General features: G+C 42.3%; 5 protein-coding genes across 10 annotated transcripts; 3 read left to right on the forward strand and 2 right to left on the reverse strand.

The window, feature by feature from the left end:
• Nucleotides 1-16,735: 16,735 nt before the first annotated feature.
• Nucleotides 16,736-33,471, reverse strand: IL18 (interleukin 18). Its single transcript, XM_063095344.1, has 6 exons — nucleotides 33,304-33,471; nucleotides 25,703-25,789; nucleotides 24,902-24,913; nucleotides 21,409-21,543; nucleotides 20,466-20,599; nucleotides 16,736-16,957 (listed from the first exon to the last, which is right to left on the reverse strand). The coding sequence occupies exons 2-6, from the start codon at nucleotides 25,779-25,781 to the stop codon at nucleotides 16,736-16,738; spliced, it is 582 nt and encodes a 193-aa protein (XP_062951414.1). The 5' UTR covers nucleotides 25,782-25,789; nucleotides 33,304-33,471.
• A 5,705-nt stretch (nucleotides 33,472-39,176) lies between these two features.
• Nucleotides 39,177-43,396, forward strand: TEX12 (testis expressed 12). Its single transcript, XM_063095941.1, has 5 exons — nucleotides 39,177-39,230; nucleotides 41,104-41,182; nucleotides 41,920-42,031; nucleotides 42,126-42,177; nucleotides 42,943-43,396. Exons 2-5 carry the CDS (start codon nucleotides 41,120-41,122, stop codon nucleotides 43,085-43,087), a joined length of 372 nt encoding a protein of 123 aa, XP_062952011.1. The 5' UTR covers nucleotides 39,177-39,230; nucleotides 41,104-41,119; the 3' UTR covers nucleotides 43,088-43,396.
• Nucleotides 43,397-43,925: 529 nt separating this feature from the next.
• Nucleotides 43,926-88,345, forward strand: BCO2 (beta-carotene oxygenase 2). 5 transcript variants are annotated; one of them, XM_063093260.1, is made up of 13 exons: nucleotides 43,926-44,224; nucleotides 51,326-51,530; nucleotides 62,550-62,761; nucleotides 63,089-63,204; nucleotides 63,892-63,994; nucleotides 76,111-76,239; nucleotides 77,191-77,351; nucleotides 78,312-78,482; nucleotides 83,200-83,337; nucleotides 83,916-84,098; nucleotides 84,952-85,062; nucleotides 86,172-86,300; nucleotides 86,537-88,345. In XM_063093260.1, exons 1-12 carry the CDS (start codon nucleotides 43,984-43,986, stop codon nucleotides 86,283-86,285), a joined length of 1,884 nt encoding a protein of 627 aa, XP_062949330.1. In that variant the 5' UTR covers nucleotides 43,926-43,983; the 3' UTR covers nucleotides 86,286-86,300; nucleotides 86,537-88,345. The 5 variants fall into 5 exon arrangements, with proteins under 5 accessions (XP_062949330.1, XP_062949331.1, XP_062949334.1 ...); XM_063093261.1 differs by lacking the exon at nucleotides 86,537-88,345 and having other exon boundaries at nucleotides 78,315-78,482; nucleotides 86,172-86,505; XM_063093262.1 differs by lacking the exons at nucleotides 43,926-44,224; nucleotides 86,537-88,345 and adding an exon at nucleotides 45,122-45,289 and having other exon boundaries at nucleotides 86,172-86,503.
• A 5,500-nt stretch (nucleotides 88,346-93,845) lies between these two features.
• Nucleotides 93,846-100,311, forward strand: PTS (6-pyruvoyltetrahydropterin synthase). Of its 2 annotated transcripts, none has more exons than XM_063094361.1 (6): nucleotides 93,846-94,045; nucleotides 95,946-96,025; nucleotides 97,208-97,230; nucleotides 97,604-97,660; nucleotides 99,696-99,766; nucleotides 99,961-100,311. In XM_063094361.1, the coding sequence occupies exons 1-6, from the start codon at nucleotides 94,002-94,004 to the stop codon at nucleotides 100,082-100,084; spliced, it is 399 nt and encodes a 132-aa protein (XP_062950431.1). In that variant the 5' UTR covers nucleotides 93,846-94,001; the 3' UTR covers nucleotides 100,085-100,311. The 2 variants fall into 2 exon arrangements, with proteins under 2 accessions (XP_062950431.1, XP_062950430.1); XM_063094360.1 differs by lacking the exon at nucleotides 93,846-94,045 and adding an exon at nucleotides 94,060-94,385.
• Nucleotides 100,312-117,067: 16,756 nt separating this feature from the next.
• On the reverse strand, nucleotides 117,068-129,394 carry PLET1 (placenta expressed transcript 1). Its single transcript, XM_063095756.1, has 4 exons — nucleotides 129,203-129,394; nucleotides 124,624-124,825; nucleotides 120,143-120,204; nucleotides 117,068-118,001 (listed from the first exon to the last, which is right to left on the reverse strand). The coding sequence occupies exons 1-4, from the start codon at nucleotides 129,384-129,386 to the stop codon at nucleotides 117,745-117,747; spliced, it is 705 nt and encodes a 234-aa protein (XP_062951826.1). The 5' UTR covers nucleotides 129,387-129,394; the 3' UTR covers nucleotides 117,068-117,744.
• Nucleotides 129,395-288,358: the final 158,964 nt, after the last annotated feature.

The following is a 288,358-nucleotide window of genomic DNA, read 5'->3' on the forward strand; positions in this document are numbered from 1 at the left end:
ATAAGGGCTGGCTGATTAGCTTAGTTGGTTAGAGGATGGTGTTATAACACCAAAGTCAAGGATTTGGATACTCCTACAGCCAGTCACCAAAAACAAACAAACAAACAAACAAACAAACAAACAAAAACCCTCCAAAAAAACACCTAAAATAAGAGGCTTAATTCTTTCTGTTAAAATAAGGGAAATCGTGCCCTGAAACTTTTTCTTAGAGTATTTACTTTAGAAAACTTGTAATTTAAGTTCTTTCTAGACTCTTTGAAATATACAAAATTCTTTTAAAATGTATATAAATCTTTTGCCAGCTTTATAATGCAGGAATGTCTTTCTCAAGGAACTGGGAGGCATTCCCAGTTCCAAAGAGTTGGAATGTAAATATGCTCAGAAGATAGTGTGTCCCTCTATCCCAGTTTCAGCAGGTTCCTGGCTCCCAGTGGCAAAATTATGTCCCGTCAAAAAGAGAGGTTTATTTTTCCTTCATTTAAAACCAATTAACTAACACAGATGGTCACCCAGTTACCTGGTGAATTTAGGATGAACTGTGTGTAATAAATAGTGCTGTCAAGTCCTTTTACATAAGGGCTAATCGTGTACCTTGAGTACATGCATGTAATGGATTTTATCTGCTTGGCTATGTGAAAATGTGAGATTTCTCTCTGTCCTTGTGATCTCTTAGTGGATTGCTTGGGATGTGCTTTAACATCTGGTTTAATGCTTACTCAGTCATGAAAGTGTTTTCTTCCTCTTCTTTTGTTGAGAGGTTTTCTGGGTTGGGAGAAGATTTTGTTGTTATATTTCCCCAACACACACTAATGCCACACCCCAAAGAACAAGAGATGTAAAAAAAGAAAAATTTATATCTACTCGGCTCCCTCAGAAGACCTGACTTCTAACTAATTTATTCCCTCAGATTTTACCACAGAACTGCCTTGTCTTTTTCTCCTGTTGTCTCTTTCTCTTCCCCTCAGTTTCTCACACTTATATTGCCTGTCTCTCTTTTATCTTGTTAAAAGACAACTTCCAAAATAAGATAAAGCCGTGAAACTCATACGGGTCCTAGCCTATGACCTTGTGGCAAAAAAGTTCACTTTCCGAGCCTCTGTTTATTATGTCCTTTGCATCTCAGTTTACCCTTCTGTTTAATGGGGATAACAGCCTCTATCTTTTCTTCTTTTTAAATCAAGGCTTCATGATTATAAACAAGACCTATTCTGTATGATGAATTCTATGAAAGCAATAAAAGGACCTGGACAAATATGGACTACAATTTAATTTCTGGTTTAAAATAATTTTTTTAAAGTACTAAGCATGTACGCTTGTTGTGTATATTATTATGAATATGCATACCATAGGTTTATCTCTCAGTTGCTTTCAGGATTGAAGATATACTTCTTTGTAGTCGTTATTTTAAACACGTGACAATTCAACAATCAATATCAGGCCTGTTTGGAAGCCTTCTTAAAGATGTCTGTCCGTATGTGATTCTGCACATGGAAAACTGCAGATGTGGGTGATAGGTTCTGAACATAACTGGCGCCATTTTAGGAAAAGCCAAGCACAAAATGGTTGCCAACCCCTCTCCCCCTTTCCCTTTATGAGAAGCATCGTGACTTCTGTGAAATTGACACCCTTTTGCTTCCGCATGGGTGCAATTTTCCACCCTGGTTGTATCAGCCAGGTGGAGCTTCTGCATTAGCATAATGCCCCTCCTTGACTGCATCAGCCAGCCCTTGGTGCCCACAACCTATATAAGCTCTCGCACCCCATGCCTGGTGCTGCTCTCCATTTTGAGAGTAGTCCAGCAGATTCTTTTCCTTTAATAAAGCTTGATCAGGACCTGGCATTTCGGCTCACTTTCTTTCAGTGGGACATGTTTTTGTAGAGAAAACAGATGGTAAATGAACTATGTCCTCCAGCTATTCAGTTTGCTTGGGAGGTAAGGTTGGATAGGTCAGGTGTCTGTGAGCACAGTGAGGTCAGAACTAAAGCCGGGAGTCATCCTGGGTTCCTCTCTACTCCCATCCTCATGTCTGATCCATCAGAACCTGAGGGTTCTCTCCGTCCCCCACTACATCTTAGTCCATTATCATCGTCCCTCACGTGGGTTCACCTCCTAACTGGTCTCCCTGCTTCCACCTGTATCCAAATAAAACCCATTCTCCTCCCAGTGACCAGAAGATCTTTTAGAAACATAAATCACATTACGTCATCCCTCCTGCTTACTGCCTTCCATTAGCACTTAGATGAAATCCACACTCCATTCCTGCATCCACAAAGCCTTTGATGGAGCCCCGTCTGCTTCTCCCACCTCATTTGTGACCACTCTCCCTTCTGCTAACTCCTCTCTGGCCACAGTAGCCGCCTCCCTGCCTCTTCACTCCAAACACGTTCCAGCCTCAGGACCTTTGCATTAGCTATTCTCTTTGTCTAGAATCCTCTTCCTCATAATCTCAGCATGGGAATTTTTGTCTTGGCCTTCAGAACTCCATTTAACTATCACCTCTTCATAGAGGTTTTTAATTCTTCACATAGCATTTTTTACTCTCTGATATTTTGATCTTTAAAAACTATTTGTCTAGGTCTCATTTCTCTCGACTGGAATGTAAGCTCCTTGGGAACAGGGATCTGTCTCTCTTATTTGTTGAATCCTTACTGCTAATAGAAGAGACTGACTCACAGAACAAACTGTACCCCAGAAACATGTACAATGAAAAAAATAAATTAAAAAAGGATTGACTCATACTGGGAGCTTAATAGATATTTGTTGGATGCAGAAAAGGCACTCAAATAATTCTTAAGTTGGTTTGTCTTCCTTTACCTGTGATGGAAATAACATGTGAGCTTCAGGGTTGGAACACACGGCTTCCAGCCTTGGTGGACTCACAGGATAGTTGTGGGGTGAGGATGCAAGGTGGCAGATCAAAGATTGATTGGCACACTGCAAAGACGGGAAGGCGCCAGGAAGCCAGGCTCGTATCTTCATGGAACCACAGAAACTGATGAAATTTGTCAGTTTGGCAAGCAGCCCAGGCTTAATAAGTACTTAGAGCAGTGGGGAGCCTCTGCCATACCCCTAACTTCGGTTGTTATTGCTTCCTTAAGCAATTTGTGAACACCTACCATAACCTATCCTAGCCTTTGGACCCTCTGCATTGATAACTTGATTTATGGGTGTCTGTGTAATTAAATGAAATAAATGTCTGGCACATAATAGGCACTCAGTGAGAAGGCGTTTCATGAGCCCTTCCTTGCTGGGTGTAACCATCCCTTTCAGGGTGCCAGGAGGGAGGGGTGGAGCATTTCTGGATACCTGGAAGGTCAAGGGGTGAGGTGTTATCAAGGCGGGAAGGGAATGCCAAGCAGGTAGGGCCACTGTGTTGGTTCTGCACACTGAGCCTCTGCACAGCTCTCCTCAGTGGCCCCGGGGCCAGCAGGTGTTGGTGTTCTCTCTTGTATAGTAAATATTTAATAATGCAAGGTGCTGAGGCCAGCAGCCACTGCTAAGTGACAGGCAAAATTCAGGCCATGGATGTTGCTCTCTGCCCCTGGGCTTAGAAAGCTGAGGGAGGATACTGACTGGGGTCCTTAAAACTTCAGAGAACTTAGAAGTTTGTGCATTTTATCAACTGACTGGCCCTGGCTGTGAGAAAGTATGAAGTCCCAGAATTTATACTTTCCCTTCTTCATTCACTCATACATAGAGAGCACCTGCTATGTTCCAGGTTCTGCACTGGGTGCTTGGGATATAACAGTGAATAAAACAGACAAGGGTTCCTGACTCATGGAGCCAACATTCTACTGGGGATAGAGACAATAAACAATAAGCATAGTATGTAAGTTAATTTTACTAACATATGTATATGAGAAGGTGATGGGCCTATAGATGAAAAGTAATGCAGTGTGATTGGACAGGAGTGCCTGGAGGTGGGATGGAGCTGGTTACAGTATTAAGTACAGTAGTCAGGGGAAACCTCCTTGAAAAAGTGAGATTTCATCAAGGTCTTGAGGGAGGTGGGGAATTAGTCAAATGGACATCCAAGGGGAGAGAATTCCAAACAGAGAAAGTAAGTAGGCCCCAAGGTGGAGGTATGTTTGGGGTGTTGGAGGAACAGAAAGATCAGTGTGGCTGGAGCAGAGTAAGTGAGGAGGAGAGATGTAGGAGGCAAAAGTGGAGGTAACTGGGGACCAGGTGGTATAGGGACTTGTCGGTCATTCTGAGGACTTTGGCGTTTACTCTGGTGGAATGGGGAGCCTGTGCAGAATTTTTTTTTTGGCGCCTGACCAGCACAGGGAAACTGAACCCTTGACCTTGGTGTTACAAGGCGGTGTCCTAATCAGCTGAGCTAACCGGCCAACCTCTGTGCAGAATTCTGAGCAGAAACATCTCATGATTTGACGTTTTTTTTGCTGTTACTTTTACTATTTATTATTTTTAAAATTGACACATAGTTGATTATACATGTTTATGGGGTGCGGAGTTGAATATTTTATGTGTTTGCGGGATACAGAGTTGTTCAATATGTGATGATCAAGTCAGGATAATTAGCATATTCATCATCACAAAACGTAAGCATTCTTTGTGTGCATTAACTAATTTTTCACCAACTCCTCTCTCCCTTCCCCTTTCCTACCTCTAGTGACTTGTGTTTTTAGAAGGACCGCTGCAGCTGCTGTATAGATTATAAGGAGGCCGAGGGCAGAGAGCAGGTGGGCAGTTGTTCCAGTAATCCCAGGGGGAGGTAATGCGGCTCAGATCAGGGTGGCCGTCGTGGAGCTGCTGAGATTCCCCTGGATTCTTTGTACATTCTAAAGGTACAGCTAACCTGATTTCCTGATGGATTAGGTGTGCAGATGAGAAGAAAAGAGTGGTCAAGGGATTGAAAGAAAATCCCTCCAGGGTTAAGAGAAAAAAAAGAGTCAAGGGATATGTAAAGGTTTTTGGCTTGAACAACTAGAAGGATAGAGTTGCCATCAACTAAGATGGGTATAACTGTGAGCAGAGGTTTTTTGGGGGAACTCAACAATAAAAAGGACTGAGCTATGGAAACAAGCAACCACTTGGATGAATCACAAAGGCATTTTGTAGAAAGGAAAAAGTCAGTCCGAAAGTTTACATAGTATTTGACTTCTTTTGCATGACATTCTGGAAAAGGTACAACTATACGGAAGATGAACAGATCAGTGTTTGCCAGGGCTTGAGGTTGACAAGTGTGTTTGACTACAATAGGGAAGTATGAGGGAATTTGTGTGTGATTAAGTGTTCTGCATCTTGTTAGTAGTTACATGAACCTATATCTGTTAAAACTCATGAACTGTACACCAAAGCAAAGTTAATCTTATAGTATGTCAATTTAAAAATGAACAAATATTAAAATATCTTAAAATATTACATTAGTGTTCCAGGAAATTAATATGTTTATCTATGTATAGTAATATTTGTGGGATTTGTCAGCTTTTAAAAATTATGTTTTGATTTCTTTTCTTTTTTTTTTTTATTTTATTTTTTTAGATTAGTACCTAAGGTACAATGAAGGCTTTCTTTTAATAATATTTTTATTAACTATACAAATATTTAAAAATAAATCATAAGCATTGTAGTTAGTGACAGAGTTTGGATGTGTTGTCCCCACCAAAACTCATGTGAAAATTTGATCTCCAATGTGGCAGTGTTGGAAACTGATTGAGTCATGGGGGCGGATCCCTCATGAATGGATTAATGCTCTCCCTGGGGGAAGGGTGAGTGTTTGCTCTATTAGTTCCCCTGAGAGCTGGTTGTTTGGAGGACCCTGGCACCTCCCCTTTCTCTCTTTTGCTTCCTCTCACCATGTGATCTGCTTGTACCCACAAGGTGCCTGCTGCTTTCCGCCATGAGTTAGAAGCAGCCTGAGGCCCATGCCAGATGCAGCTGTCCTAGAATTGTAAGCCAAATAAACCTCTTTCCTTTATAAATTACCCAGTCTCAGGTAATTCTGTTATAGCAACACAAAACGGACTAATACAGAAAATTGGTACCGAGGTGTGGGGTTTTGCTATACAAATACCTGAAAATGTGGATGCAGCTTTGGAATTGGGTACTGGACAAAGCTTGGAGGAGTTTGGAAGACTTAGAAGAAGACAAAAAGACGAGAGAATGTTTGGAAGATTTTAGAGATTGGTTAAATGGTTGTGACCAGAATGCTGATAGAAATGTGGACAGTAAATACCTTGCAAATGATGAGGTCTCAGATAGAAATGAAGAACTTATTGGGAATTGGACAAAAGATCACCCTTGCTGCACCATAGCAAGGAATTTGGCTGCATCGTGTCCATGCCCTTGGACTTTGTGGAATGTGGGACTTAAGAACTGTGAACCAGAATTTTTGGCAGAAGAAATTTCCAAGCAGCAGAGCATTAAGGAAGCTGCATGGTTATTTCTAACAGCCTACTCTGAGTTATGGCAGCAAAGGCATGATGTAAAGCCGGAATTTAAAAAGGAAGCAGAGTGTAAAGATTTGGAAAATTTGCAGCCTGGCCATGCCATACAGAAGCAGAGAGCAGGAAAAAAATGCAAGGGTGAAGCAGATAAACTGTTTGCTAAAGACATTATCTTGGCAATGAGGCAGCCAGATGCTAATTACCAGGGGAAAATGCCCCAAAGGCATTTCAGAAGTCTGAAAGGGTGCCCTTCCTATCAGAGGCCCTGAGGCCTAAAGGACTGAGTTTTCCTAGAGGAGAGACCTGGGGTGCAGCTGCCCCTGGGAACCTGCTCCCTGCATCCCAGCTGCTCTGGCTGGAGCAGCCCCAAGTGTGGTTTGTGCAGCAGCTCCAGAGAGTAGAGGCCTTAAACCTCAGTGGCATCCATGTCATGTTAAGTCTGCAGGCCAGCAGGACATGAGAGCAGTGGAGACGTGGCAGCCTCCACCCAGATTCCAGAGAATGTATGGAAAAGCCTGGGGACCCAAGCAGAGACCTGCTGCTGGGGCGGAGCCACTGCAGAGGTCATCTACTAGAGCAATGCTGAGCAAGAAAGTGGGGGAGTCCCCACCACAGAAATGTCTAGTACAGCCAAGGTGGCAGGGCTGCCACCAGGACCCCAGAACTGCAGGGCCACTGGTAATGTGCAATACAGACCTGGAAAAGCCTGCAGGCAAGGCTACACCTGGCAGAGCTGTGGGAATGAGGCTACTTGAGGCTTTGGGGGCCCAGATGCTCCATTGTTCCCAGGATACAGGACTTGGAATCCAAGATGATTATTTTGGAGTTTTAAGACATAATATGCTGGGTTTCGGACTTGTTTGGGGCCTCTTTCTCCTTTCTTCTGGCCTATTCCTCTCTTTTGGAAAGGGAATGTGTACCCAATGTCTGTTCCACCATTCTATCGTGGAAGTAGATAAATTTGGTTTTGTTTTCATGTTCACAGCTGGAAGGACTTTTGCTTTTGGTCTCAAATGAGACTTTGGACTTTGGACTTTTAAGTTGGTGCTGGAACAAGCTAAAACTTTTGGGACTGTTGGGATGGAATGATTGTGTTTTGTATGTGAGAGGGACATGAGTTTTGGGGGGCCAGGGGCAAAATGATGGAGTTTGGATGTGTTGTCCCCTCCAAAACTCATGTGGAAATTTGATTCCCAATGTGGCAGTGTTGGAAACTGATTGAGCCATGGGGGGTGGGGGGTGGGGTGGATCCCTTATGAATTGATTAATGCTTTCCCTGGGGAGTGGGGATACTGAGTGAGTTCTTGCTCTATTAGTTCCCGTGAGAGCTGGTTGTTTAAAAAGACCCTGGCACCTCTTCTTCCTCTCTTGCTTCCTCTCACCATGTGATCTGCTTGTATCTGCCGGCTGCCTGCCGCTTTCCACCATGAGTAGAAGCAGCCTGAAGCCCATGCCAGATGCAGCTGTCCCAGAATCGTAAGCCAGATAAACCTCTGTTCTTTGTAAATTACCCAGTCTCAGGTATTTCTGTTATAGCAACACAAAACGGACTAAAACAGTTAGAAACTAAGGAATGCTTGGAAATAGCTTAGATCATTTAATAGTTCACTTTTGTGAGCATCTCATCTTTCCAGAAACTTAAAACAAAGACTCTTTGGCAGAATACCTTTATGTTTAATTTTAGAAAACACTGACATTATCTTATAGATCTCAAGCAATGTATTAACTATGTGAACACTTGTAAAGTGTTTCCATAAGGTAAAATAAAAACATAATTTTAAAATTGAAAAATGAGAAAGATCCACAGACCTAACAACAGTGAGGACAGGCAAGTGTTAGAATAAGGAAGTGATCTTCTGAAAGTGAAGGTTAATTTAAAATAAACCGGCAAACAAACAAAATGCTAACTCTAAGGATTTGCAAAAATCTTGATTGTGCCAAAGGCTTAGATTCAAAATGTTTAGAAAAATACTTTGTGCTAACAAGCAAAGCAACATAGTGTAGTTATGCATATTTCAAAATATTCATATTAAATAGTCAGCTTGATCAATAAAACAGTCTTAAAGCTGATGATATTGATTTGTTTTCCCAATCAAATTTATTTAGAATAGTCACATTTCCTCAGATCCATGACAAGATTCTCTCTGAGTAAAGAGTTTGGGTTTTTAGAGTTTTTATCACTCAAAAGACCTCTTTAAGGAATGAGAAAAGGAAAAGGAAGAGGTGTGAATAAATATTATTTCTAATTTAAGTGCTGGAAGGGCTTCCTGTGCTCAATGAATTACAACAAAATTCTCAGAGCTCTTCAGATATGGTTGTTACACCCATATAGGGTTACGTATTAGCAACATTATTAAAGGAGAATCAAGGGTGGAAGAAGAGGAGGGACAGCAATTAAAAAATAGAATTGTTACCAGAATCCCCAGACATGGCTCGTTCAAGTTTCTTTAGTTTGTTTTTATTTTATTTTATTTATTTATTTTAAAAAGTTTTATTGAATCATAATTGATAATACATATTTTGGGGATTCAGTGTTGACATATGTTCATCAAATCAATATTACTAGTATATGTATTGTTACAAATTGTACTTATGCTTTATGTCCCTTGTTCAATCTTTCCCCATCCCCCTTCTTCCTTCCCCCTTCCCCCTCTAATTACCCTAGATTTCTTCTCTCCTTCTGAAATAACAGTGGTTACTCTGCTGATTTGTTGCCTGGATGATCTGTCCAATGCTGAGAGGTGTGTTTAGGTCCCCCAATATTATCATAGAGCAGATGCTTCTTCTGTCACTCTGGAATGGGCTTTGTGGAGAGAGACAGCCTCTTCTTTGGTCTCTGTTGGTGACTCTCCTTGTGTCAATGCACTCCAGTGGCTGGTGGGCCATCTGCATGGTGGTTGTGGCATCTAGCCACTTTTGTGGCAGCCATGGTTACTGTGGTGGCTGTGGTGGGCCACCCACGTGGAGGTGATGCTTTTGGCATGCTCTTTGGTGCTGGCAGTGTGTCTGGTTGTTGGGGGGGGTGCAGTCCCTGGCTCCATACCTCAGGCCCTCTGGCAGGCCCTGAGGCACTGGTGGTGTGTCTGGGCTGGAACTAATTTTTTGTCCTTTGCTTGCTTCAAAAATGGGGGAACTTCCTGTGGGAATCAGTACTTGAGCTGTGTGGTTGAGCTAAGTTGCTGCTTTGCTGCTGTTTCCCTAGGGAAGGCTTTTTTGGTGCAGCTCAGGGTTTAATGGTTGACCTTATATGTACTTCTGCCTCTCCAGAGACCTGGTGCACCTGGGTTGTGTAGAAATTCCAATGTGGGCTTGAGTCTTTTCATCAAACTGCACCCCATGCAATTCTATATTCCTGACCAGTCTCCTCTGAGTGGTCCTGCGCTGACTGGGGTATGGATCAGCTGTCCTTGCTGTGTCCCAGTGTTCTCCTGGTGGGCCTGTCTCCCCCACTGCCTGTGCTCCAAACACTTCCCATGGGACAGGCTGTGTGCTGGTCCCTTGCGATGACTCACTCACTGGCCTCTGAATAGCTCCTTTTTTTTCAGTTGTTGTGTCTCCTTGCTCCTGTGTGGGTCCATGGGAACCCTATTAGTGGTCCTGCTGTCCTGGGGGCACCAAGGCCCCCTTCTTCCCTGACACCTCCAAGCAACTCCATCCGAAGGGCACAGCTGCAGCTTCTGCTGGCTCCTGCTCCGTGCGCTCAGCAGCACCAGCCTTAAAGTAGCCGTGGCCCAAAATGCTGCCAGCAGTTTTTTCTTTCACTCATCGTGACTTCTTCTGCCTTCATGAGCTCTGTAGGTCTCTCTTCCTCTTCCCCTGACCTCTAGTTGCCCCGACTTGACTGTTGCTGCTTTTTTATGGTTGCAAATTGGTTGATTTGTCAGAGAGAGTGACTCTGGGGACTGTCTAATCTGCCACCTTGACCAGAAGTCCCTCTTTTCTTATTTTAAATAAATGTTCATTTCTGTACCCAATTTTTTGTTTGTAATCTTTTTTAAAATTTTTATTTTTAAATGTTCTGTTTTTATTGGTTATGAATATTCATGAGGTACAAAGCAAATTGTCACCACTTGTGCCTAAGATGTGATGGCCAGATCCATACTGGCAGCATGTCCATTACCACAAATTGTGATTATACCCTGTATCCCCCACCCGATTATCAATTATCCCCAACCTCCCTTCCCATCCCCCTTTCCCCACTCCACTTTTTATCCCTATGTATGTTCTCTCCCTCTGCTTGAATTGTTTTTCTTAAAATGTAACAGCTTATAGTGGCTGTTCCATTGAATAGGCCTCAGGGCCCCCACAGAATCCAGATCTGCCCCTGTAGTGCTGGGACTAACATCAGACTGGAGACCCTGTGCATTAAGAGATTCATTACTGGCCCATATTTCTGTTTGCTGGGGCTACACCCAAATCAGTCAATGGTTATACACAAGTTCACTGTTCACTACTGTGGGTGCAGGAGGTGGAGTTAGGGGATACTCTTAGACACTGGGGCCTGATGGGCAGAGCACTACAGGGACAAGTGTAGTGAGAGGTTAGGCAGGAGGGGGGATGCAGTGGTGACAGAACAGCAGAGAAGCCTTAAGGGCACCCACAGAATCTGTTTCTAGGGGGTGCCTTCCCTGGCCGTGCCTTAGAAGGTGCCTCGGAAAGGCTTTAACCACAAAGTGTTTCGGGGCTATGGTGGCAAATATGAGTGGAAGAAACTGTTAGCACGAGTTCCATTTTAGACAAGTTAAGTGTGAGAGTAATGTTAGGCATCTGAGTGAAAATGTTGGGTGGGGAGTTGAATATATGAGTGTGTATTCAGGACCGAGGTCTGGACTACTGGTATCAATGTGGGAGTTAACATTGACATAATATTTATTTCTGGTGCCGACCTTGCACTGACCAGGCAGCACTTCCCTAGGGCGATTCTCCCTTTCCTTCCTGGTCTTTCCTGTCATCCTTTGGCCTTCACTCCCCAACCTACTAAGGAAAGGAAAAGGACCCAGAGCAGAGACAATTGGTATGGAGGTACAGGATGAGCAGGTTGCCCTCCTGCAACTAGTTCTGACTCTCCTTCCCAGCTAGAAAAAGAAGCGTCAGGGCAGAGGAGGAGAAAGACATGGAGGGGGATGGCTGAGACCTTTCCTGCTGACTGGGTCACGGAGAACTGGCTTTTCCCAAGGCTGAGTGTTAGGGGTGGGGTGTAGGTTGACAACCTCCCTCTACACGAGATGGGTTTCTGAGATATAAAAGTAGAGGGTTATCCATGCCCTCTCTTCTGGGTAGAGCCTCGGGTGGCAGAAAGACAGTGAAAAAGAAGCGGTGTGTGGTATGCTTAGTCAATATGACCTGAACAACCTCCCAGTGCCCTGAGCCCCACTGGAGTCCAGAAAAACCAGAATGTTTTCAGTGCACCAAGAGTGTCTGGAAGTAGAGTGGATTAGTTAGAATGCTCTTGAATGGAAGTAATAGAAAATCCAATTCAAACTGATTTAAAGCACTAAATGGATTTTATTGGCTCAGTCACAAAAGCTCAGAGGTAGGAGTGGTTTGATCAGGCACCGGCTCCCCTGCTGTCCTCTTCTAAGTGCTGGCTCCCCTCCTAGTAGCAAAATGGTTCTGTTGGTTCCAGGCCTCACATCTGCCTGTTCAGAAAGAGAATTTCTCTTTTTCTCAACCATGGAAAAATACTCCTGGGCTTCAGTTTGACCTAACCTCAGTCACATGCTCACCCCCTGAAAGAACCTCTGTGGCTAAGGAATGACGTAGAGGCTAGAATGACAGGATTATGCCTGAGCCAGTCAGGATCTACCAGTGGAACTGGGAGGGCCAGGTGGTGGTTTGTGTGGATCTCACCCCAGTCGCCTGTGTGCTACATAATGGAGAGGGCTGAAATGAATCCTGGAGCAGCAACCAATAATGTCAAGCACGGGTTTTGTGGGCAGGAGTGAGGGTCTGCTCAGTAGCAACTTTGTGAACAGGCGGTCAGACACCAGAGTGGGTGATGGGCATCTCATCTCAGATGTCAGTCTGTCCATCATGACCAAGGACTAGATTCCCTACTCATCCCATCCCTGACATCTTGGTATTATTTACCCTATGGAACACAGGTACAACTCTGGAGAAAGAGGGGCAACCAGCAATTACTAAAATTAAGTTTCCACTACCCTCAGCATCGTGAGAACTTGAAGAAGAAATTAAAACAGAAAATAAAGTTGCATTTCTTTTCCATTGGAGCTTGGGGAAAGATTCACACCTGCTACTTCAATTGGCACCCTGACCTACAAAGATAACTTCCAACAAATCCATGTTCACGTGCTAGGAGAAGAGTCCTTCCTCACATTTCTCTCTTGATCTTGTTCTTCAAGGCTTAGCTTAAATGACAATTTTTCTGTGAAGACTTCCCCAGCCAGCCAACCAACCAGGCGTCCTCCTCTCCCTCTGTGTTTGTGTTTATCCCTCTTGTTACAGGGTATCTTTGGAAAGCCCAAGGCTCTGCCCTGATGTGTGCCTCTGGTCTTAAAAGGCATTTTGTTCAGAATATGGTATCTGAGAGCATTCTGGAAAGATGTCTCTCTCTCTCTCTTTTTTTTAACAAAAAGGCTTCAAAAAAGCGAGTTAATGATCCCAAAAATGTCTTGTAGACCATCTTGCAGTCTAAGAGCCAGAAAGAGAAACTGCTTCCTTTGTAGGTCAGTTAAGGAACTCTTTGGGGGCAGGTGGAGTTTCACAGCATCTTGCCCCAAATTCTATGATTTCCAATGCCTATACCTTTGACTGTTTTTACTTTCTTGTTTCCTGAACTGAGCTTTGTGAGATACACCAAATTTAGGTCCTAGACAAAAGCCAGCATCCACCCATGGGGATGAGGGCCCCTACAGGAGCCCATCATCACTGGAGTAAAAAATCAAAGACCAGATTTTGAGCATGACTGCAGATGTGAGTAAAAAATTTTACTTGGCAGTGTGGGTTTTTTGAGTCCAGAGACAATCATATGTAGATTCAGCAAAATTCAAAACTGTGAATTGCTACTTTCTGCAGACTAGTTTCTATGGGATTTCTTTTGTGCAACAAAACCAAGGGTGTAAAATTTGGAAAACCAACAAGCAAAACAACGCAGGCTTTTATGTCCTGATGTTTTCTCTTTCAATTATGTGCCATGTGCCCATGTGTTGAGTGAAGATAGGGAAAAAGCAATTCATGTCTAAGAGCCAGAAAGAACGGTAGAAAAGTGGTGTTTTTATCCCTTCAGAGTGAGAAATGAGTTTACAGATTTCCAGAAAAGAAACTACATAAAGCGGGGGTGGGTTAGTTCTTATGAGAAGGAAAGGCTGCTTGTATCTGATAGGCAATGTGTGTGTGTGAGCTCAGGTGAAAGTGGATGGTGGGTGTGTGGAGAAGTGTGAGAGGGGAAATAATACATCTTAGCTACTGTGTTCTGATGCCTGACACTACTGAGAGCCTTATATCATTTAATCTGTACAACTATCCTATGAGGTACGTATTTCCTTTCATTTCCATTTTACACATGAGGAAATTGAACCTCAGGGAGATTGTGTCCAAAGCACACATCTGTTGTGATTTTGGTTCTGGGACAAGTCTTAGGTTATAGGACAAGATCAAAATAAGGTTGTATAATTCCCAAACCCATTCTCTTCTTCCTTCACTTCACACTGCATCTTCAAATAGCCACTCTATGTTATCAGAAGTCAAAATGTAAGGAAGCAAAACCAAAGGAACTTACAAACCAAAGGAACTTACGAAACAAAGGGAATAACTCAGTCCTTCAGTTTCTTAAAACTGACAAGGCCAGAGATGATTAAAACAATGTACTGTCTAAATCATTTTTATTTTATTAAAAATAAAGTTAAAGTTTAAGAATGTCAACTTTATTGAAACAAACTTACAGTTAAGACAGCAGTACATTATCAGATTTAATTTTCTAAGACCCAGGCCTGTGGCAAAGACTGATTTCAGATTCCAGCCAATTATAAAAGTGATCAAATTATGTAATTAAGTGAAAAAGGACATAGTCTGCTTAATATAATCCTAGTTTTGTATTTTTTAAAAAAGTACTCTTCCTGCTTATCTAGATCTTGATAAGATTGGCTTGAACTCCCATCAGAGGAAAGTCCACTGTTGTTCTCAAAGTTTCTTCAGATTCCTGAGACTCAGGGGTCACCTTTGGTTCTAAGCACTTGCTACCTCCAGCAGTGACTGTCTTGACATGGGAAGTAAGACATTCTTCTGTTCACACCGATTCAGATGTGAAATTTGGCCATTCCCCCTAATTTCCATAAAAAATGTGTTGCACAAAGTGTTATGTATTTAGCAGACTTATTAAATGTTTATGGAGATAGAAGCATTCACATTAGAGTAATGCAAATAGTTTTAAACTGTATAGTGTATTTCATCAATTCTAAGACACTGCACCTTTTTACATGTTAACATCTCTGAAACATGAATGCAACTTACAATTGAGAGAGCATGCCACAGTTTAGTCGGCAGTGTCTTTTCTTTGTTAGTGGTACACAAAATAATGGTGCATTTTACAATCAATGACATCTTAGATTTAATGAACTAGGACACTCAGTAGTAACCACAGTGGACAGTTCCATGCCAGCTCATACCAACAATATTGCCTTGAGTGTACTGTGAGTCTTTTCACTTTAAGATAAAGTGAAAGATAAAATAAAGGTAAATCTGGCTGGCCAAGCGTAGCTCGGAAATGTGGGGTTAACACCCCCAGGGATAACCTTCAACTCATGGGTGTCAGGAGCTGGTGGGTAAATATCCCTGCCTCCCTTGCTTCAGGTAGATCATTTTGGAAGGCATTCTGCATGCTTCTTAGGTGGACCTGGACAAATCAGACCCACAGTGACAACCTTGACAACACACCTTCTACTGGCATTGACACCTTCCCTCTCTTACTCTCCCAGCTTCTTCACTCCTTCTCCCTGGGATCATCCCTTGAATAAATTACCTCTGCACAAGTCCTTGTTTCAGGCTCTACTTTGTTTTGTTTTGAAAAGTCAAGTGAAGACTTGAATTCAAGTCCCCCTTTTTCCTATGCAGAGCCATTCAGCTCTTTCTGTCCTTTATACCCAATCTTAATTCAGCTCTCTCTTTCCCTGTCCTAAATTTCAACTGAAACTTTGAAAAGATTGCTGTACAGGCATACCAGATTTTGTCTAGGGGAAGGGGTAGGGAGTGTTTTTTCAGCCTACATTCCTACAGAAAGAAAAACTGTAAGGACCTATACCAAAATGTCAAAAAATGGTTATCTGAAGATAGAAGGATGGGTGATTTAAATTTTCTTCTCTTTGCTTCTTTGTATTTTCTTAATTTCCATGACAAATATCTTATTTTTATAGGAAAGAAAAAGCAATAAAAGCTAACATGAAAATTTGATTAAACTGACTTTTTAATAAACAACCTTATTGAGGTATAATTTATATACCATAAACTCACCCATTTTAAGTAGTCAATTCAATGATTTTCAGGAAATTTACCAAGTTGTGCAACCATCACGTATCTAGTTTTAGAACATTTTCCTCACTCCAATAAGATCCTTCATATCTGTTTACAGTTATTCACTTGGATAAGGTGTGGAGTATACTATAAAACAAATGTACTTCACAGGGCCTGGTTTTCCAAAGCCTTGCAGTTTCAAATATTGACCTTACAAAAAACAGGAATTTTTCCCCAGGCTATTGAGTCTCTGTTGTAAGATAAAGAGTTGTAGCACAGCAAGGCTGCTGGTTCAAAGACAGACAAGTTACTGACTGATATGTAAAGATACTGGGAAATTGCTGTAAAAAGAGAATGTTTGCTAAGATCAAGCTTTTGTTGGTGGGCCACTTAATTGCCTTAATGGAATGTCATCTGACTTGTTTTTATTGAAAGTTACCAGCCTATATTCTTAAACTATAACCCCACCTATGTCTCTTGCTGGAACTTCCTGGGCTGGAGAATAAATACAAGAAGGGAACCCAAATTCGTGGTTAATTTCCCAAATTGAAGGAATGCCTCTCGCTTGAGGGTTCTGGGAGATTAACCACTTCGGGGCTTCTCACTGCTCAGAAGACATGGGCTTTGAGTAATCCTTTGTGGCTCTGTCACCCAGGGGAAAAGGGGTGACAAATCTGTGGGGGACAAAGCAACAATAAGGGACAGTCAATTCAATTTTGTGAAAGCTTATTCACTTCTTAATGGTATCTTTTGAGACCATTATTCATTTTTATTTCACCACTATAATTTGGCTCATAAACTCTCATAACCATTCTGAAACACAAAAACTCAGAAAGTTCCAGTTATGGAATTTTAATATCTAGCTTTTGTTTTGAACAGTGAACATTAAAGATTTATCCCCACATTCATCCTTTTTTTTCAAAATGAGTTTGAAAAGGTCATTCTCTTTTTCACAAGCTAGAAAGTACCCTTCATATGATGAAGACTCAAATTGTATCTTATCATCATGTCCTGGAACACTTCTCAGAAAGAATATGATGTCACTTTTGGTGTCATTGATATTATCAGGAGGACTGATTTCCTACAGAGAAAAAAAACAGTATTACCTAATATTTTTAGGTCAGAAAAATTTGAATATATGCAGCTTATTTTGAAATATATTATGAAACAGAACTATAGTCATTTTTCTTCTCAAAAGTTAAGAAAAACAATCTCTGAATATAGGAACACTGATCTCCTCTCCTTAATACCTAATCTTCTATTCTCCCTATCCACTCTGACACTTCCCATCATGGAATGCAGGTCCAAGCCTCTAGTTTTCCCTTATCTATCAGATAGCTTCCTTCTCTCCTCTCCTTTCTCTTCAAGTGGAGTCCACATCTGCTCAAGATGAAGTAGAGTTCTAGCAAAGACCACAACCTTTTTGGGCTAATGTAGCATTCCAGCAAACACCACAATCTCTTTGGGCTAAGGTTGGAGAATGGTTCCTGTCCTCTCCAACCATTCACAGCTAAAGACATTGATGACCTCCTCCCATAAACCTAGGCTAGCTCTAGTTTCTGAGACAACTGTAAGAGAGGCAGGAAGTGCAAGGAGCTGAGCTTCCTGCTTTCAGTGGAGCCTAGAACTGAAACTTCTTGTAAATAGACCCAGTACTTGTTCTAGGGCTCAGTCCTGGGTTCCTGCATAGCCCTGCTGTACTAGCTCTGTCAGCAGCCCTTGACTCTATCTCCCTGCCAAGTGCTCTAGTTCCATAGTAGCCTTGAATTTCTGTCCCGAATATAGTCTATTTGGCTGAGCCCTTCCCTGAAAGGCCAAATGCTGATTCTTGTGTCTTTCAGTCACAAAATAGGTCCTGTGAGGAATGGCTAGATTACTTGAAACTATAAACCTGCTGCCCATCCAACTGCTAATACTGTTTGCACTTTTCCTATTATTGTAACATGCCTATTTTTTCAGGAAGAAATAGAAAATATGGAGACCACCCAACATTCTTTCATGTTAATCCTGGAACCAGTGGAGACATTTCAGACTTAATTTTGAACCCATGGTAGCAAAGTGATTCTCAGGACTGATGGAAAAACCTCCAGAATTAAAATAGCACTTCATCATCCTCCTAAGACTCCTGAAAGAGTCTGAGGGGTACTTCCAACTTCTCACTCAGTTATGGAATTGACAGTCATAACTCTTGACCTTTGTCCTTTACCAGTGTGGATCCTGAGCTGATGACAATATAAACTAGTTCCCCCCACTGGTGTCTAATTCTGCAGTTGTCTACAGTGTACCATAATTTAGGCAGAGACTCCAAACTGCAGGAGTCAACTTCCCAGTGAAGTCTAACGTGTAAGTGAGAAATAATCCTTACCCAAAATTTCAAAAGCTCTGTTAATATTACAGAGGAAGATGAGCCTGTTCAAACCTATCACGGAAAGTTATAGTTGAAGGTGGGAGTGTGGATAAGTAGAACAGGCTATCACTTTAATCACAGTCCAGTGTCACATTTCAGAATAGAAGCAAGGAAATGCTGGGGCAGTCACTTTCCTTGGTTTTGGTGTTGACCACTTACAGCCATCATGGGCAAGGTACACAGCAAACGGGTGTGGAAACAATCTCAGTGACCATGGAGAACCCCCAACTTGGAAAGCCCTACCTGGTGACACTTGAGTGCTCCAAGGGCCAAGGAATTCTTTACATCAGGAGGGGATGAATGTGAACCCCCGAAAGTTAAGCTCGACCTAATGTTTGTTCTTTTGGTCCTCTCCCAAGTGCACTAAAAAGTCTCAGAGAACCCTGGTCAAGCCTGGATGTATAGTATATGTAAGAAACAGACACTGACAGTGAATACCTCTTGAAGCGAATACCTCTTGACCTTGTAAAGGTTCTTGCCCAAAGAACTTTAAAGGAATTATAGCTAGTAATCAACACAGAAAAATGAGGACATAATGGCAGCCAGCTGTATCTCATTATCTAGAACCCAGTCTACATTTATAACCACTGATAGGATCCTCGTTAGTGGAGGGGGGGATTAAAGAGCAAGAGCTGAAACTAGACCTAGCCTACCCCTCCCTCCCATACTCCCTCACTCCCTCCCCTCCTTTCCTCCTTCTCTCTCTGTATCCCTCCAACTAATATTTACTGAGTTCCTTCCAGAAGCGGATTTGCTATGAAGCTAATGAAGCTTAAGTGTCAGAGCCCCTCACTTGCACAGGTCTCTTCTAAGGCCCCCCTTCTTTCTTATTCTAAACAAATTGTCAAGTTTAAGCCTTTGGTAATTTTATATTCTTTCTTTAAAAGGGCCACCAAATTGTATAAGCTTCAGGCTCCCTCCGACCTGGATTTTCCCCAGTTCTTACTATGTTACAAGCATTATTTTCATCTTCTTAACACTCTTACCAGTCTCTCCCAACAAGAATACACTGGTAGGTCAAGCTTATCCCAGTTTCTGAATCTGCCTCTGCACTGATTTTCCTCTACCCCACATAGCATGAGTTTGGCTATCTCCTTTCCTTCTGATTCTGTTGCTCAGTAACAACATGTTTAACCCTTTCTACCCTGCTCTTCCATCCCAGCCCTTTAATGCCATGATGATAACTAAGCTTCCTGCCTATCAGGTCTAGAATGGGGACTTCAAATTGCCACCTGAAGGGGTGGCATTCTAGTTGGAAGGAGATGGTTTAGGGACTTATTTGGATGTTGTATCTGTTGCATACAGATTGTTCTTACTTGGATTACATTTTAGAGTGGCTTTTTTCTCCCTCCCATGTTGCCCCTTAGCACTTCCACTAAGGTCATACCCTAACTTTCTTTTAGTGGAGACTTGGTGATCCTAGCAGTTCTTTGTTGGCAAATCCCCACTCAGAGAGTCTTCATGACATGTGATTCTCCTTTGAAGCACTGTCAGTTTGGGAGCATTGCCTGGCTGCTCTCAAGGGAGAAAAGTTTTCTGGGTCAGTCTGTAGCTATAGTTAATGGTTGTTTATCTAATAATAATGGTGAAAATAGAGAAAAATGATAGAGAATAACAATGGAGAATAATAGAGAAAAAAAGTAGTGGTCAGAAATAATTTATATCTAGCTTTGAGATAATTATGGCATTATTTTACAGTTAATCTTGTTAATTTTATTCAATAAGATTAACATTAAAAGTAACATAACATCAATTGAAAGCTGAAGGATGTGGCCAAGGCTCAAGCTAAGAAGCAGTGACAAAATAATTAGGGATTAAAATATTATCATTGTAATTTATAAAGTAGTGAATTTACAGAAGAACAATTAGCTTTATTCTATGTAGCAGGGCTTATTCTGGAAAATCACATGCTATTCTTAAATAAATATATAATTCACATATGTATTTCATATTATTATTTACATATAAATTGATTATTCAGAAGACCCAGGTTATGACAGGCTCAGGAAAACCATCACGTTATCACAAGAGGTTAAAGAGTTTGACAATTTTTAGTAATTAACCATTTTAGTGGTTCTCTCTTCTCCTTGCAATTCCTAGACAAAAGGTTGGACCGAAGATATTTGGGTTTTCTAATTTTGTCCACTAATATAAGTAAAAAGAAAGTAAGGGTCAGTCTTACCTTAAAGGAAATAATTTTGTTCTCACAGGAAAGAGTACACATTTTCTTACACTTCACAGAGATGGTTACAGCCATACCTCTGGCATGGCAATCTTTATACATGTACATTATAAATACTGTCTGGGATGCATTATCTGAAATAAACATCAAGTGAGAACACTAGTTAAAAATCATTTTGCAAATCAGTATTTGTGAAAATTTAACCGAAGGACAGTTCTTAATAGACGCTTTACCATTCCAGCACTCTGAGATTTGGCCAGTCAGCAGGAGACTATCCTGGTCAAACATTCCTTAAAATACATTTAATTGTGTGTTACAACACACATGTAGCAACTTTTTGAGTATATTAAAGATACTCAGAATTCTAAAAGACTGTCTTTCACTTTTAAATGCTAAATAGAATATTAAAGATAAGTTTCTTAAGGTAGAAATTCTGTATTTTTCAAGAATGTACATTCATTGCTTCAGCTGAGTCTAAAACTCTGACATTTGGAATTCATACCTTGGGAGGCACAGTAAACTTACTCATTTTCTAAGGCACTCTAAGTTTCTGGCAGAAGATGAACTCATTTGAAATGCCTGTGTATTTATTGTTAATTTTGAGTTTTTAAATGCTATTAACATTTTCAGCTATAACTAGCAGGGATTAAGGATCCAATGTTATAGAGATCTTACATGGATAATGCAATTATATTGAAGGGTGTGGTGATCCAAGTGTAGGTATATCCAGAGTGGTATGACCCCTACCAATGTCTTTACTGTATCCAATTTTTCACCCCAACTAAAAAATATGGATGCCCTAGAAAGTTTACATAAGTAAAATTATTATTACCCCTGTGATTTTTCATCTAAGGATTGGGTCTAGTGTAGAAAAATGTAGGTAGCAAAATGGAATAAGTAGCAGCTAGTCATTTCTATGTTTGGAAGTATTAAAAAAAAATACCTGTACAGTCAGAATCGGACATATCTTCAAACACAGGTTGCTTTCTCTGGTCAATGAAGAGAACTTGGTCATTCAAATTTCGTATGATTGACAGTCGAGGTTCAAGCTTGCCAAAGTAATCTGACTCCAGGCCTTCTACAATATACATTAAATCTTTAAAAATTAAGTTTTTTTCCTAAATCTACCAATAGACATACTATATATTTGAGTTTTCAGTAACTATTAATTATAATTGCCTGTTCCAGAAGCAGCTATGATAAAGTTGCCTATTTTTTTTTAAACTTACTTGTACAGGCATACTGTTTCTTTTCACCACTCAGAACCATGATACCTCTGAAATGTTAACTTCAAATACCCTACTTTCTGACCATTCTTCTATCCTTTTAGTTTTCTTACGCTTTTACTCTACGTGTTCTTAAACATCACTAAATCAGTCTTCCAGTCTCCTGACTCTTTTATTTCCTATCTAACCTCTTCCTGTCTTCTCTTGCTTCCCTGTGCAGCTGGGCCTCATGGTTCACCATTTTATCTATCCCTTTGCCAGTGCCTTAAATCTCTCACTCATTTGTCTTTCAGCTATAAAACTCCAAACCTGGCTGCCAAGAGCTGCTGATGAACAATTATACAAATGTTCCAATTGGTGCCATTACAAGCACATCAACTGTCAATATTTTTTATTTTCCAGTTCGGTAATCTCTTCCATAGCCCACAGCTGCAATTTCAGATCTTTTCACTCTTTTCAGGACCCCTGTGCCGTCACCTCTGTTCTCACTATCAGTAAATGATTTCTTGCTATTCCACTTACAAACTTAACTGTGGCACCACTAGTAATGTCCTCTGCTCCTCTTGTCCCAAGGGAAAATGTGGAAAAACTGTCCCTTCTGGTATCTAAAACTGATCCCATTTGTGTTCTGCGTGTACCCTCTACTGAGACCTTGATTTACCAATCATCCCCTCTCTTCTATCAACTCTGCAATTCTACTTCCTGGATTTTTTCCTAAACAAACAATCAGACAAATGTGTAAGTATTTTTGTACAAGAATGCTTATGGGAGCACTGTTAATAACAAAATGGAAAAAACTTATATGCCATCAACTGGGGATTGATTCAATGAATTTTGATATGTACTTACTATAGAATATTATGAATTTAACATAACTGAAATTATTCATTGTCATGGAAAGACATCCATATATACTGCTAACTAGAAAAAGAAGTTTGGGTATATAGTACAATTCCTTTTAATAAAAAATATAAGCATTTGTGTATAAATACGTATATACTGAAAGAAGTATAGAAAGTTTACATCAAAATGATAGCTATTATTTCTGGATGACTTTCATGTTTCCATTTATCTTCATTTTATTATCTTTCTTCACTGCCTGAATTAGTTACAATAAACACATTATTTTTATAATCAGAAAAGCATAAAGCTTTTCATTCTGAGATTTAAAATCCCTCCATCAACCCTATCCCACTCTGCACCTTGTTTCTCTCCTTTTAATAACCAAGCTTCTGGCAAGAACTGTCTGCATCATTTTCTTACTTTTCATTCACTCTTCTACATGTTGTAATCTGTCTCTGCTCCATTTCTCCATCAAACTGCTTTCACTGAGATCATCAAACTCCCTGTTGCTAAATCTAATAGATGCTTTCTGGCCCTTGATTTTCAAGGCTGCAAAATTCAATACAGTGCCTATTACTTCCATCCTGAAATGCTCTCCTGGAAGTCTGTGGCATTCTCTTGGTTGTTATTCTTCCTTTTTGGTTAGTCTGCTCTATGTTCTTTATTAGCTTCTTTTCTACTGCATCCTTTAAATGTGGGTATTCCTGAGTTTACTCCTTGGCTTTCACTCTCTCATTTACACATTTCTTCTGATTTCTTTTTACTCCTATAGCTTCAGATGCCATTTCTACACCTAGCCCAAATCTTTGTCCTGAGCTCTGAACCAATGTCCAGGAGTTTACTGGGTATCTCCACTAGAATGTCTCACAGATACCTCAAGATCCAAAACTAAATTCATCATCTGTCTTCCTCTTTGCCTTACACACCAAAACCTGCTCTTCCTCCCATGTTTATTTCATTGAATGGTACAAATTGCCTAAGAAAAAACTTAGGCATCATCTTCTCTGCCTTCCTCTCCATCCTCTTGCAAATCTAACCCCAAATCTTATCCTATTGATTCTTTTAAGTATCTCTAAACTCCATTCACAGCTCCTCACTGGCACCCCACTTTGCCTACCTTAATTCATGTCACCATCATTTCTTATAGTAACTAAAATAATAGCTTCTTAACTAGCATCCTCTTTTTTCGGTCTCCCATATTCTGTCCTATCAAGTCTTTAGACTGAAGCCAGAAGGATATTTTAAACATATGATCATGTTACCTATGAATTTTAATGAGGCACATTACAAAGATTATATTTTCCAAATTTCCTTGCAGTTGGTGTGGCCACGTGACTAAACTCTAGTCAATGGAATATGAATGGAATTGATGTGTACGACTTCCAAGTACAGCCTTTAAAAGGAATGGGTCTTTCTCTTATCTTGACTGTCTCTTGGTAACTCAGATATGGACCCAGGTAGTATGATGATTTTCAATGTGAATGAGTTCAACAACTAGAGGATGATGGAATAACAAGACAGAAGAAACTTGAGATCCCAACATCATCAGGCTGCCTTCAGCTGTGTCAACACCGAACTGTCTATTGGACTTTATTTGAGAGAAAAATTTTCTGTCTTTTTCAATTACTATATTTTTGATCTCTTTGTTACAGCAAACTAATCGGTATCTTATCTAATACATATTCTATTTAATGAATCCCTACTACCCCCAAGATAAGGTCCAAATTTCATATCTGGGAATAAGAGAACTTGATCTACATCCTATTTATCACTCTAGCTTCTCTCATCATTTCTGCTACTCCCACTCTATATACATTCCGAATTACTTTTAATTCCTCATACGTGCCACGCTTGCTTTTATATCTTGGCTTTTGTATGTGGTTGGCTTGTGCGTCCCCCACCGCCCCTCTGCCCCATCTCCTCTACTTCCAAAGTTTTCTGACCCCTGGGAACCTCTCAGGTTTCTTCCCAAAGCATTTCTGAGACAGGAGATTGAAGAAGAAAGATGTTACTGATTTTGGACAATTGTCTTGTTTCAGTCCCCCTTTCCTATGACTTCCAGAGAATCAATGACTCCCTGATAATCTTAGGACCTATGTAACAGGCAAGGTCTATTTTGCAGGTTCTAAGAGCTGGAGAATTTCCTCAGGTGTAGGAATTTTGGTAGAAGGTTCTTCTTTGTCTCCCTTACAGTCTTCTTCATTCCAAGGCTGTCCTATTGAGTCTCCATTCCTTTGACAGAGAAGACTGGCTTCCCAAATAAACTGGTACCACGTGGACAGTTTCTTCCAGCTGATAATGGTGATATGAATATGTCTCAAGCAGCTACTTACTTTATAAAGAAAAATAAATACATTTATACTTTACCATCGCTTTCAGCTAAGGGAGAAAAAAGGAGAAACAAAATAGGTTAAATTCTATATTCCAACTCAGAATTTCCTCTTACCCTATCCTTTCACTACTCTTTTCTGCCGCTCCTCATTCTTTAACCCCTATTTTACTGAGGATGACCTTCATTGGCCTTCATGAGAAATATTATATAATTGGCCCATAAAATGAAGCTCATTAGATTGTATTCTCAAGTATGTTAGATATAAAACTTAAACTTAGGATCTATAACTTTTAATATGTAGCTGAAAAAAAATTTTATAAAGTGATAGATTTTACCTTTAAATTTATTGCTTAAATGGAAAGTCACTTAAGGTCTTTTTCATGAAGTTTTCAAATGAAGCCAAATTGCTCACAGAAGATTAAACATAAGAATCAATTTTTATTTGTCAAATACATTTACATAAAATGGTATTAACTCACTCACAGAACTTTAGATATAGGGTATCTCTTATACCACTTGCCAGTTTGCTTTGGGAAATCCTATTTCCCAAATGTACTCAGTTTGTTGGTATTTTCATGATATGCACCTGCTGCCACCTTGAGTGGGCTACTGCTAATTAAAGTGCCAGGACATGTGGTGGGACAAAGTGCTGAGGCCTTGGGCATGTTGTGGTTAATTTCTAGATGTCCAATTTTTTTTTTCAGAAAAAAGAGTCATTAATATTACAATGGAATTTGGTGACAAAAAGTAATCACCTCATAGTTCACCTCACAACATCTTTTCTGGTTGAATGCATTTATCTGAACCATGTTTTTGTCCTATTGCTTTAGACTTACCTATAAAGTAAAGTGTATTGTCAATAAATTTCATTGCCACAAAGCTGATGCAATTGTCTTCTACCAGTTCAGCAGCCATCTTTATTCCTAATGAATGCAAAGAGCCTCTGTTAAAAGGAAATGACCGTTCTTTTTATGTAAAAGAAACCTTTTCCTATTACCTTGTACTACCTCCAAATTCAGAAGTCAGTTTATCACCTAGTATGCTGATGAACGCTCTGGACATTTAACAAATGCCAGGAGTTTCAGCTTATGAATACCTATGTTTAAGTGTTCTCCTACAAACCATCAGATATTTGGAATTTAGAAAGTATTTTTTTCATTTTTAAACAATATTATAAAGGGTAGATAAATGGCCTACTATTTAACTGAATTATTGTTCTAGTATTCCTTGGGGAAATATAAATACATTAACAATATAAATATAGCTGCATCTGAGGATGCCCGAAACACACCTAATCCTGTCCTTTAACTAGGGACTGGTTCCATCCTTGTATCACAACCAATGGGTTCCCATAGGTGAAAGGCTGAAGGTTTATGTCTTCAGTCAAAGTGCAAAGGTGACGCAATGATAAAAACACTTTTTCCCCTTGGGGGTAGGGATATGGTAGGAGAGGGCTGAAGGGCACTGGTATTTGATGGCCCTTTTTCTCCCTAAGCAGCAGCCGCTTTTGATCTGGAGTCTGGCTTATACTATGTTTTTTTATACAAGCAGTAAATAAATACAACCTTGCTGTATAAAAATCAAATAATACAGGATATAAACAATTTAAAATTCTTCTCTTTGCTCTTCCCCTCTGGCCCACCTCACCTCACTCCAATAAGGTATGTATCCTTTCAGGATTCTGTCATGGAGCAGGGATTCTAAATGCGGGAAATCTTTGAAATTGGATGGAAAAAAATACATATTTATTTTCACCAACTTCTAATTAAAATTTAGCATTCCTACCATTAGTACTGTAGGAAACAAACCACAGTATTCTTAGCAGTATCTGTGATTCTGTCACTAACAGAAGTATATATTTACTATTACGTTACAATTGTTGCAGAGATCTTGAAATATGGCTTAACTTCATTACTACTTTGAAATTACAGTTATTAATCACACCAGTAGATCTTGTTATTTAATATGTTAGTAGAAGCACATATATACTATCTCAAAATTTGTTTAGAAATTTTTTGATAACTCTATTTTAGTGTAACGGGTTTCCTCTATAAGGCTAAGTATTTAATTTTATGCATGTAAAAATATTATTCTGGGAAGGGGTCCATAGGCTTCACCAGATTGCCAGTGGAGGTCCATGCCACAAAAATATTAGGAAGCCCAACTCTAGAGTTCAGCAGTGCCTTAGGTACCTACGGGCAATTATATTTGGGACTCCAAAGAATGTGCTTAGGTCACAGTTGTCAATGGTATTTTGGGGAATATTTATAAATCTATGCTCATAGGTAGAGCATAATCTAAGTCCAAGCATATATGGTAGAGGAAGGAGAAAATTAAAACTCAGTTGTGGGCTGGCCAGATAGCTCAGTTGGTTAGAGCACGATTCTGATAACACCAAGGTCCAGGGTTCAATCTCTGTACTGGCCAGCTGCCAAAAAAAACCAAACAAACAAAAAACAAAAACAGGGAGACTCGGTTGATAAAAACTTAATCTAAATTAAGATAACCCCAAATACTGGTTAGTTGGTGGCTATTTAACAGTTTTCTCTAGATTCAGTTCCTTACACACATCCAAATGTGGGTAATTATTAAATTTATTTTATTTAAGCAAAATAAATTTAAATTTAAATAAATATTTAAATTTAAAATAAATATTTATATTTAAAATTTAGAATTGTCACCTAATTTTTTAAAAGACGGCATAAGGGAGACTCTGATGGGAAAATAATAGAGGTATAGCAAAGGGTGAGAAGGTTGTTAAATCTAAAAATTTTTTTTTACTAAAAACAAAAAACTTTAAGATTAAAAACCAGAATCATAAAAACTAGATTGTGAGTCCTATGAGGGCATTTTCTTTACTCACCTTTATGGCTTCACTGTTCAACATAGTGCCTGCTATTAGTGTCAGAATGAATTTTTAACGATTGCATTAACTGAGAAGGCAGACATTTGTTAACCTGAGAGGCGGTCTGTGTTGGTTAGTTATCAACTGGTGAAATAATGGCTAGGGTGGTCTTCTCTACAAAGTTTAATATTATATAATGCACACATATGTATATTTTTCTTTTCCTGTTTTTTTTTTTTTTTTTGGTAGCTGGCCAGTATGGGGGATCCAAACCCTTGACATTTGGTGTTATAACACCGGTTCTAACCAACTGAGCTAATGCCCATACACACATATTGATTAAAGTTATTCACCTGAACTGTACCAAACAGTATAGACAGGAATTGAATTAAATTACTAGTGTTTACTACAGTATTTAGTCAATGAGTAAATGGATTTAGAGAAGGATACATAACCTTAAAAACTAATAGTACTACACTGTGTTTGAATTCATTCATTGATTAATTATTGAGCATCCACTATGCATGAGGAATGGGGCTAGAAGCTGATGAAACACGTGTAAACGAGACTTAGTTCCTACCCTCCAGTGACTCAGAGTCTAGTGGTAGACACGAACATACAAATAGTTATAAAATAGTGTAATGAATGCTGTAAGAGCTGGATTTACAAGAGGTCCTCTCTTTCTGTTTGGTGGTGTTAGAGAAAGTTTCTCAGACGAAGTGATGACTGCGCTGCCTTGAAAGAGAAGGCAGGCATTTTCAAGGCCAGCAGAAGAGCTTCCACAAAGAGGGAACACGGTGAACAAAAGCCAGGAAGCAGAGAGGCTGAGAGAACATGAGTTGTTCGAGGTCTTATCATTTTTACATTTGCCATAAAGAATGCAAATGTAGTCACATTTTATGGGAAGAATGCATTTCTGAAGATCTCATATAGTTCAAGATTAAGTTTTCTTTGGGAATAAATGTAGAAGTATGGGAGGAGATATTCTTAAGAGTGCATAAATCTACAACAACCAAAATGTATTCTTGCTTTTTTTTTTCAATGTTCCCAGCATTATTTACTCATGTTTTGTAGAGTGCTCTCTCCACACAGCCTATCACGGTAGTACTTTGGTCTTTTTAACATTGTTTTCTTGCATCTAAATTTTGTTCCAACTTATTTATTTGGAGTTTATTTTTTTTAGCACAAGCAGTAGCAATACCCCTTAGCACTATGAAAACATTGTTTTCAGGCATAAAAATATTTCAAATTATTATATTGAAAAAATAGGACAATAATAACCTGTGCGTTTCAAGAACTTCTGAGATATTTAAAGAATAGCTTCATTTACATAATACTAACATTGAAGTAGATAATTCTACCAGGTATAACAGACACTTCCATGTGGCAATAGTGTTAACAGTTTACACCTTATTTGGCCTATCAGCTTTGAAATTATGGCATTCTAGATAAACAATTTAACTTGGAGGAATTCACATTATTTCCATTTGGCTATTATTTTTATATTGCATTAGCTTGATTTTGCCTAGTTGAATTCACATAAAATGCAACTTGCAATTTAGTTCTTTCGACAAAAGCTTAGAAAGATGGGTCAGATTATAAAGGCCTTGTTTAAATAGGCTAAAATATTAGAGCTTTTATTTTTACCTGAAAAAATAGTGACTTAAGTAGGAGAAAGACATGGTCAAACATATATTTTAAAAAGCTCACTCTTGCAGCAGAATAGAGAATAGATTCTATTGGGCAAGATGGAAAAGAGGCCAGAAAACAACCTCAGAAGAAATTTTAACAGTTAAGAATTGATGAGGCTACAAACTAAGGTAGTGGATTCAAGAAATGTAAAACAGCAGTATTTTTCAGCTGATTGGTTGTGGGTCAAATGGAAAAAGGAGGAACTGTGGATGACTTTAAAATTTCTGGCTTGGGCAATTTGTTGAGTGGTTATCTCATGAACTAAGAAAAAAAGAGAATGAAAAAACAGCTTGAGTGGAAAATAATTGGTTCAGTTTTGCAAATCTAAGAGAGATGTGTTACAGAAGCCAAGGGAGAAAGGAGTTTCAAGGACAGGCTGCTTGAAATGAGATGCTGTAGACCCCATAATTTAGATGCAAGCTTAAATTTGTTCATTGAATTTGGCAATTAGGAAGTTTTGCTACCTGTAGAATAGTTTGGGTAAAGTGGAGGTAGCAAAAGGCAGGTTGACAAGGATCTATGACACAATGGGAGGGGAAAAAAGTAAGGACATTGATTACAAACTATTCGTTTACAAAGTCTGGCTATAAAGGAGAATGATGGTGGTAGTTATTGGGGGATAGGTAACTTGAAAATATGAATTTTTGGCTCCAAATCCATAGTTCCAACTGTAAGATATCTAATTAATTCCTTTCCAAATATGCCTAAGTAACCTGCCCCAAACCGGAACCTGGGAGTCATCCTTGACTCCTTTGTTTAACCTTTCCCCTATCTGATAAATTGTCCATTCTAACTCAAAAAGTCTCTAGAATTTGGTCTCTCCTCTCCATCTCTACCAGCACTGTTTTAAATCAAGCCCTCGTCACTTCTGGCATCTTCTATTTTAATACTCCTCTACTTGGTTTTCTTACTTCCACACTCTTCTCCACTCCATATCATTGCCAGTTATTCCCTGTGCCAGGCTAGCACTTCCCCGGCTTTTTCTTGCCTGCCAAACCCTTCTTCACCCTTCATCCTTTCAGTCCTATCTTCAATATCTCCTCTAGGAAAACTTCCCTGACTTCTCCATTCCTAGCTAATCACTCTCTCCTCCAAGTCCCCCTTCCTCTCACTCACTGTTTATGCTTTTGAAATAGCCCTTACTAGATTGAAGTAAGATTACTCTGCTTACAAGTAGGGCTCCCCAGCTTCAATCTTGAGTTTCTTTAAGATGAGTTATCCTTCCCCACCCCGCAGTCTTTGACATCTGGAAAGACCTTACTACATAGTAGGAGCTCAATAAATGTTAAATGAATAAATGTCTGCTATAATTAGCCTTGTTGCCATAAAAACAGTGTGGAAAGAAAGTAGTGGAATTTCTTTTCTGTCTTAAAACTTTCACTTCATCTGAAAGCCAACGAGAAAGAGAAAGAAAATGAGGGAAGCCTGAAAACAGTTTTTTAAAAATAGAATAATTTCTCTAATATTCTTCCCCTTCTTTTTTTTCCCCAGTAGTTTCTTATTTCATGTGAATTCTTCATTTGTTTGTTTATTTATTTTTTTTACTACTCTTTTCGTTAGGTCTCCATACATCTATGATTGCAAGTATTGTGTTCTCTTTCCCTTCCATCCTCTCTCCAATTTTCCTCTTTTTCTTTCTCATCCATGTTCCTTTTCCTTCTTAACTCTAATCTGTGAAAATTATAGTTCCATAGATTGGATTAAAATGCTTTGAATACTTCATCTAAGATTCTAAGACTACTGAACTTTTTTTTAAAGTTATAAACCACCTCAGAAAGACTGTTCCAGCAGCATGCAGCAACAATTGGTTCTTTGAAACAAAAAAAGTTTTAGTTATACAAGCCTTTGAAAACTAGCCAGAGGCTAATGATTGTTAGAATATCAAGATGCAATTAGGCCACAGGAGTTCCAATTTTGTCTGGGGCAAGGCACTTAATTCTGAGGGTCTCAGGTTCCTCATGTGGACAACAAGGAAGTTGGATGGTCAGTCTTTAAGGTCTTTTCCCAAGCTTCAGCATTCTGCAACTCTAGATTCTAGCTAAGGCTGCAAGGAGAGAACAATTTATATGTGGCAAATGCCCTAGTAACCACTTCCTCATAATTCTAAGACAGCATATATTTATTGCATATTTATTATATAACCAGCATCATTAAGCCACCAGGAGTTTAAAAACATGCTATTAGATTAAAAGTAAAAAAGCCTTGAACTTGAAAAGCATCTATTATTATGTTTATCCTTACTGTGGAATTCCAATTCTGTGGAATGGTATAGGATGAAATGAGGAAACATGCTACATAACTAATTCCCTAAAATCAGGTAGGTAATCATCTTGACAGCAACAAGATCAAAACATAACTTTTCAGTTCTGTAAAACATTTTGTCCTTGAAAATTCTGCAATCTTATGAATGTATGTATGTCGGCAAAGAAGAGGTGGGAGTAGAAGACTTCAAAAATTAGACAATTAATTATAAAAGGTATATTTAATCAACAGCTAAATACAGACTTGAAGCAAAAAGCCAAAATGGAACTAATGTAGTTGGAATGATCTTTTGCAAAAAGGAGAATTGAATTTATATGGAAAGAATGCTTTAATATTTGAATAGAAGGAGAAAGGCATGGTTAAGAATTGGTAGATGGGTGGGCTGGCTGGTTAGCTAAGTTGGTTAGAGCACAGCCTTATACCACCAAGGGCACCAGTTTGGATCACTGTACCAGCAGCCACCAAAAAAAAAAAAAAGAAAGAAAGAAAGAAAGAAAAAGAATTGGTTGATGGAGAAAGACATGGAAGAGCATTTATGTGATAATCAAAACCATGTTGTGGTGGGGGGTAGACTGAATGGAGCCATTTTTGACTGTAGTGGAACAGTCCTGCTGTCCTTCAGTGAGGTAAGGTAAGATTAGATTATGGAGGGCTTTGGAAGACATGTAGCAGAGTGTGAATTTAATCTCATAGGCAATGGGAAAACACTGCAGATAAAAAAGATATATATTTTTTATCTTTGTAAAAATATAACTTGAAGGAAGATTTAACAGCACTTAAAATAGTTGAATATAGGCAAAACTAAAGGGGAATTTAAGGGCATCCTAATTTTTGTTATTCAACTTCAAAATAAAGATATTTATTCAGCCTCTTCCTTATTGTGAAATAAAATTCTCCTGGGGAATGCTATAATATCCAACTGCAGCCCAAACCAAGGGTTCTATTGCAGATTCCACAAGATTATCAACTGTGGGCAAATTTTTTGTTTTTTGTAATATCATCAATTCAGAGTTGAGACTCCCTTTAAAAACAAGCTTGCTTATTTTATGATTTACTTAATTATTTATACCAGAGGCTACATTCTGTGTGATACTGCAATAGACTGAATGGAAAATGAGAATCCAGCTGTCTTCTATTAAGCCAGTCATTAAAGAGATTTGTAAAAATGAGAAACAATGTCACTTTTCACAGTAGATATTTTCAGAATACATACTTATCTCTAATTTAAAATGCTATTTATGCTAACATGTAATGTGCTTTTTGTTATTTTAAAATATATTACTAGATACATATTTTTAAAATTTGTTTTAATTTCTAATACAGTAAGTTACAGTAACACAGTAAATAACTTCGAGGAATAATAACTCTCTGGGGTCCTCAATAATTTTTAAAGAGTATAAAGGGGTATGAGACCAAAATGTTTGAGAACCGTTGCTCTAAAGTGATACTCTCTCATAGTTGATAAAAGAGAGAAAAATATCTTCTCTGATTTTGCTTATGTTCCTTATGTTGTTGCTGACTGCCCATCATAGTAGTGTCATAGTCATGACTTAAATTCTTCTTAATTGCTTTTCTAGCTTATTTAATCTCCAATTGCCATGCCTGCGTTTCCAAACAAAGGGGAATGATATTTCTTACCGTGCCAAGTAGTTGCCCGTGAGAGGAAGCGATCTGGAAGGTTTGAAGTCCCTTTCTATTTCCTGAGGCTTAGATGTAGATCTTAGCAAGTGGTTGCCCCTTCAACAGCCAGAGTAGGCAGCCAGGAATGCAGAAAGCATCCGAAGACAGAACTCCTTGCTGCTTGTTGGATCCAGCAGTCTGGGGAGAAAGGGCCAAGTGCTCCGGAGGGAACGAGGAAGAAGATAGAGGGGAGGAGACTGCCACTGGCACGCCTTGGACCCGCCTTCAAACCCGGTCTCTTTCCTAGGGCAATAGAACTTGAAATGGTATTTCTTTTTATGTAAAATCACTATTTAAATGAGATAATTTCTTCTGTAAAAGCTGGGGTTCTGGCCTTTCCAAAACCTGTACCTCTTTCAGAAGTACATCAAGCACTTCAAGGAAAGCACCTGGTTAGTCCATTAGAAGCATCTTCTTTTCAAGCATCAGTCTCTCGGTTTTGAAACTTTCTGGTCACATTTCAGCACAAAACTTTTTTCTTATCTAACAGTGCTAAATAATCAGCCCTACTGGAGCAATTCCTACAATACTGTCATAACACTTAAAATGTTTAATATAACTTTTTTTTTAAAAGAAAGAACATTTTGCAAAATATTTTATTTCGTTCACTTTATGACCACATTCAGGATTTCCCCTTTCCCCCAAGCCAGACATGGGGTCAAAGGATAGTTGATAAAGTCCATTAAGATTTCCTTTTCAGTGGAATAGAAGGAGTCCATTTTCATAAAACGCCTTTATCTGCTATATCAGATGCAAGCCAAAATGCATCCCATCATTAGAATTTTATTCAATAATTTTCTTATTTTCAGCAACAGAAAGTAAACTTGGGGGCGGGGATGCTAAAATTCAGATACCAGAACAAATATTTACTTGCAGTTTCCAGTGCTAAAACTTTCTATTCCTGGAATGGTGGCAAAGTTCTGACTTAAAATATTTAAAATATGATTTAAGGAGATGTATGTTTTAGGGCTTATATGTAATCTGTTAGAAATAGTTTTCTCCTGGGCTGGCCAGTTAGCTCAGTTGCTTAGAGTATGGTGCTGATAACACCAAGGTCCAGAGTTTGTTCCCTGTACCAGCCAGCTGTGGAGAAAAGAAAAAGTCTTCTCTAAAATTAAAAAAAAAAAGAAGAAAACTATAGTCTTCTAAAATGTAATTCTTAAAGAGCAGGGTGCAAAAATCACGGCCTTGAAAATAACAAACAAAATTTCTTAGGCAATTTTTTCATGAACATGTACTGAATTATATTACTTTGCTAGCAAGGTAATTATACAAGGTGGCATTGTTTTTGTTTTTTGCCAGTACTATATATGGTATGAAAACGCAGGGGTTCTAGAATTTGGAAACGAAATGTTTACAAAAGCAGCTAGTTGTTTTTTTTTTTTAAACAAGATAGGGTTTTCATTTTATAAAGTCATAAAAACATGTCCATAGCAGTGATAACAAAGGAAGTCTGTGGCAGGCTGGTTGGAGGTGTTTGGTGTGGTGACTATCAAAAGAAAAAAAATTTTCACATGTTAAGACGTGTGTGATAAGAATACACATGTGATTAAATTTGAAACACAAGTTTTTATCTTCCAACTGTATTGTCCAATTAACATAAAAGCATGAAATGGGGCCAAACAGGAATCAGAGGCAGAGCCTCAAACAAGTTCTAATTTAAATGGCCCATTGCCAGTGAGTTTTCTCCTGCTGAAAATATATACAATGTAAAATTTACACAGTTCTAAGTTTTCAGATGAATATTTTTTTGTTTGATATAGAGCAACCTGAATGTCTGTGTCCGGTGTACTTCATAGAGTTGTTTTTGAAGATTAAATGAGATCATGATGACAGCCCTTCGAAGATTTTAAAGCACTAGATAATTATAACCCTCTACAACTTCTCACTTAGTCTTACCCATTTTGCTTATACAATGGATAAGATTTAAAAAACGAAATAAGAGACTGGCCTGTTAGCTCAGTGGTTTAGAGTGCAGCCTTGCAAAACCAAGGTCAAGGGTTTGGATCCCTTTGCCAGCCAGCTGCCAAAAAGAAAAAAAAGTCCATGGTGTTCTCTTAGTCTGATGAAAGCATTTATGCATTAGGTGAAATAATTTTACTTGGAAATATTTTAAGAACCAGATGGATACCCACCTGTTTAGATATCATACAATGTGAAGGCTGGGAGAGGAATTAGATCAAGTATTTCTCAGACTTTTGGATTTAACATACCATTAAGAATAATAACAGCAATAATGATAATGAAGAAAAGATAAACACTAAGTGGACAACTTTATATTTTACTAAGTAAAGACATTAAAAAACTTAAAAATCTTTATACTTTTCTTTCATGAAAGGAAACTTTTTAAAAATTAAAAGTAAAATTAAAATTTATTTATTTTTTAAAATTTATTTTATTTATTGAATCAAAATCGATTATACATATTTTTGGGGTTGAACACTGAGATATGTTGCTTAAATCAATATTACTAGCATATATATTGTTACAAATCATAATTATTCTTTATGCCCCTTGTCCAATCTCTCCCCTTTCCCCCATTATCTCCCCCTCCCCCCTCTAATTGCCCTAGATTTCTTCTCTCCTTCTGAAAGAATAATGGTTACTCTTAATTTGTTGCCTAGATGATCTGTCCAATGCTGAGAGATGTGATCAGGTCCCCCAACATTATCATAGAGCAGATGCTTCTTCTGTCACTCTGAAATGGGTTTTGTGGAAAGAGACATCCTCTTCTTTTCTTTGTCTCTGCTGGTGACTCTTGTGTGAATGCACTCCAGTGGTTGGCAGACCATCTGCATGGTGGTTGTGGTGTCTAGCCGCTTTTGCGGCAGCCATTGTTATTGTGGTGGCTGTGGTGGGCCACCCATGTGGAGGTGCTGTTTTTGGTATGCTCCTTGGCACTGGCAGTATGCCTGGTTGTGGGGTGTGTTTGGTCCCCTTCTCCACGCCTCTGGTCCCTGGGCAGGCCCCAAGGCGCTGGTACCATGTGCCTGCTTGTGGGAGGGGTGGCCAGTCCCCGTCTCCATGCCTTGGGTCACTGGGTGAGACCCAAGGAGCTCGCCTGATGTGCCTGGTTGTGGGAGAGGGGTTTCGTCTCCTTCTCCATGCCCTGGGTCCCTGGGCGGGTGCTGAGGTGCTGGCACGGTGTGCCTAGTTGAGGGAGGGTAGTCTGGTCCCCTTCTCCATACCTCGGGTCCCCAGGTGGGCCCCGAGGCACTGGCGCAGTATGCCTGGTTGTGGGAGAGAGGTCCGGTCCCCTTCTTGCCTCGGATCCCCAGGTGGGCCCCGAGGTGCTGGAGTGGTGTGCCTTGTTGTGGGAGAGAGGTCTGGTCCCCTTCTCCATGCCTTGGGTCACTGGGAGGGACCCAACGTGCTGGCTTGGTGTGCTTGGTTGTGGGAGAGAGGTCCGGTCCCTTTCTCCATGCCCTGGTCCCTGGGTGGGCTCTGAGGTGCTGACATGTTGTGCCTGGTTGTGGGAGGGTGGTCCAGTCCCCTTCTCCATACCCTGGGTCCCTGGGCAGGCCCCGAGGTGCTGGCATGGTGTCCCTGGTTGTGGGAGAGAGGTCTGTTCCCCTTCTCCTTGCCTCAGGTCCCCAGGCAGTCCCCAAGGTGCTGGCATGGTGTGCCTGGTTGTGGGAGGTGGTCCAGTCCCCTTCTCCGTGCCTCGGGTCTCCGGGCTGGCCCCAGGCACTGGCGCAGTTTGCCTGGAAGTGGGTGTGGGGTCCAGTCCCCGGATCCAAGCCTCCAGTTCCCAGGCACACCTGGCCAGAACTAATTTTTTGCCCTTTGCTTCTAACACAGGGGAACTTCCTGTGGGAACCAGTACTTGAGCTGTGTGGTTGTTTAAATTGCCACTTTGTTGCTGTTTCCTTAGGGAAGGCTTTTTGTGCAGCTCAGAGTTTAGTGGTTGATCTTATAGGTACTTCTGGCTCTCCAGAGACCCAGTGGATCTGTGTTCTGTAGCATCTTTGATCTGGGCCTGAGTTTTTTCATCAAACTGCACCCCAGGCAATTCTGCATTCCTGACCATTCTCCTCTGAGTAGTCCTGTGCTGACTGGGGGGAGGGTGTCTGTCCTTGCTGTGTCCCAGTGTTCTCCCAGTGTTTCCATCTCACCCACCACCCACACTCCAAACACTTCCCATGGGATGGGCCCTGCACTGGTCCCTTGCGATGACTCACCAGCCTCTGAATGGCTCCCTTTTTTCAATTGTTCTGGCTCCTCGCTCCTGTGTGGGTCCATGGGAACCCTAATAGTGGTCTTGCTGTCCTGGGGGCCGCCAAGGCCCTCTTCTGCCCTGCTGCCTCCAAGTAATTCCATCTGAAGGGCACAGCTGCAGCTTCTGCCGGCTTCTGCTCCATGCACTCATCAGCTCGAGCCTTAAAGCAGCCGTGGCCCGAAATGCTCAGAGGAGCTCTTTCTTTCTCTCATCATAGTTTCTCCTGCCTTCATGAACTCCATAGGTGTCTCCTCTTCTTCCCCTCAACTCCAGTGGCCCCAGCTTGGCTGATGTTACATTTTTATAGTTGTAAATTTGGTTGATTTGTGGGAGAGAATGATGCTGGGAATCGTCTATTCCACCATCTTGACTGGAACTCTGAAAGGACACTTTTAGTACCAAAAAAAAAAAAAAAAAAATAGGAAGTACATGGTATCAAAATAAAGATCAGTCCTTTAAAGTGAATACATTTCTTTATGAAAATTTATTGCTTTTTCCTTCATTCTACCACAGATGGAAAAAATTCAACACAGACTGCTATCAGTTCTCAGACAGTGAGTGATTGGGACCCATTAAAGACTGTCAATAACTTCACCATAATCATCTAGTCTAGTATTTAGTAAGTGGTCTATATTTCACAATGTTAGCAAATCAAATTAAACAAGCTAAATGCCTATTTTCTAGTAACTTATTTAAAACAACTGGCTTTCTCACAAACAGAAAATAAATATATACACACAATGCTACCAATTCTTGATGACAACTAACACAAATTAGCAAAAGGGAAAAAACATTATTAATATATTTAAGTGTTAAATAGTTCGTTAAGGTGTACAATTATGTACCTAGAGTTGATGGAGAGGTGTTACTGACCTTTGCTTTATGAAGTGATGTACTTGTTTGTTTTTTTCTTCAACACCCACTAACTGGGCATCAGTTTAGGATGTCTACCTCTAAAATAACAGTCAAAGTCTCCACATGCATGTGAACCATATGGTTACAAAATAGTTTTGAAAGCTGCTGTCAATCAGGTCGACCAAACTGACTGACACACCCAGAAAGGAATTTTCTAAAGGGTGTAATTCTATTCAGTCTCTAGCTCTCGATAAAAAGAAAAAAAAACCGAAAAAAAAAAAAAAAGTATGATTCTGAAAGTTTGGCTGCATCAAACAGAGAGGGGCAGGAACTGTGATTCAGGATCTAGAAGCTTCGCTTGTAGGCCAGGGGATCCCTGGTTTAAACCCTTCCTGCAAAAAGGTTATCTGGAATGGGACGTGACTTTTATTTGAAAAGAGGAGGCAGTGTACTACGAATATCTTTGTGTTTCTTTGCTGAGATTCCAAGCTGCGGGGACACACACCGGTCTTGCCTCGGCAACTGCTCCTTTCCTGAGAGACCGGTTTCAGATCTTTCTCTTCCAAACACACACCGGGAAGGCAGGAAGTGACTTTTCATTTGACGAAGATTTCAAGCCAACGGGGAAAGAGCGGGAGGTACGTGGAAGCCCGCCTTCCCTTAGGCCAGGCCCGGGCGGCCGTCCTGCCCCCGTCACGTGACTCGCGCGCTGACTGTCGGGAGGGCCAGGCGCTTCCTGCCTCTGCCCGCGGAGTCTGCGCACTGGCAGGCGCTCGCTCACCTCAGTGTCGCGCTTTCGCCGACGAGAAAGGTTCTGATGCTGAGTTTTAGATTGATTTTGGGGTGGGGCTGGAGGGATGAACTCCTGTGCGAGTCTGATTGAGCGAGAAGCAAGGCAGTGAGAGGATGGAAGGTTCCTTTCAGGGTCTTTTAGTGGGGCCGAAGCACAAGTAGGAAAGAGAGGGGAGGGGAGGTCGGGAAGAGAGAGAAAAGTAGGTGAAATGGCCTGAGGGGCCAGCATGGCGTTGAGAAGGAAGAGGAGACTAGAAGAAAGCGGATGAATAAGGCAGGGCAGGTAGTGCTTGGAAATGACCAAGTCACCAGCGCCTCAGTTTGCATAGCTGGAGTCAGTGGCTTTGAATGGTAGTTGTTACAGGAGGAGGACCAGCCTCTCGACAAGGCCTGGATTCGGCTGAGGTCTTCAATTATGACGGAAAACTAGTTTTCACAGAAACAGAACTACTTAATTATAAAAGGTTTTATTTGACGTGCACATTCTGTTACTTTGAGAGAGGGTAGAAGAGGTATGAAAGAAAAGGGAAGAATAAAAGAGGAAGAGGGAAGAGAGAAAAACCACATGTTGGCTTCTCTGAAACATTTTTCAACTCCCAAGGCAAAGTTAGGACGCTGTGCATGCGTAATATTTTCTACATTATTACTCTTATAGCACTTAAACTTATATACTGTCAAGGTACTGGCAGGACTGTGTAAGTACTATACAGAACTGACGAAACAAACATCTTTATAATTTGTTGTTGCTCTGTCTTTTAAATATGCATATTATATACAACTAATCAAACATTCATCACAGTTACCCAGGTCAGCATAGTTTCTCAAAAAAAAAAAAAAACAAAACAAACATTAAATCGATAACTTGAAAGTAGACAGGGCTCCTCATCTTTAAGACGAAGAGACTATACCCTTCTAAGTTTCTACAAGTTTTATTTAAGTTTAAAACTTTGTCTTTCAGACTCCTAGGGAAAATACCTCCAGAATTTATGGGAAAGTAATTTAAAAGTGAACTTTGACGGTACAGTAAGATAAAGTAGGGTCAATGGAAACAATCTCAGATTAGAAAAGTGAGGAGATCCTGTCTCTGACCCAGCCCAGTCTTACTGGTTTGAACTTGATCAGCCATCTCTGTCTCTGTTTTCTCATTTGTAAAAAGTAAGATTGAATTAGATAAACTATAAGATCTATTTCAACATTAAGACTTTGTGAAGGGCCGAGCCCGTGGCGCACTCGGGAGAGTGCGGCGCTGGGAGCGCGGCAACGCTCCCGCCGCGGGTTCGGATCCTATATAGGAATGGCCGGTGCGCTCACTGGCTGAGTGCCGGTCACGAAATAGACAAAAAAAAAAAAAAAAAAAAAAAGACTTTGTGAAGATAGGGCTGGCCAGTTAGCTCAGGTGGTTAGAGTGCAGTCTTACAACACCAACGTCAAGAGTTCAGTTTCCCATACTGGCCTGACAAAAAAAAAAAAAAAAAAAAAAGATTTTTGTGAAGAAAGAATCTTAACTGAGCCAGTCCTGAAATATGGCAGAAGTGCCAAAGAGACTAATTTGGCTGAGTGTATATAGAGGAGTAGTTGAAAATGATGGGAATGGTAGATTGCCCAGGTGATTGTGACCCTGGATGCTGTATTATGGAATTTGAACTTATTTTGGAACAAGGAATACTCAACGGAAGGTTTTTGAGTTAAGGGAATGCAGTAATCAAAGTTTTGAAAATTACCCAAACAGTTGGTAGGATGAATTAGAGAAGGGAGAAATTAAGTTTAGGTAAGTGACAGATAATGAGAGCCTAAATTAGCAGCAGCAGTGGGAGTGGAAAAAAGGGAAGGATTCAAGAGAGCTGTAGCATGGAGTTTGTACTTAAATTTGGCATTGCTTTACACTTTTGCAGCTTGTGCCCCCAGAATATGATGGCAAGTCACCTTGTAAAACCTGATACTAGAAATTGCAAGAGGCCGAGAGAATTAGAGGTAAGCTGTGTGCTCCCGAAACCTTAATCTTTTATTCTATTTTACATTTCAAATTTCTTCCATTTAAGAAAGCTCTATTGACAGATGGAGTTTAGTGTTTTCATATTCCCAGAGCTAGCATTGTGCCAACAGAAGCTATGTTGACTCCAGCTGCTTTTTCACTAAATAGAGGTGTCCAAGAAACTACTGGGAAATTTCATTTTGGTAGCTTGTGCTCTAGAGACAGAAATGAGTGCGTACCTTTATGATACCTAGGACTTTAATACATAATTATTTTGATATGATAAATAAAATACCTAGGTACTGTAGTAACTGACCTTTTTAAAGAAGAGCACTATATCCTGTCCATCACTGCTGTCCTCACCAGTTGATCTGTTGCGTTTGGGACATTATTTGTTCCCTTGATGATTATATTATCTTGCAGAATTTTGCAAGCATTTGGCTATTGTCAAAATTATGGTTTTACTATATTGCAGTGAAAACATCTAGTGATTCCACATACAGGACACTTTTTCACCAGGGGATTTAAAACCAAAATAAAATTTAATATGTTGAGCATGGTGCTTCTTGGGCCTAAAAGTTTCCTTGGTAATAAAATTTCAAATGCCTATAATTTCTAGCATGTTTGCTTTTTTCTGAAAAATATTTTATATGCTTTTAAAAAAATAAACAGAATGTGTATGTCCTAAGGAGCTCTTATTGACCATTTACCTATTTCCTTTATTTTGTGCTATTAGCCTCAAATGCCAGATAGTCCACAGCTGTCCTCTCTTGGAAAATCAGATTCATCTTTCTCAGAAAGTTCTGGACTGTTTTATAAAGATGAAACCCTGGAGAAAGGTTTGAATGGTGATGTATAAAATACTTATATTTCTATGCATCAATTTTATAATGCAGAATGTTTGTTATATTTCATAACTTACTTGGTGATTTTTTTGAACAGATATGAGCAAGGAAATTAATCTAATGTTGTCTACATATGCAAAGATCTTAAGGCAAGTACTTCTAGTATATTCTCTAGGGGTTTTATGTTAGAAATAGAAGTTTCCTTCTGGAAACTCTGTAATGGGAAGTTTAATTCTGCGGCTGCAAAACCTATCCACTAATTAAAATTTTGGAACTTTTTATTCCACCTCAGTTCTTTATAATAGATTAGCTAGTTATTTTCAGGGAATAACCTCAACTTTTCCAATAAACATCCTTTGTTTTGCTATTGCCAAAGCTAATGCTAGACTGGATATATCTTGGTCTCTAATTAGATAACATTACATTTTAAATTTTATGTAAAACCTCTTTGAGAAAAATATCATTTGGTTAAATTGTTGATAATAACAGTGACATTAAGATAAATATTTCATATATTTCTATTTTATCTATGTATATTTGAAGGCTGAATTTAAAATATTTTATTGGCTGGACATCATGTTTTATAAGGTGCTTTTTTAAACTACTGGATAGTCATTATACTTTATGAATAATGGTTTGTGTGGCTGTAAAAATAATGTATATATTTTAATATTAGAGTTATAACATATAAGATACACTTTCTGCTCTATCAGGAGATATTTGAGTGGTAAAACATATTTGTGAGAATAATTAACTTTTTCCTGAAGAGTACTAGTAAATTAATGAAGCTCTCTGGTGCACAAAGCCATTTAAATGAAATAGCTAACAAATGTATAATAAAGAACATCACTGTGATGGTGTGTTTAGATTTTATGAATATTTAGGTTAACGTAAAGCTTTTTTTTCCCCATTAGTGAGAGAGCAGCAGTAGATGCATCTTACATTGACGAGATAGATGGACTCTTCAAAGAAGCCAATACTATTGAAAACTTTTTAATACAAAAACGAGAGTTCCTGAGACAGAGGTTTACAGTGATTGCAAACACACTGCACAGATAAAATGTAACTTAAAATAAGATGAAAATTTAAACCCATTATTGTTGTAATGAAAAAAAAATGATATTTATGCTCTGAAAGCTCTCTAATTGTTAAAGGAAATGTGTATCTTAAACAGAGAAGGGGAAACTCTTTGACTTTCTTTTCTAGACTTAAAAGGGGCTTCAAGCTGGAAATTAATTTGAAATAATACAGTTTCTCTTTTAAGTGTCAAATATTTGGCATATTTTATAAAAATGTAAGTTATTTAAATTTATGTGGATTCTTCTCTTTCCTTAAACTTCCTAGCCTTTCTTAAACTTCTAAAAGAGGACCCAGTTAATTTGATAATGTTTACAATATTGTTCTTTTTTCTTTAGAATATTTTCTTTAAATAACAGCTTTGGTGATAGTTTTAAAATGTTTTTCATGGTCAGTATTATAAAAGAACATTAAAACCTTAAAGGTAATTTGTCCAGTTTCTCAATATGTAATAAAATATAACTGTGTGCTATTGCTATTTAATTTTACTATTTGATTATTTTCACTATTAGTTATTATATATGGCTAATCAAAACTCTTGGTTTAAAATGATTTTCTTGTGGTAAAAGTAGTAAAATAAAAACCAGAAATTACTAACCATAACCTTGTCTGAATTGGCTTTTTACACATCGAGCGCATCAATGCGTGCTGTTAATGAATTATGTTTAGAAACCTTAGCAACAGTGTGGTGTGGGATAAAGGTTAGTCATCCAGAAGTAAAGAGAACAGCTTAAGTAATAAGATGACTTTGGCAGCTCACTTCAATCCTATTATAGTTTAAAAAGTTGAGGCGTACCACGTGCACAGTTGTGCTGGGAGAGTTCGTGTTCCTGCAGTCTTCATTCTTTCTCAGCGACTGAGAACCTGCTGTGTGAAATATGAGTGGAAGTGGAAGATCGTTCAGAGCTAGGGGACGAAGAGGCGATCAAGGGTCTCCTCAGCTGGTTGGGCCTGTGGTTGCCCAGCAGCCTAGTAATGAACAATCTCAACAAGAGGAGCCATCAGGTGAAAGTTGGAATATTACTGCTGGTCAGGAGAGAGAAGATGAGGGAGCACCTGAGATTCAAGAGACTGAACTGAAAGCTGATCTCCAGGAACTGTCTCAGCCAAAGAGTGGAGGTAAATGTGGAGATTTTTTTGATGTTTTACCCAGTCTAGAGCCTGTTAAAATCCCAGAAGCAGGCAAAAGGGAACCACAGGTTTAAAAGAAGACAAGCTGAAACAGTACACACTGTTCTCATGTTGGATATCTGACTTAATAAAGTTTTACAGTTTTCTCAAAAAAAAAAAAAAATTCACAGAGTGGAATAGTGTATTACCTAAATTGCTAAAGAGGCAGGGACTGAATCTTTTTCTTGGTATTCTCACTTTATTTTTTTATTTTTTATTTTTTTCTAGGATCCGAACCCGTGGCCTTGGTGTTATCAGCACCGCACTCTACCGAGTGAGCCACGGGCCGGCCCGGTATTCTCACTTTATAGCACAGTATTTGATATATTAGTGCTCAAAAATATTTGTTAAATTCATAAGATCGTACGTATATGTTTATATGTTTTTTAAGGGCATAACTTCATTGGATCCTATTCATACTAGATTGTCAGAAAATGTTTTGTAAAATTATTGAAAAGAAAAGAAAGGATGAAATGACGGAAGGAGAAACAAAGGATGAAAGATAAATTGTTGCCAGATGGTAGAGTCTTTTATTGACAATCTAAATTTGGACTTTATTCTGTATCTGAATCTTTCAGAGAGGAATGGCATAATGAAATTGAATCCTTGGATCAAGATCAACTAACTGACAACAGTAATGTGGGGACAGATTCGAAAAAGGAAACTTTAGGGAGGGAGACCACCACTGGTGGTCCAATTTTAATATTTCAAACAGCTTTTTATTATGTGTAGATTGTTGATGAACTTGTCATGGAAATGAGATTAAGAGAGATTACTGGTGTTTTGAAGGCCCGCCCCTTCCCTCCCACTTTCCACCCCGTTCTGTCAGTGAGCCCGGAACAGCCCAGAAAGCTCTGTGAGTGTTCTTTGTTTAGTGTTACTTACAACTGCCAGTGAGCTTCTCACTGAAATCTACTCAATACAAAATGCTTTTTCAAATCCTTCACCGTTTTGTCAGCAATCTTTCTACCAGCAATATGGGTTTCCTTTCTCTGATAGTGCACCGGCTCCCAGGTAGGGTGTATACCTCTTCCTCTTCTTCCTACCAGCTTGCACGTAGAATTCTGTGCTTCTTTCCTGAAGATTACTGGGGGCTTTTGAAGCTTTCCATTCTGTGTGGAGCAGATAGAGGCAGCTACTCCGCAGAGCCGGAAGTTAATGGAGTCAGGATTATTTCCTTGTCGTCATGGAAACAGCCTTCATGTTTGTGTATTTTATACAACATGTAGGGGCAGAATTCAGGGTTTAGGGATTCTCTTGGATCTGCAATAAGAAGAATATTCACTCTTCAGACTTTTCTAAATTGAAAATCACTGGCTTGCTTTCTAATGTAAATATTTGGTGGTTCTATTTGCATTCAGGGGGACTGCCTTAAAACTGGTTATTGTAGCTTTCTATTATAGCTATTACTACTACGTGATTGTATTTCTTGAAATTGGCTGATATACAGCTATCAGAAATCATATCGGTATGCACTGTAAGTTTTATTTTAATTATTTTAGATTTAATTGAGGCTTTTTTTTTTTTTTTTTTTTTTGTCTTTTTCGTGACCAGCACTCAGCCAGTGAGTGCACGGGCCACTCCTATATAGGATCCGAACCCGCGGCGGGAGCGTCGCTGCGCTCCCAGTGCAGCACTCTCCCGAGTGTGCCACGGGCTCGGCCCTAATTGAGGCTTTTAATCACAAAATAAATGCAGCCTATAAAGCATAAGTAACATCATCAGGTGATTATTTATTTATTTATTTATATTTACATATGCATTGTTACAAATGATACTTATTCTTTATGCCCCTTGTCCAATCTATCCCCTTCCCCCTCCCCCTTTCCCTCTCTCCAATTCCCTATACAGGCCAGCTGCCAAAAAAATTTTTTATTTAATTCAGTAATTTAGTGCTTGCAGTATGCAAGGCAATGTGTTAGGTACTAGAGGGAGAGGGGAAACAAAAACTCAAGGAGTACTGGTAGTAGAAGTTTAGAAGTTATAAAGTATATTCACCTTTATCACACGAGACAATAAGGTAAGGGCCATAAGAGAGCTATAAACAGATGCTGTGTGAGTTCAGACTAAAGGAAATCAGTTCTTTTTTTTTTTTTTAAAGATGACTGGTAAGGGGATCTTAACCCCTGACTTGGTGTTAGCACCACACTCTCCAAGTGAGTTAACTGGCCATTCTTATATAGGGATCTGAACCCGTGGCCTTGGTGTTATCAGCACCACATTCTCCCAAGTGAGCCATGGGCTGGCCCCAGAAAATCAGTTCTTGCTGTAGGAAATGGGAATGCTGTGATTGTGAAGCAGGTGACATGTAAACTGGATCTTGAAGGATTAGTTGAGTAAGTGAATTTCATTTGAAGGAGATGAGAAATCTAGGTGAAAAGAATGGTATGATTTTGATGAGAAGAGGATAGGTAGTGGTCTAGTTAGGCTGGAGTAGAAGGCATTAATGAGAGACAGAACTGCACAGGTAGGTTGGGGTGAGACTGTACAGGGCCTTCATCAGTGCCTGGCCAAGGAGTTTAGACTTTACCTGGTAGACAGTGAGGAGCCGTTTGTGAAGGTATTATGAAAGAACATATGATGAAATCAGATCTATACTTAGAAAATTAGTAGCAGTTCTTTCCAGCCTTTTTCACATCACAGCACATGTAGAAAATGTTAATATTTTACCTTACATTGGGGTAAATTGGATGGGATCTGGAGCCCTGATGAGCTACTTAGAGCTGGAGGCAATTGGCCTGGGGCCTCTGGCCATCTCAAGGGCTAAGGGGATCAAGAGGCCCACTAATTAGGGAGCTCTGGTGTAGAAGATAGCTCGATTTCTATCTAGTTTCTCCTTCCAATTAGGAGGCTGTTATAATTTCCAGTTAAGAGGTTGGGAGGGCCTAAATTAGGACAGTAGGAAGGAAGTGACTGATAGGCAAGAGAATCTGAGGCATCAATGCTGATGAGTACAGGTTTAGGCCAGGAAAAAAATGGGGGGGGGGGGCACCTACCCTGGAGGGAGGACAAATCTTTGCAAGGGACTTCCTCCAGTCATCCTTGCAGATTTTTGAGCCCTAGTACTTTATACTGGCCACCCTATATCATCCCCTTAGCATCTCCTTACTGGTGCTATGTGGGTATAGTCAGCAGAACTTAACTACTTAGTAAATATGAGGGACAGTGGAGAAAATAAGTTCAAGGCCAACAGATCTTAAAACTAGGTGATTTAACAGGAGGGAAAATTGGAAAGGGGAATATGAAGAATTCTGTTTTGACGTGTTGGAAGTCAGCTTCAAAAAGTAATTGGTGAAATTAGGAGACTAGATAAGATGATCAAGGGAGTGATGAAATTAAAGAGTAAAGGTCAAAGGTCACACTTTAGGACTACATTCATGAGATGATAAGGGGAAAAGGAATCCATAAAGGGAGTTAACATTTGGAAAGTATCTGCTATCATATTTAACTATGATGATAAACATGAACAGGAATATTAACCTCCCTTTATCCCCATTTTATCACTGAGGTTCAGAGAGACTAAGTAATTTGCCCAAGGTTGTTAGCTAATAAGTAATGAAGTTGGCATAAAGCAGAGAGCAGTCAGAGAGGGAGTTGGAAAGTTAGAATAGTACAATGTCTCAGAAGCCAAGATTAGAAAGGGGTTTAATGAGCTGTTGACAACAATGTCTAGTACTATGCAAAGTTTGAAGAGCATATACTATACTGCTAACAGCATGCTATGAAGTATTAGAACATATAGACATGTAAATATTTTTTAAAATGTAAAATACTTTAAATTCATGTACTATCTCTACTCAGATAAATGCCCAATCAAGGTACTTGATTTAATTCTACTTAAATAAGATGAGTAAAATCCCACCTGATCTCAGGGAATTTATCTTAATCTAAGAGGAGGATAAGATAAATATGCATAATGTTAACAAAAGTAGAGTAAAGTAAATACCTGAAGGTTTCCTTTTCTATCTTTCAAAGCATCTTCTTTATACTTCTAATACTGTAGTTCCCAAATTTTAGTATGCCTAAGAATACCTGCTTGTCCCTCCCCAGAGATTCTGATTTATGAGGTCCAGAGTGGAGTCCAGGAATCTGCATTTTAGCAATAATATGGTATTTCTGTTCCAAGTAGTCCTCAGATCAGACATTGAGAAACAATGCTGAAATAAAACATTCATTACAGTATCAATGATCTGTTTGTATGTCTGTACTAGGCAGTGAGTTCCTTTATGTCAGAGTTCTAATACTTTTTATTCCTCAGCAGTGCCTAACACTTTATGAATAAAATAATTCAAAGAAAGAAGATATTACATTGTGTTAGATTGATCATTAAAAGCTGTGTAAATAATAGCTAGCATATTTTGAGTATTTACTCTGTTCAAAAGCTTTACATAAACAAGCTATTTATTACTTATAGTCTTAGGAGTGTTACTGAACCCAAGTCTTGCTGCCTGCTGCCAAACAGAAACGAATGACTCAAAAGTCAAACGTGTGAAAAGGGAAGGCAATTTTATTCAGGACTGGTAAACTTGAAGAAGATGGTAGGCTAACTCATCTCATATTCTCAAACTAACCAAGGGTTTTTATGGGGTAAGAAGCGGGAAGCGAAAAGCAGGAGGGAGCGGACCTGTAAGGGGCCAGGTGCAAATTCTCGCCAAGGCTCCATCTAGTTTCTGTTCTGATCCTTGATGTTATCTAAGAGTCCTGAAGGATTTTGATTTGCTTTGGGGTGGAATTAGCACAGCTTTATTGATGTCTTCCTTGGTTTCTCAGGGTCTGGACAGTAAGTGCCTCATAGCAAGTTTGAAGCTCCAAGCTATCTGGAAGACCTTTTTACATTTATGTAAATAATGTCATCCCATCCCAAAACCAAGGTTCAAAATATAAAGTAACCATGGGAAAAGATGGAACTCAGACAGATGCATGCTAGCCTTTATGCTTATCTTATATTCTGCCAGACAAGCATACTCCTATTTCCGGGGACTTGGCCAGCAAGTTTGCCTTGTTAACTTCCTCCAATGCTGAGGACTGCTTCAGCCCTAGGGGAAAAGGATCAAATTTGATCAAATATGAGGGGTCCTGCTGGTATAATTCCTCCCTTCTTCTTCCTCCATCTTGAGGGGGTACTTTAGTCTTGTTCACTCTAACAGGAATGATAAGAATTATTATTATGCCCACCTTAGAAAGGAGGAAACACTATACTGGCAAGCTGCCAAAAAAGAAAAAAAAAAGGAGGAAACAGCACGAAGAGGTTAAAGTGTCTTGGTCAAGGCTGCTCATTTGGGGATTCAGACAGTGAGAAAAAGATGTGATGAGGGTGGAAGCAGGGTCAGAGAGATGCTGTGCTGCTAGCTGTGGAGAGGAAGGGGCCACGAGCCAAGGAATTCAGGCAGTCTCCAGAAGTTGGAAAAGATAAGGAAATGGAGAAGATTGTAGCACAGTAACAATTACTTCGAATTTATGAACTACAAAAAAAAAAAAAAAAAAAAAGGAATTTATGAGCTACAGAACTGTCAGATAACAGAAAAAAGAAAAAAAAAACAAAACCTGTCAGATAATCATTTGTGGTGTTTTAAGCTACTAAGTTTGTGGTAATAACAGCCATAATAGGAAGCTAACCAGAGCCCTAACTGAGAAGACGAGGAATAAGCCTAAGTCCCCTTCCAACATGCCCAGCATGAAGCAAGCACTGGACTAGGCACTAGGGGCATTACAAAGGCCAGCTCTAGACAGCTAAGTTTCATGAGGGCAGCTCCCAGCACAGGCACACAGGGGACATTAAATAAAAATCTGGGCAATGAATGCAATGAAGGAAAAAAAAAGGCTGCTTATTTGGGAAGTGTTTCTGCCAAGATTTGAACCCAAGCAGTCTGGAACCAAGCAGAGCCCCAACTCACATTCTTAAATATTATACTATGCTGACTCTTAAAGAAAGTAATGTTTGAGATTGCCCTTAAACAATATCTTAGGAATAGGTATTGAGAAGGACATTCAGGGTGAAAGTGAATTTTATTTGAGAAATCAGGAAATAGTTTAGTTGGGTTTGACTGAATTGTTACATGTCATACAGGAAAAATAGAAGGTCTCATGTGCTACACACTGAATTTTTGAAAGATTTAAAAGAAATGGGATAATAGATATAATACTATAACTTGCTTAAAAAATGCAAATCTTATGTCTTTAGAGGAATAGTGTCCATATGTCTTAGTTCATTTTTCTAGTCTATACATCTATATCACTGTTAAACTTTTACGAAAGAAAATAAAGGACTGTATTTTATGACACCTAATTAATTATATATTTGACCATACCTCTGCATTAAGGCAATACTGCCTTGTGAACACTCAGTAAGTATGAAACAATTTTCAGTTCCTAATTATACAGTAATGATTTTTACTTCTTGCGGCTTTTCTTGTTTTGTTTTTTTCTTTTTAAAATTATTTTTATTTATTTATTTTTTACTTATGGCTTTTGGACTTCAGGTAATTTCAGACTTGGTATCACTGCAAAATGTAATTTATAACACCCTTCTAGAAAATGCCATGTTCATTCATGTATATGCTATTAAAATAGAATAAATTACATTTAAGATCCTATTAAAGTCACAGAAATCACTATGAAATCTTTGGGATCACATTCTGGTGTATCTAAAGTACTAGGGTCAATGTAATTATGATAATGAATGGTGGTCATTTTTTATCATAACAATGAGGTTGCTGTTAGCAATCTGGGGTTAGCATGTAGATTTATTCTTATAAAAAGACAAGCATTGTTTCACTATGAGAAATGATAAAAATAGTAATTAAAGTCCTGAGTTAATTCTTAGGCAGATTAATACTGCAAGACATACAAGAAGGATTGCTGTGGTTCGGAAATGGAGAACCAGTGTTGATAGCCTGAGAATGAGGAAAGAGAGAGGAATTTGGAGACTATATTTGGTGTTAGGTTCACATTTCTCTCAAGCTGGCAATAAGATTATTGTCTGTGAGAATCAGGCATGTTTATATAAGACCTGGTAAAAAAAAATTTATGCTTTTGGTTTCCTCTTCACAGTTTTAAAGAAGTACGTGAGAAATATTCATCAGAAAAAAGCCATCTCGGGGCAGCGGCAGGGCCTGCCTTGTATTGCACCACTCCTGACCACAGTGGAGGAGACACCACAGATCATCTCTGCCCGAGTCCGAGGACATTTTCCAAAGTGGCTCAATGGCTACCTGCTTCGAATTGGACCTGGAAAATTTGAGTTTGGGAAAGATAAGTAAGCCTCGATTTTGGAGAACAATTTGGATTTCTTGGCCTGGGCCGGTTCTGTGGAATATGCATTCATATCTGCCTCTTCTCTCTGAAGCTAACGTTGCCATTCAATCTTTTTGATTACAGATAAGGAAATTGTAGCTTAGAGGAGAAAAAAGGAAACTTAATTCTTTTTTTTTTTTTTTTTTTTTAAAAAAGATGACCGGTAAGAGGATCTTAACCCTTGACTTGGTGTTGTCAGCACCACGCTCACCCAGTGAGCAAACCGGCCATCCCTATATGGGATCCGAACCCGCGGCCTCGGCGCTCCCAGCGCCACACTCTCCCGAGTGAGCCACGGGCTCAGCCCAAATTCTTTTTTGAAAGTCCTGCTTTTTCTGCATTGCAGAATATTGTTAGTTTGAAGCCCTCTGTAGGTTTATGCCAAAAGAGGAGAGGTGTCAGAAGCTATCTTTGTGACTCCCGAGCTGTTTCACCACGAATTCCTGAAGGAAGGGCAATGTCTTATACCACTCTCTTCCTCACCCAGTACTCACCAGACACAATGGCCTGTTTCAGTTCCTCAAACTAGCCACATTATTTTTGCTCAGCATCTTGGCATTAGCTCTCTCACCTACATTGCCTAATCTTCCCAAGTCTGATTCTTGTCATTCAGATACCAACTCAAAAAACAAAACAGAACAAAGCAAGATATGAACTCAGATCTCACATCCTTTGAGCCTTCCCTGATCTCCCAATCTAAAACACAAGTATTTATTATATTACCTATTTTAATTCTCTACAGAGCAATATCAATGTCTAGTATTTTTTTGTTTGTTTATTTTTGTGTTAGCTGCGTTCCCCCCCTGGAATGTAAGTTCCATGAGGGCAAGGAGTTTCTCTAGTTTACCCTGTATCCCCACTATATAGAACAGTGACCTGCACCTAGATAACACTCAATAAATAGATGTGAATAAATGAAAAAATCAATAACTCTTTAGTATTTCATTTCTCTGTGTGTCTACTAGGGACATGAAGTGATGTGAAGAAATCCTTATGGCCAGGAAGGACTCTGTTTTGTTTTAAACATTTCTAAATATTAGAAAACTTTTGCCTTGCTTTAAAAAAACTTCACACTATCATAAGCCTTTTTATCTGTGTTACTAAAAAGTCTGAATGACCATTATCTTTAACGGCAGAATGACATTCCAGGAATCATTGCCTTTAAAAAAAAATTACAGTAAAATATATGCAACATAGAATTTACTATCTTAACCATTTTTTTGTTGTTGTTTTTGTTTTTTTGGGGGGGCAGATGGCAGTGACCTTGGTATTAATCAGCACTATGCTCTAACCAAGCCAGCACTTAACCATTTTTAAGTGTAGAATTCAATGGCATTAAGTACATTCACATTGCTACCACCCATCCACAGAACTCATTTCATCTTGCAAAACTGAAATTCTGCGCCCATTAAACAGTAATTCCCCATTCTTCCTTTCCCTCAGCCCCTGGAAACCACCATTCTATTTTGTTAGCTATATCATCCCCGTGGGCTTGGTTGAAATCTGATCATGGTCCCACCTTGCCTCTGCAGAAGTTGTTGGACACAGAACATGAACTAGGGGCATTTCAAGATATCTTCAATTAAGATATGTATTTCTTAATATTCCAGATATTTTAACTTGCAGAAGTTGTTGCATCTTGTCTTCACCGAGCAATAGATTTACAAAATGATCGTGCTGGAAGGAAATAAAATGCAGTGTTTTTTTTTTTTTTTTTTTCTTTAATTTTGTTTTTCCCAGCTGATGCGAGAAGCCCTTAAGAAATTACTTTAGAAGCTACAATGGGAGTGGGGTAGGGAGGAGGTTAGGGGGTTGTGTGGTAGGTGTTGTGGGGGAGGCTTGGAGGTGAAGAAAAAGAGGGAGAGTGAACTACTAGAGTAGTTGTGCTTTTCCTCATTGAACGTATCTGTTTTTTACACAAGTTTAATTCTGAAGAGTATGAGGCAAGGAGAAGGAGAAGGAGAGAAAGGGGAGGGAAAGAAGGGAAAACTACTAGTCCAACCCTCAGAGTTAACAGCCTTTTGCAAAATGCATATGGGATTTTATCTGCTGCAGAAGTAGAAGCTCTAGTACATTGTTAAAACCAAGCAGCAGAGCCACTCAGGGACTGGGCTTTCACCACAGGCCTCTATTAAGATAAACATCTTTGTGGGAGAAGTGGGTGTTGTCCTTCAAGTGTCTATTTTGTCCTTCAAGTCAGTTTTTGCAGAGCTGGCAGTAAACATTTGTAGCAAAAGCAGGGTCTTGCCTCTGTTGGGTGAAAAGTACAGATATCTTCAGGTCAAAGGGAGACTCAATTTACTGGTTGGATCCCCAGATTAGACTTAAAAGGAAGGGCAGAAACCCTAAGAAGGGCAGTGTAACCCTTCACCTGTGTGTAAGAATAGCCTCCACTCATTTGTGAAGCTCTGATAACTCTGTTAGATGCTATTAATAGATCTACTCAACATGCATCCTAGTAGTGACATGCCAAAGTCCTTTCTTCAATTAAAGTTTTTTAAATCAGTGATTTAATTGAAGCATTCTTATCAGTTTTTTAAGTTATATGAATCTGGGCAGAATAGTAAATAGCCTCTGCACTTTAATATCTACTTGCGTCTTGGGAGGACTTCAGGATCCACTATCATGATAGTCTAACCTTCCAGTTCCTGGGCCATCCCCACTTCAATGATTGTCCCCCCCCCTCCCCCCGTGCCACTTCAACGAGACCACATACTGAGGCCACACCTGGAACTTGCTCCTCAGAATTTCCGTACCCCTGAAATCTTAAACTCTGAAACTTACTCTGTGCTCAAAACCCCAATTTTCACACTCTTTCATTCCCATTACACCTATTTTTCATTCCCTCAGGTTCTCCTCTCCTTACTAGTTGCTACTGTCTCAGCGTATCAGCTGTCTTTGGATTTCCTCTCCCTGGCCCAGACTCCATTCTCAGTCACTCACAGACACTTTCACCACCACCCTCACTTCCTTTGCCCTGGGGATCGCTGCCTCTCCTCTGACCATTTCCAGTCCTAGATGACCCCGTTCTTGCTTTCCTCCGCTCATGGCCCAGGCCTGCTGAGCACTTCTGGCACAAATCACATAACCTTGCTGACTGACTCAGTCACAAAGTGCTGATTTCCTGCCCTGGCTGAGTACTTGGCTCCGACAGCACATCTCTAGCAGTCACTGGTCTTCCCAGCTTCCCACAGGGTCTGCTCCCAACCTGTGCCTTTCACTGTCAACAGATAGACTGGCCCACCTCATCATAGCTAGAGGGGCTATTGGATTGAACTCCTTCAGCTTCCTTCTCCCCCCTCACCACATTCCTCCACATAGGGTCACACTCCTGATCAGAGGAAGTGGCCCTCTTCCTCTCCTCTGACACCTCGCTGCGTCATCATCTCTCCCCATTCCCTTTCCTGCCTTATAACTTCTGATAGTTCGCCTTACTTTGTGGGTGAAAGACTCCCGCAGTGGGTAGTCAGTCAGTTCAGGGAGACCCTCCCAAGGAACAGCGAGACCACGGCTTCGGATGCAAAAACAAGAGGTTTATTGAACACACAGGTACCCGGGCGACTCAGTCTTTCGAAAGACTGGCGCGCCGAGTAGAGCTCCTGGGTCCTTTTTATAGCAAAAAGCGCGGGTACAGAAGCGAGAAGCAAGTTTAATTGGTCAGTTCAAATAAGCGCGGGTACAGAAGCGAGAAGCAAGTTTAATTGGTTAGTTTAAATCAAGCCAGGGGTGAACTTCGGTCAAGTGGGAGTCCTTGAAACAGCTGAGGGGCACTCTTGAAACTTTAACTGACTTGTCTATTTCTGGGAACTATCCGCCCTTGGCTCCGGGCTGGGGCCCAGGTGCATAACTGCAGATATCTCAGACCTGCCCTCTTGGCTGTACTTTCCCTATACCCTTGTAAAAAGCACTTCCTTCATTCCCCCATTTCTCTTGTGGATCGCTCTAATCTTAGAGCGGAGTTAAAAGTTATTTTCATTATCTATAGTCTGATATTTTTGTCTAAGAACCAGGACTTTAATTGTACTTATTCTATCATTGATGAATTGGACTAACCTGTTGATGACACAGGGCCCCAGAATGAGCAACAGAAGAAGGAGTACTAGGGGCCCGGCGATGGTTGATAGTAGGGTAGTGAACCAAGGGGAGCTATTGAACCAACCTTCAAACCAGTTTTGATCTTTTTGGCGCTCTAACTGTCTTTTATCTAGTCTTTGTTTGAGTTTGGCCATGGTGTCTCGTATCACACCTGAATGGTCTACATAAAAACAGCACTCCTCTCTGAGGGCCGCGCAGAGGCCTCCCTCTCTTAAAAACAGTAAGTCAAGGCCTCGCCTATTTTGGAGTACTACCTCAGATAGAGAAGTCAATGAGTCCTCTAACTTGCTGACTGAATCCTGGAGGGCCCGGAGGTCAGTGTCCATGGCAGTCTGGAGCTCGGTTAGGCCCCGCTGGAGGTCTATAGGTCCTTTAATCAGAGCAGCCGAGCCGGTACCTATACCTGCCACAATTCCCAGTAGGACAGCTAGGGTAAGTGTGAGAGGTTCTCTCTTAAACCTGGGATGAGGGTTGTCATAGGCCTGCAACAAAGTTTCTTCAGGATGGTAATAGATGCGAGGAATCAGCTGAACCTGGACACAGAAATCCTTAGACTGATTAAAAACTGAGAGGGAAACGCAAGGGGTGAGACCGGTGCTGCAAGCCCACCAGCTATGGTTGGAGGGGAGAAGGTACTGATGGTCCCCGGAGGAATTGATGGATAGGGTCTGGTTGCAAAGATGTTGATGGGTAGAAGGTATTGTTCCTATACATAACCCTTGTCCTGTGACCTCTGTGAGAGTAAGCTTTCCCTGGGTCCCCCAACGGCAACTCTCGGCGCTGGTATAATTGGCCTCTCCCAAAAAGGCTATTCCTTCATAGTAGGGGGGGCTTATGGCCAGACAGAGCCAGCAATGCTCTGTGGCGTTCGGGTTGGTGGCATTTAGAGCTAGGAAGGCCCCCTGTACAAGACCAAAGAGCCTGTCACCCGTGGTGGGGGGTAGAGTGCCTGGTGATAGGAGGCTCTGTGTAGCAGTGCTCCTTTGTGCCGCGGGGGGTTGCCTGCTAGTCATTGGGAACAGCTTGTTGCTAGGAGGTCCCTGTTCTGCAAGGACGGGGTCGGGGCCCACTGCCACAGTTGGCATATTGGTGATATCTAGGCGAATGGTGAACAGTACACCTGGATCGTTTCCCGTCAAATAGAACCTTAGTCCCCAGGTTCTTCCTTGTGCCCAATCTCTGGAATTTTTTCCTTTCTCTGTGAATTTTATTTTAAGGGGGTTACACCAGCCGGAGTTGTCACAGCTTTTACTGCTACCGTTACGTTCTACAGTTATGAGGTCCCATGAGGAACTAGGTCCCCAGTAGACTGTCCCCGTGGTTTCACAACCCCATTCTTTGCAATATAGGGATTCCAGCCCTCCGCACCTTCTAGCTTCTGAAAGGGTCCGGCCATCCCGGGGGCACACGTAGAAGGGGGAAGCGGCAAGCCTGTTTCTAGCTCGGGGATAGCTGCACCCTGGGACCCCCCAGGTGATCTGATTATAAGCTTTTGTATAGTCTGAGTCAGGGGGTCTGATCTGGGCCTTGGAGGCCGATACACTGGATCCCGGGATATCCCAGGTTTCAATACCCGCCGCCAGGGCACATACATCAGGTTTAAGATCGGGCCACCAAGTCCAAGGAGGCTGGGCAGCCTGTTTGACCCAGACAACGTCTCCAGTTTGGGACAGTACCTTCCAGGTGAGGGTCACAGGCCGGTGAGGGTTCTTACCCGGTGGACTCATTTTTCCGCCGCCGAATACGCAGCTTAAGAGGATGATCAGTCCTTTCCAGCTCCCAGGTCTCGTTTGGTGCCGGGGGTGGTGCAGGCTTGAGATGGGAAGCATGGACCCAGGCAGCGATGCCATCAACTTTTACTGCGGTCGGGGTGGTCAGCAATACCAGATACGGGCCTTTCCACCGAGGCTCAAGGTTGCTGGGTCGATGGCGTCTGACCAGCACTCGGTCTCCGACCTGGAACGGGTGGGGGACAGCTATGGTACCGGGCTGATATGCCTCTTTGATCTGGTCCCAAATCTGGGTCTTCACAACTTCTAGAGCCTTTAAATGGGTAAATAAGACAGGGAGAAAATTATCATCGGGACCCAGTGTTTCTCCCATCTCAAGTATGGGGGGGGTCCCCCGTAGAGGATTTCATAGGGAGTTAGACCGTACTGGCCAGGGGTATTCCTGGCTCTGAACAGCGCTAAGGGAAGGAGGGCCACCCAGTCTTTTCCACCGGTCTCTAAGGCCAATTTAGTTAAGGTCTCTTTGATGGTTCTATTCATTCTCTCTACTTGACCTGAGCTCTGGGGCCTATACGCACAATGTAACTTCCAATTTATCCCCAGTTGTGTGGCCAGTCCCTGGCTTTTTTACTGGTAGCAGAGGGGTGTTCCAGGGCGACTGGCAGGGCACTAAGACCCCTAGGTCTAAGAACCTTTGGATGTGGGGTCTGATGCCTTCCCGGGCTTCTTTAGTCATTGGATACTGTCGGACGGCCACCGGTGAGGCACCCGATTTCAGCTCTACTACCACTGGTGGGACTTGATTGGCTAGCCCCATGCCTGCCCTTTCTGCCCATACAGTGGGAAAAAGCTGGAGCCAGGACGGGTCGATAGAGGAGGGAACTGGCTTTTCATGTAGCCGGTATTCTTCTTCTAGGTTTAGGACCAGGCACATGGTAGAGTGATCTCCCCATGTTACTTGTGGGCCCTCTGTAGAAAACTGGATTTGAGCTTTTAGTTTGGTCAGGATGTCCCGGCCCAACAGAGGAGTAGGGCACTCAGGTATGACCAAAAAGGAATGGGTCACTTGCTTATGTCCGACCCTTAAAAGTCTCTGTGTGGTCCAGGGGTAGACTTTGCTGCCGGTCGCTCCTACTACGACTGTCCGCCTGGACCCTACCTTCCCCATGGGTTGGGTCAGTACCGAATGTTCAGCCCCGGTATCGACCAGAAACTCGATGGGGGTCCCCTCCACAGTCAGTGTTACCCTAGGTTCGGGGAGGGGGTCCGAACCCCGACTCCCCTAGTCATCTAGGGATAGAACCTTGGCTTCTCTGATATTCTTTTTCCGGGGACATTCTCTTGCCCAGTGACCCTTCTCTTTACAGTACGCGCATTGGTCTTTGTCTAGAGGGGGTCTTCCATCCCTAGGTGTTTTCTTTGCCCGGTTGCTCAGGTTCCCTGTCTGCCTATCTCTAGACCCTCTTTCACCTACCACTGCGGCCAAAATCCTAGTCAAGTTTTTTTTTTTTTTTTTTTTTTTTTTTTTTTTTCTTTTTTTCTTGGCGCCTATCGCGCCGTCTCTCTCTCTCTTCTGTCTCTCTTTTTTCTCTTTCTTGTTTTTCCTCTTCTGTCTCTCTCTTGTGGTACACCTTTTCTGCCTCTCTCACTAAATCTTGTAAGGAAAAGTCTTGGAGCCCCTCTAGTCTTTGTAACTTTTTCTTGATATCTGGGGCTGACTGGCCGATAAAAGCCATGGCAACTGCCGCCTGCTGTCCCTCAGAAGAGGGGTCAAACGGAGTGTATCTCCTATATGCCTCCATCAGGCGTTCCAAGAAAACCGAGGGGGGTTCTACCGGTCCCTGCAAGACCTCTCTTACCTTAGCCAAATTGGTGGGGCGCCGGGCTGCCCCTTTGAGACCTGCCACTAGAGTCCGGCGGTAGACCAGGAGACGCTCCCTACCTGCAGCTGTGTTGTAATCCCACTGAGGTCGGTTGAGGGGAAAGGCGTCATTAATGAGGTTCTCGAGTTGAGTGGGGGCCCCGTTGTCCCCAAGGACATTTTTGCGGGCCTCTAGGAGAATCCTTTCTCGCTCCTCAGTGGTGAAAAGAATCTGTAGGAGCTGTTGGCAATCGTCCCAAGTGGGCTGATGAGAAAACATAAGAGACTCAAGGAGTCCCGTGAGTCCTGCTGGATTTTCAGAAAAAGAAGGATGGTTAGATTTCCAATTATAAAGATCTGCTGAGGAAAAAGGCCAATACTGCAAAGGGACCAAGCCACTTGGCTCGGCTGGGGGCCCTATGGCTCGGAGGGGCAAAGCTACGGTGGAGTCAGGACCCGAGTCGCCTTTCGGACTGCGAGGTTGGCGGCTCCTAGTCCCTGCAGCCGGTCCTTCAGGGTTGGGGTCACTGGGTGCTCGTCCTGGTGCCGATCTGTTTGGTTGAGGGGCCAGAGGGGGCAGCGGAGCCGCCGGGTAAGGTGGGGTTTCAGAGAGAGAAAATAGGTCATCTGGTGTCGGGAGGACGGGGGGTTGGGGAGGGGCGGAAGGCTTCCTTGTAGGTGGCCTTTGAGTATTTTCTGATCCCGAAACAACAGCGACTTTGCTGGAGGGTGGCACCCAGGGAGGGGGATTCTGGGCGAGGTCTTGCCATACCACGACATAGGCAACCTGGTCCGGGTGTCCTCCGGTCTCCTGAAAAACAATCTTTTTAACTGCAAAAATGACAGTAAGATCAAAGGTTCCCTCTGGCGGCCAACCTACGCCGAATGTGGGCCACTCAGACGAACAGAAAGTCCGCCATTTTCCTTTTTTGATCTCCACGGACAGATTGTGAGCCCTGGTTTTGACATCTTTCCAATGATCTAGAGTAAGGGAGAGAGGCGTAAGGGCACCTTGCCCCATCTCGAAAATTTCCAATAGGGGAACGACGACGCAAAGACCTATCACAACTAAGACAAAAAGAAACCAGAAACGGCGACGAGACCGAGTGCCGTAGAAATAGAAGAAAGAGTCCGATGGCAGAGCGCGCCTCCCGAGACGCGGTGAGACCAAAACACAATAATCCTCTGCCAAGGGGTCCACCAGGCGTCCCTGGTCCTCCCCTGATCCTGGGACGTCTCCCAGGATTGCCGGGTGGTGAGCCCCCGAACACGTCTGTTCGCTACTCACACATCAACCCGGAACAAACCCGAAACCAAAATGTGCGCACCCTGAGGGACAGTCGAAATCACTGAGTCAGACACAGAGACGAGACACAGAAACGAGACACAGAAACGAGACACAGAAACGAGACACAGAACGACTGCTGGCCAGCTTACCTCCCGTTGGTGGGTCGGTGGTCCCTGGGTGGGGGTCTCCGATCCCGGACGAGCCCCCAAATGAAAGACTCCCGCAGTGGGTAGTCAGTCAGTTCAGGGAGACCCTCCCAAGGAACAGCGAGACCACGGCTTCGGATGCAAAAACAAGAGGTTTATTGAACACACAGGTACCCGGGCGACTCAGTCTTTCGAAAGACTGGCGCGCCGAGTAGAGCTCCTGGGTCCTTTTTATAGCAAAAAGCGCGGGTACAGAAGCGAGAAGCAAGTTTAATTGGTCAGTTCAAATAAGCGCGGGTACAGAAGCGAGAAGCAAGTTTAATTGGTTAGTTTAAATCAAGCCAGGGGTGAACTTCGGTCAAGTGGGAGTCCTTGAAACAGCTGAGGGGCACTCTTGAAACTTTAACTGACTTGTCTATTTCTGGGAACTATCCGCCCTTGGCTCCGGGCTGGGGCCCAGGTGCATAACTGCAGATATCTCAGACCTGCCCTCTTGGCTGTACTTTCCCTATACCCTTGTAAAAAGCACTTCCTTCAGTGGGATGTCGTGGTGCCCAGGACCTGGAGTGAGAACTGAGTTCAATTCCTTGTTCTCTCCTTTACCAGCCCTGTGACTGTGGGCATGTTGTTGCTCTCAACCTTGGTTTCCACATCTGTAAAATGGGAATAATAGTTCCTCACAGGATCAATGTAAGGGAAAAACATCTATTCATATATATATATGAAAAGATCTGATATGTAGCACAGTATTTTTGAGCACCGTATCTGATATGTAGTAAGTTCTCAGTAGATGGTAGTATCTCATTTGCATAGTTATTACCTCATTTGCAAACTTGTATATATGTACTCTCAAACATGTTTCACCCATCCCACCCCCATCTCTTGATCTCTAGACCTGTATTTTGCCAACCCTGACTGTGGAACATTTCTACTCTGTTTTTCTACAAATAACTCAGACTCTTGTTCAAAACAACTGTTTGCTTTTCCCCAATACTTGCTCTTTATATAGTCTCAATCTTAGAGCATCAGCCAGCCAGTCATTAGGGCCTGACTCATGGACCCTCTCTTTTTGTCACTGCCACATCCTATCAGTCACCTATCACTTGTTTCTGGAATTTTTCCTTCTCTAACCACTGCTGCTTCAGTTTAGGTTCTTATCTTTCCTCACTTGAGTTATTACCTGGTCTCTTCGCTTATCCATACTGAAGTTATTAAACATTCCATCTGTCAAGCATATGAAAGAAAAGACCAAAAGATAAACCCTTTTAAAAGCAAAGCCACAGACTTTTCCTTACAATTATTCCATGTTCCATCACTTAAGTAGATTATTTCTAGTGTAATCATATGGACAAAAATGATTATCCAGGAAGGTTAGTCATCTTGTTTACTTTAGCATAATCTTGATAAATTTGAAAAATTTTAAAGTAAAAGTAAATTTAATACATTTAAGATATGAAGATAACTATTTCTAAAAGCTTAGGAATTCATTCAAATTTGGTAAATGTCAAGCATTCCATATCCTATCATGCTACTCTCTTAGCCATAGGGTAAAGATCAGAATTATCTTAGGATTCACCATTGTAGGGTTTCTCTTTAGCCCTCTAAAATGAGAACTTTTTGACAGGGAATGAGAATCATGGGGTGAGGGTCAGGAAAATGTAAGTTGCTCTTTCCTGTTGTATCCTAGGATGTACTCAAAATTCTATCCTCTCTTAATTTCAAGCTCTCTGACTAATCAGATTGCGCTGGGAACCCATCCCATTTCCTTACCTCTATATCGGAAATGAAGATATATCAATCACTCCATCTCTGATTTTGACCCTGTGCTTTTGTTTTTCTATTTTTTTCCTACTGTTTTCAGATACAATCATTGGTTTGATGGAATGGCTTTGCTTCACCAGTTCAAGATGGAGAAGGGCACAGTGACATACAGGAGCAAGTTTCTACAGAGTGATACGTATAAGGCCAACAGTGTTCGAGATCGAATTGTGATCTCAGAATTTGGCACACTGGCTTTCCCAGATCCATGCAAGAACGTTTTTGAACGTTTCATGTCAAAGTTTGAGCTGCCTGGTAAGCAGCCTTTAATATGCCCAGAATTTGTAGGTGATAGTGATTTTTCTTTTTTTTGTGTGTGGCAGCTGGCTGGTAGGGGGATCCAAACCCTGACCTTGGTGTTACAAGGCTGTGCTCTAACCAGCTGAGAAATTGGCCAGCTCTGATAGTGTTGATTATTTAAATAATTATGAAACATGACAATCTAAAAAAATACAATGCTTGAAAATAGAACTTTTTTTTTGGTGTGAGAGGATGTTGAAACTGCTTTCTCCTCCTGAGTGTGTGCTTGGGGTCTGCTAAAGTAAGCCATAGTGCTTAAATAACTCTAGGATTTCCTTTCAGCCATAACCGACAACACCAATGTCAACTATGTGCGGTACAAGGGTGATTACTATGTTAGTACTGAGACCAACTTTATGAATAAAGTGGACATTGAAACTCTGGAAAAAACAGAAAAGGTAATGTATAGGTTAAAAACAAAAGAACAAAGTAGATTCTAAAATTTCTTTTCATTCAAAATACTTTTTAGAGTAATAGGTATCTGAGGAAGAAATTGGAGTCTTAACCACACTAAACACAAAGTCATCCATTCATTCAGGTCACCTTCACCCTCTGTTCTATTAGAATGATTAGAATGGACTGTGGGGTTGGGTTTTTTTTAAAAGATAATCCTAAAATCCTTCCTTAGTCCTAATATCTGAAGGCTAGGGTAAAGGAGAAGTAGAACAGAACTGATCTACTTTGACAAGTTCATGTTCTTACTAGCTACAGTTAGTATTGGACTGGAGGCGGTCTAGACCCATATTGTCTTCACTTAACACATTAATTAGAAATAAAAATTCAGATCAGAATTTGAATTTGAATTCTTATGCTTATTTTTGAGCTTTCCTGTCATCTTGGGCAAATCTGTTCAGGTTTCTTTTTGTTGGTGGTGGCAGGTTTTTGCTTTTTGGTTTTTTTGGTCTGTTTCCTTTTCATTAGTGGGAAAAATGATTTTGATTTCTCAGAGGTAAAAAAATTAGGGCTTAGACTGTAGTTTTCATATCTAATTTTTAAAATATTTGACACATTCCTACTATTTATACACGTAAATAGAGATCTGCCCATGTAACATGTAAAAGTCTCAAGTGGTCTTACATTTGCAGGTAGATTGGAGCAAATTTATTGCTGTGAATGGAGCAACTGCACATCCTCATTATGACCCAGATGGAACAGCGTACAATATGGGGAACTCGTATGGCCCACATGGTAAAGTTGGGATGGATGTCTTTTTAGAAGTAATTGGGAATTAACTGTCTTCCCAGGGTAAACATACAAAACTACATTTGAAAGGTTTAGAAGGAAATCTTTAAAGGGGCATTACTGAATTTAAGAACTTAAAATATGTGATTTATGTATATGTACATATATGATTTATTATTAAGTATCTGTTCTCTTGTCCTTTTGCACCTGTGCTTAGCAGCTGCTTTTGTATTTGGCATAACTTTTCAGCATAACTCACATTTTTATGTTCCATAGTGTTTTTGGCTTATAAGCATTGTAGGGATCTTCAGTATGTATTTCTCAAACTTGAATTTTTATTTTTTATTTTAAAGATGACCGGTAAGGGGATCTTAACCCTTGGCTCGGTGTTGTTAGCACCACACTCAGCCAGTGAGTGAACCTGCCATCCCTATATAGGATCCAAACCCATGGCCTTGGTGTTATCAGTACGTCACTCTCCTGAGTGAGCCACGGGCCGGCCCTTCAAACTTGAATTTTTAAGTACCATATTGTAACTATAAGAAATTTAGAATGCTGCAGCAAAGAGATATAGAGAAGATCTATTGTCTATCATGTAGGAAGGAATTTATTTTTATCATGGGAGTAATACACTACAAAGTAAGTTAAGGTCATAGTGGGGTTGCATCACAATCGCTTACATCACATCTCTTTCCTGGTCATCCACATGCTTCCACAACTGCCTAAGTGCTAACATTTATTGAGTTGTGCTGATGTTAAGCATTTTTCCTTATATTTTCTCATTTATTCTGTATGCCAACTCTCTGAGAAAGGTGCTGTTATTACCTCCATTTTACAGACAAAGGCAGTGAATCTTGAGGAAGTTTAAATCACTTGCTCAGGGAAGCCTCCAAGTGACTGAGACCACACTTGACACCAAGCCAGACTTACACCCAGAGGCTTGCTATTAGTCACTCTGATAGACCATCTCATTAGTTATTCATCACTGAGTACAGAAGACTGTATGTAAATATGTAAGCATATATATATACTTTTTTTTTTTTTGGCAGCTGGCTGGTCTGGGGATCTGAACCCTTGACCTTGGTGTTAGAACACTGTGTTCTAACCAACCGAGCTAACTGGCCAGCCCCCTTGTATTGGTATTTTTTAATACCCAACCTCCTCCTATTCACCATTTCTTCCTCCACTTGATAAGGGCCTTTCTACCTGTCTACCACTTTCTCAGGGCATGCAAATTCATGTTCCTATACCTGAGTGCTCTTGTCTCTCTCTGTTTGAAAAGGAATATGTACGTATAAGTACAGTAGTCCCCCCTTATCCACAGCTTCACTTTCCATGATTTCAGTTACCCACAGTCTCTGAAAATATTACAGTATTTTGAGAGAAACCACACTCACATAACTTTGATTACAGTATATTGTTATAATTGTTCTGTTTTATTATTATTTATTGTTAATCTCATACTGTGCCTAATTTATAAATTAAAGTTTATCATAAGTACGTATATATAGGAAAAAATATAGTATATGTAAGGTTTGGAACTATTTGTGGTTTCGGGCATCCACTGGGGGTCTTGGAGTATATCTCCACAGATAAAGGAGGCATATTCTGTTAGATTTTCTGACTATCTTAGCTATCAACCAACCTACCATCTACAACCTGTGAAACCTTTGTATAGGTTAATGGTATACCTTTATACCATTTTGGTGAGTAATTGGCTTAATGGGTTGCTTCTTTGTACCTCTTCATATTTACACATGAGTGTATATGAAGATGAATACTATGGGTTTATTTTTTACTGGTTCAGATAAAAAGAGGATAACCTGGACACGCCATCACCCAGCTCTCTTCTTTATTAACTGATCTCAGGTAACAATGGATTCTTCAAAACTTACAGGAATTGGATAAGGGGCATAAAGAATAAGTATAATATGTAAAAATGAATATGCTAATAAAAAATTAAAAAAACTTATAGGAGACAGCAAACATCCTTCTAGGTAAAATGTTTCAGGAAATGGATACTCAGAAGTTTTTTGTCCATCCATCTTACGTGATCATTAAAAAATCCACTTCTTGATAAATTAACTTTATTAACCAAGTAAATCACTTTGTGACTCTTTCATAATATGAGAAATATGAGAATTTAACCATTCTGAATTATATATCATGGTCACTAGATCAGTGATTCTCAGCCTTTAGTGTGCCTAAGAATCATCTGGAATGCGTGCTAGTAATGTAGATTAGTGGGCTTTATTCATCTTCAGGGATTCTGGTTCAGTAGAAATGAAAAGGGGCCAAGAATATGCATTTTAACATGGTCCCAGATGATCTTGGTGAAAATTGCCCTTAGATCTCACTGAGAAACCCAACCAACAATCATGAAAATCTGTGCTTGTTTTTTTGCCTCAATTTGCTGTTTATTCGTACTCCTAGGGAATCTCTCAGACTCAGTATTGGGCGGGTCTGATCTCTCTTGAGCATTCCTCTGATGGGTGTTTCCTGGTGTCTGTTTGTCTTGCCAATGTCCTCAAGACTTGCAGTTAGAACAGTTCATGAACTAATTCATTTAAATTCAGTGAACTGAGTAATCGTCACTTAATCTAATTGCTGAGACAGGAAATTCTTCTCTTTATTTTCTCTTAATCCCAACTAACACTGAATCTTCTGTTTTTTCTCACTTGATTGTTTGGTTCAATGAGAATTTTTTGAACTGGAACTTAATATATGTGTAGCTGCAGGGAAATTAAGTGATTCTCATCATAATAAAATAAAATGCTTGCCAGTAATTCCTACCTTTAGAGAGTAAAAAGCTTTTAATTGTTTTAGCTTTTCCAAATATTTTTTAAAGGATTTATTTTTTATTTTTTGGCAGCAGGCTGGTATGGTCGTTAATAAAAAGACTTTTAAAGTTAACAAAACTCCTTTAAACATTAATCAATCCAACTAGCTTTTAATACTTATTTAAAGTATATTCTTCATACTAACCAGTTAGGGACAGTAATAGGGTAATCTTAGGACTAGAGAGTAGGTCCTTTATATTATTTATCACTGTACAAAACATGATGTATTTGAAAGAAAATGAGCCAAAACGCCAGGTACTGTTCAGGGTTAATTAAAGGAGGAAAACCTGCCGAGCTGCACTCAAAATGGTGGGGGCAGGCAGCTAGGAGGAGTATATAGGCTCATATGGGTTGGTGGGCGCAAAAAACAGGTGGGGAGGGGGAGGGAGTGCTGGTGTGTGGGATCAGGTTGACTCTTGGTGCAGGTGTGGTGGGTAGGGGTGATGTAGTCAAGATGGGAGGTACCTCTAGGTGGGAGGGGAAGGGTCTTTTGTCTGGGAAACCATGAGGTAGACATTTTTCCTTGTTTGAAGAAACCATGAGGTAGGGTAAAAGACTGGTGGCCATTTTTGTACTCAATATGGTGCCAGTTGTGTCCATGATGACGTCAGTCATATCCAAGGTGACGTGACGGTGTCCAAGGTGGTGCTGGCCATGTCCAAGATCTATCAGTATTACATATAATGGGTTCCCCAAACATATCTATATCACTAACTTAGACCTCCCCAGTATTTTATATCCAATTGCTCACTGTGTTTTTCTCAAGATGTCCAAGTTACCAAATGAACTTGTCCAAAACTGAACTCCTAATCCTTTCCCCTAAACTTTCTTTTCTTAAGAGAAAGTCTTACCATCTCAGTTGATGGTAATTCCATCCTTCCAGTTGCTCAGGACAATCATTTTGGAATCATACTATGCACCTCTCTCTCTCAACAACACCAAACTGATCAAAAAATAATTTCAGCAATGCCTTCAAAAGATATCCAAAATCCAACCACCTCATGCCACCTCCATGGCCACCACTCTAATTTGAGCTATCGTCCTCACATTTGAATGATTACAATAGCCTATTAGTTTCCCTGCTTCTGCCCTTGCCCCACTTCAGTTTATTCTCAGCACAGCAGCCAGAGTTATCCTTCCAACCCAAACCCACCACTCTGACCTCATCTCCTAGACTCTCCTCCTTGCTTGCTATGATAGGACCACACACTTGCTGTTACTTGAATACTCCAAACTTGCTCCTGGCTGGAAACCTTTGCATTTGCTCTTCCTTCTTCCTGGAATGCATTTCTCTCAGATATCCTAAAGGCTTTCTTCCTCACTTCCTTCAGGTCTTTACTCAAATGTCACCTGCTTGGTGAAGGCTTTCCCAACCACCATATTTAAAGTTGCAAACAGTAGCCCCACCCTCATACAATCCCTCCCAAACCCCACTCCTTGTTTTACCTTCTGTTATAGTTCTTATTTTCATCTGATGCATTGTATTTTTTACTTATTATATGATTTATTAGAATTTGAGCTTTATACAAGAAGGGACTTGTGTCTATTTTGTACACTCCTGTATACAAGTGCCTGTATATAGCACTTAGAATGGTGTTGTAAGATCTGTGCACCATGCACAAATCCCACACACACCAGGATGGCTCACCTCACAAAGACCACGAGACTGAGACCGCTGCAATCAAGCAAGAGGTTTTTATTCCAGCATGCTGGTGTTGCTCCGTTTTCAGGACAGAAGCGGCCTGAGCTCTTAACCCAAGCATTTTTTATACAGTTTGGTAGGCAGACTTTGGCAACAGGGTGAGTTGTACACAGCTTATTGGCCATCTGGGGTGACTTTTAATTTCATTGGTGGCCTTCAGTGGGGTGGTACACAGACGAGGAACTGGGGAATTGACTAATAGCCCACCCCTTTTGCGGTTAGGCCCCTCCTGGAACTGGGTGAACTTTGGGCTCTTTGGAAAGTCCCTTCCCCCTGGCAGTGGAAAGTCCTAATCTTCTGGCGATGGAAAGTCTCAAGTCCTAAGTATCTGGTATTGTTTACCAAAAAGGTTGGGGGTTATCTCTACCTCTACATTCCCCCCTTTTTTCTTGTGCGTATTTCAATCATGAAATACTGTTTCCTGTTGGTTTAATTCCTGATATTGTTGTCTTGACATCATAATTTGAACAGTACTAACACGTTCTCTAACAAAAGCTAGCAAGCGATTTAAAATGCAGGGACCGAAGGTCAGAAGCAATATTAAAATAATTAGTGGTCTTAACAGGGTCGACACGAGGGTCGTGAGCCAGGGGGAGGAGTTGAACCATGATTTAAACCAGCCCTGATTTTGTTCTCTTTCCTTTTTTTTTTTTTTTTTGGCTAGGCCTTCCCTGATTTCAGCCATGGAGTTTTTAATTACCCCTGAGTGATTGATGTAAAAACAACATTTATCTTTTAGTGCAGCGTAGAGCCCCCCTTGCTGAAGGAACAAGAGGTTTAGTCCTCTTCTATTTTGTAGGACCACCTCAGAAAGAGAGGTGAGGGACTCCTGTATTTTAGTAATTGAATTTTTTATTTCTTTAATATCAGCATCTATGGCTGCCTGCAAACTTTGGTAATTCTGATGTTGAATAGCAAGAGCTGAAGTTCCTGTAGCTGCCCCAGCCGCTCCTAATCCAAAGCCCAAAAGGATAGAGAGCGTGACAGTTATGGGTTCCCTTGCAGCAGGATTCCAGAGTCTGGGAGTGATGTCGTTTTACGTAGACTGTGTCCCTAACCTGGAACGGGTGAGAAACTTCGGGGATCCCAGGTTCATAGGTGGCTGCTAGCTGCGTCCAGACTTCCTTCTGCACCACTTGCAGTCCTTTTAACCTGGTATATAAGTCACTGTTACTGTGGCAAGTGGGTTCAAAGGTGTTCCCCAGTAAAGTCAAGGGGGCAGGGGCACCATAGAGAATTTCAAAGGGGGTCAGGTTGAACTGGGAGGGGGTGTTCCTAGCTCTAAACAGGGCCAAGGGAAGGAGCACCACCCAGTCCACGCCAGTCTCCGTGGTTAATTTAGTCAGGGTCTCTTTTAGAGTTCTGTTCTTCCTTTCTACCTGTCCTGAACTCTGGGGTCTGTAGATACAATGTAATCTCCAATTGACCCCTAGGTATCTGGCCACTCCCTGGCTTACCTTGGCAATGAAGGTGGGCCCATTGTTGGACCCAATTACCTTGGGTACCCCGAAGCGTGGGAAGATTTCTTCCAGGATTTTCTTGACCACGACAGTGGCTGTTTCCTGCTTTGTTGGGAATGCTTCTACCCATCTAGAGAGGGTGTCTACAAAAACTAGGAGATACTTGTAACCATATTTACTTGGCTTGATCTCTGTAAAGTTTACTTCCCAATATACTCCTGGTCTGTCACCCCTGAGTTTCTTGCCAAGTCCTACGGTATTTTTACAGACATTTACTTTTTGACACGGTACACAATTTTTAACTATTTGTTCTGCCAGTTGTTTTAGCCCTATGATGTGATTGAGATCCAGTACCGAATACCAGGTCCTGTCTGGGGGTAAAGAACTTAAAAGATTATAGAGGTTAGGAGCTGTGGAGTGGAGGTCGGTCACCTGCTTGTTTACCTCTCGGAAGTCTTGGACTGGTCGGTAGTCATTAGTCCCAGGTTTTCGGACCGGTAGCAAGGGCGTGTTCCAGGCTGATTGGCACTTTCGTAGGATCCCTAGCTGGAGCAAATGGGCAATGTGGGGTCGGATGCCTTCGTGTGCCTCTCAGGACATTGGGTATTGTCGGACAGCTATAGGACTGGCTTGAGCCTTCAGGTCTACTTGGACGGGGGGCCAGTTTTTAGCCTTCCTTATCCCTGCAGTTTTTGCCCACGCCTGGGGGTAGTTTTCTAACCACCAGTCCATCTGTCCGGTCTCCCGCCCTTGTCGATTTAAACAATTGGTATTCATCTTCCAACCTGAGAGTTAGTACCTGGAGAGGCTTTCCTTGTCGATTTAGCACCCGAGGTCCCTTGGGGTCAAAATGAATTTGAGCACCCATTTTGGTGAGGAGGTTTCTTCCCAGTAGTGGGTAGGGGCACTCAGGAATGACAATGAACGAGTGGGATACCCGGCCCACGCCTAGGTCCACCATTTTTCTGGTAGTCCATGAGTACTGTCTGTTCCCTGTAGCCCCTTGTACCCATGACTTCTTTTTATTTAAGAGGGGTCCATCTGCCTGTTGCAACACTGAATGTTCGGCTCCAGTATCTACCATGAGCTGAGTAGGCTTCCCCTCCACTTTTAGGGTTACCCTGGGTTCGGGGAGGGGGTCCAATCCCTGTCCCCTCTAATCACTGTCTTCCTGCAGGGCAAAGACTTTGGGGGCCTGAGGCGTTTTCTTTTTTTCTTGGGGCTTTCTCCTTGCAGTACGCACATTGATCCTTTGCCAGGGGTCCTTTCCTGTTGCCCGGCACTGTCTTACTAGATTCCCTGGTTTCCCTGACTACAGTGGCCAGAATTTTGTGAAAATATCTTTCTTGGCACTTTTTAAAAAATTTTTTCCTCTGACTCTCTATAATGATAAACCTTTTCAGCCACCTGCACTAATTCCCTCAATGACTTATCTTGTAACCCTTCAAGCTTCTGCAGTTTCTTCCTGATGTCTTTACTAGACTGGTTAATAAAAGCAACCGTCACTGTAGCCTTGTGCTCTTCACCACTAGGATCATACGGGGTAAACTGACGGAATGCCTCTATGAGTCTCTCCAAAAATGCTGATAGAGACTCACTGGGCCCCTGAATTACCTCTCTTACCTTAGTCAAATTGGTGGGGCATTTTGCTGCCCCTTGGAGACCTGCCATTAGAGCCTGGCGATAGACCTTCAGGTGCTCCCTACCTTCTGCCGAGTTGAAATCCCAATTTGGTCTGGTCTATGGGAATCCTGCATCTATGACATTGGGGAGGAGAGTAGGTCGTCCATCATCCCCTGGAACGTTCTTTTGAGCCTCCAGGAGGATTCGTTGTTTCTCCTCGGTGGTGAACAGGACCTGGAGGAGCTGCTGGCAGTCATCCCAGGCGGGCTGGTGGGTATAAAAGACAGACTCCAAAAGAGAAATTAGGCCTTGTGGCTCATTAGAGAAAGAGAGATTCTGGTTTTTCTAATTATATAAGTCACTCATGGTAAAGGGAATATAGACCACAAAGGGTTCTTGGGCACTGGGGCCTGGCGTAAGGGCAAAAAGCGGGGGTGGGCAGAAGACATGAGCTATGAGGGGTCCGTGTTTGTGAGTCAGGTACAAGGTCTAGCCAAGGCCTCATCTGGTTTCTGTTCTCATCTTCGCTGTTATCTCAGGACCCTGCAAGATTTTGATTTGTACCAGTGTACTTGGCTAGTGCCCAAGGTCAGCTTCCAGTCGTTTGGCCTTGATCATTTCTCAAAATTCTACAAGACTCAAAGAAAGAACTGTTAGCTCTGCAAAGTACCAACCAGCTTCTCAGCCTTGCCTTTCTACTTAGTAAGTGAGATAAGAAAGTCAGGGGATGGGAAGCAAGAGTAGAGAGAGAAAAAAAACCTGTCCTTTAAAAAAATCCTCCCCGTCCCCGTAGCCCAGGCTGCTTTAGGTCCCAAAATGGCTTCAGTCCTGCCCACTCAATAATTCCCCATTATCAATAGTTCTTTCCACTTTTATGGAATGGGCCACCGACTCATCTGACTGCTTCAAGCTGTTTTCAGGGCGCAGTAGGGGTTAATGTGGAATGGAACTATTTGACATGATGGAGGACATAGCTCTTGTTACCCAGCTGGAGTGGCAGCAGAGGATCAAGGGCATTTGTTTATCTATTGTCTTAACAGTTGATTCACAACAGGTGGCTTACTCAGAGTTAGCAAGCTATACATTAATTGGTACATCAAGAATTTTAAGAACTTACATGAATCCTTTGTTTAGGAACAGGATGTCTCATCCAAGTCATGAGTCTCTTCCTTCAAGTTTATGAAACTTTAGAGAACTGCTTGTGTAGACAAGATGTAATTTTTCCTTTTTCGATCAAAACATTCCTCATGGAAGCATTGAAGATCAATTTTCTGATTGAAAAGGTTTTACTTTTCTTTGTATCGATGCCTCAGTGCTGGGAAGACTTATTCCCAGGTAGACATGTTATTTTATAATTAACCTTTTTAATTGTATACTGTTATATAAAGAGAACAAATTTTTATTATATTTATTTAAATAACCATATTACCATAAAAATCAGAAGGATACTCACAAATAGTTTTCAAATTTTGGAGGAATCAAAGATGAAAAAGGCAAATATTTTCATCTTTGTTTATAAAGTACATTTTACCAAATTGCTATAAGTTATAGATAGCTTAGAGAAAAAGTTTCCATAAAACAAAACATTTAAGTAAAGAACAAACAATGTAAGTTACAAAACATTTTTATCAGTTACTTAACTTTGTATACTTAATTTTTGCTTTACTTGATCTTAATTAGTAATTCTATAAACTCATCAGATTTCTTACTAGAGTTTTGAAAACCTTTTATTTTGTCCATTGTTTTCAAAGTTATTTGACACTTGTGTTTAAGAGTACTTGTTAGAGTCTTTTGCAATTTTACTAAGCATCTGGTCAATATTTTAAGAAAATCTTGTTCTAACATAGGGGAAATTTAGTTCTATATCAGTGTTTTCTTAATATTAAGTTTAGTCTTTAGAAAAACTTAGCCTTTTAATTATAATCATACACAAAATTCTTTCATAAATTTGCTGTTCACAAACCATTATTACCACTTACTTGGACCTTTGATGACATGCTTTAGATTTTTCATTTGTCCTATACTTCCCACTTCCTAAATAACCAGTCATTTTGCTCTAGGACAAAAGTTCACTACACAAGATGCTTTTTCACAATGAAGTATCCTCTTTTCCTGCATACTGATTTCCTTTTTCACCAACAATACTAAATTAACCTCATTTATCTAAAAATCCCATGATCAAAGATCATTCTGTTTTAGGTTGGGCTTATAACTTTAACCTTAAAACCTCTACCAAAGACAAATGTAACCCTGTTTGACCAGTAAACCCAAGCAGATAATTTCAAAAACATTTCTCATAGCAGTGTGATTTTTAAAAAGCCTTTTTACCCTTTTTTTTTTCTTCAGTTTTAGTTTAATGTTACATTTAGCTAGAACTGGCTGAGTTGTATAAGAAAAACAGAATCTCCAAGTAGCTTTGATTCTTCTAACAGGTTTTTCTTTATCTTGGCTGAAATGCCATAGACAGTGAGTTTTTCTTATAACACTTGCAGAACTCTGTGCACAGATAGACAAATTATTAGCTCTGGCCTTCATGTCAGTCCAGTATTTCAGAGTCAGATTTAAAGGGGTGGAGACAGTCTGTCCCATGTCGCCCCAGAAAGTCGTCAGTCCCAACACACATGCAACCAAACAAAAACCAAAACACTGACACGCCCCTGCCACGGGCGCTACAACCTGATTATCAGAGGGGGAGGGGTCTCCTTCCTAGAGATCTCCCGTGGAGTCGAACCTGTTCGTCTCCCACAGAGGAATCTGGAGCGTCCTCCAGGATTCCTGTGGCCGCGATGTGTCGGTATGTTTACCTGCCACTATGACCACTACAGACCGATGGCTCCGCCTCGGAGCCTCAGAAAATTCGAGACCAGATTACAGTAAACAACAAAGAAGACTCTAAGACAGACACAGCAGACAGACAGAGTCAACCGCGGTACCTGCTGCTCGAGCAATCCTCTGTTCTCTAGTCTCTGGTCCCGGAGAGCGCGAGCTTGATCCCAGACGAGCCCCCAAAAATGTAAGACCCGTGCACCATGCACAAAACCCACACAGACCAGGATGGCTCACCTCACAAAGACCATGAGACTGAGACCGCTGCAATCAAGCAAGAGGTTTTTATTCCAGCATGCTGGGGTCGCTCCATTTTCAGGACCGAAGCGCCCCGAGCTCTTAACCCAAGCATTTTTTATACAGTTTGGTAGGCAGACTTTGGCAACAGGGTGAGTTGTACACAGCTTATTGGCCATCTGGGGTGACTTTTAATTTCATTGGTGGCCTTCAGTGGGGTGGTACACAGACAAGGAACTGGGGAATTGACTAATAGCCCACCCCTTTTGTGGTTAGGCCTCTCCTGGAACTGGGTGAACTTTGGGCTCTTTGGAAAGTCTCTTCCCCCTGGCAGCGGAAAGTCCTAATCTTCTGGCGATGGAAAGTCTCAAGCACCTGGTAACAGAAAGTCCTAAGTATCTGGTATTGTTTACCAAAAAGGTTGGGGATTATCTCTACCTCTACAGTGTCTGGAATATAGTATGTGCTCAATAAATAGTTGCAAGATAAATGAATAGAGAGCTGTATGGTTATCTTATTCCAAAAGAAGCTTGGAGTTTGCAAAATTCTGTAAGTTATCCAAGTTCTTTACAACCTACATTTGTGATTCTAATACCAGGAAGACAATTCAATATGACCTAAATGTTTATTCATCGAGTGATTTAACAAACATATGTTGTTAGTTAATCCATCAATAGTTATTTATATTGTGCCTACTAAGAGCCAAGTCCTTGTTTCGTGCTGAGGAAGCAAAGATAAAGTCCTGCCCTTGAAGAGCTTGATGGTCCACTGGGAAGCAGATAAATAGTAGAAAATTATAGTATAATGAGAAGTGCTATGATTGTGTAGGAAATAATGAGGGAATAGTGTAGGGCACAGAATGCCTTTGGGGTGGAGAAGAGTCAGGGATGGCTACTTGAAGTGTGGATACCCGAGTTGATTCTTGAAGAACTAGTAAAAAATGGCCAAATGAATGATTGTATGAATGAATGTTGGTGAGACAGGATGGGATGGGACCAGAATGACCCCAAGGATCGAGAGGACTGCAGGGAAGAAAGTAGACATGGGCGCAAACAGAGATTGTAGTTGTTGGAATAGAGGGAGGAAGGAGAGGGACAAACAGAATTTGAGGACATTCCTGGCTGCTACCTTATCTTTTTCTGTGAAGTAGGGATAGAGTTCATCTGCAGTGAGTGAGGGGGTAACCATTTGAGAGCATTAAAATACAGTGAACTCTTGGTTGATTATTTTGTGGGTATTGTTTCAAAACCATAGCTAATGACTTTCATAAAGTTAATGTGTTTTTATATCAAATTTTTATTTGAAATAACCTTTCATGAAAAATGAATATTGCATAAATCTCTTTAACTGCTTTTGTCTAGTCCACAGTGGAAGGGTTATCTTTTATTTTAGAATGCATGTAAAACAGTTAAGATGGGACTTTCTGTTTTCCAGGTTCCTGCTATAATGTTATCCGGGTTCCTCCAGAGAAGATGAATGTTGGGGAGACAATCAGTGGGGCCCAGGTGATATGTTCTATTGCTTCTTCAGAGAGGAGGAAGCCTTCTTACTATCATAGCTTTGGTAAGTCCACAGATAAGGCCCTGCCTTAATATTGTAGCAGAAGGAGTAGTTTTGGCAATTGCTATGTCAATAATTTGTCAGAGTATGGTGATAATGAGACCAAGGTTGCATTTTAATGCCAGTTAAGTTTATTCTGTTCAGTCATGTACTCCTTACCCTAACCAGCTAACCACTTGAAAAGATATAATTGCTTGGGCCGAGCCCGTGGCTCACTCGGGAGAGTGTGGCGCTGGGAGCGCCGAGGCTGCGGGTTCGGATCCCATATAGGGATGGCCGGTTTGCTCACTGGGTGAGCGTGGTGCTGACAACACCAAGTCAAGGGTTAAGATCCCCTTACCGGTCATCTTTTTAAAAAAAAAAAAAAAAAAAAAAAAAAGAAAAGATATAATTGCTTTAGGACAAGCAATTACTGAAAAATTAACTGGCAGAATTAAAAATTTTAGGTGACTTTAAAGCCCATAAATAATAATCACACATGAAGTGGTCTTGACTTTATCTTTTTGGGGAAATTCATATTCTATATATATATGGCATCGGCTTTTACTCAGAACATTTATTTTCTGTGTTCTAAGCCATTATAGCCAGACTGATCCTGGATCCTTACTCCTAGAAGAAATAGGAAAAGGATTAAGGAATAAATGTACAGATCAGAAGTGACACTTTAATAGTATGATTCTTTACTTTGTTCCTAAACCAAAACAATTTAAATGGCAAAGAAAAATTTAAAAAAAGCAAGCTCAGGACATTCAACCCAAGCTATTCTAAGTAGTTCCCCTTTTGATGTAGGAACAGGAAATATGTATAGCAAAGCTGGGAAACAGTAAAGAAATATGTCTGGCTGGCATTTGTTTAAGTCAGCATTAATATGTTCAAGTGTTCAGACAAGTCCTGTCACATTTCAGACACCTCTAGTTTGCCAAATAACGTTTAATGTTTGCTGGAACCTTTTAGGAATGACAAGGAACTACATAATCTTCATTGAACAACCTATAAAGATGAATCTGTGGAAAATTTTTACTTCTAAAATTCGGGGAAAGGCCTTTTCAGATGGAATAAGCTGGGAACCCCAGTGTAATACGCGGTTTCATGTGATGGATAAACACACTGGACAGGTGGAGTATTTTGAGAATATTTATCATGAAAATGGTTGGACACGAAGGCAAATCTCCATATGGCTGATTTTGACCTTCATTGGGCATTACTTGCATAAGACACTCTTTCTTTCTTTCTTTTTTTTTCCTTCTTCATAAGGCACTCTTAATCAAGGATATTACCTTCTTCCATAGGTTGGGCTAGCTATTTACTAATTTGCACAGTGGATTTTGCATATTAGAGAATTATAGGAAATGATTTTATCCTTTTAATTATCGGATTCAATTAAAATGGCATATGGGAAACTCTCTTAGCATGGGTTTTCCATATCATAATAGTTGCTAGAAAGGGTATTGTTCACACAGAGATCTTCTGTAACTTTTGCATTGATTCTTTATTTAGCTGCTTCTATGACTTCCTGATATGGGAATATGATAATCCTATCAGAGTCAAGCATGTTGGTTGAATATCTTTTTATACTCCCGATTAATAGCACTATTATGTCTACTTTTCACCTCTCTAAAGAGAGAGTATCCTAAATTTAACCTATCGGAATTCCACTACAAAAATAACATTTTAGTAATGAGTACACTTTTCAATGAGTTAGTCACTTAATTTATCATAAGCATATTAAGTAGCAGTATTTCCTATTTAACCATGCAGTTAAAATCCAGGATTTATTTATTCTTCAAAACTTTGGACCATATTTCATGAGAACTTTTAAGTTAGTTGTAATAGTTGATTGGTCTATATCAAATAGCCCTAGTTCATTGATTAATATGAGATGACTTAAGCAAGGATGCTTAAATCAAAGCATATTTGCTTCTACGATCTAGATTCTACTTCTTTTACACCTACTGGGCCAGCCACTTAAAGGGGGAGAATCTTCTTAATTTTCTTAATTTGAGCTTTGTGGATCTGTTTTCTAAAGGAAAAAATAAAGGAAAATGTCTCCTTTTCATTGTTTGTGTTTTGCCCAGCAGCTTCTTCCAGGGATGTATTACAGCAAACCTTTTGTTACTTTTCATCAAATCAATGCCTTTGAGGATCAGGGCAGCGTTGTAATTGATTTGTGCTGTCAAGATAATGGAAGAAGCCTGGACGTTTACCAACTACAGAATCTCAGGAAAGCCGGCAAAGGTCTTGATCAGGTAAACATTTTTGATTTGTCAGGAATTGTCAAAATCATTTGGAACTAGCCGGGATCTGGCTTTCGCTTTGAAATTACCTGTTTCTCTTGCCCTCTTGTGGCAAATATGGAGAGAGAGTAGTTTTAAAGTATTGAAGGCACAGCTTCATCATTTATTTATTTAATATTAAAAAATAATTTGAAGTGGCTTACCTAATACTTAATAAATAAAAAGCATGGCAAAGACAACCAAGGTAGGTGTTTTGAAGAATTGTAATTAGTTCCTTTTACATTTAAGTACATAATTTCCTTGAATTATGTAATGTAGATCATCTTCAGCTATAGTTTTATTTTTCAGCTGTAGTTTTATTTTTAAATATTTAAAAAACATTACTTATTACATTTACTTATACTTACTAAGATTACTTATTATATAATTTTATGGTAGGTCTTGATATCTGTAGTGTAAGTCTTTAGCTTTTTTTTTTTAAGATTGCCTGGGTTTTTCTAGGCTTTTTGCATTTCTACAAATTTTAGATTCAATTTGTCAGTTTTTACAAAGAAAAAAACCCTGATTGGGACCATATGGCAACTATGATCAATTTGGGGATAATTGACATCTTACAGTATTGAGTCTTTCAATCCATGAATATGGACTATTTTTCCATTTATTTGAGTCTTCTTTAATTTCTCTTAGTAATGTTAGAGTTTTCGGTGTAAGGATATTACATATGTTTTGCTAAATTCATTCCTAGGCATTTTGTGTGTTTTGAAATTACCGTAAATGGTATCTTTTTTTTCTTTTTTTTTTTTGCGGCTGGCCAGTACAGAAATTGAACCCTGGACCTTGTGGTATTATCAGCATTATGCTCTAACCAACTGAGCTAACCAGCCAGCCCTCCAGTTTTTTTTGTCATTGATTAGTAGCTTAATTTTACTGTATGATTTTAATCTTTTGAAATTTATTGAGATTTGCTCTGTAGCCTCTCATAAGGTCATTTTTTTAATGTTCCATGTGTATCTTAAAAGAATCATATTCTGCATTTTGGATGTAGTGTTTCATATATGTCAATCAGGTCATATTTGTTAATAATATTGTTCAAATATTCTCTGTCCTTATTGATCTCTGTGTGTTTGCTATATCAATTATTGAAAGCTATATTAAAGTACATTACTTAGAGTATGGACTCTTCTATTTCTCTATCCAGTTCTGCTAATTTTTGTTTTACCTGTTTGGTGCTCTGTTATTATGTGCATACAAATTTAGAATTGTTTTATATTTATTTTTTTGTTTATTTGTTTTACCTTTCTAGTTTTTTGAACATTCATCTCTGAGTAATGCTTTTGGCCTGAAAGTCTACTTTTTGCTTACTGTTTGCATGCTATAACTTTTCTATCCTTTTACTTTCAATCCTTCTGAATATGTATTTTGTAAGCAGCATATATTCCAAAAATGCATTGTGCTAATAATCCCTGACTTTTAATTGGGGGCATTTAGTTGAATCAGTCACTAATATATTGGGGTTTAAATATTCCATCTTATTTGCTTCCTATGTGTCACTAGTTCTTTTCCTCTCTCCTTTCTTACCTTCTCTGGATTGGCTGAGTATATTTTATTTCATTTCCACCTCCCTTTCCCCAAACCTCACCCTCTTCCCATTAGCTTGGTAGTTATACATTCTTTTATTACTCTTCTAGAAGTTATTTTAGAGATTTTAATATGCACTCTTGATTTATCAAAATATATTATAAATTGGTCCTTTTACTTCTTTCCAGACATGCAAGGACTCTGCAACACTAACTTCACTTATTTTACTCCTGATTTATATGCTACTCTTCTTGTATATATTAATTTTCTTTCTCTATTAGACTCTACAAGGCATTATTATTATTGTTGCTTTCCCCATATATATACTTTGTTTGTTGCTCTTAATTTCTTCCAGCATCTCTGAGCTTTCTGTCTGGAAGCATTTTCCTCTGACTGAAGAATATCCTTTAATATTTCCTTTAGTTCAGATATGCTGGTGATGAAATCTCTGTTTTTGTTTGTCAGAAAAATATTTTTATTTTACCTTACTTATTGGAAGGCTGTTTTTATTGGATAAAGAATTCTGTGTTTCTAATTATTTTAGTAAAAGGTGAAAGATTTATTTGATCTGAAGAGAAACCAGAGTATTAGTTTAATTATTTTCTTTTGATACTTTAAAAATATCATTTTATTGTTTTCTGGTTTCTGTTGAGAAATCAATTGTCCATCTAGTCTTTGCTCCTTTGAAGTTGATTATTTTCCCTCTCTGATTGTTTTTAAGATTTTCTCATTGGATTATGATATTTTAATATGCTTTTCTTTTAATTCATTTTACTTGGGGTTTTTAGGGATTCTGGAATCTATGGTTTGATGTCTTTCATTAGTTTTGAAAAATTTCACCCATTATTTCTTCAAATATTGCTTCTGGTAAATCCTTTCTCTCCTTTTTTTTCTGGAACTGCAGTACATGTTACCCCCTTTTCACTCTATCCCTTTGTTCTTTTTAGTATTTCCCATTCTTTTCTTTCTCTAAGCATGGTTTCCTTGGATATTTTTTTCTTATCTATCTTACTGTTCAAACAGTTTCTCTTCTGCTGTTAAACCTAATCAAATTAATTGCTACTTTCAGTTCTAGAATTTTGATTTGATTCTCTTTTACAATTTATAATTCTCTGCTACAATTCTCAATTTGAAGGAGTTTCCTCAAATGTATTCAGAATAGTTAAAGTCTGATAACTTGTCCTCTGTGGCTCTTTTTCTATCATCTGTTGTTTATCTTGGCTTTTAATCATGTTCTCTTTTTTATGTGCTGATTATTTTTCATATCCAGAATATTGTGTTTGAAAATCTATAGAAATATTTTGAGGCCCAGGATGATGTTATATTCTTCTAGAGAAGTTTTTCATTTGTTTATATAATTTGAAGTAGGATTCAGTCCCTGCAGGAGCTTGCCTATTTCTTGTTTACTTCAATTCTTAGGGTACAGACCTATGAGGTCTCAACCCAAAGGACTAGAGGTTTACTAGGCCTTCCTCTTTTTGGCAGAACCTGAAATCTAACTTTTGTCCCTCTAGTCCCTAAAAGCTATCAAAATCTCTTCTCATTAAGGTTGAGGGGTAGGGAAGTTGGTGTGGCTACAACTTTATAAAAGTGTACAAGAAGGATCTGTGTGGTGATGGAACTGTTCCATATCTTGAGTGTGGTGGTGGTCACATGAATTCACACATGATGAAATAGCATAGAACTAAAACACACACACACACACACACACACACACACACACAGCGAATGCATGTTTAACTGGCGAAACCCGAATTAGTTTGGTGAATTGTATCAATGTAAGTTGCCCAGTTGTGATATTGTATTATAGTTATGCAAGATGTTATTACTGGTGAAACTGGGTGGGATCTCTCCATATTCTTTCACTTTTTTTTCATGGTAAAATATATGTAACATGAAATTTATCATTTTAAATGTTTTTAGGTGTACAATTCAATGGCATTAAGTACATTTACCATGTTGTGCAACCATCACCACTATCCTTTTCCAGAACATTTTCATCATCTCAGAAATTTGTACCTATTAAATAATAGCTCCCTATTCTCCCCTCCCTCCAGTCCATGGTAACCTCTAATTTACTTTCTGTTTCTATGAATTTGCCTATTCTGGGTACTTCATATAATATTTGTTCTTTTGTGTCTAACTTATTTAACTTAGCATAATATTTTTAAGTTCCATCTATATTGTAGCATGTGTCAGAATTTCATTCCTTTTAAAGATCGAATAATATTCCATTTTAAGTGTGTAGTACATTTTATCTATCCACTTGTTGATAAATATTTGGGTTTTCCCTACCTTTTGGCTATTACAAGTAATGCTGCTATGAACATTGGCATACAAATGTCTGTTTGAGTTTCTCTTTTCAATTCTTTTTGGTATATACTGAGAAGTGGAGTTGCTGGATCATGTAATAATTCTTTGTCTGGCTTTTTAAGGAACTGCTGAACTGTTTTCCACAGTAGCCACACCGTTTTATTCCCACCAGGGATGCACAGAAATTTAATTTCTTCACATTATTACCAACATTTGTTATTTTCATTTTTTTCTTTAAAGTTTTTTTTTTTTTAAATATATGCTATCCTAGTGGGTATGAAGTGGTATCTCATTTGTGTGTTTTTGATTTGTATTTCTGTAATAACTAATGTTGTTGAGCATCTCTTTAGGGCCTTGGGAGAAAGTTGCCTCCAATATCTAGTTCATCTCTGTGGGTTTCCTTTTCCTCTCAAATCTTGTCCCCAGTATTCTTCACTGCCTTTTTAGCTCACTAATGCCTTCAAACAGATGTTTTAAACATTTTGTCCAGCTACTCTTGCTGTTCTCAATGGATAGTTGCTCCACATTACCTAATCCACCATTAGTGGAAGTCTGTTTTTGTTTCGCTACAATTTTGTGAAAGAAAAAAAAAGGTTTAAATATAATTAAAATTACTTTAAAAAAGCTCTTTATGGAACTTAAGCATAGCACTAAATCTTTACTGAGTAGAAACATTTTACTGGGTAAAAACATATTATCTCCATGAGATGAATGAATGGAAATGGTCATTTACATAAGTAGGAATGCCAATAATGTCAACTGGATATAAATTATTGGGACATGCTATTATCCCGTGAATGACAATTTTTTCATTTGTTTCTTTCTCTCTCCTGAACAGGTCTATAATTCATTAGCCAGATCTTTCCCTCGAAGATTTGTTTTGCCCTTAAATGTCAGCTTGAATGCCACTGAGGGAGAGAACCTCAGTCCATTGTCCTATTCTTCAGCCAGTGCTGTGAAACAGGCTGATGGGAAGGTATGTCATGAATGGACATTAGACTAAGACTTTAAACTTTAGTGGTGTTACTTGATTCGTGGGCTGTTCTCCAGAATGTCGGATGCCCCATAGGTTTGTAACATTCAGCTGAGCAGAGTAAGAGTAATGGAACATTGCTTGTGTAAGAATCGCAGAAAATGGGTGGAAATGACCACTGTGTTTACTATCCCTTTTGTGTTTTCAAACAGACATATGCAACTTTCTAATAGTCGTGGAATGTTCTAGGCATTTGAGATTGGCCTTGACTGTCTCACCTTTTAGATAATTTGTACTTACCACAGGCATATCATTGTGCAGCTAATCAACATCTTAGCTTTAGTAGAATTAAAAAGCCCACTTCCATCTCCTATGCCATTTGACAGCTTATTCACAATATCTGATAATCTTTATGCATTCATATACATGATGGAAAGAGAAACAACATAAAAAATATGTAACCTCAGTTTCTAAGTCTTGTCACAAGCTCTTATAGGGTATTAGCTCCCTCACTGACCTACACTGAAGAAAATAAATGAGAATTAAGCATCCATTACAAATTCTTTTGGGACCTCTTTTAGATCTGGTGCTCTCATGAAAATCTACATCACGAGGATCTAGAGGAGGAAGGAGGCATTGAATTTCCCCAAATCAACTATAGCCAATTCAGTGGCAAAAAGTATCATTTCTTCTATGGCTGTGGCTTTCGGCATTTGGTGGGAGATTCTCTGATCAAGGTTGATGTGGTGAACAAGACACTGAAGGTGACAAAAATCTCTTTTCTGAACTTTTCCAAGATCTATTTTGCCTTTTGAATTAGTTTCTTTAATATTTAAGTAGTTCAGTCAGTTTCTTTTATTAAGTTTGAGGTATCTTGCCTCTAAGGAATCTAAATGAACCCCAAGCCCAGAAAAATAATTCTGTGCTTGATTTTGATGTCATTTTGGGAGAAACCATGGAGTTAAGGTTGTTGGGACACCCATTGTTTTAGTCGGTTTCTGTTGCTTACAACAAAATACCTGGAACTGGGTATTTTTTAAAGAAAATGAAATTTATTGCTTACAGTTTCTGAGGCTGGGAAGTCCAAAGTCCATCTGGTGGTGGTGACAGTGACCCAGGGGTCTCACATTGCAAGATGGTGGGAGCAGAGAGAGGGAAAGACAGACTCTTCTCTTCTTTTAAAACCCTCAGAACCATGCCCCTGACCACCACTTTTAATCCATTCACTACTGCAGTGTCCTACAATCCAATCACCTCTTCAAGGCCCCACCTTTTAATTACCCTAACAGGATTTCTCACCCTCTTAACAGTCACAGTAGGGGCTAAGCTTCTAATACATAAAACTTGGAGAACACAATTCAAGCTTCAGTAAGTTTTGGGGGGATGTAATTAAATCCAGTATAGCCATATTTAACATAGATGGGAAATTCTAATCAATCAAATTGTTTTTGATGGTAATGGAATCTAGGACTGCAAAAGCTTCCTCTCTATATGTATTCAATGCAGTAAGCCTGATTCTTGCTGTTGCAATATTCACGCTGAGAGTAGCAAAAGCTATAGAAAGCTTCCCAATAACAACTGGCCTTTTACCAAATATTTTTTTTTTGGGACTTGCAGGTTTGGAGAGAAGATGGCTTTTATCCCTCAGAACCTATTTTTGTTTCAGTACCAGGAGTCAATGAAGAAGATGGTGGGGTTATTCTTTCTGTGGTGATCACCCCCAACCAGGTAAATATATATCCCTGTCATTAGAGAGAAAAGCAGCACTAAGCCATTTGAGGTTATATTTAGTGATGCTGTAGATAGTTTACTTTGATTCCAATATGGCACCTTTTCTCTTTTCTTCTTACTATCTACATACATTTTAATCACAATCCATATTTTATTATTGTTTTAAAGTTCTATTTGTAGGACCATAATAATAATTCACATATGCATTGAGATTTGTAATTTAGGGACTACTTTCATACATATTATCGTATTGAGTCATCAAAACAACTTTGTGGGACACAATTTTACACATGTGGAATTTGTAACTTGAAGAAGTTGAAAAAGACTTGCAACAGATATGATAGTGGCAAAGCCAGTATTTAAATCTAAGCCTTCTGACTTCTAGACTAGTGTTCATACTACTGCCTGTGCTTCCAGTTTCAGTGAACTGTCCTCAAAGTCCAATGTCATAGCTCTGGACTAGTGTCTTGATAATGTTGCTTACTATCTGACTTCTTGTCCAGGACAATCTTGTGGCAAATAGGTTCACTTTGAGTACCAGGTTTGATCAACTGTTAGTGGCTTCTTGGGGTGTAGGATTCTGAGGTCTTTTAAGGGTTTAGGGGGAAAAGTGCTGTGATTAATTAGTGATGTCTGCCATGGGCTTAAGAGGACTTAATCCTCATGCCATGCACTTGTTATTCCTGTAATTAGATCAGGGAAAATCTCAGTCTCCCTTTCAATGCTGCCCTTTGAATAGTTCCAACATAACACAAAATGGAGGTGTTTCTAATTTGGAAGAAAGAGATTCTATGTCTCTTAGGAGATCGGAAAGGGGCAAGTAAAAAGATCATTAAACTCAAAGAGATCCTTTGAAGGTGATAGATATAAACAACTTAATTTCTTTGCTCTAGGCATGAAATTCTTCGGCCATAATTTCCTTTTCAGTCCAGCTCAAGAATTCAGCAGTGAGTAGATAGGCGAGGCACTGTGCTAATGCTGGGGATAGACATGAAGATGAATAAGACATGGTCTCTCTGTTAGAAATTTTAAAGCCCAGTGGAGAAGACAGACAGATTTTTGATGAAAAAAAGAGGTAATTTTCAGTGTTGTCTTTCCTTTTCTAGAATGAAAACAATTTTCTCCTAGTCTTGGATGCCAAGAACTTTGAAGAACTGGGCCGAGCAGAAGTACCTGTGCAAATGCCTTATGGGTTCCATGGCACCTTTGTACCCATCTGATGGGACAACCACAAGGTCTGGGAACTAGGTTTAAAATGAGTGTGTTCTGTACAAAAGAGAGAGCAAAAAGGGCACCCCATCTCTCAAACCATAGACATTTGGTTTTTAAATTTCTATTAAAAACAGAATTCATGAGATAATTATGGTTTTATATTTTCTTAGCATTTTTCCTTGAAATCATTAAGCTAGTGTTAATACGATCTTTTGAAGAAAGTTTCAAATTTACATTAATTGCATATATCTTCCCCTAGGTAATGATAAGAATACGAAACTGAGTCATTACCACCATCAGATAGGTGGGTGACAGAGGTCCTGGGAGAAGAAATACAAATAATCATAGAAAATGGACTTTGAATATAGATCTGAAAAGCACCTTGTTCTTTCCATCACACTCTGCCTGTTACCATTGGTCCCATGGTACTCAGAAGACAGGAAGTCTGCTGTATCATGCTTGGAGGCTTCTTCTAAACTGGCTGTTTCTCTGACATCCACAGCAGATGCTGTTGCAGTTTTACAACCCTCCTGTGGACTATCTGCTACCACCCCCCATCCCACCCCCAGCTTAGCCTTGGGAGGTTGTTGTTTTGAAGGACATCACTAAAATAAGGCATTTTTCTAGTCTCCAAGTGTATTGATTGATGAAAAGTCAGTAGTTCTTCATTTTGTTGAGTAACAGGCGGCACTACAGACCATATAATCTTCACATTTCTAAACACCAGGTTTTACTAACAACCCTAAGCAGCCTAGATCTATCACTTAAACCATACTCTTGCCAACACCCTCAAAATTCCTTGTTCCCTTTTCCTTCAGTTACACTCCCTGCCCTTGGCTGAACTCTAACCCAGGACCAGTTAAACTGTCCATGCTACCTCTGCATGTTGAACGTTGGTGCAGAGGGCCCCCAAACGTGTAATTTGGGGCACCTGTGAACTCATGTTAGGCTCTTTGCACAGTCCTGGACCAACATAGTGAGTTCCTTCTCTAATTTTCCTTAAAAGTTATTTCAGACTTCACAAACCCTATCTCATTTAGTGAAGTGTTCTATACATACAAATGTCATGTGCAGGGGTTGCACTGTGGCAATAAAATAAAAGGCCTTAAGTTCCACGTCTGGGTTTATGAGACACAGAAGACAACAGCAAGTGTAGATTGGCAAGAAGATACCTAAACAGAACTAATATGAGGGGACTTCAAAAAATTGGTGGAAAAATGGAATTAAAAGATAAAAGTAAGAAATATAAACTTTAATTCTCAACATAAGTGCCATGAAGTTCATGGCGCTTTTGTAAGCAATTATAGCAGCCATATAGTCCATCACTAAAGAACCAAAGGTCTTGGGAATTTAACCATGTCAGTGCAGCCTTTTTTTTTTTTTAAACGTTATTAACGGAAGAAAAATGGGTATACTTTAAAGATTTTTGAGGAAACAAAAAGATGTCAATAGGAGCCAAATCAGGACTGTAAGGCGGATGCCTAATGATTTCCCATAGAAATTCTTGCAAAATTTCCCTTATTTGATGAGAGGAATGAACAGGAGCATTGTCACGGTGGAGAAGAACTCTCTGGGGAAGCTTTCCTGGTGTTTTTCTGCTAAAGCTTTGACTAACTTTCTCAAAGCACTCTCACAATAGGCAGCTGTTATTGCTGTTTGGTCCTCCAGAAAGTCAACAAGCAAAATGCCTTGAGCATCCTGAAACACTGTTGCCATGACCATTGCTCTTGGCTAGTTGGCTTTTACTTTGACTGGACCACTTCCTGCTTTGGGTACTTTGTCCTCAGGATCACACTGGTAAAGCCATGTTTCATCTCCTGTTACAATTCTTCAGGGAAATGCTTACATTTGTTTAGGATTTCCATAGAAAGCTCTGCTCTTGTCTGCAGCTGATCTGGACACAACAGTTTTGGTACCCACTGAGTGGAAAGTTTGCTTGACTTTAATTTTTCAGTCAGAATGGTATAAATGGAACCAATTGAGATGTCTGTGGTATTGGTTATTGTTTCTGTTAATCGTTGTTCCTCTTCAATTAGGACATGTATAAAATTAATTTTGTCCTCTCAAATTGATGTGGATGGTTTGCTGTTGTGGGCCTCATTTTCAACATTGTCTTGTCTCTTCTTAAAATGCGTTATCCATTTGTAAACTGATTTCTTTGGGGCATTGTCTCCGTAAACTTTTTGTAAAGCAACAGTGATTTCACCATTCTTCCACCCAAGCTTCACCATAAATTTGATGTTTGTTCTTGCTTCAATTTTAGCAGAATTCATATTGCTCTGATAGGGGCTCTTTTATTAGTGCCTCACACTAGATTATGTTCAGACATGTTATGAAAACTTAATAAGAGTTTATTTTGGTGCAAAAATTTTTTAAAATCCATCCATAGCTTTTTTATAATATGCATTTTCCACGAACCTTTGAAGACTCCTTGAAAGGCAGATGCAAGAGCATAAAGCCTAAGGTAATCACAGCAACATAACTCCTTTGATATTTCACAGAAGTCCCTGAAAAGGCATGCATTGTACTTTCTCAGAGGGTGAGGGAGACTCTGGTTGTCCTCTGGGAAGTACACAGATCTGATCATGTCTTTTTTCTGTTTGTAAACCTTTTCTCCATCGTAATATACAGGGAGTGAAGTTCAAACATATGAGGGTACTCCAAAAATTTTGTGGAAAAGTTGAATTAAAAGATAATGCAAATCTTTCCACGGACTTTTTGAAGTATCCTTGTATAAAGTTAGCAGCATGTGATGGTTAATTCTAGGTGTCAACTTGATTAGATTAAGAAATGCCAAGAAACCTGGTAAAGCTATCTTTTTAGGTGTGTCCATGAAGGTGTTTCCAGAAGAGATTAGCAGGAGAGTCTGAGTGGACTTGGTGGGGAAGATCCACCCCCAATATGGTTGGAAACCATTCAATCTGCTGGGGACCCAGAGAGAACAAAAAACGGAAAAAAGGAGAATCACTCTATCCCTATATGCTGGAGCTAGGATACACTCTTCTCCTGTCCGTGGACATCAGAGCATGAGACTCTTCAGCTTTTGGGTTCCAATATTTACATGAAGGACACCATTAGCTTCTCTGGTTCTGAGGCTTTGGACTTGGGCTTAGCCATGCTACCAATATCCAGTTTGCAGACAGCTTATCGAGGGACTTCTCTTCACAATCGCATGAGCTAATTCTCTTAATAAATCTCCTCTCATATTTATATTATATCCTATCGATTCTGTCTGTCTAGAGAGCCCTAACTAATACACAGTATAATCATAAAATTCTGACTTAGGATGCCAGAATTCTGCGCTGGGAGAGAACTCAGTTTCTTGAAGGAGAAGAAAAAAAGAATCAGTGACATTTTATAATCTAGGCACATAAGCCTGGTAATCCAATGCAGAAAGTTCTGGTAGAATTGAATAAGCATATGACCAAGGCTCAACGCATAGGCAGGGCCTCTTTCTCTCCCTAAGCCGAACTCTTATTACTAGCCAGTGTCCAGAGACTGAAGGAGAGGAAGTATGTGGCACATAACTGAGGTTAAAAGGGAGAGGAAGGCAGCCCATCCCTGTGGCAGCTTACTACAGGAGATGAGAAGCAGAATAGAATGTTGATAAGGTGGCCAGACCTACTTGGGCCCAGGAGCTTTGACCTAGTTTTTTTCTCTGAGTGTAGAACCAGAGAGTAAGCCACAGCCATATGTGGAACTTTTAATACATTGTGACCCTGCATGTGAGTAAACAAGGCTCATGGGTGCCTGGAAATGTGACTCAAGGATGAAAATTCTCTTCTCCTGGGGAGGAGCCTCCTTTCCTCTATACTTAAAATGACATTCCCACCCTTCAATAATTTGGTGCCCAGTCCATGTTTCCAGTCTTCTCTCTCACCTGTCTCCCCATTGTATCCAAGAACTTGTCAAAATGCACCAAAAAAGCTGGACTTATCTACATTTCTTTTGCTCACACTTTCTTCTCTTTCTGGAATTTCCCTCTCATTCATCTGGTGAACTTTGAAATCCAGCTCAAGAATTATTTTCTCTTCAAAGCCTTCTTTTATTTTCTGAGGCAGAATTAGTTTTTTCTTTGTCATGATATTATTTCTGTGTCTGGCTCCCCCACTAAACTGAACTTTATGAGGACAAGGACCATGTATTTTTTATCATCATTGTGCCTCTGGTACTTAGTGTGCCTGGCATTTAGTAGACATTAAAAGTAAACTTTTTGAAAAAAACTTAATGAGTGAATAAGTGCAGGAAGGGAATGGATATGGGGGCTACCTTGCCAATATGTGTCTATTTGAATACCTTATGAGATCTCTTTATAGAAGCAAGGCGTCTGAGACAAAGGAGCCAAGCACAAAGCCAGTAAATGTTGCGTGAGTGAAGTAGGGACTACACCTAAATGTCTGTTTATCTCAAAGCACTGAAAGCTAAGTTAAAGGGAATGCTGTGTGCTTGCTGGTTAATTAGTTGTATAGTCTGCTGGGTCTGCCATAAAAAAGTACCACATCTGGGTGCTTAAACAACAGAAATGTATTGTTTCACAATTCTGGAGACTAGATGTCTGAAATCAAGGTTGGTTTTTGTTATTTCTGTCAGAGCTGGTTATACGAATTGGGTCATTCTTGACATACCCAAATTAAATCAGAGTCAAGGGACTGGGGGAAAAAGCACACGGGGCACATGGCACCTGCTTCCAGAATTTTTGCAAGCCCAGCTGCTGAACAGCTTGCTCTTACTCTAAGGCCAGTTTTACCTTATGACTGCTGAAATGGCTGGCCATGACTCTTAAGACTATTTTTACCTACAGCTGTCCCTCACCAACAGACCTTGCCAACTCTGAAAAACTTCAATAGTGCCAATGAGTTTTCTTTCAAAACAATGTAGCATTTCTGTAATAAAACTCCCAACCCTTTCTTTGTTCTTTGAATTTGCTGGAGACCATCCCAGCCTGTGTGCATGCCCCAAATTGCAATTTTGTTTTTCCCAGATGTTTTCTTTAGAGATTGGTCTCTGTATATTTTGACTTTGACACTTCCAAGGGCTGTTAGTGAAGGATGTCCTAGGCCTCTCTCTTTGGCTTGTAGATGATGTTGTCTCTGGGTCTTCACATGGCATTCCCTCTGTATTTATCTGTTTATGTCCAAGATTTCCCTTTTTATAAGGATACCAGGCATGTTGGGTCAGGACCCACCCTAATCTCAACTAATTAAATCTGCAACAATGCTATTTCCAAATAAAGTTACATTCTGAGGTACTGAGAGTAAGTTAGGACTTCAACATATGAATTTTGGAGGGTGACAATTCAATCCCTAACAGGTTCACTGAGGGTGAATTTGGTGAGTACCCTTGTATAGAATTAGCTTTAATATTTTCTGCTAGTTTGTTACTGGAGTATTAAAATGGCACTGATTTTTGGGTGCTGATTTTGTGTCCTGCAACATTACTGAAATTGTTAATCAGCTGTAAGAATTTTTTGGTAGAGTCTATAGGTTTTTCTATATATAAGATCATTTCATCTGCAGACAAGGACAGTTTGACTTTGTCCTCTCTAATCTGGATTCCTTTTATTTCTTTCTCTTTACTGATTGCTCTGGCTAGTACCTCCAGTACTGTGTTAAATAGGAGTGGTGAGAGTGGGCATCCTTGTCTTCTTCCTGTTCTTATGGGAAAAGCTTTTAGCTTTTCCCCATTCAGGATGATATTGGTGATTGGTTTGTCATAAATGGCTTTTATTGTATTGAGATAATTTCCAGCTATACAGTCAAAAAACAAATAATCCAATTAAAAAATTGGCAAAGGAAATGAATAGACATTTTTCAAAGGAAGACATACAAACGGCCAACAAGTACATGAAAAAATGCTCAGCATCACTAGCCATCAGAGAAACACAAATCAAAACCACATTGAGACATCATCTCACCCCAGATAGACTGGCCATTATTAAAAAGACTGAGAATAACAAGTGTTGGAGAGGATGTGGAGAAAGGGGAACTCTTCTATACTCTTGGTGGGGCTGTAAATTAACACAGCCATTATGGAAAATAGTATGGAGTTTCCTCAAACAACTACAGATACAACTACCATATGATCCAGCAATCCCACTACTGGATATATATCCAAAGGAATGGAAATCATCATGTCAAGAGGATACTTGCACTCTGATGTTCATTGCAGCTCTTTGTGTTCATCAACAGACAACTGGATAAGGAAAATGTGGTATTTATACACAATGGAATACTAATCCATAAAAAAGAATGAAATTCTTCCATTTGCAGCAACATGATGAGTCTGGAGAAAATTATGTTAAGTGAAATAAGCCAGAAAAAGAAAGAGAAATTCTGCATGTTCTCACTTATAACTGGCTGCTGGGTAAGGAATGAAGGAAAGAAAGAAAGAAAAAAGACCACAACAATACGTTGAACTTTCAGAAGGAGAGAACAAACCTAAGGATACCAGAGATGAGGGGGAGGGAGGGAAAGGGTTTGGGAAGTGATAGGTCAGGTAAAGGGCATAAGGAAATACGATTTGTAAGAAAAATATGCTAATAATAAATAATAAAAATTAAATATTAAGCCAGTTAAAAAAAGAATTAGCTTTAATAATTTACCGTAAGAACTTTGCAAATGCCATGGAGTATTTTACTAAAGCAAACAAGTAATAAAGGCAATTTTTCAGAAATTCCTTCTACCTTTTACCTTTTATTTTATTTTGAATCTGTAAAATGTTTTCAGAATGAGTACGGTGTTTATGTAACCACTGACTGTGAGAGTATTTACGTACTGGATAATATTGGGAAATACACTTATCTGGGCTTGTATTTTCTTATCTGTAAAATGAGAGGATTAAACTCAATAGTCTCCATCTCAAAAATCTCTGAAAGCTTACAGTTCTTTGAAGTCCTTTCTTTACGGATCAATGAGGGAGCTGAGACAAACATTTTAAAATGTGTGAAGAATGTTTGCTACATAAGATGTTAATAATTTAATGCAGAACAAACAATATATGGCTGGAGACAAGGCATATGAGAGAAATCACCTTCAGGCTTCTATTTCTACTACCCCCATGATTCTATCTTCCTTTTCTAAGTGCGCAGGAAATTTTCCTAGTCTGTTATTAATCACTGACTTGTCCTTTTCATCGTTTGGTTTTTCTCATATACGTACAATGTAAGCTGTCCTCCTCAGTGCCTGGAAACAGTGCCAGCCCTATAGTAGATGTCCAATAAATATTTAATGAAAGAATGAATGGAGGCAAGAGGTGACATGGTGTTGCGAACTGTGTGTAGTTTGGGCACTCTTGTGAGTAGATGTGAGGAAACAAGATCCTTTCACTCTCATGGCATCTATATTGGCTAGGGAAGCATGTGTTCACGGGTGCATGTGTGCACACTATGCCAACCCAGAGTGATAAAAGGGTTTATGCACGCTTGTGGATAAGAGTGGCTTTAGAATTTCTCTTAGTAAGAATCATGACGCAACAGTCCGAAAGTAGCATCATATCTGAAAGCCACGTGGTCCCACAGTGCTCTCAAATTTCTGCTCTTTTTATGCTCTAAGTAGACTGTGGCCGTCTGATAGAATAACCAGCCACTGTAGCTTTCTGTAGTAACTAACCCAGGGCTTTCTAGAAGGGAGTGGGAGGGGAAGCTCGAAGAGGTCATTCGAGGACTCAAAGTGTGCCCAGACTGGTCCTAACTGCGTAGTGTGGCTTCAGGCTGAGCAGGCATAAAAATGAAGGACACCAACCCCCGCTCCCGCCATCCGACCGCTCCAAGGTATGCCTAGCTATTGGAACTCTAGGTATCCTAGGTAACCAAAAGATTCAGATGGTGAGAGACGCTTCCGACGGTGGGGAGAGCTCCCAACGGAGGGTGGAGCTCCTCAGGTCGGGATTGGCCAAAGCCTGAGCGCAGGAGCGCGGAGGAGGGCGCGCCAGCCCGCACTGCGCAGCCGCGGGGAGGCCCCGCCCACCCGGCTCCTCCCACCCCGGCCCCACAGCTGGCCGGAGTGCGCGGACGGTGGGTGGAAGAGGATGAGCGCCGCAGCGCGCAGCGGTCGCCGCCGGGCGCGAGTGTCCCGCCTAGTGTCCTTCAGCGCGAGCCACCGGCTGTACAGGTGGGTTGTGTCCAAGGGGGCCAATGGGGCGGGCCGGGGAACGTCACGGGGGGCGGGGCTGGGGCGTGCTTACGTGCGCGCGCTGGAGCCCTGCGACGGGGACGCGTGGTGGTTGAGCCAAGTTGCGGCCCCGGGCGGCCCGCAACAAGAACGGTAGTGACTGCCGGAAGTGACCGAGCTCGAGAGGAGGCGGTGGAGCGTGGTGGTTAACAGGCCGTCTGCGGAGGGAGACGGGCCCGGGTTGGGAACACAGATGCTGCAGTCCAGCTCTGTGTCCCGAAACAATGTCTTTGTCCCCCAAAGTCCCTTAGTATAGCTCACAAGGTTGCTGTGAAGTTCAACGAGTTGAACTCGCCCAGGTTACACAGTACCCGGCACGTCGTAAACACTCGATAAATGGTAGCTAATGTTACATGCCAGAAGCATTAGTGACCGTACCTCATATAATAAGGCAAATTTTGTACCCTTTTAACGAAGATAAAATGAGCCAGATGTTCAGTCTCCTAAGCAAGCAGCACGGTTGGAATTTGAACCCCAGCACTAAGACTGCTTCACTGTGCTTGAGTGGATTTTGTGAGTTTTACCACTCACCAGCAAGCTCCACTTTCAGAAACCCCGTTTCCTCATTAAAAAATAAGAATAGTCATTTCTCTCTGACAGCGTTCATCCTTTTATTCGTTGGACAAGAGTTTCTTTCTGGCTTAACTGATTTCGTGCTAGGCAACAGGGATCAGCACACCGTGGTCACTGCCTCTTGTCTGGAGTTTACAATCTGGCCAGTTATAGTGAGAGAGTTTTGCGCAAAAGCCTTGTGAACGTCAGTGCTCTAGAAGTGAGAAGTGGATGAGCAGGACCAAGCGGAGGGAATAATAAAGAAGACCTCAAAAAGAAAGAGGGGTGTAATAGGAATTTCAAACATATGAGGGTGGTAAGGCCCCATAGGAGATGCAAAGTTGATTGGGCAGGTAGAGGTATAAAAACTCATCAAATTGTTCTCTGGAACAACAGCTAAGTATTATAATTTTAAAATTACACTTAATTTGAATATCCCTAATTGGACTGGTACAGTTATCATCAGGCAATTGGTGAGGCATAGTAAAGCAAGGTTGTTGAAGAGGAGACTTACTAGGTCATTTCATGAGAAATGAGAATTTAAGCTGCTTGAAAACAAGCATCTTTTTGTGGTTTTCATTACATGCTCTTGCTTCATTCAGCACATGCCTAACACACAGTTGCTACTCAGTAAATGTTTGTGGAATTGAACAATAGAAGGACCATGAGCAAGTCAGTTGTTGAAATCTTGCTGTGGAACAAGGGGATTGGATTTAAGGTTTGTTTATGCTAATTTGTATGGTATAGTAGTCTAATTAGGAAGCATGTATACACTGGTTTCTGATGTATAGCTGAGTAATGAAATCAGAGCGATTTATGACTCTCCATTTGGTCAGCTAAAGTAATAAATTGGGAAACTTTTTAAAGACCAAAGCAAATAATATTATGTAGGGAAAAGAAGAGGTTTGAATGTGATATTTGTGTAATGTTGACTTTTTTTTTTGTCAGCAAATCTCTGAGTAATGAAGAAAACTTGAAACTGTTTGGGAAATGCAGCAATCCAAATGGCCATGGGCACAATTATAAAGGTAAGAGAAAAACTGGTGAAATTTTATCCCTTCAATAACGGTGTAAGGGTGTTCTGCAAATACAGGCATAAGAATGCTTTGAGCCTTGAATGAGAAGTTAAATGGAAGTTCAAAACAAAAATATCTGTTGTGTTGGTTGGATGTGTCTTAAGTGTTATGTCTTAATTGTCTGCTCTGTTATGGATAGCCCAAAATGATGAATGGTTTAAAGAATTTTTTTCCTTGGTCTTAGAGTGCATAGAGATTTTCTGGACAGCATGTTTCCTTCTGATTAGGTACAGCTGAGGCTAATGTTAAAATTAGATTGTATTCTTTGAGTAAATAATGAATGACAATAGGGGAATATTGCCTAGGAATGTACTGTAAGGCAGGAAAATAGGTTGGGTCTAAAACTTTGCCAACATTGTTCCAAGAAAGTAATATGTGCAAGGATAAGAGACTTGATTCTTTGAGATACAGCTGATGCCTCAAAAAACAGCTATGAAAGCCACAGTGTGGTGGCGTAAAAAAGGACAAGGTGTCAGACGATAGGATTTCTAGCTTAATTACTGCCTCGTATATGATCTGTGATCCCTCTCAATCTCAGTGTACTCACTTCTCATGTAATACCTAATGATGTTTGTATATAGCTGAAAAAATGTAAATTTATAAACGTTATCAATCTGTAAAGTACTGATCATTAGGATTTTTCGAATGCTTCCTACAAGCACTTGTTAATTTACAAAGCATTACTGTAAAACGTGTACATTTGTGTGAGTAAAAGGATAAGAGTTTAAAGCCTAGTAGTAGTTTTGCTTGTTCAGGAAGGCACTGCCCAGAATTGGACCAGTTCAGTGTATAGCTGGACATCTGAATGTACATTTTCCACTTTTACAGGCAGAGATTGAGCACCATTTCCATCCTTCCTAGTGCATCAACATTATAAGCTGATTTATACCTTTGTGGCCTTAACTAAGGACTTCTGCTTAGCAAAGCTCCTACTAAGATCGTCTGTCTTGGTTGAGTCTTGCTTGCTTGATAAAAAAAAAATCTTAACTAAAAGAACAAATGTTTTGAGGAAAATATAAGTATAGTTTTGGGGGACAGAGATCTAATATTTAATTTATGTTGCTAACTTGTGCTTGGATGTTAAACTATTGAAAGTCATGCTGTGTTTTTGGTATTTTGTTTTTTTCCCCATAGTTGTGGTGACACTATATGGAGAGGTACGTGCTAAAAAATATTTGTGGTTTGTGCAGATTGATGGGCCCTCTTTCAGCCATCGTGATGGATTTTGTGTTCAAAACTTCTGTTCCAATCAGTATTGCTTCATTGTTCGCCTATGTGTGTGGTGAGCAGCTGCCATTCCAGGCCTCTCTTCTCCCAAAGTGTTGTCTTTAATGTGCTGTGTGTAGACAGGTAGAAGAGCCATGCAATGAAAAGGATGCCTGAAGCACATGGTGCTTCCATGCTGAGATTAATGATTGTCTCTGCAAATGTGGGCACAATCTTTGCACATTGTATAGCCTTTAATAATTTGCCAATGGTTTAAACATGGAGAGCCTATTAGAGTAATACTTACTTTTATTTATTCTTTAGATTGATCCTGTTACAGGAATGGTTATGAATCTGACTGACCTCAAAAAACATTTGGAGGTAATGTCATGTTGGGTGCTTATTATGTGCTGTCCCCTAAGTATAAAATTTGGCAGCCCCTTTCTACTGCCCTAACAAGTTATCTCCTGTGGTTCCATGACTCTGTGAGTGGAATTGCGTGTGGGAGTGGCAGAGGAGTTGGAGAAACTATTTTCCCAGCCTTCTAAAGGTATTTGGATGACTTAATGGAAATTAGTCACAGTTGTGTTACAGTGATGGGAAGAAATGTAGCATGCTCACCTGTATTCCTTGCTGGAATATCCTGATTTCCTCCATTTAACAAATTCTGCCCTTTCAAGACGCAGCTTTCTCCTCTAAGCTTTCTGTTCCTCTTCTGAATATTCCTTGTACCTTTGATCACTCTGGCTCTATTTTAAACTCACTAGGGCAGTGCATCATAGAGAAAACTCACAAGAAGGTGCTCAGTAAAGAGCTTACTGATTATGTCATTCTAGAATTCTTGCATTGTAAGAGACCTTAGAGATTACCCAAACCAACTTCATCCCTAGGATTAAGATTGAGAAATGCTGAACAATTAACTGACTTGCCCCAGGTTATATGGTAAGTCATTTGCAAAGCTGGGAGTAGTTTTCCTTCCATCCAGCTGTTCTTATTATGCTGTCATTTCACTTGTTTATTTAGTTCATTTCAGCTCTGCAATTCACTTTGTTCTGAAATTTGACATTTGTTTCATAAAAATTATGTTAATAATCATTACTTCCTTCACATTTCTTCTTATCTATGTGTTCAACAAATTTGCCTACTTTGCCTCAGTTTTTGAGCTAAGTACTGGTAATACAAAGGGGAATGAGACATAGCTCACAGAGTATGTATGTTACTTTTTCTAGTTGCTTAAGAAATAGTTTAAGTGCTCAATAACTTGGCTGAATAAATAAGAGAACAAGTGAACAAACAGCACTGTGCTAAAAGTACTTCAGGAAAGTTGTAAAGACAGAGTTCCCACATTTACTGAGGACGTAAAATGTATACCCCAAAGTGTTGTACAAGACAAGACAGCAATATGAGAGGTCTCAAGCAAACATGATTAAATACTAGAGGAGGGGTTCTCTATGCTTTTTTCTACTTTTGTGTACCTGAAGAATACTACACGCTCCCATCAGTAAAAGTGGCTCATCATAGCATATGCAGTGAAGTTATAGCCCTGCAGAAAAGGCTTTAGTGTAGAAGTTGGGACTGAAACTGGGATTGAAGATAAAGATATTTATTTTCTTGATATACAGGTGGAACTTCCCTTCATTTGATTTACTTCAAAAGCTGTCTGATCTAGGAATTACTCTTTTTATGATTCTAGCTTTACTCAAGAAATGATCGCTATTATTGTTATTAATGTACCCTTTTTGAAACCATGCCATATGGAAAATTAGATTGTTTTATAAATGCTTAGACTTTGTATAATAGCTAAGAGTAAAAACCTCCAAAGAATAAGGCAATTACAATTTGCTAATGACAAGGGAAAACATTATGTTAATATATATAAGTATTGATGAGTAATAGTCTTTACATATTTGTCTTTTTTTCTTCTAAGAACCCAAGCCCATTCTTAAATTAGTCCTCATAGGAGACATTTAGAATTATTTACATAATTTCAGTCTAGGTCTGCTTTATAAAATGTAATACTCACTAGATCTTTGTCCTAATGATATTGTGGCATTGTTCCATAGGTGAGACTGTTATGGAAAGGTGTTCTGATAACTTTTTGGACAGAATTCAAGAAGTATTAAACTGAATTCTGAATCACAATGGCTTGTGTTACAAGAAAGCTCCAGGAATTCTTTACTTTTTGGTTTCTTTCCTCTTTGCATTCAGTAACAATGATAGTTAATCATTATGGAGAGCTGGGCCTGACTTTATTTTACAGCTTTAAACTTTGTAAGATTGCTTTGTAAGACACAGGTATAGAACTTACAAGTATTGAGTTAGTGGTTAAATGATAAAGTTTAGAGGCACAGGTGGAACACATTGGAATTTGAGTCAAAAATGGAGTCAATGATTTTTTCCTTTGTTTTGTCTCTAGGAGGCAATTATGAAGCCCTTGGATCATAAGAATCTGGATCTGGATGTGCCATACTTTGCAGATGTTGTAAGGTGGGTGTCACTATTTGCCTTAGACAGACGGTAAGAAAGAATTGATTTTAACATTTTATCTGATTGCTGTTGATTTCTAAAGTTTTAGTTTAATGATATCTTTCAAAACTAGAATTTCTGTTTTTGTCAATATTAAATGTGAAATTTTGTTTATTATTTGCATTTTGAACTTTTTTTTTTCTTTTTTTCTACAGCACAACAGAAAATGTAGCTGTATATATATGGGAAAACCTTCAGAAACTTCTTCCTATGGGAACTCTTTATAAAGTAAAAGTGTATGAAACTGACAATAATGTGGTAGTCTATAAAGGAGAATAGCTCTTAAAGATTAATGTTGTAGAAAGACTACTTTCTTTCTGTATTTGGAAAAGGTCTTTATCCCCTGGAATGTTAAGGAATCACCATGTAATTGTTGTACCTCCACATTGTGTTCTGGAATGCCTGATTTATTGAAATCATTGTAAGACCTGTTATACATTTAAATCTATTTTTATCATTTAGAGAGTCTTATTTATAGATTAAAAGTCACTTTATTTTCCGCAAAATGTTTTGGTGTGGAATTATTTGAAAGCAAAAGAAATCTACTTTTATTGTTTTCTCTGTTATCTCATTTTTACTATTCATTTTTTCTTGTTATAATATAAATGGTAAAAACATTTATATGACTTACAGTAGGCGAATCTTATAAAGAATGAAATGCAGGTGACCACAAAGTCTGAAGACAATGTATGTATTTTTTAATAGCTTGAAGTCCCTTGATTACTTCTTTTTGGGATCTAAAAGCACCAATTTTGGTCAGTAAAAAGCAGACACACAAATCATCTGAGGCAGTGCATTGCAGATGCATGTACAAGATTGATGGAAGTGCTGATTTTGTGCACATTGTTCATTGCAATTTTGCACAGCTTTTTGAACTATAAAGTGCTAGTAAGGAACAACACATTGAACATATCACAGAATATCAGTAAATTATTATGTGTATTTGTCTAGATTTCTATATCTTATAATTTTAACTCATAAGACTGAAGAATAATTACATATTTTAAACCCTGTTAAAATAGTCAACATAAAAAGGATCTACTACTCTGTAAAGCATTTCCTGTATACAGTTTTTCCTAATTGATCCTATTTTGATCTGATCAAAAACTTACCTGCATAAGTTGAAATATATTCTTGGCATTCATTGCTGGTATCTTTTCCTCATGTCTAAATCCACAAGAATGGATTTGCTTGCTTTGTACAAAGAACTGTTCTCTCTTGTGTTCTCATTTGTATTCTAAACTTCTTAAATACAGGATTTTCTTTTTCTTTCCATGTAGCATCTGGTATACAGTGGATTCTCAGAATGTTACTGCCTGAAAATAGCAAAGGGACTTATGCAGTGATTACTATTCTAGAAGAACTTGCAAAGGAGTTTTATTTTGGAGAGTTAGTAACTGCAGGAATTTTATTATACATTTTGATAGTAATGCAATGCTCTTAATTAAATTTGAATTGTGTTTTAGTTATTAAACAATTTTTATTTATAAAGCGTATTTTGTATTGATTACTCAAAAGGCAGGATAACTGTCATTTATTAAGGTACTTTATGTTTTAATTCTCAAAAATACCATGCAAGGCAGGTACTATTCCTATTTTACAGACGAGAAAATTAAAATTGAGAGAGTTTATGCTACTTACTTAAGATCACTGAACAAATAAATTGCAAACTGGGTGTTTGACATTCAGGGTCCTTCTGACTCCAAAATTGACCCTGAAAAAGGGACAATATATGTGTATTTCCAGATTTTTTTTAAAATGCCAAATTTGCACATCTGACGTATTAGAAAAACATTATTTTTTTTAGTAACATTGACAATCCATATTATTTATTGGTTGCTTCAAGAGAACATTTTTCTTCTACTTGATCTCCTTAGGAAAGTAAGAATTTTGTCTGTCCATCCGTCTGTCTTTGTATGTACATATGTATGTATCTATCTGTCCTGAGTGGATGAATGAATGATTGGAAAGACCAAAGATAGTATATAGTTGATTTTCTTCTAAGTCTCCCTGGATGCTGCTATTCCAGACCATATCAAGCTGTATTGTAATTATTGCTTTCCCTATTTATTTTTTTTCTGCTACTCTGAATTCCTGTGGGCAAAGTCTTCATTCCAAGCAGATTATCTGGTAAATACTACTCAGTAATTTTTTTGTTAATTAAATGAATGGCATATTGGTAGAAACTGTTGAAATTTTATAGTGCCTTAATATACATAATGGACACTCAGTATGTATTTTTGGAATTGAACCTGAATGTTTTGAGGCTTGAATTCTAGTCCCAGTGCTGTTAGAATTTAATTGAGTCATGTTCATCTCTAGGCTTTAGCTTCTTTATCTGTAAAATGAATCCTTAGACTAATGCTTTCTCAAATTGCTTCTACTTTTATATCTAGATGATTTTAAATATCAAATGAGTAAATATTATTAATTTAGAGATGGAAAAAAATCATTATGAGGTGGTGAGGTTTGAAAAAGCTTAGTGGAGGAGATAAATCCTGAATGGTACTTAAAATGATGGGATAGGGAGAGTGGTGGTTTTGGAATTCAAGAGAAAAGAGGGAATGAATAACAAAGGGTAAAATTTCATTAGCGAGGTTTCTAGAGTGGGAATATACAAAATGTATTTTGGATATAGTGACTAGATTAATCTTAGTAGAGTGACATGTGAGAGCTAAATGGAAAATAGACTTGGAAATATAGGATGGGGACAGCCTGGAGGGCCTTGAATGTGAACTTGGTCTTTATCCTTTAAAGAATAGGTAGCTGTTGAAGTGTTTTTTTTTTTTTTTTGTTTTAAAGAAGATGACCAGCTGGACAAAGGCAAGCAAGGAAAGCAGTTTCAAAGGTATTGCCAGAATCTAACCATGAGGTGATGGGTTCCTGGGCCATGGTGGGGCAGTGGAAATAGGGAAAGGGAATTGAGCTAACATTGTGCAATGCCTACTGTGGTGTCAGGCATTTAGCTAAATACTTTTCATATTACCTCATTTTATCCCCATTTTAACCATCCTCTGCCGAGTGTACTCATATCAGTTATCTACAATTGCATAACAAATTACCCCCAAACAGCACACATTTCTTATCTCAGTTTCCATGAGCCAGAAAGCCAGGTGGCTTAGCAGGGACCTCTGGCTCAGAGGCACTTACAAGACTGCAGTCATCTCAAGGCTTGACCAGGAAGGATCCAGCTCACTAACGTGGTTGTTGGCAGGATTCAGTTCCTTCCTCTGTTTCTTGCCATATGGGCTCCTTCACAGAGCGTCTCCCCACATGACAGCTTGCTGCATCAGAGCGAGCAAGTGAGCGAGCAGAAGGGAGTGCCAGCAAGATCCAAGCCACAGTTGTTTGTAACTTAATTACTTTCATCTTGCGGGAGTGAAGTGTCAGAGCAGCAGTGGTGGTTTACAATGGGAATTATGGGGTTTGTGGGTAGAGAAATACAAAAATCTTGGAAGCACGACTTGAAATTAAAACCAACTCTAATGTGAGAAGTTAGGAAAAAATATCTTAATATCACAGATATCTCTGTGAACATTATGACCAGAGCTCAGCTATCAATTTGTATTGCTTTACTTGATGTAATAAAGACCAATGGGTTATATAGATGGCCAGAATAGTACCATCAGTCATGTACATGTGGCCACTAATACACTAGACCGATGATAAGTGATCCATTTGGCTTTTTAAACACCAAACTTTTAAATTCCTCCTGGGATTGGAATTGTCTTAAAGATGAGAAACAGACTGCTCATTTTGTGCTATGTCTGGGATATTTCTAGTTTCCCTTGCACATAGAAAAATCATTGTTAGTTTCACACAATTTAACTTTATAGCAGGATCCTGTTGCAAGACACTTTTGGAAAATGTGCCGGATAAACACTGTTAAAGTCTCCCCATAGCTGCCGAGAGAATTGCTATTACCATAAAAGAAAAGTAGGGGAAGGTGGTTCTTGCACTGGAAGATTTTCAAAGCAGTAGTTCTGCTTTCAAGTAGCTCATCAGTTGGTTTGCTACCTTCAAAAACCCACCCACCCACTCCCACCAGTGTTCTTCAACCACTCAGACAGAATTTTTATTTTAAATTTTTTTTATTTTTTAGAACTCACACAATTGTTTCTGTACTTATAAGGTAAAGCCATATATTTTCTCTTTAGTTCAAATACTTAAAATGAAGAAATTTACATCATGGTACATATATTTGATTGATAAATACATTGGCTTAGGACACATTAGGTTGGAAGTAGTTATATATGTAAGAGAATACTTATCAGAAAATGAGCCAAAAAATGTTTGGCAGTAATACTGGTTAAACATTAAATTGATATTTCTTACTTTGCCAGTCTGTAAGTTAGTTCATGGACTGTTAGCACTTGGGATGATTTATTTATTTTATTTGTTATGAATATTCATGAGATACAAAGCTCAGACAGAAGAATTAATGATTAAAAAAAAGAGAGAAAGCTGTTCTCCCCGCTGCCCTTTTTTGGTAGTCGTTGGCTAAAGAAACAACATTCCAAGCTTGTATTCCTAAAGATGCCCAAGAAACAAGTCCTCAGTACTTAAGCCCAAGTTCATCCTCATCCTGCCTGTTTATTATTCAGTGAAAATTCTCAATTCAGTATGATAATAAGTCTGAACCAAGTTTTCAAACCCTTTTCACTTGTCACAAATATCTTAATAGATATAAGCACTGTGGCTGGGAACAACCCGAAGAAATAGAAAGTTTAGTATTGTCATTTACTTGCTAAAATTATTTGATCACAGATAGAACCACCAATAGGTGTCTTGTGGGCATCTCAAACTTAACATTTCCAAACATGTATTTCTATTTCTCCTTCAAAACCTGTTTCGCCACCAGTCTTCCATAAAAATGCCACCACCTTCCATTTTTTCAGACCAGAAATCTGGAAGTTGTCCTCGATCCCCCCACCTTGCCCCTTACATTTAAGCTATCAGAAAGTTCTATTGTTTCTACCTCCAAAATCTATAGTGACTTTTGTCTCTATTATCTCTCCATTTCTGATGCCACCACCCTAGTCCAAACTGTCACCCTTTCTTGCCTGGATTTCTGACATGGCCTCTTTAACTGGTCTCCAGCTTCCACTTTGGTTATCTTCCACACTACTGTGGATCTTTCTAAAAGAGTAAATCAGATCTTGTCACCCTCCTCCCCACCCTCCTGTGACCCCTTGAAAGCTTCCTCTTCCTTTTAGCATGTAATCCAAACCCCTCACTGTGGCCCACCAAGCTGCGTGTAACCCAGCCACTACCTGCTTTCCCAGCCGCAAGCTTTTCACTATGTTTTGGTCACACTGGCCTTTTCTCAAAGTCCTAAAGCATGCCAATTTCACTCCTGCCTCAAGATCTTTGCATTTACTGGCCTTCTGCCTGGAATGGTGCTCTCCAAAACCCCCTTCATAAAACCTAAGCATTCTTCAGATCTCAGCTTAAATGTCACCCTCTTGAAGAAGCCTTCCTGGATCACCCTGTGTAGGTAGAAATCCTTTCATTTTCTATTATAATACCATATACTGCCCTTGCAGTTTTAAAATTTTACATATTTGCTTCCTTTTGTCTTTGTTTACTGGTTTACTGTCTGTCCCAACCACAAGGGTGTCAATTTCACAAAGACCCTGTCGGTCTCATTCACTCTTGTTTTTCCCCAGGACTTAGCCCAATGCCTCCTACACAGCAGGTGCTAAATAATTATTTACTGTTGAATGAATGTGCCTGCCATCTCTAAGAGCTGGTTGAACCTGATTTCGTAAGTTTTTTGAGATTTAATACCAAGAAGTTGGCACATACTTCAGATAGGTGTTGTTCTTCATGCTCTTCAGCATAGAGAAAACCTCCGCAACGTAAAATAAAATCCCCACTATTCCTCCAAACCCGTTCATCTAGCTAACCTTATCTTCCTGGGAATTTTTCATTTCCATTCATGGGGAAGTTTGTTTTAGTCCTCAACTACTAATTTAGGTAAAACTAAGCTAGAATTCTGAATCAAAGCTCTTTTGGTAAAAGCTGTCCTCATGACAATACTATTATTAGTTAACAGCCCTGACCCAGGGGCTTGACTGACAAGAAGCTCCCTTTATGGTAGGATAAACAGCAAAGGTTGCAGGTAATTATTGTCTCTCTCCCAGCTCTTGGAGATTAAGTTTTCCGCAAGCAGAGAGAGCCTCAGCTGATATTGCAAAGAATGCTTTTATTGTTGCATCTGTTTGGCCTTGAAGGCAGGGTTCCTTGTGGAACTAGAACTAAACTCATCTGTGGTAACACTGAAGCAATATGTGTTTTCTAGCAAACAAGGGCCTGATTTGTTTTCATAATTGCCCTTAATTATTACTAGAGTACTAAGGGGAAAGTCAAAGCTCCATTCTTGAAGGAGAAGACAGTGTTCAGAAAAGAAAAATGCAACTTAACCAGACTGTGGGGTGTAAAATATCCCACCTTCATGTGAGATCATGTTGATGTCTGTGTAGTTAACTAAGTCCAAGATTTAACATTCATTGGTTCAGCCACTATGCATCTAGTGTCTCAATTAATCATCCTGACTCTTTAATGTAGGAATCATCTCCAGTTTACTGATGAAGAATTTGAGGTTTAAGAAGATTAAGAGTCTTGTTCCAAGTCATCCAGTAAATGGAAGCATTTGAATTTAGGTCTCTCTGGTTTAAAAACAACAACCCCTTACAGGCCAACCACCAAAAACCAAAACCAAAACCAAACAAACACAACAACAACAGAATAGCCTCAACAATTAAAATAACTATTAAAAATTTTGCCATAACTCTTTAAATGTGCTTTGTCTATGTATTATTTTAGCTAAAGACTTTTTGAGTTTGTTGGACTTAAACATCTGGGTCTAAAGTTATTTTTACATGAAGGTTATATATGTAATCATAGATGAATGAATGTGTAGATTCTTTTGCATATGTTAAATTATTTCCCGCCTATATCAGATATGTAAATATATATTTAACTTCATTACATTTATTTATATGGCTGTAACTTACATAAAATGGGTGGGGGGCAGGAGTTGTCTATATGTCCCTGTTTCACTGCTGAGCCACATTCAGAGAAATATAGTCAAGCACTCAGAAATAAAATAATTCTAATTTTCACTTGCATCTTTTGAATGACATTAGGGGAGAACCAGTTTGTAATCCAGAGCAGCTCTTGGGCAATCCTGTAGCCTCTGCTTTCAACCCACAGAGACTCTAAAGCTTCTTTCTATCTCAACCCCCACAATATTCAACCTGAACTTTGCTTTTGTTCTTTTTTCTCCCAACTCCCTCTCCCAATTCAGCTCTTTACTGTGTAGAATAATTTTACCCTTTTACCCGCTATTTAGATTCTCTGCAGAGGAGAGAGCCTGGGGGCTGACCCAGAAAGCTGGAAGACACTCTACTTAGAAGCTTGAAGTGTGGAGGTGAAGGCGGGGCTGGAGAAAGAAAGACTGTAAAAAAGTCATACACCTGCTATTTCTTCTAACAGTTGCAAGTTAGTAATTTTAGTCCTTGTTAAGTGTACCATTTTGTTTGCACATATTTATATTGTTATAATACTTGGTTTTCTTGTATCATTTGTGATGTCTTTTTTTGCATTAAATAATACCATTTAGAGAGTGCTTACTTATGCCAGGCATTCTTTCAGGTGCTTTATAAACATCAACTCGTCTACCTATGAGGTTGATGCTATTTTTCAGAAGTTAAATAGGTTGTGCAAGATCCCGCAGGTCATAAGGGACAAAATCAAATGACATTGAATCCAGGCAGTCTGACTTCACAGTTTAGGCTTTTAACTACTTGCCATACTACTGCTCTTATGAAATAATAAACTTTGACTTATTAATATTTTCAGCATTTACTTAAAAAAAGTAATATGGAGGTTGATAAACAGTAAGATACTGCCTAAATTTTCTGCCTTTTCTGAATTCTTTCCTGCTCTGAATGGTTGGTATAGTAGTTAGGCCATTGACCAGATTTGGGACTCTTTCTGGTATGTGAAGATCTTTGAGGAAATAGGATTTAGAACTCATCAATTTTCTTTCCTACTTTCTCAAAATGAATTATCACTTCCTTTAGATGGGTAGGCAATTACTGTTTCTTACAATAAGAATACACTGAATTTATAAAACTTAAAACTGCAAACAAGAGACCATGAAAGTGGAAGAACAAGGTTGGGCATGTGAGTGTGGGAGTGACAAACAATACATCTATTATTCATCTCTTTTTTCTATGCAGGAGGTGTAGCTGTGGGCTTCATTGCCATTGTGTATGTGCATTTTTATGAGGGGGTGTAGGGGGCATATCACTTTCTAATTAGTGAGAATCAGAACATTGATTGCAAATATGAGAACCAAGATGAACTATTCCTGAAACTGTGAATATGTATACTTCTTTAGCTCTTTACTCTTATTCTGCTACCTATTCTGCTTATTACTTACTGGACTCACTTATTGGCTGAACAAGGATGGCAAATACTTGGCAACTGTGCTGCTTCAATTCCTGCCTCCAGAGTGCAAGGAAGGTGTCAGTAGTTGAATATTTCTGAGCCTTGGTTTTGCTTCAGAATCCTTCTCAACAGCACTCCCAGCAGCCTCTGTTAATCAGTCAGATGAGTCATAAGGCAACACCTACTTCCCATCCCTGATTAGACCCTTAGAACTGGTCTGGGTACGACAGAGAAATAAAAATTGAGATGTGGAAGAGGGCTGAGACACCCAGGTCAACCCTTATCTAACAGATGAGAAAACTGAGGAGGATTTCTTTGAGTCTAAAATTTTTCCTTCTTCGGAGAATATCTTTGCTGTGGCTCCAGCTTGTGGCAAAGGCAGTATCTGTCATACCTTCCTCACTGAGCTTGAGATGAAGGCCAGGTTGGACCATGAAAGATAAACATGAAAATTGTTCCTAGCTTGTTGAGTCAAGACTCACTGCTGTTTATCCTGGAGATGGCAGCAGAGAAGTAGGGCATGGAGAAGCACTGCTGGAGCATGCAGCCTGCTGGTTGTGTCAGCATGTACCCTCTCCTTGTAATATGATCCAGGGGAACCAGTTGTTCCGGGGATCCCAGGTGATGCAGGAGCCACTCAGGAATCCCTAGGGCAGATTCTGAAGTGGTATAAACCAGTCTTCAAAACCCATCTTCACTACTTATTCACTGAGTGACTTTGGGAGAGAGAAAAAAGGGACCATTCTGACAGTTTTGAGCCCTGGACACTTCAGGGCCATCCTGGTGAGCACACAGAGCAGGACTTGGCAAAAGCTGCAGCCGGGGCCTTTGCGTGAAGTTGCTTGGAGTCTGCAGGGCAGAAGAGGGCCTTGCAGTGCACCATACCAGTCCACAGGTGAGTGAAATTACTGACAGGATCCCCATGGGCCCACATAGGAATGAGGGGCTGCAGTTGACAGAAAATAGGAGCCATCCAGAGGCAGGTGAGTAATCGTGAGGGACCAGTGCATGGTCCACCCCACAGGAAGTGTTTGGAATGGAGAGAGGCTGGCCCACTAGGGGAAAATTGGGACACAGCATGGGCCACTGATCTGCTTTCCAATTGGCACAGGCCCACTCGGTGGAGACTGGTCAGGCCAATATAACTTCAAGGGGCACAGATTGCTGGAAAGACTCAGTCCTGGGCCAGAATTTCCACACAGCCCAGGTGTATCTGACCTCACAAGATCCAGAAGTTATGAAAAGGTCAACAATAAAAACCTGAGCTGCACAAAAAGCCTTCCCCCAGAGAATCAGCAGCAAAGCAACAATTTATTACAACCACAGAGCTCAAGTACTGGTCCCCACAGGAAGTTCCCCCATTTTGGGATTAATCAAAGGACAGCAAATTAGTTCCAGTTCAGAGTTTAAGTGGTGGTGGTAGATAATAATCCAACACAGGGGGCCAGCCTGTGGCTCACTTGGGAGAGTGTGGTGCTGATAAAACCAAGGCCACAGGTTCAGATCCCTGTATAGGGATGGCTGGTTAGCTCCCTTGGGAGAGTGTGGTGCAGACAACACCAAGTCAAGGGTTACGACCCCCTTACTAGTCATCTTTAAAAAAGAAAAAAAGCATCAAAATAGAACTGAAAGACAAAACCAAAAACCAAAAACCACAGATCAGAGACAAAGCTCTGATATTAACCAGTAAAGGTCTAACACCACAAAAGAACACCTTTAAAATCTAGAAGAGGTAGCAGTCTCCTCAAATGCCCACACATCAACATAAGAACACGAAGATCAAGGAAGAACAGAGAAATATGACACCATCAAAGGAAATAACCAAGCACTAGCAATGGACCCAGAGGAACAGTAGATTTATGAAATGTCTGACAGAGAATTCAGAATAACACTCTTAAGAATGTTCAGGGAGTCACAAAAAAATACAGATAGAAAATTAAATGATATCTGGATAACAATCCAGGAGCAGAATGAAAAACTTGACAAAGGAATGAATCAATTAATAGAAAAACAAATAGAAATTCTATAAATAAAGCAAACATTATCTGAGCCAAAAAACTAGATAGAAAGCTTCAACAGTAGATTTAATCAAACTGAGGAAAGAATCAATGAGCTTGAAGATAAAACATGAAATTATCAAATCAGAGGAGCAAAAAGAAAAAAGAATAAGAAAATATCAAACAGAAATACATCAAATATGGGACTCCCTCAAACAAAATAACCTCTGCATAATTGGCATATCTGAAGAAGAAAAAGAAAGAGATATAGAAAACATATTCAAAGAAAAAGTGATTGAAAATTTCCCACATATGGAGAGAGATATCAGCACTCAGGTACAGGAAGTTCAGAGGTTGCCAATCAAATTCAACCCAAGCAGGAAAATCCAAGGCACATCATGATCAAATTATCAAAAACCAAAGACAAAGAAAGGATACTGAAAGCAGCAAGAGAAAAAAACACATGACATTCAATGAACCCCAATATGTCTCTCAGTGGATTTGTCAGTAGAAACCCTACAGGCCAGAAGAGAATGGGATGATATATTCAGAGTGCCACAGGAAAAAGACTGTCAGCCAAGAATTCTCTATCCAGCAAAACTAACCTCCAAATATGAAGGAGAAATAAAATCTTTCCCAGACAAATGAAAGCTAAGGAATTCACCAGCACCAGACTTCCCTTAAAGGAAATGCTAAACAGAGTTCCTCAATCTGAAAGAACATGATGCTAAGGAGCAGCAAGAAAACATTTGAAGGTGCATAACTCATCAGTACAGTAAGTTCACAGACAACCTCAGAATACTCCAATGTCATAAAGGGGGTGAATAAACCACTTACATCCTTAGTATGAAGACTAAAGGACAAACCTAACAAGACAACAATAAATACAACAACTGTGTAAGATATAGGCAATATGAAAAGAAGTAACTTGAAACAACAAAATGTCAAAAAGTGGGGAGGGGAATGATGCCAAAGCATAGAGTTGGCTTTGGTTGTTTCTTTTTTCTTATATATCAAAGTTAAGTTGTTATTAAACTAAAATAATCTGTTATAATTGTAATATGTTTTTTTTGTAAGCCTCATGGTAACCATACACAGAGACTTATGAGACATACTAAAAGGAAATAGCAAGAAATCAAAATACACTGCTAGAGAAAACCACACAATCACAAAGGAAGACAGTAAGATCAGAAAAAAGAAAAAAGGTACCAACAAAAGAACCTGGAACAGGTAACAAAATAGCAATAACAAGTCCCATATGCCAGGAATAACTCTCAATGTAAATGGATTAAATGCCCCAATTATAAAACAAGAACCAACAATACACTGCCTACCAGAAACTCACTTTGCTTATAAAGACACATAATGACTGAAAGTGAAGGGATGGAACAAAATATTTCATGCAAATGGAAAACAAAAAAGAGCAGGAGTAGGTATAATTATATCCAATAAAATAGACTTCAAGCCAAGGAAAGTTAAAGGAAAAAAAAAAAAAAGGAAAAGGGGGAAGGTCATTATATAATGATAAAGGGATCAGTTCAACAAGAGGATATAATGATTCTAAATATATGTGCACCCAACTCCAGAGCACCAAGTTACATAAAGCAATTACTATTAGACCTAATGGGAGAAGTGGACTCCAAAACAGTACTAGTTGGGGGCTTCAACACCCCATTTTCAGCAAAGGACAGACCATCCAAACAGAAAATTAACCATGAAATATCATAATTAATCTCTACTCTAGGCTGATTGGACCTAATAGACATATACAGAACATTTCATCCAACAGCTGCAGAATACATATTCTTCTCAGCAGCACATGGAAAATTCTCTGGAATAGACCATATGTTAGATCACAAAACAAGCCTCAACAAATTTTTAAAAATTGAAATCATATCAACTACCTCATCTGACTACAATGGAGTAAAACTAGAAATCAACAACAAAAGGGACATTAGAAACCACACAAGTACATGGAAATTAAACAATGCGCTCCTAAACAACAAATGGGTCAAAGAAGAAATCAACAAGAAAATTAGAACATGCCTGGAGACAAATGAAAAACAAAACACAACATACCTATGGGATACACAAAAGCAGTTCTAAGAGGAAATTTAATAGCAATAAATGCCTACATCCAAAAAAGGAGAAAGATTCCAAATAAACAACCTAACATTATACCTCAAGGAACTAGAATAACAAGAACAAACCAACCGAAATCAGTAGAAGGAGAGAAATAACAAAGATCAGAGCAGAAATAAATGAATTAGAGATTTAAAAAACAATACAAATGTCAATGAAACAAAGAGTTGGCTTTTTGAAAAGATAAACAAAATTGACAAACCCTTAGCTAGATTAACAAAGAAAAAAAGAGAGATGATTCAAATAAATAAAATCAGAAATGAAAAAAGGAGATGTTACAACTGATACCACAGAAATACAAAGAATCATAAGAGACTACTATATGTGAATAACTGGAAAACCTAGAAGAAATTCATAAGTTCTTAGACACATACAACTTCCCAAGGTTGAATCATGAAAAACCAGAAAACCTAAACAGACCAATAATAACTAATGAGATTGAAGCAGTAATAAAAGTCTCCCAACAAAGAAAACCTCAGGACCAGATGGCTTCACTGCTGAATTCCACCAAACATTTAAAGAAGAATTAATACCAATTCTTCTCAAATTCTTTCAAAAAATTGAGGAGGAGAGAATACTTCTAAACTCGTTCTATGAGACCAATATTAACCTTATTCCAAATCCAGAAAAAGATACAACAACCAAAAAGAAAACTACAGACCAACATCCTTAATGAACACAGATGCAAAGATCCTCAATAAAACACTAACAGGGGCTGGCCTGTGGCTCACTTGGGAGAGTGTGGTGCTGATAACACCAAGGCCACAGGTTCAGATCCCATATACGGATGGCCGGTTCGCTCACTGGCTGAGTGTGGTGCTGACAACACCAAGTCAAGGGTTAAGATCCCCTTACCAGTCATCTTTTAAAAAATAAAATAAAATAAAATAAAATAAAATAAAATAAAATAAAATAAAATAAAATAAAATAAAATAAAACACTAACAGACTCCAACAACACATTAAAAAGATTGTTCACTGTCATCAAATGGGATTCATCCCAGGGATGCAAGGATGGTTCAACCTATGCAAATCAATAAATGTGATACATCACATCAACAGAATGAAGGGGAAAAAAAAACATATGAATCATTTCAATAGATGTAGGAAAAACATTTGATAAAATTCAACACTCCTCTGTAATAAAAATACTCAAAAAACTAGGTATAGAAGGAATGTACATCAACACAATAAAGGCCATATATGGCAAACTCACAGCTAATATTGTATTGAATGGACAAAAATTGGGGGCTGGCCTGTGGCTCACTCTGGAGGGTGCGGTGCTGATAACACCAAGGCCATGGGTTCGGGTCCTATATAGGGATAGCCAGTTCGCTCACTGGCTGAGCGTGGTGCTGACAGCACCAAGTCAAGGGTTGAGATCCCCTTACTGGTCATCTTTAAAAAAAAAAAAAAAAAAAGAATGGACAAAAATTGGAGGCTTTTACTCTAAGATCTGGAACAAGACAAGGATGCCCACTTTTCACACTCTTATTCAACATAGTATTGGAAGTTCTAGACAGCACAACAGGGCAAGAGAAAGCAATAGAAGTCATCCAAATTGCAAAGCAGGAAGTCAAACTCTCCCTATTTTCAGATGACATGATCCTGTACATAGAAAACCCTGAAGATTCCACCAAAATATTATTAGAACTAATAAATGAGTTGAGTATAGTGGCAGGATACAAAATCAACACATGAAAATAGACAGTCTTCCCATATGCCAATAACAAAATAGCTGAAGAAGAAATCAAGAAAGTAATCCCATTCACAATAGCTACCATAATATTTAAATTCCTGGGAGTGAATTTAACATAGGAGGTGAAAGACCACTATGATGAGAACTATAAAACATTGGTGAAAAAAATTAACAGGACACAAATAAATAGAAAGATAACCCCTATTCATGGGTTGGAAGAATTAACATAATCAAAATGTCCATATTACTCAAAGCAATCTACACATTAAATACAACCTCTATCAAAATACCAACGACATTCTTCACAAAAATAGAAAAAATGAACTTAAAATTTGTATGGAACCACAAAGGACCACATATAACTAAAGCAATCTTGTATAAAAAGAACAGAGTTGGAGGCATCACACCTCCTGACTTCAAAATATACTATAAAGCTGTAGAAACCAAGTATATGATATACTAAAAGCTATAGAAAGCTACTGGCATAAAAATAAACAATGGAACAGAATAGAGAGCCCAGAAACAAACCCACGCATTTATAGCCAACTGATTTTCAACAAAGGTGCCAAGAGTACACAGGGGGGAAAGGACAACCTCTTCAATAAATGGTGCTAGGAAAACTGGATATGCACATGCAGAAGATTGAAACTAGGCCCCTGTCTCTTGCCATACACAAAAATCAACTCAAAATGTATTAAAGACCTAAATTTAAGACTGAAATTATAAAACTACTAGAAGAAAACAGGGGGAAATGCTACATGAAATGGGAATGGGCAGTACTTTTTTGAATAAGACCACAAAGGCACAGAAAACTAAAGCAAAAATACAAAAATGGGACTACATCAAACTAAAAAACTTCTGCATAGCAAAGGACTCTATCAACAAAGTGAAGAGACAGCCTATAGAATGGGAGAAGGTGTTTGCAAACTACACATCAGACAAGGGGCTAATATCCAGAATATATAAGGAACTCAACAGCAAAAAACCAAATAACCCAATTAAAAAATGGGCAGAGGACCTGAACAGACATTTCTCAAAGGAAGATATACAAATGGCCCACAAGCACATGAAAAAAATGCTCGAAATCACTAATCATCAGGGAAATACAAATTAAAACACAATGAGGTATCATCTCACCCCAGTTAGAATGGCTGTTATCAACAAGACAGAAAATAACAAATGCTGACAAGGATGTGGAGAAAAGGGAAACCTCCTACATTGTTGGTGGGAATGTAAATTGGTACAGCCATTGTGGAAAACAGTTTGGAATTTCTTCAGAGAACTAAAAATAGATCTACCTTATGATCCAGCTATCCCACTACTGGGTATATACCCAATGGAAATGAAATCAATGTATCAAAAAGACACCTGCGCTCCCATGTTCATTGCAGCACTATTCACAATAACCAAGAGATTGATTCAAGCTAAATGCCCATCAACAGATGGATGTATAAAAAAACTGTGATATGTATACACAATGGAATACTAATCAGCTATAAAAAGAAATGATATCCTAGCATTTGCAGAAACATGGATGGAACTGGAAACCATTATGTTAAGTGAAATCAGTTGGGCACAGAAAGACAAATACAGCATGGTTTCACTCTTATGTGGAATCTAAAGAAAGAAAGAGTGGTTCTCATGGAAATAGAGAGTAGAATAATTGTTATCAGAGGCTGTGGGGGGAGCATGGGGGAGAAGAAGTGGTGGACTAAGGGGTACAAAACTGTGCTATCTACCCTAAGTGATTTGTGCAGTATATGCATGTATTGAAACAACACACTGTACCCCCCCCAAATAAATATAAATAAAATTGAAAAAAATGTAGATAATAATCAGGCAACTTTCTGTGTAGTGCGTTTTTGTGAGGATTTCACACAAGGCACATGTGAACGCACCTAACCAGTCAGGACATAGAAGGTGCTTAAGAATTGACAACTTTGAAAAGAATTGTGAGATGGGGATCCACTGGGGCAGGGATCTTTGTCTTGCTCAAGTACACAGAACAATATCTGGCATGCAGTAAGTGCTCAATAAATATTTGTTGATTAATGAACCTGACACAGTAGGAGATAACCATTATCTAGATCAAAAAAGTGTTGTTTGCATGGATTCTATGTGGTAAAATTCCTTTTATACTTTTTCTAAGGAGAGAGGGTAGAAATGTTAACGAAAGCAAGAACTTAGATATTTCTTATGGTATTTCAGTATCAACAGTAATGAAGCATAAAGTAAATGCTGATTAAATGGGTGTTTGTGAGCATTTCCTCATCCCATATAATTGCTCAGCCATTTAGGGGGACTGCTTGTGGCTCTTCCCTCAGGGCTGGTGTGGAGTTGACCTAGGGGGAAGCATCTCTTTAGAGATTAGGAGCATGCTACTTTTCTGAGTCTCTAAATTAGTAGATGGGTAATCTTGGATGGGAAAATTGGTTGTTTAGCTCACTCTACTGTCTTTTTTGGATGCAGGAAAAGAATAACAGCCAACCTGTCTCTGTGGTAGTAATTCTTTAAAGCCAAGCATATACAAGTGAGCCGACTAAATATTTGCATAGGAAGCTTTCTTTGGTTACAAACAACAGGGATTGATGAAGAATATCATCAGGACATTCTAAGGAAGAGAAGGAAGAATAGTCAGAACTCATAAAAGGCACACAATTTGAGCAATTAGAAAAGAACGCATAGCAAAATTATTAAAAGAAAACTTTTTGCTTATTACAAGCTTATTACTGGAAATAACATGCTTTCTTTGGGTTTTACACTGTATTATAATGTTATAAATATTTTGACCATTTCTTGGTGGAAATTACTGTTGGGGGAAATGACCAATTTGCACTTGAAGAAAATGAAAATTGAAATAATTTCTCCCTTAGGTCTGGCCTTGAAAACATACACAGATTCGCCATTCCATTGATTTTTTAATGTTCATATAAACGAATAAAATTAGATAACATTCTCTGTTTTTAATTACTCATTAAAGACATATTTAAATTTAACACATTCATTATTCTTGTTTGAAGTATAATTCATTTGGTATGACATAGAAAAAATGGCCTTTATGGCATAATTTTTCCTATCATTGGCTGCTCAGACATGGTATATTCCTATTTTCTTGCCCTTCAAAACCTACTGGTGTAGATACAATGAGAAGCTGCCAGTAGCCTCAGGGCTATTTCTTTTCTCTCCTTTCCTCCTTGAGTCACAGGAGTCATAGAAGTTCTGTGTAACTTGGGTGGTTTTGGTCAGAAATGTGAGATAATCTTGAAAGCAAGGAAGGGTTCTTCCCACAGAAACTCAGGGGGTGCAGAGGAATCACTTGGCAATGGACAAAAGTTCAGATTGGCTGTGGAATTAGCTATCAACATGTTAAACTGATAGGCAGAACTCTAGGGTACACTGAGGCCAGGTCTAAGTATTGACAAAAAGCATAACTTGTGTCCTGAAAGATCCAGTTGAACATTTGTGTAGCCCAAGGCCACCAGTGAGTGCCCCCAGGTCTCCGTTTTAGTTAGCAGCAGTAGCAGTACATTGACATATTTGAGAATGTGAAGGCTTCCTTCACACACATGCCCACGCCCCAGCTTGGGTCTGAACACAGGAGGAAGCGATGGAGGTGGGAACCACTGTTTCCCTAGTTTCCTTTTAGAAGAGGAGTTTGCTGGTGAGAAAAGCGAGCAGGATGTGAATGGCATCTGTGGTGGAGCTGCCAAAGGCTGTGTTGGCTGAGCTTCTGGTTGTCAAGGTTGTGGGAATCTTGGAGGTCAAGGTCATGGCAATCTTGGAGGTCAAGGTCGTGGGAATCTTGGAGGTAAAGGTCATGGGAACCTTGGAGGTTGAGGTTGTGGGTATCTTGGAGGTCGAGGTTGTGGGAAACTCAGAGGCCAATCTTGTGGTTGTCACTGGGAAAAAACCAATGGCATCAGAACTTCTGTTGGGTGGTTGGTGAGCACTACAGAAAGGAGGCTATCTGATGGAATGCTGGAGCCAGAGTTCATAAGCAAAATTCTGTAAACACTTTTCCAGTGCTAAGTGTGTGCAGAGGAGGGGAAAGCTAGTAGATACAGAGTGTTAAGTAACAAAAGTAAGAAATACTCTCTACCCTTAAGTTCTACACAATCCTATGAGGTGAGGGGGAGACCTACTGAGTTTACAACTGCTGAACTTGAAGTTGGGGTGAGTAGTCTGCCTTCAAATGTCTTCATGTCCTTAATATTATATTAGATTAATCTGTGCAAATATGATTCAGAATGGCACAATCTTATTTTTTTCTTGTTAATTTCAAGGGCTTGAAAGAACTAGATATCACCCAGACCTGGACTGCCATCCCTGCTTTAAAGTTAGTGGAAAGATGTACTTTCCAAATCCTTTAATTCTCTTTCTGTGGTTCTTAAAAGCACTGGTCATTTTTACATGCAGGGATCTAATCAGACATTTGTTCTCTGAGGATATCTTGCAGCGAAGCAGAGAAAGCCAGGCCCATAGTCCTGGGGGCTTGTCTGATCCTGGAAAAACTGAAGCTTGTCCGTGATACTTTCAAGGGTCTAAGTGGACATACAGGGTCTAGCAAGTGAGAGGAAGAAGGGAAATACTTCGGGCCGGCCCGTGGCTCACTCGGGAGAGTGTGGTGCTGAGAACACCAAGGCCCCGGGTTCGGATCCCATATACGGATGGCCGGTTCGCTCACTGGCTGAGCGTGGTGCTCACAACACCAAGTCAAGGGTTAAGATCCCCTTACCGGTCATCTTTAAAAAAAAAAAAAAAAAAAAAAAGAAGGGAAATACTTCAGGCTCTGCCTGCCTGGAGGGTGCCTGGAGGGTGCTTTCTAGATTGGTGGCATTGTCTTATCTCATTTAGCATTTCCCTGGGACAAATGTTTCTCTGGCATCCCACTGAGCCAGAAAGTTGGGACACAAGCACTTTCTTTTTTAACTTAATTTTATTAGCCTGGAGCTAAGGGGTCCTGACTAGAAACAAACTTTTTTTCCCCTTAGCATTTATACAAGCACCATCTCAAAAATGTCCTTGAGGAAGAAAATAACATCCCAGTTTCCTCACCAAAGAAACAGTTTAGACTTTCATATAATAGTTTCACGAGGCATAGTCACTTTAAAATTTGTTGTTGAAAATAATTATCCCCTTCGATCACGTTTTGCAATGTGTGATTGGCAGGAAAGTGGGCAGCATACTGGATGTCTTTCAGTGTTCGGGAAGACCTGTTGTCTGGACACTGAGAAAGACTAATGTTTCTTGTTCTTGGTTGAATCTTGTATTTAAAAACTTTATTTAAAAAAGATTATCAGTACAGTTTTGATTTAAGTCTAAGAAAAGTGAAAAATAGTAAAAGATGTGAAATTGAAATCGTCAGTTTGCCATTTATTTTCTGTGTGGCCTAAGGCAAATTGCTCATCTTTTCTGAACCTCTTTCTTGAATTTGTTTTACCTCCCTAGAGGGAGTAAGAGGAAAGCAAGGGGACAGAGAAGAGAGAAAAGGGCAAGAAGCCACAGGAAGGAGTGAGGCTGGGGGCTACAGCCAGTAGAAATTCCTGGTGGTGGTGGGGTGGTGGTAGCCAAAGGCCACTTCAAGAACTAATGAATTATTGATATTTACCCTTCTTTGTGCATAAGCCCACCCACTACAACCATCCCCTTTAAAACCTTTTGGTTAAAGTCTATTTTACTCATGAAGGTTCTGTGTGAGTAGGAATACTTTGTGGAAATTGAGGAAGATGTTAATTTTCATATCAGTGTCTATATATATTAAATAGAAACAGCTCCTACAGAAAGAGGAGTTTGGATCTTCAGGTGACCATGAGAATTTAAGGCCCCTGGGAATTTGCAGAAATCTTGGGGAGGGCTTTTGCTTTCCAGGCATGGGGCTGGGGGTTGGGCAAATCTTACACAAGTTTCAAGGTGCCGGGAGACTCATCTGATATCTGGGTAACACATGATAAGACCCTTTTTTCTAGCACACCCACAAAGTAATTTTCTAGGCTGATTGAGTTCACTGCCAGATATGCAAATGGACTGCAAAGGAACCCACCTCTTTTCTTCAGTTTCAGAGAAGAAAATGTAGCCGTCTTGTGGGGACTGACAGCAAAGGCTCTGTGGAAGGCAAATTAAGGAGAGAGAATGGTGAGGATCTCATCTGTGGAATTCCCAATCCCATTTCAGATCCCATTTCTGCCTTCCCGGAGGATCACAACCTCTTCATTCCTTTTGTACCTATTTCCACTGTGGCACAATTAGCAGATCATTAAATATTGGTCTGCTGTGTATTGTCTTGACTAAAATCCTTCATGATCTTTGTTCCTCCAGACAATCTCTCCCATCCCTCACCCCAGCCAATCTGACCACCCTGAACTCCCCCCAGTCTGGTACCTACCTCTGGTCTTTGTTCAAACCAGTCCGTCTGCCTGTAATACATGTCCTGGTCTCATCTGCCTGTACACTCAGTAGTAACTTTCTCTATGATGTTGCTTCTTCCTGTTGCCATTAACCTAGACAGATGTCTGTCAGGGAACTGTGACTCTCTACTGCGTTGACTTGCTGTGGGCCTCTCTCCCACTGGAGGGCCAATTTCTTGAGGACAAGTTCTGTGGTCAACAATGCTAGACACATCATAGCACTTACAGTCTCTCCAGTGAGAAGGACTTTCAACAAACGATCAACTAACTAGTTAAGGAATTGATTAAAATTGTGATATGTGCTGTGGTGAAGTAGAGGAAGTTATAACACAGAGCCCTTACTTGGTCTGGGAGTCAGGGAATGCTGAAGAAGTGACGTTTAACCTCAGTAATTATTTCTGTATAGCCTTGCCTCCTGATGGAGTTTGGATGTGTTGTCCCCTCCAAAACGCATGTGGAAATTTGATCCCCAATATGGCAGTGTTGGAAACTGATTGAGTCAAGGGGGGGGATCCCTCATGAATGGATTAATGCTCTCCCTGGGGGTGGGAGGAGTAATGAGTGAGTTCTTGCTCTGTTAGTTCCTACGAGACCTGATTGTTTAAAGGACCTGGCACCTCCTCTCTCTCTCTCTCTCTTGCTTCCTCTCGCCATGTGATCTGCTTGTACCCACCAGCTGCTGCCACTTTCCGCCATGAGTAGAAGCAGTCTGAGGCCCATGCCAGATGCAGCTGTCCCAGAATCGTAAGCCAAATAAACCTCTCTTCTTTATGAAAATCCCAGTTTCAGGTAATTCTGTTACAGCAACACAAAATGGACTAAAACAGAAAATTGGTACCGAGGAATGGGGTGTTGCTGTACAGATACCTGAAAATGTGGATGCAGCTTTGGAACTGGGTAATGGGCAAAGGTTGGAGGAGTTTGGAGGACTTAGAAGAAGAGAAAAAGATGAGGGAAAGTTTGGAATGTCTTAGAGACTTATGTGGTGGTGAGCAGAATGCTGATAGCAATGTGGACAGTAAAGACCATGCGGATGATGAGGTCTCAGAGAGAAATGAGGGACTTGTTGGGAATTGGACAAAAGATAATCCTTGTTACACCATAGCAAGGAACCTGGCTGCATTGTGTCCATGCCCTTGGACTTTGTGGAAGTTGGAACTTAAGAGTTGTGAACCAGAGCATTTGGCCAAAGAAATTTCTAAGCAGCAAAGCATTAAGGATGCTGCATGGCTACTTCTAACAGCCTACTCTGAATTATGGCAGCAAAGGCATAACGTAAAGCCAGAATTTAAAAGGGAAGCAGAGTGTAAAGTTTTGGAAAATATGCAGCCTGGCCATGTGGTAGAGGAGTGGAAAGCAGGAGAAAAATGCAAGGGTGAAGCAGATAAACTGTTTGTTAAAGACATTATCTTGGTAGTGAGGCAGCCTGATGCTAAGAACCAGGACAATGGATAAAAATGCCCTAAAGGCATTTGTGAAGTCTGGAAGGGTGCCTCGCCCATCACAGGCCCTGAGGCCTAGAAGGACTGAGTTATCCTGGAGGACAGACCTGGGGCACAGCTGCCCTCAGAATCCTGCTCCCTGCATCCCAGCTGCTCTGGCTGGAGCAGCCCCAAGTGTGGTTCATGCAGCAGCCCTGGAGAGTAGAGGCCTGAAACCTCAGTGGCATCCACATTGCATTAAGTCTGCAGGCCAGCAGGACATGAGAGTAGTGGAGGAGTAGCAGCCTCCACCCAGATTTCAGAGGATGTAAGGAAAAGCCTGGGGACCTAAGCAGAGACCTGCCGCCAGGGTGGAGCCACTGCAGAGGCCATCTGCTAGAGCAATGCCAAGCAGGAAAGTGGGGTCAGAGCCCCCACAGAGACCCCCCACCAGGGAAATGTCTAGTAGAGCCAAGGAAGCAGGGCTGCCACCAGGACCCCAGAACTGCAGGGCCGCTGGTAATGTGCAATGCAGGCCTGGAAAAGCCACAGGCACTAGCACAGCCCACTGGGCAGTGCCTGGCAGAGCTGTGGGAACAAGGCTGCCTGATGCGTTGGGGGCCCAGATGCCCCAGTGTGCCCAAGATGCAGGAGTTGGAGTCAAAGAAGATTATTTTGGAGCTTTAAGATTTAATGTCTCTCCTGCTGGGTTTTGGACTTGTTTGGGGCCTGTTTTTCCTTTCTTTTGGCCTATTCCTCCCTTTTGGAATGGGAATGTTTACCCAATGTCTGTTCTGCCATTGTATTTTGGCAGTAGATAAATTTGGTTATGTTCTTCAGGTTCACAGCTGGAAGGACTTTTGCTTTTTGTCTAGGATGAGACTTTGGACTTTGGACTTTTAAGTTGGTGCTGGAGCAAGCTAAGACTTTTGAGACTGTTGGGATGGAATGACTGTATTTGTATGTGAGAGTGACATGAGTTTTGCGGGGTCAGGGGCGGAATGATGGAGTTTGGATGTGTTGTCCCCTCCAAAATGCATGTGGAATTTTGATCCCCAATATGGCAGTGTTGGAAACTGATTGAGTCATGGGGGCGGATCCCTCATGAATGGATTAATGCTCTCCTTGGGGGAGAGGGGGTAGTGAGTGAGTTCTTGCTCTATTAGTTCCCGCAAGATCTGATTGTTTAAAGAACCCTGGCACTTCCTTTCTCTCTCTCTCTCTTGCTCCGTCTCTCGCCATGTGATCTGCTTGTACCCGCCAGCTGCCTGCCACTTTTCTGCCATGAGTAGAAGCAGTCTGAGGCCCATGCCAGATACAGCTGTCCCAGAATCGTAAGTCAAATAAACCTCTCTTCTTTATAAATTACCCAGTCTCAGGTATTCTGTTATAGCAACACAAAATGGACTAATACACCTCCCCAACCTCAATGTAAAGCCCCATGGGCAGGGACCTCGTCACATACCTTTTGTGCCCTACCGACACAGGGCCCACCACAGTGGAGTTCCCTGCTTTTTGCATTCCCCATGACATGTGGGGCTCCCCTCCCTTGAGTCAGCCTTGCTGATCAAGGCCATGTGTACACACTGTAAACAGGCAGAGAGGTCAGCATGTCATAGTGGGTGTGTGAGTTAGGAGGGGTCTGGACTGACATTGCCAGTGGGACAGTTGTGTTTCTCTTGCAGATTGTCACCACTTAATCTTTTATGTGTTGTTGCATGGAGTGTGGAGGCTTTAATGAGGTGAGATGAAAGGAAAGCTCTTGCCCTAATTAGTCTTGGCTGGCTTCTAAGCAATGGCTGTCACTGTGAGGCTGGACTGTAGCAGCTCCCTTTGGATTCTACCCTTGCGCATCATTCTGTGGGCTTAGTAGTGCCTCCTCCAAAGACAATTATGTCTGACCAGGCACAGAGCATGACAGGAGAGGGTAGGATGGCTTGATAGCATCATTATCATCATGACCAGCTTCCAAAGAGACTTGGCTGTTCACAGTGGACACAGCCTAATGGTCAGACCTGCCCTTTCAGTATAAGATGGCAGTCTAAAAGTGTAAGTACCTCCCAATGTATGGCTGGTTCCTAAAGTAAACCTAATAACACTCTTCTAGCAGAGAGGAAAGTTTGTTTTTAAAGTATAATGCAAGCCCCGATGTGGTCTCAACTCAGAATCTGAGTGTGCCCATTTTGTGTGACACTAGGAAGCCAGTTTTATTACACAATCATCACACTTTCTGTTACCAAGCCATTTCCAAAATGAATCCATGTTTTAAAAAATGATTCTCCAGTTCAAATATAGAGAATTTGAAACAAAAAGTGTGCCCAGTTCTTTCTGTTTATGTTGAGCAGAAAGCTGGCTGGTTAGCTCAATTGGTTAGAATATGGTATTATAACACCAAGGTCAAGGGTTCAGATCCCTGCCCTGGCTAGCCACCAAAAAAAAGAAATAAAAAAAAAAAAAGAAATAAACTGTATGTTGAGCATAACTGGTGTGTGTACGTGTGTGTGTGTGTGCATGTGTGTGTGCAAGCTCCTATAGGTGAAGGTATCACAGAGAATGATGAGGCAGAAAAAGAGGGCAAGTGCTGAATTCTCCTCATCACCTTTGGATTGTATTTTTAGTCCTCCAAGTTCAGTGTAAATTGTGTAAACCCAATATAAAAATTTAAAATCCCAAAGCAAAGTAAGATAGGTTCTTACTGTAGCTCGACTTCCGTTATGTTCCCGGAATCTGGAGACATCCAATCTGCCTTGAAGAGCATGTTGATTGCGTGTGTCACGTGATACAGGGAGCTGCTGTAGCATTGCTCGTCTGCTTCTTGCCAGAAGCCCACGGAGTTGTTGTTGTTGTCCACTGCTCGCAGGACCACGGAGCTGATGCTGTCATCCACAGGAACCCACACTAGGAAGAAATGACAAGGACACAATAAGCCATCGTGCAGTGTGAGCCCAGGGATGAGGGACACAAAATCAAAATTAAGTGTGAAGAGAGAGAGTTACAAAGAGTATGTACATGTGGTAATGGTCCCATTTTTATAAAAGAAGTTGAAGAAAGTCTGGAAGGAAATACATCAAGATATTAACTGTGGTGTTTTCTTGGTAGTGGAATTACAGGTGATTTTTTTCTTCCTAGTGGTTTTTCATGTTTTCCAAATTTACTACTGTAAAAGGTAGACAAAAGAAAACCTATGCTCTGTGTCTGGCTTTGCTGCTTACCAGGGGTGAGATCCTGGGAGCTGAATCTCTTAAACTCTCTGAGTTGGGTCCCACCTGCCAGAGGAGGAGGATTACTTCCTCTGGCAGGGGGTGGGGATAAAGAGGTCAATGCACGTGAAAGAGTCATGTGGCCCCTGAGAAGTGCTGCATGAATATGAGGCAACATTATTGCCAAGTGAAAGCAAAGCCTGTTTTCTTGTCCAAGAAATGCTGATTCTCTTAGCCTCTGTGGGGAGGGGCATCTCTGAGCCACAGGGTCCCTAATCCAAGTACCTGTCAAATAACCCCTTAGAGTTATTCTCCACTCAGGTGTGTCTTCCCCTGTGACCCAGCCAGGCATGCACCCACAGGGGACCTCGCTGACATTTGTTAATTCCACTTGTTAATTTCTGATGTGTGATGAGGAGGGAATTTCACGAGTAAAGTCTCTTCATTTCTTTCCTTAGAAGATCCCTTCTGAAGGATTACTCAATGCTAGGGTGTTGTTCTCTCCAGGGCTCTGTCAGCCACCTGGAATTCTTCCAAAGACTTCTCCAGAAAGCAAAGAAGGTAGGGCCGGCCCGTGGCTCACTCGGGAGAGTGCGGTGCTGATAACACCAAGGCCCCGGGTTCGGATCCCGATGGCCGGTTCGCTCACTGGCTGAGCGTGGTGCTGACAACACCAAGTCAAGGGTTAAGATCCCCTTACTGGTCATCTTTAAAAAAAAAAAAAAAAAAAAAAAAAAGAAAGCAAAGAAGGTAGATCCTGTAGCACAATAGAATCAGACTATCCTGGATCTAAATTCTGGCTCTAACACTTAGGAGCAAGTCATTTTGCCTCCAAGTCATCATTCACTGCACAAATATCTCTTGAATGCCCACTTTGCACCTGGTCTCGTTCTAGGTCTGGGGGTAATAACATTATTCCCCATTATTTGAGTTCATGATACCTATCTTGAAAGGTTCCTGGGAGGATGAAAGAGAAGAGCGTAAAGATTGTAATACATGGTGGGTAGTGGATAAATCGCAATTGTTATTATATTATCTTTAGCACACTACAGTTCTCTGTTCTACTTATTTGTTTTGCCAATCAAGGTCTGCTGACTCAGTTCCCACAGGCCCCGACTTGCTCAGTGAGCACCTGACATCTGTCCTAGATCTGTGCATCATGGTGCGGTGGAAGATGACAAGTGACGGTGTCATCCAGATAGTCATCAAATCTCCTGGAAGTGCTCTCGCCTCTGTCCTCACCTCTGCTTTCCCCCTTTCGCTCTGGGTCAAGTCTTCCTTTTTTCTTTCCTAGGCACCTGCATTATCTGGATTTCTAGCCTTAGATTCTTTTCCCTTCAGGCTGCCTTGCTCCATGCTGCAGTCAGACCAGAATTTCTCACTCATGTCTATTAGGGCACACTCCTGTCCAAAACCTTCAAAGTGTCTTCCTTCTAAAGCGTCTAAACATTTCTGCTTTTATTGTTCTGCCTCTGTTCTATCAATTATGGTACCCAGTACATGGCTTTAGATCCCAAGAACCTAGCCTCACTCTGCTGTTTGCATTCCCACTCTAGGGGCAGCTGGTCTTCCGCTGTTCTGCAAATGCACCTGGCCCCACCTGCCCCTGGCCTCTGTTCATGCCTGGGTGCCTGTCTGGCATCTTTCCTTCTCATCACACATCCCACCCCACTTACACTCCAAGATCCTACTATGTCCCACCTCTGGACCAATGTAGGTCTCTTTTCCTCTTGCTCCTAAAACATTTACATTTTTTTTTACTGTAGAGTTGAATACTTAATTATATTCTGGCTTGTGCTATATATACTGTTGTTTCATCTGTGTCGGTATCTGGCCAGTGCTGGGCACCTGGAGGGCACTAAGTAACTACTTGTTGGTTGATTTAAAAAGTTGTGCATCTGATGTTGTATAGTGTCCTTAAAGCTGAAAGTTTAGGAAAAAAGGCAGGTAAATTACATCTTTCTTGCTCATAAAAGTGAAAAATGGAGACAGATTTTTATTCAGCACCGTCTCCCTCCCCCCAGCAGAGTCTTAATGTAAATGTCACTGTATTAAAGGTTTCTTTCACAGATATCAAAACAGACCCAGGGAACCTGTTCTAAGATATTGCCTGAGCTATGGTTGTCTCTTGGGATCTGCCAAGCCATTTACACATGGCTTACCAGTGTTGACATGACCCTGGAATTTAGCCTTAGTTTTTTTCCTCCTTCCTTTTTCTCTGGCTCCACCTAACACATCTTTAACTGCTATGATTGTCCTTTCATCCCTGTGGATTGTTTTTTTTTTTTTTTTTTTTTTTTAAAAGATGACTGGTAAGGGGATCTTAACCCTTGGCTTGGTGTTGTCAGCACCACGCTCAGCCAGTGAGCTAACCAGCCATCCCTATATAGGATCCGAACCCGTGGCCTTGGTGTTATCAGCACCACACTCACCCGAGTGAGCCACGGGCCAGCCCTCCTGTGGATTGTTTTGACTTCCTTCTCCTGTCTTCTTCCTTTCAGAAGGTTCTCTCATGTGTCCCTGTCCACAGCATCTTTCCATTATAAATTTTCCTTTCTTCCATTTCAATAGCAAAATCCTTTACCTCTGAAGTGTTGTTGTACATCAAAGGCCTGTAATCTCTTTTGCAGTAGTGCCTCTGACTCCCCAGGTCCTGCCCCAGGTCACACATATGTGTCCACCTGGTGCTCACCTTGAATTCCAAGATTATCCTCCCTGCCCTGGCAGGACAAGATCTACTGCCTGAAGGATTGGGACATAGTCAGCCTGTCACAACTGGAGCACTTAGTGGCAGTCCCCATGAAAAAGCAGAAAAAAAAGACAAGCCAGGAGGAGTGTGTGAAGGCACACCATAGTTACTCACCTGTTGAAGTCTGAAATCTATAGACTGTGAGTGTGGATATACCCTGGTGGTCTCAGAAAAATGTGGTTAGACTATTAAGAGGCAGAGGCAGGATGACGTAGTGGACAAGAAGACAGGCTCTGAAGCTGGACAGGCTGGCTGGACAGAGCTGGACAAATCGTGGCTGTGTAATTTGTGCTTATATATTAGCTAAATTACTTACTGGTAACCTTGGGTAAATTTTTAGGTTCTCTGTGCCTCAGTTCTCATTTGTAAAATAGGGAAGATAGCGTTTCCCCCTAAAACATTTCTGGCATGTAGTAAGAAGTGTCAGCTCTCATTACTATAATTGAGAGGTGTTTAGTGGTTAAGGCAGAGTCTCTGAATCTAGACTGCTGGTTCATATACCGGCTCCACCATTTAAGTAGCTCTGTGACTTGAGTAAGTCACTTAGCATTTCTGACTCTGTTTTCTCATCTACAAAAAAGGAATGATAATGGTGTCTACCCATAGGTTATTATGAGGGCCAAATGCATTGATACACGTAAGGCACCATATTAAATGTTGTTTTGATTATGAAACTAATCAGAAAGCATATTCCTTGACTTGTAAGTTTGGATGATCCCAAAAAAGAAAGTATTTATAAAATACTTACCAGATACCTCTAAGAAAAGTATTGGATTAAGAATGAAAACACCAAGATTCAAGAGCTAGTTCTGCCACTTATTAGCAGGGAGTCCCTGAGAGAGTCATTTTACTTTTCTGGGCTTCAGGCTCCTATATATCAGGTGGAATGGTAATGCTCTCCCTGTCCAGCTCACTAGATTTTTCACCATATACTAAATGCTAATAGTGCCTCCTGGAGTTGTACAGTATACTATCACGGATGTGAAAAGACTGCATGCTGTGATGCAATGATTATCCCTTAAAGTAATAAAAATTCTCATTTTATTTAAGTCATAGAGTTTGTTCCACGTGTGATCTTGATGGGGCTTAGTTAATTTAGGTGTCGGGACTTTATGATTCCTATGGCTCAGGTTCCACAGGAAACATACAGAAATGTTCCTGCCAATCTATGCTCTCACATCTTCTCATTCTTTCTCTCTCTCCCCCCACTTCCCATCTGGTTCAAAAACACATGTTTTGTGTAATTGAGAGCAAGGATATGTTCTGAAATCCTGGTTAACTCCCGTCAGAGAGCAAAGGACAGCAGAAAGAATGGCTTCTACTCACCTGTGTAGGCAGTGTTTCTTTCATAAATAACCGAATTGGCCATGATGCCTGGGCTTGTGGTAGTGAAGACCTTATCAAAGACCGTGCAGTTGTCACTGTAATTTGCAGGGCTGGCAGAAGAAAATTGCAGTCCAAGGTACAGAAACAGCCCCAGTGGCAGCAGCATGGAATGGAGGAAAGCCATGGTCTTGGTCTGGGCCTGCAACTGGATAAGACTGAAAACTCATCTCCTGTTTATATTATGCTCCCGGGCTAGAGCTTCTGGATGAGGTCATGCATACAAATCTTCTTCCCACCCCTCCTGAAACACACTGGCTTCTGGAATTTGGCCCAAGATATAACTAGGGATGACTCACCACTCACCAGTTACCTGTTACCAACGAACCTTTACCAACTCCAGTTTTGCTCAAGAAGGGAAATGTGCTGATTATGGTTTTATTTTGCATCTCACTAATTTCAGCATCTGCTATTTGCAGAATGCTGTTGAGAAGGGGTAAATACCAGCAGAGAAAAATTCAGAGTTGAGTAATAATCACATACCTGATCCATTTAGAAACTCTGCTCTACTCTGTGCAGGAGACCCAGGCACAAAAGCCCTCTTTTCTGGAATATTGCATATCCTCTTCCAAACCTTCTTAGTTGAATAAGTCTGTAATCTCCAGTTCATTTTGTGACTAGCATAGGATTAGAAAGATTGTACTTCTGGATTTATATTTATTTCTTTGGAAAGAGACAGTTTAGGTCTACCTTGCTCCTGACACTTCCTTCCATAGTGCCATAGCACAAGGAAATTACTAAAAAAAATCAGAAAATATGTTTTTTCATATCTCCCCTCTGAATTTTATGATTTACACACTGAAGGAGAAAAGAAGAAGTATGCTACTTTGTAAGTAGAAAAAAAAATGTAGAATGGATAAAGGTAATATTTATAAGTCTTTCTTCAAGAGCGGCACTTACAGAATGGTGCAGTACGGACCTCTGAAAAATATACTCCTCCATAAAAGCAATGAGAACACTAGCAAAAATGGCCAAAATTAACTTTTTCAGAATTCTGGAAATTAAACAAAGACTTGCAACACTCTGGGAGCATTTATTTAAGAAAAATGGCTGAATATTATTAAGAAGTGAGTGGTTTGGCATTTTAACTTGCCCTAGTCCCATCGCCTTGCCCCACCTCCATGGTAGCCTTGGAAATCGACAACCGTGGAAATATGGTAGCTGCGAACATCAGGAAACTAGAAGCCAATGGAAGGTGACAGAACAGGTTTGGAGCTTTCCAAAAAGCCTCATCCCCAGAGAATTGTCACTATTTACTTGTCTGGAAGTTGCCTATTAAGCTGCATTCTCAAGGCTTATCTTTATTTGATCTGACTCAGAATTTTCTCAGTGTGAGCAGACATTGCTAGGTTGTTTGTCAAAACAATCAGTGAGAATTTTTAAACATTCCAGCTTCCTGAGGCAGTGATTCCAGTTGGAACTAACAAGAGGCTAAGTAAAATACATAAAAGAAAAAACTGGGGAATGAGATGTCCATAGGCGGCTTTGAAAAGCTTGAACAAATTCCTGAGAATCTAGAAGACCATGTGCATGTGCAGGGCTATGCGTGTACCTAGGAAAGACCTGAGAAACCCCTAATCTCTCATCTCTGTCTGACCTAGAGGCTCGGCACAAGCAGGAGGTGAAGGCTAAGGCAGAGTTATAAACTGTCTATCTGATAAATGAGGGCATGCCTGAAAACACACATACAGAAGCACTTGGCAAAGATTGGGAGACTTATTGGTTCCAAGCATGTAAGGAAATCTCTATCTGTTCATTAGCTGACTGCTAAACAAACTGAGCAGAGACTTCAGTGGTCACACATGATAAAGAATACAGACATTACAGAATTAATTCAGGAAAGTCACAAAACAAACAAATAGCAGAAGCAGCATAACAAACCCAGGGAGGGGAGGGGAATCTGGTGTCCATAGTTACCAGATTATATTTTTTATTTGGTTTTTGGTGCCTGGTTGGTATGGAGACCCAAACCCTTGATCTTGATGTTACAAGGCAGTGCTCTAACCAACTAAGCTAATCAGCCATCCTGCCACAGTATATATACACACACACACACACACATATAAATGTGTATATATATATGTATATATATGTGTGTATATATATATATACACGTATTTTTTTGGCAGCTGGCCAGTACAGAGATCAAACCTTGGACTTTGGTGTTATCAGCACCATGCTCTATCCAACTGTGTTAACTGGCCAGCCCCATGCCACATTATATTTTTGAAACGTTCAGTTTCAACACAAAATTACAAGACATGCAAAGAAACGAGAAATTATGTCCATACAGAAAGAAAAAAAAAAATCCCAGTCAGCAGAAACTGTCCCTGAGGAGGCCTTGATGTTGAACTCACTAGAAGGAGTCTTAACTTTACAAATATGTTCAAAGAACAAGAAGAAACCATGTCTAAAGAATTAAAGTGTGAGAATGATGCCTCATCAATTAAAGAATAATAATAAAAATATAGAAATAATAAAAGAAGTAAATAGAAATCCTGCAGTTGAAAAGTCCAATAACTGAAATTAAAAAAAAAGAAATTACTAGAGAAACTTAACAGCAGATTTAAACTGGTGGAAGAAAGTATCAGCAAACTTGAAGATAGGTTAATTGAATAAATTTAACAAAAGAAGTGTAAGACTTGTATACTGAAAACTACAAGGGACCCAGAATAGCCAAAATGATATTGAAATAATATCAACAACAACAAAGTTTGAGGAGTCACATTTCTCAGTTTTAAAACTTACTACAAAGCTACAGTAATCAAAACAGTGTGGTATGGCATTAGGAGAGACACATAGATCAACGGAATAGAATTGAGAATTCAGAAATAAACCCATACACTTATGATCAACTGATTTTTTTTTTTTAAAGATGACCAGTAAGGGGATCTTTACCCTTGACTTGGTGTTGTCAGCACCACGCTCTCCCAAGTGAGCCACGGGCTGGCCCTGATCAACCGATTTTTGACAAAGTGCTGAGACAATTCAATGAGGACAAGTCTTTTCAACAAATGGTGCTAAGACGACTGGATATTCACATACAGAAGAATACAGTTGGACCCCTACCTCACACCATACACAGAATTTAACACAGGCTGGATCAATGTAAAACTAAATGTAAATATAAAACTATAAAACTCTTAGAAAAAACATAGATATAAATCTTACTAACCTTGGTTTAAGCAATGGTTTATTAGATATAATGCCTAAAGCAAAATTAAGCAAAGAAAAAAATAGATAAAATGGACTTCATCCGAACTGAAAGCTTTTGTTCTTCAAAGGACACTATCAAGCAAGTGAAAAGATAACCCACATAATGGGAGAAAATATCTGTAAATCATATATCTGATAATGGCCTACTGTTCAGAATATATAAAGAACACTTGTAACTCAACAATGAAAAGACAAATATTGCAGTTAAAAATGGGCAAGGTATTTGAATACTTTCTCCAAAGAGATATACAAATGACCAATAAGCATATCAAAAGATGTTTGACATAATTAGTCATTATGAGCATGCAAATCAAAACTACAAAGAGATTCTACTTTACAGCCACTACGGTGACTGTAATTAAAATAAGAGAATAACAAGTGTTGACAAAGATATGGATAAATTGGAACCCTCATGCATCGCTGATAGGAATATAAAATGATGCAGCCACATTGGACAACAGCTTGGCATTTCTTCAAAACATTAGATATAAAATTACTGCTATATAACCTAGGAACTCCCCTCCCACATATGCACCCAAGAGAATTAAAAATATATGTCCACACAAGAATTTGCCCATGAACATTTATAGGAACATCATTCATAATAGCCGAAAAGTGGAAACAACCCAAATGACCATCAACTCATGAATGAATAAATAAAATGTGTTATGTCCGTATAATGGACTATTATTCAGCCATAAAAAGGAATGAAGTACTGATGTATGCTATGACATGAATGAACCTTGAAAAGATTATGCTAAGTGAAAGAAGCCAGACACAAAAGACAGTACACTGTATGATTTCACTTATATAAAATATCCAGAATAGGCAAATCCACAGAGACAGAAAGTGGTGGCCAAGGACTGGGGGAAAAGGGGAATGGGAAGTGACTGCTGATGGATTTGGGATTTCTTTTTGAGGTGATGAAAATGTACTGAAAGTAGATAGTGGTGATGGTGTCACAGCCTTGTGAATATACTAAAAACCACTGAATTTAACTTTATGGAATGTGAATTATATCTCAATAAAAATTTTTATTTATATAATATGCTATGTAGGCAAATTGGGGTAGTAGAAAAGATGCGACAGGATCTTACTGTTTGATCCTGTTCAGAATCCTGGCTTTGGGAGAGTTTTTAACCTATCTGAGCTTTAGTCTCCACTTCTGAAAATTGGGGCAATAATACCAATCTTATATATTTTTACATATATTAATGAGACATAGATGCAAACAGTTTTGGGGATGGGGTGGGCCTGACATACAGTAATTTTGAAAAAAAATTATTTATTTTTTTGAGGTACGAATGTTGTTTTATTTCTTTTTCTAAACAATAGGCTATTCATGACATATAGTAGATTTTTAACATGTTAATTAGTTGCCTTCCTTTCTTCCTTCCTTCCTTCCTTCCTAAATTTGTACTAGATTAAGGCAGTGTGTCAGGAAAAAATAAAATATAGGAGTCCCGCTGTTGATATGGAGACAATAGTCTAAACCTTCCTATGAACTAGGGAACAGAGGGTTGGGGGGGGATGGGGAATAACTTGGAAGGGAAAACTGATTTAAGTAGAATTGCTTCATTCATTTACTGCGACGTGTTGCTCAGTGCAGGAGAGGGCCAGTGTGGAGCCGCTTGCATTGCCTCTAAGGAGAAGGGAGTTATCTGCATGCTACAGGGACAGCTGTTGACAAAACAAAGTTGTTCTTTGGTTCCAGCCAGAAAAAAACTTGATTTTTCTTGATGACAAGTGACCAAAAGAAAATTAGTTATTAAAAAAATACACATTTTTGGGCCTTGCTCTTTTGCTTCATCCCCTTTTCTGGAATTTTGGACTCTAGTTCCTAGAAATTCACACTTTTTTTTTTTTTTTTTTTTTTTTTTAAAGATGACCGGTAAGGGGATCTTAACCCTTGGCTTGGTGTTGTCAGCACCATGCTCACCCAGTGAGCGAACCGGCCATCCCTATATGGGATCCAAACCTGGGGCCTTGGCGTTATCAGCACCACACTCTCCTGAGTGAGCCACGGGTCGGCCCGAAATTCACACTTTTTAAAAGCCTCATAGGTGAGTCCAGGACAGTGCTTTTAAAACGTTAATGTGTTTTCAAGTCATCAGAAGCATTTCGCTCACGTGCAGTCTCCGCTTCATAGGTCTGCTGTGGGACCTGAAGCTCCCCATTTCTAACAGGCTCCCAGGTGATATCACGGTGCTGCTGATCCGTGGACCACATCCTGAATAGCAAGGGTGTCACAGCTGGTCTGAGTAAACCAGGTTGGGATTGAATGTCAGACTAATTGTTAAAGTTGGAAATGTTAGGTTCTGTGACCGTACTGTGCACCCCAAACTTGCCAGTCTGCCTAGAGTTTCTATGTGGATCTCTCCAGGCTGTAGAAAGTCTGGTGGGCACATCAATACTTCACTGGTCTCTCTGGGAAAGAGCTATCAGACAGTCGAGAGCAGATGATCAAAGTCTAACCATGGTCTTCCATGGTCAAAGTCTAATGGAGATTCCCTTAAATTCACCAGAAGTGACTGCTGGTGGATGCAGGGGTCATCAGTAATGAGGGGCCCTGGGGTTTTTGGTCCAGGCTCCTGCATGGTCAAAGACAGGATGGTAAATATGGGGAAAAGAACACAGGCTTTGGAGTCCAAGAGGCCTCAGTTTGAATCCTGCTCCTCACATTGTAACCTTGGACTGTACTTAACCTCAGTATTCTGATTCATATTATGGAGATGATAATACCAACATAGCAGGATTGTGTCAAGGTTTAAAACAGCTAATGCAGGTAACATGCCTGCCACAAAGTCTGTGCTCCGTAAGTGGTAGTTTCTACCACTGACAGCAGGTCACTGTGCTAACTCTAGAGAAAGGGCGATCAGGGAGAGAGAGGGGCCTCTCTCATTTGTTTGCTCGTAGTGGATGCTCAAGGTCACATGTGTTAATTTATGAACTAATTGGGTTGTGCCTTTGGCTCTTTGGTTCAGCATAGGGGGTCCTGTGCTTTAGGAGTAACTAGCTTTTCAGAAAATGTAGACCCTCCTTCTCATTCCCTGAGGTCTCACAAATGCTGAGAGAGAGAGAGAGAGAGAGAGAGAGAACATTATTATATACTACATTAAGAATTTTCAAGCTGAACTGGCCCAAAGAGATAATTTTTATCTAACACCTTCATTTATGTCTGAGAAAACTGAGCACAGAAAGATTAAACAGCTTCTCTAAGGCTATAGAACCACTCACTGGCTAGTTCCTGGCCTCCTTCCTGGTGTCCAGGTTTTTTCTCCACTGTACAACTCTACTTTCTAGTTAATATATGTTTCTTCTACTTAGCGTTTTAGACTCAGATGTATTCAAGATACAGCACATTTCAATTTTAATATACCATGTGTATACTTTGTCACACATTTGGGACTCTTGCCTAGTCTGCGTTTTATAGAACTTGGAGAGAAGTTTACTATTTCAGTAGTTGATTGGTAGGTATTTGCTCAAGACTTCTTGTTGATCACATCTGTGGCTCTGTTTCATCCTAAATTGTGTGTCAAGAGCACAGTCAGATCTGCACAGAGTTTTACTCGCATTGCCCTTTTTGCGGGAAGCGTCAGTAGACTAGTGTTGCGGGCTTGAGTGAGCTGCTCCAGGTCAGGAAAGCTTAGGGGAAAATAAGCCTGCTTTATAGTCAGTTGTTGCAAACTCCAGGTCTGCAACAGTCTTGATAAACTGTTCACTTGGCTTTGTGGAATGACAGAAATGAGGCCAAAATGGTGAGATTTTTAAAAAGAAAGCAAAATTTATTCAGTTTAAAGGCCTGCCTTTTATGCTGACCTTACAGCTTTTTGATGTTTTGTTGTTAGAATGTCCTTTCTTCTAAGAAATTATGGTCAGTGTAGATGGTAGAATCCCCCCCCCTTAACTGTTTACTTTATAATATCCTTATTTAGCAAAATAGAAAATTGACACCTTATCTAGTTCCCTGATATACAAAGTCTGGAAACCAGGGATCTAAAATATCTACTTTGCTTCATAACTTCCAGAAGTGCCTTGCATCTCTGTGGCAAAAAGCAGGGCTTGCCGGCATCAAAGTAGGAGCTGGAAAGTTGTGTCTAGGAAAGTTGGGTTCAAGGAACCCTTTCTCACTGAGTGGGAGGTTGGATCTTTTAACATCCTCTTCCCAGCATTAGAATCTGTAGTGCCCCCCAGATTGGAAATGGATTTAATTCATTTTTAGGCAGAAGTGAAAGTGTTGAGGGCACTTACTGGTCTGGTGAGACAGTGGGTTAATGAGTGAGGAACTGAAATCAGAGAGGAATAGAAGTCGGGGTTCAGTGTTTTCCAATCCCAAACAGAAGTGGAAGTAGAAATGGCATCTGCAGGAGAGGAGGAGGAAGGTTTGGACACTCCCTTTAGGTGGCCTGCGTGGCTTCCTCCCTTGAGAGGCAAGAGCTCTCTGCCTGAGAGGAAGCCCATTGCAGGACCCCTGAAGAGAGCTAAGCAAGCCCAGGTCAGGGACTGGAAGGGAGTGGCTCTTGTCAGTTCCTGTTGAGCTCCAAGTAGAAATTCCTTTTGAAGGATATGGCATTTTATCAAGAAATTCAACTGTACTGTCCCTATTGTTTAACCAGAGAGCTAGCTCAGCAGTGAGAAAATACAGAACAGTTTAATCCATGGGGCATGAATTGGAACACTGGCGATGAGTAGTGGGTCTATGTGGTGGTTGGACAAGGGTGTGACGGAGACCCTCTTGAGGGGTGAAGTCAAGGAAATGCACTACTCACGGGAGCTCCCTTATGTCCGGTTCCTGCAAGGTGTATTGATTTTCTACTACCCTGCCTTATTGTGGTAGGATTTAATGTACTTTACAGAAAGACAGGATTTAAAAAGTAACAAATTAAGAATATAGAGAAAAGAAGCGTAGAAAGAATATGATAATAAGAGAAAGGCGGGGTTCATTATCTCAGAAACATTTGCTGAGTGTCTCTATGTCTTAGGAACTGTTGTAGGCACTGGAAGGAGAAGACAAACCCGCTCCCGCGGGGTGTAGGAGGTGCTGATGCCGTGCGCACTGCCAAGGGGTGGCCTAGTTACTCACAGCAAGGCTACGGAAAACCAGCCCTGAATCCAGCCCTGTGCCTTCTCTTTTCAATATCATTTGATCAGCTGAATTACAGGAACATCTCGTAATTCATTTGATTGCCTTAAATGCTACTAACTTCTGCTATTAATAGTGAACTGTGATTTTTTTTCCTTTTATACAAATTTGATACTATGGAGTAGAAATGAAGTATCACTACCGTATAGTATGGCAGCCTCTCTTTCCTATAAACAAAAACAAATGATAGTATCTACTCTCCCAATAACAAATAGGTCCATTTCTAGCTTTGTCTAGAAATGCAATTTTGTCACTTACCTGATTTGTTATTGATACATTAATTGTAGAATTCTTTGTAGTACTGTTTCCTTGAATGTTGAGAAACACGGAATTAAGAAATGAAAATCTTATTCTACGAACATGGCCTTCCATTGAGGATTATTGCTTCAAAGACAAGTGTTTTTAAATAACATGTAAGAGATACCTTTAAATGATTACTGAAATTAAAACATAAGATTTAAAAATTTTAATGAAACATGTACATCGTAAGAATACAATAGATATTATTTGGAGATACACTGATTTATTTAAGTTATTTATACATTTATTGATTATTATAATAAATACATTTATTGATTATTGATGATTATCACCATATTTTTAGAATTAATATAAATGTTATTATTGTCATATTTTTGGTATCAATAATTTTTTTTTTTTTTGTGGCTGGCTAATATGGGGATTCAAACCCTTGACCTTGGCGTTATCAACACCATGCTCTAATCAACTGAGCTAACCAGCCAGCCCTGGTATTAATACATTTATGTGAAAGATAACATATTGTCTTTATTATTAATAAATAATTGAATACTTTCAATATATGGTCTCAAGCTGGAGATTCTGATTTTCTGATTTAGATGGTGTGCAGTGGGGTCTGAACATCAGCATTTTTGTAAGCTCCACAGGTATTCTCAGGTTTATAAACTGCTCTGCTGGATGGTGTAGAGAAAATAAAAATAAGTCAGGCATGTATGATACTCTCAAGGGCCTGGTGACAAGTGGGCGAAGGGAAAGAAGTGACTATTTTTGAGTCCTCTAGAGCAGAGCCTTGCTAGATAGTCACTTTCCAGCTGTTGTATTTAGTCCTTACAACAACCCTTCCTTTTTACAGGAAGTGAGACATGGTCATATTAAGTAAATTGACCAAAAGCTAGTATGTAAGGGAGCTAAGATTTAAACATTTATTTTTACTCCACCTAGTTATAAAAAATGATTTGGGGCTGTAAGCTGAAATGTGAACTCAGACCGTTTTGGTTATGAGTTTCCACTAGCTATCACATCCCACTACAAAAGATTCTATATGTGGAAAGTGATTTGGTTCAGTCATAACAGGAAGATTTATCTTCATCTTCTGAAATTGGTGCTCTAGGGGCTTTTATTTTATAAGTAATTCTCAGGAACTCTCCTATTTATTAACTATGTGGATTAAGAGTGCTGTGTTATTGTAGGCAGAAATAAGCTTTCTTGCTGTTTTACTCTGAGGGAATAAGTACTATCACTTTCTTTGCTTACTCTGGAACAATAGTGTTCAATTGGGGGAGATTTTGCCACCTAAGGGACATATAGTGATGTCTGGAGGAGATTTGGCTGTCACCAGTGGAGGTGGGAGGTGCTGTTGGCAGCTTGGGGGTAGAGGCTAGGGGCTCTGCAAAACATCCTATGATGCACAGGACAGTCCCCACAACAAAGAATTATATGGCCTAAAATGTCAGTAGTGCCGAGGTTGTGAAACCCTGCTCTAGAGGAAAGGAATTAGCTGGTATGTGAAATATTAATGATTTTAATAACAACTAATAATACCATTTATTAAATACCCAGGGAGCTTTGAACCCTCCAATTGGTCAGTCAGCATTTACATTCTTGATATCAACCCGAAAGCACCATTAGAAATGATTTCTAACCTCAGAAAGCTCACCCTCCAATGGGAAACCAAGAGAGCTGGGAAAATTTGAGCAGCCAGCAAAAGGGAAACACCATGGTGCCAACATTGAGAGGGGACATGTGCAGCAGCACGGACGATGGCTCTTCCACACGGGTGGGTGAGAGCAGGAGCTCTGAAGTCTGGAGGAAAGATCTGTGCTGGTGTCCCGGCTTCTCCACTTGCTTCCCATGTGACCTCAGCCGATTTATTGAACTGCTCTATTTCCTCCTCCGTACACCAGGGATAATGGTATTGCCCACCTCACAAGGTTGTTGGGAGTTTAACAACCTAATACACATAAAGCACAATGGCTGGCCTAGAGAAAGCACTCACTACCTGCTTGTTTTCCTTCTGGTTATTATTACTGGAGAGATTCCACCGAGGTGGTGCCTGGGAGCTGCCCACACCTCCTCCGGAGGGGAATTCCAAGTTTCTAAGATTCTCTCCCTCCTTGAGCAATGGGAGGTGAGTCAGGGCTACCTGTGAGCCGGGCTCCAGGACTCGGCCTGTCCAGCTGGTTACCGGCCCTATGTGGCAGCTGAGTTGGGGTGGAGCTGGCTGAGGCAAGGTGGAAAAAGAAGACAACAAATTCCATTTTCTTGTGAAACTTTGTAAACTGAAGGCCTTTATCTCAGTTTGCAGAGCAGAAACAGGGCGGGGAGCAGGTGTCTGAGTGTCTCCACTTGTGAATAAAAAATATAATTAGAGTTGAGCCTGCTGGAAGGCTCCAGAAGTCTGCTCCAGTCCCCTCCCCAGGCAGGAAATGAGTCTCATGATCCTAGAACCCTTAGGGGAGGTGATAGGTTGGCTTGGCCCCTAGAGATTCAGGTGAGGATGGAGGGTGGGGTGTTCTTGCCCTGGACACCTGCCAGATGCCCTGCTAATGAGCTCATTGAGGCTTGTCACCTTTGTGTGGCATGGAGTTTACCATGAGAAGGGCATCCTATCTTTATCCTTTGTTAACTGCACTCTTGCTGCCTTCTCCTGTGTTTTGCAAACACGGGATGGTATTTTTAGTATTCTTTCACTGGAATTATTCCAACCCTACATCCTCGTGTCTTCCTTGTTTAGAAGCAATCATCTTCCAGTCTAGGAGCTACAGAAAAAAGTGTGCAGGGGGGCGTGTTCTGATGCATGCAGCTGTACCTGATAGGCCCCCTCTTCTGCAACTGTCTCAGATTGTTTCCTTCATTCTGGTGGTTCCTTGGCTTGGGCTTTCCTTGGTTTATCTCATGCTTCTGCCTTTTGAGCCCTTTCACTGGCTGCCTTCTGTGTTTCACGATGTAGGAAAAGGTGGCTGGAAGGTGGGTGGAAGAAGAGGGACATCCCAGGAGAGGCTGAGGGACACCACAGCTGTCGTCCATGCAGGTCCATATTTATTTATTTTCTAATATCCTTTGGATATTCCATGGATATGGCCTGTGTTGACCTAACTAGAAACTTCTGAATTGGTAAAGGGACACGAAAATCAACTCTACTGTGTAGTGATAAACTTAAAAAAAAAAAAAAAAAAAAGAAACTTCCTGGAAACTTGCGACCCACAGAGGTCATGTCTGCTTGCTCAGCAAGCAGAGGCTGAATAAGTGCAAGACTCAGAAGATGGTTGTGGAGCAGAGTCATGGGTATTTGTGGGGACATTGGCTACCTCAGGCCCAGCATCCAGATAAAGCTAGTGGCAGGGCTGGCCTGGCACTGCCGGGCAGTTTAGCATATCAGGGCTCTGCTTAGAACCAACAGCGCTAGGGACTCAGGTCCCTACTCCTCCGCCCTCCAGAATCTTGCCCACCTTCATTTTCTCTAGATTCCTCACACACATCATCTCCCTGGGCGGGTGCTCATCCCCACCTCCACGCTCAGCAACCGTTTTCCACGTTGAACTTGATAGAGCCTCAGCCTTCAGGTTTGAGCTGGTTTCATGTCACTCTTCTCCCATCTACCAGCGTGTGCCCTGCTGTCTGAGCCTCATTCGGCTTTCTCATCTGATACCTGCCTCATAGCCCTGCTGTGAAAATTAATCAACTCAGTTTTTCTGAAGGCCTAATATGTGTCAGGTGCTGTGCTAAGCCTTGCGGGAGGGGAGGAGCAGAAAGACCAGTATCTTGAATAGCTTTTGGTTTAGTGGTGGGAGGCAGGCCCCTAAACAGATAATTTCAAAATAATGGGAAAATGCTAGGATAGAGGTAAGCAGAGGATGTCTGAGGGGTACAAAGGAAGGATGAGAGTGCTTTTTGGAGTAAACGGTGGGTGAGCTGTTTTGAAGGATGGGGGGAGGTTGGAGGTGAGTGTTACTGGAAGAGAGAAGTGTGAGGTATGAAACAGCGTGATGGAGCAGAAATGACTAGTGACAGAATGACAGGGCTGATGATGGCAAGAGAATAGCGACCAGCTCACGAGAGCCCTTGTAGGTTATGCCAAGCACTTTGAACTGTATGCGTAGGCAACAGGGTTTTAAAGCAGGAGAGGGACATGGCCAGATCTGGGTTTAGATAAATCACTTTAGTGACTACATGGGGGGATGAAGGTGAGAGTGAAAAATCTGGAATCAGGAGTCCAATTAAGAGACTGTTGCAATAAGCCGGGTGAGTGATGGTGAATTATCACAGAATAGTCAGCAGGTGTAGAGCTGGAGGGGAAGGAGACAGATTTTAAAAACTAAGGCAATAATAAAAGCAGATTGTAGAGGTAGATTGCTGAGGAGAGGGTGAAGATAAGGATGATTTCAGGTCTCTGGCTTGCCTGGGTGGGTGGGTGGTGGTGCCGTTGACTAAGACAAGGATCACAGGAGGAGCAGGACTGGGGCTGAGGTGGAGAGGATGAGCTCAGCTTTACACAGGTCTCGTTTGAGGTGCCCATGGGATGTCCCAAAGGCAATGTCTAGCATGCAGTTGCCCATGCAAATCTGATGTTCCGGAAGGAAGTCCAGGCTAGGGGTGAGATTTGGGAGTTATCAAAATATAGGTGACAATGAAACTTCAACAGTAGATGCTATTGTCCAAGAACATTGTGTGGATTGCAAAAAGCAGTAGTTGAAGGACTGATTGACAGGGAATGATTAAACGGTGGGTGAAAGAGGTGTCCAAGGTAGGGACTCACAATTACATATGGTAACATTACAGTCACTAGGGAGTAGACAGTTTCAAGACAGAGACAGTGAACAATAGGGCCAAATGCAACAGTAAGAAAAGTGTAGAAAATTATCCACTGGATCTGGCAATGGGAAGGCATTGATGATTTGTGACTAAGGTGCCACTCAGAGACTGCAGCAGATTAAACTGGGAAGGGAAGTGAGGCAGTGGGAAGAGAAAGCCTAGGTGTTAGTGAAGAAGGAAGGAGGCAGGTAAGGCAGGGCTGAGAGGCCCAGGTGAAGGGAGGTTCTTGTTTATTTCTTTTTAAATGTTGCAAAACTTGAGAATATTTATAGGCTAAGAGGTGGGAAACACTAGGGAAGGAGAGGTTGAGAGGTTAAGAGTGACAATGGACAGACAGGTTCCAAGAGTGGAGAATGCAGGTGGAGGGACTGGCCTGGAGCAAGAGGAAGGGCCCCGGAGAAAAGAAATAGAAACTGTGCAGAGATTGATAAGGGTGTTGGTGGGGGCTGGAAAGTTGAAAGAGCTCCCATCTTATGGCTTCAATTTGCTCATTAAAATAGGAAGAGATGTTGTCTGCTGAGATGGAGGGGTATGGGGATTGGCTGAGGGGCTTGAAAGGGCAGGGAGGTTGGAACAGCTGCTGAGGAGAATGGAGCGATGGCCTACAAAGCATCGATAAAAGCATCCTTGACTTGTGGCGCCGAGAACCCAGTTGAGTTTGAAGACCTTGGGAACTGTGGTGCCATGGTGGCTCCAAAGTCTGTAGTGTTGTGTGCTTTGCTTCAGCAGCACTCACAGCCTGAGCAAAGGAGGGTAGGAGATGGATTGTGGGATTCATTCAGGATTGGGATTTTCCCAGAAAAGTGAGGTAGCAGGTAGATGCTGTGAGAGAATGGTTCAGGTGGTCAACCGTGTGGTCGAGGCTGGGCAGGCAGAAAATGATGCTGAGGAGCAGATAGAGTAGTAGTGAGAGCAGGACAGAGCTGCACAGAAAGAAGGATTGCCATTTGGGGCTGGGCTGCTGGAGTTTGAGATTTCTGATGTGGGATAATGCTCACAAGATTCCAGAATGGGGGACGGGGGGTTGACAGGCGTAGGGGTGAAGTCCACTGGATTGAGGAGGTTTGTGAGGTGTGAGACTCCAGTGTTGGGTAATCCAAGTTATGCAGCAAGATGGCAGATGTGGAGGAGAGGGAAAGGCTGTCAGTGTTCAGTGACTGAGGTTGGAGGGTGACCATCATGAGGAGCACTAGGGGCCGGTATAACCACTTGGCTGAGTCTCAGACTGCCAGAGACTTGCACAGCAAGGGGCAGAGTAAAGGTTTGGAAAAGGCACTAAAGCCTAAACCCTCAGGGGTTGGGTTGCCCAAGGGACACCTCTAACTGATATGATCTCCCCACCCAGAGAGGCCACTTTTTTCTAATTTGCCCAAGGCATCATAGAGGCTAGTGGTGGCCCTGGGAAGTGGTGTCCTCAGCAGAAAGTTGGGTTTCATCTAATATCCCAGAGTACAGGAGAGGGTCCAAGGTGTAGGGAAGCTTACCTGGCATGGGGGTTTCAAGTGGCACAGAGAGAAGGTTTGTGAGAGAGGGAAATAGTGATAGTGAGAGGGGAGAAGGAGGATGGAACAGCGGGGAAGGAATGTTCTGTGGAGGAGAGGTGGCGGGAGAGGCTTTCGCTGTGGACCGTGACTGTGCATGGCCAGCTCTGAGGGGTGAATAGGCTGGCTGATCCCAAGGGCCCAAGGGAAGCTACTAGCCTCCTAGGGCCAGACTGGAGCACACAGAGGTTCCGGTTCTGTAGATCAGGGGTGGGGCCCAGGACCCACAGTAGTCTACCCCACTGGGGTTCTTTGGACATCTGCATCACTGTCATGGGATGTCTATTAAAAATGCATGTTCCTGGGCCCTATTCCAGATTTATGGGATCAGAACTTCTGTGTGCCATTTTGATAACTCCAAGGTGATTCTTATGTGCCCTCAAGTTTGAGATGCCCTGGCTGGGAGTCTTAGTGGTTTGGAGCACATAGTGCCAATGAACTTCAGCAAGGTGACATAGGTACCAGCACCTAGTACAGGGCCTGTTTGGTCAGCGATAGTTACGGTACACACTGCAACCCCTGAGTTACACTGGTGGCATGCCAGAGGGTGTGCAGGTACAGTCCATTGCTAGTAAGAGAGTTTTATTATCAGATGACACACATGGTATCCAGAGGGTGAAGTATTTCTTCACCTCTCTCTTCACACGATCTCTCAGTCACACCTCTGGGAACCCATTTCTCACTCTGGTCTCCCCTTTTCCTCTTCCACAGTCTTCTTAGTCTCTTCTACCAGTCAGCCTCTCTCCAAGGGGCAAAAGGTCGTTGTCCATGTGGTTTGTGTGTGCCTGGGGAAGCTCAGGGCCGTAAGTGTCTTCACAGTAGACCACGGTCAAGCCATGTTGTACTACACCTCTCCTCATGTCCTTCAATACATTACCTGGCTAACTATCTCTTTTCTTTGTCTTACTGAAGGCTCTTCAGGAGTGATTGAAGGAAAGAGGAAAGAAAGGCGTGAGGGGACAAAGCCCTTCCTGGGCAACATTATCATCTAATTCTTACTTATACCTCTGGCAGCCAGTCCTTCTCAGCCCCTCCAGCCCACACTAACCTGAAACTCCCTTGAAAGTCTAATCAGTGGTGCACTAAGAGTCTGAACTAAGCAAATGTTTATTTAGCTGTGCTGGTCCTAAGATGCTTTGGGCAATACAGATAAAATACGTCAGTGAATAGTAAATGGAAAACTCAGGGAGTGTCTATGGTGTTATGAGATATGCCTTAGAGAAGAGCTCGCAGGGGCTGGGTGTTAAACTGCTCTGAGCGGGGCAGGGGGGCTGGAGCCGGAGAGAGGGCTGGAGAAAGTACAGCAGGCAAGAGGGGAAAAACAAGATGGCAACTGCACATGAAATGACCTTGGCCAGCTGATGTGTGAGTGGCCAGTTTCCTAAGCCAGACATGCGGATGAGGTGGCGAGTGATGATCATGTAGTCTGTGGGTCCTCAAAGGGCAGAAGGAGATGTGAACATCAGTAAGTGATGAGAAAGGCTAAACAAACAAAAACAAAAGCCTCTGAATCCCTATACCATCAGCCATGTCAATGAACTGCCAGGTGAAAATCCTAGGACTCTAGCAGTTTAAGGGAGTGTGGCCAGTTATTTAAACAAACCAGTAAATTAATGCTGTCAATGCTAATTTAACGTAGATTCCTATAACCTTGTATTCTAGTACCTGCCGTGTGTTTCTGAAGACCTCAGGCAGGCAGTGGGCTAATGTGGGGGTGGGTGGAGGACACTGCAACCTGTCACTAATTTACGACACTGAATGATTAGGTAGGAATTATGAAATCACTCACTGACATGATGTGACGGGAAGATGAGTAAGACACCAGCCCTGCCCTCTGGAGCTCTCAGGTGATCAAGCAACAGGGGCGTTAAGGTTCGCCCAAACAAGCCATAAAGAACAGGTAATGGAAGAATTAAGTTTAAAATACCTTCCTGTGTTACTTGTTTCTTCCCTCCCCAAATGGATCATAAGTTCTTGGAGGATAAATATTGCACCTTCTTTTGTATCTCCTATGATGCTTAGCATGCCTGGTATCACAGAGCATAGAGTAGGTGTGTAAAGTTTGCTTGGTCTTATTCATTTTAATGCCTGCAGGGTCTATAACACGCCCTGCATATGTTAGGTACTAGGTTTTTGTTAAATGAATGAAGTTAATTTCCTCCCTCTTTGATTTTATTCCTTCATTTCTCTCTTGTCTTCCAAGGATTTGCATAAGTGCTTATTAAAAAAAAGTACAAAATGGTCAATAACTTAAAAAAAAAGTTCTTCATTAACAATCAAGAAATTTCATTTATAATATCAGCAAAGATTAATAAAAATAAGATCATTCCCAATATGAGTAAGGTTGCAGGCAAATAGTACTTTTATAAATTGTTAAAGGGAAAATAATTGTTTGATTTTTTTGGAGGGCAATTTGATATTACTTGTCAACAGACTGAAGAATGCACCTACCCTATGACGAAGAGGCTCAATCTCTACGAATTTACCCTATGGAAATAATTAATGCTGAGTGAAAAGAATTTTATGAATGGAAGATAATCACAACATTGTCTGTGATAGTGAAAACCAAAATTATATTAAATACTAACCAGTAAAGGGCCATGTGATTAATACCTTGAAGCTACTTATAATAATGTGATAGAAAAGTATTTGAAAAATAGGAACACGTTAAAGATAAATTAAGTTTAAAAGGTCACAAAACAGTGTAGATAGTTCAGAAAGCTGGTATGGTAGGAATTCTGGTCTGTTTCTTACTGATTATATGACTTGATCTTTTGTTTAGGTCGCTTGATCTTTTGCTGTGCTTCAATTTTCTTTTCTGTAAATTGGGGACATTGAAACCTCCCCTGCAGGAAACTATAAAGATTGGTGATAGGTCTAGGTAGCACTTGGTCCTGTGTCTGACAGGTTGCAGATGCCGAGTTAGTGGTGGATATTATTACCCAATTTCTGTCACAAAAAAAGAGACATATTTATATTTGCACAGTAAGAGATAGAGAGACCAGCAAAATGTTAGCAGTGTTGTCTCTAATTAGTGATATTGTAGTGATTTTTATTTCCTTCTTTGGGTTTTTCCCTTTTACCAAATTTTCTATGATGAACATATATTAATATTATAATTAGAAACAGTGTTTAGGAAAGAAATGGTTCTAGGCTTATATTAAAAATGATACCAGGGCCGAGCCCGTGGCGCACTCGGTAGCGTGCGGCACTGGGAGCGCGGCGACACTCCTGCCACGGGTTCGGATCCTATATAGGAATGACCAGTGCACTCACTGGCTGAGTGCCGGTCACGAAAAACGACACACACACACACACACAAAAAATGATACCAGCCAGCCACACACACACACACAAAAAAAGCCAGAAAGAAAGAAGGAATTAGAGAGATGAATCACTGATTATAAGAGACCTTACAGATCATATGTTTAACTTCATTTTACAGTTGAAACAGGCACGGCCGAGAAGGAAAGTGACTTGTCTAAGGTAATGAATAAAGTAAGAGCTGGTTTCACATTTCTTGAAGCCGTGCTTTTTCAACTACCCTAGTCTATCTTTGAGGACATGGGTTCAAGAGAGGTGCCGCATTAGGACAGGATAGTCCCCAAGCCACTGGAATCACCAGTAGAATACCCCTTCCCGACTTCCCCACGAGGTGACCTCTGCCTCCTTTCTCCTCCCAGGCAGTAATGTCAGGCAGAATCCACTGCTGGAACCACTACTTTCTACCATACAAGTTTCAACAAGTTACTTCTCCAAATTCTGTTTTTGTGTTCATTAATTGGAGACAGCGAGATTACTGGGGATTCTTTGTGCTGTTTCCAGCCCAGCCCTTTCTCCTGGTGCCAGACCCATCTATTCATCTGGTGTCCTGCAGTCACATCAACTCTACATGTCTAAAAGGCAACTATTATTCTCCCTCCCAGACCTGTTTCTTCTCCTGTATTCTGCTTGGAAAATGGCAGCACCAGAATCCAGAAGCTCACCTTCTACCCTACCTCCTTCTAACTCCTATCAATTAATTATGAAGTCTTGCAGGTGCAGCCTCCTCAAACCACTCTGGGGTTTCCTATCTCTCTGCTCTTTACCTGCTGTCTGGCTGCAGTATGTGGCTGTCTACAGTGGTTTTTTTTTTTTTTTTTAAATCTCTCTTTTTTATTTAAGCAGCTGGCCAGTACAGGGATCGAACCCTGGATCTTGGTGTTATCAGCACCATGCTCTAACCAACTGAGCTAACCTGCCAGCCTGGCTTAGTCTACAGTGAAAGTCTCTCTTTCTACCTCTCTCTCTCTTTTTGTCAGCTGGTCAGTATGAGGATCCGAATCCTTGGCTTTGGTGTTATAACACCGTGCTCTAACCAACTGAGCTAACCGGCCAGCCAAAAGTCTCTCTTAACTGGCCTCTCTGCCTCTAGTTTCTTTCCTGTCATATCCAGTCTCAGAGTGAGTGTTCTAAATGCATAGCTGATGCCACAGACCCAGACTTGGATACTTCTGTGGCTCCTCATTATCTACAGGATAAAATCCAGACTTGGGAATAAGGCATAGATTAATTAATTAGCCTTGCCAACCTCTCCCGTCTGCCAGAGATCTCCTCCCCATATCCATCCTTCAGGTCCCAGCTCAGACATCTCCTCCCCTTGCCTCTTACCAAATGGGACAGCTAAGTAACAACCCATGAAGTGTTTGACCAAACATCAGTAAGCAGGACACGCCTGCTTGTCTCAAACTTTACCCAGTCCAAGGACAACTGCCTTGGCTTCTTATCCTTGAGGGCTTCTCCAAAAAATAGAGAAAGCAGAGTCACATTCTGGAGCAAACATTAAGAAAGGAAAATGTTAGATTGATGTTTGAAAGTGTTTGATCAGTGAGCTGTATTTTTGGGGAAGAGAGCAGCTTCCTTGGTCTCATTCACAGAGTCAGACTCTGCCAGTATTGGTGATTGGCCCCAAGTGTGACATGATCCCCACGAGTCTATTTCTTTCATGTCCAATGTTTGCTTTAAGGTAAACACCTTACAAAACACAGTGTTCTGAATGGAGGATGTCTGTGGCCAAGTTTCCTGGTGTGTGTGTCAGGAGGTGAAGGAGAGAGGCTCTCCTGATGTTATCAAGCTTAAAAACTATAGTACAGTCTGTGCTGCCTACTCTCAGGAGATATTCTTAGAGGCTAATTCTGCCTTAGTGGTAACAAGAGTGGCAGCCAATGGTTTTGCAAAAATTAATGAGTTCTCTGATGGCTAGGGACTTTGATGAAGTGGTGGAAGCTTTGGTATCAATGGCCAAACCATAGACAACGTGGAATTCCTTATGGTTTGAAATGTACCTGGTTTGAACATCATGGGCTCTCATGTATCAGGATGCAGCAAAGGAAGCCAAAGAATAGATGGATAAAGCTACTGAGGCCTCAGTGAACACTATGGGGCTGGGTCAGGACTTATCACTGGTGATACTGATTAATGGGAAGGTAATGCACAGGGCCTTGGAATTCGGCAGAGAGCCTGTCCTGAGAGTCTGGGTTCCAGTTGTCTGGAGCCTTGGGGTAGTGGTGGGGTGTGTGGGTATGGGAGGTGAGGGGGCATTCGCTTCTGCTCACCTCTCCTCCAGCCTAGCTTGAGTTCCAAAGGGCTGGGATGCGTGCTCCTCAGGTTCTGCTGCCTGAGATGTCCCCAGCGTCACCTTGACCCCACCAACTCAGCTCAGTTTCATCCCAAGAGTACTCATTGAGCACCTAGTCTGTGATAAGCACCATGCTAACTGGTGAGCAAAACAGCCTCTGCCTCCATGGGCCATCTGATTTAGTGACACAGACAGGCACTTACCAAGGAAACAGATTTATTGCAAAATTGTGATATGTGTAGGCAGACACTGATTCACCACGGAGCTAATGGTGCTTAACCTTCAACATCCTTAACTTGCACAGGGTTTAGCTGTTTTGAACTTGTGGTTTTGGAATCTTTTTCTTAAAGAGGGTACTCCACATTGTATAAGCTTCAGATCCCATAAGAGCTGGATGTGCCTGGCTTTATGAGATTGAGAATCAGGAGGCAGGAAGGGATCCTGCAGCCATGTCACCAAGAATCTCACCCAGTCTCATGTCTTTCCCTGTCAAACTCTGACCTTGTCTTACTTTATCTTCAGCAGCATGTGACATGGTGATCCTACCTCCTCTTGGGGCAAATTTCAACCACACCACTCTCCTCTCGGTTTTGCCAAATTCTTTCCCAGCTCAAAGTCTCCTCACCCACTGTTTCCTGGGAGTTCTTCCCTCAGAGGGCAGGCTCCTCCTATTTCAGGTCTCCAGCTTAAGTGTCACTTCCTCTCATAGTGACCGGAATTGCGCCACAGACTTACTCATACTTGGAGTTGTCAGGCCGTAACTTTTGCAAATCTGGTGTGAATCACCATCTCATTGTTTAAAGGCGAATTTCCTTTATATTGGTGAATGTAATCTTTTAATAGTTTCTCTCGTTGTTATATGTGGCATTTTGGCTTCCTCTTCTAGGAAGAGCCCCTTTACAGCCTTTGCCCATCACTCTATTTAGCTGTCATTTTCTTATTGATGTGTAGGACTTCTTTCTAATACTGGATACTAAACTTGGTTGGATGCAAATTAAAGTTGGTTATGTCTCCTATCTTTCCTCAAAATGTGGCTTGTCTTTTTCTTTGTGCTGTCTTTTGTTGAACAAGCATGTTTAATTTCAATCTAGTTACATATATATTCTTTTAAAAAAATTTTTATAGTTAGTGGGTTTTTTTTTTCTTAGTTATGAAATCCTTTCCTTCCACGACATCTTAAAAATAATATTTTCCCATATTTTCTTTTAAAGTTTAGAAGTTCTGCATTTCACATTTGGGTCTTGAATTTATCAGGGATTAATTTTTGTAATTGTGAGAGATAAGATCCAATTTTTTTTCCATGTGGATAGCCAATTATATCAACACCATTTACTGAAGAGGGCATCTTCTCTCTCCGCTGATCTGTAATGCCAGTATTGGGGGCTGGGGTGGGGGAGGTGGTATTTAGAAGGGATAAGGAAACCCTCTCTGATGCAGGGACATTTGAGCAGAGAACTGCATGAAGTGAGGGAGTGAGTGACCATGCATTTATCTGAAGGATGTTTCCTCTGGGCAGAGCAAAAATCAAGTGCAAATACCCTGAGATGGGAGCATCGCTTAGTGTTGGAGAAACAGCAGGGAGGTCAGTGCAGGGGAGCTGAGCGGGCAGGAGGCTAGTGATGAGAGAGCACATTGGAGTGTTTGTCGTAGGCTGGACTGCAAAGGAACTATTAGAACATAGTAAGGGCTTTGGGCTTTGTTCTAAATGTGATTGGCAGCCATTGGAGGGCTTTGAGCAGGGAGTGACATGACCAGGTTATTAAAAGTGATCACATTGGCTCTTGTGTGAAGTCCTAACTGTCAAGGGGCTAGAGATCAGTTAGAAAGCAAGAGAGATGATGGCGGCTTGGATCATGGGGGTAGGGCCAGAGTGGGTAGAAGTTGTTGGATTCAGAATATATTTCGAAGGTTGAGTCAAGAGAATCTGCTGATGGATGAGATGTGGGGTGTGCGAGAAAGAGAGGACTAAAGACTAAAAAGACTTCCTCACTTCATTCCCTTCATTCTCTTCTTTAAAACTCCTATTGGATATTTGTTAGACCCTCTTAGTCCATCCACTATCTAATCTTTCATACCTTTTATCTCTTTGTGCCTCTGGCTGTGGTCTGGGTGAGTTCTACAGAGCCTTCCTTCAATTTACTAATTGCCTCTCTGACCGTGAGCAGTGTAGAGATTTTTGCAACTGTTGAGTTTTGAAATTTATTTACTATATTTTTCATTTCCAAGATTAAAAAAAAAACAAAACTTTTTTTTAATGTCTACCTGTTTTGGTTTCTTTCTACCTACCTTTTTTTCTTTTTATTTATTTTTTTATTCTTTTTGAAATGAATACTGAAAGGTAAGGGTTGACTTGTCTAGGACTGATCCCCTATCAATGGGCCTCCTAGAGAGGGAGTTGGCCTCCTGCAAGGATCCACAGGAACTGATCTCATGCTCATGACAGTCTATTCTGGTCAACAGCAAGGACTGGATACCAGCCTTGTGCCCTTATTCCCCCATCATGCCTGGAGGGGAGGTGGTGCTTCTAGAACTTCAGATCCTTGCCACTCGGTTGCTAAGTCATACAGCTGCAACCACAAGGCTTGGCCCTCAGTCTTTTTTTTTTTTATTTTTTTTTATTTTTATTTTATTTTATTTTATTTTTTTTAAATTTTATTTTGTCGATATACATTGTAGCTGATTAATGCTCCCCATCACCGAACCCTCCCTCCCTTCTCCCTCCCCCCTCCCCCCCAACCATGTCCTTTCTGTTTGTTTGTTGTATCAACTTCAAATAATTGTGGTTGTTATATCTTCTTCCCCCCCCCCCCCCCCCGGTTTGTGTGTGTATGTGTGTATGTGTGTGTGTGAATTTATATATTAATTTTTAGCTCCCACCAATAAGTGAGAACATGTGGTATTTCTCTTTCTGTGCCTGACTTGTTTCACTTAATATAATTCTCTCGAGGTCCATCCATGTTGTTGCAAATGGCAGTATTTCATTCGTTTTTATAGCTGAGTAGTATTCCATTGTGTAGATGTACCACATTTTCCGTATCCACTCATCTGATGATGGGCATTTGGGCTGGTTCCAACTCTTGGCTATTGTAAAGAGTGCTGCGATGAACATTGGGGAACAGGTATACCTTCGACTTGATGATTTCCATTCCTCTGGGTATATTCCCAACAGTGGGATGGCTGGGTCGTATGGTAGATCTATTTGCAATTGTTTAAGGAACCTCCATACCATTTTCCATAGAGGCTGCACCATTTTGCAGTCCCACCAACAATGTATGAGAGTTCCTTTTTCTCCGCAACCTCGCCAGCATTCATCGTTCATAGTCTTTTGGATTTTAGCCATCCTAACTGGGGTTAGATGGTATCTCAATGTGGTTTTGATTTGCATTTCCCGGATGCTGAGTGATGTTGAGCATTTTTTCATATGTCTGTTGGCCATTTGGATATCTTCCTTAGAGAAATGCCTACTTAGCTCTTTTGCCCATTTTTTAATTGGGTTGCTTGTTTTCTTCTTGTAAAGTTGTTTGAGTTCCTTATATATTCTGGATATTAATCCTTTGTCAGATGTATATTTTGCAAATATTTTCTCCCACTCTGTTGGTTGTCTTTTAACTCTTTTAATTGTTTCTTTTGCTGTGCAGAAGCTTTTTAGTTTGATATAATCCCATTTGTTTATTTTTCCTTTGGTTGCCCGTGCTTTTGGGGTCGTATTCATGAAGTCTGTGCCCAGTCCTATTTCCTGAAGTGTTTCCCCTATGTTTTCTTTAAGAAGTTTTATTGTCTCAGGGTGTATATTTAAATCCTTAATCCATTTTGAGTTGATTTTAGTATACGGTGAGAGGTATGGATCTAGTTTCATTCTCCTGCATATCGATATCCAGTTATCCCAGCACCATTTGCTGAAGAGGCAGTCCCTTCCCCAGTGAATAGGCTTGGTGCCTTTGTCAAAGATCAGATGGCAGTAAGTGTGAGGGTTGATTTCTGGATTCTCTATTCTATTCCATTGGTCAGTGTGTCTGTTTTTATGCCAGTACCATACTGTTTTGGTTATTATAGCTTTGTAGTATAGCTTAAAGTCAGGTAGTGTTATGCCTCCAGCTTTATTTTTTTTGCTGAGCATTGCTTTGGCTATTCGTGGTCTTTTATTGTTCCATATAAATGTCTGAATAGTTTTTTCCATTTCTGAGAAAAATGTCTTTGGAATTTTGATGGGGATTGCATTGAATTTGTATATCACTTTGGGTAGTATGGACATTTTCACTATGTTGATTCTTCCAATCCAAGAGCATGGAATATCTTTCCATCTTCTTGTATCCTCTCTAATTTCTCTCAGCAGTGGTTTGTAGTTCTCATTATAGAGATTTTTCACCTCCTTGGTTAACTCAATTCCTAAGTATTTTATTTTTTTGGTGGCTATTGTAAATGGGCAGGCTTTCTTGATTTCTCCTTCTGCATGTTCACTATTGGAGAAAAGAAATGCTACTGATTTTTGTGTGTTGATTTTGTATCCTGCTACTGTGCTGAAATCATTTATCAATTCCAACAGTTTTTTTGTAGAGGTTTTAGGCTGTTCGATATATAGGATCATGTCATCTGCAAACAGGGACAGTTTGACTTCATCTTTTCCAATCTGGATGCCCTTTATTTCCTTCTCTTCTCTGATTGCTCTGGCTAGTACTTCCAACACTATGTTGAATAGGAGTGGTGAGAGTGGGCATCCTTGTCTAGTGCCTGTTCTTAAAGGAAAAGCTTTCAGCTTTTCCCCATTCAGGATGATATTGGCAGTGGGTTTGGCATATATGGCTTTAATTATGTTGAGATACTTTCCCTCTATACCTAACTTATAGAGGGTCTTTGTCATGAATGAGTGCTGAACTTTATCAAATGCTTTTTCAGCATCTATAGAGATGATCATATGGTCCTTGTGTTTGAGTTTATTAATATGGTGTATCACATTTATTGATTTGCGTATGTTGAACCAACCTTGCATCCCTGGGATGAATCCCACTTGATCGTAATGAATAATTTTTCGTATGTGTTGCTGTATTCTGTTTGCTAGTATTTTAGTGAGGATTTTTGCATCTATATTCATCAAGGATATCGGCCTGTAGTTTTCTTTTTTGGTTATATCTTTACCTGGTTTTGGTATCAGGATGATGTTTGCTTCATAGAATGAGTTTGGGAGATTTGCGTCCGTTTCAATCTTTTGGAATAGTTTGTAAAGAATCGGTGTCAATTCCTCTTTGAATGTTTGGTAAAATTCTGCTGTGAATCCATCTGGTCCTGGGCTTTTCTTTGTTGGGAGCCTTCTGATAACAGCTTCAATCTCCTTTATTGTTATTGGTCTGTTCAAATTTTCTACGTCTTCACGGTTCAGTTTTGGGAGCTTGTGTGTGTCCAGAAATTTATCCATTTCCTCCAGATTTTCAAATTTGTTGGCGTATAGTTGTTTATAGTAGTCTCGAATGATTCCTTGTATTTCAGATGAATCAGTTGTAATATCGCCTTTTTCATTTCTAATTTTTGTTATTTGAGTCTTCTCTCTTCTTTTTTTTGTTAGCCATGCTAATGGTTTGTCAATTTTATTTATCTTTTCAAAAAACCAACTTTTTGATTCGTTGATCTTTTGAATTGTTTTTTGGTTTTCAATTTCATTCAGTTCTGCTCTGATCTTAATGATTTCTTTCCGTCTGCTAACTTTAGGATTGGATTGTTCTTGTTTTTCTAGTTCTTTAAGGTGAAGTGTTAGGTTGTTCACTTGCCATCTTTCCATTCTTCTGAAGTGAGCATTTAATGCAATAAATTTTCCCCTCAATACTGCTTTTGCAGTATCCCACAGGTTTTGGTATGATGTATCATTGTTTTCATTAGTTTCAATAAACTTTTTGATTTCCTGCTTGATTTCTTCTTGGACCCATATGTCATTAAGTAGAATGCTGTTTAATTTCCATGTGTTTGTATAGTTTCCAGAGTTTTGTTTGTTATTAATTTCTAGTTTTAATCCATTGTGGTCTGAGAAGATACATGGGATAATTCCAATTTTTTTGAATTTATTGAGACTTGATTTGTGACCTAATATGTGATCTATCCTGGAGAATGATCCATGTGCTGATGAGAAGAATGAATATTCTGAGGTTGTTGGGTGGAATGTTCTGTAGATATCTGCCAATTCCAATTGGTCTAGAGTCTTGTTTAGATCTTGTGTTTCTCTACTGATTCTTTGCCTAGATGATCTGTCTAATATTGACAGTGGAGTGTTCAGGTCCCCTGCTATTATGGTATTAGTGACTATTTCCTTCTTTAGGTCTAATAGAGTTTGTTTTATAAATCTGGCTGCTCCAACATTGGGTGCATACATATTTATGATTGTTATGTCTTCTTGATGGATCAGACCTTTTATCATTAAGTAGTGTCCCTCATTGTCTCTTTTTATGGTTTTTAGTTTAAAGTCTATTTTGTCAGATATAAGAATAGCCACTCCAGCTCGTTTTTCTTTTCTGTTTGCATGGTAAATCTTTTTCCATCCTTTCACTCTTAGTCTGTGTGAATCTTTATGGGTGAGGTGGGTCTCTTGTAGGCAGCATATAGTTGGGTCCTGCTTTTTGATCCAGTCAGCCAGTCTGTGTCTTTTAATTGGGGAATTTAAGCCTTTGACATTAAGAGTTGTTATTGAAAGGTGTTGATTTATTCTTAGCATTTTATTGGTTGTTTGGTTGTCTTAGGTGTCTTTTGTTCCTTGCTTTCTGATTTACTGTTTGGTTTCTTTGTTTGTTGGTTCCTTAGGTTGTAGATAGTGTTTTTGTTAGCTTGTTTTCTCTTCATGAATGCCATTTTTATTGTACTAGCAGGTTTAGATTTTTCTTAGGTTTTTATGGCAGTGGTAGTTATTTTTCAGGAACCAAACCCAGTACTCCCTTGAGGATTTCTTGTAAGGGTGGTCTTGTGGTAGTGAACTCCCGCAGTTTTTGTTTGTCTGAGAAATATACTATTTGCCCCTCATTTCGGAAGGATAGCCTTGCAGGGTAGAGTATTCTTGGCTGGCAATCTTTGTCTTTTAGTATTTTGAAAATATCATCCCATTCCTTTCTAGCTTTTAGGGTTTGTGATGAAAAGTCTGATGTTAACCTGATTGGGGCTCCCTTATAGGTGATTTGACGCTTCTCTCTTGCAGCTTTTAAGATTCTCTCTTTGTCTCTGAGTTTTGCCAATTTGACTATGACATGTCTTGGAGAAGGCCTTTTTGGGTTGAATACGTTTGGAGATCGTTGAGCTTCCTGGATCTGAAGATCTGTGATTTTTCCTATACCTGGGAAGTTTTCTGCCACTATTTTGTTGAATATGTTTTCAATGGAATCTCCATTTTCCTCCCCTTCTGGAATACCCATGACTCGGATATTTGAGCGCTTGAGGTTGTCTGATATCTCTCTCAGATTTTCTTCCATGTCCTTGATTCTTTTTTCTTTCTTTTTGTCTGCTTGTGTTATTTCAAACAGCCCATCTTCAAGTTCAGAGGTTCTCTCTTCAACTTCGACAAGCCTGCTGGTTAAACTCTCCGTTGTGTTTTTTATTTCGCTGAATAACTTCTTCAGTTCAGCAAGTTCTGCTACATTTTTTTTCAGGACATTGATTTCCTTGTATATTTCCTCTTTCAGATCCTGTATACTTTTCCTCATTTCATCATGATGTCTAGCTGAGTTTTCTTGTATCTCATTCAGTTTCCTTAGAATTATCACTCGAAATTCCTTGTCAGTTATTTCAAGGGCTTCTTGTTCTATAGGATCTAGAGTATGAGATTTATTAACTTTTGGTGGTGTACTTTCTTGATTTTTTGTATTTCTGGTGTCTTTTTTTTGGTGTTTATTCATTGTGGCAGGGGGTTTCACAGTCCACCGGTTTAAGACTAATGACTAACTAGGATGTTGCTGTGGTTGCCAATTTGGTATGGCTCCCGCCGTGACTGCTCAGTTGGCCTCTAGTGTCTTGTGTGTGTGGTTGCCTCGGGTCTTGGGCTTCTCCGGGGATCCACCTTTCTGGTCAGCTTGTACTCTGCTGGGCTGGTGGATCACGTACCACAGGGTGTGTGATCTCTGTTGAGCTTTCACTTTCTGTACAGGACTTCTCCCCGTTCCGTGTGCTCTGGCCCAGGCTGTTAGATCGTGCAGTGGCGACCCCACCGGGTGTGTGGTTTCTGTCGAGTCTCCGCCTCCCTGGCCGCACGTCTCCCCCCTCTGTGCACACTGTGCTGGGTTGGGGCGTGTCTTCTGCACCCCTCGTCTATCAGCTGGGCCTTCAAGACCCTGCTCAGCACCGCCTCGCCCAGGAAGTCTACCAGGTTTCTGCTAGGCACAGACGACCGGTCTGTCTGGGTGCCTTTGTAGCACTGTGTAGATCTTTCTCGGGTCTTGTTCACCTTTGTATCCCCCCGGTATAAACCGAGTCTAGTGCCCGCCTGCAGCCTGCTCTCTGGGAGGTTCAAGCGGACCTGGGAACTCTCCTACCACACTATTCCCAACCAGAAATTCGTTAGGCTTTTTTCCAAACTGGTGGTCGCAGAGATGGTATCTGCCTCCCAGTAACAGGAAGTTTACCGGGGCCGGAGTCCAGGGTGTGGTGGAGTGACAGTCGGCCCGCCCGTACTTCCTAGCCCTCCCAAAACTGGTTGGGACGCCCCACACCCCCAGCCCTGCCAGAGAACCGTGGAGGGAGTGGGAGAGGAGGTCGGCCCGCAGGGTCCGGAAAGCCCCGCGCCAGGCCAAGCAAATGGGCTCAGTGATGGCCGAGCAGGGCGGAGCTGCCCGCACCTGGGAAAATGGAGGCAGCACCGGGGCAGTGAGTGGCCTGGTGGTGCAGGCGGGGAGCCGCGTGGGCATCCATCCCCCGAACAGAGCTGTGCCAGGGATCACTCACAGTGCTGTGCCAGGTCGGGCGCTCGCTCTGTCTCTGGTTTGTTGCCTTCCGTGTTCTCGGCGCTGCCGCCTTGGGCTGTTCAGTCGCGGCGCCGCTCGGGCGCTCCCAGGAGTCTTCTTTAATGCCGGCCTGAAACCTCGAATCCTGGATAGGGCAGCTGGCCGCCTTCAGTGCGGCCCCAGCCTCCGGGATCCTGGCTGCATCCACAGCAGCCCTGGCGCCGTGTTCCCTGTTTCAAGACTCACTTTTGCAGCTAAGAATCAGTTCTTTTCCTGCTCCACACTTCAAAGCTGTTGCCTGTAAATGAGGCAGCCTCTCCTGCCGGGGGCAAAGTGGCGTTGAGCCCCCACGACCGGCCAGCAGCAGCAGTCCTCCCTTAAGAGATGGCCAGAGGAAGGTCCACAAGTTTCCCGGCTGCCTGAGGCCCAGTGGCCACCTTTTCCACCTCAGTTACTCCGCGCCAGCCGCCGCAGCCGCCGCCATCTTGAAAAACCGGCCCTCAGTCTTGATCACATAGGGGAGTGCTGTGCTACCTCCCATCAAGAATACTGAGCCCAGGTTCTGCCATATCATACTGCTATTGCATCCCAGCCTCTGATTACTCCAGCAAGAGGCTGATGTTTCCCTGGTTGACAGCATCAAATCCCCTCAGTCTGAGAGGGTCCTTCTCCTAGAGCCTGATGTCTGTCCGTGTTAGAACTCTATGTGCCATCCTAGGAGAAAAGGACCATGGGGACATGCATGCATATTCCTGGTCCCTGCAGTCTGTGAGTTTACCCCAGTGGCTGCTGCTTCAGCAGGCCAGCTGCACGTGCTACTTGGGCATCTGCTCTTGTTTGCATGAGAGACATTATACCTTCATTTATCTCTCAAACATCTTCAACATACTTATGTGAGTTTGTTATGCTGTTTCCTAAAACTAATTTCATCTGGATTGATTCATGTTCAGATTGTTGTTGTTGGCTGTTATGCCTAGGATTAGCTTTCTTCATGTGTTTTGTAATTTTGGATTTGTAGGCGCATTTGGAATGGGAGGCTTTTGGATTTTTTTTTCTTTCTCTTCCCATATGTTCCACTTCACCTGTTTAGAGGTTTTGTGGCTACCTCCTCTTGTCCCCTGAACCCCTGATCTGGAAACAGACCTTAAGATGGTGGCTGGTGATTGTAGATACTGGAGATAGCACGGTGAACGGCCTGGCTTGGTGCCTGGAAAAGAGGCTTTGCCCTCCACCTCCCCAGGCCCACAGCTTTCTAGGACTTTGTAACCCTGGATGGAATTTAGCAGCAATTTTTTCAGCCTCCTTTCTGCATTGGGGGTAACCCCATCCAAGGTCCACTTAAAGCACTGCAGCACTTTCAGTCCTTCCTTTTTGTTCCTGCTATTGTGAGCTCTCTGACACTAGTGCCAGCATCTGGACTTGGAACCCAGCAATCCTTTAGCTTCAGCCCTTCCCACTGCATTGGGTTTCACATCCATTTCTGATCCAAAGAGATGTTTATATATATATTTTCAGCCCAACTATATCTTTTGGTTTTCCCTTTTTATATTTTACTTACTTTTGCTGTGTGTTTGGAACAGTAGAAGTGCAACCAAGCCAGACTCATTGTGCTATCCTAACAGTTAGTCTTTTAGCTGAGGGTGAGCATTTAGCTCTCAGGCTGTGGTTCTGAAAACCTCTGTACTGTGGCTTCTTTCAGAGCAGCCACGCTCCCTGGTGGCATGTGGTAGTATGGCTGGCAAAGAACTACTCAGAGGGAAGGGAGCAGGAGGCCACTTCTCTCCTTCCTGTAGACTCTCAGAGGTCAAAGGAATCTTAGAAGTTGTGAGGCCAACTTCCCATATTGTGCAGGTGTCCCATCTATACCACACCCCAAAGATGGTCAAGGTCAGCTTGAGTAGCTCCCTGTCCAGCAACACACCCCACGACTGGTCAGCTCTGCTTTCAAGGAGCCCTTCTTGTATTGAGAGGCTAAGTTTCTCCCTGTAGGTCTCAGCCGTGGGCCCTAGTTCTGCCATTTGAAGCAGCACTGAGTAAATGTGGCCCTCCCATATCCCCTCAGCTGCATTAGGGCAGCAACTTGTCTTCTCCGGGATCCCTCTTTCACCTTTCCCCTCCAGATGATGTCCATTCCTGTTGCTTTGGTCTGCATGAACTCTGGGTCATCACATGAACTTTAAAACATAACCTCATGTTGACCAAGGCGGAGGAAGAGCCTGTTTGGTTTCAGAGAAGATGCTGCCTCATCTGAGCTCTAAAAGAAGAAGACGGGAGGCAGGTCCCTTCACATCCTCCCTGGGAAGCCCCCCTAGTAGTAACTGGCTGTGAAATGTTTCATGAGGAAGCATCTCCCTCCAGTGGCCGCCGGGGTATATTTCTGGATGCTTTCCTCCCTTTCCCTAGCTCTTCCATCCGCAAGGATTTTACAGCTTGAGAAGACCGCAATGTGGCAGGAAGAGCTGTGGATTGCAAAGCCTCGCATCTGGCCTTCTGGCTAAAATGAACCTATTCTGCAGTGGTGACTGGTGAGGCAGAGAGAGCTCAGCTTCAATTTCCATGTTTCTCTTAGTTTTCCTAAAGCCAAAAATTGCAGTTATACGTATGATAATTAGTACTATTCCAGAAACTCTAGAATAGTTGTTCTTTTTTCAGGTGGCTTCCTTATTGACTGGCTCCTTTCACGATTTTTCTTTCCTTCTCTACTTGCCAAGTGGTTGAGTGGAATTCTTGAAGTTGCGGTAAACAGTCTCCTTCACACCAGTACAAGGGAAGCCGGGAAAGCAGTCGAAAGGACAGTGGGGCAACAAGGAAAAGCAGCAATGTCACAGGGCCTGCATTTTGGACCTGAGATCACACTAGAGCAGAAGTCCTGGATTTTTGCTCTTGTTCCTCCGAGTAAGGTGACCTGGCTTCTCTCGCAGGTCTCCTCCATTGACTTGTACCTGCTCCCACCCTTTCTCTACGCCCCAGCTTCTGCTTATTTATATCTTTGACTTACCCTTAGCTCATGGTGGTCCCTCCAACCCCTCTGCACTGTCTCCACCTTATGACATTTCAGCTTTGGCTCTCGCCACCAACTGATTTATTTTTTTGGCATTTCCCAGTTCTGTTTCTTAAGACAGAAATTGAATTGACAGCCCTCTCCCCACCTTTTTTTTTTTTGGTGCTGAGTCACATGAGAAGTCTTTGGCCAGTCAGTGATTTGGTTGTTTGGGAGTCTGCTTCCTGCTGCAATCATCTGGGCAGGGGAGAGTACCACACCAAACAGAACGGCCTGGGGATGCCTCTGTAGCAGGGGCTGAGGGCAGGCAGTTTTCTTTAGAAGGGGATGTGGGTATGGCACACTAGAAGCCTAGCCCTCTCGGAAGCTCATGTGTTTCTGCTGTGAGTTGGAGCCCTTGTCTGGGAGCTGGGTGATTTGGTTTGCATGGAGGGGACTGGGAGCTCCCACAGAATGGAAGCATCAGGACATCTCTTGGTGGGATTCATTTTCTCTATTTGCACAAAGAATGGCTTGTGTGCCCCTGAGAGAGGCATCAGCAGGACTTACCTTGTGGGCAGGATTATTCGTTGGTTGGTGAGGGACAGTGTCACACTGGGGCAGAGGATATGGGGAGAGGCGATGGCAAAAGGAGACCTCAGGAGGTGTGCGGTGCAAAACTTGCATCGCTGTTAGTGGCTGCCTTGCTGGGGCCAAGCTCAGCACCACGGCCGTCTCAGGCTGCCTTGTATCTACAGGCATCCTGCAAGAATCCCACTGAATAGGGGACTCTCCCATTCAGGGGACACAAATGCCTGGAAAACTTTTGAAGGGGCCCACGCATAGCTCACTTGGGAGAGTGTGGTGCTGATAACACCAAGGCCACGGGTTCGGATCCCTATATAGAGATGGCAGATTAGCTCACTCGGGAAAGCCTGGTGCTGACAACCCCAAGTCAAGGGTTAAGATCCCCTTACTGGTAATCTTAAAAAAAAAAAAAAGAACTTTTGGGAGAGAAGTGGGAAAAAATTAACATTTATTGAGTGCTATGCTAACTGTTTTACATACACTGTTCATATTTTTGCATCAAATTGGTGTTGTCACAGTTATTACTCCCATTTTACAGCTTCAAGAAACTGGGCTCAGAGGTTCAGCCAGGACTGCTGTTTCTGGCTGCACAAGGTGTATATTTGCAATACTCCAGGGGATGTTATTCGCCTGTAAAGTGGCCATGTTGATTAGAGGGAGAGCCGATATATCACTTTGCCCAAGCCACACAGCGAAGGAAGGTCAGAGCTGGGATTCAAACCCAAGTCGGAATGAGTCCACGTTCTTTCTGCTACATGAATCTGTTGGAGACCCCATAGGAGTAAAAAGCAACTGAGCTTAGTTTTTCCTTTACTCCTTAGAGAAAGTTCCATTCATGTATTCCAAAATCAAGTGCAGAAAACATGGAATTTTGTCCACACTGACAGCAACCTCTCAGAAGGAAAAGCGAGCATCTACTGTGTATGAGACCTGCTACTGCCCTAGTGTTGGGCTATAAATAAGACATAAAGTACAGCCAAGGCTATGCTGGGCTGGATTATGACCAGAACAACATGGTTTGATGAAGTCAATCTGAGAACTAGATTTAATCACCAAGGTAGAGGTTCTCTACCCAAAGGAATTTGGTTTGAAATGGTCAGACATGAGACTCAGCATCTCAATTTTTCAAAGCTCCCTGGGCGATTCTACCGTGTAGCCAGGGTTGAGACCACTGATCTAATCCAGCCCTTGATTATGCTAAAGGAGGGAGAAAGTTCCCTGAGAAGGCTAGCGTCTTGCTCAAGATCACTGAGCTGGTTAGTGTTGATACTGAGCGTGGGTTAGTCCTTACTGGATCCTCTGCTGTGCCTTGAAGGGGCAGGGAGAGGGGGAGGCAAGAGGTGGCTGAGAAGTCGGAAAAAAGAAGCCACACTTGTCTGTTAGCACAGGTGGGGCCGGGGGAGGCCACTTTATTATTCCCCAAGAGCACCCAGTACTGCTTGGAACCACCACATTATATTAGGCTGATCTCTAGACAGTATTAACACTATTGTGAGCCCAAACCACACGTGACTCCTGCCAGGAAATTGCCTGCTCTTTTTATTTGTTAGGGTACAAGGCAAAGCCATTGTAAGAAAAACATTCAAGAACACAGTGGCTTAAAGAACCTCGAGGGTTATTTCTTTCATTGAACAGTTTCTGCTGAGAGGGTGAGCTTGTTGATTCCACAAGGTCACTCAGGAACCCACATCACCCTCTACTGTGTTAGTCAGAATTGCTGACTGAAGTGGGATGCAGACACTTCTGGGTTCCAGAAAGAGCATAGAGGAGCACATGGGGGAATTTATTTTAAGTGACACATGTCACTTTTGCCCATTTTTATGATGGTGAGAACTTAGTCCTATGGAAACAAGGGCACTGGAAAATGTAGTCTTTGCCCGGGGAAGCCAGTACCCAGCAACAATTCTATCATTATAAAAGAAGAAGAAAGATTTTGGTGACTAAGGAGTGTCTCCACTGTAGCCCTCAAGGGAATTTATTCCCATGTCCTCTATTAATCAGACTTCTAATCAAGAGGCACTTTGAGCATCTCCTATGTGTCAGGCAGGCATGGGAGTGGGAACACGGATGTTGTGGGGCAGGGTGCTTTCCTGGAGGCAGCCGTGCGGCACTCAGTGGGGATGGTGAGGAGGCCTTACAAAGGAGGATCCTCCAGACATTAGGAGCAGCTCATGCCGTGGCTCGGAGAGGGGTGGGACAAGGCAAGGGTTGACTGTAGCAGGGTAGCTAGAGATGAGCTAGAGAGAATGGGCAGAGCCAGAACACATGGTGTCATCTTATGAGTGAATCCACTGGCATCTACAGGTGAAAGGGAAACTCGGTGGTCCTGGGCCTCTAAATTTTAACCTTTATTCAAAAGAGAATGAAAAGAATCCTTTTAGCTCACCTGGGCTGAGCTTTGATGCCCCACACATGTGGTTATTTAAGAACAGAGTCATCCAGACTTTGGGAAATGTACCACTGTATGACATCGTGAGATGGTCTTGCTCGAGCCCACCTGGACTAGAGGGTGGGTGGGAGTGGTGTCCTCTGGAAGGGAAGGGGCCCAACCCAGGGCATGTAAGGTTTTGGAGAGATAGGCCTTAGCCTGCAGTGAGGCAGTGTCTCCTTCATGCTCTGCCTGCAGAGCGCGAAGGCCCTGCCTGTTTCTGTGGTGGGAGAGGAGGACACCTGGCCCTGTGAAGGTGGGCAGGTGTGAGGCAGAAGGCAGGTCCAGGTGGGTGGGGGGCCTTGGGCTGCACTGGGGCTTACACAGATCCCTTCTGTCCCCTCCAGTCCTCCAGGAAATTCATGGTAAAAGTGGCAGCCTGGTGTCAGGCATGCTGTGTGGAATTGGAGAAGGGTGGATCCCATGGTAAGGACTGAAAAGCAGGGATTGGAGTGGCAGTGGTGGTGGTGGCCCCGGTGGAGGGTGCTGTGCCCTGCAGAGCCGTGAGCTCACGAAGCCATGGTGGGTCCTGATGGGGAGGCTGGAGCAGAAGGACTCCTGCTCCAGCAGAGCATTCCTAAGTCCCTCTCAGGGACAGCTGCACAACATGTGGCAGTGGTTGGAGGGAACTTAGATGATCACACCTTGTGAGTTGAAAGTAAATGTGGTCTGACTTTGTAGTCACCAGTGATGGGGTCTAGAACATTCCAGTTTTGCTTTTATAGTCCTCTCCCTCTCTCAAGAGGCCCCTCATGCTCTCAGGACTCTCACTGATTGTGAAAACCGATACTTAAAAAAAGTTCTTTTTACATTCTCGACTTTGATTTCATCTTTTGTGTGTGTCTCTCCGCCTCTCGTCCCCCTGTTCTCTGTCTCTCATTTCTCCCCAGGACTTTTCAGTTGTCCTCTGCTCTTGCCTGTCAGCAGACACTCAGTCACCTTGTGTTTCTTAAATGTTTGTTCTCGCTCTCGCTTCTGCACATTCAGGGGCATAGAAGCCGCTGTTTCTCCACAGGCTGTAGGGAGACTCTGTCTTCCTTTCTCCTGAGCTGTGGCCTTTCTCTCTCATCACCAGCTTCAGGGGGTCCCTCGGGCTCCCACAGCAACCAAGCTTCCCGCTCATGATTAAAGGGGGTGCTCTTCTCTGAAACAAAGCACCAGGGGCAGAGGCTGGTGACTGAAGCTGGATCCCCACGTCTCCTGGGCCGGCTTCCTGGGGAGGCTATCACAAACTTTGCTGTTATGAGCCTCTCTTTTGTTCCTATGTGTTGCTTCTTTCTTGCTACCCAGTCTCATGTTAATTGCTTTTCTGACCATTTTTCTGGCAAGCTATTTTTGCTGGAAAGGAGGCTGGAGTTGCTGCTGCCTGTGGAGGTGACATCACAAGCCCCAGAGGAGCAATCACAGTGACCTGATGCAGAGCTGGGAGGCTGGGGCTCCGACCCAGGGTAGAAGATAATGAAGTTGAGTCATAGACAGTTTGTTCTAAACAGTCAGTGATGCAGGCTCAGAAGCTTCAGAAATGACAGTCGCCTGTGGCCGAGCCTTTCCTAGGATGTCGTTCTCTTGGCCTTTGTGGTTCTGGCAGGCCATGCTCCCCAGTGCAGGGACTACAGGATGCAGGCACCAGTGTACTGGGCTAGATGACCTCTAAGCTCCTTTCCAGATCTTATGAATGTCAGCAGCACAGGATCTGGAACTATGGTGATCATATTTTCCCAACCACCTGTCAGATCTTGTGGTCTGGTAATTCAGTAACTCATTCATCCCAAATATTTATTCACCTCCCACTAAATGCCAGGCATGGTACTAAAGGCTGAATATATGACAGAGAATGGGTCACAGCTCCCACCTCAAAACAACTCCCAGAGAGAGACCCCACACAGATAATTATAATGCAGTGTGGTGAATACCAGGATCCAGATACAGGTGAGGTATTCTGAGCCCAGAGCTGAGCTGCTGAGGCCAGGCAGAGACCAGGGCAGGATTCCCAGAAGAGGCATCGACACAACTGAGTCTTAAAGAAGAAGCAGGAGTTAGCTGGGCCAGGCCAAGGGGAGTGCAGAGGTGAGGAGGGGAAGGGTCAATTGTTTTACTGCCTGAACCACCCAGTTTAATAGTAACATGGCACAAGCAAGCCACAGTGAGAGGGGAGAATGAGAAAGCACAGGGCCCTTGACTTTACAGACCAAATTTTAATCCCCTCTCCTTATATGAGGGTCTCAAACTCAGTGTCCAACCACCCAAGCTCTGGCCTCTGTGTCCCCTTCACAGTTCCTGCCATGGGGTCACAGCAACCTAAACTTCCCTGGGGACTGCACTTGAGTTGATAGTCTTTGCTTCACCAGGGACTGTCTAACATGTGTGCTCCCTTAGCATCCAGGACAGTGCAAGTGCACGGTGCGTGCTCATCACCTCCTTGATTGCAGCTGTGAGTTAGGAGGTCAACAGGAGCTTGGCAGTTAGAGGCAGCCACGACAGTTACACGTGTCATTAAGTTTACTGGGGAACAAGGGCCAGGTTTGAAGATATGGCTGTGAGGGGCCTCCTGGCACCAGCCAAAGGCTTCCCAGGGTAGGGGGGAGGGGGAGCAAATCTGCTCTCTATTGGAGGTGGGGGTTGGAGGGACTGCGGCCTCTGGAGGATGAATGCCAACCTGGGCCAGTTTCTTAGAGTCTCTGGGGATTAGCCCCAGTCTTTGTTTCTGGACTTTGCCTTTGGCCTCAGCTTTTCTATGCAGAAAATGGGAAGTTCATGGAGGCAATGTGGTGTTTTTGTTTTTTTCTAAAATTTCTTGGCAATGTGGTTTTAAAAAAATTTTTTTAAAGATAAATTTTATTGTGTATGTTTAAAGCATACAACATAACCCTAATGTGGTTTTATGAAAAGCAGCCTTTGGAGTCAGGTAGACCTGGATTTGAATCTTAGTGCCGCTACTTCACTTGTACAGCCTTGAACACTTAATTTCTCTGAATCTTGATTCTCTCATCTATTAAATAGGGTTATTAATATCTTTTTATAAATTGAAACATAACTGATTATACATGTTTGTGGGGTACAGAGTTGCATATCAATACTTGTGTACAATACTGATGATCAAATCAGGATAGTTGGCATATTTGTCATTAAGAAATGTTCGTATGCTTTGTGTCCATTAACAAATTTCTCACAAACCCCCCTCCCCTCCCCTTCTCCTTTCCTACCTCTAGTAACCACAGATCTATTCTCTCCTTCTGAAAGTTCAACATATTATTGTGATTGTTGTTTGTTTCTTATTTATTTATTTATTTTTCAGCTCCCACTTGTGACTGAGGACATGTGGTACTGTGGTATTTCTCTTTCTGTGCCTGGCTTATTTCACTTAACTTAATTTTCTCCAAGCTCATCTAAGTTTTTGCAAATGGCAGAATTTCTTTCTTTTTTTTTTATGGCTGAGTAGTATTCCATCATGTATATATTACCACATTTTCCTTATCCAGTTGTCTGCTGATGGACTTTTAGGTTGGTCTCATATCTTGCCTACTGTAAATAGAGCTGTGATGAACATGGGAGTGCAGATATCCCTTCAACATGATGATTTCCATTCCTTTGGGTATATACCCAACCGTGGGATTGCTGGGTCGTATGGCAGTTCTATCTGTAGCTGTTTGAAGAAACTCCTGAATGGGATTAAGAATATCTATTTCTAAAAGGCTGTTGTGAAGATCAAAGAGGTTAACACATGTAAAGCCTTTTCTTCATAACTTTAATCTCTCTGAGCTGGGTGTAGTGGCTGCATTCATTCATTGAACATTCTTTATTGTGTACTTATTGCTAAGCATGGTTCTGCATTCTGGGGACATAGTAATGAACAAAAGTCTCTGCTCTCATAAACCTCACATTCTGGTGGGGAAGCTTGAAAACAAGTTAGTAAACCAATAAATAGAATAATTTCAGATGTTGATAAGAGCTACAATGAGAAGGAAACAGGCTGATACAGCAGAGAGTTATTTGGGAGGATTCCTGAGAAGGCTCCAGGTAGTGCAGTGGTATTTGAACTGAGACCTGAAGGCTGAAGAGTTAGTCTTGCCATGAACTGGGGAGGAGCACTCAGGCAGAGAAAACAGGAAGGTCAAAATATGCTGAGGTGGGAAAGCGCTTGGCATATTCAAGGGAAGAAAGACCCTCCTTACAGCAGGAGCACAGTGACCCCTGGAAAGTGTGGGCTGAGCTGAGATGGTGAGCAGGATTCACCTGAACTCTGCACTGATGTGTTTGAGAGCTCTGCCGTGAATCCACAGGGCTCCATACTTTACAGGTTTAAGGCAGAACTCAACCTCTGTCAGACTCCGTGAAAACTACTAACTAGCTCAGGATAGTTTGCAGTTTCAATGTTAGATTGTCTGGAGCAGCCCTGCCTAAAGAGGCCCCCCCAAGTGTGGTTCCTGCAGCAGCTCTGGAGATCATGAGCCTGAAACCTTGGTGGCATCCATGTGGTGTTAAGTCTGCAGAACACGAGAGCAGTGGAGGCATGGCAGCCTCCACCCGGATTTCAGAGGATGTATGGAAAAGCCTGGGGGCCCAGGCAGACCTACTGCAGGGGTAGAGCCACTGCAGAGGCCATCTACTAGAGCAATGCTGAGTAGAAATATGGGGTCAGAGCCCCCACACAGAGTCCCCACTGGGGAAATTTCTAGTAGAGCCAAGGCAGCAGGGCTGCTGCCAGGACCCCAGAACTGCAGAGCCTGTGGTAACATGCAACGCAAGCCTGGAAAAGCTGCAGGCACCAGCACTGTGCCCAGCAGAGCTATGGAGGTGGGGAAGCCCAGGGTTTTAGGCGCCCAGATGTCCCACTGTGCCCAGGATGCAGGACTTGTAGTCAAAGAAGATTATTTCGGAGCTTTAAGATTTAATGTCTGCCCTGCTGGGTTTCAGATTTGTTTGGGACAGGTTTCTCCTTTCTTTTGGCCTATCCCTCCCTTTTGGAATGGGAATATGTACCAATTGTCTGTACCACCACTGTATCTTGGAAGTAGATAAATTTGTTTTTACAAGTTCACAGCTGGAAGGAGTTTTGCCTTTGGTCTCAGATGAGACTTTGGACTTTGGACTTTTACGTTGGCGCTGGAACAAGCTAAGACTTGTGGGACTGCTGGGATGAATGATTGTATTTTGTATGTGAGAGTGACATGAGTTTTGAGAGGCCAGGGGCAGGATGATAGAGTTTGGATGTGTTGTCCCCCTAAAACTCATGTGGCAATCTGATCCCCAATGTGGCAGTATTGGAAGCTGTGTGAGTCACGGGGGCAGATCCCTTATGAATGGATTAATGCTTTCCATAGTTGGGGGGAGTAGTGAGTGAGTCCTTATTTTACTAGTTCCCGATAGAACTGGTTGTTTAAAAGACCCTGGGACTTCCCTCTCTCTTGCTTCCTCTCACCATGTGATCTGCTTGTACTCACTGGCTGCCTGCTGCTTTTTGCCACTAGTAGAAGCATCCTGAGGCTGGCACCACATGCAGCTGTCCCAGAATCATAAGCCAAATAAAACTCTGTTCTTTATAAATTACCCAGTCTCAGGTATTCTGTTACAGAAACACAAAATGGACTAATACATTGTCCTATATGCTTTTTGAGAGCATCGTATTTTAATGAAGCTGTGTTTTCAGTAGTTGCATGACCAAAAGCAAGTGTGATATGAAAATCAATATAGAATAGGAAATGAGGGTTGCAGTATCTAATCTGATTCCAAGGTTTGAGAGCACCAACAGGCACACACATCCCGTTAGTAAGTAGTTGTGATTATTTAAGAATGAAATAAAAAAATTTTTTTCAATTTATATGTATTATTTTTTCTAGCGGCTACTAAGTTGTTAGGACAAAAGTGCTTATTACATTGGGCTTAACTACTTAATAAACAGGACAGTTAGGTATTTCTTTTGGCCTAGGGGTACTGGAAAAAAAAAAATTACTGAGATGCAAAGGGCACCAGAAATAGAGAAGATTGGAACCCCCTGGGCTACATGATAAGCTTTCAGAGAAATCTTTCTCATTCCAAATGCAGGGCCTGATATCGTAATTTGTCTTTTCAGAGACTAAGGAATGAGTGAGTGAGTGAGTGAGTGAGTGAGTGTGTGTGTGTGTGTGTGTGTGTGTGTGTGTGTGTGTGAGAGAGAGAGAGAGAGAGAGAGAGAGAGAGAGAGAGAGAGAGAGAGAGCATATGCAAGTGGATAATCTGAAAAGGTCATCTTGATTTCCTAACTGGGTAGGTCCCCAACCTGCCTCACCAATAGGATCATGTGGGGAACCTGTGCAAAAATAGTTTCCTGGCCTCTGCCCTGGGGATCTAATTCAGTGGGTCTGACATTTGAATCTGAGTTTAAAAATCTCTGCTCTAACCCGCATTCCTGGGCAGCCAGGATGGCCCAGGTGGAGCCGGCTCTCCCAGATCTGGGGTTTCTGGTTGTAATGCGGTGTACCTGCGGGCCAGGCTCTGTGGCTTTTTCAGATCCCCAGGCGGGGAAGGGGCGCTGGGCACGTGTCCTGAAGAACACCAGGGGAGATCGGTGCTGGCCGTACTTATCCTTACATCCAATCTGGGTGCGCAGCCTGAGTGGCCCGGAAGGAAGACGCTTCTCTCTGTAGGAAGTCCCTGCTGGGAGAGTCACCACCTCCGAGTGGTGGACCTCGTCCGCAGGGCGTCTGTGACCCGAGACTCCTCAAGGAGGGTGTTTGGGGCGGGGCGGCTGAGTGCGGCTCGGAGAGAGGCGGCCGAGAGGTGGCAGCAGCGGCCCGTGCGTCCGGGCGGGGACGCTGGGGACGCGGGGACACCGGGACGAAGCGGCTCCGGGCGGGGGCGTCCCCTCCGGTGGGCGAGGATGAACCGCGGGGACGCGGCGACGGTCTCGGGGTGCTGGGAGCGGCAGCCCGTGCCTCCCAGGGTTGGCCCGCCTGGGAGCTGGGGTTGGACCAGTCTCCAGGGCAAGGTACACCCTGGGTTGGTCTGTACACGTGGGCTGTAGGGGAGCAGACACTGAATTGGGAAACACCAAGGGGAGACAAGGTCCTCGGTACACAGATGAGGAACCACTGTCTCAATGTGGTGTGGTGTGATGTGAAGAATTTTGGGGGAAGAATAGGGTTGGGAAAGGGGGATTAAAATAGCTCCCTTGCTGATGTCTAAAATTCCACTATTAGAGATGCATTCTTTTTTTTTTTTTTTTGTCCTTTTTTGTGACCGTGCTCAGCCGGTGAGCGAACGGGCCATCCCCATATAGGATCCGAACCCGCGGCGGGAGAGCTGCCTGCGCTCCCAGCGCCGCACTCTCCCGAGTGAGCCACGGGGTCGGCCCTAGAGATGCATTCTTTAAAAATTGTCCTCTCCTCAAGGCCCTGGGAAGGACCAATGCATTAGAACTTGAACTCATAAAGAATGATTATATTATGCAATGATGAATATGCTAATTGTCCCTATCTGATCATGACATACTGTACACAAATACCGATAGTCAACTCTGTACCCCACAAATATGTATAATCAATTGTTTCAATAAAAAACAAACAAAAAAAAGAACTTGGACTCTTTAGTGTGAGTCAGTGACTTAATCTGATCCTCCTTCTTGGCAGGAGAAGGGTTAGTCCAGAGTACTCAAAACGTAAGGAGGACCAAAGGCACATAAGCAGATGCTAGCACAGTATGATTAGCTCAATCCATTGCATCGTTGTTATTTTGTAAAAGAGGCAGCACCTGTACTACTTTAATAAACTATTGAACGATTCTCTTCACTCTCTTTCCTTGTACCTTCTGTCTTTGAATTAAGGAAATGGAAATCCCTCTCTGCCCTCTGTTTACTGGCTGTGTAGTTCTGGAAAACAATCTTTCTGAGCCTCAGTTTCCTCATCTGTAAAACTGGAAAAACGGTGCCTACTTGGATGGTGGTTGTGAGCATTACATTAAATAGTGCATGGAAAATATCCAGTGTATATGTACTGAGTGTATATGCTCTGAGTGTGTATAACGATGGTTACCATGAGAGTTTCCTTGCAGCCTGAATTTTTGTGACTTTCTTTCTCAGCAACACTAGTGATGCTGTTGAACAAAGCCAGTTTGTGGATTGTCACAACTCTCACTGACATCAGTGGTACCCTGCTGTCAGGTACAGAGGGCATCACAGTGACCAGATATCCTGCTGTCCTTTCAAACCAGGTCCAGAAGGAGTGGAAAATACTGGTGGGCAGTAAGGTATAAACATCATTTGAAGACTGGTTCTCACAGGCTTCTTCAAGGAATTTAATATTGGTTTATTCTTGTAAGAAATTAAAACCTATCCTGTGTGTTGGCTAGAGGTCTTCAGATTGTAAATATCTTGAGGTAGAGGTGAAGTTTTATTATCTTTTAAAGGACATGCCCCTACTCTGTAATGTGTTTCTAAAAATGTATGTGAGTACCAATCAATATTTCACTGATTGTTAAAGTCAGGAATAAATGGTATTTTTAGGCTCACAATTGTGTAGGATGAAGCATTTTGTACACTTTTATTTCCCTCTGTTCCCCTTTCTTACTTGAAAGTTTACTAGTTAAATATGGGTTTGTGATATGGGTTATTATTAAAATTATTTTTTTGATGTTGTATGTCTCTTGGTTCTAGAGTATTTTTTGACACGTATTGTCTTGTATTTAAACAAATATTTAAACAATTATTTTAGACCAATCTCTATGTTTAACTGGCTTCAATGCTCATTGCTTGTCCTTCTATAATCTGATTCTCCCATTCTTGAGCTCCTAATTTTAACTCACCACTTGGACAGTTGGAATATATTTTAAAGTGATTTAAAGAAGAACACAGATGGTCCTTGACTTAAGATGGGTTGACTTAGAATTTTTCAGCTTTACAATGGTGTGAAAGCAATATGCATTCTGTACAGTATTCAATAAATTACATGGGATATTCAACACTTTATTATAAAATAGGCTTTGTGTTAGATAATTTTGCCCAACTCTAGGTTAATGTAAGTGTTCTGAGCACATTTAATGTAGGCTAGACTAAGCTATGATGTTCAGTAGGCTAGGTGCATTAAACACATTTTCCACTTATGATATTTTCAATTTACAGTGGGTTTGTTGGGGTGTAATCCTATCATAAGTCAAAGAGCATCTGCATGTGAGTGGCTGACATTCTGAGCTCTTTTTGTTGCCTCCCCTCAAAACCAAAAACTTATTTGTGAGTAAAATTCTTGAGTCTAAATGTCTTCTATGTCAAAACTCTGTGGCCATTGTCCTACTGTAGTAGAGAAGATCAGGTAAACACTATTTTTATTCTTTCATAGATATCCCATCTCCTTTTCTAGTCTGAATATACATAAAAATATATTTTAAAAATTTGTTTGTAATTTAAAAACTTGTCAGGATATTTCTGGGTATGAGTCTCTCTTGGTTACTTTTACCTGGAACCTGGTGAACCCTTTTCATTCCTCCCAGTTTCCCTTTTTCTTATCCCTTTCTGGAAAGTTTTCTTTAATTATATCTTCAGTTATTGTTTCTCTTTTGATTGCTCTGAATTCTTCTTCAGAAACTTAATTGTTAGGCTGAATCCCTATTCCTGGCATTCCATAGCTATCATCTTTTTAAATTACTGTTTTTTTAAATCAAGTCTAAACTAGTATTGATTATAAGAAGTACTATTATTTTATGTACAACTCAGCAAGGGAAAATGCTGCCAATTAAACTATGACTTATGCCATAATTACAGCTCTAAGAAATTAGTGAGTCACTCACACCAGCCTCTCTTTTATTTTGATGTGTTTCATCTATTTTGAGAGACTGGGACTATAGCTGCATTGTGTAGTATGTGATAGCAATTCTTTTGGCATGTATCTCAGTTAAAAAACGTAACACAGCTTCTACTTAAGGATGCCTTCCTTTCTTGGGTCCTATAAAGCACTGGGTTTTTCTTAAAAAGAAAACCAAAACTTGCAGTCTTTTCTCCAGTAAGAGATATTTGCTTCAATAATATCTAATTACATCCTGCTGCTCCAATTCCATGCCTTTCTGCATACACAATAACTTCTTGTTTCAATGCCAAACCATAGTGTAATCTTTTAAAAGACATTATAAATGGCAATTAAACTCACATGTAATCACAACAGTGTACACAACTCAATTAAAGTACTTACAACATGAACAGCTGAGACCAAGTTGACCCGTTCCCAGGCCTTGACAACCTCACCATGACAGCTCCTTGGCCAGGAGTGATAAGGTGCCACTGGTGGTCAGATTTAACCTGATTTCAGAAGTGTTAACATGTGGAAAAACAGACATCTTAGGATCAATGAAATAAGATAGTTTCAGTTCTTTGTCTTCTTTCTCTGCATTCTGAAAGTGTTTTTCATGTTTATCATCTGTAATACTTTGATTTTCTTCCATGTCCATTCCACTCATTTACTGCTTCCTATATATGGCTTTGAATTATTGTTTAATAATTTAATTTTCTGAGAAATATTTTTTCTGATCTCAATCAACTCACTTTCCAGCTATTCTTGGAGACCGTTGGTCCAACTCTCTGTTATAGACTTGAAGCCCCCTAATATTTTCCATGTGACTGAGTTCTAGTCAATAGGGTCTGGCCAGTTATCTCAGATGGTTAGAGCATGGTGCTGATAACACCAAGGTCCGGGGTTCGATCTCTGTACCAGCCAGCCACCAAAATACATACATACATACATACATAAAGAGAAATTCTAGTCAATAGGATGTGAATTGAAGTGTTGTGTGTGGCTTATAGGACTGCCTATAAGAGCCTTCAATGAATTGTCCTTCATGCTCTTTTCTCACCATTCCAGCTGAGTGCCAGGAAATGACAAGGACAACCTTGGAGGCCTCATGAGGAAGATGGTAGAACCCTTGTTAGCCCGGAGGCTCAAGGGTAGAGAGCCGCTCTTGCCAACTGGGAACATTTGCCTTGGACTGTTTTATAGGTGACAGGTACACATTTATTGTATTTCAGCCAATATCCAACAAATGTTGGATGTATTTGCACAGCAGCTAAATTTACTCTAATAATACTTATTCTGAAATCACCATGTACCTTTTCTAAAAGATTTTCACAAAATTCTTCCAAAATTTCTACGAGAATGGATTTTGCTTTTTAAAATTATTTACTCATGCTACTAAAAAAAAAAAAAAAAAAAAAAAAAGAAAGTAATTTGAACAATGAAACTGTCTCAAATGAGGTAATGAAGTTATTACTGGATTTTAAAACTCCCATCATTTTTTTTTTTTTTCCTAAAAAATGACTGGCAAGGGGATCCCAACCCTTGACCTGGTGTTGTCAGCACCACATTCTCCCAAGTGAGCCATGGTCTCTCCCAAGACCTCACTCCCATCATTTCTGCCAAAAAAACAAAAAAAAGTTTCAGAATACCCTCTTTCTCCAGTGGGTGTGTGGTGGTCTGATTTGCTCAGACATTTGCAAGAAGAACTCTCACACATAAGGGGCTGAAACCTCAGTGGATGATATCTGAATATTGTTACATATAGTTTTGGGTGAAATTTTTTAAAAACTCCACTCTTTTAACTAACTGTTCTCTCTTGGTGTTCTAAAAGTTCTGTCTCATTGTCTATTTTAAAAGAATCACAATTATCCCTAGGATAAACAAGGATGCCCTACCCCCAAACATTTTTGTAAGAACCTAAAATGTCATCTCAGGTGGCAGTCTTTGAAGCTTGTTCTGATACAGCTCATCTCAGCTTGTTTTCTATGTGGTTTTTCGTATTACGGATGCCAATTTCTTAAAATTTTCTTCTGGTTTCTATAGTAAATCATCTTCAGAGGTGTGCTCTATTTCTTAGACTTCTGGGTGATGATTTCTTTCTCTTATGGGCACTGTTTTCCTGCAGGCCCCATGATGGTCTCACTTTATTTACCTTCAAGCAAATAGAGCTCTATGGATTCTTGATGTTTGCTAACGGAGAGGAAGTGTGGATTATGTGGTCCTTGGCTTTGCTCGCAGCCCTGTTCCTAGGTCTGTAGCTGGAGGGCCAGTTGCAGCACACAGCTCCTAATCAGTTTCCAGAATTGAGGGGCATTCTTCTTGTGTAGCCCTGCTGAACTGGTGTGGGATCTCCTCCTACTTCTTCTGCCTGTTTTCTATCCCCTTGCCTATAAATTATTATATGTGGAAAAAATACTTCCAAAATATGATGTGCCACTGCTAGTCCTCTTCCCTTTCCTGCTCTGTGGCTTCCCAGTAGTTGCATTCTATGAATGGAGGTAGGTAGATTGGAGGAGAGAGAACAATTCTCTGGCCCATCCAAAGAGTAGCACCCATAGTAGAGGGCCAGGCTTTTGTTTGGCTTGGTCCTGGGCCTCTGAGCTGGAGGTAGGAAGTAAGAGAGAAAGGAAAAGTCTTTCTATCATCTTTCAGGTGGATGGGTCTACTCTTTCATAGGATGAAACATGGATGGTTTGTCTCAATGAAGCTCAGCTTTTTAAAGTTTTATTCAGTTAATACACATTCCTTCTAGATTCTGGTAACAGGTCATTGGTTAGTCTTCATTTTCATTGTTGTTGTGGATTTTCATATTTCTGTGTAATAAGTAATTGAGGGAGAAATTTAGATGGCCTTCATCAGGAGCTTCTATCCAGATGTCATTTTAAACTCTAAGTGGATCTGACTTTACTTTACTTTTAAAAATTTGGTCTGGGAATTAGTTCAGTTTTCTTATTGATCATGTTCTGTTTGTCTTAAACCACTTCAGGAAGTGTCCACTGGCTCCAAAACTGCCTTCAGATACTTTTCTATGTCTCACTGTCTGGGCCTTTGGAGAAGGCAGGGTGAGTGAGACCTTTTGGTAGCATGTAAGCCTTGTCCAAAGGTCATCATATGGTGGGTGGTGGGTAATTTCTCTTACCTGAGGTTTTATTCAAGGTTCTTTGGGTTATTAATAAGAGAAACCAACTATAGCCAGTGCAAAAATAAATAAATGAATGAATGAATGAATGAATGAATGAATAAATAAGAAGTATATTGCGGTGCTGGGGTATCTTACAGAATGTAAGGACAGTTGGACCTTTTAAGAGTTGGCACTAGGAGCTCTGAAGCTGTTAGAAATCCAGACCCCTTCTTCATTTTCTTCCTCTGCTTCACTCTAAAAGAAACATTAATTGCAAAGTCCTGTTCAGAACGTTCATGTGCTTTTGCTTCTCCACATGCATGGTGTAAATGGATGCCTCAGAGCTCCTGAGTTCTCCTCTTTTCCATTCAAGTAACCCAGCTCAGATTGACTGGATGCCTCTAAGTGCTGATTCCAGGCTCCAGAGAGAGAAAGAATTTGATGGACCTAGCTTGGGTCAGGGGTGTGTGTGTGTGTGTGTTGGTACCAGCATGACTGCTGGCTCTGCTTAAGGGGTGGGGAACAATTCTCAGAGGAAGAGGCTCATGGGGAGCTGGGCAAGTCCCTAATGGTGCCTACCACCCTTGGCTTTAGAATAAAGCCCATTAGATCCAATCCCAATGGGAGCTGGAGTTCCTGGCCATGACTCTCCTCTAAGGCCCGTGGAGTTAGTTGGGTGGAAGGGCTCACCGGTCTTCCTATTGCGCTGCAGGGTCTTGGGGACTCTTGTGAAGAATTGCTGAGTGATTTACAAGTCTGCACACTTGCGTCTCCAGCTGACTCCCGTTACATTTTCCTTGGCGTTGTTCCCACTTCCCTCTAATCATCAAGACTCTTTATAGGAAATCCACATTTTGCAAACTTTCTTTCTAGCAGTGACTTTATCTGGAAACTAAAGTCTCGCTTTGATTCTAAAGCAGGACCAGTCACAAGGGGACATAGTTCTTCTGCCACCAAATATGTTTCTCATAGATCCAATCAGTGGAATCCAGCTGAAGTTAGCAATGTAATGAGAGCGTTGGCCTACAAGTTAGAAGTCCTGGATTTTATTCTTGACACTGCTTTTTACATAAAATTTCAAGACTTTGGGCAATTTTATAAATGAGCCCAAACCTCAGTTTTTAGATTCATAAAATGGGGATAATACTTTCTTTGTTTGTCATCTAACAAGTGCTTTAAATATGGTGAAGTATCTTTATTGCTTGACTTTGGATGGACTATTGATACTGTCCAGCAAAACTCTAAAGGTTACTAGAGATTTATAGCATGACATGAGGAGGAGAGGTAGGAACTTAGAAATAGTGGTTAAAAAATCCACCTGATAGTACAAGGTAAGTTAGAGGCAGAACTGGGGTTAAGACTTAAACCCACAGGTCTTCTCCAGGTCCCTGTTCTTTCCAGCAGACCCACCTGTCTTAGTCTGCAGTTGACCCATCCTGGTCTGGCCAAGAGGAAGAGACTCTATGTTGAGATGGAAGAGGAGCTCTTGGCCCTGGCCCACACAATGACTATGTCTGTGTGTATCCTGGGCAAGACTTTGTAGTTAAAAGTGCTACATAACACTGTAAGGCCTATGAGATCAGACCCGAGTGTTTTTTCTCCTCTTGCTTCATTGTGTCCCATACCATGGGGTGTTGAGTGGGAGACGAGAACTGTGGTAGGCAGGAGACTGAGTAAGTTCTAAGGGAGGCAAACCCAGTGGATGATTTTCTCCTCCTGTGTCTTCTAGGGACTTTGTGGGATAAAATAAAGTAAAATTAAATGACGAAACCAAATGAAATGAGGCCTCACTGCCTTTGATTTTGAAACCACAGAAAATATGCAACAAGAAAAGCAAAAAGAGTAGGTGTCACCATTATAGCACTTTATAGTTTATGAGGGCATTCGTGGATCCTGGGTCACCAATTCTCACAAACAACCCTATGGGCTGGATTTTGTTATTGTCACTGTTTTCCGGATGAGGACCTAGATAAGAGTTCAGCAAAGCTTGAGACCACTACTCTATGCTTTCCCCAATTTGGTGGCTGGGGACAGCTACCTTCTGACCCATTGCTTCTCAAACTTTAACGTGTCTGGGAAACACCTGTGATTGTAGTTAAACCTCAGTTTCTGGTTCAGGAGAGCTGGGAGGGCCTGAGATTCTGCACTTCTAGCCAGCTTCCAGGTGATGCTGCTGGTCCTGGAACCACACTTTGAATAGGAAGGTAATGTGACCAACATACCTCCCTCATACTGACCACCTGCAGGGCTCTGAGTGCCACCTGACCCAGGCTCCCCAGCTGTGCTTGATCAGCCAGGTGGACTCTACCATACCCTACCTCTGTCCTCCCTAGCCAAGAAGGTGGAGACTCCCCAGTTTGTGTGGTTGTGCTTTGAGCTGTGGCTCCTTCCCTTCCACCACTGGGTTTGCTCCTATGGATTCCTGGCCTGGTACCTGTTTCTGGTTCCAGGGTCTGGTGCTTCCTGGTTACCTCATTTATTGATGTCAACCCCGTCCTGAGGTGGGACAAAGCAGGAAGGAGGCCATTCTGTGAAGACCAGAAAGCCTGGTGTTTGGGATCAGATTTGAGTCCTGGCTCTGGTACTTCCTGGCTGTATGACCTTGAACAAGTTACTTGCCCTCTCTGAGCCTTAGCCCCCTGACATGTGAGGGGATGAAGCTACCTTGTAGGTTTACATTGAGGTTAAATGAGATGATGTAGGTATGTGCCCACATCAGAGACCAGGATGCTCAATAAACAATAATTATATCATTACGAAGGTTGGAACTAAGCATTTATTGAATATTTATCATGTAACATCTCTGCACTGAGTGATTTATAGACATCATCTCATTTGAGCCTCAGAGCAATTGGGCAAAGTACATATGATTTTCTCTATGGTACAAATGAGGCAATTGAAACCAGAAAAGGTAACTACTCACCCAAGGATGCACAGCTAGCAAGCTCTAGGGCCAGAACTCGCATTCTGCTTTGTCTGAGTTTGAAGCCTTTTGCAGATAGATCCCTTTGACAGAATTGTGGCTGTTTGACAGACAGGAGGTGCCCAATAAACACTTGTCAACTTGGCTGTTTGCAGGGAAGAGAGCAGCACCCAGAGGGCTGGAGGCAGCCTTGCTGCTCTCTGCCTGTGGAGCACAGGCTGGTGGGCAGGAGCAGGGAGGGAAGAAATGAATGGCTGGGTCAGAAAGTGATGGGCAGACACTAAGAAATGCTGCTGCTAGACCCCTGCCCTATGAGCCAGGGAATGTGGGGCCTGCAGGAACTATAGGTTTCTGCACCCTCCTCAAGAGCAAAAAGCAATTATTTTTTCTGTGCCTAGGGGGTTGAGAATGAGCTGGCGGCAGCAGGTGTGAGTACAGTGGGTGGGGAATGAATAGCATCTCCCTGTGGCTGGGGCCTGGGATGGAGCAGGGGCACCTGCCTCCATGCAAAGTGTCCTGTGGGGCCCAAACTCAGCAGCCTTCTCATCTGCCAGACGCAGTCACCTGCCCATCACGAGGCTCTGCCTTTGCCACAGGTGGCACCAGGTTGTTGATGTAAAATGGAAATCGTGCCTCTAATAAAGCAGCCTGACAGCAAGGAGCATGCTGATGAGGAAGTGGAAGTGGATTGGGGAGACTGCGGGGCGCTGGCAGCTCAAAATCCCAAATGACACGATTGTGGTGGTGACTGTGGGGCTTGTCCAGTCCCTTGCAGAAGACCTTTGCCTATCCCTGGCTTTGCTCAGTGAGATGAGCAAACTCTAGAGGGAAGGGAGGTGACGGAGGCCAGAGACTTCAAATACGGCTCTCCCAGAGTGAGACCCATTATTTTGTCCACTGTCCCCTCCAACCAAGCAAGCTCAGTGCAAGGCCCAGGATGCTCCTGAGTGCAGAAACAGCACTGCTGGGCCCTGCTGTGGTAGGACAGTGACACTCAGTTTGTATTGCTCTTTCATACCTCTCCATACAGGCAATGAGATGAGGCCATTTCATAGGGGCAGAAATGGAGTTAAGAAGAGCCCATCTGAAGGCCCCTGGCTTCCCAGTAATCATGCTGGCTTTATTTTGCCCCATGGGAAAAGAGAGAGCCACTCTGCCTTACTTCAAACCAGTTCCTATAATTCCAAACCTCGTGATGTCTATTTTGAAAACTGCAGATTTTACCCAATTTCAGGAAAAAACCAAAAAGAATCGTGATGGATGCTTCATTATTTATACAGCTGGATCCATATATTTTTGATAGTTCTAGTATGTCTCAACAGTTACGATAATTCTTTTTCTCTGAGACTGTGGAGTCGGGGCTTTACAGAACAAGGGTTCCCTGCTCTCATCTTATAATGCTAAATTGAGATCTTTTAATTCACTTAATGATTTATTTATTTTTAACTTTTCATTTTGAATTAATTTCATTCTTAAGAAAAGAGTTTCAAAAATAGTATTTAGAATTCTCATACATCCCTCACCTAGATTCCCCCAAATGTCAACATCTTATATAAAACTTAGAGTATATAAAATGATCAAATCATATTAATGATCAAAATCAGGAAACATTAATGTTAATTACAATACTATTATCTAATCTGCGCACTTAATTTAAATTTTGCCAGTTTTTCCATGGCTGCCCTTTTTTGGGTCTAGGAACCAATCCAAGACCACATGCATTTGGTTGTCACTTCTCCTTAATCTCCTTTAATCTGGAACAGTCCTTTAGTTTTTCTTTGTCTCTCAGGACCTTGAAATTTCTAAAAAATACTGCCCAGTTATCTTCTAGAATGTTATTATTGTGAATTTTTGTGATGTTTCCTTGTGATTTAAATCCAGGTTATGCTTTTTTGGCAAAAATACCATAGAAGTGATATTGTGCCTGTTTGTTCCATTACTGATGATGTTAACTTTGATCTCTTATTTAAGGTGGTGTAGTTGTCCATTTCTGTTGCTTATAACAGAATACCTGAAACTGGGTAATTTATAAAGAAATGAAATCTATTTCTTACAGTTTTGGAGGCTATGAAGTCCAAGGTCCAGGGAATGCATCTGGTGAGAGCCTTCTTGGTGATAATTTTCCACAGTGACACAGGGTTTCACATTACAAGAATGGCATGAACAAGAGAGCTAACCTTCTCATTTGCTCTCTTTATAAAGCCATCAGAATCACTCCCATGACAACCCATTAAAATATCAACCCATTACTCCGTGAATGGATTAATCCATTTATGAGGGCACAATCCTCCAATTCAATCACCTCTCAAAGGCTCCGCCTTTCAAATGCCATAATTGGATTTTCCACCCTTTTAACACATTACAATGGGGATCAAGTTTCCAACACATGAGCTTTTGGGGGACACATTTGACCCATAGCAGGTGGGGACTGCCAGGTTTCTCCTGGCAGTCCAGTAAAGTTACTAAAAATAAAAATAAAAAGTAAAAATACTTTTAGAATTAATAGTATTTTGTGGGGAGATACTTTATAAATATTCTGTTTCTCATCATATTTCAGTCATTGATTTTTGGGTTCTTAATGATCCTGCCTGAGACAATTACTACTGTGGAGTTTAGAGTTTAATTCAGTTATAAATATAAAGACAATACAATTATAGAGCAAAAATTAAAAAACTTTCTATGCGTATTGGCAGGATTGTATCACTTCTTACATCTTGAACACTATTTGCTTGGTTCTCTTCATAGTTTTGGTCTCATTTAGTACAACTTGGTCAGTCAGTTGTTGAGTACATAAAATGCTGAATGTCACATCCACACCACTGTGTTTACTTTTAGGAGTAACAATGTTTCAGTGGATGACTGGTCATTCTACCTGGTTCATTCTTGTTTTTCAGAGCCAACAGTCCTGTTCGAGCTCAGCACCACCTTCTAAATTTGATCTGAACTTAAGTCCTGTCTCCTCCTATTTAGACTGAAGATATGTGGTACTACTCTGTGTGCCCCAGTGATTCTAATTTCTCCTGAGGACCAGCCTTTCCTTGGTGAATGACTCAGCATTTTACAGTCTGACATTTTAAGAGAACCACTTTGCTATTAAACTGAAGCCATATATTAAAGTTAAACCCTGAAGTGAGCTTGGGTCCAACAAAGGTTATACAAAGATAAGACAATTTGTCACACCTACGAGCCTGAGGTGCACAGCAGAAATAAAATGAGATTCCCAAACCAGAGCAGGCTGGCTACTCTGACTCCAAATTCTAACATGGAGAAACTCTCCTAAGAGGTGGCTGTCACTCTGGACTGTGACAGACCCTATCTTATCTGTGTTTATAGGCTGTGCAAAGAGATTCTGTGCTCCAGACCTGAGGCCCAAGTTAGGACAGAGTATTTAAAGTAGGCTTAAAAGTTAAACTTCTAAATTGGGAAACTTGTAAATTTGAAGTGAGTTGTTATTGATTTTTGTTGTGTATCAAAGAAGCATTGGTGAAATTGGAGAGCAAGCCTTCCTATCTGAGCATCCAACAGGCAGGCTGTCCACCCAGTCACCGAGAGGTGCTGGTGCTGTCCCTGCACACAGAGACGCTGGCCAGGATGGTGGCTGAGCGAAGCACATGGCTATTTTCGTACATACCTTTTCTGTCTGTGTCCTTCCTATACGATAGCAGCCACAAAGGCGCTTGCCTTTGTTAGCCTTGTTATGTCTTGCTCTTCCCGAGGAAGAGGCAACTAGAGGGAGGAAAGGGAAGGAGAGGAGAGGGACATGAAAGCAGAATGGGAAGAGAAGGGGAGGGAAATGTGGCAATTTCTGTCTCTGTCCCTTTCCAATAGCTATCCTCTTAATCACGATACTTTGGGGCCTCTAAATCCTCCAGTGAGTCCCCAGAACCCTGGAGAGTCGGCCCAACCTCTCCCAACCCTCTGCAGACTTGTTTGCCCCTTACTTACCAAGCAGTTTTCAGGCCAGCACTACCTATCACCCGTGTGCCCACAGGCTCACAAAGCACTACACTCTGACTTAAAGTCTCCATCCGTCCATCCATCCATCCATCCATCCATCCATCCATCCATCCATCCATCCATCTATCCATCCATCCATCATCTATTGATGCCTATTTTAAGCCACGCTGGGGGTTGTGCTAAGTACTGGATACATAAAAATAAATTGGACTTAGTTCTTACACTTAGGGAACTGCTGATCTAGTGAGGAGACAAGTTTTTAAGTAGATAATCATGATGCAATAATAATATAGCATTTGCTGGATGCCATGTAGCCTTTTAAATACACGCTCTGCTCATTTAACCCTCACAGACACACAATGACATAGGTGCTATTATATCCCCTTTATTACAGATGAAGCACAGAGAGGTTAAATAATTTACCTAAGGTCATACAGCTAATAAGTGGCAGAGCCAGGATTTGAAGCCATCAAACTGGCTCCAGAGGTTGTGCTTGTGACTGACATGTTTTACTCAGTGTTTTTATGTTTTTATGTTGAGCTTGTGACCGACCTGTTTTTATGCCTCTTACCATACCAAATATGGTAGTGGGTACCACAAATGTTATAGGCACACGTGGCAGGGCCTGGTGGAGGTGGTGGGTGGTTGGAGGAGGTCTGGGTCTAGTGATGTGTAGGAGGTAGCTTGGTGGTGGTCTGGGCATCCTGAGGTTTCTTCCCTCCCTCCTCTTTGTTCTGCCTTCAATATTTCTTGAGCATGCGCTCTGTGCTGGACATGCTGCTAGGTTCAGGGGGCACAAGGATGGGCTCAGTCTAGCCTGGGAGATGCTTGTCCACACCCAGCTGGCACATGGTGTGGTCGGTGTCCTACTGGCAGTGTAGACATGAGGCAGCTGTGGGAGCCATGGGGAATACTTCATGGATGAGGTGAGGAGCCCATCCTGTGGGCAACAAGGGGAAAGGTATACTTGGTACGGGTGCTTCATGACACTTAAGTACAAGTATCTCATCAAATCAGATTGAGCTCAGTCCCTGTTAGCTGAGGTTGCTGAGAAGTATAAAAACCAATCATTATTTGGGGCAACATCCCCTCCTCTGAAGTCCTCCAGGAACTCCAGAATGGATGTGGGTCTCGGTCTGCAGTTTTCACTCTGCAGGGACCTGAGGCTGTTCTTGCAAGCTGGGCTTCCACCATCTATCTAGCATGTGTTGCCTCCACAGCTTCCTGTCCAGGCCTGCCTGGCTTCTAAGAGACCAACATGTCTAAGAGTGGACAGGTTTGGTGGTGGCTCCAGTCTCTCCATGCCACGCTGTCACTGCCAGGGCCTAGCGCTCAGTGCCTGCATTTCGCCTCACACCCCACAGCCTGCACAATCTTAGCCCTCACCAACAAACAGATGGCATTTGAGCCGACCCCTGTTTTCTCCTCATATGAACTGAAATAGGAAACAATATTGACTGCCCCCTGGTGGCTGGGGAGCCTAGACCTTAGGACAGTGGTTTAATTCTTACAAGGGGGAAACGTTCCTTTCCAGTGACTCTGGAGAAGTGTGATATCAAGTAACTTCCCACTAACTGTAACAGGAGCTTTCCAGGCAGAGCAGACAGTGCAAGCTGAGACACAGAGGCGTCCCTGTGCTGGGGTCTACTGAGAGTCTGTGCGCTGAGGGGTAGGATGTCACTGGGAGATCAGGTGCGAGAGGGAGGTTGGGCCAGTTGGCAAAGGGCCGTGCAGGCCCAGCTGGCGGGAAAAATCCAACCTTTACCTGCAGCAGAGTTGTGATGTGATCAGACCTGGAGTTTAGAAAGATTGTAGTAACTCTGTGTGTGTGTGTGTGTGTGCACACGTGCAACAACTACAAATGGTTTAACTTTCTGTATGACTCCTCCGGGGCTGGCCTGGGTCTGGTGCTGTCATGGTCCCTTCCGGGATAAGGTGCCGTGTGGGATGGATGATATAGCCCACAGGCACATGGCAAGATGCTTGTCCCGCTTCACCTTGGCTCTTAATCTGGGCAGAGTAAAGAGCAGGGTGGGTAGATGATAGCCCATGTCCCATGGGACGGGTGGGTAGCAAAAACCAGCCAGAAGGGTAACAAAATCAATTTTGTATCTTTGTCCTTGGGATACCAAAAAGAATGGGCCTTAGAAGACTCTTCTGCCCAGCCTCCCTAACGAAGTGAGGGAGAGATTAGATCAAATGTTTCTCTTTTCCCCATGATCCAGGCCAGATCCAGTTTCAAGGACTCAGAGTTTCTTCTCTGAGCCAGATGCCCAACTCCCCCTAGTCCTCAGATGACTGCAAAGGCAGAGAGACTGCAAGCGACTCCAGAGCTGGGTAATGAGATGAGAGGAAAAAGTGCCCAGCTGCGACATTAAGTTGGATTTATTTTCATCATCTCAGGTTGCCCGTCGTATGGCATACTCCTTCAGCACCTGCAAATACAGCCGTATTTTAGGATACGACTCCGAGGGTTTCAGGGATCTCTCAGAAATGATGGCTCTGTGCTGTCACTGCATAGATGTGCCCTTTCCAAATGTACAAAACAGGAAGGTGACCTGCCAATTCAGTGGAAGGCAATAAACTACGCAGTCAATTAGAATGACATACATTTAATTACAATTGTCTAATGGTATCTGAGATTTCTTATTTAATCAGTAATGAGACTACCCAGCAATTAATGTTCCTGGAATCGTGGCTGCCCTTACCAGCACAGTGTTGATTTTAAGCTAATCTTTCTATTTTATATCTTCTTTCTATTTCTGGAGTTAATAAAGGTGCTCTAATGAGTTGTATTAAAACATCAATTTCTTCTTTTGTTGCGCCCACCAGTTTATCATGGTTTTCAATCAAAATACTGAGTTAATTTGTAGAAGTGAGTTTCTTAGATATCAGGTTTTGCCTGCTTGGAGAAGCCAAGGTGCAAGATGGCTTGGCTCATTCCCTTCTAACTCTCCCAGCTGTTTTGGGCACCTCTGGAGAGGTTTGAGGAAAGAGACAGCTTCATGGGTGACCTATGTTGTCGTATATTCAGAAGGTCCTGAGCTTGGTTTAATGCTCTACTGTTGCTCTTTTGAAAGTCTTAATACCTTTTGAGCAAGGGGCCTCATATTTCATTTACACTGGGCCCTGCAAATTGTGTAGCCAATCCTGTCTGAGGATCTGTCAGAACTGGTGAGAGTTGGTGGTTAGAGGGCAGCACATGAGGAGCTGCCCCCCATGCCACTCCTTGGGTTAGTGCAATGGGACTCTAGGCTGCAGAGGGCAATGTGTGGATGGGAGGAGGCTGGTGGGGCTAGGTGAACTGAGATCAGTCCCCGGTCTCTCATGTAGCCTTTCCTAACCCTGAAACTCCCTTCTTGCTGTCCTAAAGCTTAGGCTGTCACAATACCGAATAAAAGTAGATGTCAGGAAAGGAGAATTAATGGAAATTCTTTTTTGGGGAGAGGGAAAAAGACTTTTTTTGGGAGAGGGAAAAAGACTTTTCGGGAGAGGGAAAAAGACTTTTTTCTGAAATCCATTTTTAAAAAGTTGTAGCAATGGTTACCATGTCTCAGGCACTGTTCTAAGCACTTTACATGTCTGTATCTCATTTAATACTTATCATAACCCTAAGAGATAGGGGTTATGATTAACCCCAACTTGGAAACTGAGGCAAGTTAGATTAAATATATTGGCCAAGGCCATACAGCCAATAACTGACAGAGCCAGACTTACACCTAAATTTACGTTCCTGCATGGTAGAAAGAGATAGGATTGGGAGAGAGGCCACTCTGGGTTTGTTGTGGCTTCTGCCATTTGTTTGCTCTGTGACCTTGGGCAAATCACTTAACCCCTTTGCACTCCAGTTTCCTCGTTTGTAAAGTGGGGATAATAGAACCTACCATGTAGGGCTGATTTGAAAGTTAAACAAAATGCAACACGTATAGCATCGAGCCTGGCGCCTGACATAGTAGCCAGGTGAATGCCAGGTCATTTCTCTGCTCCCTCACAAGTTCTCCTCCTGCAAAAAGCCTTTCTCGTCTGCTCTCAACCTATACTCTTCAGTCCCTGCTCTTCCATTTCCTTAGGAATTGTATTCACACCATTAGATTGATATATGCTTGTTTCATATTAGCTTATTTATCAATAATTTGTTGAGCACGTGGAATATTATTAATTTAGCTGTTATTGTGTTCCTGCCATGAGCAAGGCCACTGTGCTAGGCATTACACAATGTTTAAGGCACTGTAATGACTGTGGGTGTACTGGCCAAGTGAAGGACACAAGTCATGCCTCAAGGAACTCAGAATTTACTTGGGAGGTGTGATTTGTAATAAACATGTGGGATACGAAAATAACTAACAAAACATTGTATGATTGTGTCAAAAGGAGGATAAGAGGCTATGAATTCATTCATTTATTCACTTAAATATTTATTTAAATGTTTGTTTTAGGTACTGTGCCAGGTTCTGGGAATATAATGATGAATAAAACCAATAGGATCCCTGTCTTCATGGAGTTTATATTCTAATGGGGATAATAGACACTGAACAAATAGATACACACATAAGTAGTTACAGTTGTAATCAGTGATAGGAAAGAGAAGTAGGGGGCTGGTTAGTGCTCAGAGGACAAGGGCAGATTGCTATATAGACTGGGGTAATTAGAGAGTAGTTTGTGGGAGAGGTTGGATATGAATAGCTGGAGAAGAAAGATGGGGTCCAAAGGTCAGTACATAGGAGCAAACAATCAGTGTTCAGGGGACAATGTTAACACCTTACATTTAGATTGTACTTTAAAATTTCACAGTGCTTTCACATACATGATGCATTAGTCAGGATAGACCAAGTTAAGCTGCAGTAACAAACAACCTCAATAGACAAAGGCTCATATCTTTTTCATCTACTTGTTCAGCATGGCTTGGTGGGGGTGCTCTGCTCATCATAGTCACTCAGTGACAAGGTCCATCTCATCCTGTGCTTTCAGAATCACTACAGCAGGGGAAAGGGATGGTGCAGGGGCTCTGTCTTACCTCTCACTTGCTGCCCCTAAAAGTTAGTGCCTTCAAACAACATGAATCATTATGCCACCATTTCTGTGGGCTGGGAATCCAGCCATAGTTTAGTTGAGTGCTCTGGCTCAGGGTCTCTCATGAGACCACTATCAAGGTGCCTGCTGGGTCCTCAGTCATCTCAAGGTTCAGCTGGACCAGGATCCACTTCCAAGCTCACTCACATGGTTGGTGGCAGGATCTGTTGGACTGAAGGCTGAAGGGCACCCGTAATTCCTTGCTAGATGACTTTCTCCTAGTGCAAATGTGTGAAAAAAGCCAGAGAGAGAAAGAATGCCTGCAAAACAGAAGCCACAGTCTTTTATTACCTAATCTTGGAAATGACATCCCATCACTTCTGCCACATTCTATTCATTAGAAGCAAGTCAGTAGGTCCTGCCCACATTCAAGAGGAGGGGACCACACAAATGTACAAATGCCAGGAGGCAAGGATCATTGGGAGTTGTTTTAGAAGATGCCCACTACAGGTTCCATACACTTCCATCTTCCTTCTGTGCCTATTAGGATGTGACACATGCCACTCCTAACTTCAGAGGGGGCAGGGAAATGCAATCTGACCATGTACATGGAAGGAGAACTGGAATATTTGTGAACAGCTCTGATGACCTGCATAAATGATCCCATAACACAGAGACTTGTTTACTAATGAGAGGGGCTATGAAGGGTTTTAATCAGGGAAAGGTCTGAAGGTCAAGTTGGTGTTTATGAGATTAATTGACTTGAAGGAAACAGGCAGTCAAAGAATATTTTGAGCAGGAGAGTGATTCTTAAAATAATTTTTATTAACTAGCTTTTTAAATTGAAAAGTAGAAATAGACGTGCAAAATAAAAATTCAGAGTATAGAGGGATATGTAATAAAAAGCAAGGTTCTTTCCCATCCTCAGCTCCAAATTCCCCTTTCTCAGAGACAAACATTTAAAAAATTTTCTTGGAAATATTCAGGAATCTAGAACAATATATGTACATATAACTCCTCTTCTTTTAAATCAACTATATGTGTCCAACATGTACATGTTCTGCATCTTACTTTTTTCGCCTCACCATATATCTTGGAGATATTTCATAGAACCTTTAGGTCTATCTCATGGAAGATTTTAGAAAGGTTTAAACTGGTGGTTATTGAAATAGAGCACAGAGAATGGAGGAAGCTAGATCAATTGAGAGGCCTTTCGAATATTTCTGATTGTTTTCATTCATTCATTCATCAAACATTTATTTAGGTCTTTACTGGGCTCTGTGATATCAAGTCACACAAGAAATGGTTCTTGCTTTCAAAGAGCTCAAGGGAGCTAAGAAAAGTAAACAAATAAATCATTGTACAAGGTGTTTGAGTGATGTAATGGGAGTAAAGTGACAAGTGTCTAGACTGGGAGGTCTCTATGAGATAAATAAACATGAGGTGGCTGGAACACTCTTTCTTTGGGAAAAACACCAACAGGTACGGTCGGATAAAAGTTCACCCCAGACCTTCCTGAAAGGGTGAATTGACATATCTTTAATTTACTTTATACCCCTGCGTCTCCTCCCCACTTCTTTCTGCACACATTGACACTGTCTGATGCAGACTAGTGCTGCCCGGCAGACTTAGGAAAAGGCCAAGGAGAGGCTCAAGACAGAATCAATGGTTTCTCTGTTGTTTCTCAGTCCTTGGCGATAGCATATCCAACTCCTGCCTGGCTGGAGTATAAACAGTGAGCAAACTCTTGATTATGCAGGAAGATGAGTTTCTGATTCATTTTTGATGTTCAATGTTATGAGGCAAGCTCCCCGGCCATCTGTTCAAAGGAGCAACATGGTACAAATTTTGATTATTTTATTTTTATCTTAATCAAGTGGCAACTTCCTATCTTGATGCATCTTAACCTGAGCAATTGTGGCTGGGAGGTGATGGGCTTGAATACACTGGTGAGGGAGGGAGAAGGATATGCCGCCTGGTGTGACACTGGTGTTGCAGGCGGGAGCACAGGCTCTGCTGCACAGCGCTTTCACCTGCCTCATTAGTGAAGAAATTGCAAGCCTTCCAATGCGCACTGAAATTCTTAGAGCTCCAGCCTCCTAGGGCACATTACACAAACAAGGGCAGAAGATAGAAATGGTCAGGATCTGCTGGGTACAGCCAGGGGGCCCAGGGGAACCCGGGCTGGGAGCTCTACCTGGAGCCTGGAAAGCAGCAGCTTCTTGAAGTGGTGAAGGGAAGTAGCTGTGGCTTCCTCACCAGAAACAGCCAAAACATCTTAGCCCATTTCCTGATGTTGAGAGATTTAAGTTTTTCCAGCCATCAGCCTTTCATAGAAATGTGCAATTACATTCCAGGAGCCGGCTGTAGGACCTCACGGAATGAGTGAGATGGAGCAGGGAGTAATAATCTAGCCATTTGTCTTCATTTAGGTTTCCCTGAAAGCCGAGCCTGAAACAAGGATTTGGGAGCAGTGAGTTTATTTGCAAGGTGATCCCAGGAAAAGGAATAAGGGAGCAGAGCAAGTCTGGCGGGGAAAGAGGAAAAGTCGGTATGGAGCTGGTTATCATAGCTGGCAACTGGCTCAGTTAATGAGGACCTTTCAGAAATGTCCTTCTGGAGGGGAGGCTGGCGTGTTATTTCAACTTCCAACCCCATTAGTTGAGGGTTGCCTTTGGGGGCATTAATTCTTTAACTTCAGACTGTCCTTGCTCTTAGCTCCTGGAATTTAGGACAAAAAGCCGCACGGCAGACAAGTAGATAAGAGGGCACTTGTGGTCCACTGGACCGTGCATGGCACCATCTCCCACAGCTGCAGCTGAAGTCCCAGGGAGGCTGAGGGGAAGTGGTGTGGAGCACGGAAAGCAACCCAGTCACTCCTCGAGCAAAGGAGATGGGAAGGAAGGAGAACCACTTAGTCATCACGAGTGACCAGTTTTGTTGACATAGTGGGCACCAATCTCAGTCCTCAAACTCAGATGGGCAAGAAATCTCCAATTCTGTACTTACCCATAAATAAACCTAATTTGGACTCTGTGTTCCCATTGTACTGTCCTGGTGGGAAATTTAATCTCATTTGGGACGCTCTTCTGTGTGTGCTGTTCTCCCTCCCAGCTCCATTGTGAGTCTAGGTGTCCATAAGCCACTGAAAGCCTCTGGGCAGGTACTCACAGAAAATTGACTGTAATGCTTATATCATGCATTTTTTTTTTTTTTTGGTAGTGGTAACTCTTCTGGTTAACTAGTTAGGCTGAACAAGATGAGCATTCTCTTTTTCTCTTTGCAAGTTGCATTATTTGTCACTCTTTGGAGGTCTCCTGTGAGTCACGGTGTGCAGAGAATGCCACTATGTTTTATTCTATTACAGGAAGATGTAATAGCTTCTGCAACTGGTTACTGTCCCTCTGTCCTTCTACCAGCAGTTTGGCCCCTTCAAATCTCAGAGCTCATCCTGAGACATCCTCAGTGACACAGTAGCTTCTGTGTGTGAGGTACAGTTCTCCACTGCTACCCAAGTGCCAGCAGTGTCTGAAAAGAGTGGCTACACATTCCTTGCTAGTTTTATCTTCAATTAGCCTGTGGGTCTGTCTATTTTTTGACTGCTTAGAAAAGACCTTTAAAATTTAGCTAAAAATTTTTCTGTGAAGTTGAATTCTTTTTGGTGTATGGTTCTATGAGTTTTAACACATGTATAAATTCGTGGAACCACAGCAACACAATCAGGACACAGAACAATTCCATCACCCCCCAAATCTCCCTCATGCTGCCCCTTCCTACTCATCTCTCTCCCCCATGCATAACCCATGACAACCAACCACTCATCTGTTCTCCATCACCATAGCGTTGTCATTTCAAGACTCAGGTCTTTGTATTTAAAATGTTGGAATAAGATTCAATACTAGAGTAGTTCTGGTTTTGTATTAACACACACGTGTACTTGTCTTCTGGTTTGTTGAAGTCAAAGACAGCACTTGCACAGTAATGTGGGTCAGGGTGGCTGGTCATAAAGATGCCATCAGATGGACACTCCTGGAGAAGGTGGTCAATTTTTCCAATCTCATCAACCTTACAGCACTTCAGAGCAAACAGCTCCATCTTCTTTCTTTTGCGTGTATTCTTCTTGGGACTATTGTCAGATAACTTCTTAGCACCATCCTGAAGTCTCAACAGCAAAAGTGGTCTCCTTTTGAATTTTACAATCAGACATTGGTACATCCATCTTACAGTTGCTTGCCAGCAGAATCAGCCTCGGCTGATCAGGAGGAATCTTGGATTTCACATTTTTTATTATATCCATGGGTCCAACCTTGACATAGTCTTTCTCATTTTTATGAAAGTCTGTGTCTTGACAGTGGGTCCACCCAATATAGTGGATCCAAAAGGAAGATTCAATTTTGGTGAAATTTACTCAAATTTAGTGTACGCTGGGTTATTGGAGGAAAAAGGAATGAGTCCGGTATCACAACTGGTGTTCTTACTTAAAGACTCAGGGGAAGAATGGCCACTATAATTGGACCATCCTGACTTAATGACCTGGACTGTTAAAGGAATCAATTGGAGCTGCTCTGAATAAAGGAGGAGACTCTGAGAGAGTCTCTTTCTCAGCCACTGCCCACAGATTCTTCAGCCTGCCCAGTGATCCCAGAGCTGGGCTGGAGAAAAAGGGAACAGAGTCTCCAAGACACCTCCAAGAACGAGATTCCTGTTCTACAGAAATAGAGGAAGAGGCATGTGATTCACCTCCAGAACCTTCCATGGTAACCTTACTCCCAGCCCCAAGTGGGACGAGAGTGGCTGTCCTATTTCAGGACTCTGAAAAGATTCTCTCTCTGTCTCTGTCTCTGTGTCTCTCTCACACACACGCACATACTCACTGGATAAAGGCCTTGCACTCTTTTAAGGCAGAAGACTTTAGAAGATTTTCTATCTCTATTAGCTAGGTTTAAGCTTTGCTATGAGTGACAGAAAATCCAACACACCAGTGGCCTAAACTAAATTGAAGTTTATCTCTAACATAAATATGGGCTGTCCTGAACTGGTAGGGCAGTTCCGCAATCATCAGGAACCCAGGCTTCTTGTCTCATGCTGTCCTCTGTCTTCAACATGAAGCATCTACCTTGTGGCCCAAAAGAGCTGCTCAACTCCAGCCATTATGTTCATATTCCAGCCAGCAGGAAAGAGGAAGGAGGAGGAGTCAGAATCTCTCTCTTCAAGGGTTCTCTCCAGAAATCACACTTTTCAATTGCACTTAGCATATCCTCTTACTTTTTTTGACTTATTCAATTGGCTGCACCTAGTAGCCAGGGAGGCGAGGAAATGTGGTCTTTATTCCACGTAGCCACTTGCCCAGCCAACGATCAGAGAATACACATAGTACAGGGGGGAGTGTGGTCTCTGACACATCCTGCTAATGTAACCACAAAACTTCCAGCAGAGAAGAGTTATATGAAGAAAACATCCAGATACAAGTGTGAACTGAAAGAGCTTGAGCCCTTGAAGGTCACCTTCTGTTTGTGTAATCTTAATTATCTGACCTACCCCACCGGAGGGCACAAAATCTGACCTTTGAAATTTAGACCGAGGATGCGCAACACATCCTTTCCTTCTTTGTCCCTAGTGTGAATGGGATCTCCTGACATTTTCAAAGATCTTTATTAAATATCCAGGTATAAAAAGAAGAAAACAAACAAAGAAAATGCCAGAATGCTCAGAAACCTACAACTGACAGGTTTGAACCTCGAGGTAACTGCTTTCCATCCCCCCAAAGCAGGCATAAATACGTAGACATTGTGGCAGGCTCTGTTCCTTTCAGCTCCATCAGGTCTCTGGCATAGAGGGCAATCGCTTTCTTTTTTCCAGGAAAAAAGCACAAGACCATTTTCAAACTCTACCATCCTGTCAGGCCTTAAAAACTAATGCCACCTTAAGTGACATTACAGGCGGCGCCATTATGGGCCCACAAGGGCTTATTAATGTGGCAGCCTAAGACGGCTCCAGGAGGAAGTAGGGTGGGAGTGTCTGTGGGAACCTTGCCTTAGCCCTTATTGGCCAAATACGGCTTCTGCGCTCGCGAGCACTGCGTGATTGCAATAGCTAGGCATTGAGACAGGATGCATGCTCTCGTAACCTTTAAGCTGATTGGAGGATGTAAAAACCTCCCTTCCCCATTGGCCTTTAAAAGCAAGTGCTTGTGTGATAATAAACAGAACTGCTTGACAGAACCCCCGCCCCGTCTGGGTGTCCTTTAACTGGGCTGGTTGGGGCCGGCGGCTGTGCTCACCTCTCTTCACGGCTCTCTTCCCCCGTCTCCTTCCAAAGGGGACAGGAAGGAAAGAGGGATCTGGGCCATCTGCTCGCCCACCAAAAGGAACGAGGCTATTCGGGTCGGCTGGCGGAGGACCCGACACCATCCCACTGTGCACAACCATTTAGATCTGGCTTTCTGCTGAGGGGCAGGCTTTTTTGGTGATCGGTTCTGGATGTGAACAGGTAAACTCTTCCTCTCCATTCAGGGAATGATCTTGTCCTTTCAGACCCACAGGGCAACTGGACTTTTGCCACACACTAAAGGTGTATCCTGGAGATCTTTTCATATTAGCCCTTGTGAATCTAATTCATCCTTTTTGACAGTTGCATAGATATTCCATTGTGTGTATAACTTCAATTTATTCAACCAAACTCCTATTGCTGAATGCTTTAAGAATTGATGCTCCTACAGTATAATTACATTTTTATTGATTTTTTAAAAAATGGGAACAGCCTGAGTTTAGAAGGGGACATAACGGAAAGAGGAGCTCTTGGGCTTATGGGTTGGGAAGACCAACTTCTCGCACTTCACGATATTTTGAAGGGTGGCCTCATCTGAGAAACTTGAATGAAAATGCCTCAATAAATTATTCATGAGAAATGAACTCTCCTAAATCTGCTGGAGGCCGAGACCAGATTCATGTGTGTCTTTGGGATCAGAGAAAAGAATACAGCCATTAACTTGAACATTGGGTCCATTGAAATAACAGGTGGGTTGGTCCACAGACTTTTAAATTTCATACCTCAAATCAAAACCTTGGCCTCTAACACTCAAGCTGGTTGATGCAAAAAGCAGAGGTGGGTAAGAGCAAAAATTAATGCCTTAGAAACCAACAGTGCCAAGAGCAAATGGCCATTCAGTTTCCCCACCAAACTTCCCAGTCCCAATGCGATTGCTCTTAAATAGCACCAGGCTCAACGGTTTGTAAAGCAAGCATCCTTCCATGTTTTGGGGAACCCCAGCCTCCCAAATATACTTTTCCTCTTAAGTGGTGGCCTTCTCTTGCCCACTGAGAATTCAGCTATCCTGCTGTTCTTTTACCATCAAAATTTGCTGTTAAAAAAGACACAAAAACTCATTCACAGTACCATTTAAATTGCTGATAACTGCTTAAAGTGATGTCAGGTAGGAAGGGAAGCTAGTATATACGAGGGTACCTCAAAAAGTTCATGGAAAAACAGAATTGAAAGACAATACAAGTTTTTGAAGGCCCCTTGTATGTGTCCTGCATGTCTGCAGTACCTGTATGTATATATACGTACACATATGTATATGTATTTTAATTTAAATTTTTATTATAGAAATTTCAAACATAGGCAAAAGTGGAGAGAAAAGTATACTTCACTCATCAGCTTCAACATTTATCAACAATCTGCCATTTTCGCTTCCATCTATCACCTACCTTGCCCTGTGCTAGTTTTTTCTTCATTATTTAAAAGATTTCCCACAGCTATAAGAAGGTGTATTTAAAGGGATTAAAACCTCAGGTGAAGTTTAGTAGCACAGTGGCTGGAAAGGGGATACAAAGTCAGATGCAGCAGGAGAAAGCTCCTCTGTGCACGTAGAGGAGGAAGCAGTGACATGCACCTGGCACCTCCCAGTGCCACCTGCTTTCAGCTGAAGGACTTAAATGCTCATTCTAACATTTCAGGCATTTACAGCCGGTGGGAAAGAACGTTGTGGAGGGAAGAGGACTTGTTATGCCCAGTAGGGAGTTGCCTACTCCTCTTTTATCCACTTTGTATTACTTTTCTAACTCCTTGATGTGGTTTGAAGAGAGTGGCTTGTGACTGTCAGCAGAACACAAGCCATGCTGCCAGCAAGTCTCTGAGGAAGGGAACAAAGCCAGGCAGGGCTTCAGGTGACAGCCTGCACACCACCGAGTGGGAGGAGGGAGCAACAGAACCTGCCATTTGGAGGGACCGTGGGCTTCAGATGTCCTGCGGGAGCATCAGCAGCTGTCAGTGTCATCCAGACTCCACTTTCTACTCAAAATGAAGACGTCATGGAGACAGAAGGAAATGCCAGTTCTGTCCTTTGATTTGCTAGTTTTTCCCAGCAGCAGCAGCTTTGTCCCCAAAACTCTTTTCTGGCAAAGCCTGTATGGCTCTAGGACAGCTTTTTTTCTGGGTGCTAGAAGCCACGTGGTGGCTCTCTGTGGAGTGGTGTGTGTGATGCAGGTGGGGACGAGTGCAGGAGAAGGGGGCCGAGGGCATGTGGGGCTGGGCGTATCCCTTTGGAAACCACTGCCACATACCACCTCCCTATGTGATCTGATAGTCTGTCTTCTAGAAGTCTTTGTGGGATTAGTTGGCTATTTGGAAACAGGTGCTCTTGGGGTGGATTTCCCAACACTAGTTAGGTGGCGGGACATGAAGGTTCAGATTCACTGTTTAACCTGCCATGATGGCAGGTGCCAGAGAGGCCTCGTAGGCTTTGCAGGCCGTGCAGAAGGGTTCATTGCATCCTGGGCTCAGATGGTTCTTCCACCACTTGTGAGCCACCCACAGAAGGTTAAGGACTTTTAGGAGAGAATCTGGTTGTTCTCAGTGAGGTCTGCCATTGGCCACATGGACCTCGCTCAAGTCTGGTGAACTATTTTTAGTGCTAGGAAACTCATGAAAACTATTAACTCTGGCTTGAGCCGAACAGAATCCATAAGCCTTCTACTTCTACATCTTTTAAAGTGTGTTTTGCTAAGCACCGCTTAGGGTGGGGAGGGGATGTTTGAGTGGTGCAGTGCTCCACCCGTGCCATGTGTGGTGAGTGGATGGAAGGATTCCAGGATGGACTGGGAAATTGTGGGCTGATCAGTCTGTTTGCTGCAAGACTTCTCAGGGCCTTTATTACACTAATGTGCATTGTGGCTTTCCAAGAAGGACTATAATTGGCTGTGTTCCTGCTATTTGTTTAGCTACAGAATCCTTCTTACAAGTGTTTCCCCAAATGCAATTTGGGAAATAGAACCTTACTTGAATGAAGATTCATTCTGCTGATTTTCAAGGTCATCATTAGTAAAGGCTCAAATTCTAAACGTCTCTCAAGTGTCTATTTTTTTTCAAAGATGACCGGTAAGATGATCTTAACCCTTGACTTGGTGTTATCAGCACCACATTCTCCCAAGTGAGCCATGGGCTGGCCCCTCTCAAGTGTCTTTTAATCTGATTTTTCTTCATTTATTTGGCTCATATTAAACCAGAAATAGTTTGATATTTATATTGTTATGAGCTCCTTCTCAAAGGGTGTTGAAACTTTAATTGATTTTATATTTCCTTTCTATTTTACGTATACATGTATACCAATTTGTATCTGTGTAACTTTACTTGGGAGCCTGGATACGTTTTTGCTTTTTCAGCAACCCTAAAAGGTGGGCATCCCCAGTTTTCAAATGGAAACACTAAAGCTCAGAGAGGTTTAGTCGTTGGCTCAAGGTCTCATAGCTGGCGACAGAGATGCAGACTTGAGTTTGTCCAGCTTCAAAGCCTGTGTTCTTTCCTCTCAGCAGGTGAAGGGAGGACAGTTTTTCCTTATTTGGTATCTGTCTTACCCACAAGAATATAAATGCTTTCCATGAGGACAGGGACTTTGTTTTGTTTACTCCTGTATCTCAGTGCCTAGCACACAGTAGGTGCCCTGTAAGTATTTATTGAAGGAGGGGATCACTATCTCTTCTCATCTATACAATAAATATGTCAAATGTCTCTTTCATGTCCCCAAGAAGGTGGGTCTGAGAAAGTGCAGCTGAGATCACAATCTTGGTGAGGTAGGGTTGAATAGTAAGGCTGGGATTGTTTTGGGGGACAGAGAAAAAGAAGTTAGCTCTGTGGGGGAGCTTGAGTGTTGCCTCTGAATCCTGACTTAAGTTTTAAAGAAAGAAAAGAACATTAACCACACGTCTGGGGAAATAACAATTAAAATAGTACAGAAGGATATAAATGAAAAGTAAGTCTACCTCTGCACCTCCATGGCTAGTCCTGCTCTACCCTCGACTTTTTTTCTGGGGTGGTGGTTGTGTTCATACATCAGATAACATGCTTGCATTTCTATTTCCTGACTCATCAAGATGAAGCAGTAGTATTGACTCCCCACTATGACAGATGAGGCATGGATCTTCCCCAACTTCTTCCTGCCAATTTTTGGTGTGTTCTTGTTCTTCTATTTATTTCCTCTGATTTTGTGCCTAAACCTTCATTTCTTGATTCATTCACTTAGTATCTCTCGTTTCTCCATCACACGACATGAGGAAACTAGCATTGCCTCCTTTCTCTTCTTCCCCATATTGGTCAGCACTAACTTTACTTTTACATTGTCAACATTTAGAACATGTACATTTCCTCCCGTGACCATTATTATTAGTCCTTTCACACTTTGTGTATCTACAAGCTGAAGCTGAAAATTGAAAATCAATACATAGCTTTAACAGTACTGTGATTTTGTATATTATTCACTGCAGAATCAGTAGTGGCTCTATGGATAAGGGGTTGTAAACCTATGTCACTAAATCTTTGCTGCTCAAACTTCAAGCTCAAATGGATTCCTGTTGTACGCTATCAATTCTTCGAAATAACTCATTTCCTTTTATTTCATATCTGGAACATGACTCTCATCCTGGAATTTCTAACTGCATGTTTCTGTTGCCTTGCTGACGTATCTTCTTCACCACATTACTGAGAATGTACAACTTCTTAATCCTTGTATTTGGAAAATGGCCAATTTGGAACAGATTTCTTTCTGTGTCATCCTGAACTTTTTCAGTTCACTCCTTACTGCCACTGTTTACTGGATCTCACATTCTTCTTTTTTCGGTTTGAGAGACTGAATATATAAATGGATAATGGCCAGTCCATATAAAATATGGAACTCACAAGCTGCAGCATCCAGTCCAGGAAACCAACCCATTATCTACAGAAACCAACCAGAAAGCCAGCCTACTATCTGTAAGTCAGACTTGTGGGAAGTCAGACCAATGTCTCTCGCAACCAGCCCAAGAAGCTGAGTAATAACCTCTGTAACAATAGGCCCCAAACATCCAGGACTTGATTAATATCTGACAGTGTCTCTAATTTTTGTCCTCGCTTTCAACTTGGGACCAACTGGAAAAAGCCACATATACACCCTTAACCAATCTCATACACTTCTAGTTAGTCCCCCTACAGCTTCTTTGTGCCAACACCCTCCAATCAGAGCAGACCTGAGGCCTTCCCTTTTTTCCACTATAAAGCGTTCCCACCCCTCCGCCTGCCTGGGAGTCTCTGCCAAAACGTAACTGATGGCGGCTGACTTCCTTGCTGTAACAAGCTCTGCATAAATAGCCTCTGCTTGTTCTCATTCTGTCGGCGTTTGTTGTTTATTTCCACAGGTTCATTTTTGTTTGTTTGCTTTTCTGGAGTAAATCCTCAGGTAATTTTTTTGGGGGGGGGAAATGTCTGGGTCTTGGCAGGTCTGAAAATGTCTTTATTTTATCCTCTCACTTGGCAGGCTTCTGTGCTCAAAATACCTTTACTCAAAATTTTGTAGGAATTACCCCACTGTCTTCTAGCATCCACAGCTGTTGTTGAGAAGATTATCAATCTCACCTAGTAAACCGTTTCCTCTAGTGGTTTTAGAAGCTTCTTTTATTCATATTCTGAAATTTCATGAGGATGTGTCCATCCTGCTCAGTGTTTTGGGTACCTTTCAGTATAAAGACCTCAGAAATATTTATTTGATTCTTGTCTCCCTTCCTTATTCTTGGTTCTTTCTCGATTTCTATGAGATGGGTATTGGCTCTAACTGATCTTCTATGTCTCTCTTTTTTTTCTCTCATGGAATCTCTCTGTGGTTTCGTTTTCAGGGTTGGAGTGTGTTCTTGTATTTCTTCTTCAACAGTTGTATTTTCACAACACCTTAGTCTTTCTGGATGCACTTTTTTCTCAAATCTCTTTGGGGTCGCTACATTGAATTCTTTCAGAATCCTGGGTATTTCCTCTATTAGTTCCATTTCTTCCGGGGGCCTGTTTGTTCCTTTGTGTTCTCCTTAAGGGTCTGCAGATCCTTGATTGTTCATGCATATTTATGAATGGAGGACTAGGTTAATTACCATAGGTATCTTGTATGTAGATTTCCTTTGCTATTACCTTTCCCCTGAAGGACGAGGCTGAGCGCCTGGGCCATTGGTACCTGTAGGCTCCATTTTAGGGTGTGTGGGTGAGGAGCAGTAGGCAAAATTGGGATGGCCCTACGTTGGAATGCTAATTCTGCTGTGAAAGTCCTACTCATTTCCAGAGAGAACTCCCAATTTCTTCAGATTTTTCACCTTCAGATTGGGAGCAAAATGCTGGGAAAGCGACCCTTGGAGTCTTCTGAAGACCTCACTCTATGCAGTGACCTCCAAGGCAGCTCTTAGGTCTAGGTCTCAAAAATCAGGGAGCAGCTGATTTTTGGGGTGGGGTTTTCTGCCTTGAAAATTGGCTCTTGTCTCACCTCAGCTCTCTGTCACCATTGTTTTAATTCACCTTGTGGCTTCTTTTTTCCTTTCCTACCCCCTTCTGTTCTTAGTACTTTTATAAATTAATTCTCTTTTGTACTTCTTAAATTGTCATTTTGGTGGATTGTCTGCTTTGTCTACCCACCTTTTAAAAAGACTCAAGTGCTTTTTTTGTTAGAACGGCAGTAATTAGCACAAAGATTCTATGACCAACAGCAAATCAGTTCATCTTATTCATCACTTCATTGCCATCACTACAAAGCACCCTCCAGGCCAGAGGAGACAGTGAACATGGAAGTCGTTTTGCTCTTTACTGTGTCTGAGTGATTTGGTTAAGGTGACTTGGTACCTGAGGGAGCATGCCTGTGGCTCTGGGAGATTTGCTGGGCTCAGCTCAGTTCTCATTGCTCTGAGGGTGGTCAAATAATATTGTAAAGAGGGCCGAGCCCGTGGTGCACTCGGGAGAGTGCGGCACTGGGAGCGCAACGACGCTCCCACCTCCGGTTCGGATCCTATATAGGAATGGCCAGTGCACTCACTGGCTGAGTGCCGGTCACAAAAAAGACAAAAAAAAAAAAAAAAAAAAAAAAAAAAATATATATATATATATATATTCTTTACTATATATATATAGTAAAGAACCAGTGGAATTTGTTTGAAAGGGCACCCAGAGTTTATTTCCTTCTCTCCCAGACTTTCCCCTAAAGAGTTATGGTAACCTAGCTTTGGAATAACAAGATGTGTGTGTTTCCCAGACAACTTAAAAATATACTTTTAAACAACTTTGTAGAGAAGGGTGAAAAAGGACTCTGCAAAAAAGCTGGCTCGACCATTTTGTGAACTGATTAGAAAAGGAAGACCTGGATATTATTTCGTGTATATTGTGCACAGACTGTGAGGAGAGAGTACAAGTCATTGCCTGGTGGTGTCCAAGCTAGAGAATGGCTGGGATAGTGCTCAGTTTCTACCGACAGAAGTTAAGGGACAGTGATGCTACAATGTCAGACAGTGTCTGCAGCTTGTTGCAGCAGGAGCTGGCAGTCCTCAGCCTGTGACAGAGCATTGGCTCTGAGTGGATGCCACCTCTTTTCTTGTAGCAGCTCAAGTATGTGCCAGAGGCACACAGCCAGCAAGAGGCTAGCGTTTGAACCTAGGACTTTCTGATCTTAGAGTTCAGACATGAACGTTGGTGGTAATAAACTGTAAAGTGCCACTGCAGTTGAGGGAAGGAAATGATTGGAGGCCCTGAACTGAAGCATGGGAAAGACAGGGACTGAATCTGTCTGTTTACGTTTCATCCCAGCCTCAGGGAGGCACAAGCCTAGCCTAGCACCAATGCTCAGTCAGTATTTGTGCTTGAATGAACAAGCTAGAGCAACCAGTTGAGGTTTTGTGGAGAAAGCAGGATTTGAGCTGGACTTTGATGGAGTGTAGGCCTGGGAGGATGGAGAAGGCAGAACGGGCATTCCAGGGCATAAGAGACTGGACAGAGCATATCATGCAGGTGGGGGCAAAGAATGGGTTGTAAACTCACGTCAGTTCAAGTTGAAGCAGCCAAGGCCAGATTAAAGCAAGCCCTAAACATCAGTATTAGAGCCTGGGTAGGAAAAGATGAAAGCATCAATTAATGAGAAAGTTGTACTGTCTTTACTTATGTAGTTTGATTTCTAAGATTCCTGAAGATGAATAAAATTAGCTAATCTAGTGAATGAATAACAACAGCTATTTTACTGTGTCCACACCGTAAGCCACAGATTTTAGTAAGTGCTTTACATCCATCAACTGAGCTAATTCTTACCTCGGTTCATGAGGCAGATGTCATTATACCTATTTCTAGAGAGGAGGAAACAGAGGCTCCAAGAAACTCACAGAGAGGTTAAGAAACTTGCCCCAGATCACACAGCTAACAAGGACAGAGCAAGGAGTGAAGCCTGTTATGTCTGCCTCTGAAGTTGTCTTAATGGCCGGGTTTTACCACCTCCCAGAACAGGTGCATTTGGCCTATACTGCAACAATGGTAGTCCCCGGATGAACTGTACCCACGTCTGGCTGCTGTGTCATCGGAGAGGCAGAATTGGGCAGGTTTCTAGGAAGTGTGGGCCTGCCCTGCTGAGGGCCAGGTTGGCACAGTCTGATTGTTGTTGTGCAACAGCAGGACACAGAGCTGATGCCCTCAAGGTCAATTCTAGCCACATTTCTCTTTGATTCTATTACTGAAAGGCTCAGAAACAAACTCAGAGGAGGAAATAAATGAATGAACAAAGTGTTTGCTCTCCCCTATTAATCCTTGGCTGAAAGTATCTCTTCCACACTTCTCACATGTAAAATGCAGTTTGCGAGAGCAGATTAACATTTCAAACTGGTTCCTGCAATTAGACCGGAACACCTGGTTTTGCAATAACTCTCATTTTCTGTGTGTGCTGAGGGGTTCTTGAAATTCCCGTGCTTGGTGGATTACCCTAATGGCTGGTCACCAGCTGTTATGTTGGCATGTTGCACAACAATTTATTGCAGCTCCCCACTGGCATTTGGCTGAGGCCCCAGCAGAAGCGGGTAGCAGGTTAATGCTGACACTTCTCTTCCTCCTGTCACATGGGACCCAGGGTCCTCTTCAGTGATAAGTGGCTCAGGCTTAGGGGAAGAGTGTCAGGAGCTGCAGACCGTGGAGGTTAGCAAGGAGAACCCTTCCTGCCTCAGCATCTGGGCTGATTAATCAAAGCCAAAGTTGTGGGCAGGGAGCAATTCGAGGGAGGGAGGTTGTGAGATGTATCCTCCGTGAATCCATAACACTACTTTGTGAAACCCTTAGGCACACATCATCATTTGTGGGTTTTATAAACATCATTGTGAGAGAGCAAGGTTCAGAATCCTGTTTAACAACAAGCCCCCCCCCCCCAAAAAAAAAAAAACAAGAATCCCGGATCTAGACAGAAAGATAGAGCACACATTTATCATTTTCCCCCAGCTGCCTAACATCGAGCTCTCTTCCCCACTGTGTGTAACATTGGTGGGATGCAGGGCGCTGCCTCTCTCTCCAGATGCCATCATGGGGGGATGCTCCTTGTCCTGGCCTCCTGACCATGGGACACAAGCATGTGACTTGGGCTGAGTCAATCAGACACTTCTACCCAGGACTTTGAATCTGGTGCCAAGGCTTCAAAGACAAAAGTAAAAAGGTGATTATCAATGATATTGGCCTGTAGTTTTCTTTTTTTTGTTATATCTTTGTCTGGTTTTGGTATCAGGGTGATGCTGACCTCAGAATGAATTTGGGAGAATGGCCTCTGTTTCAAGTTCTTGGAATAGTTTGAAGAGAATTGGTATTAATCCTCTGTAAAGGTGTGGTAGAATTCAGCAGTAAAGCCATCCAGCCCTGGCTTTTCTTTGTTGGGAGACTGCTGATTACTGCTTCAATCTCCTTGCTCGTTATTGTCTGTTAAAGTTTTCTATGTCTTCTTGGTTTAATCTTGGCAGTTTGTATGTGTCCAGAAACTTATCCATTTCCTCTGGGTTTTCAAATTTGTTGGCGTATAGTTGTTTATAATAGTCTCTAATGACTCTTTGTATTTCTGTGGTATCGGTTGTAATGTCTCCCCTTTCATTTCTGATTTTTGTTATTTGGGTCTTCTCTCTCCTTTTTTTTTAGTTAGCCATGCTAATGGTTTGCCTATTTTATTTATCTTCTGTAAAAGCCAACTTTTTATTTCATTGATCTTTTTATCATTTTTGGGGTCTCTATTTCATTTAGTTCTGCTCTGATCATAATTATTTCTTTTCGTCTACTAATTTTGGGATTGGATTGTTCTTGTTTTTCTAGTTCTTTGAGGTGTAGCGTTAGGTCATTTATTTGAAATTATTCTATTCTTCTGATGTGAGCATAAAGGTGAAAGAAGGGATGATTCTAATTCACCCATGGGGGCCACGACAGCATCTGGCAGCGGAGTGAATTGATAAATGGCTTTAGGGCTATATTAGCTGCTCTCAGACGCTTGGCTTGTGGGCACTTTCTAACACTGGAGATCAGTTTTAAAGGCAGTTGTTGAATCTAAGAGCTCCTTAGAGTCATCCCACGGCCAGCGTCAGTCATCATTGCTTGCAATGGTCAAATAAAAAACAAATTTGTGGACTTAGTAAGAAGAGATTTTATTTGAAGGATTATTGCAAGGGGAGGGGTAGAAATGGACTATTGCAGTAAGGAGAATACTCTGACTGTAATACCTGCAAGTGTCTCAAAGATTAGGCACAAGGGTGTTTCTTTTACAGGGAGCAGTAAACAAGGCTGGAAAGAACCTGTGGGAGGAAGTGGGATGAGAGGATCAGGACAGTAGCTCAGAGGACGTTTCATCCTGAGGCCAGCCTGTTCTCAGCACAGCTGTCTGCTGACTCACACTGAGGGTAGCCAGCATTCAGGGAACTGGGGGAAAGAGAGAAACTTAATTAAATTTTGCTAACAAGCATTTTGTTTTGATTGTTTCTACTGAACTGTTGGGGACAAAACAGTTCAGGTAATCACTTCTGAGGCAGAGAATGGAAATTCAAAGGGTCTGTGTTAAGCCTTGTCGTAGATAAACAAGAGTTCACCCTTGAGTTTCATGTCAGTCAGATGGGAAGGGTAGTTCTCTGCAGCATGCTGTTCCCTAGAACACAGAAGGGTGGGGGGGACTTTTTAACTTTCAATGTTTTCCAGAAGCACAGGGCTCAGGAAAAATTCAACACTGTCACAACAATCCTGGGTGATAAGAAGGGAACATATTTGGGAAGAGTCTACCACTGCCTGGAACTCTTCTGTATGTGATCTCAGTGATTATTATCACTGCTGTTTTACAGATCCATACAGTATGGAGCAAAGGCTGAGAAACTTCCAAGGCACTGCATAGAAAATGGCTGAGCTGAGACTTAAACCCTGGGTTTTTAGATTCCAGGGTACACATCCCTCGGTACCTGCTGCCTCTCCTCATGGCCTCAGTCAGTGTCTTACCTAATACCACATATCTGGCTTATTTTTAAGACACTGGAAAAATTATTTGATATTGTAAATGATCCATATGTATGTGTAGAATTTTTCATGATAATTATATTACATCAATATCCAACAGAACAAGAAAATGGAGATCAATTGCAATTTCAATTTTCTAGACTGAAAATTCACTCCATAATTTCTATGTAGTCATCAGCACTTACCCTGGTTAACAGGCTGGTCTTCTAATGCAAAAGGACCACATTAGCACAGCCGGCACATCCTGCCCGCCCCCAGTGTTGCAATCAATGATGCCGCTAGCCTTCTCACTAAAATAACAGTTCTTTCTAAGGAATGAAAAAGAGATGTGAATCCTACACCTTTCTCTTTGTGTGTTTTCAGATCTCCTACCAAATAACCCCCAAAACAAAAAACAATAGAGATGAAGTATTTCGTATGGCATCAGGATGGAATCCTAAACTCAGGCTTTATTTTGATCTTGAGAAAGCTGTAGCTCTGAGAAGGCTCTGGTCCCATATGACAGTGACTGTTTAAGTAGCATCTTCTGCTGGAACACAAGTGAAACCAGGATGCTGCAACTACACAGTGAAAGGACCTGGGGTTCTATCCTCCAGGTAGCACTGGGCCTCCAGATGCCTCAAGGCTAAAGGCCAGTGCCTGGGCTGCTTTCTTCCTCCTGCTCTGCTCCCCCTGGGCTGCCAGGGCTGATACTTGACCCCTCCTCCTATTCACACAGGCCTGCTCTTCCAGCTTCTGTGGGGACTGCCATCCTATTTCTTCATAGTATACCCACACCCCAATGTCCTGGGCCTGTATCGGGACCTCAGAGACCGAACAAGGTCCCTCTCAGGGTGATGACCAGCAAAGCCCCCATGTAGTCATGGCTATGAGCTCAGGTTCTAGAGTAGACAGTTGTGAGTGTAGGGGCCAAGAGAAAGCTGCCCCTTTGCCTCCTGAAGGTTTGCTGAAAATGAACTGACAATAAATTAATAGAAGAAAAGTCATACAGATTTATTTAATATGCATAGCATGGGGGAATCACAGGGGAATGATTATCCAATAACTAGTGAGGTACAGATGCTTATATACCCTTCTTCAGGTATAGGAAAGGGGTGATAGGAAGAGGTGTAGGAGTAAATGATTTTCCAGGGATATGAATGAGCCCTAAGAACAATGCCCTGTGACAAAGTTCTTCTGTGCTCTGAGGGAGGTGGCAGGAAGGTGAGGTGTAGAACTTCACTGTGAACAAAGATTGTCTTATTATGCAGATAAAGCCCCCAAGTAATCTCTTGGAGCTGCCTTTGCAAGAATAGTCAGTCTGGGCATTGGTGATGACTTGCAGTCTCTTCTTTTTGTCAGTGGTTAATATTTCCTGGTTTTCAATGAAATTTCTAGGGATGGGGGTCTCAAAACAATTGTATTTCTTTTCAAAAGAAATTTTCTTAGTTATAGAAATTCTAGAGGGAGAGTGCTTGGGAAAGAGGATCAGAGAGACAGGATGGTAGGAGAAGGTCAGAGAAAGACCTTGAAGCTGCTTCTGTAGTTTAACATGTCAAAGTGACATATTTGGGGGTATTGTTTTCTTTGCCCTACATGGGTTTTGTTCTGGCTCTTCCACTGGCTTGCTGTGCAGCTTGGATAAAGTTAATGCAGCTCTCTGTGCCTTAGTCTCCTCATCTGTTGGGGGGGGTTGATAATACCCATCGTATTGGGTTAGTGTGAGGGTTAAATGAGACATTGTAAGTCAAGTATGGAACATACAACAAGCACTTAATAAATGTTAGTTGTTGATGATGATGATGATGATGATGGTGATGATGGTGGTAATGATGATGGTAAATCAAATATATTGATCTGTGATAGTGGGAAAGGGGATGAGGTCTGCTGGATCCTTCTCCTCTTTCTTGCAGGAAACAGATAGTCACCTTCAAAGCTAATTTCTGCAGCTTTGTTATCTAACCCATTGTTCTCCATTAATGCTTTTTTTGTCCAGGTAAGACATAGCACTTTGGGTGGGACACAGGGTCTCATAATGGTCAGTAAGGCCTTACTCTCCCTCAGTGCTCAGGTTCGCCTTCAATATGGCACACTTCCCCCTGCTGATCTCCCTTATCTACTGTTTGTTAGAAGGGCCCAATTTACCGTTTGGCTAAACTTTTTTTTTTTTAGCATGGAGTCTTGCTGTCTTATCTCAAGAGGCAGCAAGGTGTACAGGAAAACATCTGACTTCAGCACAAAAAATAGGTGGATTCAAATCCTAGATCTGCCACTCCTTGTCTGTATGGCTTTAGGCACACAATACTTCTAGGCAAGATATTTAATCTTCTGAGACTCAGTTTCCACTTCTGTGAAACAGAGATAAAAGTGGTAATTCACCTCAAAGAGTTATTGTGAGGGTTAAGTGAGATAAGAGGTTTATAGTGCCTGGCATATAATAGGAGCCCTAATCAATGTTAGTTTTATTTTTTGGTTCAAAAGAAGATACTTTTTGAAAGATATACTCAAAAATCATTTAGGTTTTTCCTGTTGCACTACCTGCCAAAAGTAGTTATGAGTGATGGGTGGGATGTAAGGTATGAAATAGGAAAAGCACTGGTGCTAACAGTGGGCTTTGGAAGAAGAAGGCTGTAGGGGGAGGTCTTGGAGTTGAGTTGGGTATCCCCAGTTCAACCATGTGCTCCCAGGGCTGATCCTAAGGTGGCTCCCCACCCTAGTGTGGGGATTTGATTGTTCACATTCACATCCATGCATTCCTGGACAGGTCTTACTTTCCAAGATCCTGTCCTGCAGCCTTCAGCTCTGCCTTCCACCCGATCTCTGCTCAGACTGTCCCAAAGGGCTCAGAGTCATTCATGCAGCCACACATTTTAATTTGGGGTTGGAAGCAAGAGGAGGGCCCTGGGGCTCCTACTGCCTGCTGTTTTCAGGAAGGCAGTTAGAGGCCTGCAGTGATCAAGTTTGGATGCTGGCTTATTACTTTTCCTGTTTTAGTTGGTCAGGCAGTTAAATTTATTGTCTATCATGTGGAAAGTACTGTACTGGATACTATAGAGAGAGGGTGCCTGCCTTCCTTGATGAAGAGCTTATAGAGCATTAGGAAGTTAGGACACACACTGAAAAAGCTGTAACACAGAATTCACATTACTGAATGTATTTTTATGGACTAGTTCTCTACAGGAAGGGGAAGCTGGGCTGGGGCTGGAGGTGCTGGTTAGAGTTGGATGAGCCTCATCAAGAAGCTTTTCCAGGGAAAATTAATTTGGGCAGAGTTTGGAGCCACCCAGGAACACAGAACTTTGGAGAGGAGGGGTCTTAGGTGTTGCAGAAGGGACAAAGGCATTTGCAAAGATATAGAAGCAGGACCTGTACAACAAATGGTAAGCCCATTGATGTGGCTGGAGCAGGTCATCTTCCAGGCAATAAAAGTGACGTCTGTGAATTTGTCTTGGGGAAGAGTGGAAGGCAGGGGTGGGAGCTGTGAGAGTGAATTTAACAATAGACAATCACAGTGTTCATGTACATTCATGTTTGGCAGAGGCAGACCTGTACAGGAGCTTGAGATAAATTACCCTCTACCCTCTATAGGTTTGTTGCATGTGTGTGTGTGTGTGTGTGCGTGTGCGTGTGTGTGTGTTTTTGTGCTTGTGTGTGTGTGCATGCACACATTTGGTTTGGTTGGGCTGGATGGTGAATTACTTAGGACTCTTTGATTGCAAACAACAGAAAACAAATTGAGATAGCTTAAAGCAAAATCTTGTAGGGCTAGGAGAATTTTGAAGCTGTTTGCATGGTTAACCCAGTTTTTACTCAGATTACAAGTTTATTTGGGGGTGGGTTATGGACATTGATGGGGACAATGAGGCAGATAAGGCCACGAGTCTTTCCGCTGCCCCAAAACTATCCTATATGCCTGAGCAGGGGCTGGAGCTCATAGCAGAGAGCATCAGTCTTCTCTCTCCCTCTCATATCTGCTCCTTCTCCTGTGTCTGCATCACTCTGCAGCTCACCATCTTTTATACCTTAGAGTGCAGCGGGGGTCAGCAGGTCACCTTCAAGAGATTAATTCAGGTGAAGGTTGAATTCCCTTATCCCTCTTTCCAAATATTCGGAGAATAGATAACTGATTGGCCTGATGAGTCTGATGACCATACCTAATCCAGTAAACTCTAACCAGGAGAGGGTTGGGAGATTAAAATATGCTGCCCCTAAGTGTGCTTCTTTGTCATATTTCACAATGGCTATTCAGAGGGACTGCAGTCTCAGAAATAGCTCTGAAAAGCTGTCCTTTGTGAGGAAGATTTGCATCTGTGGAGTGACGTAAACTGCAGATACAAATAGGACTTTCTCTGAGGTTCCCCCTTATCTGCCTTCTCAGGATCTAGGAAAGATTGTATCCATACTTCTTCCCAAAGATTGTCACAGGATGTCACATATTCTTCAGAAGGTTATTGCCTGGGAGTCTTTGCATAATAAGACAACAGCCTCTGTTGGCAGTGCATTTCCTCCCCTTACCCTCCCATAGCCTGTGGCCACCCTCCCCCAAGAGTTCTGTGCCTCTATTCCTTTCTGTACCGTACAAAAAACTTCAGTCACCGGGCCCTTCTTTCAGTCTCATATTTTGTGTGACTCCTGTGCACTTGGACATTAGTAAATCAGTATGCCTTTTATCTTGTTAATCTGTCTATAGTCAGTTTGTTTTATGGACTCAAATGATAAAACTTTCAGGAAGGGAGAAGAAGGAAAATTCCCTTTGCACCTACGGTGGCCACGTGATTGAGTATAACTTCTGTGTTCCACCCAGAAAAGGCAACAGGGGAATCCCACTTGAAAAACACTGGGTGAAGTGGGCAGACACCCCCAAAAGGGTTATGGTGAAGGTAGCTATAAGGAAAAGTGAAAGGAGTTAGGCAGCCATGTGGAGTTTAGCTGTGCTGCTATGGTTTGAATGTTTGTTCCCTCCAAAGCTCATGTTGAAACTTAATGCTCAACCTGGTATTTGAAACATGGGGCCTTTAGGACGTGACTAGATAATGAGGGCTATGCCTTTGTGGATTAATGGATTAATGGATTAATTAGTTATCATGGGACTGGCACTAATGGCTTTATAAAAAGAGAGAGAAACTTCAGCAAGTAAGTGCATGTACGCTTTCTTTCACCAGCCGTGTGATAGCCTCTGTTACCTTGGGACTCTGCAGAGAGTCCCCACTAAAAAGAAGGCCCTCATCGGATGTGTTCCCTCAATCTTAAACTTCCCAGCCTTCAAAACTGTAAGAAATAATTTTTTTTTCTTTATCAATTACCCAGTTTCAGGTATTCTGTTATAAGTGACTGAAAATAGACAAGACATGTGATGGAGGGGAAAGGCAAGGGGCAGAGAGTCAGGAGGCCTGGGTTCAAGTCCTGACTCTAAAGAGCTGTGAGACCTTGGGCAAATTTCCTCCTTCTTAGAGCCTTTGTTTCCTCTTCTGTCACATGAAGGGTTGGATTAACTGATTCCTCCCAGCTTTTTTTTTTTTTTTAAATTTATTGAAATGTGTTGATCATAAATATTTGTGGGGTATAGGTATATTTCAATACATGTATACAATGTGTGATGATCAGATCAGAGTAATTTGCATGTTCATCATTACAAAACATAAACATTTCATTGTGATGAGGACATTTGATCTCTTCTAGTCATTTGATAACATGCAGTAAATTATTGTTAATTATGGAATCCTAGCTTCTCCCAGCTTTAAGAATGTATTTCTCTTACCCATGTGTGAGGAGATGTGGGCTGGTTTGTGGTGAGGGCAGTGGGAATGAAGTGGATGTGAGATAAGTATCATAGAAATAATTGGAAAGAGTTGGTGAAGGACCCATTACGGGGTATAAAGTAACTAGAGGATTCAAAAGGACTCAGAAGCTTGAGGATGGTGATACCACTCATGGTGATAATGACTCCAGAAAGAAGGCCCATTTGCAGAGAGAAAGGTGTTGAGTCCAGTTTTAAGTGGTGGGACATCCAGTTAGAGGGACCCAGTGATAACCAGCAGTGGTTGCTGGAGTTAGAAATGTGGATTTGAAGGTCATTTTCATAGGCATGGTATTATAAACCAGGGGAGTTACTGATGTTGAAGGAACAAAAGGGAGAAGGGAGTCAAAGATGACTGGGAGATAGAGAACAAGAGCCACGGGGGAGCTTTGCAGCTGGAGAGAGGAGGGGGCTTCAGCTGGGCGGGGGCTCAGCAGTGTGTGGTGCGTGGGGATGCCAAAATGCACGAGAACCAGGAGCAGAGAGGAGGAGGGCACTGCGACTTCTCAGACAGCAGTGTGCGAGGAGGCAGGTGGTTTAGGAGGGAGAAGCAGCTGAGCAGAAAAGGCAGTAGCTGGAGCCCACTTAGAAAACAGTAATTGGGCAACCAAGGCAAGAAAAAACAAAACAAAATAGGGTAGTAGCTTGAGGGACTGATGGAGTCAATGGATTCATGAGATCTCTCTCTCTCCTTTCCTTCTTTCCTTCTTTCCCCCTCTCTCCCTCTGTCCTTTTCACCTTTTAGAATGGGAAAATCTCGGTTGTGAACCTAAAGGAGATCTTGAAAGTGCAGGGTATGCTGGTTCCCTCTGCCACTTCCTCCTTGGTGACCTTGATAGTTACTATGGCTGTATGTTTGTGTCTCCCCCAAATTCACATACTGAAACCTAATCACCAGTGTGATGGTATTAGGAAGTGAGAACTTGCCATGTGGGGACACAAGGGGAAGGTACCATCTATAAACCAGGTAATGAGCATTCGCCAGACACTGAATCTGTGGAGCCTTGATCTTGGACTTCCAGCCTCCAGAACTGTGAGAAATACATTTATGCTGTTTATAAGCCACCCAGTTTATGGTATTTAGTTATAGCAGTCTGGATGGACTAAGACGACGGTCCAGTGGGGAAATTTAGTGAGTGGTGGGCTGTTCAGGTGATGAATTAGTTCGTTTTCTAAAACTGTTGGCCTCAGGTAACTGACAGGGAGACTGATCGACCTCTGGGAGGTTCAAAAGGATGTCCCAGATATCAGTGGCTCATTCTTTTATTTCTTAGGCAGAGGCCACCAAAAGGTCTCAATGAAGACTATGGCCAGTGCCATCTGTGAGTGTCTGGGCAACAGTGATCCACAGGAGCAGAGGGCACGAAGGGCCTGGGCCATGGGGCGGGCAGGCTTGTGGTCCTCACAGACCCTCCTGGGCCCAGTCCCTGGATGCCACCCTATCAGCAGCAAAGAGCCATCTTGACCCCTGGACTTGCTGTACTACAGCGTGTGTAAGCCAAGAAATGAGGGCACCCAGGCGCTGGTGGGAGCATTTGCAGAGTGGCTAAAAAGTGCTGGAGACTCCCACGCTGTCACCTCATGATTCTTTCAGCTTCCCATGTTGGCAACCTGCCCACGATTCTCTGGGGGGCCTCACGGAGCCTGTACTGTCTCCTGGAAAGCTTGTTAGAACATTTTGTTCATCTTGCACCTTGTTTAACTTTATCGTATTGGTCTTCCTCAAGTAATGGTTTTAAAAATACAGGAGCTCTTCTCGCTTGAAATTCCCTTCTGCTAAATCATCTCTGCCTTGACTAGAGCCAGCCTCCAGATCTCTCACCCCTATCTGGCAGAGCTGCCACAGGCTGCTGTTAACCACGCACCTCTCTCTGCAGGGGGGAGATCCCAGCGCTCTTCTGTCCTGGAGTGGCCCTGGAGAGGAACTTGTTGGGGAGACTTGCTCCTTGGATCAATCTTGCCTTTAAGTTCCCTCAAGAATGGGCTCCTGGTAGAGGCTGGAATGGATTCTGCATGGCAGACCTGGGGAAGCACCAGCTGGTAGGTAGCAGCATCTGGCAGACATCTGCCTGCGGCAAGGTGAACGCTCCTGCCAGCCAAGGACACTTGGACTTCTTTTCTGGCCAGTGTCCAAACCGAAGATCTGGCTCGTAGCTGGCAGGAACACACTCTGTGGGTTCTCCTAACTTAGAACACACCAAGCCTTCTCTCTTATCCTCGGCTCTGCTATGGTCGTGCTAAAAGGCTGACTGGCTTTGAGGTGATCTGAGTCCCTGCAGCTGTGCTGACTCCTGCTAGAAGAGCCTGGGAACTTGGAGGTGGAGGCAGGTTGTCATGCAGACTGTAAGCCTGAGCCCGGCTTCCTTGGAGCACCACAGCTGAGAGGGAGGCTGAGAGCCAAGTGCCCTCTAGCATGGAGCACCTTCACATGCGGTCACAGACAGAGGGACTTTTCAAAAACAACCGTGTTCCTGCCAGTCCTCATGTTTATCCACTTGCAGGATTGATTTTCTAAAGAAATCCTCCTACTGCATGATTTAGGCTCATTTATATAAATTATACAGTGATTTATTTAATGACCTACTTGGAGCACTATAAATTCTACAGCATCCATGCAATTTATTATTTAAACCCCATATAAATCATGCAAGAAGAGGAGACAGAATTGTGGGTAAAGATCATGGGCTTGGTTCAAATTGCCTTATGGAAGCCCAAAGTGGACTTTGTTTTTAGTATGGAAAACAAACAGATACAGAAACACAGCAGCTATTTTTGGGGGGTGGGGACCAACAACCTTTGTGTCTTTGCTCAAACAGGGCAGTCCCATATGGGATCCACTGCTGCTCGGCCCTCAGACTGCAGGATGACCATGTACAGGCTGACCTGCTATTGGAAGGCCAGGGACCACACATTTGGTTCTCTGACATTACATTTCTGGAGCTTTGAGAAGTGAGCTATGCAGAAGTGACAGGTTAGGCCCTCAGTCTCTCGTCTATGCCCTAGCGCTTTTGCTTAAAAGGTATCCAGTCTTGTATGAAACCACTAGCCCCTTCATCTTCCTTAGCTGGTCAATTTCTTCTCCATATTTCCCTCCATGCAGTAGCAGGGAATGGAAACCTATAGATATTTATAAGGAGGCCCTTTCTTCTCCCCGCTTCCCTAAACCTGGGAGCAGCATGCACAGACCTGGAATACAATGTACAGGATGACTGTTCTTGTGGCAGTTACATCACTCACTCACTCACTCATCCGTTCAACAAGCATTTATCAAGTTCTTCCTAAATTCCAGGTACTGTGTGTGTGCAGATGTCAGTGAGGTGAGGCGGATGTGGAGAATGAGCTGTTATGAACAGTGTTTAGGACAGTCTTGAAGTCTGCCAGAAATGGAGGCAAACCAAACAGTCTTGGAATCAGACAGCCTCTCCAGCATATAGCTCGGTGACCTTGGGAAAGTTCATTTATTTTTATTTTTTGGTAGCTGGCCAGTTCAGGGATCGAATCTTGGGCCTTGGTGTTATCAGCCCATGCTCTAACCAACTCAGCTAACCGGCCAGCCCAGTCAGGAAAGTTTTTAATGCTCCACCAGATCCTCAGGTTCCTCAGCTGTGAAATGGGGATAATAACAGTCTCTACCATCAGAGGTCATTGCAGAGAAATAAGTGAGATAATGCATATCAAGTATTGAGAACAGGGCTTGGCATATAATAAATGATCAAAAGTGTTAGTTTTTATTTGACACGAATTTTGCCCTCACAAACTGTAAAATATAGAAGACGATGCAAAAATTGTATGTAAATAATGATGACATAGAATAGAAAAGATACATACCATTAAGAGACAGTGTTGAGCTAAGCTTTTTATTTTTTATTACTTGAATATTTTGTAATAAATAAAACATACACATGGTGCAAAATTTGAAAGGCACAAAAAGAGATAAAATAAAAAGTTAAGTCTTCCGCCTACGGCTGCTCCCAGCTGGGCAGATCCCCTCTTGAGATTCAGCCAGTGTTAATATTCTCTTGTGTGTCCTTCCAGACAGTCTTTGCATGTTGAGCGTAAGTGTATATGTGTTCTTTCACACAAATCTCAGCACACCACCACTGTCCTTGACTCTTTCCTTTGATCACTTAGTGATGTATATTGGAGATCATTCCATGTATGGGCTGGTACAGTTCTGCCTATACCATTCTGTTGTGAGGGAGGACATTGCTGAGTTAGTCAGTTCTGCACTGGTGGACTTTTAGGTTGCTTCCAATATTTTGCTATTACAAAAGATGCTGCCATGTCTGTTCTTTCTTGTTGGAGTATTTCTCGAGGTTCCGTAACTAGAGGTGGAATTGCGGGGTCAAAGAGTATATGCACTTGTAATTGTTATAGCAGTTGCCAAGTTGTGCTTCTGAGAGCTCACACCACCTTCATTCCCACCAGCAGCGGGAAGAGTATCTCACACCCTTGTCAACAAAATGTGCTACCTTTTCATTTTTAGGAGCTATTTATATTCTTTTACATAAAGTTTCTTCATTTTCTATGGAGGAGTTGGTTTTTCCCACCGATTGGAAGGAGTTCTTTATATATTAAGGAAATTAGCCTACTGTCAGTGGTATGCCATTTGCACAACCTCTAGAGCTATCCTTAAACCCAGTCAAGAGGGATTCTTGCTCTGGGCTCACTCTGGCCTCCTATGATGTGTACTTTCCTACAGGGTGAAAAGTCTAGAACCAGTGGAAGAGATCCCTCTTCTAGACCACTGTAAGGGTACACAGGACCCTGGGGTTTCCAGCTCAAAGAGCCCTGAGTCATTACCAGGTCCATCCTCTGGAGGGTGGACTGTGCTGCTGGTGTGTACACTCCTGGGCCTGCTGGTGACTGTGTGTGTCTGTGTGTGTCTGTGTGTGTGTGTGTGTGTGTGTGTGTGTGTGTGTGTGTGCAGAGCATGGCCATGCAGCCTGCGTTGCTCATGTGTGCCAGAGTCCTCACAGCATCAGATGGAGACAGGAGTGGGAGGAAAAAGGAAGAAGCTGGGCTGGCTCTTCCTACTGCCATGCTGTGGTGTGAAACTCTCAGGAGTTCAAGAATTCTGAAGTCCGTTGCGGCCTTCCAGGTCATTTTGAAGTCCTACTTGTCAAGGGAAGAGAACAAAGAAAGTTTTATTTAGTAGTTTGTTAGCTTGATTTATAACTTATAAATATTATGACATGGGCCTCCATTTGTAATCTTGCCTGGCCACTTGCTCCAGGCCCTGCTAAGGTCATGGCAGGCCTGAGCACCTCCCCCAGAGTCAGCAGGAACCGCAGGACATCCTGGCATTTGTTTGAATATTCCTTTGGCATGAAATCATAGGCCTCCAATGCGTTATGTATTTCAGAGCTTGAAGGAAGTACAAGAAAGTCAACTTCACTTTGGTCAGCTGATGTCTTATCCCTGTTTTACAGATGGGAAGTTCAGCGACTTGCCCAGGGTTAATCTGATTAGTCCTTATCCAGTCCCTATGACAACTTTGCTAAGGGTTTCTATGAAAATTGTTTAAACAGCCAGCTTTTGGTTTTGTAATCAAATCAGATAGTGATCAATTCTCAAGCAAGAGAGAATAAATATGGTTTCAAATGCAGGGATCAGACCGTATTTCATACCAGACTGGAACTGTCTGTCTCCCAGTGCAGCCTCTTATGACTACATTTCATAACCGAGGATCCCTGTCTTATTTTCTTCTGTATGATCATCTGGAAGCACATGTACCAGAGAGTTGGAATGACTCCATTAAAAATATTTATATTGGTGTGCAGTTGTTTGCATCTTAGCCTGTATGCTACACTAATAGCACAGTGGCAAACATGACATTTTCCCCAAGTAATTATAGAAGCCAGCAGACATTTACAGGGAGTTGGCTGATCATTGACATGAGAAGCACAGCCTCACAGACTGGGGGTTCTGGAATCATGGGAGCGTGGCTTTGTAATCCAATTTGTGCTCTGTGCTGTCAGTGAGCAGAGGTCCTACAGAGAGCCAGGCACCAACCTCAGGCCTGGGAAGCAGCCTCAGGTGAGAGGCGCACACAGCCTCAGCAGGTGCATCAAGAACACGTGCCTCCCTTTTGCTCACCCCTCCCTCCTCCTCCCCTGCGCTGAATGGAGTCTCCAGGCCTCTGTGTGTGTGTTGGTGGGGGAGGAGGGGGTGCGGCAGGGGACCTCAGCCAGTGTTGCCCTCCTCCCCAGGGAGATCAGCTGCCTGTCATAGCCATAGACCTGGCCTGCTGCAGCCTAGAGAGGCCAAGGGGACAATGTCCGTGGGGAGGCTGTAGGCCGAGTAAGGGTAGGAGGAGACAGGTCAGGCCCAGGGCTAGCCAGGCGATTCCACATCTCTGTCCTCCATGCCAGTCGCCTGGTTTACCTCTTCAGCTGTCATTTACAGTAGGAACAGTCCCTGCTAAGGAGCTCTGCAGGGAGATGCTAAAGTTAGATTTCTCTCAGACACACTCCTCGACTTGTTTCTAAGAGGAGAAACTGGGTCACACTGGAATCAAGTTAAGGCCGAGCCCGTGGCGCACTTGGTAGAGTGCTGCGCTGGCAGCGCGGCGACGCTCCCGCCGCGGGTTCGGATCCTATAATAGGACTGACCGGTGCACTCACTGGCTGAGTGCCGGTCACGAAAAAACGACAAAAAAAAAAAAAAAAAAAAAGGAATCAAGTTAGTTTTCAGCATAGTATAGTGAAAAGCACTGAGTCCAGAGCCAGACACACCAGGTCTGGCTGTCCCTCACCAGCCAATCACTTAACTTCTCTGAGTCTCAGTTTTTTCCTTTGTTAAAAGGGAATGATAATGCCTATCTCGAAGTGTTAGGAATTTTAAAAGGAGGTGATATAGGATGTGCTGACCACAGTTTGCCTTGCTCAGTAGCTGTTGATTTTAGAATTCTGCAAGGCTAAGACATTTTTAACTTTACAAAATACCATCTCTTTCCTTCTCTTAACCCTCAGCAGCATGCTGTAATGGAAGAAGGTAGATATTATTCTGTCATGGCAGATGAAGAGGGTAAGGCTGAGAGGCTTTTATAATGTAAGTTAGCAAATATTCTTGATTATCTGTTGTGTTCAAAGCGCTAGACCTTCCACATGCAGTTCCTATCCTTGAGAAGTTTGTAAGCTAATGAGCAAGACTGACCCATGCAGTAAGATAGAAGTTCTATGAGGGGAGGAACTTGGGCTGTTTTATTCACTATTGTATCCTCAGTACTCCAAAAATGTTTGTTGACTGACTGAATGAATGCTTCTAATGCAAGACACAGGGAAGGGTAACAGCAGATTTACAAATTTGAAAGAGGGAAGAGGAATTCCAACTACGAAGCATGGGGAACGCTTCAAAGGAAGCTGTCACATTTGGCCTGGGCTTTGAAGGGCTGGTTGGAAGAGATGGGAGGAAAGATGTTTCCAGAAGCAGAAACGACAAGGACAAAAACACTGACTTGCACAGTGGAGGCTACATTAAAGAAATATGAGCGCTATGGCTTGACTGGAGATTGGGGTGTGTGACGCCCAAGCTGGGGCCAATAGTTTGGATGATCATACATCCAGGTTTGCCAGAAAAAGTCCCAATTTATGTCTGTTGTGGATCAGTGAACACCTGTTGATCATTTTTGCTGCTCCTTTTTACTTTCAAAAGTGTCCCTTTTGGGAAAATACATCGTATGCTTACTCCATCTCTACTGAGAGATGAGGCTGCTAGGAAAGCTTAGGGCAGGATTAAAGAAAAAAGGTCAAAGAGTTTGGACTTCAGTCTCGTGGCTAGGGTCTCAAACTCCAGTTTCTACAGGGGTCACGACGTGGGTGAATGAACGAGTGAAGTTGGTGGGTGCTGTGACCCAGTTCCAGCTGATGGCTGCTAGGACTGCCCCTTGCCAGAGCTCCTGGGCTGTGAGACAAGCCAGAAATCTGAATTTTTATGTGCAACTCCTGATTTTAAAATATCGGATCAAATGTTTTATAAATACTATATTGGTCAAACAAACCCTGCCTTCATGCTGCATCTGGCCCGAGGTCACCAGTTCACCCCTCTGCTGGGTGTGGGTAGAGGAGAAAGATCTCCAAGGAGGAGAGTGGCCTGGTTAGAGCTGATCCTCTCCCTGGCCCTGGTGTCAAGGAGGAGTCAGGAGGGATAAGGCTCGGGGGGAGGGTTATGGTTAGGAGCACTTTGTGATGGAGCTCCTGAGTCATGAGGCAGACCTGGAGGGTGGAGCGGTGAGGATACAGATGCAGAGGAGATGCTAGACACGTTGCTAGACACACTGCAGAGGCCTGGACGGGAGAAGCTGGCCCTGCCTGGGCCGGGGAGGTGTGGGGTGGAGGGTACAGTGAAGATGAGTTAGAAGGCCCCCACAGGTTTGTGGCTTTCACACCATGAAGGCTCCAGTCTCCATGACAGGCCAGAGGGTCCTCAGGCACCAGCCCCATGAGGCTTTGCTTCTTCCTCAGTGGGTCCTGCCTGGGTTCATCAGCATCTTTGGTGAGAGGAGCGTCCAGAAGGTCCAGGGGTACAAGCAGTGGTGTTTCACTCCTCTGGACAGGTGACCCCATTCCCTCTGTGTCCAGCTGGTCACTGAGCCTGCTCAAAGGGGGGAACATGGGTTAAGTCCCAGAGGGCCACACTGTCTTCTCAGGAAGCCTCTGGTGGTACATGAGAAGCCTATTACGAGCTTGGTTAGTTTATTTCGGGGACATGCTAACTCTGGGCCATCACCAGGAGCACTTACGGTTCATAATTCATATGGTTCTTATTTAAAGAGCATGTATTTCAGATAGCCACAAACACAGCCATCTCCTCACCTGCTGCTTCCTGCTGCAGAAGCATAACTTGGGGATTCTGGGAGTGAAGTGAAGCAAATGTCTTCGCTCATTTTTGTTCCTGTCATTTCTGCTTCTGGAAATGTCTTTCCCTCCCATCTCAGTCTTTCAAGATCCAACCAGCCCTTCAAAGCCCAGGCCAATGTGACAATGTTGGAGGTGGATGTCTTACCCTGGAGCATTGACCAAGGGGTGGGCTGGCAAAGCCAAAGCCAAGCCCGGGGGAGGTGGTCCCAGTGGCCTCTCTCTCTGCTCCCAGCCTGGTGGTCACCCTCTGTGACCATCCCATGTCTTGCCCTTGTCTGTCCACTCGGCCACCTGCCTCCCTCACCAGGTAGTGAGCTCCTTCTGGGGAATGAGAGAATCTGCTTCACTGATGTTCCCTCCGAGCCAGCACAGTGCCTGTGTAACAGAAAGAGCTCAACAAACGCTGCATGAATTAGCAGCAGCAGTAACATTGATTGTTATCAAGCACTTGTCACGTGTCCAGCCTTTGCAAATCCTTTACCAAGTCTCACTTTGCAACTATCATGTGATGTTGCTGCTATTATTGTGTCCATTTTTCAGGTGAGGATAGTGAGGCTTAGCAAGGATAGGTTTCTTGTCTATGGTGACACAGCTAGGAAGTATTGGAGGAGGATTTTGACCTCCAAATCGCCTGATCATAGAATTTGTGCTTTTTCCACCATATAATCACATGCTATAGCACCTTATATATATTATATCTAATTCTCACAATGGCCTTGTGTGGTGGATCTTATATTATCCCCATATTACAGATGAGGAAACTGAGGCTGCAAGGGGAGAAGAGTAACAGGGCAGCAAAATGGAGAAAAGAGACCAAATCAAGTACCAGTCAAACCAAGACCTATTACAGGCAGGAAATGCTTAGCTGCCAGACAACACAGTCTGTGGATACACGAAGGACACTAATGAGTGATGTCTGCTCATTCCAACTCTTTCCTGAGGGAGAAGAGATAATCATGAGCAGCTGCCATCCTTCTTCCTCCCTACCACACTATTGTAAGTACAACTCAGGGGTCAGGGACCAGATCTTTTGGGTTCAAATCCTAGCCCCATCATTTAGTAGCTGTATGACACTGAACAAATTACTTAACCTCTTTGTACCTCAGTTTCTCCATTTTACAGATAATGAGGACACCTACCTTACAAGGTTGTTGTGAAGCTTAAATGAGTAAATACGTATGTAATAGGATGTTTAAAAAGTTTCCACTATGGCATGAAGATACAATAGAGGCTGAAATAGAGGAGTTTTACCACACACAGAACTACAGAATAGATAAACAGCAGCTGGTTACTAGTTGTCCTCACCACGGGAGGATCCTAAAGGGTTGAGAGAGATTGAGAAGTCTCTTTCTGAGACAGTTGTGGGTGACCTGGGGGTCCTTCTACACCCTCCCCCATCCCAGGGGGAGTGCTGGAGAGGTGAGGACCACTCAGAGAGCCTGAAAAGCCCCCCCTGACACTGGGGACACAGAGGACTGGGGCATGGTTTGGTTCTGAGGCAGCAGAGTGGGGGGTGGCATCTGGAAGCAGCCACAGCCTCCTTCAGCAGCAGGTCAAAGCAGGCCTGAGAAGGGATCCTTCTAAGAGAGAATCCCAGCACAGCACTACGGCACTGTGTGGGTGGTGGCATCCTTGGGGTAGCAGCTGGGTGTGGTGGTTAATTTTATGTGTCAACTTGACTTGGCCAGAGGGTGCCCAGACATTTGGTCAAACATTATTCTGGGTGTGTCTGGATGAGATTGACATTCAAATCAGTAGACTGAGTAAAGCAGGTTGCCTTCCCTTGTGTGTATGGGCCTCATGCAATCAGTTGAAGACCTGAATAGAACAAAAGGCCGAGTAGAGGATAACAGCTTTGCCTGACTGCTTTGAGCTGGGACATTGTCTTCAGACCCAAACCAAATCATTGGCTTCTCTTTGGTCTTAAGACTGCTGGCTTTTGGAATGGAACTACATTACTGATGGATCTTGGACATGACCGGTGCCACTTTGCACACAATAAGCACAAAATAGCCGCCAGCCTTTCCCTTTATGAGAAGCCTCATGACTTCTGTGAAATAGAAACCCTTTTGCTTCCACATGGGCACAATTTTCCAACCTGGTTGTATCAGCCAGGTGGAGCTTCTGTATTAACATAATGGCCCTCCTTGATTGTATCAGCCAGCTCTTGGTGTCCCACAACCTATATAAGCTCTCCCACCACTGACGCCTGACGCTGCTCCCCTTTGAGGGCAGCTCCAGCAGCTGCCCTCCATTTTGAGAGTAGTCCAGCAGATTTTTTTCCTTTAATAAAGTGTGGTCGGTATCTGGCATTTCAGCTCACTTTCTTTCATTTTAGTGCCGAAACCCAGGAAGGGTCCTGGCTGAGACCTTTAGATGATCCCTCTCTTGGGTTGATTGGCCCTCTGGGCCACCCTTCCCAGACTTGCTGAACTGGGTGCCTCCAGAATTCTCTCCTTTTGCCATTTCAGACCAATGCATCCAACATCAGCATCAATTCAGGGTGAGTTGGTGGGTCTGTCCAACTTCTACAGGTTCTCTATGACTGCTCTCTATGACTCCTGTTTACTTGCTACAAAGCCCAGGTGCCTGGCTGAGGGAACCCCTCTTGCACCCTCCAGCTATTGGAGGATGCTCCTCTAGCTGGTCAGTGGCTCCTCTCACTGCTGCAATTGCAAAGGAAGGTGTACAACAACGAGGATGCCCTTTGTTGACATTCTTCTACTAGGACTGCCCATTTCCTTTCTCACCCATTCACATGGGATCCTCATACCTCCAAGCTCTACACCTCTGGGCTGTCTCCTGGCCAATTTAGCCCTTGGCTTCCAAGGAGACATTAAACCTAAATGTCTCATTTTCTACTGTAATTTGTGCTCTATGCCTCTGGGCTGTCTCCTGGACAATCTCTTGGCCTCCAGGGAGACATTAAAACCCGAATGCCTCATTTTCTACTGCAATCAGATTTGGCCTAAATACAAGCTAGACAATGGATCCCAGTGGCCAGAAGATAGCACTCTCAATTTGGATACTCTCAAAGACCTAGACAACTTTTGTCACCGAAGTGGCAAGCTGGAGAGATTCCTTATGTTCAAGCCTTCTTCTATCTTCGAGCATGTCTTTCTCTCTGTAAAAACTGTCCTACATCTCAAATTCTCCTAGCTCATGCCTGACATCCCCTTCCAGACTCGGATCAATCTTTTGATCCATCAGACCACTCTGCTCCCCAACTACCTCCTTATGCTCCAGATCCTCCACCAGCCCCTTTACCTTTTCCCTCTCTTCATCCTCAGCCACCCAACCCCTCATCTTCTCCCCCTTCATCAGGTGACAACACTGACTCAGCTCTAGCTCCTTTATACCCCCTCTGTGAAGTGGCAGAGAAGAAGGAAATTGTCTGGGTCCATATCCCCTTTTCTCTTTCTGATCTCTCCCAAATCAAAAAATGACTGGGATCTTTCCAGTCTGACCTGGACACATATCTTAAGGAATTTAGATATCTCACCCAGTCTTATGAACTCACCTGGCATGATATTTTTATAATTCTCATTACTGCTTTGTCCCCTGGGGAGAGGAAGCAGGTCTGGATAATGGCCCAACAACAAGCAGATGAAGTACATGCCCAAAACAATAGGCAGCCTGTGGGAGCCATTGCTGTCCCTTACACAGACCCAAATTGGGATTACCAGGATGGCCACAGGGACCAGGATCTCTGGGATAACATGATCACACACTTGCTTTACGGCCTACAGAAGGCTACTCAGAAGTTGGTCAATTATGACAAGCTTAGAGAAATCACACAGAGATCCACTGAAAATCCCAGCAAGTTCCTAACCCGCCTCTCTGAGGCTTTACATAAATACACACTCATAGACCCAAACTCCCCTGCAGGCATGGCCCTCTTACACTCTTATTTCATTACACAATCAGCCCCTGACATTAAAAAAAAAACTAAAAAAACTTGAGGATGGTCCAAATATGACCCAATGAGACTTCCTCAATGCAGCTTTCAAGGTTTTTAACAATAGGGAGGAGGAGGAGAAAAAAGATCGTTATAAAAGAGATCAGGCTGAATACCAGTTCCTGGTGAATGCTATCTGGGGTTCACATACTCTGGGGTTCACCCTGCCTCTAGGGGCAAGCCACCCAGGAACTCCTTCAAATGTGGTCAACCAGGCCACTGGGCATGGGCCTGTCATTGCCTTGGTCCCCCTTCCAGGCACTGTCCTCATTGCAAACTGCCAAGTCACTGGGGAGTTGACTGTTCACTCCCTCACCAGAGAGGGAGTGGCCCAGTCCCCAACCCACAGCCTTTGGCTTCATGGCCATCCTTACTGGAACTTCTTGGATTCACCCAAGAGGAGGATTGACAATGCCCAGGGCCTGAGACCCCCCACAGAGATCACCATGCATGAGCCCAGGGTAAATCTCCTTATAACAGGTAAGCTGATCTCCTTTGTCATCAATACAGGGGCCACTTACTCTACCCTACCAACACCCCCATCCTCTATCACAATAGTAGGGGCCATGAGATAAGAATCCCACCCATGGATCACTCAACCCCTTTCCTGCACCCTACATCACACCCAATTCACACACAAATTTTTTTTTAAAGATAACTGGTAAGGGGATCTTTACCCTTGGCTTCATGTTGTCAGCACCACGCTCACCCATTGAGGTAACCAGCCATCCCTATATTGGATCTGAACCCGTGGCCTTGGTGTTATCAGCACCACACTCTCCCGAGTGAGCCACGGGCTGGCCCCACACACAAATTTTTAATAATGCCTCAACGTCCAATCCCCTTACTAGGGTGGGACATTCTTTTTCAAATTCAAAGCTACTTTTACCCTAAACACTTTAACTCCAACTACAATACTTCTGTTACAGACCACACCAGACCAGGCCCCTGAGGCTTCCACCTTCCCGTTCCCCTTGGACAAAGTTAATCCCTAGTACGGGATGCTTCTTCTCCCCCCATTGCTATGCACCATTCCCCTATCCTTGTTAAGTTGCGGAACCTCTCTTTGTTCCCTAATGTCCCAAAATACCCCATTGCTGACAAACTCCAAATAGGCTTAAAACCCATGATACACAAGCTCCTTTATTCTCGTCTCTTGTGGCCTACCCACTAGCCTTTTAATACACCCATCCTTCTGGTTATAAAGCCTAATGGCTCTTACCATTTAGTTCATGACCTCAAGGCCATTGATGTGGCTGTTTTACCCATAACCCCAATTGTTTCTAGCCCCTATACTCTTCTATCCACAATCCCAACAACAACCCATTTCTTCTCTGTACTTGATCTCAAAGATGCCTTTTTTTTCTATCCCCTTACACCTTTCTTATCAAAACCTGTTCGCCTTCACTTGGACTGATCCTCATACGTGTCATTCCCAACAACTCACCTGGACAGTACTACCTCAGGGGTTTTGGGATAGCCCCCACTTCTTCAGCCAAGCCTCAGCTCAAGACTTATCTGAACTTCCTCCAAGCTCTAGAATTTTAATACAATACATGCATGACCTGCTCCTTTGTAGCCCCTCCTATGAGGATTCACAGGCCCACACAGTTGCTCTCCTTAATTTCCTGGCCTCCAGGGGATATCCAGTGTCCCCCAACAAGGCCCAAATTTCTTCTCCTTTGGTCACCTATTTGGGAGTCCACCTCACCCCCAACACCAGAGAAATAATGGTGGATTGCAAGAGTCTAATTTCTGAACTCCCTACTCCTACCACAAAGGCTGACATCCTTTCTTTCTTGGGGCTTGCAAGGTATCTTCACCTATGGATTCCTAACTGTGGCTGCTAGAAAAACCACTTTATGAGGCAGCCAAAGGCAATCCTGCCATTCCTTTAGATCCCACAAAACCCATTCATTCTCCCTTCCAGCAATTAAAAACTGCTCTTCTTACAGCTCCAGCTCTCTCTCCCAAATTTATCTTGTCCTTTTGTTTTATACATCACTGAAACCCAAGGACAGGCAGTCAGGGTCATGGGACAAGAGATAAGAGATATTTTCCCCCAGGTTCCTACCTCTCTAAACAACTAGACACCACAGCCTGGGGATGGGCCCCTTGTTTATGGGCCTTTGTGGCAGCTGCCCTTTTAACACAAGAAAACTCTAAACTAACTTTTGGACAACAAGCAGTCATTTATTCCCCCCACCATTTTTAAGACCTTCTCGGCCATAAGGCCATGTTGACTCTCTCCCCTTTTCACCTGCAACTTATCTACCTCATTTTCATTGAGATTTCCATAATTCAGTTCATATAGGTTATGATCCCCTATTACATCTTCTTCAGCCCTTATATTACTCTCCCCACACGGCCAAGTTACTTAAACAAATCACTCAAAATTGCCCTTTGCTCTTATCAAGGTGGCCTCCAAGTTCGGTCCTTTCCCACCCACCAGCCTAGAGGATACACTCCTGGCCAGGAGTGGCAAATTGACTTTACTCACATGCCTCCCCACAAAAGGACATGCTATCTTCTAACCTTAGTAGGTACATTTTCAGGTTGGACTGAGGCTATTCACTGCACTTCAGAGGATGCTACAGCAGTAACACATGCTCTCACCTCAGAAATCATCCCTCGTTTTGGCCTACCCACCAGCCTCCAGTCTGATAATGGCCCAGCATTCATCTTCTAGACTATACAACTCACAGCACAGGTGTTACATATCAAATGGGACTTACATATACCATACCGGCCTCAGTCATCAGGCAAAGTAGAAAAAGCCAATCACCTCATAAAAACACACCTCACCAAGCTGTCCATGGAACTTCACCTCCCTTGGACCCAACTTCTCCCTCTAGCACTCACTCGCCTGAAAGCTGCCCCCCGCAAGCCCACAGGCCTCAGCCCCTTCGAACTTATGTACGGTAGACCCTTCACTCTCACCCCTCTCCCTCCCAGCTCATTGCCTTTAGGCCAGTATCTCCCTACTCTTTTGCTCATTAGGAATCTTCTTCGGGAGCAGGCCAACCTTCTATTACCTTATCCTTTCCCCACTACCTCCTCAGACTTTAAACTGAGCCCAGGACAGCAAGTGTATATTAAAACCCGAATCCCAAAGCCCCTCTCACCATGTTGGGAAAGGCCTTACACGGTACTTCTCACCACTCCCATGGCAGTAAAGGAACTAGGAAAGCCCCCTTGGTATCACTTATCCTTGGTAAAACTAGCACCTGAGACTTTACCAAAAGAATCTATTAACACCAAGCCAGAGGGGTCCCTCTGCTCAACCCCCAACCCAACATCTCACACTTCATCCATTTTAGGACCCACAAAACTGAAGATCTCCAGGACCTCCGCTCTTCCCCCAATCCCAGAAGAAGGATGATCTTTCCCCCGGCAATTATCCTCTCACTCTTGCAGGCCCACTCCACGTCCTTCACACAGGAGCTGCCCCAAGACTGGTCCCGACCCACCACCTCTGGTGTTGAAGACATCCTTGAGTGGGTAACTGAATTAGCCTGGCAGGATGCCCTCTGTGATTACACCCCCGATGAGGTTACCCTCCACTCCTTTTTCCTACTATACACCCTCTCGACCTCTCAGCCCCTGAACACTTGCCGTTTCTCTTCCTCCTGCTTCTTTTCCTGACAGAGACATATGCCACACCCTGTTCACAATGTATAACCGAGGTCTTGGTGGGTGGAAGGACACTTTCCAACCTCCTGGGTCAGCCACCCAGAATCCTTGGGGGAACCCTACAGGACACATTCACATCCCTGACATGCGTTCCCACAACATGCTATGACCAGACAACCGCCACATTATGTTCTTATGGGGGTAAAAACTACTGGCTAGCTCTTTCCAAAGGGGATTCTGCTGGAGTCCAGTGCCCTCCCCGATAAAAATATCTCTGCTTCACCCAAACCACTCACCTAGGCTATAGTGCTGGGGGAGGACTTCAGGACAAAACAAAGTTGGACCCTGACCATGATGGGACTCATCCTTCTTCTTGGTCCCTGCCTCTTTTGGTGTTTCTCTAGTTTCTTACAGGAACGTATGCAGGCCTTTGCCAATCAAAAGGTCACTGAATTCTTCATGCGAGGATGATATCAGCCCCTCAGAATCAGTGACCCTTCCCCGGAAGAATACAATTTCCCCGTAAGAAACCAGTACCCCACCGCCTAATTGTTTTACCCGCCAACATAAATCTTTTATTTTTTCATATCTTTGCCCATCTCCAGCAGGAAGTAGCTTCAGAAGAATGAGACCTTCGCCCCTTTTCCCTTCTCTCTATACTTAAAAGGCAGAAATGATGGATCTTGGATGTGACTGGCGCCATTTTGCACACAATAAGCACAAAATAGCCTCCAGTCTTTCCCTTTATGAAAAGATTCGTGACTTCTACGAAATAGAAACCCTTTTGCTTCTGCATGGGTGCAATTTCCCACCCTGGTTGTATCAGCCAGGTGGAGCTTCTGCATTAGCGTAATGCCCCTCCTTGACTGTATCAGCCAGCCCTTGGTGCCCCACAACCTATATAAGCTCTCGCACCCCATGCCTGGTGCTGCTCTCCCCTTTGAGGGCAGCCCCGGCTGCTGCCTTCCATTTTGAGTGTAGTCCAGCAGATTCTTTTCCTTTAATAAAGCTTGATTGGCACCCAGCGTTCAGCTCACTTTCTTTCAGTTATCAGCCTTCCTGGGTTTCTAGCTCACTGACTGCAGATATTGGTACTTCTTAGCTTTCAGTTTGTGTGAGCCAATTCCACATATATTTACACACACACACACACACACACACACACACACACACACACACACACACACACACACACACACACGTCTCCTATTGGTTCTGTCTCTCTGGAGTAGCCTAATACACTGGGGTTGAGGGTATGATAGTCTAGTGGAGGAAGAGGCACTGCCTGCGTTGAAGAACCCATGGAAGTGCCACATGAGAAAAGCTGTCACCTTTAGAGTTCTGCCAGGTCCAGGAGTGGGAGGCTATCTACAGTCAGGCCCAGGCAAGAAATTACATTCCTATCCATTTACTTACTCCCTCCCCAAGGCTGGGGGTGGGAGTGGGGGTGGGGGAGGCAAAGGAGCAGCTAAGTGAGAGGGGAAGATGTGAGAGAGAAAAGGAGAAGCCAACCACACCTGTTTCCCAGGTTGCCACTGATCCCTTTGTCTGGGGAGGGATAGAAACTGTCAGGCAGAAAAAGAAAAAAGGCCACATATCAGTTCTGGTTCCTGAGAAGCAGAGATTTATTTGGGGAAATATCTATGAAAAAGAAAGTGGAAGGAAGCAAGATTAGGCAGAGAGCGGCTTTGGACCATGATTCAGGAGGGGAAAAGAAGGAGGGTTGGGTAGGAAGAATCTCAGACCGCAGAGCAATGTGGAGCAAGTCTGGGGAAGGCTGGCTGTCCTCTGGCTGGTCCCCTACCAGAGGCTGCCCATCAGAAGAGTCCCCTGACCGGCAGGCAGGAAGGAATGGCTAGGTTTTAGCATCCCGGCCATGCTCAGCCTTTAGATGGGGGCATCCCTGAAAACTCTGGCCTTGGTGCAACCATGGGGTGGATCTCAAGGGTGGCAGATAGGCTGTCAGTCAACTCAGCCCTCGCTAAGCAAGTTCTTCTTAAGGAGGCTTGAGCAGTCACCTCCACGGCCACTGTAGGCCCCACCCACATCCTCTTGCTTATTCCCCAACACTCATACATGCTGTGAAGAGCCCACAAGTACAGAGCCCAGCTGGGCAGGGGAGACTATATTAACTTCAAATCAAGTTTCAAATTTTGGCTATTGCATGAAATTAGACCATTGTAACTACTGAATGAAGACTGTTTGCCTTTGAAGTGACTGTGGAAGTTTTTATTACTTAAGAGCGACCAGACAAACCATGTAGATGATTTGAGTTTTCATCCAAGAAGGGTTACTCCACTAAGGAGGTATTAATGAACCGTAGGACTCAAAGTAAAAATACCTTTAAGACACCATTTCCTGAGTCCTTCCTGTTCAGCACAGTGGTTACAGCTATAAAGTGCTTAGAATAGTACCTGGCCTACAGTAACTGTGAAGTAATAGAGGTTAGTTTCAGGTGAACTTGAGGTTCTAGAAAGAGGAGGCAGGAGAGACGGGGAAAGGAAAAGAGGCAAATGTTTCAGTGTGGATGTCCACTCCTGTTTTCAAGAAGCTCAACTCTGGGGTGCCCCTCCCAAGCATGAGGCGTGGTCTCCTTCCAGCTCTGGGAAGGGTCTGGGGTTGGGAGGGGATGGCTGGGAGCATCCATGTCTGGAATTAATTAGTTCATGAAGCCACTGTGTTGGGAGGAGAAGACAAAGGGCCATCTGTCCAGCTGGCTGGAGCCCAACTCTCTGAGGAGGGAGGAACGTGTGAACTTCCCTGGAGGCATGGATTTGTCTTTTAGGTTATTCAGAGAATAACCCCAGCCTGGCCCTTAAACAATGTTAACCATCTCTATTGAGCCTTGCCAGTGGCTCTGAAGGGATTGGTACAAGTGAAAAACCCATTCCTGTCTCAAGATGCTGAAAATAGAGTTAGGAAGAAAAGACATGTGAATAGAAAATTGATAATAAAGACTTAAAACAAAAGCTCTAAGTAAAAGCTCCAGGTGATAATGAAGAGCTAGCATCAGGGTGTCGTGGGCTTCACTGCCAGATGAATGCGTCAGGACACAATTGCTATAGGAGTTCAGGATGAAATAGCCATGGGTCTTGGAATTAGACAGGTGCAGTTAGAATCACATTCCTGTCTGCACTTGCTGGGTGACCTTGGACATGGTACTTGACCATTTTGAGCTCCAGTTTCCTAACCAATAAAGGGAGCATAGGAATTTAGGGGAATAGAATGATATTGTGCTGGTAAAAGCACCAAACATACCATAAGCATTTCATAACTGTCAATTTTCTTTCTTCCTTTAAAGTGGCTGGGGCAGAGAGAATGGTCAAGGGCTGATGGGGCTCAAGCCAAATCTCACATTATGAGGAGGATTTAGTGTGTGTGTCATCATAGGATAGATCATAATACAGGAAAAGACTGGAGGAGGAAATGTTCAAGGTGCTTTGGTTAACAGTGATTGAAGGAGCTTGATTGCCATGGGGACAAGGGACACAAAGATAGATGGAAGGTGAGTTGGAGGTTGAGGTTATGGGGGTCCTTTAATTCCAGGATCTTAGCAACAGCTATGACCATTTAGCTAGTGTTATGAGCTGAATTGCATCCCCCCAAATTCATATGTTGAAGTTCTAGTCCCCAGTACCTCAGAAAGTGACTGTATTCCAAGACTTTTCAGAGGTAATTAGGGTAAACTGAGGTCATTAGGGTGGGCTCTAATCCAATATAACTGGTGTCCTTATAAGAAGAGGAGTTTAGAACACAGATGTATACAGAAGGAAGACAACGTGAAGACATAGGTGAAGATGACCATCTACAGGCCAGGGAGAGAGCCTGGAACAGATCCTTTTCTCACTGCCTCAGAGGGAGCTGACCTATTGACATCTTGATCTTGGACTTCCCAGACTCCAGAACCATGAGGCAATACATTTCTTGCATAAGCTGCTCAGTCTGTGGTATTTGTTACATAGACCTAGCAAACTAGTACAGCTAGGGAAAGCACATTACATGAGTTATTTTGCCAGTAGTGGAGGGAATATTTTTACTGTGGATGGCTACAACCTTGGGGTGACTGCTTGGGTTAAAATCCTGGCTCCATCATTTTTAGCTTGAACACAAAATGCAAATGATCATAACAGTGGAGGTGTGGTGGGGAAGTGGCCTTTGAGTGGTGGGAAGACTTACGTAGGACCTAAGCAGGATGAAGGCATACACAATCTGAGGTGCTGTCTTCTGGATTTGGTCTCAGGAGGACATCTATGAATGCTTCATCCCTGGCAAACTTCTATACCAGCTTCACCTTGATCCTGACCCAGAGCTCTCCTATGATTTGCCACTGGAGAGTTTTTGTTTCTTGCTAGCTCTTGCCTGTGATGGTTGCACATTAATGGGCCCTCCACTGAGCCTGCAATCTCTGCTCTCAGCCCCCAGCTCCCTTCCCTGGTTGCCACAACCAACATTCTTATGCACAACAAGGTCTTGGTCATCAACTGGGTACTGGGGTAAGGGAGAAGGAGTCAAGAGGGATTGCACAGTATTGGGCCTGAGAGGCTTAAACAAAAGAGGCACCTCTAATACAAACAGAGGAAAATAAATATGTATGAGATGCTATTATATGTGGCTTTTCAAAGCAGAGGGCACTAGTGGTCAGTAACAAACTGAACACAACCAGAACAGGAAGACTGGGCAACTTCACTGATTTAAAAAATATATGTATGAGGGTACTTCAAAAAGTTTGTGGAAGAATAAAATTAAAAGATAATGTGAATCTTTCCATGAACTTTTTGAAGTACCCTTGTATACATATTTTATATTTTTCTTCATTTAAATGTAATATTTATTATAAGAAATCTAGAAAATTCCTCTTGGAGAAGTAAAAAAAAAGAGAAAAAATATTACCCATCTTCTGATCACAGACTAACTGGCACACTCAACAAGTGGGAATCTCTAGAGTGTAAACAAACAACTTTCAAACTGTTGTTCAAGCTGTTGTTCAAGTTTGTTCAAACCTGTTCTCCAGCTAGTACTTTTTTCTTTCTTTGGTAAAATCTAGGACAGACATGTTGACTCTAACACTGTCAAATAATAAAAGTTTTCTTATAACTTTTAATCATAAAACAAACCTTTCAGTGATTTAAATGTCCATTCTGTGTCACAACAAAATTCAGGATTTAATTTACAGTTTCTCTGTAACAGAGACTGGCAACTGTCCCCCTCCCCCATTTTCCATTGTAGTAAAAGTTCTGATCACATGGCTGGCCAGCAGGACTACATTTCCCAGTCTCCCTTGCAGTTAGAAGTGAACATGTGACTGAGTTCTAGCCAATGAGTAGAATGAATGTGATTCATGTCCAGACCTGTCTCTTAAAAACTTCCCATATGTGCTCCTCCATACTATTTCCTCTTTCCAGTTGGCTGAAATGGGGATGATGACAGAGTGTTGTTGGAAGCTCTGTGTTAAAGATCATCAGTTTGGGTCACTGAATTGCTGTGTGGATGGAGCAAAGTCCCTCATCTTTCCTATTTCCTCAACCTGGAAATTTCCTGTACTGTTATATGAACAAGAAATACACTTCCACTGTGTTGTCACTAAATGTTTGGTCTGTTTGTTACTGCAGCCTAGCCTACTCTGCCTGATACATTCTCCATCTCAGGTCTGCCTCAGGCCTAAAGCCTGTGTTGGGTAAGGGGGTACAACCAGCTCTCTGTTTTCCTGCTTTGGACCTCTTCTCCCCAACCTCAACTCTGCTGACTTACCAGCTGCAGTTCCTGACCCCTCCAGCATTGGCAGGAGCACAGAGGAGGGGTTAGAGGCAAGGGGCTACTTGGCTGGGACTGTCATGATCTTGGTATTTTTATGCCCTTATTCTGGTAGATATTCAAAGTCAATGCTTTCTCTTGTGGGTTGCTTTTGTGGGGTGTGCTAGATATCCTCTCTATGTCCCTCCAGATCCAATCTCTCATTCTTCTTCACCCTGGTGGGGCCCCAGTCTCACCTGTGTAGACTGCATCAAAGGCCTCCTGTACCTTTTAATTTCCACTTGAGTTTGGCCAGTGGGGATAACTGGCAGTAGACTGGAGAGGGGTGGGGGAAAGGTTGGGGTTATATATTCCCCTTGTTTCCTCCCCATGGGGGTGGGGTCAACACTGAATGGCTGCATCCCACCATTGAAGATCTCAGCTCTGGTCCAAATACTCTCTGTGCATGGGCTTCAGTAACCCTCACCTGAAGCACCCAGCAGTGTGCACTTCTGGTGATGTGGGCAACATCTGCTATGCTGCTGGCTTATGATTTGTCCCTCAGCTCCTAAGCATTCTGTGATACGTCCCCTCTGCTGGAGGTCACATCGCCCCTCCTAGTGCTTTGCTTGGGCAGGAGACTGAGACTCAGAGATTTCTGTGACTTGCCCAGGGCCCCAGAGCTAGGGGTTGAGCTGAGAGTCTGACTACCATCCAGCTCCAGCTACCATCAAACTGGCACCCTTCTTCCTGTCGTGCGCCTGCCTGTGTTACCAATCACTTTCCCAAAGCAGTTCTGCAGGTTTGTACTCCCACCAACTAGAACATGGAAGAATCCTATTTTTCAGCCTGACCAGAATTCTGCATGGATAAAAGAGTGAGTTGATAGAGCTGGCCTTGGGCAAGCTCATTCTTCTGGCATGAAGACGAATGCCTGATAAGATAATTATTTTAGGAAGTTACAGGAAGGAGATAGAACACTTAATTTAGGCCTGGATTCTGCTGTGCTTCCACCTAATGAGACAGCCAGAGACTCAATGAAAACGAGGTGTAGGCATGGGTCCTTTTGGCTGGTGGGTGTGGGTCAACTGGCAGTGTTTGCAAACACTTCCACTGGAATGGAGGCTGTCTCTGTGACCACCACCTCCCCCAGCACTGAAAACATCTTACAACCTGCTGGGCATCTCTTGGCAAAGGCAGTATTGACAGCACAGCACCTTGGCCTTCCTCTAAATACTGCAGGCAAGGGGCCGTGGGGGATAGGCAGACACAACGTGGCCTGTGCTCTCTGGTCTCACTCTCCCTAGAGAACAGTTCTCTCACCAGCTCCTCAGCCCGTGATCCCCCCAAAGTGGATCTAAGTGATGCAATTACAGGTGTCAGGAGTTGTTCCCCAGGATGCCTTCTCTGACCCCACACATGGACTGGGTACCTCTTCTAGGCACTTTCACGATGCTCTGTTCTTACGACCTTTATTAGTTCAACAAATATTTATTGAACCCCAACTATGTGCCTGTGCTAGGGCCTTATTCTAAAGTTTAGACTCTATTGTAGCACTTGTATCACTGTTTTGTAATTATCTGTCTACCCCAAAAGACACCAGGTAAATCACTGACTTTAAATAATGCAATATTCCTATTTTCAGCATGGCTAGAATTCTGCATGAATTCTGGGAGGCTATATCTTATTGTTATTTTAAAAACTCTTTTATTGTTAAAAATCTTTGTAGCCTAGAGCATGTGCATTGCCTACAAATTGTAGATACTCAGTGAACAAATGGACACAGCATTTGGTGTTGACTATTGGATGAGTTGGGGCTTGAGGTTTTCTTGGATGTCTTTCTTTTTTGGGGGGATGGAGTAGGGGAGAAACCAAGTCTGTTGAGTGTTGCTCAATGACACATCCAAGGCTACGGGCAGAGTCCAGATTGGAACCAGAGTTCCTGGAGTCCACAACTCTCTCCTTCCCACTCTTGCAGCTCCTGCACCATCTTGCCCAGAGGCGGCCGGGACAAACCCCTGAGGCAGATGTGAGGGGGGAGTTCCTGCCTCTGCATTCTGTGGAGAGGCTCCAGAGAGCTGAGAGAATGGTGGGGCCGTCACCATCACCTGTGTGTGTCCTAGATGAGAATGCTGAGGTCCTGGGACTGCGGCTCCTCAAGGCTACCATGCAGACAGGTGGGGTGAAAACAGAGTCCATTCCCTTCCAGATGCACAACTCTGCTGCGTCAACAAGTCCATGGTCTCAGCGTCTCCTAGTGGTCCAAGGAGTTCTGACATTTGCACGTTCTCAGTCACAGTTGGTGAGCACCACCCAGATGGCATGAGCATTGGTGTTTGGGGAAGTACCACGGATGGCACGTCCCCCAGCCCTCCCAGCTCCTGGCCCCGGCTGTGCACAGAACAGGGGCTCAGTGAATACATGTGGGAACAAACTGGGTCCTTTACCCCAGGAACCCGAGAACAATGCAGATACAACATTGGCAACACTACTTTGTCCAACACTTCACAGTGCTCCAAGTGCGTTTGTGCGCGTTACCGCATTCCATGTGCCTGCTCTCATCTGAAGTTGTTGCAGGGTGTAAGCATATAATTAAAATATCAATGAAGCCAGGTTCTGAAATAAATCAGGCCATGCTCGAACATGAATTAAAAAAAAAACCCCAAAGACAACTCATCAATCTAAGATTTATTCCCAAGGGATGACCCACAACCCACCTCCCCTCCTCCCCAATTTCGCTCCAGCCACATTGTGGTCCTCGCTGTCCTGTGCCCTATCAGTTCTCCCAGACGTTGCTCTTACTGTGTTCTCTGTCAGGAATTCTTCCTGCTCATCTGTATGAGAAAGAATATCTTCCTTATCTTCAAAGCTCTGGTTTTATATTTCCAATTTCATTATGGTTTTCTTAATACCTTGTTTTGCCCTCTCCATTCTTGCAGATTTAGCTGTTTCCTCCTAGATGCTCCTGCTTTCCTGCATTATATCCCTTCTTACCTAGTATAGCAATGATTAGCTGTTGTTCATATCATCAGACTGAGCTTCTTGAGGGTGGGGATATTTTATTCTTTCTTGTGCCTGGTCCCCTTTGAGTGTTGGATGCATGTCTGTTAGATGAATGAAGAGATGTGCACAGGGCATTTGGTGGCCTGGTGGAGTCCTCAATGGTTTGGAATTTATTAATCTTGCTGTTCCCCATGTGCCCCTGTCCCACACCGAACAGAGCAGGCTGCTGGTGGTGAGGCCAGCCCTGGGCCAAATTGCTCTTTCAGTGCAGACTTTTCCCACATGAGGCTGCTTGCCAGGTACAGAATAAATCTCAAATTTTACAACTTGCTTGCTTTACTTTCTAACCAGACCTCCCATTAAAAAGCAACAACAAAAACAACAAAACCCACAAAAATCCATTCTCCTGGCAAACAATAAAATACTGAAGAAGGATTATGGAAGATTTGGCTTCTCTGAAGGTACCTGGCAGTGTGTTCTCTGTTGCATTCTCCAAAAAATAATTCCGCCTGTAGACAGTAGATAAGACACACGAGTGCACGTGCATATGTGTGCGTGTATGCATGTGTGAGCATGCACACACACATTAGCATGTGGTGTGGTTGAAAGGGTGTGGTTTTGAAAGGCAGGCAGGCTGTTCACCAACATTATGATTTAGGGCATCTGCAAAATGGGGTGTTAACAAGACCTATATTGGGGGGTTGTGTGAGGAGCCTGACACTCAGAAACGTGCTCCCTAGAGGGTGGATTGGAGTACGGGGATGCCCTGCAGTTTCTCTCACCCCTGGAGCCTTATGCATGCACACTGTCCCATTTTTGCAGCATTTGAGAGCATTTGTCACCTATTGTGATTTACTGTGATTGTTCCTAACTAGACTGGAAACACCTCGAGAGTGGGGCCATGTCTAACACTTCTTTCTATCTTGCAGAAAAGAAGCTTGCTAGGTGGATTGGCCAGGTGGGTCCTGGCCCTGTTAGGAAGACCCAGGGAGAATCTGAATCTCCATGGGGGGCTTCCCTGCTCTGCTTATAGTTCCTGCTGCTAGGCTGGTAGAGGGTCCTGGCACCAAAAGACTGTTTCAGAAGCTGCTCTTCAGCCCTTGCTGCTGGTCAAATGTGTGAGTTTGGGAGCATGATGGAACAGAAAGAACATGGGCTTCACAACCCCAACTCCACTGCTAGCAAGCTGTGCAAGTTACAGTCCTCTCAGACCTAAGTTTCTTATTCATAAAAGTGGGCACAAGTCCTCATAGGACTGCTCAGAGGGTTAAATGATAAGACCATGGAACCGTCTAGCACAAGGCCTGGAACGCATTAAAGTACCCAGTTTTTCCTGTTAATAGCATATGCGAATTTCAAATATACATCTGTCTTTCTCTCTCTATAAATTCCTGGACTCCAGTGTTGACCTGCTGAATAAGAACTGCTAGAGGCTGGGTCCAAGAATGTGAATTTTTAAGCACTCACAGCGAGATTCTGAGAAGTAGCCAGGTTTGAGAATGACTGCTTTTCAACTTGTCAGCTCTAAGATGCCATTGATAATGAGAGGCAGTACCAAAAACAGCTTCTCAGAAAAAATGAGCATCATTACCAATTAAATTAATTAATTATTATCATTATTTTTGCTGGCTGGTATGGGGATCTGAAACCTTGAACTTGATGTTATGGTACTGTGCTCTAACTAACTGAGCCAACTGGCCAGTCCTTAAATTCAGACATCTCAATCTCAGATGCATTAAAAAGTGCACCAATGGACTGTGGATGGTCTCGGCTTTGGTCCTAAGGCTGAGCTGATGAGCAGGTACATGAGGTAAGAAGAAGTAATCCCCAATGCAGTTAGATGACAATCTCAGTGATCACCTGACACACACAGTGCTGGTAGACCCAAAGACTGCACTGCAGGCTGTCCCAGGCCTGGCAGGGAGTGTCCAGAAATCAGTCCCTGTCTCTCCCACCTCCAGTATCTCTTAGCTGGATCCACTGGGCTCTACTGGTGGTTCAGGCTTTCTGGAGCTGAGCATGACTGAAGCAGGGCACATTCCTCAGTGTCTGCCACACTGAGTGGGGTCAGCCTTCAGCTGGCATCTGGCAGACCAGTCTCTACTGCTGGGCCTCCTCATTGTTCTTGGAGCTTCTTGCTCCTCTTAGAGCTGGAGATGGTGAGACAGCCTCTGTCAGTGCTCTGCCCTTTTTCCTCCATTGGCTTAGTTCCTAGGACTGTGCATGTGCCTTGTTCATTGAATCTTTCAGGATTCAGTCAGGAAAACAAAAACCATGCTAGGAATATCAAACAGGGAAGTCAAAACAGGCTCTAGAATGCACTAGTGTTGAGAAGTGGGAATAGCAAAAGGGAGATTGTAAAGTGACCCAGAGCTTTCTACCTGTAGGAAACAGCTAGGGTAGGGGGAACAAAGAAGAGGAGGGGGGTGTGGCCAGAATCTGGGAGTACAGAGCAGGGAGTGAGTGGTGGGAGTGGGTGGGCTGAGCTGGAAAAGTTTCGGTGAGGAGTGTTTAAGCAGAGACTTATAAGAGGCAATGAGCCCCAAGGCTATCTGGGGAAGAGCATTACAGCAGAGATACAGTAAGTGCAAAGGCCCTGAGGCCTGCCACGGTCAAGGAAAAATAAAGAGGCCTAAGCAGAGTGTGCAAGGGGAGAAGAAGTAGGAGAGTAGACCGGGAGGATACAGCTGCCACGAGCAGTTTGGGCTCTAGCAGACATAAAAAGGGCACTCCTTAGAACAAGCTGGCCACCTAAAAATCTTTACATAGTTTTTGTTAGACCCCAAGCCCTCTCCTGACTGCTGACCTGTATTATTTGCACTGATATCCCCTTCCTCCTCTTTTAGGCTCTGCTCAGAAGAAAAGACGGTGGGGTTGGAGGTCAGATCCTGCAGGGCATGGAAGGCCACTGTAATGACTTTGGCCTTTATGCAAAGTGAGGTGAGAAGCCATTCTCACCTTTTGCCCTGCTCAGTACCCACTTTTCCCTCTCCCCAACCGCAAATCAGGAGTGATCAGCCTTGACCTCGATTCTCCTTCCTCTAATGCCAGCATATGCACATTCTCTATTAGGCAGTAGGCTTCCTGAAAAAAGGACCCCTGCTGTTTTATGTATCACTGTAGGTCTAACCAGTGCTTGGCACCCCGTAGGGGCTTAGTAAATACCCAATGAATGAATGAATGAATGAATGGGTGAGAAGACCTGCATATCTCACAATCGTTACTGGCTTTATGACAGGTTGACTGAACTGACTCAATCAAAGTCAACATCTTTGGGTGCACAAAAGCAGTCCAAGTAGTTAGCTGGAGTCAGCTAAATAATAGAGCAGCCTTATGATGTCAAGGTCACAAGTTCTGATCCCTGTACCAGCCAACCCTCAAAATTAAAAAAAAAAAAAAATTAATAACAGAACAGTTGCTTGATTGAATTTTTAAACTGGTAGCATGAAACTTGTGTGGTTATAGTCTCAATCCCCATGAAAACTTTGGGGCCAGGGTGTTACTCCACAGAAGGTGTGTCTACCCCACTGCTTTCTGGTAATGATGGAGGTTTTTCCCTTTCTTTTATTAGTGAAAGGTTTGTTGGAGATAATTGTATTTTTAGCAGCACAGTTAATGAACTAGCTAAGCATCAATAGATGGAATCATAAAGCCATTAAACACCAAGAGCAATAATGGGAAACTGTGTCTGGTGGTAATGAAATTAAGTGTCTTTATGAGGTCACTTTATTCCTTTTCTCCTCAGCTCTCTTGCCCTCCTGAGTACATGGTGACTGCTGCTCCTAATTGCTGTTTCACTAAAATGCACGATGCTATCCATTTCGTGTTTTAATTCAATGTATTTCTAGGGCCTTCAGGGTCATTAAGCCCTCCACCAAGAGAGTGCAATAGACGTGGCGGTTATGAAAGCTTCTGGAAGTGGCCCAGTAGTGTAGGAGAATGAGGACAGCAGAAAAGGTTGAGAAGCAATAAAAAAAGACCTGCTGGACTTAGTGCTGAGCCCAAACTGAGGGGGACAAGTGCTCAAGGTTGAGCCCTTTGGTACAACCTCTGAAGCCAGGGCTGAGTCACTCATTGAGTGACTGGCTAAGGTTATACCTGCACTTGAGCCATACTTTTTAGTTTGGGAGCACATTCATATGCATAATTTCCTTTGAACCTGTGACAATCCCATATGATACATTTTTATTCTCATTTTTTAGTTGAGGAAACTGAGGCCCATGAAATGACTCAGGACCCACTGCTAACTAGAGGCCAAAGCCAGTATACTTTCTCCTGTGCCGGGCTGCCACACGGCTGCTGAGCCACGTCACTTGCCAGTGATTTAAACCTTGTCCAACCAAGGTTATGATATCATTACTTAATTTAATAATTCAAGAAATATTTATTCAGTATCTCCTATATGCTGGGGATACAATGAGCAAAATAGACTTCTTCCCTATCCCCAGAGAGCTTAGATGTAACTGGGAAGAGATAAATAAGCAATGACATGCAGTGAGTTGGGTGATACAATATGACAGATAGAGAAAGCACCACATTGGGAAAGCTAGTAGCAGGTGCCCTCATCTAATCTTTGGGACAGAGAAACTTTCCTGGAGGAAGTGTTTAAGCCGGAAGTGTGGAAGTTACATAGATGAAGGGCTGGAAGAGTGCAGAGGCCAGGGAGAAGCATGCACAAAACTGTGGCTGAAATGTAAGAGGGAGCAGTGGCTGAAGGGACTGATTCAATTGTGGGGCTGAAGGGGATAGAGGAATCAGGAATGCCTCTCCGGTTCCTGGCTTGGCCACCTGGGGGATGATGGTGCCATTTACTGAGACAGGGAGCACTGTGGGAAGAGCCGAAGGGTGGATGGGGGGTGAGATAGGATGATGAATGATTCCTGGGCATGTCACACGCTTATTAAAATGAGCCTTAAAAGGCGGTTCAGCTGGCTAGACCTTGTGGTATCTCAGGGCCAAGAAGTGGATTAAAGCCCTGATTGAGACATGGTGTTAATTCCTTCATTGAGGCCACCCATAAAGCCTGGGAACACTGAGTTTGTTTCCACTCTGATGAGGAATCGAAAGGACAGAATGAAACCTCAAAATGATCACCACCAGCTGGAATGATAAGGCTAAACACAATGAACTTTAATAGAGGCGAATGTAAATTACACCCCTTTGGTTTACAAAATCAGTTGTTTATGTAAAGGATAGAAAACCTGAATAAACAGCAGCTCATGTCAACAGACCCTAATCTGTTGGCTGTGAATTCTGTATAAACCAGTAGTTGGATATGGCTGTCCCTTCTCCCACTTCTATTGCCCCCTTGACACATGAGGTATCGCAGAGGAACCCATGCAGGTTGTCATCTGACCAGAACAGAGAAGAACCTGTAAGAAAGGTACAACAGTCAAGCGGGAGAGAGGCTGGCTCAGAGAGACGTCTAGACAGGGCAGTCAAGGGTGGCTTCTAGGTCCGAGTTTCAGGGGGCTGCTTGGAGCATGGTCTGAGGGTGCCTCCAGCAAAATACCTGGAAAAACCAGAGGCAAGGGGCATAATTCTCAACTAACCGGGGGGCCTCCAAGAGAGGGATTTGTTTGGGCTGGGAGAAAGAAGGGTGGACCAAGGAATTGATAAAGGGCAGGCAGCCCAGAAAAGCTGATTGTTGTACTAATTTGTTTCAATCACGTGTGAACGCTCTGATTATGTGTGTAGCCCTGTGCTGTGGGAAACGCTGTGAAACAACAGCCACCGTATAAACAGCTCTAATTGGTATGCCTCGGATGACAGGTGCTATTCAGATGATGGTGATGACTACCTTTGTGCTGTGCTGATAATCCATCACAGAGGTGAGTGCCCAGACAGCAGGAAGGAGGCAAGCTTAAAAGAAAGTCTTTGGGGAGAAACCTGAGTGCCTTTTGATGGGAAATCAAACTAAATGAGATGGGGACGAGATGCTTTCTAAATTGCCGAGTTCCCTTCCTTCCTTCTTTCCCTCCTTTCTTCCCCTGCTGTGGCTTGAATGTGTCCCCCCAAATTCATATCTGCTGGAAACAATCCCCAGTGCAACAGTGTTGAGAGGCGGGACCTACTGGGAGGTATTTAGGTTATGAGGACTCTTCCCTCATTAATGAGTTCGTGCTGCTATAAAAAGGGCTTTTGGGAGTGGGTTCTCTTTCTTGCCCTTCTATCTTCAATCTCAAAGGGCTTCAGGGAGGGGATGTCTCTCTTGCCTTCCTGCCTTCTACCATGTGAGGATGTAGCATGCAAGATGCCATCTCGGAAAAAGAGAATAGCTTCACCAGACACCAAACCTGCTGATGCCTTAACTTTAGATTTCCCAGTTTCCAGATACGTAAGCCAATAGATTTCTGTTTATATTACCCAGTCTGTGGTATTCTGTCATAGCAGCATGAAATAAATGAAGACATCCTCCACACTTTGCTCCCTCCAGCCTTTACTAACAATAGCTATATAGCAGGCACTCTGGTAAGGGGTGGAGATATGAAGGTGATTAGAACACAGTTCCTGTACCCTAAGCATTGGTAGTCAAGACACATGAATAAGTAATACAGTTTTGATTTTAAGATGCACTCTCAATATAATAACAGCTGCTCAGAAGAAAAAAATCGAAGACACTACCACACTCAATGCACACATTATTTGCAAAACATCCTGATTTCAGAAACATTCAAATGTGAAAAAGCAGTGTGTTTTAAAATTGGGCAATATGAACAGAGTAATCGTTATCACAACAGACGTGGGCACATTGACCTATTGGAACATAAAAATGTGGGGGAAAAATGTGTCTTGGAAGTGGTAGTTACAGCAGTGCGATCATTGTCACAACAGCGGTGGAGGCAACGTGCCACTGGAGCCCGCTGGACCCCACTGGAACCCACTCTTAAGGCTGCCTGGGGATACCAGAAAAGGCTTCTGGCAGGAGATGGTGTTGGAAGGCCACCTTCTAGGCTAACAGTGGTGGACAGGGTGGGCAAAGAGGCCAGAGGAGAGGTGGTCCAGGCAGAGGGTGCGGTGCTTGCGAAGAAAGGAGAACGGTGGAGAGTGTGCTGCTTTCCAGGAGCAGCTCTCTGTTATCATTGTGGTTGTTATCACCAGCAGTGCAGCAGAGAGACCTTCAGACTGAAGGGGTCTGGACAAGACTCATCACAGTAACAACAGGGAAGGGGATGTGAGCCCTGAGTGTAATGGAATGAGGCATCTTCACTAAACTTCCCCATCTCCTGAAAAGTTTTTATATATTCTACTTTCATAAGTCATGAACCAATTGCCTAATGCAAAAAATGGTATGTTCTTAAACTGTAAGAAAACGCAACAGATTTCAATCAATAGACTCAGAATTTTTCATTAAGTCTGCTTGCTTACTTCCTTAAACCCTTTCTCCAGGGGAAGTGCGCCCTTTAGAAGTGATTGATTGTGTTGCCCCTCTTGGCACACACACTCCTCGGGTTTTCTCTCCCTCCTTCCCTTGCTCTTTTTCCTTTCCACTTGTTAAGCAGCTGCTCTGAGCTGAAACATCCGGCAGGCATCAAGGAATACATTTTTTGTTCAGATGTATGCACGTGTGAAGCTGATTCTGAATAGCATCCTTACAAAATAACCTTTGAGTATGGGCGAGATGAACGTGCCATTAGCAAGAGATTCATCTGGTGGGTCCCAGGAGGGGGAGAAAGCTACCTTTCTTTCAATGGAAAGAAAACCCAATAAACACTCTGGGACATCCTGCCCAGGAAAGCCTGTTGAAAGAGATGGACAGTACTGGATTAATCAGGACATCCTATCACGCTGTGCCTCTCTGTGTTCCTGGGGAGTGGGTGTTCTCTTGGGGCTTAGATGCACCCCTCTGGTCCATTCTGCATTCACTCAATAAATAGCTCAACTCACCATGAGCCTGGAGGAGAGAATCATCTGGCTGCTCCCTCTTCACACTCTTTCTGAGTCCTGGGAGGGCTCTGAGCTGTCAGAGCACAGAGAATCCAAGTAGGTGTGGGCTCTGATGGAAAAGGCATATGGTTGGAGATGCCAGCCGGGCTCATCCTGCTGGTTCTGCCACCGGAGCCTCTCTGAAGCACGTTTCCTCATCTGTGAAATCAGATTGTTTACCAGTTGATTGCTAAAGCCCAGTTTCCGTTTCATTATAGTAATTCAAATAAGAATAAAGATACCCATTGCTGAGTGTTTATGCTGTGTGCCAGACACTCTGCGAACAGCTTTACATATATTATCTCCTTTAATCCTCATGGCAATTCTGTGAGGTTTGTGCTCTTATAATCCCATTTTACAGGTAAGGAACTGAGGCTTAGAGAGGTTATGTACCCAGCCTCGGGAAACACAGCAGGTAAGTGGCAGAACTGGAATGAGTCCATGTCTCTGATTCTGTAGCCCACAATTTTCATGCATTGTCTTAGTCAGCTCAAGCTGCTGTAACAAAATACCATAGACTGGTGGCTTAAACAGCAAACATTTATTTCTCACGATTCTGGAGGCTGGGAGGTCCAAGATCAAGCTTCCAGCAGAATGTGGTGAGGTCTTTCTTCCTGGTTTGTAGATTGCTGCCTTCTTGTGGTATCCCCTTGGGGGGTGGGGGCAGGGCAGCTGAGAGAGAGAGAGAGAGAGATATCAAGAAACCTTTAACCTTTTCCTTTCTTATAAGGGCACTGATTTCATCACGGGAGTTCCACTCTCATGACCTCACATCATGTAAACTTAGTAACCTTCCAAAGGCCCTACCTCCTAATACCAACACACAGGGTGGGGGTGGGGGGAGGTTAAGACTTCAATGTATGAATGTTTGGAGGACACAGACATTCAGTTCATAACATACATTGCATAATATTGCTTCCTTCCATGATTCAGAAATCGCATGGCTGGGAGACTTTGGACCACCCTTAGGAACACAGTAAGGGGCACAGGGCTCCCTCCCCTTCAGCACAGTGCAGAAGGGAGTAGTCAAGTGCAAGCTTCTGTGTCTGTGAGCAGGATTGGGGAGCTGGTGAACAGGGCTTCTGTGTACTGTTTGTGAAGCCAAATACTCCTTGGGAACAAGCTACTCCCCAGGTGTATTTGTGACAATTTATGAACATCCATCCATTCATTTCACAAATCTTTTTGACCACCTACACTGTATTAGGGGCTGAGAATACAACAGTGAACCAGAGTTCCTAGTAGGAATGAGGTTGTATTACATCCTACTAGGAAAGACCATATGGAGTTCTATGAGAGTTGCACTAGGGGGCAGATCTGGTCCTGGCAGAGGATGTGGTTATTAACATTTTCCCTGAGGAAGTCATTGCTAAACTGAGTTCTGAAGGATCTGAATGCTTTAACTAGACACAGGATGGGAAGGGGTGGGAAGGGCTAGCGTGGCTGGAGCTGGAGGAGCAAGGAGGGGCCAGGTTGTACAGGGCTTTGTAGGCAACTTAAGTAGTTTGCATTTTATTCTAAGAGCAATAGAAAATCATTGCAAGGTTTTAAACAGGAAAGCATGGTGGATTGCTCTGCTTTAAGACAAAATCACTCTGGCTGCTGTTTGGAAGATGCCCTAATGGGAGTTGGTAGGCTAATGCCTTAGACTAAACAAGAGCTGGCAGCAGCTGGACTAGAGCTGGCAGCTAGAAAGAATAGGAAGGATTAGTGGGATATTTAGGAGGTAAAGTCAGCAAGACATGGGAGGATGGATTGAGTTAGGGTTGGAAGAGAGATAATCTACATGAACTGAGATGGGCAAGCACATTTAGTGCGGTGATGCAGGAACTTGTTTCAAGGGTAGTGCTTCTTCCTAATGCTTCCCAAAGTGCCTAGCTGCAGCAGTTAAGATGACTTCACCTGCATGTTAAAGAAATTTCTCAGCTCGATGGTCAAAAATAATTAGGAATCATCTCACAGAGCAAGAAGTCCATCAGTGGTACAGCTCCTGGTGGTAAGATCAGCTCTGTGATGTCACCGAGGCGCCAGGTTCCTTCCCTCTCTTCTGACTTCATCCTGGGGCTGCTTCCCTTGTAATGGCAAGATGGTCTTGGCATTTGCAGGCAACAGATACCGAGTCACAACCACATCCTTTTCAGGTTCAACTGGGTAGACTGAGTCATTTCCCCACCCTGTAAATTAATCTCTGCCAGGACAATGGGATGACTATGGCAGCTTAGATTGCTAAGGATTTCATTTTGAACTGGGAATGGGGCCACCTCCCCTGAGGAGTGGATAAATGAGCTAGCCCAGGGTCATGTTAGTGGGGACTAGACATTGGGGCTTATTGGGTTTGTCATAGTGTCTTGGGCCAATGTGTCCCAGATTTTGAATTCCTTAGACTAATAAATACAATAAAAAGAGTGGACAAGGGAACAGACACGGGATTGCCAACTTTTCATTTTTACCTAGTGAAGACATTTAAAAAATTACCATCTACTGTCTCTATCATTTCATTAAAAGAAGATTTTTAAAAGCAAAGAAGAAAGACATCTTTAAGTTTAACAAGTTTAGCATTATAAAAATTTACTCTTTTTCTCATTTCTCTTATCTGAAATTTGGGAACCACTTTTTTGGACCACTATGAACCATATAAAACAGAGGTTTGTAACTGGGGTCCATGGACTGTCCTCCTGCCAGGAGATCGGTGGATGGAGTCAGAGGGTCCATGAACTTGGGTAGGGAAAAGTTATAGCTTTATTTTTTAGTGTCCTCTATGTGAAATGTAGCATTTCCTTCAATTGTGAATCTGGAAACAAATGGTGGTATTAGAACGAACTGTGCTTGTCATCAATAGAAAACACAAATATTTTCATATCACATTACAGTTGTAGATTTCTGGAGATGTCATTTACGCCCACCACTATTTTGAAATTACAGTAGCTATTAGACTGTCTGCTAGACAGCATGTGGTTTCAGACTTCCCTCCAGACTCTCCTGCAACACAGCTGGCCACATCTCTGGCCACTGTGAACATCAGCAGGGCATCTGTTGGCCAGTGAATTCCAGTGTTCTCATGTGGGTGACCCAGACCAAAATTGTCTGTGGATCAATATGCAGAAGAAGCTGAATCATTTTTAAAGTTGGCTGAAGTTTTGCAAATCTGAATCATTCTCACTTGAATTTTTAACTCTCCATGGGCAGTGCAGCTCTGAGCAGCGCAGAGGAGTTCAGCTATGTCTGATTGTTGAGCTAACTGTTGGAGTGTGATAGTTAAAGCAACCTCTTGTGATTGCTGACAGATTGCACGGTGATACGGGTCATGCACAGTGTGGTAAGCTCTGTGAGAAGCAGAAGTCCTTTCTCTGAATTGTTTTTTTCTTTTTCTTCTCTATTTGTACAATGGCTGTTATGAAGTACAGTCTTACTATGAATACTATGTTATTCAAGTGTTGTTGCTGTACTGTTATTCTGTGAAAATACCACACATTTAAAAAATACCTTTGTGAGAAAAACTGACAATATCAGAAACGAGAACCATTGTTTCTAGAAAGTCATCGGAAGTCACGTGCAGCAACAGGTCAATTCCGGGGAGGACAGGACCCCAGAGAAGCTGCTGTAATTCTCCATCTATACAAAGGCTAAAAGATACTAATAGTGCTGAAAATTTGGCTAATCATAATAACCATCTTATTTTACTTATAAAATTTAATGAATATTTTACACTTTACTTAATTAACATAAAAATTATTTCCTCCTATGTAGATTTATCAAACAAATTACTTAGGAACCACAAACAAAATGTTAGATTTCAAAGAATGTCAGCAGAATAAAATATTTTATTTTGGTTTTATTTATTATTTTTTTACAGACCTCATTTATCTTGAGCTGGCAAAAGAAAAGGGAAGGTCTGATGAAAACTGTGTATCTGGTTTCATTTACATGAATGAAGTGATGGGACAAAAAAGTCACAATGACTTTTTTCTTTTGTGGAAAAATTATTGAGAATGGAATTTTGAAGTCTGGGAGACTGAAAGAGCACCTTCACGTCTGATCATTGAGAAAACGCCTCCAAAGAAAATGAGGGGTTTTGTGTGTATGGGTATGAAGGAAGTTTAATTTGAAAAAGCTAGGATACTTCAAACGCATGGATTTGTCATTTCACATAAACTTTTTCTTGAAGCATTCTTGCAGTTTCTCAACAGATGCCAAACAGAAGAAGTCTCACACTGACTCGAGGAACTTTACCTAAGGCCATGTACATTGGGAATGTGCAGTGGATTCGTGAACCGGAACAGAGGTAAAAACTGGAAGTGGTGCCCTAGTCAAGTGATGCGCTTCCATGAAGAACAGGTGGCATATCTTGAAGCAGCTTATGGAGGAATTGGCAACTAGGTCATTTCCCCTCGGCCAGCAAGTCACTGGATGAAAATACCTGTTCCATATGGCCACCTCCTTGTTTTGTTCATGATGTGCTTGTGAATGTCAACAAAGAAGAATTTTTATTTTGTGGGTGACTTTGGGAACTACAAAGACTGCTGATGTTTTGGAAATGGTATAAAATTTTTACAATTTTTTGTTTTTGTCAAACAAACCTGGCCGGACAGAAAGCCTCATGTCCTTGTGCGTCTGACTTTGCTACTTTAGTGAAACAGGGAGTGCCTCGTGTGTTTTCACCTGCAGCACCTAACACAGATGTAGTCTGGCTCTTCCAAAAATGCTAAGTTCAGTCAACAGCTGTAAACGCCATCGACTTTATCAAAAGCTAGTGTTTGAATCATAGCATTTTAAAAGGTTTTGTCAAGGAATGATAGAGGAAACTGAAGTGTTTCTCTACCATGGAGGAGCTCACGAAAGTTTTCATTTTTTTTCTAAAAGAAAAAGAAAACCCACTCTTGGAGCACTTTGGAAGAATTTTGTCTATGGGTTGGCTTACCCTGCAGATATTTTTAGCCATATGGTTGAGATGAATCTTTCAATTCAAGCCCCTGATGGCACCGTATGGGTGATCCTGAATTACCAGCTTTCTTGGCTAAGCTGCTGATTTGAAAGGAGAGTTGGAGCTGACATCTTTGCAAACTTTCAAATGAGGGAGGAAATGCTTTACCTCACTGGATTCGAGATACAAAATTCTGCCAATTTATTTGAAAAAGAGAAATCTACAAACACCTGGAAACACTGTAGAACTTTTTCAAAAATTGTTTCTATCTTGATGATATCAAAGTTGGACAATAGAATCACATTCTTTTTCTTGCTAATAGAAACTGTCTCAAAGGTTTTGAACTAGCCAAAGATGAACTCTTTGATCTTAGGACAAAAAACTACTACAACTAGTTTAACTAAAAAAGACTTGGAGAGTTTTTGTGCTTCCTGAGAGAAACCTCTCCTTACTTTGTAAAGGAGCTCTGTAAGATTTAATTCCATTTTCAGCAACATATCTTTGAGAATCGGATTTTTAACATTGTTACCATAAAAAAAAATCAAAATCAGATGGATGTCCAACTTAAGAAGGGTATTGCGCTATCAACATCCTACCATTTCATGTTATTTAAGCTAGGCAAAAACAGCCTTTAAATGGGTCTGTCTTTTAAAAAATAAAATTAAACTTTAATTTGCCCATACTTCAAACATAGTATCTTATTTTTTTAAAATGTGGTTCAAAGAAGCAAATCTATTGCTATATAATACATACATTTTAAACATAATATTTAGGTAGCTGTATTTCGTTATACTTAGTTTTCTTTGCAATCCTGTGTATTTATTTTAAGCATTAAAAAACATTATTCTAAGAAAAGTCAGTAAGCTTCAGCACATTGCTGAAGAGCTCCAGGGTGTAAAAACAGTAAAGAACTTCCTGAGGTAAGAGGACATAATCACCCGCCATGCTCTCAGGTTGCTTAATGTGGGAAAAGGAAGGTTTGTTGTGTATTCTGAAGAGCCTGGAGAAAGAGAAGCTCCCCTCACAAAAGTTCAGGCCAGCCATGAAACTCCTGTGCTTCCAGGAAAACCCACTGGAGGTGACAGTCTTAAATGTTCAATCCCATCCGTCCCAGGACAACGGAGGAAGGGGACAGATATCAGCCCAGCATAGGAAGGCACCTCTTCTCTTTTCTTCCTATAATAGCTGATTCTAGGAAATTGGCCATTTTCAATCAATCCTTAGTTGCTGAAGTGAATCCATTACTGAGTTCTCCTGTGTTCATGCGGTGTGATGTTACAAGGCTACAGAGAAGGGGACCACACAGTCCCTTCCCTTGAGGAGTAAACAATTTAGTGATGAAGACAAAACTACTGCATAAAACAATTAAGGAGAATTAAATGCAAGGCTAGAGGGTGTCTTGAGAAAATCCTGCCTGTTGACTTTTTCAACACAGCATTCCGAGAGTCTAGAATATTGCTTGGCACACAGTGTATGCTAGAAAAAAAATCTTTGTTGAATGAATAAATTGATGGCTGAATTTTAAAAAATAACATCGATTATTATGAGAATAACATGCTCATTAGAGAAAACTTGAAAATATAGAATATAAAGAAGTAAAAAAGAAAGGATAACCAGCCAACATTTTGCTGAATTTCTTCTTAGTTCTTTTTTTCTAAATACGTGCACAACACATGCACAACACACACACAGCACGCACACACCCACCCACACACACACACACACACACACACACACAGCACGCACACACACACACACACACACACACACACACACACACACACACACACACACACTCTTTCTGTTCTTAAAATTGGGATTGAGTTTTATGGCCTGATTTTTTTCTCTTAAAATTATATTGTGAACATTTTTCTGTTCCATTAAATATTCTTCAGAACATTATTTTTAATGGCTTTATCATATGGTATTCTATAAATAAATCATGGTGTCTGTAGCCTAACTTATTAACCACTTCCCTATTGTTGAGCAGAACTGTTGGAAACATTTTATATACCAAGAGCTGCATTTATTGTTGCTTTGCTCTGTTCCAAGTATTATGCTGAGTTTATTCCCTACCATACATAATCTCTTTTTAATTTCATTCTCATAGCAACCCACTGAAGTAGAATTCATTATACCCATTTTACAAGGGGAAAACCTTAAGGTCAGAGTAGTAATGTACCAAAGGTTGCACTGGGAGAAAGTGCCAAAGCTGAGATTCAGATCCTGGTCCCATTTGATGTGAAAGTCCACGCACTCAAATGTTACCCTGGACTACTTCACTAGCAGGTATGAGGAAGGTACATGATTCTTCAGTCCATGAAAGAGATTGAGAAACGTGTCAGAAAGGCAGGAGGAGACCCAGAAGAGAAGACTATGGTGGCAACCAAAGGAGAGAGAAAAGGAGGAAATGCTTTTCTGTATTCAAAGCTGTGAAGATACCGAAGACAAGACCAAAACAAAAGCTGCTGAATCTGTTTCAAGACATGCATCTCAGAAGCGTGATGGGGGTAAAACGATGTTCCAGGTTCAGAGCTCTTGATTTTGTGGCAGTGGAGTGTCAAAACCACTCTTTTTTATTTCTTCCTTATAGAAGAAATAAAAGGCAGCAGAATGTCCCTTCTGTTCTTAAGCATCCCTGCATCCCTGCATTCTGTGAACAGTATCAGAAAGGAGCTCAGAGGCTTATAAGGGATGGAAGGCAGGGACACTGCCCCCCAGAGAAGTTAGAACTGCAGGGTGACCATAGTGGCTGGCTGGGGCAGGCCAGGGACCAGGCTTAGGTGACCAACTGAGTTTGTCCGGGTTTGAAGGGTTTCCCTGGAGGCAGGACTTTCAGGGTTCAAAAGAGGAGAATACCAGGCAAACTGGGACAGTTGGTCACCCTAGTGCCAGGCCTATCTCAGAGCAGGGGCTCCCCCAATGGGGCCTGTCCTAGCCGATTTTTGAAAGAGTAGCACTGTGGTTTGAATGTTTTGGTCCCCTTCAAAGTTCATGGATTGGAAATTTAATCCCCAGTGCGACAGTGTTGAAAAATAGTGCCTCATGGGAGGTGTTTAGGTCATGAGGGCTCCAGGCTCATGAATGGATTAATGTCCCTATGAAAAGAGCTTGTGGGAGCAGGCTCTCTCTTCTGCTCTTCTGCTAAGTGAGGACTCAGTGCTTATCCTCTCTTGCCTTTCTGCCTTCCACCTTCCACCATGTAAAGATGCAGCGAGAAGGCCCTCATCACATGCCGGTGCCTTGATCTCAGACTTCTCTGCCTTCTGAACTGTAGAGAATAAATTTCTGTTCTTTGGAAATTACCCAGTTCCAGGAATTCTGTTACAGCACCACAAATAGATCAAGACAAGCAGACAGGGAGGCAGCGCTGTCTGCACGTGCTCAACCCCCTCTCATCGTCCTCGCAGCCTGACTCTCCCTCTGCCCCTTCACTGACACAGCCTCCACAGACGTTCTAAGTCCCACTTTCAGTCCAAGCCACTGTCATTGCTCCCCTGGGCTACTGCAACAGTCCCCTAATGGTCCCCTGCTTCCACCCTTGCTCCTACAGTCTATTCTCAACCCAACAATCAAAGAGATCCTTTCCTTAAAAATGTAACAATTTTTTTTTATTAAGGAATAATGTATACACAGTAAAAGCTACCTGTATTAATACACATTTCTGCATGTTTTGACAAATACCTACAGTGGTTTAACATCCTCAGCATTCAAGATATAGAACAGTTCTATCGCTCCAAATCATTCCCCTGTACCAACCTATTCCCTTATTCCCAGCCCCTGGTAACCACTGATTTGTTTTCTTGTTTTATTTTGTTTTTTGGTTTTGGTCACTGGCTGGTATGGGGATCCAAACCCTTGACCTTGTTGTAACACTACACTGTAATCAACTGAGCTAACTGTCCAGTCCCTGATTTGTTTTTTGTTTTTATGCTTTTGCCTTTTCAGAACATCATATAACTAGAATCATGTAATATGTAGCCTTTGAGTCTGGCTTCTTTCACTTTGCATCATGAATTTGTGATTTATTCATGTGGTTGTGTGTGTTAGGTCCTTTTAAAATAATAGGTAGGAGTCCACTGTATAGATATTCCATGGTTGCTTATCCATTCTCCACTGGGGGAACATTAGGTACTTTCCAACTTTTCTATTTCAATTAGAAATAAAGTTGCTCTCTAAACATTTACATGTAGGTTTTTTTGGGTAAGTATATGTTTTTATTTCACTTGGGTGAATAACCAGGGGTGGGACTGCTGGGTTGCATGGTAAGTGTATGGTTTACTTTATAAGAAGTTGCTAAACAATTTCCAAAGTGGCTGTACTGTTTTGCATTTTCACCAGCAATGCATGAGAGTTCCAGTTGCTCTGCAGCCTCACCAGCACTTGATATTATCGATGAAAAAATTATTTTATCCATTTTACTAGATACGTAGCGGTATCTCGTTGTGGTTTTAATTCGCATTTCCCCAGTAGCTAATGATGTTGAACACATTTTTGTGTACTCATTGCCAAGCAAAATGTCTATTTCATTCTTCTGCCTATTTTAAAAATTGAATGATCAAGTTTTGAGAATTTTTTACATACTTTGTGTCAAGTTCTTTATCAATATGTGATTTGATCTGCTAGTCTGTGGCTTGTCTTTTTGTTCTCATAACAGTGTCTTATGAAGAGCAGAAATTCTTCATTTTGGTCAAGTTTAACCTATCAACTTGGTGCCATATCTAAGAAATATTTGCCTAGCCCAAGTTCACAAAAATTCCCTCCTATGTTTTAATCTAATGGTTTTATAGTTTTAGGTTTTACTTCTAGGTCTATCATACATTTTGAGTTAATTTTTGAATATGGTGCAAGGAATGGATAGTTTCTTCTTCTTTTGGCATATGGGCGTCTGATTGTTCCAGAACCATTTGTGGGAAAGTCTATCTTTTCTCCATTGAATTGCCTTTGTATCTTTGTTGAAAATAAATTGCCCACTTCCGGTCAAGATGGCAGAATAGACGGTCCCTAGTGTCACTCTCTCCCACAAATCAACCGATTTAAACTATAAAAACATAACATCAAGTGCATATGCAATGGGGAGACGTCCTGCGGGGGAGGCAGAAGATCAGAGGAGACCACATGCCCTGCGGGGCCACCACTGAGTGATCCAGCAGGTAGGCTTCACCACAGGCACCCGGCTCCATTCCCAGCCCGGCATAGTGTGCTTGGAGAAGGGAGACTTCCGGCAAGGGAGGTGGGAACTCCACTGGGACCACACTGCTGCTGCACGATCCAGCAGCCCAGCCCAATGCATACGGAGCACAGAGATGTCCAGCAAGGGAGTTAGAAGCTCCATAGAGTCCACACACCCTGTGGGGGGGCCGCCGCTGTGCAATCTAGCAGCAGGTAGGCTTCACTGCCGCCACCCGGCTACATCCCAAGCCCAGCCTAGCAAGCACAGAGCAGGGAGACTTCCTGCAGGGGAAGGGGAAGCTCTGCAGAGACCACACGCTCTGCGGTGACTAGGTGAATCCCAGCAGCCCGGGCCAGAGTGCACGGAACAGGGAGAAGTCCAGCATGGGAGGTGGAAGCTCAGCAGAGACCACACACCCTGAGGAACTGCCCCATGATCCAGAAGCCCAACAGAGTCCAAGCTGACCAGAGAGGTGGCTCCCTGGAGAGGCCCAAGACCCGAGGCAACCACACACGCAAGGCACTAGTGGCCAACTGAGCAGTCACTGATGTAGCCATACCAAATTGGCAACCACAGCAACATCTTAGTCAATAGTGTCAAACCTGTGGACTGTGAAACCCCCTGCCACAATGATAAACATCAAAGAAAAGATACTAGAAATATGAAAAATCAAGAAAGTACACCACCAAAGGATAATAACTCTCAAGCCCTAGATCCTATAGAACAAGAAGCCCTTGAAATGACTGACAAGGAATTTCAAGTGATAATTCTAAGGAAATTGAATGAGATACAAGAAAACTCAGCTAGACATCATGATGAAATGAGGAAAAGTATACAGGACCTGAAAGAGGAAATGTACAAGGAAATCAATGCCCTGAAAAAAAAATGTAGTGGAACTTGCTGAACTGAAGAAATTATTCAGTGAAATAAAAAACATAACGGAGAGTTTAACCAGCCGGCTTGTGGAAGTTGAAGAGAGAACCTCTGAACTTGAAGATGGGCTGTTTGAAATAACACAAGCAGACAAAAAAAAAAAAAAAAGAAAGAAAAAAGAATCAAAGGCATTGAAGAAAACCTGAGAGAGATATTAGACAACCTCAAGCACTCAAATATCTGAGTCATGGGTATTCCAGAAGGGGAGGAAAAAGGAGATTGCAATGAAAACATATTCAACAAAATAGTGGCAGAAAACTTCCCAGGTATAGGAAAAATCACAGATCTTCAGATCCAGGAAGCTCAACGATCTCCAAACGTATTCAATCCAAAAAGGCCTTCTCCAAGACATGTCATAGTCAAATTGGCAAAACTCAGAGACAAAGAGAGAATCTTAAAAGCTGCAAGAGAGAAGCATCAAATCACATATAAGGGAGCCCCAATCAGGCTAACATCAGACTTTTCATCACAAACCCTAAAAGCCAGAAAGGAATGGGATGATATATTCAATATACTAAAAGACAGAGATTGTCAGCCAAGAATACTCTACCCTGCAAGGCTATCCTTCCAAAATGAAGGGCAAATAGTATATTTCTCAGACAAACAAAAACTGCGGGAGTTCACTACCACACGACCACCCTTACAAGAAATTCTCAAGGGAGTACTGGGTTTGGTTCCTGAAAAATAACTACCACTGCCATAAAAACCCAAGAAAAATCAATACCCACTAGTACAATAAAAATGGCATTCATGAAAAGAAAACAAGCAAACAAAAACGCGATCTACAACCTAAGGAACCAACAAACACAGAAACCAAACAGTAAATCAGAAAGCAAGGAACAAAAGACACCTAAGACAACCAAACAACCAATAAAATGCTAGGAATAAATCAACACCTTTCAATAACAACTCTTAATGTAAAAGGCTTAAATTCCCCAATTAAAAGACACAGATTGGCTGACTGGATCAAAAAGGAGGACCCAACTATATGCTGCCTACAAGAGAATCACCTCACCCATAAAGATTCACACAGACTAAGAGTGAAAGGATGGAAAAAGTTTTACCATGCAAACAGAAAAGAAAAACGAGCTGGAGTAGCTATTCTTATATCTGACAAAATAGACTTTAAACTAAAAACCATAAAAAGAGTCAATGAGGGAGACTACTTAATGATAAAAGGACTGATCCATCAAGAAGACATAACAATCATAAATATGTACACACCCAATGTTGGAGCAGCCAGATTTATAAAACAAACTCTATGAGACCTAAAGAAGGAAATAGACACTAATACCATAATAGCAGGGGACCTGAACACCCCACTGTCAATATTAGACAGATCATCTAGTCAAAGAATCAGTATAGAAACACAAGATCTAAACAAGACTCTAGACCAATTGGAATTGGCAGATATCTACAGAACATTCCACCCAACAACCTCAGAATATTCATTCTTCTCATCAGCACATGGATCATTCTCCGGGATAGATCACATATTAGGTCACAAATCAAGTCTCAATAAATTGAAAAAATTGGAATTATCCCATGTATCTTCTCAGACCACAATGGATTAAAACTAGAAAGTAATAACAAATGAAACTCTGGAAACTATACAAACACATGGAAATTAAACAGCATTCTACTTAATGACATATGGGTCCAAGAAGAAATCAAGCAGGAAATCAAAAAATTTATTGAAACTAATGAAAACAATGATACATCATACCAAAACCTGTGGGATACTGCAAAAGCAGTATTGAGGGGGAAATTTATTGCATTAAATGCTCACTTCAGAAGAATGGAAAGATGGCAAGTGAACAACCTAACACTTCACCTTAAAGAACTAGAAAAACAAGAACAATCCAAACCTAAAGTTAGCAGATGGAAAGAAATCATTAAGATCAGAGCAGAACTGAGTGAAATTGAAAACCAAAAAACAATTCAAAAGATCAACGAATCAAAAAGTTGGTTTTTTGAAAAGATAAATAAAATTGACAAACCATTAGCATGGCTAACAAAAAAAAAGAAGAGAGAAGACTCAAATAACAAAAATTGGAAATGAAAAAGGCGATATTACAACTGATTCATCTGAAATACAAGGAATCATTCGAGACTACTATAAGCAACTATACGCCAACAAATTTGAAAATCTGGAGGAAATGGATAAATTTCTGGACACACACAAGCTCCCAAAGCTGAGCCATGAAGATGTAGAAAATCTGAACAGACCAATAACAATAAAGGAGATTGAAGCTGTTATCAGAAGGCTCCCAACAAAGAAAAGCCCAGGACCAGATGGATTCACAGCAGAATTTTACCAAACATTCAAAGAGGAATTGACACCGATTCTTTACAAATTATTCGAAAAGATTGAAATGGACGCAAATCTCCCAAACTCATTCTATGAAGCAAACATCATCCTGATACCAAAACCAGGTAAAGATATAACCAAAAAAGAAAACTACAGGCCGATATTGTTGATGAATATAGATGCAAAAATCCTCAATAAAATACTAGCAAACAGAATACAGCAACACATACGTGAAATTATTCACCACGATCAAGTGGGATTCATCCCAGGGATGCAAGGTTGGTTCAACATACGCAAATCAATAAATGTGATACACCATATTAATAAACTCAAACACAAGGACCATATGATCCTCTCTATAGATGCTGAAAAAGCATTTGATAAAGTTCAGCACTCATTCATGACAAAGACCCTCTATAAGTTAGGTATAGAGGGAAAGTATCTCAACATAATTAAAGCCATATATGCCAAACCCACTGCCAATATCATCCTGAATGGGCAAAAGCTGAAAGCTTTTCCTTTAAGAACAGGAACTAGACAAGGATGCCCACTCTCACCACTCCTATTCAACATAGTGTTGGAAGTACTAGCCAGAGCAATCAGAGAAGAGAAGGAAATAAAGGGCATCCAGATTGGAAAAGATGAAGTCAAACTGTCCCTGTTTGCAGATGACATGATCCTATATATCCAACAGCCTAAAGCCTCTACAAAAAAATTGTTGGAGTTGATAAATGATTTCAGCACAGTAGCAGGATACAAAATCAACACACAAAAATCATTAGCATTTCTTTTCTCCAATAGTGAACATGCAGAACGAGAAATCAAGAAAGCCGGCCCATTTACAATAGCTACCAAAAAAATAAAATACTTAGGAATTGAGTTAACCAAGGAGGTCAAAAATCTCTATAATGAGAACTACAAACCACTGCTGAAAGAAATTAGAGAGGATACAAGAAGATGGAAAGATATCCCATGCTCTTGGATTGGAAGAATCAACATAGTGAAAATGTCCATACTACCCAAAGTGATATACAAATTCAATGCAATCCCCATCAAAATTCCAAAGACATTTTTCTCAGAAATGGAAAAAACTATCCAGACATTTATATGGAACAATAAAAGACCACGCATAGCCAAAGCAATGCTGAGCAAAAAAAATAAAGCTGGAGGCATAACACTACCTGACTTTAAGCTATACTACAAAGCTATAATAACCAATACAGTATGGTACTGGCAAAAAATCAAACACACTGACCAATGGAATAGAATAGAGAACCCAGAAATCAACCCACACACTTACTTCCATCTGATCTTTGACAAAGGCACCAAGCCTATTCACTGGGGAAGGGACTGCCTCTTCAGCAAATGTTGCTGGGATAACTGGATATCCATATGCAGGAGAATGAAACTAGATCCATACCTCTCACCGTATACTAAAATCAACTCAAAATGGATTAAGGATTTAAATATACACCCTGAAACAATAAAACTTCTTAAAGAAAACATAGGAGAAACACTTCAGGATATAGGACTGGGCACAAACTTCATGAATACGACCCCAAAATCACGTGCAACCAAAGGAAAAATAAACAAATGGGATTATATCAAACTGAAAAGCTTCTGCACAGCAAAAGAAACAATTCACAGAGTTAAAAGAGAACCAACAGAGTGGGAGAAAATATTTGCAAAATACACATCTGACAAAGGATTAATATCCAGAATATACAAGGAACTCAAACAAATTTACAAGAAGAAAACAAGCAACCCAATTAAAAAATGGGCAAAAGAGCTAAATAGGCATTTCTCTAAGGAAGATATACAAATGGCCAACAGACATATGAAAACATGCTCAACATCACTCAGCATCCAGGAAATGCAAATCAAAACCACCAGATACCATCTCACCCCAGTTAGGATGGCTAAAATCCAAAAGACCCTGAACGATAAATGCTGGCAAGGTTGCGGAGAAAAAGGAACTCTCATACATTGTTGGTGGGACTGCAAAATGGTGCAGCCTCTATGGAAAATGGTATGGAGGTTCCTCAAACAATTGCAGATAGATCTACCATATGACTCAGCTATCCCACTGCTGGGAATATACCCAGAGGAATGGAAATCATCAAGTCTAAGGTATATCTGTTCCCCAATGTTCAGCGCAGCACTCTTTACAATAGCCAAGAGTTGGAACCAGCGCAAATGTCCATCATCGGATGAGTGGATATGGAAAATGTGGTACATCTGCACAATGGAATACTACTCAGCTATAAAAACGAATGAAATACTGCCATTTGCAACAACATGGATGGACCTTGAGAGGATTATATTAAGTGAAACAAGTCAGGCACAGAAGGAGAAATACCACATGTTCTCACTTATTTGTGGGAGCAAAAAATAAATAAATAAATTCTCTCTCTCAGACACACACACACACACACACACACACACACACACACACACACACACACACAAACGGGGAGTGGGGAGAAGACATAACAACTACAGTTCTTTGAAGTTGATACAACAAGCAAACAGAAAGGACATTGTTGGGTGGGAGGGAGGAGAGGGAGGAGGGAGGGAGGTTTTGGTACTGGGTCACAATAATCAACCACATTTTATATCGACAAAATAAAATTATTAAAAAAAAAAAAAGATAAAGAAATTGCCCAAATAAATGTAGGACAATTTTTGAATTCTTTCTTCTGTTTCCTTGATGTAGAGGTGCAGGTGTGATGGTAAATGTCTAAGAACTGATTCTCTGTGGGGGATATGTCCTGATCTGTAGTGTTTGCTAACTTTTGTTTTTAAAATACTCTCATAATAAACAATTTCAAGCAACCAACATGACAACTACTAATCTGTAAAGCTCCTGAAAATTAAAGGTTTGGTTCTCGGGAGCTGGTATGAGCAGTATGCAGCACACTACCCTGTCTATCCTATTTTCCAGTGCCACGCTTGATCACTGAGGCCTTAGAGTAAATCTTGAGAACAGGTAGTGCAATTTCTTAAACTTTGTTCTTTTTCAAAATTGTTTTCTCTATTCTACTTCCTTTGTCTTTCTACATAAATTTTAGAATCAGAATATTGATTTCTACAAAAATTTCTGCAGAGATTTTGATTGAAATTGAAATGAATCTGTAGCTCACTTTAGGGAGAATTGACATCTTAATAGCACCAAAGTTTCAAATCTATGAACAATATCTCTCTCCATTTATTTATATCTTTTATTTCTCTCATCAGTGTTTTTTAGTTTTCAGTATACCGATCCTGCACATATTTTGTTAGATCTATGCATGAGTGTTTCATGGTTTTTTGGTGCTAGTATAAATGGTACTTTTGTAAATTTCAACTTCTAATTGTTCATTGCTAGTAAATACAAATACAATGGCTTTTTGTATATTGACTTTTTATTTTGTGACTTTGTTAAACTGACTCATTGGTTCTAGTAATTTTTCTGTAGATTCTTTGTGATTTTCTACACACACACTCAAGTCTAAAAATAGAGACAGTTCTATCACTCCTTTCCAATCTGTAAGCCTTTTATTTATTTATTTTTCTTGCGTTATTGCCCTGGCTAGGACTTCTAGTGTGATGGTGAATGGAAGTAGTAAGAGCAGATCCTGGCCTTGTTTCCTGTCTTAGGGGAAAATAATTCATTCAGTCTTTTTCTATTAAGTATGTTAATAGCTGGGGGTTTTCTGCAGTTGCCCTTTTTCAGGTTGAGAAGAATTGTCTCTATTTCTAGTAGGTTGAGAGTTATCACGAGTGAATATTCAATTTTTCAAATGCTTTCCTGTACTTAGTGAGATTATTATATGGTATTTACTGTGGATTGAATTGTGTCTCCCCAAAAGATATGCTGAGGTCCTAACCTCCAGTTTCTGTGAATGTGACCTTACATGGAAAAAGGGTCATTGCAGATGTAATCTAGTTAAGATATGGTCATATTAGATAGGGTGGGCTCTAAATCCAATGACGGGTGTCCTTATAAGGAGAAAGAGGTTTGAAGACATAGGGAAGAAGACAGTGTGAAGATGGGGGCAGAAACTGAAGTTCTGCTGCCACAAGCCAAGGAAAGCCATGGTTGCTGGCAACCACCAGAAGATAGAAGAGACAAGGAAAGATCCTTCCCTAGAGCCTTCAGAGAGAGCATGGCCTTGCTGACCCATTGATTTCAGACTTCGAGCCTCTAGAACTGGGGGAGAATAAGTTTCTGTTGTTTTAAGCCACCCAGTTTGTGGTAATGTGTTAGAGCAGCCCTGGGAAACTAATACAGTATTTCATCTTCAGTTTATTGATTTGGTGAATTCTATTCATTGATTTTTTGAATGTTGAACATCTCTTGCATTCCTGGGATAAATCACATTTGATCATGTATTAATATTATTTTTTCTTTATTGCTGGATTTGATTTGCTAGTATTGTTTTTCTGAGGATTTTTGCTTCCATACTCATGAAGAATATTGGTTTACAGTTTTCTTTTTTGTTATATCTTTGTCTGATTTTGGTATGAGGATAAAACTAGCCCCACAAATGAGTTGGAAAGTATTCCTTTCTCTTCTATAGTCTGGAAGATTTTGTGGAGAATTGTTTATTCTTTAAATGTTTGATAGAATTTTCCAGTGAAGCCATCTATGCCTGAAGTTTTCTCTTTCCTCTCCTGCTCCTCCTCTCCCCCTTTTCTTCTCTCCATGTTTCAGTTTAGGTAATTTCTATTGGCCTGTTTTCAAGTTCACTGATTTTCTCCTCAGCTGTGTCATTCTACTGATAAGGATGTTGAAGACATTCTTCATCTCTGTTACTGTGTTTTTCCTTTCTAGTAATTCCATTTGTTTCTCATAGTTTTCATCTCTATGCTGAAATTCCTCATCTGAAATTCATGCATGCTTTGTATGTTTTCCACTATATATGAGTCTTATTCTATTGATTGCTTTGTCTCTTGACAGTGATTTTATTTTTTATTTTTTGTGTGTCACGTAATTTTTGGCTGAAAGCTACTGCCCTGTATGAGGTAGTAGTGACTGAAGTAATAATCCTTATTCCTGGAAAGGGTCTACCTTTTCTTTTGCTAGACCATTAGTTTCGAATGTTGAGCCAGTCTAGTTAATAGTTGAAATGGGCTTGGATTTTGTTGTTTTTCTGGTTATTCTCAGAGCACTTCAACATTCATATTCCTGTAATGTTACCTTGTGCTTATGGTAGTGACTGGTTTGCTGGAGGGTTTTTCTCAATGTATGCTCCATCCCCAGGTTTAGGTTTTCCATTTGCACCTATGCCTCAGAGAATGTGTGTTTCTATTCTCTTGCCCTTCTCCCAACAGAAGATTGATATTACTTTTTTCTTGAAACTTGATAGTCTTATGGTAGAAGATGTAGGGGGCATTCTTTGTTGTTCTTGTTTAGCCTAAGTCTTAGGTATTGTATCTCTAGGTCTTGGTGGTAAGACATTCTCGATGATCCTATTCCTTCCTCAGTGGCAGAGTATCTCTAATGGTCAGGGTCCAGGACATTTTCCTGGATCTCCTCCAAGGTTAAACCATTTTTTTTGTTTTGTTTTGTTTTCTTTTTGGTTTCCTTCTCTTATGGGTTAAATTGTGTCCAGCATCCCCCTTCACCCCACCCCCTGCCCAAGTTTATATGCTGAAGTCCTAACTCTCAGTATCTCATAATGTGACTGTGCTTGCAGATAGAGCTGTTAAGGTGATTAAGCGCAAATGAGCCTGTTAGGGTGGGCCCTAATCCAATCTGACTGGTATCCTTATAAGAAGGGGAAATTTGGACACACAAAAAGACACCATGTACACAGTGCATGCACACAGAGGGAAGACAATGTGAGGGCACAGCAAGAAGTCAGTCATCTGCAAGCCAAGGAGGGAGGCCTCAGAAGAAACCAGTTCTCCTGACACCTTGCTGTTGGACTTCTAGTATCCAGAACTCTGAGAAAACAAATTTCTGGTGTTTGAGCCACCCAGCCTGTGGTATTTTGTTAAGGCATCCCTAGCAGACTCATACATATTTGTACTGGTCTTCATCTATGACCTGGGAGTGACAGTAAAGGTTTTTGCTGCTCTTTTCCCACTGGCTGAAGACATTTGCTCATTTGAGGAGACAAGAAAGAAGGGTTCAGATGGGGCTTTGTGCATGCCTTTCTTTAGAACTTAGACTAGCTGGTTGCCCAGAAACCTCAGCTCTCTGATAGGTTCAAGAAAAGTTACGAGTTTGCAGATTATGTAGCTTCTCTGTTGCTGTAATGGTGAAAATGATGCTCTTTCTAGCTTTCTACATTCTGAGTAGAAGCCAGAAGCCAAAGTCATCCTTTTTAAAACATAAATCAGATCATGTCACTCCTTTCCTCGAAGCCCTCTTATCTCTTCCTAATTCTTTCAGAGAAAAAGGAAAAGTCCTTCAAAAGTCTGCAAGGCTCCAGATCAGTGATTCTCAATCCTGGCTGCACATTGGAATCACCTAGGGAACCGTCAGATTATCTGTGCCTGGGCCTCACCCAGGGATCCTGATTTAATTGGTCTGGGACAGAGCTCCATTATCTTCCTCCTACCTCCCGGAGGCTTCTCAGATGAATCTGATAGGTGCTCTGGGTTGAAAAACATTGTCCTTTACCCTTGTGCTCAAAGCCTGGTCGTCAGCAGCACTGGCATGCTGTCGGAGCTGGTTAGAGAATCTCAGGCCTGCATTTTAACACTTCCTCAGGTGGTTCATGTGCACATTACAGTCTGAGAATCACGGCACACAGAATCTTACCTTTTACCCCTGTTCTGTCTCTGAACTCATCTCCTACTGTTCTGCCCTTCACCAGCCATGCCCAGTTGTACCATCCTCCCTGGCTTTTCCTGGACCTTCCAGGCAGATTCCTGCCTCGGGGCTTTTGCAGCCTTTGTTCACCTGACCTTTTCCCCAGACAGCTGTGTGGCTCGCTTTCCCATCTCCTCAGTGAAGCCTTCTCCACTCTCATTTTCCTTCCCCTTTCTGTTTCTTTCTTTCTGTCCATAGCATTTCTCACCTTCTAACATATTGCATTAGTTTTAAGAAAGAAAAATGGCCCCCCAAAATTTGAGCCATGCAAGGTCTGCTAAACTTATCAGTCCCAGAGAGATATGAGTATGGGGCTTCAGTCACATCCCCCTCACCCATGTCCAGGATGATAGCTAAACTGCACGTTTTGGCAATTGTATCCAAACTACCTTCCATCACCAATGGGTATAAATCATCCAAATATTACCACAAGTTGTACAATATGACCTCACTCTTTCTTTGTCGCAATGTTCTGGCATTTATGATGCAAAGCACCATGTATAGCAAATCAGGAACTTACGTTATTTTAGTGAACCAATGTTCAAACTTTTGGTAAAAAACTTTGGAACTGCCCCTTAACTTCTCATTTTTCTTGGAAAAATCTGTGTGTAACTGCTGCCAGATGGAGCACATATTCAGGGCAACCTGAATTTGTGTTTCCTGGGCTGCAGTCCTCAACCTTGGTCCAAATAAACTCATTGTTTCACATACTGTTGCCTCACTGTCTTCCTTTAGGTGAACAGTTTCTTAGGGCTTTTTAAATAAATAACTACAAACTGCATGGCTTAAAGCAAAATAAATTTATCCTCTCAGTTTTGGAGGCCAGAAATCTGAAAGCAAGGTGTTGGCAGGGTTAGTTCTTTCTGAAGGGTCTGAGGGAGAATCCATTCCAAGCCTCTGTTCTAGCTTCTGATGGCTGCTGGCAATCCCTGACATTTCTTAGTCTGTAGAGATATCATTCCAATATCTATATCCATGTTCACATGATCTTCTCTTCTGTGAGTCTATGTGTATCAAATTCCCCTCCCCTGTCTCTTTTGAGGACATTAAGGATTTAAAGCTCACACTAATTCCAGAATGTTCACATCTCAAGATCATTAATTACATTTCAAAGACCTTAAATAAGATTAGGACTTGGACATTTCTTTTTGGGGGCCGCTATTCAACCCACTGAACATACCAAATAAAGTTACTTATTTATTTGCTTATAATTGGTGTCTCCATACTACAATAAAATCTCTGTGAGGTTAGGGAGTTCTGTCTGTTATGTTCACTGCACTGCTCTGTACGCAGTGCCTAGAATAGTACCAGGCATGTAGTGTTACCAAACCCAAGTCCAGCTGCCTTCGCCCAGCCAAAAACAAAGGACTCAGAAGTCAAACGTCGGTGAAGAAGGAAGTCAGCTTTATTCAGGAATACCAGTAACCTGAGGAGATGGCAGGCTAAAGGAGGCGGCCAGACTAAAACCATCTCAAAGACTCAGATTTACTGAGGGGTTTTTAAAAAGGAGATCAAGGAAGTGGAAAGCAGGAGGGGGAGACATGAGCTGCGGGGTCTACGTGTAGGGGGCCAGGTGCAAATTCTCCTCACGGCTCCATCTGGCTTCTATTCTCATCCCTGCCATTAACAAAATCCCTGCAGGATTTTGATTTGCTTCAGGGTGGAATCAGCATAGCTTTATTGACGTCTTCTGGGTTTCTAAAGGGTCTGGATAGTATGCACCTCATGGCAAGTCTGCAGCTCCAGGCTGACTGGAAAACAACTTTACATTTATGTAAATAATGCATCCTGCCCTGTAACCAAGTTTCAAAATATCAAATAACCATGGGAAATGAGAGAACTCAGAGAAATTCATGCTAAGAAAAAAATCTGTCTTAAAAATCCTCCTACAGCCCATGTGGTTTTAGGTCCCAATGTGGCTTCTGTCCTGCTCACTCCAACAATAGTAGGTGTTCAGTAAATCTTTGATGAAGAAATGAGTGTATCTCACTTCTCATTGCTGCAGCATCAGACATGGCTGTGTGCCTCTCTTCTTTCAAACTCCTCTTCCTTGGTTTGTGAAGACCCCTTTCCCTTTTGTTGTTTCTCCTTTGTCTCTTCTGATTCTTCCTTCTCAGTCTCCTCTTCCTTTTTCCACCCCTCAACTAGTGTGTCCCTATCCTCTTTCCTACTCCATTTCCTCTCCTAAGCAGCTCACCACCTCCACAGGCAGTCAGTTCCCAGCTGCGGATGACTCCCATGCCTAGATCTTCACCCTAGCCTTCCTTCTGAGCAATATTTTCAGTCTTCCTTTTTTATCTGAATACTATAGCCTCCTTACAGTGAACATACCAACACCCTAACACATTGTCTTTTTTCCCCAAACCTGTCTTCCCTCCTTCCAGAAATTAGTACCACCAATCTCCCGGTCACCAAAGCCAGAACCCTGGAAGTCACCCTTGACTCTCCTACATCCTATCACTTATCAGGTCCTGTTGATCTTGCCTCTTATTCTTTTTCTTTTCTTTTTTTTTTTTTTTGTCGTTTTTTCATGACCGGCACTCAGCCAGTGAGTGCACCAGTCAGTCCTATATAGGATCCGAACCCGCGGTGGGAGCGTCGCCGTGCTGCCAGCGCAGCACTCTACCAAGTGCGCCACGGGCTCGGCCCTGATCTTGCCTCTTAAATATCCCTGGGATCTGTTAATTTCTTGCCATCTCCACTGTCACAGTTCAGCTGTTGGAGTGAGCAGGACTAAAGCCATGTTGGGACCTAAAACCACATGGATTCTAAAAGATTTTTAAAAGACAGTTTTTTTCTTGGTATGGATTTCTCTGACTACCCTCTTTTCCCATGGTTCTTTGATATTTTGAATCTTGGTTATGGGGCAAGAGGACATTATTTACGTGAATGTAAAGTTGTTTTCCAGCCAGCCTGGAGCTGCAGACTCACACGTACTACCCAGACCCTGAGATAACAGCAAAAAGGGAGCAGAAAGCAGATAGAGTCTTGGTGAGACTTTGCACTTGAGACCTCCCATGAAGCCCTTGCTGCTGCTGATTGTGTGCTGGGAGCTCTGCTGGTGCTGTCTTCCTCCCTCCTACCATTCATTTCCCCACATTCCAGTCCCTCATCCCCCTCTTAAAAAAACCCTCAGTAAATCTGAGTCCTTGAGATGGCTTTAGTCTGGCCGTTCTCCTCCAGGTTTACTGGAGAGACGGGTGAGCCTAACATCTCTCCTCAGGTCCCCGGTATTCCTGAATAAAAGATGACTTCCATTTTCACCAATATTTGACTTTCGATTGGTTTGCTTTTACTGGGGGCAGGCAGCTGGACCTGTGAAGTTTGGCATCAATTTTGGGGAGCCTCAGCCTGGAACTGAGTATGCCCTGTTGCACAGCCATTGTTGTTTTCTCCCTGTCTCTCTGCTTCTTTCCAAAATGCAAAATGGCCCTGCCCCTTCATAAGCCCCTCCAGTGACTCTGCATTGCCTTCAGACAAGACTGTTCCTTAACCTCACTGAGGCTTCAACCCTTCCAGGCCTGTCACTTCAGACCTGCTCCTCGGCTCCTGCAATCTATCCACATTGACCTTGTAGTTCCCCATGTTCACCAATTTCTTGGGATAAAACAGAGGGGCCTGGGAAGTGGACCACCCCATCAGAGAAGGTCCTGCTGTTTCTGTCTCCCCCTGACTGTCTGCTTCCCAGTCCCTGGGCCCTGGGGAAACAGCAGTGAAAACTGTTTGAACTGAGAATATTTTTTAAAAATGTCTGAACATTTGAAGGAGAGGGAACTGTCTCCATGAGAGATTTTAGGCTCCATTTTACTTTCAGGTTGTGGCAGTTTCTTGGAGAACTTCCATTCTGTCTCTGCTTTTTGGCGTTAATTGTTGGGATCGATGCTGCAGCAATTATATAAAGTTTACTGCAGCCACCACATATCCGAGGCTTAAGTGTTGCTAAATGTCACTTTCACACTCCCCAGTGTATGGGGTATAATTATAACTGGTTCACTACCTTCTTTGTGAAGGAGGAGATGCTTTTAGCCTGAAAAGGAGATAGAAATGCATTTTCTACAAACTTATAAGAGCACTCATTTCCGGAGAGATCATGGACTGGAGGGAGTGGGGTGTGACATGGGCCGTTCATCATCGACAGCTCTGTGTGCTGGGAGCTCTGCTGCTGCTGTCGCCTAAAACGTGCAGGGCCCTCGACTCCTCCTCCCTGCCAGGTTGCTGGAGGCTGCTGGGAACCCAAGATCAAAGCCAGAGGCAAAGAGACGGAAGAACCGGGAATCAGTGACAGATGCAGCTATGAAACAGGGCATCATCAGGTATTAAAAAAAGAGTATGACACAGGGAAGAGCAGTGGCTGGAAGCCACCCTGATTGGAGCTTGTACTTAGAACAAGTCTCTTTGACTCTCTAATTTCACTTTTGTTATGTCAAGTGGGAATAATAAATCCTGCCTGACCTTTGTCGGTTAAGTTCAATTGTACGACTATTTATTGAGCGCTTGCTGTATTCTAGCACTGGAGGACTCAGTGGTGCCTGCATTAGACATGTTTCTGTCTTCCATGAGCTGATGGTCTACAGTAGGAGTTGGCAAACGATGACCCACAGGCCAAAGCTGGCCCATGGCCTATTTTTGCACAACCTGTCAGTTAAGATTTTATATTTTTAAAGAGTTGTAGAAAAAAAAAAGAAAAAGAAAATGCAACAGAGAATGTATGTTGCCTATAGAGCCTAAGATATTTACCTGATCCTTTCCAGAAAAATTTGCTGACCCCTGACCTAGAGCTGTCCAATACAGTAGACACTGTGGTTACTGAGCATTTGAAATGCGGCTAGTAAATTGAGATGTGCTAAATAAAAATTGCAATAGAAGGGCAGCAGGTAAATTACACATCGGATTTCAAAGACGTATGAGAAGACAATAAAAATATTCCATTTAAAAATTTTTATATTGATTGCAGGCTAAAATAATAAGATTGTGGATATATTAAGCTGAATAAAATGCAGTTTTACAATGAATTATACCTGTTTCTTCTTGCTTTTTAAAAATGTGGCTGCTAGAAAATTAAAAATCATATTTGTGGTTCACAGAACATTTCTATTGAATAGCGTTGGAGTCAGGTCATGAGTCTGAACTCTGATCTGTTTCTTATTAGTGTGTTATCTGGGCAAATGATTTAACTGAGCCTCAGTTTTTCATTTCTAAAATGGGGGACAATAGTAACACCTGATTGATAGGATTGTTTTGAAGCTCAAATGAAACAATCTATTGAAGGCACTTAGGCACAAGCTATTACACATATGACTGCTTAATGTGGCTCAGCACCACCTGGGCACGCAGAAAGCTGTTTGGCACTCCCTGCCCCACTGGGATCTTTTGTGTACTTGTGGCGGGACTGATGGGGTTTGTGCCGTTCGTGACTCCTCTGCCCCATTTCTCACCTGCTCCTCTGTGCCCTCTTCCCTACTACTCAGCTTCCAAGCCTCGTATAGCATTGGTTTGTGACATTTAGAGTTACTCCTTCCTCCAGGAGTACCTGCATTTGATCTTGGAGACACAAAAACTTCAAAATCTTCATGAATGCACTGTAGGAGAATTAGGGACCAGGAAATCTGGATTGATGGTAATAAAAGCCCAGTCACTAGCATCAAGGTCTTGCTATGTGCTTTGCCGGTATTATTTCATTTAATCAAATAGCAATAGTATTGAGGACCCAATGTCCTATTTTACAAATGAGGGCATTGAAGCTCAGAGAGGTAAAGTGACCATCCCAGGATCTCTCAGCCTGGGCCTGAACCCACATCTTCTGACAATAAGTATAGCACTCTTCCCATGGCCTCGGGGGTCTTCCAGGGTCCTTTGCCTGTCTTGAGTGAGAAATGAGGTGGGTAAGCAACGTGGTGCTGTCAGGAAGAGTCCACATGGGGTAGTGGACACAGCTTTGGCCCAGGAGTCAGGAGACCTAGATTCTGGTCCCAGGGCCACCCCTGATTAACTGGGTCAAGTCACTTCTGTCTCAGGCCTTGATGGCTTCATCTGTAGGTGAGGTGGCACTGTCATCACTCAGGTACTCTTAGTACTCGCGTCTTAGGACTTATGACATGAGGCCAACTGCAGGGGCCCCCATGCCAGCCCAGGAACCAACAACCTCAAGATCGCCTGTGAAGTTGTCTAAAAATACAGATTCCTGGGCCTCACTCTGGAATGTCTTTTTGAGTGGATGTGGAATAAAGTTCTAGAATCTGTGTTTGTGAAAACTTCCATTGAGTCTCCAGGTTTATGAACCACAGAGTTAGAGGCTGTGACTGGCTCTTACCAGGACATTGAAATCAGCATGTTTGAAGCAATGGTCTCCAACTGTCTTTCCCTCAGACCTCCTGTCTAATTTTTTTCCTCCGAATTTCTTTTCTCCTGTCTGATTTAGATGCTAGTCTTGTCAGCACTAATTCTGAAGTATAACTGGAATCTGATCACTTCTCACCAACTTTACTGGCTACGATCCCTGTCCAAGCCACCATGATCTCCTGCCTAGACCACTGCAGAGCAGCAGCATAGTACAGCAGGTTCAAAACCTGATTCTGTCACATACTGAACCTCTCTCTGCCTCAGTTCCTCAGTTGTGAAGCAGAGATAACAAAAGTTCTTTTGTTGTTGTAAGGATTATAGGAGTTAATCCATGTTAATGCAGGACATAGTCAACCCTCAATAAATAATATAGGTAGTGATAAAATAGCCTTCAAACTGATATCTATTTCTACATTTTCCACCCAGCAACTAGAGACATTTTCAAATGTAAATCAGATTATGTGATTGTCTTACTTAAAAACCTCCAACTGCTTCAATCCCCCCATTAGACCCAAGATGAAATCCAAACTCTTTTTTTCTGGCCTGTGAAGCCCTACAGGACCCAGCCCTGACCACCCTATTGCCCGCTCTTTCCTTTACCATGTTGGCCTTTCTGCTGTTTCTCAAACACACCAAGAGCATCCTGGCCTCAAGAGCTTTGTATTACCTTTACCTGTTTATGGCCTGACATTATATTGTATATTTATTTAAATAGTCTGTCTCCCCCACCAGACTGGAAAGTCCACAAGGGCAGGGAACATACATCTCTTGTTCACTTTCCTGTCCCCGGTGCCTAGAACAGTGCCTGGCATGTAGCAGGCACCTAATTAAATATTTGCTGAATGAATGAATGAGTGAATGAACCCACACCATCTTCCTCCCAACTGCCTCTGCCTTCCACCTCTGTGAGCTCTAACCTGCTTCTTTTTTGCTTTGAATTCTCCTAGCTCAGACTGCTCTTCTGATGGGTGGTGTGTGCTTTGAGCTGTAGTTTATCACAGCATAGGAAGTTACTCACCTGGAAATCATAACTTGAAATACACCTTGCTTTTGCACCACGTTTGGGTGCACTAATGAATTACATGGAGGAGTAAATATTTCTGGAGATGGAAGTTGTCCAGCCAGGCCTTTTATCTTCTCCGTTAGGATGGCCTGAGGCCATTTATCAACCCCTTACTCCCCTTATAGCATCCTAGGCAGGAGGCCGCTGTAGGTGCTATGAAGCTTCTATCCCACATCAGATTTTTCATTCAATCAATAAATCTCTCTCTCCAACCTGGCCATCTGGATTTAATGTACCCAGGGAATGGGCTAATTAAGCACTGAGTTAGATGGACTCTTCACAGGCAGCTTACAGTCTAGCATTTTCCCTGTGACCCATGGAATCTCTCCCCACAGGAAATAAATCTGCACTCAGTTCCTTGAGCTGTGAGAGAGCAGATGCTGGCCATTCATTTTCCTGGCTCCCTGCTTTGCTCACGCCAACTTCTTAGCCCTTCTCTCCCATGGCTACTTCTCTTAGGCTGCCACTTAACCCCCCAAAGACTGCATTAGTAAAATAGAGATCCCAATGCCAATCCATCTTGTAGTTGTAGTTACGACTCAATGTGTCACTTTGGTAAGTCCTTAAACACAGTGCAGGGGGCCATATGCAAAAATAGTTAACCACTAATGTGTTCAGTTTGGCTAATTAGAACAATGCTGGCAGGGTGCTGGAGCAGGTGTCGGGTGCAGTTGCTGGAGTGGGGGGGGTCTGAGGGGAAGTGGGGGGCCAAGGTGATGGGAGCCCTTGGGGGGCTCGGAGAACTGGCTGTGGATAGCCAGCGTGATGTGTTTCAATGTTGTCATGATGAGTGTGGCTCTACAGCAGAGCACTAGCTAATGGTCAGCTGGCCCCTCTGCCTAGGTCCTTGGTGCTGCACACCTGCCTCTGGGACAGGCATGTCACACACTGCAGAATGAAGAGGCTCCTGCACATGTGCTCCCATTGCAGTGATGGCTCTCTTTACTTCTGTTTCTTGTCCCTGCTTCTGTCCTACATCTGATTACCTGCTATTGACCTTCTGATTTACTCTCCCATGTGACTTCTTGCTCATCATTGGATTTGAACTCAGCACCACTCTCCTGATACAGGCCTGTCTTTCTTGGACAAGTGCATCTGCTTCTCCATCCAGCCTCTGTGGCTTCAGGCCACCTCATGCAAACACCACTTGTGTCTTAACCCTGGGACCCTCCAATCCACGCTCTAAATTCCCAAGCTCATCTGGTCTCACGAACTAGAAGAGGATCAGCCTGTTCAAACCTCACTAGCTGTCCAAGATAAAGTCCACCTTGAAACTTGACTCCTCTGAGAAGTTTTCTCTGCCATCCCCAATTTTCTAAACAGAGAAAATGAAATATCCAGCCTCCATCCTTCCACCCCCCAATGCAACTCAATCTGAGGCAAAAGGTGACAGGCAGAAGACACAGTAAGTGCTACAGGAGTTCAGGAGAGGGTGGTGCATAGAGAGGGCTGGGGTGCTACAGAATGGGCAGATCTGGGAGAGAATCTCCGTTCTGCTCCTTACTGGGCAAGTTGAATGTTATGAACACTGTAGTGTCCTCTGCGAAACGGAGGCTCCTGGCAAGGATCAGATCAAATGATGTTTATAAAAGTGTAGCACAGGGCTGGCGACATTGTAGATATTCAAAATGGTGCCTGGCTGCCCGTTGTCCCGTGACCCATTTTGGTTTCTTCCATGAGGAGCAGTGTGATACGGTGGCGAGAGCAAGGGCTTTGGAGTCCTGACTGATCTGAGTTCAAGTGCTAGTCCACTAGCAAAGAGCTGTGAGATTCTGAGTTACAAATCTTTCTGAGTCTGTTTTCGTAGAACAGGGCCATTCACTCTTTCCTCACGGAGCCCGTGGGAGTATTAAATGAAGTAAAGGTGCCCAAGTGCCCAGGAGAGTGGCTGGTATACAGTAGGCATTCCACATTGCTGACTCCCTTCTTTCCCCTCTTCTTTATTGATGAGTAATTTGTGGCCACAGTGACTGACATAAAATCATGGATCCATTTGTTTGGTAAGGAGTAATTTTCTGTCCTCATTTTCTTTTTCAACCTGGCATAAAGGTACCAGAGGAAACAGAATTATTGCAGAACTGTCTTGTTCTCAGAAACATTAGATAAACTAGGTTACATATTTTATTGTTCCTGCATACTATGCAATTATTTATCTCCCTTCCTTGAAGACAGCTAGAATGCCGATTCCAACACCCCAAAACTATGCTTTATTTTGTTCATGCTTGACGTGATCTGCTCACCCGATTTACGCCTTGTTCAAATGAACTTGCTTTAATACAATTTTAATTGTTTTTAGTGCTTTAAATTAATTATAGCCATTTCAGTGGCTCCTCTGTGTCTTTGCTGTCTTTCTGTTTCATCTCCATGGCAACCTTTCTTACAAAGAGGAGGGTGTGAGAGACAGTGTGTGTGTGTGTGTGTGTGTGTGTGTGTGTGTCTGTGTGTGTGTGTGTGTCTTTGTGTATGTATGTGCACATATGCCTTTTGTTCTGGATATTGACTTCAGTTTGCTTTTAAACTCTGTAATATCAACTCCAGGGAGAAAGATTCTGGGGATAACAAGTGAAAATTGTTTATTGTTTTACACTCAGGAACAGTGTCGGGCTTAGCATGTCACCTGTGACCTCTGCTTTCCTCTTTCTATCTCCTTCTCAGCCTGGGAGCAGCTCAGAAGGACGATGTGGGGTTAACACAGAGAGTATTTAGTTCAATGTAAGGAATTAATAAATTAATATTCATTGAGCACTTCTGTGTGCCAGACATGGCTCTTCACCAGTGTTAGCTGATGTGATCCTTGCAGCCACCGTGTGAACCTTAGAGGTGAAGAAAAGGCACAGAGAGGTTAAAGAACTTGGCTAAAGTTGCTCAGCTGGTGGGTGGTATGACCAGGGTTTGATCTCAGGTTTTTCTGATGTCAAATGACAGGCTCTTTTCACTCTATCACAACATCTCTCTCTTAGATTGCTCTGTCCTTTGGAGCCTCTACAAAATGCCCCATCCTCTTGAAGGGTTCCTCATAAATGAAGCAGCCGCATCTGTCCTCTCCTCTTACCCCTGATGGCTATTCATTTTCTGCTGCCTTTGGCCCCATCTTTGCTTGGTTACCATGTGCGTGCATCCCTGTTCTTTTCCTAGAAGCAACTCAGGGCAGGCTGGTGAGTCCTGTCATATTTTCACTCTCTTTGAACCCAGATCTATGCTTCCCACAGGTGGGTACTTAGTAAATATTGAACCAATCTGGGGAAAACCACAGAAGAAAAAGCAGAGGTGTTTCAGATGTTTATCTTACACTGTGAAAATGATAGTTGGCGTTTTTCTCTCAATCACTATGTTGGGCTGACCTGTATAGATGCTCGGCTGTACATTCAGGAGTGCCTGAGCAAGCAGGGTAAAATTCCATCAGGCATATTGTAAAATTAACTGATTCCCTGCATGTGAGAGCGTTGGGGATCTTGCCTTTGAGGTACCTGAGATTGTCACCTGCCATTTCATTAGAGCTGGCAAGACTTGGCCGTATGATGCCTCTGGCTCAGGAAATAGCAGGAGGTCCAGGTTTCTCAGGTTTTGGCCATCCAGGAAGGAAAGGAAGGGAGAGATTAACAGAAAAAGCTATTGTGGCAGGAGTGGGAGGCCTGGGTCTAGGTGTATCCTTGTTTGTTTTTGTGTAGAACTCTCTGGACTCCATGAGTAGGCACCACAGAGATTCCGAAAGGAACGTAAGAGAATTTACAGCTAGGTGGCCTATGGGTGAGGGACGAGGCTGTAACATGGCATTTTGAACAATTATTGCAGCACATACATCCCAGTGGGCCTGTCCCCAATCCCTTCTCCTCCCAGCCTGAGGCTGTGTGCTTTTCCCCGGTGTCTGCCTTGCTCAAAACAGTACTTAGAGCTTCTGCATGGGAAGTCTTCAAGACCTGGATGGTTTATGAACCGTGGAGGCGGGCAGTGCCACAGCCCTGGTGCCACACCTCGTAAAGCTTCTTGGCCTCCCTCATCAGCTGGTCATCACCTGTGCACTCCACCTCTGTCAATCCCTCAGCTGCTCACCCACACTCAGCCTGGACACACACGCATGCATCCTTTGGATCCTTAGCAGGAGGTGGAACTGGCAGCAATTTTCTCAACTGGTGTCACTGGGGCTGAGTTCTGCATTGGATTCATTGCCTTGGTGTGGCTTCTGCCCCTAGAGGGCTCTGTTTCATCATTCTTTGCTCTTCTACATGGTGCCACCAGGCTTTGTGGGGCTGACATTTGCTAACTGGGTTTCAGTCCTGTGACCACCCTGGCCTGGCCAGCTCCTCAGTCTTTCCTGTCAAGAGTGAGTCGTCATTAAGTAGGAGCTCAATTTCCCTGAAGGGAGGGCTCACCAGTGCCCCTGCTCTCATCACCTCCTTTTCTACTTGATTAGTGGCCATTCTGGAACTCAGGCACTTGGATGGATGCTCAAGGTGGTCAACCTCAATGGCTTTATCTAGAAGGTGTGGGAGAGAACAGTTGCCTGCAGATTGGGGCATGGCGTAGACTTCTTGAATCCTGTGATCTGTCAACGACCTTGCAAACAACTACTCTGTTCAATGCCATCGGGACAATTTCTTGATCAGCCGTTTGTGCCCAAATGTTGCTGTGGAGCTCTCTGGGTCATCTTCTCAGCCTCAGGGCCCTTTGCACAATTATCTCTTCAGCAGGTGGCAGAAGGAAGGGTTTTGGGATGATTCTCTCTGAGCTGTGCTAGGGGGAGAAGGAGAGAGAGAGAATTCTGCTCCCATGATGCTGTGTGAAAGCACCCTGTACCATTTCCACACAAGTACAAGCCAGCACATGCACACAGCTAGCACACACGCACGTGCACAAGCTCGGTGCCTCGGCACCCCTTCTCTCAGGCCACCAGCGGGTGATGGGCCAACAGTCCATGGTCTCTTTACTTCTGTGAAGACCCAAACTTCCTGTGGCCCAGGGTGAGTAGAAAACAGAAAATCAGAGGGAAGAGCTGCTGCTCCAACCCTTGAATACAGAACACAGGGCCAGAGCAGGGCAGCGCTGGGATGAGGGGGCTTAGATTCATGGCTTCCTCCCCTTTCATAACTTTCCTCCCCACAAAACTCTGTTCATTTAGTGCTGGGCACTGGGGGTCACAAAAAGGAATATCCAGAGCAGAAACATGTGCCTCAGCCATTTTGTCACACCAAATTCCATATGACAATGGCCTTTAAAATTATTATCAAGACACGCGAATATCTGTGCTTGACCCTCAGCCCTTCTCTGAGCCCACTTCCCTTCCTTGTTCTGTGCTCCATCTTAGACATTCACCGTATCCTTGGCCCTTGCCCTGGGGTGAGGCTCAGGACAGGGTAATGGATGGAGAGAGGGTCAGGGATGGGTTGAAAGCAGAGCAGAAGCCACACATCCAGTTTGCTTGGCACAGTGACAAGCTACTCATGTTATCTTGGATTAGTGGCTAATAGCACTCTCTTGTGTCCTAATTTGGATGATAAGTTAGATGATCACTCAGTTTAAAGCCTACTTTACTTGCCATTGATATGCATAACTTGCTTTTACACTATCTCAAGATGTCCTTGTATCCAAATGGCTGCTTTGGAAAGCCTCACATCCAGGTGCAGGGCCCAGCTCAGGTAGGGAAGATGGAGACATGGATTACAAAGGACCTCAGGACAGCCCTGGAGACCATTGCTGGCTCTTCTCTGGGAGCTCCCTGTCCTGGGGGGCATTTCCATTTTCATAGGAAATTCTTGAAGAACACTCCCCACCTGCCAAGCCTCCAGGGCATGAAGCTGGTGTCAGAGAATGTAGGCTGGCAGGAAGCTATTTGGGGCACAACTTCCTGTCCCTGTTGGCTCCTCCAGGCAGCCAGCAGCTCTCTGAGGGCTCCTGGTCCTGCTCTGGCAGCAGCCTGCTGGTGAGGACCTTTGCAGGCAACTAGGGCTCCCTGGGGTCTTGACCACTGTGTGAGATGCCGGGCCCAGCTGCTGCCGCTGTGGGTGGAGTTCTGGATCTGTGCAGAGAAACCAGATGGTTAATTTTTTCCCCATAATTCACAGCTTTGCTGCAGCAGGGCTGTCTGCTCTACCATATTAATAGGAAACAAACATTGTTTTGTTGTGTTTGATTTCCGTGTTAGGCTGGAGTCTTCAAGGGCTGTTTAAAATTTAATAAGTGAGAATAAAATAAGGGGGAAAACATATTTCTCTGGGGCACCTGGCTGCACCAAACTTGTGAATTCTGGCTCTCTGCATGCCCAGCAGCAGGTAGCGGACCCAGCAGGTATGGCATATGCCCACCTCTGTTCCTCAACTATGGGAACAGACCCACCCTTGGGAATGCCACATTGTCATGGCTCGGGGGGGAGCAGAGGCAGCTCAGGGAAGGAGGGTTTCCAGGAAGCCCTGAACAATTTTTCTTCCCTGGAAGGCACTGAAGTTCACCTCTGGTCCTTCGAATTTATTCAACAGGCTTTTATTGAGCACCTACTGTACGCCAGGCAGTGCTAGGTGCTGGGGCTGGAGATGAAAAAGGTGTGATTTCTGTTGTTGAAGCCAGAAAAGAAAAAGGTGTGAACCTGCCCTCTAGGAGCTCACAGCCTCAAATTGTGCAGCTCCAGTGCAGCATGAGTGAGTACTGAGTGTGTAGGAGCCTACCGTGATGCACCCCAGAGGTCCCCCAGCTGCTGGCAGAGGAAGGGGGAGGGCCTTCAGCTGTCAGCACCCTGTGGAGATTTTCTCCTCTGAAGATTGTGCCCCCTCCCTAGGGCAGCCTGTATGCAATGACTGATGAATGTGGGTGGATAAGGCCCCACCTCCTTGCCCCAACTTGAGACAACTCTGAAGTATCTTTTGAGCCTCAGAAGCCCCTGAGATCAGCTGAGGCCATTCTGGGGGCTGCATCACAGTTCAACTTCTCCCTCTGCCCCCTCCCACTTCCTTCCCTTGCATAGCTGTGGATCCCAAGGGCACTCCCTGATAAACCTTCTGCATGTTAACCTTGTCTCAGGCTCTACTTCCTGGGGAACCTAACCTGCAGCAGTATCTAACATGGTCAATGTCGTTCAGGGAAGGCTTCTTAGAGGAAGTGACTTTTAGGCTAAAACCTGAAGGATGAGTAAGAGGCATTCTGGTGACAGCTGTGGATCTGGAGGGAAAGAATATCGCCTTCATATAGAGGAAGATAATGTGTGCAGTCCAGCAGGCAAAAGGAACTAGAGCATGCACAGGGAATGGCAAAGTAGGAGCCTGGGGATCTTGTGAGCTGGGATGGGGGCTTGGTTTTTATTGTAAAGGCATTGTGATATCATGGAAGCATTTTAAGTAAGGGAGGGGAGCACAGTTGATTTATTTTCTTATGAAAAGAAAACCCCAATAGAAGGGAGTTAAAAACAAAGGCAAGGAGACCAGCTAAGGACGCTATTTTAGAACTTAGAAGAGAGATGATAATGGCCAGAATTAAAGTCGGAGGAGGAAGGTGGATGGATTTAAGAAACATTTAGTTAGGAGAATCAATTGTCAGGACCTGGTGATGGATAGGATACGGAGGTAAAGGAGGGAGGCAGGGATGATGTTTGAGTTTCTGGCTTCAGTTACTGGGAAGATGCTGCTACCATTTAGTGAGATGAGGAGCAAGTGGAGGAACAGATTTGGGAAGAGGGTGATGGAAGGGAAAATGTGCTTAGTTCAGAAGTGCTGAATTCGACGTGTCTTTGCCATAATCAAATACAGAGCTGAGACATTTAGGTATGTGGACATAATTTAAGAGAAAGAGCAGGGTTGTTTATTTAGTTATCTATTGCTTACAGTAAATTACCCTCAAAGCATAGTGACTTAAAACAATAATAAATAGTTATTAATTCAGTTTTTTGGATGAGGAATTGCATCATGCCTTAGCTTGAGGACCTCTCATGTGGTTGCAATCAACTCTGGTCAGGGCTTCAGTCATCTGAAGGGTTGGCTGGGGCTAGAGGATCTGCTTCCATGATGGCTCACTTGCTTGGCTGTCAAATTTGTGCTGTAGGCAAGAAGCCTTAAATTTTCACCTGTGGACCTCTTCATAGGGGTTGTTTGAGTGTCTTCATGACATGGAAGCTGCCTTTCCCCAGAGCAAGTGGTCCAAGAAAGTAAAGCAGAAATGGAAAGGTCTTTTACTGACCAAGCCTCAGAAGTCACACACCGTCACCTCCACCACATCCTATTGGCCACACAGACTGACCTTGATACAATGATGGAAGGGACTGTACAAGGTGTAAATGCCAGACTTCAAGGACCATTGGAGCCATCTTGGAGACTGGCAACAGCAGTTGGAGAGATAGATTGAGCATCATTAGCATTTAGATGATATTTGAAGACTTGGTAATGGGGGAGATCACCTAAGAGAAGTGTGTAGAATGAAAAGAGGAGGCATTAAGGGCAGAGCCCAGAGAGACACTGGCCTTTAATGATAAGGAGAGAAAGAGAAGCCAGTAAAGGAGACTGTTGACAAGTGTGAACATATGTCCTAGTTTGCTGGCAGTTTATTATGGTTTATGCTTGTCGTACCCATGTGATAATTTATTGTGTCCCTTTTTATTCTCAGATGTCCTGGATTAGATGAAATTATGTGGTCATGGTATAAAAAAAAGCAGTCAGAGCAGCAGAGGACATGAGGAGGGGCCAGTATCACAATGGACATCATGACAAAGCAGTCACTGAAGACATTAGCAGCAGGTGTATGAGTTGAGGGAGTGGAAACCAGGATTCAGTGGCTTGAGGTGAGTGAGAAGTAAAGAAGGTGAAGAGTGTTATTTCTAGAAGCTTAACCAAGATCCGAAGCGAGAAAATGGGGCGTTAAGAGTGTGTGGATTGGTGGATGACTTTTTCTCCTAAAATGTCAGACAGTAGAATATGAACAATTGTTGAAGAAAAGGCTCCAGTAGAGAGAGAGAAAAGTTCTTTACCATCCAGGTTCCCCAGAGCAGGGGAATAATCTAGAAGATAACTCTGGAGGCCTCAATTGTCTCAAAACTTAAACCCAAGGTCAAGGTGCAGAAGCAGGAGAGACTGGCAGCCACCTGAGACCCTTAAAGTTCCCAGGTTTGCATCAGGTCCTGCTTGGTGATCAGTGGGAGCTTTCAAGTCTGGCAGTCAATGTGACCTGGTATCAGAGGTGCTCCTGGGTCCTGAGCTTCATTCCTGCTCACCTCCACATCCTCTCTGTGAAGGCTGCTTTTTCTTGACCTCTCTCCAAAGATATTCTTGCCTTCGTGGCTGGCAGTGGAGCAACAGGACTCAGGGAAGGTGGATTGGGTGCCTGGGCTTGTGGGTTGTGGTAGGGGCATTGGAGGTACCTTGGTTTTCACACACAGCAGAATGAACAGAAATGGCCCCTACCCCATTCCCCATTACAGTGATAAGAGAAAACCAGAAGCATGGCTGCATTGTCCTGGATAACTCAAGCAGGGGCATCTGGGGGCTCTTTGAGATGAATTGGTCCAGGAAGAAGAGAAAGGATTCTTTATCATAAAAATGCCAGGATTATTGCTTCACAAGGAATAGAGTCATAGTCATATCAGTAAGATGAGTATATGGTTTTCAAAAGAAAATGAATTCTTGTGGTAGTGAGGTGTGTTTGCATCTCAGAAAATGAGGAGAAAGCTGGTGCAGCCAGATCTAGGGGAGGGGGACATAAGCGCATTTAAAGCACTCACATCTCTCCCTATACCCAGGAGATGATAGCAGCTCCCCGCTCCCCAAGAGTGAGCAGAAGCCCAGACGGGGAATGGCTTCCTTGACATCCAGTGGAAACCTAGAAGAAATGTTCCACAAGAAGGATTTAAGACTGGGGCTCCCTTACACGTGGAAGGCACAAAAGGTCCCGAGAGAGGAGAGGAGGGACATTGGGTGGTGAGAGCTTACAGAACAGGGGCCTGGGAAGCAAGGTACCGCTAAACCTGGAAGGTGGAAGCTGTCTTCACCCCACCATGGGGCACAAAGTACACGTTAGGCAGCTGAAGTCTCCTCTTCTACCCTCTGCTTGCACTGGCAGACTTTCTGGAACCTGTACTAAAGGAGGGCCTAACACTCTCTTGAAATAGGGGCTGTGTTTAGTCCTGTGAAGGTGGCCACGGGGTCTTCCAGGTGATGGGCGATGCCCGTCTGTTTCACTGATGAGAAGTAGACTTGCCACGTGGATGGAGAGGAGGGGTGGATTACACACAGGAGATTATGCTCCAGTCCTGAGACTGGGAGGCCAACTCTTCGGATGCTCTCCCCTCCCAGATGTCTTCACATGGTCCACTCAACAGAGGGAAGAGAGGTGCCTTCCCTATGGCTCTGAAAGGACACTCAGGTAAGTGTCAAGATCCTTTGAGGAGGACATCTCTAACAACATGTGCATGTGACTGGATGAGGTCACGTTCAACATTCGCAGACCCAGTGCCTTACTGGAGTGGGAGGGGGGCCCTCTGCGCTTGCCCACCTCCCCTGCTGCTTGCCTTTGGCTGCACACGCAGGCACATAAATCCTTTGCCTCTGAGTGTAGACGACTGGTGGTCTCACAGCATCTTACAGCGGCTGCCCCCGAGCACCACATAGTGTGTTTCCGGCAAGGAGTCAACTCTTCCCGGCAGCCTTATAATTTAAAGACAAATTGATATGCTATAATTGCAAATGTCTGGATTGTTTGGCCCTGACAGGAATCAAATGAAGGCAAACAGCCTGGCCCAGCTGGGGGAGGCTGCTTCCTGACAACCACGCTCCGCTAATACAAGGATGCTTTGGCATCCCAAGTCCTTCCCTACTTTATGGCAGGGTGTAAATTCTGCATCGGGTATTTTTTTTTTTTTTTTAATGATTCTTCTTGACGCATGAATTCTGAATTTCATTTTTCCCTAGAGAGGTGCTAGAATCATCCAGCCATCCTCCTCGTCAAAGTTATGGGCAATTTGACCTGCCATTTAGCCATTTCCTGGAACCGGTTGAGTGGTTCTTTGGGCTGTTTCTGTTGCCTTGAAGACAACACATGGGGTGTTATTGCCCATGCAGATGAGGCTGGCATGGGGACTGCTGGCTTGAGACTCACTGCCCTTGTGAATGTTAATTCCTTCTCCACCGGACTGCTGAAGGTTTTGCCAAGTCCACAGACACTAAGGGGGGGGTGGGGCATAAGCTCCCGTCCCTAAGCGACTCATTTAGTTTTAAAGAGCAGGGGGTTGAATAGACAAATCAAGGAGGGAACAAACCACAAAGAATACCACCTTACAGAGAAATTTCCAGAAGCCTGGGAAGGTTACTTGGATCTCTTCCAAGCCCATATCGATAGGGAAAAATGTGAGCTGACCCTGCAAGTAGGATGCTCTCAACTGCATTTATTTGCCAAACACTTACTGAGCACCCATGGTGTGACAGGCGAGGGCACGCAGACCAACTTTTCTGTGTCACTACACGGAAAGAGGCCATTGTCAGATTGTTCCAACACAGTGTGGTAAGTGCTCAGACATAGGCATAGCTCAGCATTGTGTGGGAGCTGGGCTGGGAGCGGTGGTTTAATCATGTTTGCTGAATCGCTACCATGTGACAGTATTATGCTAAATGCATTACCTGAACAGTCACATCTTATACTCACAACGACCCTATACAGCGGGTATTATTTTCCCCATTTTACAGATCATGAAGCTGGAGCTTAGGTAAGCTTAATAACCAGCCAAGCCACAGAGGTGGTAAGAGGCAGAGCTGGGATTCACAGTCACATCTGTCAACGAGGCTGCATTTCCACCTCCCTGGCCTGTGAAAGGTGAGACGAGAGGCTTCAGGATCCCTGCGGAATATCCTAGTGTTGCCCAGGTGGGCTCTTCTGAGAGATACCTGTTCAGGAGGTGGGTGGGGTTGACCTTGACCTTGGCTGCCAGAGCTGCTCTCTTCCTCTTCCCAGCCACTCTTCCTGACTCCTACATAAGATAGGCCGGAAGCCTCAACAGGAGACTGCAAATTGGTGGCAACTTAATTGAGAAGTTTCTCTGTGATTAGAACCAACTGGAGAGAAGGAAAAAGCTAAGAGACCATCTTTGGGCTGGATCTAAATATAGCATTGCTGAAGTGCTTACTTCCCCCTGCCCCCCTCACCATTTTGTTGTTGATTTTGAAGGAGCTTGGTTCCCTGAAGGAAATGTTTTTGGCTAGAGAAATAGAGATTTTCTTCAGTTTGTCTTCTGTGTAAATAAGAGGGACATGAAGCACAAATGTTTCACTGGCTGTTATTGATTAAAGTGGTAACAAGTTAAACAGCTTTCAGTCGGCCAGCTTAGTCTTCTTACAGCTGCCATGCAGCTGATTGTGGGGACAGCATACCTGAGGTGGGGAAGATTCTGTTTTGGGTCCTAATCGTGGCTCTTCTGTCTCTGTCTCTCTCTGTGTATTGTTACTTTTTTCTGGTTCTCCTTGTAATCCCATCTCTTTATCTATACCTCTCGGGATTTGAGAAGTTAAGAGGAACAGTGCGTTTCGTGACCTAAGTCCTCAGGAACACACATCCCATTTGCTGTTTGCGAATCTGGTTACTACGTCATGGTCATGCCAGGTCAGAGCTTCTCAGCATGGTCTGTGCATGAGCTCTAGCGAGATGAGGGAGCCTTTGAGATGGAAAGCACATTTCTGAATACATGTGTGTATGTGCACATTGGGGGGGGTGGGGGGAAGTTTCATAGCTTTCCTTGTATTCTCAAGGTTGACTATGAGCCAAGAAATGGCAAGAACAACTGCCCTACCCGTGAGGCACGAGGAGGGTAGGAGAGTCATGTAGGAGAGTCAGAATCCAGCTGTGGATGTGGGTTCTTTGTGCTTCTCTCACTCAACTGGGAGCCTTCTTTACCTTTGCAAAGTGCCAGTGAGGGAAGAAACCAACAGCACATTTAACCTTTCAATTTATCTATCTTTTAAAAAACCATTTTCTTTGTATTTGGTCTTCTTTAGGGATTTGATTTGCAACTAAAATACTAAATTATTAGACTTTATTATGTACTTGAAGTAGCAAAATGTTTCCATTCTAAGGGTTAGGATGGAGTTACTAATGCTTTATATCTTGCTATATTCTAAAATGGTAGAGTGAGTTGGAATAGAGCTAAAAGTTTACGCAGTCCACTCTAAAGTCCCAACCCCTGTTGCCTCATCCAGAATCTTCTCTATAATATTCCCATCAAGTGATCATGTAGCCACCTCCAGAGACAGAGAATGCTCTGTTCATTCATTCATTCATACCCTCCCAAATGCCTTGGGCTCTGCCAGGTTCTGAAAATTTGACAGTGAACAAGATGACTGATGCTTACAATCCAGCAATCTAGAAAATCAGACACTGAACAAGTATGTTAGATCAGGGAGTGCTCTGAGGCTAATGGGGACTAGTTTGGATTGTGGGTGGTAACGGCCATGGAAAGTTTCCCAGAAGAAATAACAAACTGAGCTTAAGGAGGCGTGGAAACCAGCAAGATGAAAGAAGATTGGTGGAGGGAGTGTTGTAGGTAGAGGTAATGGCATGAAAGAGAAGGAGCGAGGCTTAGTGGAGAGAGCGAGAGAAGATTAGCATGGCTGGAACAGAAAAGGAGAAGGAATAGAGGAGTGATTTCTACGGCAGTCCATTTTTGATAGCTATGAGCCAGAAAGTTCTCCCTGACATATCTTCTTAACCTTCCATCTATGGCCTTTGACCTTTCTATGTATGGCCTATACTCTCAGGTAGACAAAATCTTCATGGGATTTATAAAAACATATGCACACCCCAGCCATGAGCTTCCTCTTCCATTTCTTTATATTTGGGCAGAGATTTTAAACAAGAAACAGACAGATTTGAATAGATCCTTGTTTTGGGTCTAATGTATCCTTGCCATGCCCACCGTGCATCCTCAACCCCAGCCAGTCAATGGACTTCTGATCATCTTTTGAGACCCAGCTCAAGGGTTTTGTAAATATGTACTCATTTGTTTACCTCCCCCATCAGACTGTGTGCTACAGAAGGACAGGGACCATAACTAGTTCTCTTGGGGGCCTAGCACACAGCAGGTGATCAATTAGTGCTTAGTGGTTGACAAATGAATGGATAAATGGCTTATATGCTAATCAGTGATGAATCTTACAAATGGATATCAGTACAAAGCAGGGAGAAACCATCAGGAAAGCTGAAAGTGCCACAGCAGGAGCTGTCAATGTCGTGCCAGGAAATTGAGATTCCTTCTAATGCCACAAATTTTATGGATGTTATGATTATATTTCTCAGTATATATTTCTGTCCTCCAAATTACAGTAGTTCCCCTAGTTACACAATACTTGGCTTACACAAATTTAATATCACGAAAACAGTTGCATAAGAGCCATAATTAGATTTTAGAGATTGAGGAAAGTTTGCGTTACCAACCAACAAAACAGTTCAGTGTGACGATGGATACTGCAAAGCCAGCATGCAAGACTGGCAATAACTGACACGAAGAGGAAGGCTTGCTCTCTATTCTGTGTTTCTGTTATTTTGATTCTCAGTGTTTTGGCTCATGTTGTCTTACTTTATATTATATTATATTATTATTGTGGTAGACAGTCTCCAGGAAAAGCCCTAATGATCATTGCTACCTGATATTTATGCTCTTGTGTAACCCTCTCCCCTTGAGTGAAAACTGAATTTTATGTC

This window comes from Cynocephalus volans, chromosome 4, assembly GCF_027409185.1.
Source record: "Cynocephalus volans isolate mCynVol1 chromosome 4, mCynVol1.pri, whole genome shotgun sequence".
Taxonomy (NCBI): Eukaryota; Metazoa; Chordata; class Mammalia; order Dermoptera; family Cynocephalidae; genus Cynocephalus; species Cynocephalus volans.

What these genes read in the sequence shown, in the direction of transcription:
- IL18 (XM_063095344.1), bottom strand. Translation starts at nt 25,781, where the DNA reads ATGGCTGCTGAACTGGTAGAAGACAATTGCATCAGCTTTGTGGCAATG. An exon ending in GTCCGATTCTGACTGTACAG is followed by an intron (nt 20,600 to 21,408) that starts GTATTTTTTTTT and finishes TGTTTATTTCAG; the next exon opens with ATAATGCATCCCAGACAGTA. An exon ending in ACAAAATTATTTCCTTTAAG is followed by an intron (nt 16,958 to 20,465) that starts GTAAGACTGACC and finishes TTTTCTCTGTAG; the next exon opens with GAAATCAGTCCTCCTGATAA.
- PTS (XM_063094360.1), top strand. Translation starts at nt 94,303, where the DNA reads ATGAGCGCCGCAGCGCGCAGCGGTCGCCGCCGGGCGCGAGTGTCCCGC. An exon ending in GCGAGCCACCGGCTGTACAG is followed by an intron (nt 94,386 to 95,945) that starts GTGGGTTGTGTC and finishes TTTTTTTGTCAG; the next exon opens with CAAATCTCTGAGTAATGAAG. An exon ending in CCATGGGCACAATTATAAAG is followed by an intron (nt 96,026 to 97,207) that starts GTAAGAGAAAAA and finishes TTTTCCCCATAG; the next exon opens with TTGTGGTGACACTATATGGA.
- PLET1 (XM_063095756.1), bottom strand. Translation starts at nt 129,386, where the DNA reads ATGGCTTTCCTCCATTCCATGCTGCTGCCACTGGGGCTGTTTCTGTAC. An exon ending in ATAACGGAAGTCGAGCTACA is followed by an intron (nt 120,205 to 124,623) that starts GTAAGAACCTAT and finishes TGCCTTCCACAG; the next exon opens with AGCCTTTGCTGTCAGTCCCC. An exon ending in TCTGAAACTGAAGAAAAGAG is followed by an intron (nt 118,002 to 120,142) that starts GTGGGTTCCTTT and finishes GTTTTTTCCCAG; the next exon opens with TGACAACCACAAGATTGGCC.
- BCO2 (XM_063093260.1), top strand. Translation starts at nt 43,984, where the DNA reads ATGAGTGGAAGTGGAAGATCGTTCAGAGCTAGGGGACGAAGAGGCGAT. An exon ending in CCGGCAAAGGTCTTGATCAG is followed by an intron (nt 78,483 to 83,199) that starts GTAAACATTTTT and finishes TCTCCTGAACAG; the next exon opens with GTCTATAATTCATTAGCCAG. An exon ending in TGAAACAGGCTGATGGGAAG is followed by an intron (nt 83,338 to 83,915) that starts GTATGTCATGAA and finishes GACCTCTTTTAG; the next exon opens with ATCTGGTGCTCTCATGAAAA.
- TEX12 (XM_063095941.1), top strand. Translation starts at nt 41,120, where the DNA reads ATGATGGCAAGTCACCTTGTAAAACCTGATACTAGAAATTGCAAGAGG. An exon ending in AGAGGCCGAGAGAATTAGAG is followed by an intron (nt 41,183 to 41,919) that starts GTAAGCTGTGTG and finishes TTGTGCTATTAG; the next exon opens with CCTCAAATGCCAGATAGTCC. An exon ending in ACATATGCAAAGATCTTAAG is followed by an intron (nt 42,178 to 42,942) that starts GCAAGTACTTCT and finishes TTTCCCCATTAG; the next exon opens with TGAGAGAGCAGCAGTAGATG.